At 47.2% G+C, this 288,358-nt stretch overlaps 1 protein-coding gene and 1 long non-coding RNA gene across 2 annotated transcripts; one reads left to right on the forward strand and one right to left on the reverse strand.

Moving 5' to 3' along the window:
- Positions 1-83,969: 83,969 nt before the first annotated feature.
- On the forward strand, positions 83,970-180,690 carry LOC144166536 (uncharacterized). The gene is made up of 5 exons (XR_013321698.1): positions 83,970-84,005; positions 122,273-122,333; positions 130,873-130,888; positions 169,878-170,013; positions 180,399-180,690. It is a non-coding gene; the product is annotated as an uncharacterized LOC144166536 (long non-coding RNA).
- A 15,242-nt stretch (positions 180,691-195,932) lies between these two features.
- Positions 195,933-204,830, reverse strand: LOC144166623 (uncharacterized). The gene is made up of 2 exons (XM_077696165.1): positions 203,532-204,830; positions 195,933-195,950 (listed from the first exon to the last, which is right to left on the reverse strand). Exons 1-2 carry the CDS (start codon positions 204,828-204,830, stop codon positions 195,933-195,935), a joined length of 1,317 nt encoding a protein of 438 aa, XP_077552291.1.
- Between the last annotated feature and the right edge of the window lie 83,528 nt (positions 204,831-288,358).

Below are 288,358 nucleotides of genomic sequence, written 5' to 3' on the forward strand. Positions count from 1 at the left end.
GTTTGTGTGCCAGCCCTAAGTCTCTACATGGGACAAGACACCCTCCTACACGGGCTGGACACGAATGTCATCGAGAGCTTCCCGCCAGCCGGAAATGCCGTTACAATCAGCGTATTGGCATTGCGACGACCTTCTGCGATATTATCGGGTTCAATCACCCAATCCTAACGCGGTCCGGTTTTCACCGGTTCCCCCCTTCCATCGACAGGTAGCGATACGGCTTTGTGCGCAGGGACGCGAGCGTGACTGACTCTGCTGCTTGACACAAGTCGCTTTCCGCGGCTTCACGGTACCCCAAGCGCCCACCGACAAGGCAAGTCACAATGAGCGAGAATGTTGCAGGGAGGGATGGACAAAGGCGTGCAGCATTACTCTTTCGGCGGCAACCTTTAGCTGCGAGCCCCGCATCGTGGGGCCGGTTTGTTGTGGGTCCAAGACGCCGTATAAAACGAGCGCTCCGCGCCAGATTACTGGCCCGGCCCAGTCATCCTCCTGTCGTTTCAACCATTGCACTACCGGGAGGCAACCAAACGCTAACCTCTGCGAGAAAAGCGCCGTCTCTGTGGGAATGTGTGGAAATCAACTTCAGTGCCATGGATTTTCGTAATTGGTGCGTCCTGGCGTCAGTCAAGAAAAAGGGCGAAAAAGGGCGGACCCAACCTGGGTATCTAATCTCGTACGCGCAGGAGCGCAAAAATACTCTGTTCTCTCAGTCAAACCCGATGTAAATGTATCAGATCGGGCCATCCCGCATGTGCGCCGATAGCAGTTTTCACTTTGTTGCTCAACTCTCTCTTCCCCTCGCTGCCCACGCAGCTATATAACCGACTGAATAAAAGACCGAGGGGTCATTTCCTTCCTTGCCGAACAACTGGTCACCTCGCCTGTTACGACGAACACGATACATGGTGTCAGAAGTATTTGTTTGGCAGCAGTATGGACACCGTGAAGCCGCCGGAGCCGCACCAGCTTTAGGGAAACTTGCGAAGAAGCTGGCTGCTGTTTACACAGAAGCTGGAGCTCTACATCACAGCGACATCATCGGTCAAGCCAAGGACTGAAGCTGTGAAAGTGGCGATACTCCTCAGCACCGCCGGCGACAATGCCCTGGACGTATACAACTTCACCTTCGCTGAAGGTGAGCACAAAGAAAACTATGCAACTTTGGCACGGAAGTTTGACGAGTACTGTCTTCAGCAAGAAAATGAAGTTTATAAAAGGCACGTGTTCCGCCTTCGAGTACAGCACGAGGCAGAACCTTTTGAAAGACTTTTGTGAGACATAAAGAAGCAAGCAAAACTCTGCAACTTTGGGGAGCTTGAACCATCGTTAATCAGGGACCAAGTCGCCTTTGGAATTCACGATAAGAAGCTCAGACAGAGGTTGCTTGGCCAGAATGATCTGCCCTTGCAGAAAGCGGAACAAATGTGCAAAGCTGCAGAAGTTTCTGCTCTGCAAATTGCGGTGTGGTCGAAAGAAAGCCTTGACGTAGACTACATAAAGGGGACAGAATGTGACGGAAAAAACCAGTCTCAGTGTCGTCATTGCAGATGATTTCATGCGCCTGAAGAATGTCCAGCTCGCGGAAAGTGTTAATACGTATGCAAGAAAAAGAATCACTTCGCGGCCTGCTGTAGAAGACGCCAAGTAAACCATGTCAACGAAACAGAAGAAGCTGAAGATAACTTCGCTATCTTGCCTATCAGCGTGTGTGGCGTGACTAGTAGTACGCGAGCAGATTCGACAGTTCTCGGCGAGATAGCCGGCCAAGATATGCGCTTTAAAGTACACACTGGCTCGCAAGCCAGCCTGCTACCTCTGTCTCTGTTCAGGCGTGGAAACCGAGCGACGGAGCCGAAAGCAAGCACCCCAGTTTTAACGGCATACAACGGAAGCGTTATTAAGCATCTGGGCGTTTCAACAGAAGTCCTGAAGTTAAATGGCCAGGAACGTCACGTCAAGTTTTTTTATTGTGAAGAAAGTTTGGCGTGCAATCCTTGGCAGAAAGGCATGTCATGAGTTCGGACTGATTCCAGCGGTGAATTCGGTGAATTCCAGCGAACAGACCGCACCCCAGCTGGCGTTCCCACACCTGTGTCAAGGAACCAGCTGCGTAAAGCGACAGTACAAGATGGTGCTGCTTCCGGACGCCATTCTAGTTGTGCAGCCTGTGCGGAAGGTGCCGTTGGCGCTCAAGGAACCTCTTCGGGAGAAACTCAACCGCATGGAACGGGCCTCGATCATCGTGAAAGTGGGCGAGCCTACCGAATGGGTGAGCCCTTTGGTTGTGGTCAGAAAGAAAAATGACAGTCTTCGTATATGCATGGATCCAAGGGCTATAAACAAAAGTATAATGCGTGAACATTATCCGATGCCTTCGCAGGAGGACATTGAAAGGGAAATCTCTGGCGAGAAGTACTTTTCTCGGCTTGACGCAAACTCTGGCTTACACCAGATACCGTTGGACGAAGGTACTTCGCGCGTATGCACTTTCACGACTCCCTTTGGTCGATGCAGGTTTCTACGGCTGCCATTTGGAATTTCTTCAGCGAGCGAGGCCTTCCAGAAGACGTTAACAGACATTTTTGAAGGCTTGACAGGTGTACGCGTCTACATTGACGATATTTTGGTCTGGGAAGACTCGAAAGAGCAACACGACGAGCGGCTCAGAGCAGCACTACAGAGAGCCGAGCAAGCTGGGCTCACTTTTAACGCACAGAAGTGCATATTTTGTGTGAACAAAATAACTGCTCTTGGTGACGTCATCATAGGGAGTGGCGTCCACCCGAGCCCATATATTATCGAGAGCATACACCCCACACAACCTCCCCAGGATAAACAGGGCGTTCGCAGAATGTTGGGCGTCGTCAACTACTTTCGCAAATACGTATCCTCGCTCAGTGACAGGACTTCATTACTTCGCGGCTTTACGAAGGAAAGCATTGTGTTCGAATGGACTTCGGGGACCGGCATTGGTGCGGCATTGTTGCAAAGGCACGGAAACGATTGGCGCCCGGTCACGTACGTGTCGCGGGTTGTGAGCGAGAGTGAAACGCGCTATGCTGAAATAGAAAAAGAAGCGCTTGCAATTGTTTTTGCGTGCGAAAAGCTTCACCAGTTTGTGTATGGACGGAGGATTTTGATTGGTACTGATCACAGGCCTTTGATTTCTATCGCAAAAAAAGTGTTGGGGACATGCCACAAGGCTGCAAAGATTTTTCATTCGTCTGTTGAAATACGACTATATTTTGCAGTTCATTCCCGGGAAAGACTTGCTGCTCGCAGATATGCTGTCCCACGCCGCCACGCTTCCGGGTGCGCTGAAGAATCGGAAGACGTAGATGGTCACGCAATTCAAGTGGTCTTCACCATTGTCAGCACAGCGACAAAGCGCCGGCGGCAAGAAGCAACCCGTGCAGACCCGTATTTAAGCACCGTTGTAGAACTGAAAACTGGTAGTTACGTTCAAGGGGAACTGAAACCGTTCACATCGGAGCTAACGGAAGTAAATGGCGTACTGCTAAAAGGAAGCAAGATTATCGTACCAAAGACCATGAGAGCGGACATTTTGTGAAGGATACACGAAGGTCATCTGGGACAGAACAAGTGCAAATCCAGGGCACGCCGTCTAGTTTTCTGGCCAGGTCTTGGAATTGACATTGAGAACCTAGTACGAACGTGCCACATTTGCCAGAAATATTCATACAGCCAACGAAGAGAGCCACTACTGCTACAGCCTGCCCCGGATCGACCGTGGTACCGTGTCGGAGTTGACCTGTTCCAGTTTGCAGGGCACTCGTACGTAGTGGTCTACGACTACCAGTCGAACTTTCCGGAGGTCGAAAGGCTGGCGGGCACAACAGCAACGGAGACCATTTCGAAGATATCTGCCATATTCACTCGCTATGGCATCCCTGTGCAGTTATGCACTGACAATGGGCCCCAGTTCGCGTCACGTGACTTCGCTGCCTTCGCAAGACGATACGACTTTGAACATAGCACATCAATCCCTCATTTTCCCCGCTCAAACGGCCTAGCTGAAAATGGTGTGCAGGTTGTGAAACGAATTCTCAAGAAAACTACAGAGTGCTGTGAAGATTTCTGGTTGGGACTTTTGGCGTACCGCTCTTCTCCTTTAGAAGACGGACGGTCTTCCGAAGAGCTGCTGCAAGGCCGCCGTCTTCGAACAATCGTTCCGAGGTCAGCGCTGATGCGGGATGCGCCGTATCGAATAACCGGCGATCACTGACGGGTAAGCCAATCTCGCCTCTCGAAGCCGGAAACGTTGTTAGGGTCAAGACGGATAAATGGTCAAGCAACGCGATGGTGCTCAAGGAAGTAGCGCCTCGTTCGTATCTTGTCCGAACTGACAGCCAGAGAGAGCTGAGGTGCAATCGACAACATTTGCTGCGAACAGATGAACGCTCCACCAGCGAGAACGACTACCGGAGAAATCTTGAAGACACAGGCGCGCAACCGGATACCACAATGGAACCAATCGAAAACCCCGAACCGGTAAACCCCGCGTGCGGCACATCGGCCGGGGACTTAGACCACTCAAGTCCGAAGATTGCGGATGCAGCCGGGCAAAGAGAGACTCCCGTGGACCAATCAGTATTGCCGGCAAGCCGCCGGTCAACTAAAGCCCGGACGCAGCAGCAACGCCTTCGCTACGACGAAGACTTTCAGCAAGTTGGTTAGCTTATTTGGTGACAGGGAAGTCTCTCAATTGTGTGAAGAAAAGATGTATCAGATCGGGCTATCGCGCATGTTTGCCGATAGCAGTTTTCACTTTGTTGCCCAACTCTCCCTTCCCCTGGCTGCCGACGCAGCTATATAGCCGACTGAATAAACGACGGACGGGTCATTTCCTTCCTTGGTCAGCTACTGGTCGCCTCGGCTGTTACGACGAACACGATACAGTAAATATCGGTACATAAACTGTCTTTCTTCGCCCTTCTCGGCCCCAATGTTTGCTACAACTCCGGGCCAACGAACGCAGTTACCATTCATGCTACCAGATCCGCAACACACAGCTCAGATATACGCCCCATATATGAGCAAGGAGACCTCGCGCGTGCACGCGCTAATTTTCTTAAGTATTGCTGAATGAATGCAGTGGTAGAGGGCAATCTATGAAAGCGGGTGATAGTCGGTTCCACTCACATTTATTAGGGCGAAAGAAGTAATCTTCAAATAAATTTCGACAATACATCACGGCGACCTTTTTTAGTTCGAAAAAGTCGGGTTGAGCGCTTGTTTACCCATGGCAAATATGCGGAGGTATCAAGGCCAACGTTTTTATACTAGAGCAAATGAAAGTGTTTCAAGCGACTGCGTGACAGTTTTTAGCAGGGTTTAAAGCTCAACTATATTTATAAACGCAGTAGGGGAATGCGCTTGTTTGTTCTTTTAACGCGAGCATCGTCTTCCTGAGTTTGCGCACCACTTTCCTGGCCAGGTGCAGGGTAACATCAACCCTACGCATACAGCTCCTCCTACTTCGCGTGCACCAAGCCCCAAAAGGCCAGCCTATGTCTACTACCTGGTGTATCGCAGAAGCCATCCACTGCAAGGCCTCGCTCATGAGTTCGCCACTCAATCCAGCAATAACGCATCGGTTCGTCACATTATAAAGAACCACCGATGGAACAAGCACAAGCTTCACAGGTAACTTTCCTACTTCCTCGAGAGCCTGTAATCTTTCTTGTTGACTTGTTCGAAGACATGCAGGACTGGCTCAATCAGTTTGAGCGCGTCGCTTGGTTTATTCAGTGAAAGGAGGCTGAAAAACTGTGAACCTGTACTTTGATTTGGAGCACAGTGTGAGGAGGTGGATTGAAAATCAAGGAGGTCCCTGTCGAATAATGGAGGAATTTTGCCAGGAGATACGGAAGATATGTCTAGCACGGACCGCCGAGAGCACGCACAGCAGCTACTTAAATCACGCATTCAGAGGTCGAATGAAAGTGTAACCGTGTTCGACAAGGACATGGCGCTCCTTTTTTGTTGGCTGACCCCGGCATGTCTGAACCCAAGTGGTTCCATCTAATGCGGGACATTAAGGAGCAGCTATTCTCCGGGCTTGTTACGGAGCCCTCCGCAGATTGTACGCGAATTTGTAAAGGAGGCGACAGCTATCGCACGAGCCCTCTAAGACCTGATGCCGCCAGGACGTTCGTTCAACCAATACATCTTTGGTGAATACTGCTGTTCTGTCTGCAGTCAACCAGAGCCTCCTGCGTGACCTCATCCACTCGATTGTACGCAAAGAACTCGGGAAACATAATGTTCGTTCGAACCAGCTGGTACGAGTTTCTGTAGCGGACATCGTGCGTGAGGAAATTCGGCCGACAGTTTCACTACCTGAACATCACCCGGAAGAGCCAGAAGTGTGCTACACGAATGTTCTGGTTCATTCAGAGTTCCACAGGTAATCGGCACCGCGCCCACAGGCAGTTGCTAGACCAGGACCTCGACCCGAGCCGGTTCCCATCATCAGGTACGCAAGACGGACGTGTGGCGTACTGCTGACAACCGGCCGCTGTGTTATCACTACAGTAAAGGAAATCACGTTTACTGTCGCTGCCCCTACCGAGAAATTGGGTTCCCGGTTTTTCGCCATATGCTCCTCGTCGCCGCTTTGGCGAACGACGACCAGAAATAGAAAGCTGTCTTACGAAGAGATCAACTGCAAGGATTTGGCCGCGTTTGCCGTCGCCAGGTCGCGCAAACAGTCCGCCCAACCTTCATCAAATTCAAATCCGTCAGGACTCGCCTAGGGGAAGATCCCAAAGTTCTGGACGACGGGCAAACTAAAATAGGTTGCTTAGGCTGCTAAAACATCTACTAATTCACCCAAACAACCCAGACAAACGATTCGACAAGGTTGACTTGTGTGGACAGCGGTGACACAAAGGTGACCTGCGGTCTGATGACACTGATAACCGAAAAAAGCGCCAATGACGTCGTCAGTGCTGAACTGCCTCTCTTTGTCAACGGGCACAAAGTGACCGCTTTGGTGGACACTGAGGCGGATTTTTCTCTAATTAGGCATCGTCTCGTGGCACGCTTAAGGAAAGTTAAATCCCGTGGCCGGCTCCCCTTCTTTGTTCAGCTGGTGGGCATCAAATGGAGCCTGGTGGAAAATGCACTGCCCAAGTTCACATCGGCGCTCGAGATTTTCTTTTCTCATTCATCATTTTGCCGCACTGTTGCAATAACCTTGTAGTGGCGGCAGCTTCACCCGCTAACAGCGCCGCTATCATCATCACCCCTGCATCCCACAATCATCATCAGCGGCGGTGCTTGCCGGGCTGCGTCAGCAGTGCCACGCGCCGCGAGAGGAGATGGAACACGACCGAGCGCCTGGGCGGTCGCTTGCCATCGCCGCTACCACTCCAGTTCCGGCCGGGCCCTGCGCACCCCAATAAAATGTAGGAGGGCCACATCGCCTCACCGAGTCCACGGCTCTGCTTCCTACAAGTGGTGACCCGGAGGTTCCGCGCCTGATACCCGGCCCGCGGCACACCGACATGGCGACGTGGGGGGACCCGCAGATACCGGTGTTCGACGCACGCCACCTCAGAGGATGGTTTTTCAAGCTTGAGGCCACCTTCTCGCTAAACTACGCCACCATTCAGCCGCTCAAGCACTCCATCCTCTGGGAGACGCTTCCCCTCGAGCTCCGCAGCGTCCTCGTCCTCCCACCGCCCAGTGCCACCCCCAACGATGACCTTCGCGCTGCCGTGCTCGCGCACCACGGCCTCACGGGCGACCTGTTTCGGCCCGCACCAGAGGAGGTACACGCACGCTCTCCGCACACACCGCAGCCGCCAGCTGTACCCTCTGCGCCATCGCCTTCGTCCGCGGCCACTAGTATCGGCCACCTAGACGCCACCTCCAGCGAGGCAGCCGCCCCTACACCGACGCCACCGACGACACTTGTAGCAGACGACGTCACGGAAACCCACCAGTCACAGCCCGCCTCGGCCCCTTCTACCGCCTCATGCGAGGGCTCTGGTGAGCTACTTTCCAGTGTTACAACCCCATGCAAGGGCTCCGGTGAGTGCTCCGTGAGCGTTCCATCCTTCCCAACCTGGTCGCCCGCTACACAACCGTTGCACGTCAAGTCCACCACAACAGTAACACAGAGCCCCGGTCCACTCCTACCGCAACATGACTAGGGTGAAGCGACAGCCGCGGCACCCTCCGCGGACACCAACAAAGCCGCGACCCTTGCTCTACATGAAACGCACCACCAGCACCCCGTCAACCTCGACGTGCGCGATTACCAGGAGAAGCCCGACCCACTAACGACAGACGTCCAACCTCATAAACCGCTGATGTCGCCACCAGGGGAGCGCGTTCCCGAAACTCAACGCCGACGTCACCATCGACGCCGTAAGCACCAGTCAAGAAAGCGAGTTTCACCACTGGTACTTCGGCGAACATCGGTGAGGCGTCAGTGCCGTTTGGCCAAAGAACGTCTTGCATGCCGGCTACGACCAGCGTTGCGGGCTCATATTCGTCGGCGTTCCGGGAAGTGGGTGACTCGCTGTAGCCGCTGTCACCCTAGGCGTCGTACTGCGGTTGCACTTAGAGCATGCGCAATGATGTCGCACCAGACACCGCGCTCAAACCGTAACCTCCGATAGTACAAGCCTCCTCGTACCGGCACACTAACGCCAGTGAACACGCGTCGCGAGAGACTGTTCGTGGAACGCCCGTTCTACCGGCCCCGCCAAGTTTGCACTGTGGCCGCGGTTCGTGTCTCTTTCACTTCGGGGCTACTACACCGTACACCAGTTCGTCCCACTTTGCACTCCCAGCCAAGGCCACCTGAGGCCAATCAACAATCCGGAGGCCCACAACAGACTGACCAGGACTGCTTTAAAAAGTTATGCACGATTTGACCTGGACTGTCTAAGGACCTACCCTGGACATGCTTAGTTAATTATCTGTACATAGCTTGTTCTTCTCTTTCTGTCTTAACGCGCCGTGCGCTAGGGGGGGAGCCCTGTAGTGGCGGCAGCTTCACCCTCTAACAGCGCCACTATCATCATCACGCCTGCATCCCACAATCATCAGCGGCGGTGCTTGCCGGGCTGCGTCAGCAGTGCCACGCGCCGCGAGAGGAGATGGAACACGACCGAGCGCCTGGGCGGTCGCTTGCCATCGCCGCTGCCACTCCAGTTCCGGCAGGGTCTTGCGCACCCCAATAAAATGTAGGATGGCCACATCGCCTCACCGAGTCCACGGCTCTGCTTCCTACAACCTCATATTAGGCATGGACGTCCTGTGGGAACACAAAAAATTAATAGAGCTACGCGAGGTTTCCGTCACATTTTTCACTAGCTGTGTAAATTCAGGACACAACGAGGGCTGATGTTAGGCGTTGCGCGTTATCGATGACGGTGTACATTGCCACGCCGATCACGCGCCCTCGTATCTGTCAAGTGCGGCTTTTTATGCTGTGGGGATACAATAGCAGAGCCGAAGAGCACTGTCTCCCTCAACCTTGGCGTAGGAATTGCTCGGGGTATAGCGTACCTAATTTTTGGTTGCATCGTGCTCTTACTTATAAACCTTGGACACGAGCGTCACCAAATACCGAATGGTACCGCCATGGCAAGCTTTGAGAACATCACTGACGGCGCAGAATGCCTCGCGTTGAGCACAGAAACATGAGACACTGAGCGCTCGCCCCACATCCTCGACATTTGTGCGGACCTCAAACTGGAAATACAGCCAAGGTTCTGCAGTTATTGCTCGAATTTCATGATTGGTTTTCTTCGAAGACGAAAGCTTTCCAGACAGCGCTAAGAAGGCACAACATCCTTACCGATGACAACCAAAGGCCTATTAATCAAAATCCTTGCCGTGCTTCCCCTAAAAAACACGATGCCATACATCATCATGTGCAGCTAATGCTCGACAGCAATATTATTCAGCCATCTTAAAGCCCGCGGTCGTCCCTTGTGGTAGGGCTCCACCTGTTCCTTTCCTAAGCTGTGGGAGACACTGTTGACCAGCTGTCAACCGGAGGACCAGACTCTCCTGGTGACACGGGCCAAGACGGCGAGGGCAACGCATGGATTCCCGCACTAGGGTTCCACTCTCACACTTGAGCTCATTAAAACGTTTTCTCTCTCTCTCTCTCTCTCTCTCTCTCTCTCTCTCTCTCTCTCTCTCCCTTGTGGTCGTAGTGAGCACGAAAGATGGCACTCTACACTTTTGCGTTGAATACTGAAAAGTAAATCGAGTCACGAAAAAGGATGTTTATCCGCTCCCGTACATTGACGACACCCGGGAATGGCTGCGTATTGCACGCTATTTTTCTTCGATGGAGCTAAGTAGTGGTTATTGGCAGATAGAAGTCGATGTGCGAGATCATGAGAAAACTGCCTTAGTGAAAACGGACGCATTCTATGAATTTAACGTTCTCCACTTTGGACTTTGTTCCGCTCCAGCAACGTTTAGATGATGATGGACACTGTTTTTGTCGAATGGAAATGCAAACGTGCTTAGCCTGCCTTGTCGACGTTGTCGTGTTTTTCGAAACCCTTGAGGAACACTTGAAACAACTGACATCTCTGGTTCATGCAATCTATTCCACTGAACGCTCCCTGAAACCTGAGACATGCCATGTTGACCAAAAGGAGCTCTGTTTTCTGCGTCTTGTTAGCCTTCGAGGGGTGCGACCTGATAGCGACAAAGCTTCAGCCATCGCTGATTCCCCTGAGCCTGTAGAAAAGAAGTCTGTGCGCCGCTTTAGGGGCGAAGATCCTCTTGCTCGGGCCCTGTCCCGTCCTACGTTGCTGCTTTATACGGCACAACGATGATCATTGTGACAGGATCCCCCTAGGGATTGGCCAACCAAAGACTGGCCGAAGAGGTCAAAACGTTCAACGCGTTCGTTGCTACCCAACAAGGAGGAGAGGAAGAAGAAGAGGTTGTCGCTCGTCGCCTGCGAGCTCAAGACACGTACTGGGAGTACGCAACACAATACGCTCTGCAGAAGGCGATGGCCCTGGTGGCTAAAATGCCACACACCGAATTCGCCAACTAACCCACGGAGATTCTCATCGTCCCAAACAAGCCCTACGTAATCACCACAAACATCGACGTCGTCGATGGGCTTGTCAACGGAGCGGTGGGAAGTCTCAAGCTTTGCGAGCGAGGAGTGGTGGTCTTGACGCGGCGGCACCCGGTTTCGATCCTACGGCTCTCTGGCCGCGACGGGAGGTACATAGCGCAATTCCCACAGCACTACAAACCGAGAGGCGAGCATGGCTACGAACGCGCCTTATGTCCTTTCCTCATTCAGATGGTGCGCGCCGTCAAGAAGACCTATAACAATGTTTCACGGTTTCACCGATAAGCATTTTAGCTTCGCCCCTCTCATCATTATTCACTTCGTGGAGATGGCGGGATTTTTTTTGGCCTGTGTTTTTAGTACCGACTTTTTATACCGGCCTTCTCTCTCACTGGTGCCCCACTGACCCAACTAACACGAAATGACTGGAGTTTTATCTGGACTGAAGAACAGCAAGCGGTCTTTGATGAGCTCAAGCAAAGCCTACAAGCTGCACCTGTGCTTGTGCATTTTGAGGCAAATGCCGACACGATGGTCCAAACAGCCGCAAGCAACGTGGGATTCGAAGCGATTCTCGTACAACAACAAGACGGCTCGGAAACAATTATTGCTTTCATGGGCAGGGCCCTTTCCTACGCTGAGTCCAACTACTCCGCCACCGAAAAAGAATGTCTTGCCGTTGTGTGGGCTATAATGAAGTTCCGCCCTTACCTTTATGGCCTGCCTTCTCAGGTCATAAGCGACCACCACTCGCTGTACTGGTTGACAATCATCAGGAATCTGTCAGGGTGTCTCGCACGCTGGAGCTTACAGCTCTAATAGTTTGACATGACTATCATATCGACTGTCTGATCGACTAAATTCGGATGCTGACTGTCTTTCATGGGCACCAGTGGAAGCAGCGGAGAATAACTACGGCAAATATGACATGTTTGTCTGAGCCGTAGACACCGCCACAATATCCGAGCAGCAGCGGCAAGACCCGCAACTGCGCCTATTATTGACTATCAGGAAGAACACACAACAGTCGTAGCAAAAGATACCGGAAGCAAGAAGCTTGCCGTCGTTTTTGTTACGCGGTAGCATTCTCTACAAGAGGAAATTCGCTTCTAGTGGCAACAAATACCTACTGGAAATGCCGACAAGTCCCGCGGCGAAGTGCAACTTGTCTCCCATGATGTGCCAACTGCTGGCCACCTTGGCTGCGCCCGAATACTGGCCAGAGTCAATGTAAAGTTTCGTGGCCAACGTTTTCCGCGGCTGTTACAAACTACGTACGGACATGTCAGGATTGCCAGCGCCCAAAAACGCACTTTTGCTGGACTCCCCGGCTTGCTACAACCCCTTCAGTGACTTTGCTTTTTCGTTTTTACATAAAAGACGTAGTAAACATTGGTATTACAGCCAAATTCGTTATGTATGCTGTTGATACGATGATCCTTCTGAGCGGATCAAGTTCAAGTAATTATTTCCTCACACAAATGCACTCCTGAAGAGTCTGTCATGAAGTAGTGCTAATTCTCCTAAAATAAATGCAATAAAAACTAAAGCTGTCCTTTTTAGGGCAAGAAATAAGAGAGTGGAAATACCCTTTGCCTTCCGAGTAGACAATACAGATATCTTGCTCGTAGCTGTTTTTAAATGCCTGGGTTAACTTTTTGAGGAAGATATGTCATAGAATTTTCAGGTAGATAAGTTATTACTAACCTTTCTAGAGCTACCGGGATTCTATCTAGACTGAGATTTGTTTACCCAAAAGTGTTAAACTTCTTATTTATAACTCATTATCTTTATCGGACCTCAAGTATTGTCATCTGATGTGGGGCCCAACTACGCAATCAATATTCGTAACCTTCAGGTATTGCAAAAAAGGTAGCCTGAATAATTGTAAACGCAGCATGTCATAGTTACAGTTAAAGTATTTTTAAAGATATGAATTTAATCCAAATGCCTGAGTATTACAGAACCACACTGATCAAACGATATGAAAGTGGACTAAGAAAAAGTAACAATTTTTTGCCCCATGGTTCAAAAATAACTGCAAAACAATACCAGCGTAACTTCCGTGCTTTTGCATCCTGGGAAATGCCGCGGGCCCGCACGAACTACGGCACACAAATGCTATGTCACGTTCTTCTCTTTCATCTACACAAGCTTTGATACTGAACAGTATTTGTTTGAAAAATGAGTGTTTTTTAACGGTGCCGTTCAATTGATACCCACTTCTCGTCTAGTGATTGTATAACTATGTGCTTGGAGGAATTTATGTTTTTTTTAATCTTAGACAACTGGTGTTACGTTTTGCTTCGTCTCTATTTTAAATTGTTTTCATAGTTTGTTGTTATGCGTAGCATATCTTGTTGCGATCATATCTGTGTTTTAATATACATATATTGTGACTCCGCATGTGTTCACGTATGTATATGCTTATGTTAGCAGCACGCCGCTGCTGCAGCTTGCTTTGTACACAGGGCTATAAACCCTGTCAAGCCTGTTTGGGGGCTTTCTGTTCACGGTCCCCAACACAGATGTTGTTGAAATAAAAAAATTGAAGCCGTTCCACTCAATGTGAAATCGGTCGGAAGTGCAGAGTAATGATTCGCCATAACGAGCTGTAGCGCCGTTCTCTGCTCACTGTTACTACAGAGTGCAATTCAAATTTCCCGCTTTCGCTGTGCTCGCGCGCCCCCTGCCTGAAACTGCGCCAGCGGGAGTTCTGTTCCCTTTGTGCTTTTCTCCCTGCACGTGCGAGCGTTGCGCTGCCAGATTTTGCGTTTGCTATCGTAAATTGGGCCCATCTCCCCGCGAGGGGGATTCGAGTAAATGCATCGCACAGGGGGTAGGTGTATTGCGTTAACGTATAGTGTTTGGGGAGATGGTGGTAGTGAATGCGTTGTATCAGCAGCTTCTTGACGTAGTTTGAATGAGTCAAGGATATAAGGCGTGTTCGTAGCCTCCCATTCTGTGTCGGCTTTGTGGCGCAGTGGGTAGAGCACGATGTACATTGCGTTCCGCCCGCAGGGTCGAGGGACCGAAACCAGGCGCCGGATAGTATTTTTTTATATAGTGTAGGTGGAGGAGTGCGGACAACGACGGTGCGGACTACGACGGACGTCAACGCGGGTGACATCGTAAGTTACTGCAATGCTCTGCAATTAAAAGATTGCTTGATCGATACATAGATACATAGGCGGGCAGGGGGGCAGGCAGGCAGGCAGGCAGGCTGATAGATAGATAGATAGATAGATAGATAGATAGATGGATAGATAGATAGATAGATAGATAGATAGATAGATAGATAGATAGATAGATAGATAGATAGATAGATAGATAGATAGATAGATAGATAGATAGATAGATAGATAGATAACACAGACAGACAGACAGACAGACAGACAGACAGACAGACAGATAGATAGATAGATAGATAGATAGATAGATAGATAGATAGATAGATAGATAGATAGATAGATAGATAGATAGATAGATAGATAGATAGATAGATAGATAGATAGATAGATAGATAGATAGATAGATAAATAGATAGATAGATAGATAGATAGATAGATAGATAGACAGACAGACAGACAGACAGACAGATAGATAGACAGATATATAGATAGATAGATAGATAGATAGATAGATAGATAGATAGATAGATAGATAGATAGATAGATAGATAGATAGATAGATAGATAGATAGATAGATAGATAGATAGAGACAGACAGACAGACAGACAGACAGACAGACAGACAGACAGACAGACAGACAGACAGACAGATAGATAGATAGATAGATAGATAGATAGATAGATAGATAGATAGATAGATAGATAGATAGATAGATAGATAGATAGATAGATAGATAGATAGATAGATAGATAGATAGATAGATAGATAGATAGATAGATAGATAGATAGATAGATAGATAGATAGATAGATAGATTCAGTTTCCGGCCGCACCATTCGAGCAGGTTTGCGTAAACCTATTGGGTACGTTCCCCACCTCTTCATTCGGGAACCGATGAATAATCGTCGCAACCGTACCTCGAGTGACAGCTGCAGAGGTGGCCCATTTCTTCCTGGAGAATATAGTCCTTGTGCTTCTTCCATCGTCATCACGGATAGGGGAACGGCATTCATGGCCTAACTTGTCCCAACAGTTATGACGCTCAGCGGCACTTCTCACAGCAGAACTGCGGTGTACCATCCGCAAACGAATGGACTCGCCGAGCGGATGAACAAAACAATCGCCGACATGCAGTGAATGTACGTAGCCAACGAGCACAAGACGCGGTACACCATTTTGCCGTATGTTACATACCGTATAGTATGTATAGTATAGTATGTATCGTTCGCCTACTATACGACACCACAGAAACGGCGCGAATGACTCCATTCTGTATTTTTTACGGCGGTGTAGTCACAATGCTGGACGCTGTGCTTTCTCACGTTGAAAATTATTATGAGTGTTGCGCCCAAGACATCAGGCAGCGTGCTGAAGAGGCAAGGCGTCTAGCCCGTCTCCGCATCAGGAAACAACACCACCACCACGCAGCGACTACAATCGGCGCTGCAGGCACATGCAATTCCAGCAAGGTGATGAAGTTCGGGTATGGACACCCCTCAGAAGCCGCAGGCTCTCCGATAGGTTGTTGAGAAGATACTTTGAACATCACAAATTATTGCGACGAATAGGCGACGTTTCGTACGAGGTCCCACCATCCAGCCATGTTTTTCCGGCGCATCGCCAGCCTCGACCAGAAGCAGTTCATGTAGTTCTCATGGAGCCCTATTATACAAGGTGAGATCCCGGTACCTCCAGGTACCCAACACAAAGACTGCCTTTCACGCATAAGGACGGTGAGCCTTCGGGAGGGTGGCTAATGTTACGGCATGTCCTATTGCCCGCGCCCGGCATAAAAAAAAACAAATGAATGAAAGGATGCATTGTATTGGAAAATACTTTATTGACAACTCTTCAAGCACAGCGCCCAACCAACCACATCACGTGCTGAAGAAGACGACCCGCGGCGAGCGGGATCGAACTCGGTGGCAGCGGCGCTAGGGAGTTCGTTTTTTTTTGAGGCAAAGCTCACCTTTTTAATAAATATGTTTGTGCTGTTACCGCGACCATCATTTTTGTGAGTTTGTGTCTCGCTACATCATAGTGCTGGCGGAAAAACTTGGAATCTGACCAGTAGCTGCGTTGGGTCGGTCTCCTGACGGTTCTCAAATATAGCGTGAGTGTCTGAAAAGATACCGACGTTCATAAATCAAATGTGCTGAAAGATTTTGACTCATGCACACAACAACGAGATATGCCGAAATGGCGATACTACTTAGGTGTTTTCCGGTTTGGTTACAGAGGTAAGTTTATCAAACGCCAGTCATGGGGAACATTGGCTCGAGATTAAGAACCTCGAAAATATAGCACGAGTACTTTGTATTCCATTAGGCGTATAACGAAAGAAAGGCATTTGGTATGGAATCAATTACGGGGGCTGGTCCTTGTCGATATTTAGCAGAAGAGACAGTACGCCCCATGCCTAAATTGAAATATGGCTCATTGGTACTGGGGGGGGGGGGGAATTCTTTAGGATGTATCCGGACCTACACTTGGAGCCAGCCAGCGACATCCGAAAACACTGGAACCTCTTGAAACGCAAGTTAGAACTACTTCTCCTCACATCAGTTCCGCAATGAAAGCCGCTCCCATGACACAAGTAGACCGCTCATTTACTAAGGGTGGCTGGTGACGACGGTTTGGAAGCCTACAACAATTTCGTCTTCAACGTAGGAGACGTCCGGTAGGATTATGACATCGTCATCAAAAAATTCGACGGGTTCTGCGCGTCAGAGCCGAACGATGTGCACGAGAGCTACTTGTTTTGCCAACGTGTGCAGGCACAAGTTGAGTCATCGTAACAATGTATAAAGGAATTACGGAAGCTCGCAAATTGATGTAATTTCGGCATATTGATGGACGCGATGGTGCGTGACCAAATTATATTCGGAACAAAAAGCCCAAAAGTTCGGGAAAAGCTACGCGATAACACCCTAAGTGTGGCGAAAGCGGAACATGTGCGCAAGGCAGCTGAGCTGTCGGACGCCCAAAACAAGGTCTGCGAAGAACGTCAAGTAGGCGCAGTGAAGACGACGCCAATTCCCGATCCTCGCGTGACACGCGTCGACGACGAAACGCAGGAAAGCCACGTCGACGCCGCGACGTCAAGAGACTCCGATGCGTTCACACGGTCGAGGTGTCGTACTCATGGGCGGAGGCACGCAGCACGCAGCTGCCCAGCATTTGGATGCAGCAGTAGGCGATACGGCGCTGCAAATAATTTCGCTATTCGCTGCAAGAGCAACACCCAAGTCGCCGAAATCAATGGCAATACGAAAGTATTTGACATCCCCCAAGTCTCCTTCAAGAGGGCCATGGACGAACAAAGTACTCTAACTCAAAGTGGACATTGGCGCTCAAGCGAATCTTCTGCCGTACTGCATGTATCAGCGCCTGCAACCAAGAATGCCACTCAGGGCTAGTAACTCCGTACTGCGTTCCTACGACAGATAGATGCTCAAGCATCTCGGACTTCTAACCATAACGGCCTCCATAGGATACAGGTCAGCACAGGTCTAATTTCTCGTGTTCGAAAATGGAGGTCAGCCCTTTTCTAGGATTTCACGCCAGTGAGACACTGGGACTTAACAAAACTTGTTGCTGAGCTAGTTGGTACATAGTTCAAACAAAGTTAAAAAACGTGGCGCAAACTAGACGGGACAAGAAAGACAAGAAACACAGATACAGGCGCCTGTATCTGTGTTTCTTGTCTCTCTTGTCCCGTCTAGTTTGCGCCACGTTTTTTTAACTTTGTTTGAGACACTGGGGCTCTTTATATGTTCGGCCAACGCCATAACGGCGAGCACTACTCAGCCCGTGCTGGAGGAGTTCCCTCACTTTTTGCTGGCATGGATTGCCTTCGATTTCCATATAGGATAGTACTAAAGGACGGCACCGTACCTGTCGTTCAGGCGGCCCGGCGAGTGCCTGTCGCCTTGCAAAAGCCCCTCCGACTGGATCTCGACCCAATGACGAAGGCAGGCATCATCTCCCGAACAGACGAGCCAACAGACTCTGTGGTGCTTTGGTAATGAAAAGGACAGAAAATGGCGAGATAGCAATGCGCATGGAACCCAGAAAAATAAACGAATGTTTAAATTACGAACACTATTAGAACCCGTGATGAGAAGCCATCGAAGCATAAATCAGGGGAGCGAAATTGTTTTGCGCCTTGATGCTAAATGAGACTTTCAGCAAATCCCACTCGACGACGAATCTGCAGAATATGCACATTCACGACTCCTTTCGGGAGGTATCGCTTTCTGAGACTGCCGTTCGGTATCGCGTCTGCGTCGGAGGTCTTTCAAAAGGTCATGAGCCAGAATTTTGACGCGATACCTCGAGTGGGTGTGCATGTACATGATATTCTTATATTGGCACCCACAAGAGCAGAACATGATGAGAGGCTTAGAGCTGTCTTGAGAGCAGCACTCAATGCGGGACTCACGTTTAATGAGGCCAAGTGCGATGTGCGCATGTGCAGTGCCCTCTCTCTCCGCGGTCTCCTCTCCTTCGGGCGCGCTGCGCATATAAGCGGAGTGCCGCGCTCCGGCCGGTCTCGCAGTCGACGGTCGTCCGCGGTACGCTTGCTCTCTCTCTCTCTCTCTCGCATTACCCGACGATTGCTCACGCAATTCGAGTAATCAACCCAACGGAAACGCGCAAAGGAACCCCCTTCAGCGTCGCATCACACCAGGGTTCCTCCGAAGGGAGGTGGGCGTCATTTGTTATCTCACGTGATCTCGGACAAAGGCATATAGCCAAGCACTGCTTCTGTGGGCTCTATACTTGACATTCCATCACCCACAGACAAGCTGGGGGTACAGCGAATGTTGAGCGTCGCTACTTCGGAAATGTTTCACCAGGGCTGGCTGAGATAAAGCAATTGATACGGAAGCTGAAGAACAAAGGTGCATCACTCGAGCGGAGCGAGAATTTTCCAAGGGAATTGGATGATCTGGGCCAGTGTCTAAGCAGGGCGCCTGTGTTAGCTATTTGCGATCCCCGAAAAGGGCTAAGTTTGCATAGGACGCTTCTCAAAACTGCATAGGGTCAGCTCTCCTGCAGCGGTACAGGGAAACATGGAAACCATATGCCTATACCTCGCGAGTACTGATGGATACCCAGAAAAGGTACTCTAAAATTGAAAAAGAAGCAATGGCTGTAGTATGTGGTTACGAAAAGATCCATCATTCGGTGTACGGGCGCAAGATTATCGTAAAAACCGATCACCGCCCGTTTCGCAAATAGCCACTAGAGATATGCCGTCACGGCTGCAGCGTTTTTTCCTTCGGCTATTAAAATACCATTCCCAAATGTAGCTTATCCTAGGGAAACAGCTAGTGCTGGCGGATATGCTGTCATGGAATTCAGTAAGCAGACCTCACAAGGACGAAGACAACGAGGGCGTGGATGTCTATGCCGTAAGAGTGGTTGCATAGCTTGTAAGCGAGGCGAATTTAGCGTGGTTGACGCAGGAAACGAGCAATGACAGTTATCTTATCACGTTTATTATCGAAGCGTTAAGGAACAACAGTCCTATTGAAGGACTGCTTAAGCCGTTCTAAGATTAACTGTCTAAGATAAACGGAGTGTGTTCAAAGGTTGCAAGGTCAACATACCAACAAATATGCGGCCGTAGATACTGCGTAGAATACATGACAGGCACATGGGGTTTAACAAGTGCAAATCATGAGCTCGACTGGTCAATTTTTGGCCAGGCCTTAACGCAGATGTTGATGCGTTAGTGAACAAGTGCGCAGGTTGCAGGAAGTATGTCTATAAACAACCAAGGGAGCCCGTCCTGAGGCGAACTGTTCCCGGGCACGCTTGGTACAGAGTCGGGGCATGCATGCTTGAACATGCCGCACCTCGTACCTTTAGGCATACGACGCGGTGTCCAATTTTCTGGGAGTGGAATTGCTACGCGACACATTCTCGGCCACTGCCGTTTCGGGAATGATTGATTGATTGATTTTCGGGGTTAACGCGCTGCCGCAACGCAGACGACGAAGCGCGCCGTATAGGAGGGCTACTGTTTAATTTTGACCACGTGGGGTTCTTTTAACGTGCGCCGAAATGTCGTTCACCAGGGCGTTTTTGCTTTTCTCCTCCCTTCGTTTCGAGAGTAAGCACGATGTTAGCGAGGTATGGGATTCCCATCGGAGTATGTGCAGATGGAGGGCCCCAATTCAGCACCCCAGAATTTGCGAACTTCGCAAAACATTACGACTTCAGGCACAAAATTTCAAACCCTAGATTTCCCCGCTGGAATGGGTATGCAGAAAAAGGTGTGCAAGTAGTTAAAAGGGTTCTGAGAAAACGCCGGAAGAAAAGCATAATTCTTGGCTCAGTTTACTTACTTAAAAAGATACCCCTTCGGAAGATAGCCAGTCACCAGGCAAACTTCTCCATGGGCGACGACTGCAAACTGCAATAGAAGACTTCAATAAAATAGCACCCCAGTTTGTCAACAAGCATGAGCAGACTTTGCCTGGACAAAAACATCTTCCGCCCTTGCATGAAAACAGATCGTTCGTGTTCAAGGGGACCCTTAGGCAATGAACACCACAAAAGGAATACCACAGAAAAGGGAAGCGCTCTACGACGTAACTGCCAACATCTGCTTTCAACCGCAAAGTCCTTGAACATCTGCGAAGATAGCTCGTCAGACAAAGAATCAGACGGTGAGGCAGAAGGCCAGGGTCAACCACCCGCACTCAGCACGACTACATCCACCTAGGAGTTTAGGAGGTCCACCCATAACAGAAGACCCCCGGGGCAGCTAACCTACGGCCACAACTTTGCTCGAGGCGCTTGTCACGGATTGTCGAACTGAGTTTTGCGTTGCCATGCCGTATTGTTTTTATTTCTGCAAAAAAAGAAGTATCGGCAGTGTAATCTTTACCGATCACGAGACGTGCGATGTCTGAAATTATCATCACCCATGCCCGGTGAACAGCTCGCCTGTTTAGCCTTTCCCTTCGCCACTTTAAATACTGCTTCAGAATAAACCCGCTGGCTCTTTTTCTGCTTGAAACTGGCTGCCTCATGTATCTCGAGACAGCAACGAAACACTGACGACAGAAGTGTCCACATTGGCGGGGTGTTGGGACAAGCCTGGGATGACATCTCGGAAAGCTTGACGGAACGCTTGATGGAAAGCTTGACGGCCAAATATTTGGAAACTATCGAAGAGCAGCACTCCGTTCGAATCGAATAAAAATAAGGAGAACTTTGGTCAAATATTTGACAACACCAAATATTCGCCCATGCCTACTCACAGCCACACCGCATCATCATCCTCACCTTCACGATGGCCTGAAATGTCTCTAAACACGTCTTCCTGTGGTGGATACCGCGTTTTTTCGAGATCCAGCTGATATACACACAAGCTCAACCATTCTCATTTTGCTTTAGCCCAATGCTATAGAAACGCATAGAAAGCTGTGTAACTATATTTTGCACGAACGTTAAGAGATAATATGAACATTGAATAAGATGTACATTGCATGAGATCAACATACCTTTCACTAGATATTCCTGTATCCCGGCATTTTAAAGGAGCCGAGAGACCCAAAAGGTATTTTTTATTCTGTGGAAGAAAAAAGTAGACTGTTTCCTCAGTTGTGAAACTTCTCAAATCGTTCAGCCGTGTCACCCCAGGGCGTTAGCAAAAGCTCGCCTCCGCAAGTAGATCTCGACAGTTCTTCCCCTCAGCACCCAAAAAGTGCATTTGAAGTCAGCAAATGATAGGGTTACACTAGCACTGCATCCGTGTTACAGCGTGCACGTAGGTCGCGTAGTAGAATGGCCATTTACAATTGCATATTCTTGGCCAGGAGTGGTGAAGCTTGCTGGTGTAGGGAACCGTTACATTCGTTGCCACTCGTTAGAACTCAATGATGTTTTTAAGGTATTCCGGGCATTGCAACAAAACAAATAAAAGATGCTATCCGTTTTACCTAATAGAACGTGGCCAGACCTTACAGCCTGCATAATTGACTTGTTAAGTGTATAATTTAGAAGCTTTTACAGTTGACGACCCGATTTGCCTCGAACTGACCCTTGCAGTTGAACTGCGTATCTAGGCTCAAACATAGTGCTAGCACGTCGAAGATGCCGTACGTGTTCTGCTAGTTCATAGTTTTGTAGCGGCACAGGTCCGCCGCGCCGTGACGACGACGACGACGAAGGCGCAAGCACGATGCACGCGCTCACGTGCGCTCGCGCAGGAGTAATAAAAATCAGTTCGAGCCCAAAAGCTGTCGCGGCTGGTCGTCTCTGCGCCAGTCGCGACATGAATTGGTGACGTGAACCGAAACAGCCTCTTCTGACAACGCCATGTCGGACCCTTTCGCCTCGCCGGACTCTGCGGGCCAAGTACAGCCCGGCGGTGACCGCGAAGCAGCTTCGCTGGCCCATGAAGCAGCTCCGCCCGCCCACGAGCAGCTCCGCCTGCTAACGCAACAAACGCGGCTGTGCACAGCACTATTCTTTCGCCGTTTTGGGCTTGGAACCCGCGGACATGGTTTACGCAAGTCGAAGCGCGATTTCGTCTGCATCGCCTCAATAGCCAGGAGACGAAATGTAGCAGCATCGTGGCCTTCTTGCCAGGCAGCATCGCGGACGAGCTGGCCGACATCCTCGACGCCCCACATCCTGAAGCGCCGTACGACCACCTAAAGGCAGCGATCATCTAACGAAAGTCGGAATCGGAGTGCAGCAGGCTGCAGCAGCTTCTGAACACCAAGGAGCTCGGCGACAGGCGACCCTCGCTACTGCTACATCGCATGCGGCAGCTATTGGGCGATCATGGCCAGGACCTCAACAATCCATTTCTTCGGGAGCTCTTCCTTCAACGCCTCCCACAGAACATGGTATTGGTACTTGCAGCGGCCGCTGACATGCCACTTGACCAACTCGGGGAACTGGCTGACCGCCTCGCGGCGGACTATTCCCGGTCCGCAAGCATCGCCGCAGTCGCCGATACGCCCTCCACCTCAAGGGAAGACTCCAGGTTTGGTCTACTTGAGAGCCGCATTGATGAAATCAGCCATCAGCCGTCATCCCTCGCACCCCCTTTACACCGACGCCGACGTGCATCGCGAGACCGACGGTACTCCCAATCCCCGTCCAGTTGTCACCATCGCTTCTCCGTAACACGCGGTGGACCTGTGGCGGCGCAGGTCCGCCGCGCCGAGACGACGACGACGACGAAGGCGGAAGTACGAGGCTCGCGCGCGCGTGCGCTCGTAATGGAGTAATAAAAATCAGTTCGAGCCGAAACGCTGTTGCGGCTGGTTGTCTCTGCGCCGATCGCGACAGTTTCATGCCACTGCCATCTTCATATCAGACACAGAAAGGTACACGCCGGAAGTTTCTTTGTAATATTTTCGAAATGCCCAGCCCGCTCGAGATACCTTAGTTGCGGAATGAACTTCTTAAAAAATGGTAGACACGAAGATGTTTCGCAGCCGTTAGCTTTATTTTTTAAAACAAGATTCGAAATTGTAGTAAATGAAGTGCTGCTTAATTGTAATGATAATGTTATTTCCCCGGCAAAACGCAAACACCATCAATTTTCTTCCCCGCTAAATTCATGAAATGCCTCGGCTGAATTTTGTTTACAGGCGAAACTGATCTCCCGAAATAAAAAACCCAGCCTGATTTATGGGTTCATTAGAATACAGACGGTCACCTATGCGGCTAACTATAGCTTTGGTAAACAGCGTGTAAACAACTGAGAGTAGGCTGATGCTACTGTAGTTGATGACCTGCTGGGGATCTGCCTTCTTATGAATCAGAATAATCTTGGCGTTTTGAGTCTTCAAGCGTTCCGAAAATAGTACAGCAAGGTTTTTGGAGTAGAATATCTCTTCCCAACTTCAAAAGATTTACGGTTATACCTTCGGCACCTGCAGCTTTTTTTTTTATTTTGATACCTTTGAGAGCCTTTTCATCGTGCTCCTTAGTTACTAGTGGGAGAGCGCAAGATTATATTGTGCGTTCAGTAGTTGCCCGAGGTCTAGCGTCACTGGCATACCCACTGGTGAAGAGCCGTTCTGCTCAACTGATTATCTCGTCTAAGTTTTGCATAATGGTTCTCTGCTCATCTCTGAGTACGTACATCCTATCTTTGCATATAGCTAGCTTTCTCGTAGTGGATGTAAAGCTTTCCCTGATTTGCAGCATTTCCTCGATCACTATAAGTGGTATGTTATTTGAACGGATGTCTTCGGTTTAATAAGTTTTGACAGCTCGGGTAATTCAGTTCGATCCACTGTACTTGACACTTCCATGATCCTACCATTGGCAATTGGTTCCTTCGTTTCCTTAGTTTTTCAGTTTGATTCCTATATATGTTCTCTCCCACAGCTGCAGCTGATTGACTAGGTGTCCATGTTAAGTTGTCATTTAGCCTATGTACACTGACCTTATTCTGCTTGTTCAAAAGCGAAAATTTATTTTGGAGAGTTTTAAACTCCTGCGATCTGGCTGTCACTGATTCCACGCGGGATTTCTTAGTTTTCACGAGTTTCATTCTTTATCTTCTGAGGCTGAGCCTTAACTTGCATATAACCTTCTCCGAATCCCATAACTCCTGCGAATCTTACCCAACACCTAGCTGTAAGTCTTGTTTAAATGTTTTTTTTGTAGGGGATGGCTGCAGGCGCGGCTAAATCACATGCAAGTAAAACAAAGCTGGCTAGCTTCCGCGACAGCGTGACCCCTTAAGTTGCATACTCGCGCTTTCGCGCTGTTGTTATGATACGTTGGCAATGTAAATCAGCTCGCTAGGAGCACTTTTGGTAAAGTTAAAGCCAAATACCAGAATGTAAGTAGTCCCCATACGTTCCAGGAGGTTGCATTCATGGCGCACGTGTGTATGCAATGCTCCGCCAATTATCACACTTTGGTGAGGAAATCTGCCATGTACCCGCCGCGGTGGCTCAGTGGCTAAGGCGTTGCGCTGCTGAGAACGAGGTTACGGGTTGGATTGCCGGCCGGTGCGGCCGCTTTCAGATGGTGGCGAAAAGCATAAACGCCCGTGTGTACGAGATTTCGGCGCACGTTAAAAATTCCCAGGTGGTCAAAATTAATCCGGAGCCCTCCACTACAGTGCGCCTCATCGCGTGCGCTGCGTCGGCGCGTTAAGCCCAAAAATCAATCAATCAATCAATCAATCAATCAATCAATCAATCAATCAATCAATCAATCAATCAATCAATCAATCAATCAGTCAGTCAATCAGTCAATCAATCCATCAATCAATCAATCAATCAATCGAACAATCAATCAATCGATCAATCAATCAATGAAGTCTGCCATGTAAGTTACAGTCTTTTCCTACTCCTCTTTTATATAGTTCTAGAGCACGTCTGTACTAAATTTCAAACTCCGAGGACGATTAGTTTTGCATTTACAAACGTTGTTTTGTAGAGGCAGGGGTGGGGTGCGGCTAAATCACATGCAAGTAAAAACAAAGCTAGCTAACTTCTGCGACAGCGACCACCTGTATGCCATGTTCGCGCTATCGCGTTGCTATTAAAACGTTTTGCCAGGCAAACCTGTTCGCTACGACCACGGTCGCTTCGACCACGACCGTACGCTCAAGAAGGTTCAATTCATATAGCACGCGTTTGGACGGAGGTGCGCGAGCAGAGCTTCAAGCTAGCCAGATGAGCGTCGACTGAAGCTCAACTTCTCTTTTGCCAGCTACGCATCAAACTCACCTTTTTCGGAGCTATACATTAGAGCATGGTAGTGGCGCACCTATCCCAGGGCCACACGTCAGTGAATCTCATCAGTCCGCCAGCGTGTCAGCCTATTCCTTCAAAACCGCGGGTATAAAAGCAAAACGGAGAAACGGTCACTCAATATCACTGCAGGCGTGCGCGACAACGTCAACGGCGAGAAACCTCTCTCGCTCTCTGTCGTTCCTTTTTGGTCTGGCTCTCTATGCCGAACTTACGAAGTTAGGGAGTGCCGCCTGGTCCGGAAGTAACCATCATTCCAGATACCTAAGTTGCTCCACTAGAAAGGTTCAACCATGCTAGGAAGGCTCTTAAGGACACAAAAAGCGCTCCCTCACCGGAGAAGGATCTGACCACCCTGGTTTAGTAGCAGGTCGCCACCTCCCACGACTGACCAACGCAACTCTCGGCCCTCAGACCCCAGCAGCTGTAGAGCACCTGTCAATGGCTTCATTCACAACAGCGATACAGCAGAGTGTGCTAAGAATATCTGGTTCCCCACATGCCGCCATTAGAACTTGACCATAGCAACCTTCAACGCACGCACTCTGTCTAGCGACGGAAGCTCAGTTGTACTCCTAGAGCGGCTCTTGAACATTAACTCGGATGTTATAGAGCTAAGGGCAGTTAGGACAGGAGAAGGCTTCACGAAGCCTATTAGCGGGCATATTCTATGCAACAAAGCACTGGAAGACAAGAAAGAACACAGGGTTGGATATTTAATCCATAGAAATAACCGAAAATCTGAAGGAGTTTTTGAGCACTAACGAATTAACGAGAGTCACAGCTTTTGTGATGTAGCTAAAAAAGCGGTATAGGTTATATAGTACAGGCCCATGCGCCAACCACCAGCTTGGATAATGAAGCCGTAGATAACTTTTCAAGGACATCGAATCAGCAATGACGAAGGCAACAACGCAATTCACGATTGTGATGAGAAATTTTAATGCAATAGTCGGTAAGGAGGAAATGGGAGAAAGGTCAGTGGGAAACATAGGAATCGACAAACAAAACAGTCGATTAGATACATTGGTAGTATTTGCAGAACGAAACAACTAGAGGTTGGTGAACGCGTTCTCCTGCAAACGAAAGACTAGGAAATGGACATGGAAAAGACCCGACGGTACAACGAAAGGCGAAGTTGACTTCATTTTAAATGGTACCACGGGCAGCAAGCCTCCTTTATAATAAAACATATTCATTCATTTATTCATCGTGGCAGTTATCTTACCGTGTGTGAGAAGAGATTTGAGGGTCTTCTCAACTTCTGTTTATATAATTTTGTAGGATCATTAGGTACCTCCTTCTAGAATTGTCTCTCGCTTAGTTGGCGCATTCCCTCTTCCCAGTATTCATATTTGTGAAGCATAGCAATGGCTCCACCCCTTGTCCCCTGGTTTGATCACTATGCCGACGTCCACTTGGAGGAAAATTAAAGCTTCTCTCTGTTCTATTGGCAGATTGTTGTGGACGGGTTGGTGCTCTACATCAGCCCGGAAAACATCCTTCTGCACGTCTGTAATATACACATCTAAGTGCTTGTCTCGCGGCTGTTTTGGCGTTCAGGATTTGTTTGACACTCCAGGAAGTTGAGTTTTAAAGCAAAGCTCTACCAAACAATGGTTCTTTCGGGGCGAGCGGGAACAAACTATTAACGCGCCAGAGATGGTGGGGGGAGAAGGGGGTGTAGGGATTCACTTATGAAGCACACTAGTGATGGCGCCGCGAATTTACACAGCGTTCCCCGCGCGGGAGGGCCTGCTCGCCGGTGGCGGCGTCAGCGGTACTACTTTGTCATCTGCTTCAGCGGCGGTTGTTTTGGACCTGTTTTGGTGTAGCTTGGCAACCATTGCACAGTGCCTTCGGACGGCTTGATTAACTTGTTTCACAGCTCCTTCAGGGTACCCAGCACTCGACGGAATTAAGCGGTCGTACGGGAAACATACGGTAAGGAGTGATATGCATGGCAGGAAAACAAAATGTACAAACCCCATGCAGACATCTGGGCACTAACGAAAGGCTACCTTTTGCGCACTGCTTGCCCGCATTGGACTCCGTTATATAAATTGTTGATTACTTATTCCGTTTGTGTTTTAAGAGATATTACAAAAGGCTATTGCAAGAGGTTCTGATAAATAGAAATTATAAAAATTCCCCCATCATTCACGCAATCCTCACACTTAAAATAACTAGTTTAAATTCGTATAAATGGGAATCAATAAGCTCACATGCCGAATTGATTTGATGTGTGCGCTTGTGTCGTGTGGTGTTGTAGCCCTAAGCTAGCACATCGGGATGGCTACTTTCGGCTGTCCCCTTCGAAAGACGCTCCTCACCGTTTTCTCGCTCCCGACTCATGGCCGGACAAAACTCATTGAAATTTCCGGAGGATGTCCAAAATATCAAAACTTTTGAGAGAAGTTTTTCTTGTGGCGGGGATTATGTTTTTCTTGCAATATTTACGAAGGTCGCTTGTTTTGTGTTCATGGGGCGAGATTAAGCACGGGTACCCGGGGAGATGCCTAAGGAATAGGTTGGTTGCACGAGGTTTACGAGGACTAAGGGAAATGTTATGGCGTTATAATTTCTTCATCTTTTGGTGTGATATCTCTTTTATCGCGCTCGTCTCAAACTTTTTGAGTTTATTGTATTTTAACTAGGATAGATTCAATTACGACCTCTACAACCTTTCGGCATCCAGAAGCTCCGCGGCTGAGAAACAACCTCGATGAGCCCCACCGACGCATCTGACTGCAGTTTCTCCCACTTCGTCTTCTCCTCGTAATTAAGTGTGCACGTCGAGACTGCGCAGGCCAGACGGAGGTCTTGTGGTGCGGTGTTCTGGTTAATATACGTGGCCAAGTGAGCGGCGTGCACACCAAAGCGGAGAGTCTTGAGGATAAATTTTGTAATTGAGAAAAAACAGAGACTATGCAATATCGGGGGGCGAAGTACTTCTATCCACTTAAAGTCAATTATCAGCCTCCCGGCGTAGTGGACACACCGTCTGCGTGGCCAGGCGCGTTATGTAGCAGCGGTCTGGGACGGTGGGGATCGAGAGGGCGACGCTCGGGGTGGATGTTGTGGACATGGCGGGCCCGGTGGGCCCGGATGACAAGGGCGCACGCCGGCCGCGGGAGACGCTTGGCCATAGTCGTCCGTTTCTCCTCTCAGTCTAGGCATGGAGGCCCAGTGTGAGCGGTGACAGCGCAGGCGTTCCTTAAAATGTTGCGCCAGGACCGCCACTCCCTCGAAGCTCGCGTGCAGTCCGTCGGCGGCGAGGAAGCGCCAAGAGGGGAGTGCCAGGAACCCATAATTCATGTTGAAAATCTACATAGATTATGGCACATTAGATAGATTATGACCACGGCAGATATGTCGAACCTCCCTGGTGTAGCGCTGGGCCTCTGCGTTAAAGCACCGAATAAAGTTCGGTTTGGCACCCTCTCTGCGACGGTTGGGGACGCGGGGCTATCTTCGAAGGATAGTCTTCATCCCTTGGCGACGCTGTCTGATCCGCTTCACCATTCACCTCAACGCCACTACCGCCGTCGCCGATCCACGCCAGGCAATGTGCACCGTACCCACGCCTACACCAGGGTCTCACCTCCGGGTGGAGGTGAGACACTGTTACCTGGTAGAGAACCTGTTGATACCAAAATTCGACCTACCAGAAAACACACAGGCTGCCGCCCACGCGGGAAAACATGCTGCAAAGGCGATTCCCACTTCGCCCCAACGAACACGTCTGTATCTAACTTTTACGAATTTTTCTCCCTCATAAAAGCAAGCCTTGACTGTAATTCTAGCAACGTTGTATTCTCGCTGCACTGAGACGTGTGTGGCAAAGACTATATTGGCCAGACAGAATATATTCCGGCTTAGATTCAACAAGCACAAACACCATGTCACCTCAATGCCGGATATATTATTCTCCAAACCTGCGACTTTCGAACCATTCCATTGAGCATATCACAATTGCTCTCCGGCAGTCTGGCTTCCGCTCCTCCCTGGAACGCGAGCAGAGGTATTCCTACTTTATGCACAAATTCCAGGTGTTCGACGATGGCGTCAATGAGGATCCAGCGCTGCTCTCATTTTTGCGACAAAAAGCTGCGCAGTACGCGGAAATATAGGGGCCTCAGGGTGGGAAAGGGGGCAAGCACGGAACTGGAGTCGTGTGTAGAATGGAAAAAGGAAAACCTTGATTTAGGAACTATGCCAAGCAAAACGACAAGCGCAATAAATCAACCCTTCCCAACCGTTGGCAAACCGTTCCCTGTCTCATCGGTGACCTTGACGAGCTGTGCGTATGCCTCGCGGTCCCCCTGAGGCAGCGTGGCTTGTATTATGACCGCCGGGCCACCGCCAAACAAACCACCGAAGGATGCCGCCGCAAACGTACCCAAATTCCAGTGTTCCTTGTCCCAGGTCTCGCGGGCCCCGCGGGAAAGCTTCGTAACACTCCTGAGTTTTCTCAAAGTGGGGTCAAGACGATATTAGCTTTAGTCCTAATCAGGAGTAAATAAAAACAGAAAAGGGGACAGCGAATGCAGAGTATAGCACGGGGACCATCCCTCGACTGGGCGGGCAGTGCATGCATTCTGCTTTCGAATTTTACCGAATCGTATATGCTTTTTCCCCTGTTTCCCTTAAAGCTGACTATTTTTACATCATTTACGAAGCACGCAGAAGTCGGCTTTGTTTCTGTTTCTGTTTTCGAATGTGTGCTTCCCGTCATTGGTTTTTCTTGCTGCCTTTCCTTCCGTGATTTTAACTCCGAAACTGTTGACAACAAAAACCGAAACGTGCCGGTCGAGTGGTCTGATTATATATATTCTCACGTAGACAAAAATGACTCAGCTGTTTTCAAGTGAAAACAAGTTTATTGGAGCGAACTTGTGCTCCCCTAACAACCTAACAAATACACAGGTGGCGAAGCAGAAGTCAACGAAAGGACGCGCGTAGGCGAATCTCAGCGAATCGAATGCCGCGGCGTCGGCTCCGCGGGAATTTATGTTTGGGCGCGAGTGTTTCTCGAACCGTCGAATTACATCCAGAACAAAGAAGATTATTCTAGGCTGTTTCGTCAGTTCGGTACGTTCTCCATATCAGAAGAGATAACACATCAGGCATAGAAAGATTGGAACACGCGCTTCACTTCCCACAAAGATAACACAGACCGACGCAGCCGGGCTATAAAAGCGAAACATAAATAAACTAACGCAATGCATGGTTAACGGCATTACCCACGTCTAAAAGTGCATCAACCCGATGCTAACATAAGCGACACTCCGAACAAATAAAAAAAACAAAGTTCGTGATCGTGCGTAGAAAAAGTTTTAAGTGAACAACGTGAACGCCCTCAAGCCGCGTCCCTCATCGTGACGTTCCAAATCATCGCCGGCGATCACCTCGTAGGTAAGTTGCCCAACACGTTGTAGAATGCGGTAGGGTCCAAAAAACCGTCGTAGAAGCTTCTCACTCAGTCCACGTCATCAGATGGGGGTCCAAACCCACACACGATACCCTTGGCGGTACTCGGCGTCTCGGCGTCGGAGGTTGTAGCGTCTCGTATCCACCCGCTGCTGGTCCGTTCTGCGAACTCGAACGAGCTAGCGGGTCTCATCCACACGCTGAAATTATCCTTGGACGTCGGCGTTGAGGTCCTCGTCTTCTATGTGCGAAAGCATGGCACCAAACATCGTGGTCGGCCGTCTTTCGTAGACAAGCTCGAACGGTGTCATCTGCGTTGTTTCCTGGATAGCAGTGTTGTGCGCTAACGAGACATACGGAGGGACTCCGTCCCAGGTTTTACGTTCAGCGTCGACGTACATGGACGGCATATCCGCGATCGCCTTGTTCTGACGTTCCGTTATTGCGTTTGTTTAGGGTTAGTACGCCGTCATTCTTCGGTGGTCCCTGTTGCTGTAGCGTAAGATTCTTTGCATAAGCTTTGCAGTGAAGCAGTGAAGGCCGTTTCGTGGTCCGTGATTAGGACTTCAGGGGCACCATGTCGTAACGGAACTTCGTTTATGAAGAACTTTGCGACTTCTTGTGGAGTTCCCCTCGGAAGAGCGGCGGTTTCTGTGTAGCACGTTATGTAGTCTGTTGCTACGACAATCCACTTGTGCTCGGATCGTGACTTAGGGAACGGGCCCAGTAGGTCCATTCCAATCCGTTGGAAGGGCATCGATACGACGGCGATAAGCTGCAGAAGTGCCACGGGTCTTGTAGGCGACGTTTTTCCTCTCTCGCTGTCACGGCAACTTCGAACGTAGTGGGTGACGTGGGATGTCAGGCGTGGCCAGTAGTACTTCGCCTTGATTTGACCAATAGTGCGGGCTGTGCCGATGTCCGGAAGACGGGTCGTCGTGCCACGCTTCCAAAATTTCGTCACAAAGATCTGCGGGAATGACAAGTAGATAATTCGTTCTTGTTCCGGGGCTGCAATTCGTCTTCATGAGGACGGAAATTTTCGGGCTGAATGCTGGTAAGTTGTGTTTGAAGGCCCTAGGCACGGCGACGATGCGTCCTTCCAGGTAAGCGGTCATAACTCGCAATTCAGGGTTGGCACGCTGCTAGTCCGCTAGGTCGCTCTCCGTCACGACTCCGAAAAACGCGCTGTCTTCATCGGAGTCTTGCGGTGGTGGGTCGACGGGGGCACGGGACAGGGAGGTGGCGTCGAAGAGTTTTATGCCCAATTTGTAGACGATTGTAACGTCGAACTCTTGCAAGCCCACGCTCCATCGCCCGAGATGGCCAGAGGGGTTTTTCAAATTGGCCAGCCAACACAGCGCATGGTGGCCTGTCACAACCTTGAATGGTCTACCGTACACGCGTGGGCGAAATTTGTAAATGGCCCATATATATGCGAGGCACTCTTTCTCAGAGGCTGAGTAGTTGTGCTCCTCCTTCGACAGACTACGGCTTGCAAAGGCGATCACTTTTTCGTAACCGCTTTGCTTTTGGACGAGAACAGCACCCAAGCCTATATCGCTGGCGTCCGTGTGCATTTCCGTTTCCGCGTTTTCGTCAAAATTAGCGAGCACGGGCGGATTTGGCAGGCGCTTTTGCAGTTCGAAGAATACTTATTTCTTTGGCGCTTTCCCAGCTGAAAGGGGTGCTATCTTTTGTCAGGCGCGTGAGTGGTTCTGCATTGCGTGCGAAGTTTGCGACGAAGCGCCGGTAGTATGCGCACAGTCCGAGAAATCTTCGCACGCCCTTTTTATTTTTCGCTATTAAGAAGTTGGCTATTGCTGATGTTTTCGCCGGGTCAGGCAGGACTCCCGCGGCGTTGACGACGTGTCCCAAAAACGAGTTCCTCGTAAGCGAAGCGGTACTTTTCAGGCTTCAGCGTTAACCCCGACGAGCGAATAGCCTCGAGTACAGACTTGCAAGGTGTTCATCGAACCTTGCAAGGTGTTCGATGAACACCTTGCAAGGTGTTCATCGAAAGTCCGGGCGAATAGCACAACGCTGTCGAGGTATGCGAGTCACGTGTGCCGCTTTAGGCCAGCTAGCACTTTGGCCAGCTTCCCAGGCGGCACAGAAAATGTGTCCCAAGACCGGCCCGTCTGTGGCCGCTTTCTGGCATGTCCGGCAAGCATCCAGGTTCTGGCAATAACTGATCATACAATGAACGGCCAACATTCAGCAACCAGCGCTTCGATATTTCTCCGGCCGCCCGTGTTCAGACGCGCAACGGCAGCTGCCCGGCTGCCAGATATTCAGTTGCCTTTCGACTGCCGATGTTGAGAAGGAAATCGGCCGGAGTACGGCTTTAGGGCATGCGTTTTTCCTTCGGGAAGCGGTGTTCAGCCGAAGCACGGCAAGCGACCGGGCACAGGATATCCGTATTCTTGTGGCATTTGGTGTTCGAAAGGAGACCGCCCGTGCGCGGCTGCCGCGCATCCGCTCTTTCAACGGTGAACCGCGCGTCCGGCGGCAAAATATTCGTTTTCTTCGGGCAGCCGGTGTTACGAAGGAGACCGGCCGACTTATGCCATCAGAATGTACGTTTATCATTTGGTTAGCGGTCCTCGGCCGAATTACGGCAAGCGAACGGCCGTAGAATTTTCAGGAACCGGTGTTCAATAGGAGACCGGCCTTCGTAAGGTATCAGGTTATACGCCATTATGCCAACAACGGCGCGCGTCTGGGCGCCGAGAATCCATGCACAGACGAGCTTGGAAGAAGACCCGTCGATGTAGGACGGGTTTTTCCCTGGGTGAAGAAAGAGCCGATAGGGATTCGAATGGGCCAGACACGTTTTTCATCCGCTCGGTGTTTCTACGTTTAAATGAACGAACTACGTTTGTCAAAGAGTAATGAGTGTTCTAGGTGAACGGGCAAGGTGCAAGGACTCACTGGACATTACCAGGGAAACGTTTAGGCCATCGAAATGCCAATACTTGCCACAAGAAGACTGTGCCACCCAGACGGGTGATCTAAGCCTCGCCAGTCATAGCCGCTACAACGCCTCGCCCGTCGGCTTCGTCGATGCGTCAGCTCGAGGCTATTCGCCCCCTGAAGTAACAGAGACCGTTGGAGACATCGACCCGCCAGCAATGTCCGACCCGAGATGGCGGTGGTTCACCAATATAAGTGGCCTTAAAGCGTGTCGAGCAAGCGGCCACCACGCAGGAGCTCAACCGGCGCCATGTCAAGGACTCCCCACCAAAGAAAGGCAAGGGCGCGCAAAAGCGCAAGTTTCCGGCTATTCTTCTTGCAATATTACTGCTAAAAACAATGCGCACTATATTGTTTGTGATGAACCTAGAAGAGGCTAAGCTCGTGCATTGGTAGGCTCAACTGCGTGCCCTGCACTATACTTCATAGGATTTTATGACTGCCTATTTAGAAACAAGTGTTATTTTGAATTTGCCATAACAACAGAGCCTTGTGAATGACGAAGCCTGGATGTTAACTTAGTTGCGGTGTTTGCAATTGAGATTAACTACACTTGGGATATGACTCGTTTGGTTAAACATAATCCCCAGCATCCTAGCAAACGCGGATTTCGTCGGGTTTTTCTTGCTCAACGCAGCTTGTTGAATTCACGCACGATTTGGCTCTAGCAATAGATAAGCTTAAAGTAGCTGACTATTTTCTTGTGCGGCAAAAAAGCATTTGATGGTGTTTCACATCACCTTCTTGTTAGTAGATTGCGGGCAATAAACTTCATGACTCGGCTATTGCATGGATAGCCGAGTATATCTCTCTAAGACAGCAGGTGGTCGCTCTCAATGGTTGTTCGTCCGGATATGTTCCCGCGACCTCAGGAATTCCCCAAGGCTCAGTTGCGGGCCCTCTTTTTGGCCTCAAATCTTTGTTAAGAATGGTCTCGAATGACTGTGTAATTTACAGGACTATAGCGAATGAACGTGATTTAAAATACTTGCAGCATGATTCAAATTAATAACATCCTGGTGTGCCGATTCAGAAAAGTCATTGAATCTTAAAAAGTGTGTTATCGTCAACTTTACAAGAAAACGTTCATTCCAATTGAATGCGTATACAGTAAATTACACTGCTTTAAGAACGGCCGGGGAATATAAATAACGAGGAGTTTATTTAAAGTGTTGTTAGAGAAATAGACACGTTCACAACATAAAAGAGACGGCTGCACGTGTTTTTGGCTTTCCGAGATGAAATTTCAGCGAACCTCCACATAACTTAAACGAACAACCGAATTTCACTCATGTGCGCTCAATGTAGAAGTACGCATGTGTTTTCTGGGATCCCTACAGCAAAGAGTTGGTTGATACGCTCGAAAACATACAGAATAGGGCACTGCGATTTGTATTAAGTATTGGCACTGTCAACTTAGGATGAGGGAAAGTAAAAGTAAACTTAAATGGTAAGATGGGAAAGATCATAGACGAAACCTGAGGTTGAAATTTTTTCGTAATATCTATCATTCGAAAACTGGAATAGAAGGGGAGAAGTATATCCAAGCACCATTGTACATATCCCAAAGTTGGATCGCTAGCTTGAAGCAAATTATTAACTTTCCTTTAAGGTGACGCCTTGCGTGATTCATTTTATTTTAGCTCAAAATGAGAGTGTAATTATCTTCCATGTATGATTTTATCCACTGTTTATAATCACGATTTTCACCGCGCTTTGTAGAAATATTTTGTTATTTGGTTTTATATTTGATGCTTTGTGTTATGTATCTCCTTGCTGTAATGCATGCAAGGGCAAGCAGGTATCAAAAAAATTAATAAATAAATAAATAAACAAATAAATAAATAAATAAGTAAATAAATTATTGAATGGATGAATAAATAAATAAATAAATAAATAAATAAATAAATAAAATAAATAAATAAAAAAATAAATAAATAAATAAACTTGCGGAGCCGCACGTTCGCCTCCGACGGGTTGAGAACCCTACGCATTCAAACTTCAGCAATGAAATATTTATTGCTTTATTCGTAGCAGTATGCAAGGTTTGCTGTATGAATACTACAAGTGCTAAGTTATTTCCTTGAAAGAAACTATGAAACTCTTGTCTTACGCCTTTCCTTGCGTGAACACAGAGGGGTACAACTGCAGCCATCTGAAGAAGGGCGTCACTCGCAACACGTCTAGAATTTCTTAATGTAGCACGGCTTTAGAGGAAAATGAAGTTCTTTTGGACTATTAAGGAGTGTGCACGTAACTGATGAAAACAACGTACAAATATATTGAAACTGTAAGTACTTCTTTGATCTCTTCTAGGATCATCCCTATGAAAGCTCATCAGAAAAGTTGATTGAGTAGAAAATTTCTTTGCAAGAAAAATGGGCAAATACTGGACATACATTTTGTGTGGAGTAAATTATATTGAATGCTGCTCAGTGTTTTGTGGAGTTACCGAACTGCTTCGTAAAGGCATTCGCACCGGTTTTATATACAAAAAAAAATTGGTCAAGCAGCTGTTGTAAAAATAGTTGATTTAGTCAGAGCATGGAAGTGTTGGCTTAAAAGAAATTGCCTAAAATTGGCACTTTCATCTTTGTGAAATTCAGCCCACTAACGTATGCGCCTTCCGCCCCCCCCCCCTATTCTTTCTTGTTTATTACAGGTAAGCCGCCCCACGGAAGATATCAGGACCTGGACAATACATCGATTCCAGCTCTGCAAAGAGATGAATATTTGCGGTATTCGACAGTAAAAGAGGCACAGCAATGAAAGGAACGACCATTTGTGAGCATTGTTGAATAAATTAATTTTGGTGTAAACTGACGCTTATAATGAGGCCAGGCTGCGCTGAAGGCTGGATGGCTGGTGGTTGTGCGCGGGCTCACTTTGATGTGGGTGCAGTGGACCCAAAATGGTGTGTTTGTGCTGATGTACAGCGCTATTGAGTCATCTGCTTGCGCTGCATGCAATGGTCATCCACCGGCCTCAGTACAGTTAACGTACTGTGGCTGAACTACAATGCCTGTAGCACAGCCGAATTTCCGGCAGCTTTAGTTCGGCTGGAGTCCGACGACCGCATCTCGGCTGTCCTCCGGTGGCCGTACTTCGGCCGCACACGGGTGGCTTTAGGATGGCCGGAGCTCTACGGCTGGAATCTGGCCGTATGAACGTTATACGGTCGACTGGCCGACGGACAGTGGCCGTTGGACAGTGATAGGAATACGGCCGTATACGGCCAAAAGTCCCACATTTGGACACGGGCCGAACATGGTTGCCGGAGAAAGGCCGGGCAGAAAATTACCGGCCAAAGTACACCAGCTTGAGAAAGGCCGAACAGTCCTGTGCTGCCTGGGTTGACACTTTGAAACGTTGCTGGCGCCGTGAACAGCCCCAACGGCATCAGCGTGACCTCGTATAGGCCATCCGGGGTTACAAATGCAGTCTTATCTCTGTCTCTCTCGTCCACCTATATTTTCCAGTAGCCGGTCTTCAGGTACATCGATGAGGAGCACTTCACATGGCAGAGATGGTCGACGGCGTCGTCGATATATATATATATATATATATATATATATATATATATAGTCGTGAAGTAGAGTCCTTAGTTGCTGCAGGAATACGCACAAAGTACAGGTACGCTCTTCGGAGACTTTATTTCCAACGTTTCGACAACGTTTATTTCCTGAGGAAGACCTGTGTCAGGTCGAAACGTAGGAAATAAAGTCTCCGAAGAGCGTACTTCTACTTTGTGTATATATATATATATATATATATGTATATATATATATATATATATATATATATATATATATATATATATATATATATATATATATATATTTATATATATATATATATATATATATATATATATATATATATATATATATATATTTATATATATATATATATATATATATATATATATATATTTATATATATATATATATATATATATATATATATATATATATATATATATATATATATATATATATATATTGGTGTGTGTGTGTATGTGTATATATATTGCCGCGAACCTTATACGGGTTTGTTTATTTATTGTTTGTTTTTAATGCCCGGCCGCGCCCGGATCTGATATCTGTGTCCCATGCGAAGCGCGTGTTCCATTCTTTATTTTTATGCCGCACGGGCTATCTCATTCAGATAAGCAGAGGGTTTCGCCCTATCGCCGCTAGCCCAGAATAATCTTCTGTGATCTACATTGTTCTGGATGTGAATCGATTGTTCCAGAAGCTCTCGCGCCGAAAGATAAAAGCCTGCACAGCAGACGCCGCGGCATTCGATTCTGCGATGCTCGCCGACGCAAGTCACTTTGTTTACCGCTGCTTCGCCGCCTCTGCATTCTTTCGAGTTGTTAGGGGAGCACAAGTTCGCCCCAATAAACTTGATTCTCCTTCAAGACAACTGCGTCGTCCTTGGCTTCGTGACATCTGGTATTGGTGCTGGGTGCGCACCCTTTATGACGACCTCTGCAAGCCGCCAGCCCAGTCCAACTAGAGCCAGCCTCCGACTGCAAGGATTGCCACCCGAGCTCGGTCTTCTGCCAGAAGGGTCCAAGAGAAAGAACGCTGCAACCAACACCATGGTGCAAGAACGAGCGTCGCCAATCGTCCTGCAGCAGCCCCGGGAACCACTTTCGTTCCGCTGATCCCCCGGAGAAGATCCTGAGGACTGGTTGGAGAAAGTGGAGCGCGTTCGCATCTTTAACAGATGGCATGACGAAGAAACCTTCCGCCATGTTTTCTTGTATCTAGAAGATACGGTCCGAACGTGGTTTGAGAACCATGAAAGCTCCCTAACCAACTGGACTCTCTTAAAGAGCGAATTCCTCAAAACATTCGCTACCGTCGTGCAAAAAGAACGAGCCGCCCTCTTGTTGGAAACGCGCATGCAACACACGAACGAAGGGGTTGCGATCTTCATTGAGGAGATGAAGCAACTACTTCGCCGCGCGGACCCCGTTATGACGGAAGAAAAGAATCTACGCTTCTTAATGCGCGGTGTAAAGGAGGAACTGTTTGCTGGACTTGTCCGAAACCCGCCCAAAACTGTCGCCAAATTCGTGACCGAAGCCACTACAATTGAGAAGGCCCTCGAAATGCGTGCTAAGCAGTACGAGCGGAACTTTGTTGGCGCGGCTAATGCGAACTACATCGACAACATGCGGATTCCGGCTGAAAGCCTACGCGAGACCATCCGCGCAGTAGTGAGAGAGGAGCTGCGGAAATTTATCCCCACGTCACCACAGCCCCATGCCGCTACCTTTACCGACGTGATTAGAGAAGAAGTGCAACAAGCGTTGGGAACTTATACGCCATCCGAAGTACCCCGAGAGCTACAAGCTATGAAATACTCCGCGGCTCTTCGTCGGCCCCGCCCCGCTCCAACACGCCGTCAAGAGGCCCCGCCGTACCGCCGCCCACTGTCACCCGCCCGACCACCGGTAGCCCGAAACCAGACGCCGAGGAAGACGGACGTATGGCGAACTCTCGATAATCATACTCTGTGCTACCACTTAGGAGAGGCCGACCATATCTACCGTCGCTGCACATACAAGAGACTCGGACTGCGTGGTTTCTCCGTCGACGCACCTCGCCCTCTCCCTGGCCAACGACCACGTGAGATCGACGAGTATCTATCTGAAACCAGCCGTGGCCCAGCGCGTTTCCACCGTTCGCCGTCGCCCTAACCATACCAATCGCCGAACCGCCGTAGCAACGCTGACTTCGCCCGTGGAAGGTCCCCCAGCCCACGCGAGGGAAACTAAAAGCAGCAACTTCTGGAGGTGAAGTTGTTCTACGGCAAAAAACCGGAAACCCTCCAACGACGTAAGGACACGCCGAAGATAGTGATTCACGACATGCCCTCATCCCGACGACCCGACCTAACCCTGACGAGACTCCCGAACACGACGACAGCTATACGGAGCGACGCGTACCCGACCTGACCGAGACGTCCGCTGAGAAGACGACGACAACGACGACGCACAGTGCCCGACCGTCAACACGCACAAGCCGAGATGCGACGCCCCGACGCACCCGGAACTCGAGGAAGGCGGCATCCGACGTCAAGGTGTCCATCGATGGCTTTGATGTAGTCGCCCTCGTAGACACGGGAGCCGACTTTTCCTTATTGAGCGGACCATTTGCGTCTAAGCTGAAGAAAGTTATGTCCAGATGGGATGGTCCGCATATACGCACAGCAGGAGGCCACCTCGTGACGCCAAGTGGAACGTGCACATCGGGCGTCGCTATAGACGGCACGACGTACCCTGCAGTGTTCATGGTTTTGCCCAACTGCTCCCGCGACGTAATTCTCGGAATGGACTTTTTGGCAGACAAAGGCGCAATAATTGATCTGCAGACCAAGTCGATCACGTTTTCCTCCGATCCCTTTATGACGCCGGAACCGACCCCGAACACCGTGCAGCTGTAAGGATCGCCGATGATCATGTCACCCTGCCACCCCACGCAAGCTTGATGATCACCGTCTACTGTGAAGGTGCTGCTCCTGATGCCGACGCTATCGTAGAGAGTGACTAAAGGTTGCTTCTCGACCGCGGTGTGTCTCTCGCAAGAGGCATTGTGCGGTTTAGGCAACGCAAATTCCACGTTTTGGTCACCAATTTCACCGAGGAGTACCAGCATTTAAACAAGGTCGCTGCAATTGCATTCCTCGAAGAAACGCAACAAGCAAGTGACGTGATCGCAGTCGCCGACTTTGAACGCGCACCAGAACATGCCTTCAAGTTTCCGCATTCCTTCAACGTGAATTCGGCGCTACCACAAGAACAACGGAACAAACTATTGGCTTTGCTGCGTCGCTACAGCGAGTGTTTTTCGTCGAACTCGAAACTACGTCAAACACCTCTAGCGAAGCAGCGAATAATAACGGAAGATGGAGCCCGACCTACCCGACAGTCACCGTAACGCGTCTTTTCCCACACGCGGGAAGCCATCCGGACTCAAGTCGACGACATGCTCAGTGACGACATAATACAGCCGTCCAAAAGTCCGTGGGCTCCGCCGGTCGTACTCGTGAGGAAAAAAAGGACTGCACTATAAGGTTCTGCGTTGACTACCGGAGACTGAACAAAATCACCAAAAAGGACGTGTACCCCCTGCCACGAATCGACGACGCCCTCGACCACCTCTGCTACGCGAAGTACTTCTCATCGATGGATCTAAAGACCAGCTACTGGCAAATTGAAGTGGACGAGAGAGACCGAGAGAAGACTGCATTTATAACCCCGGACGGTCTTTACGAGTTCAAGATGATGCCGTTTGGCCTGTGCACGGCGCCAGCAACGTTTCAAAGAGTCCTGGACACTGTGCTAGCTGGCCTGAAGTGGCACACCTGCCTCGTCTACCTCGACGACATTGTGGTATTCGCCCGGACTTTCGATGAACACCTTGCAAGGTTGGAGTCTGTACTCGAGGCTATTCGCTCGTCGGGGTTAACGCTGAAGCCCGAAAATTGCCGCTTCGCTTACGAGGAACTCAAGTTTTAGGGACACGTCGTCAACGCCGCGGGAGTCCTACCTGACCCAGCGAAAACATCAGCTATAGCGAACTTCCCAAGATCAAAAGACAAAAAGAGCGTGCGAAGATTTCTCGGACTGTGCGCATACTACCGGCGCTTCGTCGCAAGCTTCGCACGCATCGCAGAGCCACCCACGCGCCTGACAAACGATAGCACCCCTTTCCCCTGGGAAAACGCTCAAGAAAAAGCATTCTGCGAGCTGAAACAACGCCTGCAAAACCCGCCCGTGCTCGCTCATTTCGAAGAAAAAGCCGAAACGAAAATGCACACGGACGCCAGTGATATAGGTTTGGGGGCCGTCCTAGTCCAAAAGCAAAGCGGTTGCGAAAAGGTAATTGCTTATGCAAGCCGCGGTCTGTCGAAGGAGGAGGACAACTACTCTGCCTCCGAAAAAGAGTGCCTGGCAGTCATATGGGCCATTTCAAAATTTCGCCCATACGTGTAAGGTAGACCGTTCAAGGTTGTGACAGACCACCATGCGCTGTGTTGGCTCGTCACATTGAAGGACCCTCTGACCGACTTGGGCGGTGGAAATTGCGCCTCCGAGAATTCGACGTTAAAGTAGTCTATAAAACCCGGAGGAAACACACCGACCTCGACTCCCTGTCCCACGCCCTCTTCGACCCACCACCACAACACTCCGATGAAGACAGCGCGTTCTTCGGGGTTGTTACGGAGAGCGACCTAGCCGCCCAGAAGCGTGCCGACCCCGACTTGCGCGTAACGACCGACTACCTCGAAGGACGAAACGTCGTCGTGCCTAGAGCGTTGAAGCGAAACTTACTAGCATTCAGCCTCAAAAGCTCCGTCCTCGTGAAGAAGAATTTCAGCCCCGGAACGGGAACGACTTATCTGCTTGTCATCCCCGCAGACCTTCGTGACGAAATTTCGGAAGCTTCCCACGACGACCCGTCTTCCGGACATCTCGGCACAGCCCGCACTATTGGAAAAACTAAGGCGAAGTACTCCTGGCCCCACTATACATCCGACGTCAACCACTACGTTCGGAGTTGCCGTGACTGCCAGCGACGAAAAACGCCGCCGATAAGACCCACCGGATTTCTGCAACCGATCACCATCCCGTCGAGGCCCTTTCAACAGATTGGAATGGACCTTCTAGGCCCGTTCCCTACGTCACGATCAGAGAACAAGTGGATTGTCGTAGCGACAGACTACATGACGCGCTAGGCAGAGACCACCGCTCTCTTGAGAGAGAGAGAGAGAGAGAGAGAGAGAGAAACTTTTATTCTGTTGAGCCCCTTGCGGGAGGCCCAGGAGCCAAGGCGTTGGAGTCTCAGCGGTGGGCCTCAGCCGGTGCCGATGTTGCCAAGCTCCCTCATCTCAGCGACCCGTGTGAGAACGACCAAGACCCCCGGGTACCGGACGCCCCGACACCCCCGTGCCCTCGTGAGGGCGGGCCACCGGTGCCGGCGCGTCCAGAGCCAGGTGAACTAGCCGCAGTTGGATCTCCGGGTCGTTGCTGCGCAGAGCTGTCTCCCAGTCATGATGACTCCTAATGAATGTCGGTGGTGCCTTCGGGCAAGCCCAGATTATGTGTGCGAGTGTGGCTTTATCAATCTTGCATCTTGGACATAGGTCGGTATAAGTCTCTGGGTATATGCGGCTGAACAGTTTGGGGTGAGGGTATGTATTCGGTTGTATGAGTCTGAGTGTGGTAGTCTGTTGTCGGGTAAACTGGCGGGAGGGGTTAGGATATTGTTGACGAGTTTCGCGGTAGTAGTGAAGAATGTCGCTATATGTGAGAAGCGGGTGGCAGTGCAAGTTGGCAGGGACGGATCGGTCGACCGGGTCCTGGTTCCTGCAATCACGAGCCCAGGCGTATGCAGCCTCATTGCCCTCCAGCCCAGCATGTGCCGGTGCCCATATGAGGTTGATTTGCGGAAGTGGGTGCATATCAGGGATCTTCCGTAAAACTGTTAGCGTGTGATGGTTTCCCAGGCCGTTCGATATAGTGCGATAGGCCTCCTGGCTGTCCGTGACGATGGTTCCTGGGGTTCCGGAGGCCGTTATCCGCACTATGGCCAGGGCAATGGCGAACGTCAGGGTTCGTAGCGGTATGGTGATCCCCAAACGCGTGAGAAGCGTGCGACCTCCAGAAGATTACGCTAGACGCTGAATGTGCGCTGTACGCACTGCTTCTGTAATTTCAGCAATGGTATTGTGAGCTCCAAGAGCTGAGAATAACGCCGTGGAAGTGGTGGGAGGGAGTCGAAGGGCCTGCTTATAAGCTTTGCGGAGCAGGGCATCCACTTTCTGTGTCTCCAGCTTTGAGAGTTCAAGGTAGGGTAGCGCGTCGCAAATTTTGCAACTATAAATGTGCGCACCAGTCGGAGAAGTGTCGACTCAGGCATTCCCTGGCGCCGGTTGGCCACCCGGGCAAGCATTCGCCCTACCTGCTGGGAGGCGTGTGACAGGGTCTCAACCGTAGTCGTGTTACGCCCGTTGACCTGGATGGTCAGGCCAAGTATACGGAGTGTAGTCACTCTGGGAATAAGATGCCCTCGGGCTGTATATACTTGGATGAGTTGCGATCCCGAAGGATGGCGTCGTCCAGGATGTATGTTAAGCAATGCCGATTTTTGTGGCGAGCAGGTAAGTCCTTTAGCTGTTACCAGAGTTTCAATTGCGAGCATGCCCTCCTGAAGCGCCTCCTGGATACTTCCATCCGAGCCTCCCGCCATCCATAGGGTGATATGAACAGCGTACAGGCTGTGCCGGAGCTGCGGGATACGCTGGAGTGCTGGAGGTATGTCTCGCACAGCTAGGTTAAATAAGAAAGGGGATAGCACAGATCCTTGTGGTGTTCCCCTAGTACCCAGTGACATAACGTCAGACCTAAGTTCTCCCAAGGTTATGCACGCTGTGCGACCAGTGAGAAATGCTTGAACATCATTGAAGGTGCGGAGGCCGACATTGATGTCAGTGAGTCCTTTGTAGATGGGGGCGTGGTGAACATTGTTAAACGCCCCTTTAAGGTCGAGGCTGAGTATAGCTCTTAAGTCTCGGGGTGACACTCCGGTGCCTTTGACTATGTCATGATGGAGTTGGAACAGGACATCCTGAGTTGATTTGCCCTTCCTAAATCCATACATTGTCTCCGGTATGAGATGGTTGTCATCCACGTAGGTGGTAAGTCGATGAAGTACCATATGCTCAAAAAGCTTGCCAAGACAAGAAGTCATTGAGATAGGGCGGAGATTCTCTTGATCAACAGGTTTTCCAGGTTTAGGAATGAGAGCGGTCTGAGCCGTTTTCCATTCCTGTGGGAGCGTGCCCTGTGTCCAGTGATAGTTGAAAAGCTGAGTTAGTTGCTGGATAGAGAAGTCGTCGAGATTGCGCAGGATTTTGTCGGTTATGCCATCAGGGCCGGGTGTAGTGCTGGTTTTAAGGGCCATTAAGGCCCGCCGAGTCTCTGCCGTCGTAAAGAGCTCATCGAGCCGAAAGGTGGGGGCTCCCTGATATGCAGGCGGATCAATTGGCGGGGACGTATTGAGGTATCGTTCAGCCAAAGCTCAAAGGAGATCTCGGGGATTTGTCTCGCTGTTGTGAATAAGCTTCGCAATTTGATTGCGCTGCGCCGTCTTGGTGGTGTTTTCGTTGAGGAGGTGTCGAAGGATGTTCCACGCCTTGCGAGTAGTGAGCTGATTGCCTAGATCTTGGCAGAAAGAATACCACTGCTGGTTTGAGAGTCGCGCCGCGTGCTCCTGAAGAGTTCGCTGCACTTGCGCAATCTTCCGACGAAGCGTACGATTGCGAGGATGCGACTTCAACCAGGTACGAAGACTCCGGAGCGCTTCCCAGAGGCCAGCCAGGAGGGCATCCGCCTCCGGTATATTGGCTTCCTCTGGAACCAGTGTGGTGTGCTGTCGCACGTCCTGATGTTGTTCACGCACCCATGTATCTAAGTCACTCAATGAACGTGGTGATGCCTCGCGGGCCTGCCGGAGGGCGTACCAATTCGTAATGCGATGCTCTCGGCCACCCGTGGAAGTTCCCGGCATCACATCGAGTCCGTCTGGACTATGTAGTGGTCACTGTTTATATTCACGTGCAAATTGGCCCAGTGATGCGTGCGCTGTAGGATGTCATCATTGGGCCTTGTTTACCGTTATTTACCCTAGATGGCACCACAACACCGCGGCAAGCAGTTTTCTGTCTCTGGTATGTTTGTGAACGTATTTGTACCTGGCTACTTTTATTGCTGGAGACAATAGTTTCGTGAAACATGGTGCTCGCTCGACAAATGCGGTCAGGTAAGACATCGTCGCTTGAGTCAAAAGGCCACTGTCGTCTGAAACAACCCCAAAGCACAGAAGTCCTGTGCAGCTAAACCAAGCATAGCGCGCACAGTACCAACAGCAGTACGCATAGGTATTTCCATGTTTACGTGTGCTTTCCTAACTTCCACTGTTTGTCCCACCATTCTTATGGCTTTCAAAAGAATGTGCCCTAAATTTAAGCGCGAATAGCTGGTTCGGCAAGCTTATAAGTTTTGCCTAATTGGCGTTTCTTTTGCTGCCCTCCACCAATCGCAGAGCTGTCTGGTATGACATCATAGGTTCTGTTGCAGGAAATGAGTTAGTGGGTCACATGGCCATTACCGTTTTTTCTAATTATGTAGCTCATTTGATCGAATTTTACGTAAATGTGGTGTCAGTATGATTCTAACGAGGAAATAATTCTAAAGAACCAGGGTGTCGAACCGGCACCAAACCGAAGCGAAAACCGAAACTGAACCGGTATTTTAACCGGAACTGGACCCGAACCCGAACCATTATTTTTTTAGCACCCTGAACCCGAACCGGAACTGAGCCGAAAAAAAGAAATACATTAACAGTGGTGTCAGTATTATTCGAACGAGGCAATCTTTTGAATGAACCAAATTTGGGTTTCTCTTCATGGCTCCTTTAAATCTCATACTGATTTTGGGCACCAAGAAATGTATTGGCCCCGATGTTTCTTGTTCGCTACTCTCCTTGGCCGTCTCAAGAGCGTACAATAATTTTCAATAAATCCTTAAAATCTGTACCGTTGCCACATCTTCTAGAAATTGCCAAATAGTACCTTTACATAAATCTAGAGACAAGCAAGTCTTCAGCATATACACGCCCATTTCCCTTACCAGAAATTTTTTTCAGCTATTAGAGCTCATTATTTACAAACATATTATTCCATTTTTCGTATATAGCCATCTTTTGTGTAACTACCATCACAGATTTAGGCGATGTTATAGTACTGGTATGAAGTTTACCGAATTTGTGTACCACAGTACTATCATAAACGTTGAAAATCAAGTTGACGCCCTATTCAATAAATTTTCGAAAGCATTCGACGCTCAACTTCACTCTAAATTACGTTGTAGAATATGCACCATATTGAAGGAGCCATGAAGAGAACACACAAGTTTGATTCATTCCAGTGTGTCGAACCGAAAAAAATACTGGTTTGGTTACGATTTTGGTCCATGCGAAATCATTTTGTTCCGGTTCAGTTCCGGTTCGACACAATCACGGACTGAACCGGTTAGCGTACCGATTCTGGGGGTTGAAGCGGTTGGCGAACCGGTTTCATGAGTTGAATTATCACCTAAATTAGAAAAAACAAAAAATTCAAAATGCTGCTTGTTCCCAAGGGCAGTGGCGACATTGCAAAGCAAACTTTACACAATTACGAGATATTACAAAAACAGTAGAAGTGGTGGACATTTACCACCTACTTTCCCGCTCAGACTTTCTGTAGTCCTAGCGACTATTTATAAAGCCACCGCCAAGAGATATGATGGTGGGATATATTTTCTGCCCTTTCCAGTTTTGTTCAAATCGCAATCGTCGCATGGAATCGCCCATGACGCTGTCCGTGAAGCCATAAATTTAGGCCTGCATACTGGCGCGTTCCAATACCAGCGCTTAATACTAATGGGTCACATTTTTAATATTTGTAACAAAACAGAAAAATCTTACAACAAACAAGCACATAAATACTACCAATAAATTGGAATATTTGATCACACTGAATAATTTGTTAGCTGTCACCTTATCAGATTTGTTAGCCAGAATTTTGTTAAAAGTAGCGTTAGTTAATGCTCCGTCACTGCATTATTGCTCTAACCAGTGCAATTTGTTTGCGATCGCGGTACCGGATGTGTGCATTACAATCAGTATGTCATCATACCGCCTGACCCCCGGCCATCGTTCCGTGTGCTACAATGCGGAATCCTATAACAAATTATGCTGTTACAAAATGAAAGGGAAATTTGACGCGCGGAGCATGAGATGGGACTTTTTTGGCTAGACGCTCTTTAATTCGGCCACAGCAGTACTCCCCTCCCGAACGAGTAGAGGTGGAAGTAATGTAGCGAGTTGGGCACGTTCGAAAAAAAGCAGATCTGAACGAGACAAAACTGCAGAACAAGCTGAAAAGATGATCGCTGCGCGAATGGGGCAGTGTGAGGTACTGGGCTGCCTTTCTGCACGTGTCATCTGCTTTATTGCTGTTCCTGCTTGCAAGACAAGGTCGAGGGCTGCAGTTTCTTGCCAAGGGATTACGTACGCACGTCCACAGTTTTCCCTAACACATCTGTTGTTATTTGTATCTGTTAAAAAGGGAACTCCTCAATGTACCGTCCTCAAAAACTGACCACGGTACTCACTTTCTTCGCATTGATGACACGTTCGGTTGTGAAAGGCAGCGCAAAAAGAAGTACATAGCAATATCCTCGTTTTGCTTCTTTTTTTTACTTATTCGTTTTGTACTTACTTTTTGCGTAATATTTTAAAACAATGTTATTCGCCTTCTTTTTTTGTTGTTTCCCGTATAACACATTAAAAAACTGCCGCATTTGATGCCCCGTGCTATATCTGTGCTCCAAGGCGCAGCTTATGTTGCAGGCCGGCCGACTTATTTTAGCCAGCTGGTGATAATAAATGGGGATCAAAATCTCGGTGCACGGACGTTCTCGATTTCCATCTACTTCAGAAAAACGGTCCTGGGCTCGGGAGATCAAGGCCTCTCGTGGTCGGCAGCAAACGGCTTAGCCACTGAGAAGCTCCTGCGGTCACAATTATAGGTGTCACACCTTTTAAACAAATTATGAAATGCAAAACGTTTGCAGACATCGGGTGTGGGCCTTTGCTGTTGCGTCGTGGAATACTCCTGCAGGCTAATTGCTCCAATAAAGCCGCAGCTAGGGAAGGGCAACATCGTTTTATATCCACTGCAAGCTGCAGAGAATGACATTTCGTTTGGTCAACTTGCAGCACGCTCGCGCTTCCAGCAGCAACAGACCATCGCTACAATGGAGCTCATTTATTTTCCCAGTTGTTACATAGAGCCTGGTAGTGTTCAATTGCCTGGACGGGAAAGTGCGCGAGCGGCTACGAAGTTGATGGTACGTGAAAAAAAGGCCTGAATTGCATTGACTATGCAATATCAACAACGGAGGGTCGAACCGTTTCGGCATGAACCGGTAACCGTTATTTAATTTCTCGGTTCAGTTTTGGTTGGAGTTCAGCGTGACAAAAAATAACGGTTCGGGTTCAGTTCCGGCAAAAATACCGGTTGAGTTTTGGTTTTCGGTTCGGTTCGGTTCCGGTTCGACAGCCTGGTTTTTTCAAAAGATTGCCTCATTTGAATCATACTGACACCCCTTTAAATATAAACTTCCCTAAAATAAGCTACATAATTAGGAAAAAAGGGAATGGCCATGCGACCTACTAGCTCATTTCCCGCAACGGAACCTATGATGTTATACCCGACAGCTCTGCGATTGGCGGACGGCGGCAAAATAAACGGAAACTCGGCAGAGCCTATAAGCTTGCCGAACGAGCTATTTGCGCTTACATTTAGAGCACATTCTTTTTAAAGCCCTAAGAATGTTGGGACAAACAATGGAAGTGATGAAAGCATACGTAAACACAGAAGTGCCGATGGGTATACTGCTGTTGGTACTGCGCGCACTATGCTTGGTTAAGCTGCAAAGGACTGCGGGGCTTTGGGGTTGTTTCAGACGACACTGGCCGATTGAAGCAAGCGACGATGTCTTACATGAACGCATTTGTCGAGCGAGCACCATGTTTCACGAAACGATTGTCTCCATGAACAAAACAACCTATGTACAAATACGTTTACAAAGAAACCAAAGGCATCAAACGGCGTCCAGCGGTGTGGTGGCGCATTCTGGGTTCACTAACGGTTACCAGGGCCTTTGATGTCATTTGAGACGACGAAAACGCACGATTAAGCGGAAAATCAAAATTTTAACATAAATCAAATTATTTCTCAGTGAATAAAGCATTGTTTGCATTCGGAAAAGCGCTGTGGTCACTATGAGACACGAAAGCTTTCGAATAACACAAACTTGTGCTTTGTCTTCATGGCTCTTTTAAACAAGCCACACGTAACTTGCATTTTTCATTTTCTTTCTGAGTGCTCGCAATACGTTTGTTAAAACTCGGCTGACTCCAATGTTTTTAGTGTTAGTTCAGGCGTTCCACAAGGTACTTGGACCCTTGCTGTTTCTACTGTATATTAACGTTTTCCCTAGTAACGTCAAGTCTAAAATTTGTATCTATGTGGATGATTGTGTTTTGTATGAATCCATCGACTCTCCTCAAGCTCATTATCGCTTGAATGATTCATTTGCTAAATGTTGTGAAAGGTGCGCAACTTGGCAAGTGTGTATCCGTTTTAACAAATCCGTGCTTATGTCTTTCAGAAATTCTAAGTCCCCTTCCTGCTTCATGTACTCGTTTAACGAACCCCCTTAAAACAGTAACAGAAGAGAAATAGCTTGGTGTTATTCTTTAAAGCAATCTATCTTGATCACAGCATATTACCCTTACCTGCACAAAATGTTTAAAAAAATCAGGTTATTTACCATGAGTGCTGTCTCTCCCCAAAAAAGCACAATATTATTAATGTATAAACATTGATTTGTCCTGAGCTTGACTACGCATGTCCCGTATAGAACCCTCACAAGCTGGGCGAAATTGGTATTATCGCGGCCGTTCAAAAAAAAAACTATCAGATTTATTTGTACTCGCAATCACCGACACTTCTTGCCTGCCGTTGTCCTGTCCTCTCTTGGACTTACCACACCACGCAAGCGTGAACTCAATGATTCTATAAAATTGCTTCACTGTTTTATTCATGCAGTGTATCGCATGTCTCACAATTTTTGTTGTGTTGAATGCTCACTCCTGACATAGACCCAACTTTGGGCGGCAGTACGTACAAACAAATAAATAAATGAATAATAAATAAACAAATAAATAAATAAATAAATAAAGAAATGTGAAAAAAGACAGTGTCAAGTTGCCGTAAGCGTCTTAGGTTTCTGAATAGGCTGTTGGAAACGTCGTGTAAGCAGCTGCTTGAGCATTGGGGCTGTAATGCATATTTCAGAGAAAAATGCGGCAAATCTTGTTTTTTGGTTCTGCCTGATTTTTATAATGTCGAGGAAACCTTTACAAAACTGCGTAGGGGCACGGTAAAGGCTTCCATACCTCTAAAGTCGTGCCCTAGTGGTACGTTCTAATGCCAGGCCTTAAGGAATCACATGTCGGAATCTCAATTCTGTTGTTCACTAAGGGTCCACGTCAAAAACACCCTTTATAGCCATATTTATTGCGGCTGGTGTGAGGGATGTGGCTGCTAATATTTCTGGATTCTAATAACCTCTGCATAATTGTAAATTGGTACCTCAAGCTCATATCCATGAGTGTGTCTGCCCGCGAGACTGTCTGCATTATGCCCTTGTTTTTGCACTTCAGTTTGCATAGAAGCAACTACGACTTTCTATTCGCGGGAAACGATTGAACATAATGGGCACACAGACAGTGTGCTGTGTGTGTCCCCTTTCTGTAGAGTCGTTTCCCGCGCTGTTTTATAACTCAGTTATGTACCAACTTGCCCGCGTTAAATGCATGTTGCTGTTTATAAGTGGCGGTTCTCTAGCCAAATGGGAAGTGGGAATAATCCACACCACGTATAAATAATAGGAAAGCAAACTTTTTGTGTTGTTTGGACTACCGTTTCTGTGAGCCTGCTTTCCACATGTAAATTCAAAGAAGAATAATAAAACCTCGAACTTAAACTATGACTCCCAAACAATTTTTTTCGTGTACAGGCATTTTCCCCAGTATCCTAAAGTGACACTCAAACATGCCGTAATTGTGTTATGGCGCATAAGAACCTGAAAAAAGAGAAACAGCCTGTTATAACCTATACTGGTGTTCTGAGAATCACAAATGGCACAGCAGCTGCGAAAAAGCATTCTTCAGGAATGGAGAATTTGCCTTACAACGGAACGCCCACGTAGGCTCCAATAGAGTTGCATTGCGTTGAGAGTTGAGTTGAGCAAATCTAAGCCAGAAAGCGCTTATCGCCCCCAAAAGTGCAGCGCTGTGAGGCACGAGTCTTACGTGTAGGCACTTTATGGTTGCGTCCTGTGAACTGTAAGCTTACCTGCCTTGATTGCGTAAAAAACGATGGGCGTAACCGTGCGGTATTAGGAGCAGCCGTACAAATGAAGTAAGTACTTGACAATGCACATGTAAGGAGCATTAACTAATAAGTTCAGTAAAATGAGGAAAACAAAGAATGGGCATACAACACCCTAGCTACTTTTCCGCACTAAACTGATGACGTATTATGGGCAGCTCGTTGCAATACGCTGAGGCCGACAAAATCGAACGCAAATTACAAAGCTTGCGGAGCAAGATATCTGCATTTAAATTTAGTGCACATTCATTTTATAGCAGTAACAAGTGTTGGGTAAACAACTGAAGTTACGAGTGAACACAAACACAGAACAAATGCGTATGTTGTCTTCATAGCCCCTTTGAGGACCCCCAGGTGGTCTAATTATTGCCTATCCACTACGGTGCGTCTCGTAGTCATCTCAGTTGCAATTCGGCACTTCATGCACTTTTAAACGTAAAAAATGTAGCATGAAGACCACGTATCTTGATCTCATACAATTTCCTCTACCCTTCCGTTTCGCCGTTTGCCAAGTGAAAAACCTGTGGTTTGCGGAAATTTTGCCAGGGCATAAAAAATTTCCTCGGGGCACATAAGTGCCCTTACGTGCTTCGAAAGAGAAAGCAATATGGCTTCTCCTGGCTGATAAAAAACAGCACTATGTGTGTGTAGCCCCATCCTTTGTTTTTCAGTTTTAGGAAGTGTTAACCAAAATGCCCAAACACATCCATTGCTTCACTTTTATTTTTTTGTCTTTTGCTGTGAAATACTTGGATAAGCGCGCTGGCCACACTTCAAGCCACAGCTACCCCAGAATCATACTTCTCCGCAGCTATAGTGCCATATTTTCTACTTGCATGCCATAACATTTACCTGTCGGATGGCACGCTTTAAGCTAACTCTTGTTCTGCCCCTGACCATAAGCTGAAGAAGCGGAGTGGTAACTTACTCGGCTCCTTTATTTCCCTCTACATACTCAAATGGCTGTGTAAAGAGTAAGGCAGCCAATTTGTGCATCGTAGCTTCACCCTTGCCTTGAAAGGAAGATCACCTCCACCTCCCCGTCCGTGCACTCACATATCGCATAAGATTTCACATTCAACAGATATGGTTTGCTTGTTCATTTCACAAGACTCATCCAAGCCAGTGGACCCAAAGGGGAAACATGGGCTGCGACAGCACAAGACGACAGCCTGCCATGAGAGTCTCGGATCCCAGGTCGGTAGCGGCTGCTTCTGCAGCTAGCAGTAGCGGTGGCAGTGATGCAGCAGCGCCCGCTACGAATGCCGCAGGGCAACCAAATAGTAATATAGCTCTCCCCGAGTGAAAGCTCAGAGCTGACGATAACAGAAGGATGGAGCTCCTGCAGGAGGATCACAACCTGCACCTTCTGCCAATAATGAGGTGCACCTGCGAAAATACAGCTAGAGGACCAGCTGATAAACCAGCAAAAAGAGCTTGAACCAGGGCGCCAGAGAATAACATAAAGCGTGAGCAAACTTTACTCGCCCAGGCTTTGGAGCGCGAATTCTACAGGAGCCCGCGTGGTCAGGTTGAAGGGGAAGAGAATTTATTGTATAGCAAGAAGGAGGGTGTTTTCCGGGCGTTGTCCTTTTTGGAGGGGTGTTTCTTGTTGACTCAGTAGGGAACATTGCAATGAAATACCAGACACCGGCCAAAGAACTTATAAACAAAATCAAATGATCTTTTGGCTTTTCTAGAGGCGTTTGGCCTACCATAGGCAAACCGAAACATGTTGTTTGTCTTTAAAAAGGTTTAGATCTCTTGTTTGGCCGGTGTTTTTCATTTTTATTAACACAGCTTTGCAACAGAAGTAATAAAGATATGTGTAAGGTCTTTGATTTCAGTCTGCTGCATTTATTTGACAAATGGGACTATAGAGCTTTTACAGGTGCTTCTGAAAGCTTCAGGCATACAAACCAGATATAAATCCACAATGAACGCGAAGTTCACCACCCTTGCAATAAAATGCACTTGCAGAACATTCAACTTGCACTGTTGTCACACTGATGCAACACCCGTCATAACACACGCATTGCCTGGAACACCACAGGGTGTTTAAATAGGTTTCTTATAGGTTTGTAAAGGGGTACAATAACATTACAAATCTCGGCGAGCACGTCGTAACTGGAAAGTGGGGGTTGGGGCCCCCACATGACGGAGTTGAGACTAGGCAGCAACTCCCACTGCCCCTGTGTCGTCACTTGGACTGGACTAGTGGTGTAGTACACAATCGACAAAAGCCGTTATCGACAAATATGACTGTGCAATCATATTGGGCCCTAGTGTGCTGCCTGAATGATAGCATGCAGTAACACACCGACTACGCTGTTTGGTTACCTCACAGTTGCCTCTACTGATTACACTATAAAGTAAAAATATTTGGAGCTGCACTAACACTTTGTGCATGTGAAACCACCTTTGGGGCCAGAATAGAGGTGGGTATAACTGAAGGCAAGCCCTTTAAAGCAAAACAAAGATCTATGCTCCATTCATGGTCCCTCTCAAGGAGAAACTTGTGCGCACTCCAACCTGCACAACATTCTTTTTTCGCTGTATTTATTTATTTATTTATTCAAAATACTTTACAGGCCCAGCAGGGCATTGGTAAGGGGGGAACAAGAGCAGAAAATCAAAAAATAACAACAGAAGTTATACAAAAACTAGATATAAAATACAGCAACACGTCAGCAAAACAACAGAAAAAGAACATGATAACAGAGAGCAAGAGTGGCAACAAAATAAGTACAAGCAATAATAACATCTAGTGTGGTAGCAGCAACCGCAAAAAAAAAAGAAAAGAAAAAAAAGGAAGACAACATGGTGCTAACAGAAAGGAACGCCAGCGTTCCTGTTTGGTGGTTTTACAAGGAGAAATGCTTGTGCAGATGAGTGCGGAATGTTTCTGGGTTAGTCAGCGATACGATATTATCAGGCAGGTCGTTCCAAAACCGCATATCACGGGGGAGAGCAGATGAATTGAAAGAGTTTGTTCTGCCGCAGATTCTTGTGAAGCTGCGTTAATTAAATATTCTGCGTGATGTCAACAGAGGGTTTACAGTGGGTAATGGGGAGGGTCTGGCACGAATAATGTATTTGTGAAACATGCATAGAAGCGCAATTTGCCGTCGGATATGCAATGGTTCTAGTGAAAGAATAAGTTTATTTTTGTTATGCGTGGACTGAAGTCACATGATTTGGATATAAACCGGGCTGCGCGGTATTGTACGGCTTCTAGTTTGTCAACTAAATAATTTTGATACGGAGACGAAACTAAGGACGCGAACTCTAGTTGTGGTAATACAAATGTTTTATAGGCTAGTTGACGAGTGCTAGATGGAGAAGCAAGCAAATTTCGGCGTAAGTATCCTAATGATCGTGAGGCTTTAGCACATATGGAGTAATATGAGTAGACCATGAAAGATTTGCCGTTAGGAGCACGCCTAGGTATTTATATGTTAGTGCCTCAGAAACTAAATGGTTGTTCAGGAAATACGAAAAGTTTGAGTTAGTGTGTTTTGGGCTAAAGGATATTTTCTGGCATTTCGTTAAGTTTAAAGACATTTGCCATGTGTTGCACTAATCCGAGATACGGTTGAGGTCTTTTTTTGGAAGCGTTAGGTGGTCAGTGGGATCATTTATTTTCGGTTAAATTATGCAGGCGTCAGCAAAAAGGCGCATGCAAGATGTGAAGCGTGAAGGCAAATCATTAATAAATATTAAGACGAGTAGGGACGGAGAACGCTGCCTTGAGGCACACCCGAAGTGACTGGGGACAGCAGCGAGGTATAATCGGTCACTACCGTGAAGTGTTCACGCATAAAAAGAAAGTTACGAAGCCAAGATAAAGTAAAGAATCTAGTCGAAGGGCGGATAATTTAGAGAATAAACGGCAATGGGTGACACGATCAAAAGCTCTAGAAAAATCAAGAAAAATACAGTCAGTTTGCAAGTTATTGTCCATGGTATTGTGCAAGTCAGTGGTAAATTCAAATACCAGCGTGTCACAAGAAAAACCTTTTCTGAAGCAATGCTGGTTATCAAAGAAAAAGGTATGGTTTCAAGGTGAGAGGAAATTTTTGAATCTATAGTATGTTCAAGCAATTTACAACATATGCACGGTAGTGAAACAGGATGGTAGTTGTCGGGTGTATTTTTATTCCCAGATTTATGTATTGGCCCAATTTTAGCCTTTGTCCAGTCGCTCGGCAACTGTCCGGGTGATAAGGACTGCAAGAAGATGTGGCGCAAAATCTTACTTGAAATAGACTTGGTATTATTTAGTATTTTCGAAATATTATTATCAACTCCTGCGGAGGTAGATAGTTTAAGGTTATTTATAAGACATGCAATTCCTTCGGCAGTTATGGCAATCGTTTGCATGTATGGACAGTCTAGGTCATCAAAACAAGGAACGCTGGAATAATCTTCCCTACTGAATACTGACAAAAAAATGTATAAAATACGATGGGGCAGTCACTTTCAGGAATGGGAATGTGCTCATCATAGTGTAATACAATCTTGTTAGTATCGCGGGGGCGGGATATTTCTTGCCAAAACTTTCTGAAGTTAGTGTTTAGGATAGAAGGTAGGTCATTTGACAAGTAGTTATTTTCAGCAGTAGATATAGCCAACGACTACTTTTGCAGACATTCTTTGTACTTTTGCCAGGCCTCCTTAGTACTCGAGCCTCTGGCGCTTTTGTATAAGCGTTTCTTCTTGTTTCTTTGAGTGTGAAGAGACCTACTGAACCATGGGTTAGCTCTGTCATTTGAGATGGATTTGAATGGCACGTATTTCTTAACCAAAGTAGATATTTTATTTGGAAAAAGCTACCAGTTAGTATCAATCGAGTGACTTTCAAAGGAGGGCATTAGTTCTGTAGTATAGAATATCTCCAGCTCTCCAAATGTGGGATCCTAGGCTGGGTTCATTAACTATTGGTAGAAAATAAAATCTAATGTAGTATTGATTAGTTCTAAAAAATCGCGACAGAACGATGATAGATGAACCCACTCAATGTCTGGAAAATTGAAATCGCCAAAGAGATATGTTTCCTCAGCAGCACATAACTGGGTAGCCGTAGCTACAGTCATGCGCAAGTCATTCAGAAAGGAAAACGGAGAATTAGGAGGGTGGTAGCAAACACCTATTAGTATTTTAGTGGCACCAATTAAACAAGCAACTCATATGATTTCGATGGCAGAGTCAAATAAGACAAGGTATGAAGAAATGGTTTTCTTAACCGCTGGCAAAACGCCACCACATCTTTTGCTAGTCATATCATTACGATATACGTTATATGCTTTGTTATCAGGGGGAATTTCGCTATGGCCTATTGTCAAATTCAGCCCTGTCTCTGTTAGGTCAAGGATGTCGGCATTAGTATCGTCTAAGAAACAAACTTGGTTACGTTTATGCAGTAGGCTCCGAATGTTGGTAAATGCAATTGATAGTGACGAACCTGAGCGAGGTGACAGAGGCACATTAGCAACTTGAGGGTGGGCGGCCCCTTCTAGCTATCTTTTACATAGGACGAAGGTGTCTGCTGCATTGTCGTCGAAGTACGTTTTTTTATCAATGTGCAGTTTCTCAACAGTCAGCTTGAAATGTTTGTCTATATCTCGGGCAAACGATACAATTTCCTTCTAGCTAACAGAGTAGAAAGTTTTCACCGATAGCGAAATCTGTGTTTTTTCGTTTGCGAGCAGCGCCCAGGATATTATTCTTGTCATTGAATGAGGTAAATTTCGCAATTATTGGATGTTTTTTTTCTGTCGTGAACTTGCCTAATCTATGTACACGTTCGAAATGAGTGCGGGCTCTGGGAATTTGCAGCTTTTGAGAACAAACAGTGATTATTTTTTCTCAGATCGCGCCTAATCTTCTTTTTCGTCATCCTCTATTGCCAAAGAACAGCAAGTTAGACCTTCGCATGCGGTTCTCAGCATCGTCACACCTAGATGTTATTGTTTGAAGCTGGGTAGCGACATTTTTTAAAGCATTGTCACTTGGAGGGGCAGCGGTAGCACTTGACAAAGAAGCGTTTGATCCGAGCGCAGCAATTTGCGTTGTTAGTGCCTTAATTTTGTTTCTTGAAACCTCCTGGTTATCCTTGACGATCTTTAGGTCAGCGAGTACAGCCCCAAGACAAGTTTCCAGCTTGCGTATTGCTGCTAACGCGGAATCAAACGCCTCTGCCTCCGCTTTGCTCATCGGACCGGGGTTGACTTTCACGTCCCCCGATAGCATCAAGGGCAGGTTTGACAGAACAGATGGCAAATGATACAACAATAAAGTTACATGCTTTTTCCCATCAAGCAACTCTGGTGGGCACGACACCGCTAACGAACAGCGGTTGCTACTCTTTGCGCAAGCAGCAGAGTTCCGGTAACTAATCTGCAATAACAACACGGGTCAGCGAACCACCGTTTAAACGGTGCCGTGCCCAAGGTAGATGGCCGCTGAGTGCTCCTTATATTCCGCTCCTCCGGTGAAGACAGCAGCGGTGACGTATCCCCGTTGCCAGACGCAAGACACAGCTGCATCCAACGTTGGCGGGGGGGAGCTGGGATGCATTCCAGGGCCGGAATTGGTGACTGGTAGCAGCGAGCTCCGATTCATGCAGCCAAGGACGGAAGGTCCATAGCAGAAAGGCCTGAAATAACAGCACGGGTGAGCGAACCATCGTGGAAATGGTGCGGTGCCCAAGATAGATGGCCGCTGAGTGCTCCTTATATTCCCCTCCTACGGTGACGACAGCAGCGGTGACATATCCCTGTTGCCAGACGGAAGACACAGCTGTATCGAACGTTGGCGGGGGGAGGTGGGATGCATTCAAGGGCCAAAATTGGTGACCGGTATCGGCGAGCTCCGATCCATGAGGCCAAGGACGGGAGGTCCATAGCAGAAAGGCCTGGAATAACAGCACGGGTGAGCGAACCATCATCGAAACGGTGCCGTGGCCCTGGTGTGTAAACCAAACTGTGTAAACCAAACACACATTTACTGTGTAAACCAAACACACTGTTAACAATAACACAATGTTGCAAAAAAGACAAAAAAAAGAGCACCAGAAAATTTTCAAACCAACGCCGTGAAGCCACTTTCGCGAGGGATGCGACAAGGTATACTCGGTGGAAAGTTCAAGGGATACCAAAGTGAAAAAGCAAGTTGGGTGATATCAGTCATCAGAGGTCCGAAAATGGCAATATTACCACTTGCAGCACCACCTCGATGCATTCGGGAAGGGAAGTGCACGAGCCTCTCAGACAGCGGCTTTTTCCGATAAGCTCCGTCACCCTCCTTACGGTGCGGCAAACAGTAGGTTTCACAAGGTCTCCCGTCGCTTCTTGAAAGGGGCGGGCCCCGTAAAAACGGGAAAAAACGGAGGGCCAGTATCAGCTGTTGCTGTATAGACAGTGGCCGTCCCCGGCTGCCATCTTACACCGACTTTGGTGGCCACTCATCCATTACCACGGTATTTTCGGCTTTTTGTCGTATACGCGTCACCAAGCAGAACATCAGTGGCACGAAAGACTGCCTCGAAACCGGCAATTCGTCGCGCAACGTAGCGCCGTGGCCGGTGCCAAGCCGCTATGTTGGAATAACGAAGTGACGAAGTTGCCTTCAAGGTAGCTACGAAGCAGACTTCAATTTAGGACGACAAAGGTCAGGCGATGTACGGTTGAAGTACAATTGAAAAGCGCGTTGCGTCGGCAGCGGAAGCCTATCAGCACCCCAGTGTAAGCGGCGCCCGCGAGACGGGCCTTTTCCTTTCTCCCCGGCTTGGGGACAGTGCGCCTTTGTTAAAGACACGTTTTGACGACGTCACCGCCGGGTTGGTGTAGGGGTCATTCCCCGCCCTCTTCAACGGTCGTCGTTCCGGGGGCTTTTCTCTTCTTTCTTTTGAAGGACGCCGGGGTTCCCCTTCTTCCTTTCGTCGGGAGACGCTCTCAGCGTTCACATCTTTGGAAAATAAAAAATCTTGTCTCGAAACAGCAAACCAGCTCCATGTCTGCTTTCTCGCCTCCTTCAGCAGCCGACATTCTAGGCTGCTAAAATTTGGTGACCCGAACAACGCTTCAGCGAACACGCCGCAATCAGCTCCGACGACAATACTGCTGCCTCCACGCCTGCAGTCTTCGCCATACAATTGAAGCTACCAAATTTCTGGCCTAAAAATCCAACAGATTGGTTCAGCCAAGTTAAGGCCCGTTTTCAGCTCCGGCACATCAACTCGCAGTCGACGAAGGACCTTCACGTCGTCGCAGCCCTGCCCCCAGAAATCGCCGACGCTATCGACAACATTTCGGCTTCAGCCCCCTCGCCCCCCCCCACAAGGGGAATACGACTCCTCAAAAACACGGTGCTGGACCGCCTCGAGGCGCCTGAAGAAAGCATACTTCAGCAGCTCCTATGTCGGGAAGAGCTGGGCGACCAACGACCTTCCCAACAGATGCAGCAGATGCAGCAACTACACGGTGTGCACGAGAGTCAGGACGGCCAGTTCCCACTTTTTCGTGAAGTTTTTCTGCACCGGATGCCCCAGTCGGTGCACGTGGTTCTCGCCGATTCAGGTGAAACGTCCCTTGATCGACTGGCGCAAATTGCCGAGCGCATCACGGAATATTCCGCTCCAAACTTCGGTCCCATAGCTGCTGCAAGAACACACGAACAACCAGATCGACTGTCGTGCCTTGATGATAAGTGCAACAACTTACCGAGGCCACGCAGCAACTTTTGCTGTCTGGCGTTCTACACCAGGGCGAGCAGCGAGGCAACCGATCCCTTTCAAGACAGCCAAGCTCTTTCCAGAGAAGCTAGTCACATGATAAACAGGACGGACTTTGCTGGTACCAGCGTCGTTTGGTCACGGGTGGTAGCCGCTGCACTCAACCTTGCTCGTTTCCGGAAAACGCTCCGGCCAGTCGTTAGCGGCGGCTTACCACATCGGCCCTCCACCCAGCCGCCTGTTTGTAGTACTCGACCGCGTAAGTAACTCGCGCCTGCTAGTCGAAACAGGAGCCGAAATCCTTATTGTCTCGGCCACCCCCGAGGATCCCCGAAGTAGCAAGAACATATCGTCCTTGCAGATGGTGAACACCGCCATCGCTACGGACGGCTTCGGCTCACTGACAATAGACGTCGGACTCAGGCTCCTGTTTAGCTGGGTCCTCGTGGTGGTGGACGTTAATTTCGCAAAACTCGGACAGACTTTCCGAGGCACATCAACCTAGATGTGAGCGCACGTGACCGTTGCCTCAAGAATAACAACACATACCTCAAAGCACATGGTTTGGAGTCAAAACATCAGCTTAACTGGCAGCTGCGCCTTCCGGCCAGTGTCTGCCTTCCACCACGTCCTGTCCAAATTCCCTTCAATTACCAAGCCCCGCAACACGGAACAGCCAGTGAAACATAACGTGACTCACCATATTGTCACCACCGGGCCGGCAGTCACCGCCCGGCCACGACGTCTGTCCAGCAACAGGCTTCAATCTGCACGCATTGAGTTCGAGCGTATGCTACAGCTGGAAATTATTGGCGCTTCGTCTAGCAACCATTCATGGCCGCTGCACATGGTGCCTAAAGACGACGGGGACGACTGGCACACGTGCTGTGACTACAGAGCCTTGAACGCATCAACAACGTTCGACCAGTATCTTGTGCCACACAGTCACGATTTTAGTGCGTGGCTGGCAGGTACAAAAATATACAGCAAGATCGACCTTGTAGCCGCATACCACCAAGTCCCTGTCTAACCGGAGGACATACCAAAAACAGCCATAACAACTCCGTTCGGCCTGTTTGAGTTTGTCCGTATGCCCTACGGCATAAACAATACACCACAGACCTTTCAAATGGTCATGGATGAAGTCACCCGGGGTCTTCCGTTCGTCTTTGACTACATGGATGACATTTTGGTGGCCAGCAGAACTCCTAACGAGCAAAAACAGCACCTTCACCAGCCCCTTCAAGAGCACGGTCTGGTGTTGAAACCTCAAAAGTGCCTGTTTGGTGTCGAGGCTCTCAAGTTCCTCGGCCACCACATCCCTGCTGAAGGCATTGTGCCATTGGAATCGAGGGTGGAAGCCGTCAGGAAGTTTCCTGCTCCAACATCTTTCCGCAAGCTGAGAGAGTTCCTCTGGCTCTTAAACTTCCACAGGCAGTTCATTCCGTCGCTCGAGTACTCCAGCCATTGACTGACCTGCTGCGCCCAGACGACCAAAAGGCCCCCGAATTTCGTTGGTCTGACGAACACCAGAACGCTTTCCAGAAAGCTAAGAACGGGCTGGCCGCGGCTACCCTTCTCATTCATCCACTACCTGACGCTCCTACACGCCTCATGGTGGACGCCTCCTTCACATCGGTCGGAGCAGTGCTGCAGCAACAGTAGGGTACACAGTAGAAGCCGCTGGGCTTTCCAAATGCCTGAAGCTTGCAGAACTACGGTGCAGCACTTTTGGAAGGGAGATGCTCGCAATCTATTCTTGCATTAAGCATTTCTACTACTTCCTCGAATGCCGTAAATTTGAATCTTGACAGACCACAAGCTCCTCACCTACGTATTCAACAACAACAGTTCCTCCTACTAAGAACAATGAATTCGCCTGCTCTAATTCATCTCTCAGTTTTCTACAGACATCCGCCACGTCCCCAAGGTCAAAAACGAAGCAGCCGACGCCTTGTCTTGCGTCAACGCTTCCGGCACGAAAGTCGGACTTCAGGGCGATGGCCGTGGCTCAGCGGGAGGACACTGAGTTGACGAGACTAAAAGGTGGAGGATCTTCACTCGTGCTTTCGGAGGTTGCACTTCTCTACCTCCAGGGCACGATAACTTGCGATACCTCCCAGGCAACGTCCCGACCTTTCGTCCCACTTAATTTTCGGCGAGTTGTATTCAACACTTTCTACTCCATCAGCCACCCAGGTGTCCGCGCCACCAAGCGTCTAACAGAACGCTTCGTTTAGTCCGGCGTCAACGCGGACGTGCGACGTTGGGCTCGGACGTGTGAAATGTGTCAGCAAGTGAAGTTGACTCACCACACTCGGGCTGTACTACTGGAACTTCGTACTCCTGAGTCGCGGTTTGACCGCGTTCTCCTTGACCTGGTAGGACCACTACCGCCCTTCCAAGGTTTCAGGTACCTGCTCACATGCGTCGACAGATGCAGCCGATGGCCCGAAGCTATACCAATTGCGCACATATCGGCTGATACGGTCGCGCAGGCCTTTATTCAGACATGGGTGTCCGGCTTTGGCTGACCCGCACGCATAACTGACCGGGAACGACAATTCTAGAGCAACCTCTTTTCCACGCTTTCTACCCTCCTCGGCACGAGGCCGCAGCATACAACCACCTACCACCCCGCCAGCAACGAATTGGTGGAGCGCTTGCACAGGCAACTAAAAGCTGCACTTACAGTGAAACTCGATCGCCAGCGCTGGGTGGAAAAGCTCCCTCTCGTTCTTCTTGGCCTACGCTCAATGGGGAAGGAAGGCCTCGGCTTCAGCGCAGGGGAAATGGTTTATGGCGCAACAGTGCACCTCCCGGGAGAATTCTTCTCCGGCGAGACATATTCCGCCCCAGCAGCATCCGATCACATCGAGAAGCTGCGCGCATGGCTTGCGCAACTCAGGCCAATAGCACCTCGCATCGCCCGCAACAGAAAGTTTTTCACTTTTCCCGACATGGACTCAGCTAGCTACACATGTGTTCGTGCGACACGACTCCACGAAGCCGCCCATCACTCCGCCGTACGACGGCCCTTTCAAAGTTTTAGGACGTAATAACAAGACCATCACAATCGACGTGCAGGGTAAACGAGAAGTCGTCGCCATCGACCGCGCCAAGCTGGCTCATATTGAGGTTTCTGTTCATGCACTTCTCCCGCAAGTTTTCAGTGATAAGCAGTGGACTCTACATTTCCGTCATTCAGCCGGTAACTGCGGCCATTCTTTAAAAGCTCCGCAATCTAGAGGGGGAGCCCCTGTAGCGGAAGCCTCTCGGCACCCCAGTGCAATTGGCGCCCGCGAGACGGGCCTGTTCCTTTCTCTGCGGCTTTGCGACAGTGCGCCTTTGTGGAAGACCCGTACTAGCGACGTTGCCGCCGGCCTATTGCGGGGGTCATTGCTCCGCCCTCTTCAATTGTCGTCGTCGTTGGGGGGGCCTTTCTCATCTCTCTTTTGAAGGACGCGGGATTCCCCTTCTTTCTCTCGTCGAGGGACGCTCTCGGCTTTCGCATCTTTGAAAATAAACAGCCTTGTCTTGAAACTACAAACCAGCTCCACGTCTGCTTTCTCGCCTCCTTCAGCAGCCGATATTACGGGCTGCTACAAGTCTATGAAATGAGGGAAGCCGACTAATACCCCTGTCACACGGCAGATCTTATGACATTTACAGCAAATGTCATTCGCTATAAATGTCATTAGTTCGGCGCTACACGAGAATACCGAATGACATTTGAGGCGAATGACATTTAGCGCCTAACATAGGTCCCGAACCTCAGTTAGTGGCCAAATGAGTAGCCTCGACAGCAGTAGCGCGTCCCTAGAAAGGAAAATTGAGTAACAAACCAAAGAATACTGTTTTTAAAAACTGTCAGTAAACGTGTATTTTCTTCTTTGTATTGTTGTTCAAATAAATAAACACAAACAAGTTCTAACAAAAAAAAAATCTCGTACCCAGTGTGCGCGCTACCCTAATCAGGATTTTTTGCAGACTTGTCTCAGCTTTTGATGTCTACTGATGCCACCTAAATCGGGCTTATTTTTATTTTAAAAATATTCTTTTGTTACGTATTTTTAAAAGAATAGTACTTGTGAAAACATTCTAGATGCGATTGAGATGTAATTTTGCGGTTTTGCGAGCTCGCTAATCGTCACCGCTTTCACAATCAAATGACATTTGTTCCGCCGTGTAGACGCGCACGGCCAAGCCGAATGTAATTTACAGCTAATGTCATTCAGTTTTAATGACATTAGATTTGCCGTGTGACAGGGGTATTAGATGGCGGCAAGTTAAGCTCGGTTCAAGTTGAAAAGGAGATACATCCATGAATTCGAGGGTAAGTGTTACTCCTAGCATTATTCGTTCCTTGGCACGTTCAGCCGATATAAGCTTGCTTGCGAGTTGTTTAGTAAAGCGCCAAGTTTCCGATCCGTACGTTATCATTCGGCCGCAAGCCCAATTATATATTTTCTTTTCAGTGATTGAGGTAGCATACTTTTCATTACTACCGACTGCGTGCCGAATGCTCCCCAGCCCCCACATCTTCTGCGCTGGATTTCTCTCTTGTGGTTGGGGTCAGCACTAACCATCCCTTCGACGTAGTTATATTCGTGTGCATGATTATTCTTCATCACTTTGGATTTGTTAATATGTGCTTTAGCCCCACGGCCGTGCTTTCTCATTGTAGTTCCTAAAACATTTTGTGCAGGTGTTCTTTAGTCTCACTCATCAAGCATATGTAGTCTGTGAACCACAAATGGCTCACGTATTCTCCCTTTATCCTAAGTCCGTGTTTTCACAGTCGATTTCTAAACACCCCCTCCAGACATGCGGAGAAGTTTTGGCGAGATGGTGTCTGCCTGTTTTACTTCTACTATAACGACCTCCTACTCTCCGAAGAGACAAATTTGGCTCAGGGCAGAAAGTGATGTGCAGGCTCTCACTAAGGCGGTGGTTACTTTATCCACTATCACGCCTTACAAAAGTTACAAGTGAGGGCTCCTTTGCTCACTGCTGACAGCGATGTCACCGCCGCGGTCTAAAAAATGACAAGTGCCGAAAAATACGTGCCGAAGCTTTTCGCTTCGGGCCTGAATGTCCAACGAGACGAAAGATCCACCGAGACGGAAGGTCCAATTGGTCACGTGATTATCGAGACAAAAAATCCTTTGAGACGTTAGGTCCAATCGTGACTGAATGTCCATAGAGACGAAAGATCCACCGGGACGGAAGGGCCAATCGAGCGTCAATACGCAACGAGGCGAAAGACGAGACGGAAGGTCTAATTGAGCCTGAATGTCCAACGAGGTGAAAGATCCACTGAGACGACAGATGTAATGCTGGACCTTTCGTCTAGTTGAATCTTTTGTCTCGTTGGGGACGTGGCTGCGGAACCGCGTCTACCCCTTGAATCCATGTCTGATACAAGTGATGAAACACAGAAGCCCGATGTCCAAATTATGTTTTGAAGGGCGCTATTTGGTGGTGACTGCGTACCCAAGGAACACACTGAGACACTCGTTTTTCAACATCTCGGGCTAGAACGCTTGATACTTCAAGCACACGAGACTTTTTATTCGCCGACTCAAAAAATACATCGGACCTCATTAATACAATCTTCCCATAAAAAGCGGAACTGAGGTACATAGTCTGGTACAGTTAAAATAACGCACTCGAGCCTACAAAAAACTGTGTGTCTCGGAAACCCAACACATGTTAGGTTGGCGGCAAAGACTGATGCTGATGCCAGGTGAAATTTGCGGAAAAAGTGTAACAGAAAGGGCGAAAAAGTTTGTTCTAACGGTACAGTGGCAAGCTCGCTTAGGGTGAACACGGAAGCGCGTGGCCGCCGGTACTATCAGATCAGCCTATCGTGGGCTTCGCGAAGCATACGGCATGCGCTGTGCGGATCCAGGAAGAATTTGCCTTCAGCGTGCGCATCGCATAATCGGAGCACCTGCTCGTCTTCTGCTGTGTTGGGCGTCGTCTGCTAATGGTATCTCACTTTGAACATCGAATCCACGACCCTTCTATAAACCTGCCTAAAAAATTTCAAAAGTGCTTTTCAACCGTAAATTGAATCGAGGTTGTAGTGCCTGAGCTCTTTTAAAGCTATAAATTTATTCGTCATAAACATTGTGCACATGTGCTTCTTCGGATTCGGTAGCAATTACAAAAAATAAAGTGCTGATAAAAACACCGTCATCTTTTTATTGATTCTGTTCGAAGCAAGCCGGCGAGTTGCGATGTGACGAATGGAATATTGCATTGAAGCTTATGAGCGAAAGCCACTCACTGAGAAACATTTTGTTGCGGATTCCAGTTCCCAGTTCCCAGTTACTGATACAACGGCCACGTGCTCCGCCCCTACTAGCAAGTTGAAGTTAGCAGGCGAAGCCCAGCCACTCCGATGTCGCGATGCGCGCCCTCAAACCACAGCCTAGCTCGACACAATCAGTGCATGCGTCCTGCTTCGCGCATTCCACGGTAGGCTGCTCTGATAGTACCTGCGGCAACGCGCTCCCGTGTTCACCTTACGAGAGCTCACCACTCTATCATGCAGCACTGGCACCGTGCCATGAACCTCTTCGAATGCTATTTTTATAGCCAGCACCAATGGCAGTGTGTGATATGCTGTCCTTCGCAGATACCACTTTTAGTTTTTTCTTTGGTTTTTGTGGCGGTTTCTTTCAAAGTGGCTGTCGAATGTAGTCATTTCTACGACTGAAAGGAAGCTGGTCAATAACCGTGATACAGATCAAGTGACGCCACTTGGGTGCCCAAACATTGTACACAACAAGAGCGATATAAAAAATGAAATTTCTGCAATATTTTATGGGCGTAGAGCAGCAGTATTTGGCTAGGGTTCTTTGTTGCCAACTGTTCTCAGCACTGCTTGTGCGAAATTAGTTTTTGCAAATGCAACTTGTTTAAATCCCCTACAGTGTGGAGTACGTGGGGGCCGCCTCTTGCAGTTTACGGTAGGTTTTATGAACGCATTTCATTGAAAGTATGCCCCTTTCAGTGTTTTCGCAGGTTTGTTTTAACTTTCGTTTCCCCGTCCCTTTCTATACTATTCTCTTACGGTAAACTTCGGCAAAATACTTTTTTCAAGGGAATGAGGATGGACGTTTCAGTCTTACCTTCAGATTCCCTGTTATTTTAGCCTCGTTGTAGCAAGAACATTTTTTTACATCCTCCTGTGAAGCTGCTTTGAGTACGTATTTATGCACACTATATGTCTAAGACATTTCGGGGGGCGAACTTTGCGGTGAACGGCATTAAGAGCTTACTGACAGTTTTTAACAACATGTTCAAAACTGTCAGCATGTTTAATTACGTGGATTGTATGCTGCGATGGACAATTTATTGCAGTGACCTAACTTTGTTGAATATTTCTGTTTCGAAAGCTAATCTTTAGAATTTGAGCACGTTTATGGATTTGTTTATTACCTTCTACGGGCTAATACTGTTCTTGTGTAGTCAACCTATCGCATTTTAGAGCAGATATTTAACGCGTCACATTTTTTGCCGAGTACCCCCGCAGCCAGGAAAGTGTAACGCGCCACATCTCCACAATAATGCTGATTTTGCGACAGTAGCACTTGTGGTCGTATAATAGCGTAAATAGGGCTAAATGGTTGAACGGAACGTTGAAAAACTGAAAAACAAAAAAATAAAAAAAAATCGAAAAATGGCGTACAGGGATATATAATATCGTAAATGGACATACTTGCTGGTACAAAATTTTGAAAAACTGATAAATACAAAAAATATAAAGAAATTACGGCAACTGGTGGCCGTAAAACGCTTTGCATATTCACACAATTGCAGATCTTGTGGAAGTTCCACCTATAATCGATAAAATAGCGTTAATATATATAATTCGCAGAACAAAATTTTAGGAACTGAAAGACAGAAAAAAATCCCGCCATCTCCACGAAGTGAATGATGATGAGAGGGGCGAAGCTAAAATGCTTATCGGTAAAACTGTGAAACATTCGCCCCCACATCATATAAAGACTCGACACGTCAAGCTTACCACCGCTCCGGTGACAAGCCCGTCAACGACTTCGATGTTTGTGGTGATTATGTAGGGCTTGTTTAGGACGATGAGAATCTCCATTGGTAAGTTGGAGGATTCGGTGTGTGACATTTTAGCAACCTTGGCTGTCGCCTTCTGCAGACCGTCTTGTGTCGCATACCCCCGGTACGTGTCTTGAGCTCGCAGGCAACGAACGACAACCTCTTCTTCCTCTCCTCCTTGTTGGGTAGCAACGAACGGTTGAACTTTTAAACCCCTTCGGCCAATCTTTGGTTGGCCAATCCTTAGGGGGATCCCGCCACAATCATCATTAATGTGCCGGATACAGCAGCAACGAGGGACAGGACAGGGCCCGAGCAAGAGGAGCTTCGCCCCTAAAGGATAAAAGAAATACGGAAACAGGCGAACTGTATAACGCCATGCGTTTCCGCAGTAATGCATATTTTGCACAAGTAATACCTGTAATCGTTATAATAGCGTAAATGAAGATAATTGGTCGAACCGAATTTAGAAAATCTAAAAAATAGGAAAATAAAAAATTACGCAAACTGGCGAAGCCGTTAACACCCTCAATTTCAACAATAACGCAAATGTTCCACCTGTAATTTTTATAATACCGTAGATGAATGCAACGGGTGGAACGAAGTTTTGTAAATTAAAAAAATTATGCAAAATATAAAATAAAATATTACGGAAACTGGCGAAGTGTGGAACGCCCTGCATTTGTAGAGATCGAGCGAAAGTTCCACAGGTAAGCGTTATAATACGATAAATGGAGACATTGCGTCAAAGGAAATTTTGGAAAAGTAAACAACGAAAATATAAAAAGTGCGAAAAATAAAATTTTTAGAAACCACAAAATATAAAATTTAAAAAAAAATACGAAAAACAGCGGGCAGTGTAATTCCCGGCATTTCACAATATTGCATATTTAACAAAAATTCCATCGGTGATCGTTACAAGAGCGTAAATGAAGATAATTGGTGCAACAAACTTTGAAATACTAAAACCAAATATATATATATATAAAAAGAATTGTGAAAAACGGTAAACCGTACCTTCACAATAACGCATTTTCGCGGAATTTACACCTCCAAACATTATAACAGCGTAAAGGAAGATAATTGATCATACAGCATTAGGAAAAACCAAGAAATTGGCTGCAAAGAAGGCACTCTCAAGACCAGCGGCACAAAAATTCTACGCATTAGTACATGTTTCTCTGATTTTGTTCAGATTTGTTGTACTTTTGGGAAAACGGAGGGAAGGAGTTTTTGTTAGGTTTTCTGTTTTTTGTGGGCAACGGTACAGGGGTGATCAGCAAACTCTAAAAACGTAGCGTCAGCCGACTTTTGTAAAATCTTATGACTTGCTGAGAAATGTCTTTTGGGTGCGGAAAAAAGGTGGTCCTGGACTAAATGGTCCCAAGGGAATGGCCCCAAGCCAAATTAGGGAGAAATGGTTCCGCCAAAATGAGAATTCTGTCAATGTTTGAGTACGTCACTTTTTTACTGCACACATTTATTTGTTTATGCTTGTTTTCACATGGCGTTTTTTTTTTAATTGTTAAGCAAAGCAAGTGCGCATGCCAAAATTAACGATGATCGGGACCTGACCTAAAGCGAATGAGCGAATGCCCCAGCGACAAGAAAAAAAAAGGCCTGCCCAGTAACCACACGTGACATGTTTCAGGGCACACGGGGAAAGTTGTCGGAACAAGCGACGAAATAATCACATGGATATCAAGAATATACCGAGCCGCCAGATTATAAAAGACCTTAGTCAGATAATAACAAGGTATGCATGATTGAGAAAGAGGGTTTATTAAAACAGCTCCTAAGTGGGGCTTCTGATTTACGTGTTAATAAGATGTTTAGCTTGTTTGCCTAATTTGTACTACGTTGAACAACTCTGTATTATTTTGTGTTGTCCTTTCATGTGCGATTTGTTTTTTGTTGCAATGGTGACAGTAAAGGGATAATATATAGTCAGAACTATGCAAATATAAACTTTGCTTTTTAGACCACAAAAAACTGCCAGCCATATGTGTACCTACGGTTAAATCCTTTATTCTGTATCCGCTTAACTAATCGATCAATTAAATACAATTTAAAAATCACGACAGCATTAAATATGACAGGAACAGAAACCCTTTGCTCGGTGCACAGCAAACTATATGGGGACTGGCTTTGCTACATCCTAACGCGCTAACCCCACTAGCCGGCCACCTGTGTGCGTTGGCCATCGACACAGGTAGCCAAAGGTGCGAGGGGAACTAAAGCCGTATGTGCACATGAATGCCGCGACACCTCTTTCAAGAATAGCGGAAAGCCGGTGGTAGTTAACTTTTTTGCTCAAGAGAAATGACACAGAATTTTTGTGTTGCCTTTTTTGCTGCTATAGATGCCTACCAGCCCACTAATTATAGAATGGCACATTAGACTGTCCATTACAGCGTAAATAATAAATACAGCCTGGTTTATTTTGTGTCAGTTTCGGGTTCGACACAAATAACAGTGAGGGGGCCGCCATGACAGCAGGGCGCTCCTCACGTGGCCCTTCCTGTTGCGCGTACGACTGTCGGCCTGAAGGCATGCGCCCAGACTGGCCGGGTCTTCCACCATCCCGACGCGCCCGGGCAGCATGACGTTTCTCCCGAAACATGGACGTGTTACACACGTTGTAGCAGCGCGCGCCAACTTCAGCCAGTGCATCGGCCGTCCGTAGTTTTATGCCAGGAGTAGGTGGCTTTACGCTGGCGCGCTCTAAGCTTCCTCGTGCGACCAAAGATTAAAACGGGTTTAAAATATACCATACTGAATGGTTACAGTTGAAACTCGGTGGGAGGTAATGCCTCATACAATGGAAGCCTTTTACATAGTTCTCCCAGCTTTTGTCGTGTCAGTACGGTTTTAATAAATGGGGTTATTGGGGTAGGCCGGAGAGCAGGAGGCGAAGATGCCGAAAGTAATTCGAGAGGCCGGCGTCTCCGAATTTGGGGGAGCTGGAATGATTTTGCCGGGGTTTGCTTGCGGTAAGAGCCGCAAGTGGTCGGTCCGTTTCAGTCGACGTTGACCCGCTCAAACGACGCTGACCCGCTAAATGCTTACTGGTGGTCGTTATAACAAGGTAGAGAGTTTTTGCTATAGAGCAGGTTACACCCGTTGGAACATGTATAGTATTGGTGCTCCTGTATGCATTCAGTAAGCATTAGAACTGTGTTGCTCCTGGCGATGAACATTTGAAGTCTAAATTCATAGGTCCCAACCAATATGGAATGCGTTATTAGTCGATGGATAACCCTGAAGCGGCTCCACAATGTCAAAAAAATTAAAAAAGAACGATTTAGTTCCCGCTAGGAGGTCGATACACCACCCCATATAATTTAGGACGCAAAAGGGCACGCAAAGGGGCACATGTAGGACAAAAGCGATCAGACGGAGCTAGCGAGCACCTGCAACGCTGCGGGTAATATATTCATACATGAACCTTCAGTCTTGATGTGCACTGTATGTACTTCAAAAATAGATCGCGAGCCGCAATTGAAACGCTCTTACTCCCTGTAGCCAAGGAAGCACATTTTCAAGCAGCTTGAAGAGGCCCTTCAAAATAATAGAAATTAATTGAATGTGGACTAGCCAGTGTTCTGTAAAAGCTGGTGTAGTAGGGTGGACGGACTTTTGTCAAAACGTTTCTCTGCACGCGTTTCTTGTGGGAACAAGCAAACTGCTAAAGGATGTTCACAGAACCCATAAACCACAAACTGATAACTGCCAGTTCCAATGATTTCGGACCTCACGAGCCTTGCATACACAGCATAACTTTAAACCATAATGTCTATTTCACCATTCCTCCATCAGTGTCCCTCATCTTGCTCACCAAGCCATTCATGCTCCCACAGGCAAAAAAAACTATTGTCTCTTTCTTTCTCTACAGGACACGCTGAAACTACGTTCGAAGTGGTAAGAAGTCGGTATAGATAACAATGACTTTTTATTGACATTCCTTAGGTATTTTATTGGGAGCTGTTTTAAATAAGAATACCGCAAGAAAAAATAGGAAGTAGTTTGTGATATACACACGTTAAAAGAAGAAACAAAAGAGAAAACCAAGGTCGAAAAACAAGGACGTTTGTAGCTTCGTTGTGACAAGGACATGCACTGAAACAGGCGCAAACAAATTTCCACTACGGAGGTTTTGCATTTGTATTAGGGAACGTTCATGAATAAGATTGTTGCTCTCCTCCATAGCGTAAAATGGCAATGAGGTTTTCGGAATTTGAAACTTTCTCAAGGGATCAAGACAAGAAAATGCCCTTTATTAAACAAACTTCAAGGAAAGCAATCTTCGAGTGCCACGCCACACATTGTATCCCTTGGTAACCCCGATAAAGTTATTGACTTCGTCAATCACTTGTTTCGACCTGGAGCTAGGAAACAATTCACTCTCTTGAAATCATATGCTGTGCGCTGAAACAAAAAAAGATACCCTCGCTTTCTTGTGAACGCTCTGTCAAGCTTGCCTGAGAAACTTGTTTTAGGGTGAAACAGCTTCAGATGTCCACTTTTGATGCACTGCCTGCATAGACACGTCACTAAAAATACAAATAAGTTGACGTAACGAGAGGCGCTTTCTTTCGGTGTTTACTCTTGTCAATCCGAAGCTTTCAATGGATAGGATCCAGTAGACAGCCTCCTGCCACAGAGCGTTGTAGACAAGAGCCGCAAGGACGCGTAGTGTCACAATACGACGCCCACTCAAACCCAAGGGAGGGCAAAACTGTGTGCAACGCATTCAGCGTAGAAAAAAATAGGAACTTTCTAGGTCTTTGTCATTGTTAAGGTGAGGAAGACGTCAAAATAAACCTGCAGTTATCACTCGTAGTTAGAAACAAGAGGCCTCCGTGTTGGCCAAAGCCCGGACTTCTTTCTCTATTTCCTACGGCCTCTCCTAGCCCCAGCTTCTTCAGCAAGCCCTTACTTTTAGGTGACTCCAGCGCATGTCCACAAGGCCTGCTGCTGTGCACTAATGTCCCAACCTTCGGCTCCTGATACTAACTGTGACATCTTCCCCCCTGCAAAAAGCGTTTTTTTTTCTTTCTACTGTTAAGCTGGGGGTGGGCGGTAGAACGGTTTGACGTGGGCAACGTGGAGAATATTTGTGTAACTTGGAGTGACTTGGTGAACGATTGGCTAGAGATATCTTAGACGTTACTGCGGTCACTTGACATAACAAGCGATGGATCCCGAGTAAGGCACCAGCAGCTTTTCAGACAGCACCACGCGGTGGTGCGGCCACCCCGAAACTGCAAAAGACCCGGTGAAAACTGGAAGAGTCGCTATAGGGAATCATAAAGCGCTGTTTGGGAGAACTTTCATGAGCAGAGGCGAGAACGGGCAGCTTGGCGAGCATGATAGGGACTGTCGACTGCGGCACGGGCATATTTGAAAGTTTGGGCGGACGACAGCAGCGCAGTGTCGCGTTGAAAAGCGAGCTCGAGGCCGTAAAACAGGTAGATTGGAGAATATCTAGCGCTATCCTCACGGGACGAATTTTGCGCAGACATAATGTACGGCAACGCCACGTCCCCGTTGCGATGGCCGATGAGGACATACATTGATAGAATGTCTTAAGGTGTTCTCTTCAGTCTCTCGGTGAGGACGTAAATCCAAAGATGGTGAGAACTCGTTATCTTTAATTTTTGGCTCAGAACGTGCAAAGCATATCGCCAACAACTCGCGACTAAAACACCGAACCCGATCAGTAAGTAGCTGATGAAGAGCACGAAAGATGAACCCTAACGTCCCGGAGAAAAACCGCAACTTTCGAGGCGCAGCTTGTGGTGAGAGCGCGTGTAATGGCGTAGTCTAATATAATCTGTGGCGACTTTGATCCACGTGTTGCCGAACCAAAGGTAGACACCGGTACGAGACGAAAGTGTTCAACGCCTACGCGCAAAATGGGTCGGGTGAAATGTCAAACCACTGGAGCAGGCCTTCTGGGGCCGCCGTAGGCGTTGTAAGGCGCTTGAAGACATCGCACAAAGCCACATACCGTTTGAAGGACCGGTAAAAGTGTGGCCTAAAGTAAGGATGACAGGCACGGCCGTAGGAACGGGAGATCCGAGGTGGCCCGAAGGGGATAAGTTATGAAGTTATTGGACAACATCCAAAGACAGATGTTCAGGTTGGATAGGGAGCAGCTGCGGACCACAAGAGCGGATGCTGTAGCGATAGAGGATGCTCTTGCGTACTTTGAACAAAAAGAGTGAAAGTTTTGGGAAATTCAGAGTTTAGACGATCGAATAGGCGGCGCAGAGAAAAATTGTGACGCTGCTGGTCCCCAAGGTGCAACAAATCCCGCATTGCCGGCAAAGTATTAGAGGTGGTCGAAGCGCCAAGGTCCGGGGTGCCAACCGTGAAATTGAACAGGCAATGGTTGCATTGCCGCAACCGCCCGAACTTATAAAATGTGGTGCATGAGTACTCCTGTAGGCGCAGAGTCCGCAACCTGGGCATCCCGTTGGATCTTTCAGACAAGAAAGCCAGCGGGGCGCGTGGTGCCCGGTTATCATCCGGAAGGGGCAGCCATACAGATACCGGCGAAATTTTGCTACAGGCCACACCAGCGCCAGACACTCCCTCTCCGTGACTGAGTAGTTCTGTTGAGCGGATGTAAACAGGGAGCCTGCGTACTTAATAACGCGGTCTTGGTCGTCCTGTCGCTTGGCTATAATGTCACTGATGCCATCTTCAGTATCATCGGTTATCAATTCGGTGGTAGAAATTGGGTCGAAGAGGGCCAGGATAGGACAGCTGCTGAGCACACATATCAATTTACTAAACGCCTCTGCCGGAGGTGCGCCTCAAGTGAACTCGGCGTCCTTCTGAAGAAGGTACAAGAGGGGGCGCGCGTCGTTCTTTATTCACTGAACAAAACAATTTCTGCAAATGTCAAATTCTGAGAAATTTCACTCCACCAGGTATTACTACTATTATGCCAAAGTACCTCATGGTAATATTTTTTCTACTGAGTTTGGAGCTGGATACAAATGTTTTATTCCATTTCTGAAAACCTTTTTTTGGTCCCCAAGTCGTTTAGGCAATCTTTACTCTGACGAGGGTGCGCGTTTTAAATATCACAATACGTCGCTACGGAGAATTTATCAAGTGCGAGAAGGTTGAATATCTCAGAGCGCAGCTTATGGGTCACACCAATTAGCACACCAAACACCCCAGTGCACTAAAGGTTGGCGCAAAATTTTATAGTGACATTCATGCTTTGCTAGTGATATTTTCGTTTTTATATGTATATCAATTTTTTAGAAGCACTTTAGAGGCTGGTGGGTAAACTGGCGAATGCGGTAAATATTCAGAGAGCTGTTCATCGACCCCAAAATGAATTGCGTTATGTTTTATCTTTAACGCTGCCGGGAAATACTCACGGCATTCTGAACGATTTATATTTCGCACATACAACAGCATGGAATGCCTCCCGTAGTCAAATTGCCCTGGAAACGTTGTTTCCTACCGGAGTGCAAATTCTTCACGGCACTCAATCTTATTCATTCCGAGCGATTTAAAAATTGCTTTCATCTTTCAATATAGACATCGCTTGATTGAGCATTGTCATTTACCTCACGCTACTTTGTAACAGAATAATTATTTGCGGGAATGATTGCTTTGTTTTCCGTAGAATTTTGCGATTCATTGTACAAATACTCTACGCTTAAGTTTTACTTCAAATTACAAAATAATTCAATTTGATTTCTGGTTCTTGTTTTATTTTCTTCATTATAAATAATGCCAAGAAATATACAGTACATTGGGCTCGTGTATATAAAGAAAGATATTTCTGCGTCATTATCTTCTGCATCATAATCGTCATCATCATGAACAGCCTATTTAAGTCCACTGCCGAACGTGGCTTTTCCCATTGACCTTCACTCGCTCCGGTCCTGCGCCTCGCAAGTCCAGTCGTTGCCTTCGAATTTACCTAATTCTCCCCTCCATAACTTCATGGCCTTCCCCTTCTATTCACGTCTGTTGGTAAACACTGTCTTATCATTGTGGTCCACAGATTTTGTTTTGTCCCACTACGCCAAGGATTGTCTGTAGTAACAATAGCAAATATTTTCACGTACAAAAAAAAACCATAGACAAGAAATTCAAGCGGTTCGAAATAGTTTTGCCCAAAAATACAATAGCAGAGAAATTTAGTTGGTTGAGAAAACTATGGGATTTTCTCACAAACAGGTGGAACACTCCCAGAAAAATTTACCTTACTCTCTCAAGGTTATATGAAAATACAACAAAGTGTAAAGTGCAAAACAAGAGCCACTTTTCACGTGTTGCGGGAAAATAATTAAACGGTGTCATTCAAAGCTTACTTAGTACGTATCGCAGCGTGTTTGCGTCTGTAAAAGTGTACTTGTTTTTCGAGTGGAAGTTCTCAGGAAAAAAGCACGGTGTTTCGCCAAACCAACACCTCGGCCGCAAGACACCCGCTGGGGTTGCTTAGTGGGTAAGGCGTTGTGCTGCTGAACTCAGGAACGAGGGTTCCATCCCTACGGGGACGGCTGCTGTTGTGATGGAGGCGAAAAGCGAAAACTCCAATGTGACCAGATTTTAGCGGTCCTGCAGGCGTTGGAGTTATTCAGGAGCATTCTACTACTGCGCATCTGATTTTACAAGTCTTGGTAAGGCGTGATAAACCTAGTAGTCAATGAATCATTAGTTATGACGCAGGCCGTAGTAAAAGACGGCGGATTATTTACGACCAACAGCAGACGATCAATCTGCGCCAAGTTTTCAGCACACAGGTTTCGTTATTTTTTGCCTGCATTAGGCAAGATTCCACAGCAGCCGGGATCAAACCCCCGCTTTTGGATTCCAACACAAAAGACCTACCCCTGATCCACGGCGGTGGGTTTGTATGTTTCGGGATTTATCTTTGTTGTGCTCCGAAAGAGCAAGTATGAGTGCTTCAAGCGATTCTTCAAGGCGAATTCTAAAAGGTTAACACCAGTTTATTCTCTATTGTTGAGTAATTAGTGATATACGTGAGTAATAATATCAGGAAAAGATTGAGGACGAAGAAGTGAAAGCGAAGGACGCACGCACAACAAGACCAATCCCCCGTACGCTGGTATGCGCAATAATGAAATGGTGCGTGAAAGAGGTGCGTGGAGGAGGAAAAAGAGGACGCTGCAAGGTTGGAAGGTTGGAAGAAAGTTCGGCTGGAGCGAAGTGTTGCTCTGCGAATGCGGACCAGTGTTAAGGCGACCGTGCAGTGGCGTCGGGACCTCCTCAGCTCCTTCCGGCACAGCGGGGCTCGTGCCGTAGGGCCGGGCCCCCATTCATGCAACTATTCTAGGATGGCCGGATAGCCTGGCCATCATTGCGAAATGTGGGGGCCGCCACAGCATTGGTCGCACGACCTGGGTTTCCTACATATTGAGGCACCCCTCCTGTGTGGCGGCGAGCCTCGGCTCGTGCGTCCTTCCATTGCTGCCACGGTGTCGGGTCGACTGTTACTCCGGCCAATCAAGGGTACGGCAATACAGCGACATTGCGCCACATCCGTCAACAATGCTTGCGACGACGTCGGGTAAGATAACTTTTACAATATCGACACCTGACCCCGAGGGTAAGCCAGGCAACATAAACTGTGAACTAGTTTCTTCACTTGCCTATCTCGGTAATTGTTGCAGCTGTTAGGCCTATCGCGACGAGAACCGCAGTCCTCACGGGCACCGCAGTCCTCACCATGTACAGAAGCAACGACCGTCCCTCGTTGCTGCTGTACATAGCACCACGGTGATGATTGTGGCCGGATCCCTCTAGGGATTGGCCAACCAAAGATTGGCCGAAGAGGCCAAAACGTTCAACGCGTTCGTTGATACCCAACAAGGAGGAGAGGAAGAAGAAGAGGTGGTCGTTCGTCGCCTACGAGCTCAAAACACGTACCGTGGGTACGCGACCCAACACGCTCTGCAGAAGGCGACGGCCAAGGTGGCCAAAATGTCACACACCGAATTCGCCAACTTACCCATGGAGATTCTCATCGTCCCAAACCAGCCCTACATAATCACCACAAACATCGACGTCGTCGATGATCTTGTCAACGGAGCGGCGGGAAGTCTCAAGCTTTGCGAGCGAGGAGTGGTGGTCTTGACGCGGCGGCGCCCGGTTTCGATCCTACGGTTCTCTGGCCGCGACGGGAGGTACGTAGCGTAATTCCCACTGCGCTACAAACCGAAATGCGAGCACGGCTACAAACGCCCCTGATGTCCTTCACTCATTCAGATGTTGCGCGCCGTCAAGAAGACCCATAAATGTTTCACGGTTTCACCGCTAGGCATTTTAGCTTCGCCCCTCTCACCATCATTCGCTTCGTGGAGATGGCGGGATTTTTTTCTGTCTAGTTATTCTTTTCGTCTCTATCATTGCTTCTGACGTGTCCGGGTCTTCTTGTTCATCAACAGTAGAACCCTGATATCGTCGAAACGTGATAGAGATAAAAAACCGCAGCTTAATGCTGCTCCTTTCGAATTGAAGCCCTGAGTACTTTTGCAGCAGAACCTGGGTACGCTTGCATGCTCCAAATGGAAGCGTACAAAAGTTCTATGAAGAGCATCTTTGTTTTGTATTAGGCCTCCTTTCGAGCTGGAGTAAAAAAAGAAGGCGTTTTTTGCTTTGGGATGGGTATTTTTACATTTGGGGTTACAGTGGAATAACCCAAGATTCTTGCTCGAAAAGTCAATTCATTCAGTGGATTAAACAGCCAGTTCAGAATATCTATAAAAAGTTGTTGTAATATTGTCTTTTTATTCGAACCATTTTGGCAGAATTGAACCGCATGTGGCGATCGCTGTACCAGTGCGCCTTCCCAGTGAATGCATGGTTAAGACTTGGCCTGTATTTTTTGCTGAAGATTTCTCGAAGACGGTGTATTCACTTGCAACTACCAAAAGAAATTCTGAGAACAATAGTATAAACTCAGTCGGGGAATACTTACATAAAAAAATAAAAAAAAACAAGTGCCCGTATGCTGCCACAAGGTAACCAGAAGAAACCACAGTGGTGGGAACACTATCGCCATACTAGATATATTGGTGCCGGTGAGACGGGTAGTTACGGGTCCAGAAAATCATAGCATCATCATGCAAGACATTCAGTAGTTAAGAAATAATTTTTATGAGTAACGCCAATAGAATAATTTTAAAAAATATCAATAATATGAGATATGTAGTGCTTTTTATGCCTCTATAAGGTCACGCGTACTTTCAATAGGTTGTTTGGAAGTTGGGAGTTCATCTCTAAAGTTGCGTCGGTACTGATGTGGTATGTTATATGTATGGTTTCTAGAAGAAAAATATGTTGGGAAATATTTTCGATAGCTGAAATTTGATGAGCATAAAGGAACGCCTGTGGTACGTGCGTCAACTTTCCAACAATCTTGCATTTCATCGGTTAAAGAACATTCACACAGTATTTGCGCAGATCGTAGATAGCGAGAGGCGGCAAACGTTTTATTGAGTTGCATTCCGGAGGTTAAAATTAGAACCCCCTTACCGTGAGGTGCATCCTCAGTGTAACGTGATTTGGTGGTCATATGCCTTCCGCCCCGCTGCACCAGTCGTGCCTTGTTCGATGTTTCGGACCTAGACACCTGCTCGACGCACTGCTCATACATACTATTGGAATGTAAATAAGGATGGGGGTTCCACTAAACAAATACGCCAGGTGTGTAGGGTGTCAGCAAAAAAAGTAGTGCGGATGGCGGGGCCTTCTGTAGTGTACATAGCGTGTAGTGTATGTGTAGTGTGTAGCACGTTGTTATGGCAATATCAGAAAGCATAAGTCTGTATGTACGAATTGGCTCACCGTATCTTGGTATAAACTGCTGGCCACTACTTCTAGAAAACTCACTTTTTGTTTTTTATGTAAGAATTTTAAACACCTGAATAAATGATTGGTGGTTTTAAAATAAATAGGTTTGCTGTTATGATCATCAACAAGAGAATTTTGTTCATTCTGAATAAAGACAGTTCCTAGATACTTCGGTTGCCTTCTTGGAGTAAAAGTCAAGTGGTAGAAAGCTCCCATTTTGTAAAGTACTCATAAACCACGGAAAACGTGGTATAGGATTCTTGATTAGGTAGTGCAGTATGAGACGAAAAAAATATTTTCTCTTTCTTTCAAACAATTCACAAACATTTATGCCTTGTAGTAAAGGACAAAGCATTACTTCCCAGATTTGTTCACTCAGTTGATTCTACGCTTCGTGTGAAAGACTCTGCGTGTAATTTATTAAACTGATCGGCACAAACTTTCTGGTAGAATGAACTAGGTGACCATTGCACCCCAGTCCGCCTATGTTATATGAAATTGTAAAGACATCTCGCCTGCAGTTTATAAACCAATGCAAACAAAACTTCCCAAACTTTCAGCTATTGATGACACTAGTGACATTAGTATTGTCTTAGTGATTGCTATACGAGCATCACAACCGCCGAATTAAGGTTAATGAGTAATGAATATAGTATAGCTATCACACATTTCTCCCCTCACACGTTGCTTCAACCCGAAAAGAGAGGAGCATAACTATTGTGTACAATGGAGCGTGACCGGAGATAGATGATGCCAGTAAATGCGGCAACACATTAGTGAATACAGAGGCACTGCTGTTTTCTATTATTAACCGAGTTGCCGAGGAGTCGTAAACGCGCGAGGCTTACCGCCCCGCGCCCGACGCGCCTGTCGTCAAGTGTCCTGACACGCACCGTCAGCGATTTTAGGCTTGAAAAATGTAGTAAGAAGGATTACGGTGGTTAAGACCAGTGAAAGCACATAAATAGCGGCTACGAAGACCTGACTTTTATGCAAAACCAAAATAGCGACAGGGAAACATTGACCTCAGTAAGGAGGAATGACCAGACTTACGAGCCACATGAAATAAAGGCCATGTTTAGGGCGACGCCTCACCTCCCGCCAGACGCCCCTATTTCCATAAATTTCTCTCGCAGTAAATGTGCATATGGCAATTGCGATGCGCTACCCCCCTTTCCACCCACTCTCCTTATGACGTTCCTTATTCATAGGTCATCACCTTTCACACGGCAATACTGTGCCGGTACTTTTAAACTTAAAAGAGCATACTATACAGTTTTCTTTTTTTGGTAGCTGGCACTTTTACAACCAGCCCCTTGTAACACCTGCGTTCGCTCAAACTCACTGGTCTCAAAGAAACTCTCTCACACACTTGCCTGCCTCTCTACAACCCCTTTGTTTCACGTACGGGACTTATATGTACCAAGTTACCCTTTTAAATACGGTGACCTCTCGTTTTATTGGTGTAACCCATGGCGAAAACTGGGGTAAGCGGTAATTTAGTATACACGATTGCCACTTATAGGGTTAGTAAGTACACCTGCGTTAGTCACGGGGACTGTTTCTTGGGGTGGTTCAGGCAGACGTCTATGCTTCTTCACGCAATGTACCGACATAGTAAGTGAAACAAACCTTTTTTTGAAGTGCAAAAACGGCAGTAAAGCCGGGGGGGGGGGGGTTGGGGGCGTGTATGAGACGAGGGCAAGTAGTGGTTCCTCGAGGAACAAGAGTGTATGCTCCTGCGGAATCAGCTTTTCTTCTCAAGATACATAGGCTCTTCCGCGTCTCTGCCACCAAGTATTTCACGGCGTTGTTTGTGTATGGGTTCGTCTTCCTCGAGGGAGTTGCCATAAATGATGTGTACAATTCTAGCATCTGTAGAAGGAGCCCGGATGGTTGCATCCTGGTCTGTCGTAGCGAATGGCAATACTACGGTCGCTGGCTCAGTGCCGAAAACGCTCCTTGGCAAGGAAGTCGTCGGACGTGTGGAAAAAAGTCAGGCACGCCTCCGGCGGCGTGAACGGTGGCTCACCCGATCTTAGAGGGGCTGTAAACGCTCATCCGTAGTTTCGTAGTATATACTAAGCGAAGACAACTGTAGACGCACTTCAGAAACCGCGGTATGAACTGGATGTATTCAAGTTCAGACTGCTTGAAACTTTCATAAAACTGACATTCGGAATAAGCGTTAATTCGGTTAGCACATAAGACATTTTGTAGCCAGATTAACTGTATTTAACTGGTCGACGTTTATGAAAAGCTATAATAACGTCATAGTGTGTTTACAGATTTCACCTAGCCATAGCTTTCAGTCGTCAGCCTACCTTGTAGACCAGAAAGTTTTAGCCCACAATGGTATTATTGGGTAGGGTAAGGAGAAATTAGGGCTATGACTAATTAGTTTCGGGGCAGTGATTTTCGGTCGTCTAAGCAGAACTTGTGAGACTGAAAGTAGCTATTTCTAATTTGATATACAACGGAGAGACTAAAAAAGTTGTTCGAATAGTGCCGTTTGCGGTTTTTAAGTACTAAGCGCTGATTTTACTAGCCAGCCTCAATGTTTCTATCTAGGTAGCTTTTCTAATGCACAGCACATACCGAAAACGCTGGAATCCAGCGATTAAGGTTTCTGCTATAGTTAATGTCAAAGTTTTTAGAATAAAGGAAACAGAGAACATGGAATTTTATGAGACATGCAAATTTACTTCTTCACTTATGGAATGCCCGCCTCCAAAAGGTCAAATGACGTCCGCGTAGCTGTGAGGCTGGCTGTTCGTATAAAAATGTTCCACGTCAGTCAGCTCAAATACTCGCAATACCTCTATAAAAACGAACGTGCCATCGCCAGGAATGTGAGTATGTTTGCCTATTTCAATGCGGCTAGTTTGTAAAACATATATTGCGGCTTGACAAAAACCACAAAACCCGCAATAAAGTGGGAAATATTTGTTTATATTGGTGTGGAGCACTATTTATGTAAAAACTAGAACATAAATTCTATGGAGTGCAAATGTGCTCTCCGGAGGTCCACCATGCACTGCGCACGCTAGATATAAATGCTCCTAGATTGCTGTAACACGAGTTGCATTTCCTTAACAATGCCCTTAGCTGTGGAAAACATTTCAATTATTTGTATTGATTTTGTATCAAATACTGCGTATCGGACATTTGTATGAAATATTGGCTGTTGGCTTTATCAACGAGGGTTACGAAGGGAATCGGGTAATTATCTGAAAGTCCACTGGAAATTTACCGAGGCAGTGCCCGTAAAATTAAACAATGGTGCCCCTTTGCGGCCAGACACAACCCAGAACGTCGTGATGTTTTAACACAAAAGTGTTTTATTCCGAGATACACCAAGATTTCACTGACGTCATATCCGTCACGGAAATTAAGCCATTACAACGAAGCAGGTGGCCTGCAAAGGGTGCACCCCTGCAAACAGTGTCTTGTTGTGGGGAAGCAACATTTAGTACTAAAGAGTACGTTATACTTAAGGTTGTTCGTTTTCGGGTTTTATATTTTAACATTAAAGTATTTTATGCCACCATACACTAACATTTCACTGACGTCATATAGGTCACGGAATTGACGCCAGTACACTTTTGCCGAAGCGACCGGTGAGCAGGACGCCTGTCGAGAAGCACACTCACAAGACATTTGCCGACCCGAAAATCATGCTCAGCTGCAGATTTCGCGGCACATTTCACTTTTGTGTTTTACCGATTCTTCTGACAGAGGAATGAAACGAAGTTTTTTTTTTCCAATTTTTGATCACAGAGCTCTTTAGGCCGACAAAAACCATCCGTCGTAGATAGAAAACCATGAAGCCTAAAGAAAAAAGAAGGGCGAGGAAGGTTAGACTACTCCAGCTGGGGACCTACAGCCGTGAATCCGGTAGCGTAACCAGTTGGCCACACCAAAGGCCCACATATGCCTGCGGACGAGTACGGGTTAGCAGCACTTGCAGCCAACTGAAAAGAAACGAAACGCTTCCCCAGGTCGAAATCGAACCTTGGTCTCTCGCGTTATGAAAACGGCGTGTATCCGATTGAGCTATAATTCTATTCCTGGGGCACAGCACTTTTTTGGGGGTTTGTAGTGCGGGCGTCGGCTTTGTACTTAGCCGCAGGTTCCAGCGCGTGCTAACGCAGTGCAGTTTGGGAGAGATATCAAAGCCTGCGTACGAAACCATCCGGGCCTGACAGTCATTGAGAACTTTCACCGGGAATTAGGGAAATAAATGTGAGGTGAGGCTGCCGGATCTCAGACGAAGAGACAGGCCGCCAGCTGTGCTGTTTCTCCAGCTTTCCATCCCCAGTGCTAACTGCCCCGGTTTTTTGTAAGACACTTCCATCACAGGAAGTCAAGTTTATACTCGTCCCAAGCCTAAAAGTGAAAGTGCAAGCAATGCTTGATGGTATTGCAAGTAGATGCGCGTAGATGTTCCTGCAATATCCAAAAGATCCTTCCCAGACTGTTCGCAATATGTCGAACCAAATGTCGTACCTTTTTAATTGTCTTATGTAAAGATATTGCACCATGATCCCAAACTCTTCGCCGCGCCACGCACTTTCTTTTCGGGATTGGTCTGACAAGAGTAGTCTCAGCCGAAGTATACCACCAGCCTTGTAACTCAAAATGGTCTTTTTGTTCCTCGTTTGAAAACTGGCTACTTGAGCATTGAATTTTAAAGAAAGTTTGTTCCTCCCCCCTAGTAATCCCATTTCCGTCCTCTGGCCAACCGGCCTTCCCATTCCCAATAAATAACCGTGCGTCTACTGCTACTACAAAATTTGCAAATCGCAAGCATTTATCCAGGCAGGGATGTTTTCCCCTGCCGCAAGGTTGTCATTATCCAAACTCTCATAGACAGCCCGCACAAACTGACGCAGGCAGCCCGCAGGCAGCCCGCACAGGACTCCGCACTTGATGTTTCTACGGCGTGATGAATGTTCAATTCACAGAGTTAAGTGAACATTCATCACGCCGTAGAAGCATCAAGAGCGGAGTCCCGCAAGGAAGTATTCTAGTCCCCACTCTTTTTCTCTTTTATATATATGACATAATCAAAATAGATAGTTGCGGCAAATTTGTAATTTATGCTGATGACTGCACGGTATTTTTTTCGGGGAAGGATGTGGCGAGTCTGTTGGCGAACGCAAGCCAGTTCTGCTTTAAACTGCAAGCTTGGAGTGAACAGAATGGCATCGTTTTAAATGAATCAAAAACAAAATGCGTTGTGTTTCGTGCGCCGGGTACCACAATCAGTGTTCCGGAAACAGTTGTTCTTGGCCCTTACACTGTGTCAATTGAAAAATCTGTGAAAACGCTCGGTGTTACTTTTTCTCAGCACATGTCATGGAACGACCATGTGAAAAAACTGAAGTCAAAATTAAGTCGAACGGTTGGCATCATAAATCGGAATCGCCATTTTTTGCCCACCACAATTAGAGAGAAATTATACCATGCTCTGTTCAACTCTAGCTTGAGTTATTGCATGCTGGTGTGGGGAAACGCTACAGAAATAAATATACACAAGATGACTGTATTACAAAAAAGAGCGCTGCGAATAATTGAAAATGTACATTATCTAGAACACACCGCTCCAATCTTTAAAAAACATCGAATTATAAAATGAAGGATATGTATAATCACAGATTGATATGCGCTTACCAAATCGCTGTGAAGGAAAAATTAGATTTGTTTTTAAACCTAGCTAACCTAAAGCAATTCACATACACATACCCGTTCCGTCAACAGTCACCATGGGAAGTTCCATTTTCCCGCACAAATTATGGGAAAAAAAGATAAGATCATGATTTGCCTACAATACTAAATTATTTTCACTCAAAAGAAGTTGACATTATGAAACTGAACGCGAAGAAAACCGTCGAAATGTTCCCTTAAAAAGTGCTTGTGACTATCTTTTGTTTTTAGTGTGTTTTATTTCAATACCATATAATAATGCTTAGTATGTTTTTAAATGTACGTTTTAATGTTTTAATGTACGTGTGCTTCTGTGACTGCATTGTGTCCACTGCTGATGGGTGTCCGGAGCCCCGTCAAGCCGCAAATGAGCGGCTTTTTCTCCGGCCCCCCTTTTTTCGCTGTACTTTTTGGAGCAAAAAATAAAACTCACGGATTGATTGATTGAAAAAAAAAACAGCAAAATAGTCAAGAAAGTGTACCAGAATATTTTAGAACATGTTTAGCTGTTGTTTTGTCTCAATAAGAGAGGCTCATGCGAAGGCTAAACTTGGAAATTCGGTCCCTCCCATTTATGGGTATTTCAAGTGCCGTCGCTATTATTACCATTTTTTTATCTTCCCCATTATCATTATCATTACAATGCATCAAAACTTTGCACATGCCACCCCTTCACTTATAGAGATACAAAGGGAAAGCATTGCCGACTCGGCGAGGTGGCTCAGCGGCTGAAGTATGTTTTCTCCTCCGTCCGACATGTCGGATCCGGCATGTGGAATACAACATGTCGAATCTCGTCGGGCGACCATAGCGGACAACCCTTTTCTTCATTGGGGAGCAGGGCTATCACGGGAGTGTCGGGCCAACTGCGTCAGTTGAACTAAGCGTTGTGGTTAGTACATCGAACCTATACGCCTCGAGCGCTGCCTGTAGGAGCGCCAGTTAAGGTCTCCCAGCGGCACGTTTTGGAAGCAGGAGTGGGAGTCTCTAGCACGCTCCCCACTGTCGGCGCTGCCTTTGCGGCACGGTTACGACTGAGTAGTACCATTGGTATGCGCTGAAAATACCTATTTATATGGAGAAGTCATTCCGTTCGCAAATTTGGTGTATTGACAAGAGTGTAAATGTTTCTGATACGATCGTAGTGGGGTACATGCATGGAGCTGACTGTTGTTTCATTATTCCACTGCGATGAAATTTACGAACAGTGTCTCAGCAGCGTTTCCTTGAGCATGTTACGGCTATAGAATACGACGTAAATTGGTTTTCTGCGCTTACATAAACACAGCACTGCACTTGCCTCTATTATTTACCCTTGACAAGTAGTGTGGCATAAATATCACAAAATTTCACAGATGAAGTATGATGGATAATGCGAAAAAGTACTCAGGGATCAGAACAGGGACAAATTTGATGCTGGGTCGTCTTTTTGGGAGGTGAGCGCACGCAATCATCTGGTTCACATATCCTCCAGGAGCCGCGCGGAGACGAGCTTACAGGGAAATACGCGTCCGCGACTAAATGGTTCTTCAAAACATCGCCATATGACACAGAGAGCCTGCAGAATCTAACAGAAACTGAAATCAGGGGGCCTTACCAAATGCCACAACTGTACTCTTCCAACGACACCTTTTACTGCTTGCGAAATGCTATACTTGGAATAACGCGTCCGCCTAGTGATCAGCTGTTCGTTAAAGTCGAAAAACAAAAGGAAAGTTAACCCGCACCATGCGTGTGTGATTAAAAAAATGTTATTTCCTCTATTTCTCTCCGTATCCGTAAACAACAATAGTTAACGATACTGCTCCTGTCCCGCCTGTCTTGCGACATAGCTGTGCGCTTCGCATCCATTGGTCTGGTGTGTCCTACATGGCTGATGTTCAGACGAATACCTTAAGCACTTCTGATGCTGCACTGGGTTTTTTTATTCCCGTACGAGCTATTGTGTGTCTTTGGGACTTGCAGACCTTTTATTTCTCCGTACACAATCCTGGTTTTATCTAATTTTCCTTGGTTGTTGCTATAAGGCATGCGTGCATGGGCACATATTTAGCGACGCAAGGCCCTGGAATATACTTTACATTCCCGCGCGCCTTATATTCCCATAAAAGGCGCAAGTTATCAGTCATTGGGTAATCAATCTCCCAAGCATATTTTTCCACGAAGTATATTATAGAAATGAATGCGCATCCGTTGCATGCGCTGCAAGAGGAAACCAACCTGTCGCTGTGCCTCTACCAGGTCAAAGTGAAGCGACAATAAAATTTAATTGTGCCGGCCGTATTCGGAGGCGACAGTTTTGATATGCTACTTCCGTCGCCAATGCCCATACCAGTGATCAAGAAGCGTACGAAACCGCATTCCCAGATAGCTCTTGTTGGCGATCCAGCACTTTACCAAACCGCAGCTATTCTTTGGAAGGCCTTAACGTACTAATTTTCTGTAGACGTCACCTTAAAAAAATTTTTAGTGCGCGCAAACGGCAAAAAATTGATAGAGAGCCAAAATACTGCATGAGACCCTATCAGCCACCGCAGCGCCCATTCCACAAATGCCACAGAGAAGTGGTGGTAGGCGGCACAGCTATCGCGAAGCACGAGGCGTACAGTACATTTTGCGCTCAACCAGCTGTTCTAATATTTTAAAAAGTAGCGTATTTACCTCAGCTATTATTTTAATTAAATTAAATTAAATTAAATTTATTGTTGTTTGTGGGGTTACAAAAGATACGCAAAAACTGTTTGAACCCATAGCCAGCGGCTAGTAAGGCGTCCAATAAAAAATGAAAGAATTGCAGACAACATATATCAGCACACATCGTCGACAGCAAACTTAAAAAGCGTTAAAAGACACTCTAAACACTTACTAGAGCAGAGATTTCTTGAATGAATACATTTCTAAAAGCCAGTAACATAAAAAGATCCCGTTCAATTTTTTCCAGCAATAACAACGGCAATTGCATTTGTCACTCAGGTTACAATGAATACATCATATTAAAGCACCAGAATCACTTAAAATGCAGGATGTCATCAGATTGTATAAGAACAATCACGTCATTCGAAAATGGGGTAATAGTGTGAGAGAACGTACAATTAATAGCCGCAAGCATAAACTCAAAGTGCGTCATTCATTTTAAGGTAGTGCCTTTTTATTACAACAGAAAAATTGTTACAACTTTTACGTCATGCGGCAGGCTGTTCCAGATCTTTATACCAGTAAATTATAGCATACATGCGCCGTACACATTTCTTTTTATGGCTAAGTTAAAGTTTCCGAAGGTATGGCCCGTGTTGCGCGTGCAGGAGTATTAGGTGTAGACACGTCAAACGGAAAGTTGTCTCTTATTATGTTGTGGAGGCATGTAGCAGTTTTTTTCTCGTTAAGTAGATGAAATGGTAAGACGCTGTAGTTCAATAAACAGCGCCTTGCTGGGTCGAGAGTAGCCTAAGAGTTCGTTTTTGCGCTCGCCTCAGGCGCTCTAAGTAAGTATTGTATGTCCAGCCCAACGACTCGATGCAATACGTAAGATGAGTGTGCACTAATGTGAAGTAAAACAATCGCAGAACATCGTTGTCGAAGTATTCACGTAACTGGATTAGAGCAGAGCAGCCAGACGCAATCTTCGTGCAAACCGCATCGACGTGATGTTCCCAGTGTATATGCTTATCTAAGGCCACACCGAAGTACGTAAAAAGGTTGGTTGATTCAAGATGCGCTTGGCAAATAGCTAATCTGATATCAGCCAAACCGAGAGATCTGTTTGGCGACTGAAAAAGTACATACTTAGTTTTCCTTGTGTTGACTGTCGATTTGTTCCTCAGATACCAGTCTGAGATTTTTTTCAGGTCAGCGTTTGCGATGCTTGCGAGTTCGGTAGTGTGACTGGCAGTAATTATAATCGCAGTGTCATCAGCGTACATGATAGAGTTGGCTGAGGTTAATATCCATCTAAGGCAAGTCATTCACGTAAAGGGAAAAAAATAACGAACCAAGAGTAGAGCCCTGAGGTACTCCTGTTCACAAGTACTGCATAGATGCCGTCACATTTTTCATTGAGACAATTTGTTGACGATTTGTAAAATAGCTAGCAAAATATTCAAGCACGGTATCACGAAACTCGTATATTTTTAATTTGTTTAGCAAGATGTCATGGTTAACCATGTCGAACACCTTCTTCCTATCAAGAAATATAACAGCAGCTAGTTTTGTGGTGTCTAGGGCGCTATTGATAGACTGGGTGAGTGTAATGACGGCTGAGCTAGTGGAATGCTTTGGACGAAATCCGTGTTGCTGCGGGCAAATAATATTACACTTATTTAGAAAATTGGGAATGCGTTTGGAGAGAATTTTTTGAAATATGTTATTAACGCTTAGAACAGAAATTTCTCTGTAGCTAAACGGGTCAGTATCGCCATCCTTAAATACCGGGTAAACTCTGGCTATCTTTAAGGAAGACGGGTATGCGTATTCAAGCAAGGAATGGTTAAACAGACGGCACAAAATCGGTCCTATGATATAACTGTTTTCCTTCATTAGTTTTGCAGAAATGCTGTCCAAGCCTACTGCTTTCTTTGTTGACAACTGCGCAGTAACCGATAATACTTCGTTGGCTTCAATTTCGGGAAGGGCGAAAGAGTTAACAATTGGCGGTAGAGGAACACTGTCCAAACTTGCGACGGGAAGCTTCGAAGCTAGTTCAGCACCGACATTGGTGAAAAAAGTATTACATTCGTCAACGGTGTCTTTATTAACGATAGGCATCTTCAATGCGGCGAGTAAAGAAGTCTTTTAAGTGCGAATGCACTTCTTAGTCGAGCCTACTTCGTCCGCCCCCGTCCGTCCGCCCGCAGCCTAGCAACGGAGCTAGCTAGCGTGCCTAGCAACGGCGCCGGATTTCTGACGCGTGAGGGCGCTCCCGTAGCGCCTCCTCTCCCCCCTAGCCTACTCTCCAGCTCGCAACACCCTCTCTCGGCGCGCCAGCCAGGCCACTACACTATATAAAAAAATAACAGCATCCGGCGCCCGGTTTCGATCCGAGGACGTTGCGGCCGCAGCGCGACGCTCCACCGACTAAGCCACGGAAGCCACGCTGATTTCAGAGTTAGGAACGCTCCTTATATCTATCTTTAACGCATTCAAACTACGTCGTCAGCGGCGTTGCGTTGGCGACTCAGCGGCGTTATAGCGGCTTGATGACTGCGTGGTGTACACGTGATACTACAAACCCGATGGAAGAGATTGAAGAGAAGGCGGCGAGGCGGTGGGCTGCGGGTGCCGAGCGCAAGTGCCGCAAGCGGGCCGACAACCGTGCATTCGCACTTTCACATTCTCCCCCTCGGGGAAATGCGGGGGACTTTTTTTTCTGGCTCTCAATAAAGACACTGATTTGTTGCGCGCGCATTTGAACTAGTAGAGGTAATATTCGGTTCCCTTATGATGTGGCCACTTATGATACCAATAGTCCTTTTTCCTTACTATGCTTGAGTTACTGTGAAGAACGTATATGTTTTTCTGGGAGCAATCATGCGCTAGAGTTAGTGTGGCTTGCTTCGTTTTGCGGCTGAATGCTAAAATTGCCAGTAATGTTTTGTAGATCTACTTCACAGGTAACGTGGGCTACTTTTGATTTTTCAGCTTTCCTCATCAGTATTTTCCCGTCTGATACCCAAGCAAACTCCCAGCATTTAGCGCGCTTGGTTGCGATTGCCTTCTCCAGAAGAATCTTATTTTCCGGGCGTAGATGTTAATTTACAAAGATGGGATCCGCCACTCGAAATCCAAGTATCGATGCGTTCAGACGTGTTTCCTTTGCTTCCGGCAAAAATCTGTCTCGGGTACTTCGGGAAGCAAAATAAATAACAATGTTTGGTGGTCCTTTAGCCTTTGCAGGCACTCGATGTGCAATCTCAATGTCGTGACTGGACAGTCCTGTAGACAAACGCGAAGCGATTGCTTCAACGACCTTGGGAATATCCGCATTGTCAGTAACAGGTATGCCCTACACTTAGAGGTTGCTCCTCCGGCTGTACTGCTTCAGTTGAATTAGCTATTGTTTGGTCTCATCAAGTTCTTTGCTTAGTGTTCGGTTCTCTTTCTGGCATTCAAGGACAAGATGTTTTGCCTCTTTCAGTTCATTACGGATATTTACAACTTCGGTATTGAATTCTTCGAAGTTTTCGTTCATGAAATTCACTCCCTCTTTGACTAACACAAGTACTGCCTGGACAGAAGTGTTCGATGTATGCTGCGCTTTTACTTCATTTTTTAGTTTATGCATCACCTCCAGAAATTTGGAAGTCATGTCTGTCAAAACCTTGAATACCTCCTTTTACTGCTAGGGGCTTTTTCAGCGAGTGCCTGTGCAAATGTGGTCAAATTGTCACCCTTTTTACTTGCCATCGTGTTATCGCGTATATCACACAGTTTACAGTAACACAGAAGAATGGGCTACAATAACACTCTACTATAACGACTGCAGTAACACACAAGTTGCAGAGCAGTCCGGCAGCCGTAAACAGCTGAATTACAATAGGGAGTAAAATTGAATCCCCACGTGCAACGAGTGAAGACAGCGGTTTAGCCGAGATATCCATCGCGGCCACCGGTACCGCTGTGAATGTGGCTTGGCCGGTGCTCCATTCCCTTTTGTACCGAAGCCAGCACCTCCAGTCGTTGGTTGGCCGCAGTAAAAAGACACGCGTCCCGATGACGGTGTCCGATGCACATGCGCGTAGCTTCCGAGGATTCCTCGCGCTGTTGACCATTTTCTTATCGGATGCCTGCAACGAGTGAAGACAGCGGTTTAGCCGAGGTGTCCGCTATGGCCACCGGTACCGCTCTGAATAAGTCCACTTAACGTACCTCTGGCCTCAATGTTGATGTAGCTAGACGTAAAAAGGGAGCTGCCGCCAAGTTTCTGAAAACTCCAAAGCATCGAAGCGCTTTCCTTTAACCGCCGCATGCCTGATTATACGGAACCATGGCTCAGTTTATGAGCCACCAACGGCGCGAAATATATACTCTGTGTTCTGAAGTTCAGCAGCACGATCCTTCTAACTTTGAAGATTAACCACACTACTAGCTAGAAACGTAACATGCGCCGACGTAGCAGAGCACAATGATTACGCAAGAGCAACCTCTCGCTCAGCGCAACGCATTCGGATATGGTGTGCAGAAGCCGCCTGTTTTCATTGTTGCTGCAAATGTTAGAGCTAGTTTCATCAATCGGACTGATTGGTTGCATTTTACATTCGCGCAGGACGCAAATTCTAGTACGGAAACCTTTTCAGTGTAGACTTTTGTACAGTATTTTATTTATTTATTTATTGTACCCTCAAGGCCCGGGTAGGGCGTTACAGAGGGGAGTGGGTGTGATGACTGCATATAAGGTACAGGAGAAAGAAATGCAACAGCAGAATGAATGACTACACGACTGAAAAGGCAATACGCGTTCAGAAGAGTACAGAGCACCATGGTGCCAAAACAAACAACAACAAGAAAAGAAGGATAGGACACTGGTTGCAAAGGCATGAAAAAAGACACGCACATGCGCAGAAATGTACAATTTCAAAGGCGATATTGATAGGCTAACAATAAAAATAGGCGCCCGCGTAATACAATGAATAGCGTATTCAGGCGTAGAGACTTGTTGTAGCGGCAAAACAATAACAAAAAACACACAACAGCCAGGTCAGCAATATACAGCGAAAATGGCATGGCCAATGCACACAAAGATGGTTGAAGCAGTTTACACAGAGAAGTGGTCGGATAAGGCCGATTTAAACAATTTATTAACACGTATGGACACTAGTTGTTCGGGAAGGTGCTTCTAATGTCTTATCGTGCGAGGAAAAAATGTTTGATGAAAGGTGTTGGTGTCGCATGCGAATGGTCTGATCTTGTGGCGATGATCAAGGCGTCGGGAAACGTAGGAAGGACTGGATAGGAAGGTATCACGTAAAGTGGGATGATAGTAAAATTTATGAAGCAAACATAAGCGCATCAGTTGGCGTCGTAGCGAGAGGTCTGGTAATAGTAAAGTAGATTTCATTGTGGAAACGCTTGCAGTACGGTGATAATTACTTAAAATGAAACGCGCCGACCGATTTTGTATCGCTTCAACTGCGTTTGTTAGTAAATAATACCGGGGTCCCAGATAGCGGCAGCGCACTCTAATTTTGCTCTAATTAATGTTTTGTAATGGAGTAGTTTTAAAGATGTTGGTATGTTGCGAAAGTTCTTTCTTATGTAGCCAAGTGTTCGGTTGGCGTTAGCAGTTATGTAGTTAGTGTGCTGTTCCCAAGAGAGGTTGTTTGATAAATGAACGCCCAAATACTTATATGAATTCACTGATTGCAGAAGGGTATTTTGAATAGTGTAATTAAAATTAGGAGAGCTCTTCCGGGATACGTGCATTACTTTGCATTTATTAATGTTGAGGGTCATTAGCCAATCTTCGCACCATCTGGTGATGGTATCAAGGTCATTCTGAAGTAAATTAGCGTCATTAGTGTTCGAGACTTCACGGTATATAACAAAATCATCGGTGTAAACACTAATTGAAGAGTGAAGCTGAGCGGGTAAGTCGTTTATATAGATTAGAAATAAGAGTGGGCCAATCACGGAACCTTGCGGAACACCTGATAGTACTTTGGACATAGGCGAATCAGAATGGTTAACTGTAACAAATTGCGATCGATTGGTTAAGAAATTGCGCAGCCAAGTAAGGACGTAGGGATCTAGGTTAAGTTTACTTAATTTGAAAAACAAAAGGATATGCGACACCCTGTCAAATGCCTTAGAGAAGTCGAGGAATATACAATCAGCGGTTGAACCCCGGTATAAAATGCTATGTACAGAGTGTGTGAAGGAAGCCAGTTAGGTTTCACAACAATAGTGTTTGCGGAAACCATGCTGAGATGGATGAAAAAATGAATTAGAATCAAGATGAGCTACAATTTGAGATGATATGTTGTGCTCGAGGATTTGGCCAGGAATGCTGGTTAGAAAAATGGGGCGATAGTTGCTAATTAGTTGTTTATCACCAGATTTGTGAATCGGCACCACCTTCCCTACTTTCTAGTCAACCGGTATTTCACCGGTTCTGAGAGACTGTTCGAATATTTTCGACAAAAATACAGATGAGTACACTCTAGTATTTTTTAGAAACTTTAAATTTATATTGTCGATACCTGAGGCTGAGGAAAGGTTCAAAGAGTCGATAATTTTAGCAATACCAATGGGATCAATCAAAATTTCAGGCATAGGTAGAAAAGATGCGTCTTTGAGTGACGGGTGTGCAACTAGTGAAACGTTTGAAAAAGAACCAGCAAAATAGTCGTTGTATGCGGAGGCAGTCTGCTTGCCGGACAGCAGCTCACCAGCACTCGATATAATAACTATTGTGTCGGCTTCAGGGCCAGTTACCACTTTCCAAAATTGCCGTGGGTTATTGCAGAGCAGAGAAGGAAGGGTTACGTTATTAAAATTGTCTTTTGATTTACGCAATGCGTGAATGTAAGAGGAATTAGCTACGCGATATGCTTGCCATCATTCCGGTCGGTTAGAACGTTTGGCACTGCGATATAAACGCTTTTTCTTATTAGCTAGTCGCTGGAGGGATTTGTTGTACCGTGGTGATCGTTTCGCTGCAGTTGATCTAAGTGGGATGTGCCTATTTGTTAATTCTGTAATTTGTTCCTTGAATAAGTTCCAGTTTTCTTGGAATGAGCGTGTTTTAAAGTTTTTTAGAAAGTTATCAAGAAAACATGATAGGGCCGAATTAATGGCTTTGTAGTCAGCCCTTGAATAGTCTGGAATATATTTAGCTTTCTTTTTAGGACGCAACGTAGGGAAGGCTAAATCAAATTGTATTATTTGGTGGTCGCTGAAACCAGGTAGGACCGACAGCGATGTAATGGTGCTCGGGCAAGTAGCTAGGACTAGATCTAGAGTATTTGCTGTGTTGGCCGCTATTCTGGTCGGCTGCGTTACCACCTGGCTAAGATTAAACGTGCTACAAAGTTCAACAAATGATTTCGGTTCAGCTCCTACAGCGACTGCGCAAGTACCGGCCGCTGTCCAAGTGATGTTAGGGAAGTTAAAGTCACCCAGAAGCATTATAGGACAGTTGGGTAACGTACCACTACCAGATTCACTACGTCATGTAGATTATTAATGAATCAGCTGTCACTAGAAGGCGCACGGTAGCAAGCGCCGATAACTTTCTTGTTCCCGATTGCTAGTGATACCCATGAAATTTCTAGATCGCTCGGGACGTCAATACTACAAGATTCAATTTCAGAATTTACCGCAATCAGTTCCCCGCCCCCAGATCTGTAGTCTCGGTCCTGTCGATAAAAGTTATATTTATTTTTGCACTCCAGAATTTCGGAATCTCGTATTTTGTTTGACAGCGAAGTTTCTGTTAGTACAATGATGTCAGATGAACATGAATGAATGAATGAACTCAGCTCTTCGCGTTTTTTTCTAAACGCTACGGATGTTAGTGTAGACGACAGATAGCCTTTTGCCTAATCCACTTCCCATCAAAGATTGCTAACAGGTTGGGTTATTAGACTTAGGCGAAGGGGTGGAAACGGGGGGGTGGGGTGTCTTGGCTGGTTGACGCAGCATTGGTAGGCGTATATGACTGAAAGGAAGTTTCTACGACGGTCTTATTGGTGTGATCGTACATGTAGCACTTTCCGTTTAAATGTAATTTGTTGTACTTCAGTTCCGATAAACCAGCTTGGGCTTTCGCATATTCTAAAAGATTTTTCCTCGCGATTCTGGTAGCGGGACAGAAGTCCTCGCTTACGGAAATGTCACTGTTTTTTAGATTTGCACGGTTAGCCAAAATTTGAGGTTTGGTTCTGTATGAACACAATTTAACTATTATTGGTCGGTCACGATGGTGAGTCGCACGTCCAAGGCGGTGCGCGCGCACAATAGAATCGGTGCTTAAATTAATGCCGAAAGACTGGGACACTAATGCAAGCATCTTTTGCTCGGCATTGCGAAATGATTCTTGTGGCGACTCTGAAATGCCGTAGAAAATTAAATTATCCCGACGAGCCCTTTTTTCGGCATCATTTAGACGTGAATGCAGCGTTTGGCACTCCTGCTGTAAGGAATTTACAGCCTGCTGTGTTGTTTGCAACGCGGCCCGCAAGCCATCGATCTCCGCTGTTTTTTCTTCAAGATTTATTAGGCGGTTGCCAATGTCAGCAAGTTTCTGATCTATGTTGTCTTGTTTCTAAGATACATCGGCGATGAATGTTTTTAAGATATCTTGGCCGTTAATTAACATAATTTTAAGTACATTTGCCCCCATTTTAAACATCATATAGGCTGTTTTGCGTTCTTATTTTGTGATCACGTGTGTGTGCTCCTCTTGATAGCGTAGCAGACATGCGGCAGCCAGTGGTCGCACGTAGGTCGCCAAAACTATTACTTCTGTTACCATCACTAATATTAGTATTACTATCGCGGTCCGATAAATCTGGTGCTCCTGACGTAAGTTTCTGGTTCTCCTGGCAGGCAAGCTGAATTGCAGTTAGGTGCAAGATTTACGAGCACTACAACAATGAGACATCAGGTACACCATCCACATTTGACAGTCAGAGCACCCCTTTTGTCATTGAGACAGGTGTAACCGGCAACAGCGCGTTTCCCTGGTACCACGGGAGCACATCTCCGACGCTGGAGCCGAACCTGCAGGCCCATTTAGGTCGCACCTGCAGGTCCATCTCTGCTCACGCATGAGATCCAGCGGTGGGGGGGAGGGGGGGGAGGGGTGAGCAATGCGTGATCACGCACCATGACCTCAGTATGCCCCATCCACTAGCACTCAATCCACACCCATGAGCCTCTGGCGATCTGCATGTATTGGCGATGAGATCTTTGAGTGGCGCCCCCTGGCTCTGACGTCGGCTTAGGGATTCGCGCCGCTGTCGTCTGCTACACTCCGTAGGTGAGGGGCAACAGTGCCTGGGCTAGAAATCACCCGCTTCGTTGCTGTAGTGCGTTAAAAAGCGTATTTCTAGCGACTCAGTTATTTTGCCAGCTTCTGACGCATCTGAATAATTTGAAGCTGTATCCCCCACAAGTTTGTAACACACGAAGACATAGAGAACAACTTTCTTCAGAGTGTCGGTGAGATGATCGTGTGTAACTCGTCGTTTCTTGCTTATTCGCGAGGATCAGCGATCAGATCTTCTCGATAAGTATTCAAAATGCGTAGGCTTCCCTGCAGTATTTTTGAGATGCTCCTATGAAGACTCAACAGTCTAATACTACGTACCAAGAAGCGGCCTCTACACGCTCATCGCACAGCAGGAAATAAAGCGGCTTTCTTCTGTTTTTTTTCGTTTTTGTCTTGTATCGGATTATTGTTTCTTGCTTTTTTTTTCTGCCCAACGCATTAATTTTTTTGCGCCGTCACTAACTTCTTATTAGGAGGTTTCGGGATGTTTGGGAGCCTCACAAAGGTCGTGTGGATATTTCCTTCATTTTGTATGGCATACATTCTCTCTTCACAAATTGGCTTTCATTCCGGCTGCGTGCAAGAAGGTGCATATCCGCAGCGTGCTTTCTTTATTCACATGGAAATACAATGAGAACGTTTGTGCTACGCCACCGCGATCGCGCCCTAAACAACGTGGTCCACAGTACTCGAAGGCGGCTTTTGTGCTCCGAATGTCTATCGTAATTATATCGTTATTATAACGAACTGACTCTCAACTCGAACAATGATGACATGATTACGGTGTTGAAGGCATGTTGTACTCGCTAACTAACGTAATAAATAGTATACCTGCATATATTACAAGACTCGAAACCGAAGAAATATTCCAAGTAGCTCTTTATTGCTTTTCAACCCTTCCAGGCGCGAAGAAGAAATCCTATTCTACTCGGGATGGCGTTCTATGATTTGAAGAAAATTACTTTTACTCTCTTGTCCTGGACTGAGGACCCGGCCCACTAACCAGATCAATTTAATTGTTAAACAAAGTTTTCCCCTCATCCCCTTACTCCTCCTCCTCCTCTTGAGTGCAGTTTTCCTATAACGCATATCCGAATATCGGGAAGATATGGCTGTGCAAAATGTTCCGAAATATCCCTTTAGGTCTTAACAAACATATATGTGTTACTATAAATTTAACGAAGACGTGACTCGGTTTGCTCAATAAACCTCCATACTGGTTAGATGCCTGGTATAGAAGCAGCACGCGCGTATATACACACTGGGTTATTTGGAACTCAACCTACAGTTTTTGCAGTCTATAGTGCATGTCGGCAAACTTTCATGCCTTGACAACGTAAAGTGATGTGACAAAACGCGTTCGAGCGTTCGGCAAGGTTGCAAAAACTGTTTTGCCTTACATATGATTACCGGGAATCGTGATGCCTTCTGCCAAAGCCGACAGCCCTGAAGGCCTAGAATTTGTTTTGGTCTTCCATTTTCGCTGTTGTCGGTTATTAGCAGCTCACTGTTCCTTTTGTTCGAATGCTTACATGAGAAGCTGACGCCTAGCTCCGACTCTTCGCGCTCTGCACAGGACCGGCTTCGCAAGGCATGGGGTGGCGCCGGCAATGTTTCTCCCGTAGCGGTATCCAAAACTATACTTTAATTGACACCATGAGCTAGTGTATGCGATTTTAAGCCTATTATTATGATAAAAAGTTACCCACACGCCAATTCTGGTGCGGACAAGCATCAGACGTTGACCGAGCGCAAAGAAACAGCAGGTAGAGCGATCCTGAGTGAAGCAGACGACAAATGCGAGAATCCCTAAGCGACGTCACGGAGACGCGCTTCGCAGCGCCGCCTGTGTTCGCGCTCACTGCCAATAGCTTGTTTATACGCCTCGAGCTTCGCGATCGCTGCGCCGCCTGCCGCCGCTTCTCCGCGGCGTTTACGGGATTTGCGCTGCGTGGCTGATAAGGGCTCGTGCAGTGTTTTGGTTCTGTCGCTCCTTCTCGCCTTTCTGCGCCCTAAAAAAACTTATGGTGACGTCTATAGGCAAAGAGTACGTTTAGGGAAATTAAAAAGCAGCTGCGTCTTCGTAGAGTACGCGATCGCATGCAGGAGCTACCCGGGGACGCGGTTCTCCGCGCTTCGTCGGCGCTCTTCCGGGCGTCGGCGACGGTAGCAACATATCACCCCTGTCACCCCCAAAACATCAGGCACAAATGAATTGTACTGTCGCCTTGTTTAGACCCAATACTGGCACAATGAGAGGTTGGCTTTATTTTGCAGCGTGGACAACGAATTCGGCTTCGTTTCGAATATGTACCTGGCAGAAAAATATGTTTCGGGGATGTGATTAACAAATGCCGGAGAATATCTTATGCCTTTTATAAGAATATAAGCCATGCGAAAATGTTAAGCATATTCCAAGCCTGTGCGTGGTTAAATATGTGCCCTCACACGCCATATACCAAGAACCAAAGCAAGTTAATGAAACCACGGAAAAATAAATTCTGTGCAATTGCGGGATTAAGAAACATAATAGTAGCTCTAACGGAAATGAAAAAAGAAACAGTGCAGCTTCTGACATGCTAAAGACGTTCGTCGAAACTTAAGCCAGGTAGGGTTCACTAGACCTACTATACGCGGATTGCACCGCTATTTTCCTAAAACCAGAGTTCCAATTAAGTGGATTCTCTCTCTCTCTCTCTCTCTCTCTCTCTCTCTCGCGAGACATAGGTGGGGGTGAGGGGAGGGGGACGCTGTGTACAAATGTAGAGCGGAATCAAGCAATGAACGTTTTAGTAATCACACACACACAAATCTCGTGTTCACTTTCCTTTTGTTTTTGTACTTCAACGAACAGCTGATCGTACGGCGGACGCATTTTTGGAAGTATGTAGGGTAGGCTGTCCAACAAGCGGTGAAAGGTGTCGCTGGAAGAGTGTAGTATGTGATAAGGCCCTCTGGTTTCAGTTTCTGCTTGATTCTACAGGCTCCCTCTGCCACATGACGATATTTCGAAGAAGCATTAGTCGCGGACGCGGATTATATTCTAAGGCCGTCACCGCGCTGCTCGCAGAGGATATATGTAGCAGATGAATGTTTGCGGGCGCTCACCTCACGAAAAGACGACTCTGTTGTGTGCTTATCCCCGAGTGTAATTATGCATTGTCCATGGTACTTTTGTTGAATATTCCCGATGGTGGGGATTAATATCTGAGGTATAATATTGGAAACTGGCGTGCGGTCAGGTATGAGCACGCCAGTGGCAAACTGGCGTGCTCATACCTGACAGCACGCAATTGGTGCTGCCAGGTATGAGCACTCCGCTGATTATGTAAGCGCACAAAACCGATCTAAATTGTAGTGTATAGCCGTAGCATGAACATCTAAGGAACTGGTGGTTACAGAGACACTGCTAGTAAGTTCAGCTCAGTGTAATTACAATCGGCTCCATCATACGCCGGTTCCGCGACGCTGGCCTGTGACACACACCTGGCGCTTATACAGACCGAATTTACCACACTAAGATCGCGTCAGAAACATTTACACTCTCGTAAACACACCCCATTTGCGAACAGAGTGACTGCTCCACATAAACATGGATTTCCAACGCCCGTAAACGGTAAATGTCAGTCGTGAACGTGCCGCAAATGAAGCGGCGGCACTGGGAAGCGGGACGCGGACTCCCGCGCCTGCTTTTGAAACGGGCCGCTGGGGGGATTTCAGTGGCGCCCCTACAGGCCGCGCTTGAGGCGTATAAGCCCGCCTTATCATGGCATTTATCTTGGCTTGTTCATCGCATTTCAGGTGCAGGAATGGGGTGACATATGTTACTCTACTAATGACGAAGGCTTGTACAATCTCACGAGGTTGGGCTCTTTCGTCCCGTGGTGTGGATTGGCTATTCGTGATATCAGGCGAGTTGTTTGGTGTACGCTCTTTTGGAGAGCGAGCATGGTCTCTGAATTGTGTCCGTTGGCCTGGATGCAGAGGCTCAGGGCTCGGATACTTGAAACTGTCGGGTTGCGTTGGCCTCCGCATGTAACGAGCTGAATGTCCGGAGGTACTGAGTCTGTCCGACGTCCCCCGCTAGTCGGGCGATAGAGTAGAAGCGCTGATTTTTGTAGGGAGCAGTTCAGGCCACGAGGGATCACGTAAGTTTCTATTACCTCTATTGCCCTTTGTAGTGTGTCTTGTATCTGTCCGTCACTGCCACCCGGAACCCACAGCGTGACGTCATCTGCATGCAGACTGTATTGCAAGCCGTGAATGTTATTCAGGAATTCGGGGATTCCAATCATGGCTACGTTGAACAGGAACGGAGAGAGGACAAAGCCTTGCGGCGTCCCCCTGCTCCCCAGTTCCAGCGTGTCCGATTGAATACCACCTACGCTGAGCGTAGCCGTGCTGCCCGAAAGAAAGTTGCTAACGTAATCGTGCGAATGCGGCCTAGACCCAGTTTGGTTAGGTTTTGGAGGATGGCCGTGTGTCTTACGCAGTCAAATGCTTTTGTGAGGTCAATTCGCAGTATAGCCCTGGTGTCTAGTGGGGAGCAGTGCGCTCCGTCTATGATGTCATGTTTACGTCGAAGCATCACGTCTTGTGTTGAGAGTTTCGGTCGAAAACCGGTCATTGTGTGTGGATATAGGCCGTTTTCCTCCATGTATTTGTTGATTCTGTTGAGGATCACGTTTTCCATAGGTTTCCCGGCACATGATTAAGAGATATAGGTCGTAATTAGGGATTTGGGAATCATGACTACCTTCACAGTTTTCTACTGGCCGGGATTTGACCCCGTTTCCAGCACACGTTCATGTACCGGGTTAAGGCCTCGAGAGAATGGTTGTCCAGATTCCCTAGCATTTTATTTGTAATGCCGTCTGGACCCGGGGCGGAGCGGGGTCGCAGGTTGTGAATAGCACCTCCTACTTCGTGCACCGTGAGGGGGCGGTCCGTGGTTTCGTTCCCTGTCCCTGAATATGGCGGGAGCACTTCTGCGGAGCAGTCCCTTATGTACTTCTGTAGAATTGTTTCAATTAGCTCTTTGCCGGAACTTTCAAATCTGTGAAGCAGAATACTCAAGTTGTGCCTTTGCGTGGTCTTGCTACTTTCGGGGTCAATGAGGGAGCGGAGAAGATTCCAAGTTTTCGCAAGACCAATCTGGGATTCCATGCTGTCGCATGTACTGTACCAGTTTTGACGCATCAGTTAATTGGCGTAGTCTTCAATGTCTCTATTAAGGGCGGCAAGACGTCGTCGTAAGTTACGATTTAATTTCTGTTTTCGGAGTCTCTTTTGTAAGCCTTGTTTGGCCTCCCAAATGTGTAGGAGTTTATCATCAGCCTGGTAAAGATCCGCCTCTACCGAGATATCCTTGGTGGCTTGCTTAGTATCCCTGTGCAGTTGCTCTGCCCATTCTTGAATATCGTCTATGTGGCTTGTAAGGGGGGCATCGTTTATATCACAGACACACTCGGCGGCCCTGATCTTGCGAAAAGTATCCCAGTCAACAATCCTAAGTTGTTTCCTATTGTGCTTGGCGATCCTAGTCCCCACTGTGATAGTGATGATATAATGGTCACTACCTAAATATTTGTGTGTTTAGCCACGTGGCTTCTTTGCGTGTGTTTTTGGTGAACGTAAGGTCCGGAGTCGTATCATCGCTAACACTATTTCTTGTTCGTGTGGGGTGCGCCGAGTCTGTAACCAGGGAAAAACCCTCCTGCTGCGCGTCGAGCCACATGTTCCTACCCTTAGTCGTGGCAGCCCGCTTGTATCCCCACTTTTTTTCTACAACGAGGTGGTTCGGAGACGTCGTGTCCTTTCCGATGTCGCGACGCACGGCCGGAAGGTTCCGCCTCACAAGAGTTGCTACTATTGGTTTCTTTTTTGGAATTTACCCGACGCGCCCTCTTCCAAATCGCAAAATGATTTATAGTTTGAGAGTTTTATTTGGATGCCAGTTTCCTGGACACAGATGACGTCCGGCACTTCATCCGAACCTGCAGTTTTAATGAATTGTTCTAAGTTACCTCGTTTTTTTGGAACCCACGACAGTTTCACTGCCACAAGACCAGCGCGTTACTCTTTTCCTGCTGCATAGTCTATGGGCGATGCATACTCAAGAGAAGTTTTTATGCCTTCCACCAATGTGGGTCGGGAATATGGTTTGGTGGCTGTAAGGAACCCGCGCCCCCTTTCCTCGCAGCTCTGAGGCGTGGGATGGCGGCTTCGAGAGCTGTTACTCTGGCGTTCAGCGCTGCGATTTGACTTCCAATACTCGCGGCAAGGGCGTCGAATTTGGCGCCAAGCGTAGCGCCAATTGTCTCGGTAAGCTTTTCACCGAATTGGTGGAGCGTTCCTTCATTACATGTTTATTTCCACCCGACGGGGCGTGGCTTTTATCTGAAGCTAATTCCTTCGCTCTGTGTGTCGATGGAGGGGAATCTGACTTCGATTCTTCCATCTCATCGCTAGACGAATTATCAAGGATCACAATTTTCGGCGGTTCTGTTGCCCTCAATGGCTTCTTGGGGGGCCCAGTTTTGCCTGCTACCTACCCAGAGTTGCAAGAGGGAGCGACTGATTTGGACGAGGATGGTGTCATGCCATCGCTCGCGCCTTTGAGCTTGATAACTCTGATTTCAGCAATTTGTTTTCTTCAAGAACGAGTTCCAGCATCTGTTTGCTTTTTACAATTTTGAATTCCTGTTCTGCCCTCCCTGGGCTAATTATGTCCTCCATTTCTATGTTATTCGATAGAGCTTTGCTGTGGGAGACCGCACTAGCCCAGCTCACCTTGTTTTGTTGATCGGTGCCTTGTGAATGCCTTCCATTTCGGGACTTGGATCTGGCCTTGTGTCTTGCACCCTGAGGGCTGGGGCTGCGGCGCCGCGGCTTTGATCTCGACCGACGTTGGCTTCCGGTGGAGTGGTCGGCTGCTAAGGTGTCACTGCTATTATCCATTCTGCTTTGTCGGCCTTGACAAGAGAGGCGTGGGAAGGAGCTCGAGCGATCACGCGTGTCGGTGTTGCAGTCTGGCTTGAAGCTGGGTGACTTCCGAATAATGTTACGTAAGCCATCTTGCTGTATTTTGTAGTTTTCTTGTCGTTGTCTCTTCTCCTATTTACTCTTCTTGAAAAGGTGGGGGGTGCCAAAACGAAGTCGGCGCTTTCTGTCGCCGGTCGGGTGATCGCGGCCGCAGAGCGCGCACTTTAATTCACAATCGTGATCTTCGGTTGGGGACTTGGTGCCGCAGCTCTTCCAAATCTTGTTTACTGGGGCTGGGCAGACATCGGCGTGGTGTCCAAGCTTGCCGCAAGCATCTCAGACTTCGTGTCTCTTCTTGTGTAAGAAGCCCATGTATTCGGCTCCACGGTAGTAAATGTAGTATGGTACCGTGTTGCCTTCAAAAATAACGATGGCCGAGTTGGTTCAGTCCATCCTCCTTGCTTGAAGGATAGTGGGATTTTTCTGGCACACGAGGCTTCTAGTAATATCTTCTGCATTGTCATATTCCGGGATATTATGAATAATTCTTTTAAGGCGTCTTAGAAGTTTCTTTTTTTATAACTCTTCCATGCATGTCATACCCGCCACAAGCACACGCTGGTGGAGCCTGCCATTTCGACGGCCTAATTACTCAAAAAATAATCACCAAATGCTTTTGATGTGCTCCCATTCTTTATTGTAGCGTGGGTTTATTCCTATTTGTCTGACTGGACCGAATAGCTGACACTCTTCTTGCTTCTTATATTGGTACTTAGGGTAGCGTTCTCGGTTCCCTCTTGATATTTTGTGTAATAAAGTGTTTCCACTGTAAACGGGCCCATCCTAAGTCCGCTATTTGGATGCAATTCCTGTGATTATATTGATATACCTTCCAGGAATCAAGAATAGGCCACGCTCCTAAACCGGGATTATGGCGTCTCTCTTCATATAAAAAATAACACGTACTTAAGTTACGCAGTTAGGAAAACTTGCACATATTCCAAGCTTTTACATTTCACAATGTCTCTAGGTATATCGTGTTAGGTTATTAGCTTCTAGTTAACCGTGTTGCACAGATGTCATTGGTGTCAGCAGAGCAAGAAGTACCGGTAGGCTGTGCTAACTCCCTGAAAGGCGCGAAGCGCCATTCACACCAGAAGCTCAATAGCTTGTTGAGCGTGCTGTGCTGTGTGGAACATGCACGCGCAAACCGCACGTCCTTTTCAGACGACCGGATGTAATTGCGCAAAAAACCTGAAAGGATTATTCGATAACCCCCCGCAACACCCTTTGTTTTTTAAAGCTATGTTGGCTGCATGTTCCCATAAGTCACACACTGTCTATAGCAATACTCCTGTCCTAAATCAGTTTCAGCTGTAATTGGCACTCCACCAAGTGTATTACGCGTATCTCGTCTCACCTGCTTCCATACGTGACGTAACATGGCAGAAATATTCATCATAGATGGTTCATCTAAGCTGCGGACATTTGTCATTGGGTTACATATGTATATTGCTCAACGGATTACGTCAAAATGGCAGTCACGTTGACGGAAGTGTACATTGGTCGTGCGTGTGTAGCACTCATTTAAATGCCGCTAATAAGTCGCATCATAAAACTACTTTGGAGCACGTAACTTTGTTTGATATAGGATAATTATTCCCACCGTTAAAAACAACAATCCTTGATTCAATGAATATATCACAGATGCCAATTTCGTTATTATATGGTACAGGCGTACATAATTACTAAGTATATCAAGCTGGTTTTAGCATTTCAAGCTGTTCCCTGTAAGAAAAATAGTAAAACAGTCACTAAAGCGAGCATGGGATGTCAAAAGACATTGAGAAAACCCACACACGTTTCTGTTTTACAATGAGGCAAAAACGAACAAGCAGTCAAAATTTTAACGTGCAGCTTGTAAAGTAATGACCTTCTGTAGATTAATGGGGACGTCACTTCCTCCCGGTCGATGGCATTGCAGTTTCTCAGAATAATTACGCCTGAAGATTCACGTTTAAATCGGGACTGCTTAGCCTTTGTACTGTTTTATTTTATTTAGTGTTTCTTAAAAAGGTGCCTGAGCGGATACATTTTCGTCGAGTTTTTGACTATACCACTATTAAGTATGCCCGTGTTTAACTGTGCAAGAGGAAAATCTGCTGATAGTGTCTGAGGTAGCTGCCCTTGTATGAGTGTTACGACCAGCAGGTAGTGTGAATGTTGAGTACAATTTCGCACACCTTGTAAACAAGATCAAAGCTTCCCATGATTACATAAACTGATGGAGGTATGACATAATCATTTTAGGTGATAAACTAAAGAGAAGATGCAAGTGCATGTGATATACCACTCTTGTCAGCACAGATATGTGGACCCTGTTCTTCATATTATACGTCCTCTCATACAATGAATTGACAGTGCCAGATAAAATCCGCCGAAGCAATACCGAGCTTCGACAATGAATGAAGCCCTTACTGCAGTATACTACTTTCCCAAGCCTATGCGTACTGATGTTGACGGTCATACAATTTAAAAGGAAGCTTTTGTACATAAAAGTGCCAGCAGTTGTGCTACCTCTGTGTTATGAGGTACCTGGCAGCCCAACTACCTGCACACGTATGTTGCTTCAAATGTGATATTACAGACGCGTTGTAGATGGGCGATCCTGACCAACAGATCCTAGCCGTGGCTGCTAGCACGGGCCTCCCGCTGGGTCTCCCGTTGGGTGAAGGCCAGAGCAAATTATGCAGCGAGGTTGGCACGTGTGTTGCGGGAAAGGGTTGGGAGTGCCGCATATGGTGCAGCGATTGTCGACTGCCGGTGAGGGGCATACGTCGGCCCGGTGCCCTACGGACCAACAGTGCAGGCAGGCTTCAGTCTCGCGCTTCAGGGGAGTGCAGCGTAGTGTTACCATATGGTAACGTATCCAATAAGGAACCCTGGATCCATGGAAGGTAATCTGTGTGAGGGTGGAGGAGCCCATGCGGCGCGCATCGAGGATGTGGAGATGGGGGTTAAAGTGCATCAGGTCACTGACGATGTCATCAGCGTTCCTGTCGAAAGGAAGACCGGATACTATGCCGGCAGTTGAGTTTGCTGGTCCAGCCGCGTGTGTTGCAAGGGGGTATAACTGGTTGTTGATGCGGAGATTGTTGAGCGCCGCATATTGACAGGCGCGGTCTTCCTGAGGAGTGCTGAAAACAACGAAGTTGGCACGCAGATGTAGCCTGATTTGATCTTGCGGATGAGGGGGAAGGAAGGCTTGCGTTTGCAGGAGGGTGGCTAGGGTGAGGGGGTCGTGGGAGTTCAGGTCCAATCCGCCTCGGAGTCGAAAGACAATCTTGATGTCTCCGTGCGGATGCGGAACTTGTGGCGGTGGCGATCGTAGGTGGTTGCTTCGGGCTGTGGCAGTGGGTGAAGAATGTTGGGGATCGGCGGTAGTTGGGCTTCGAAGGGCTCGTTGGTGTCGACGTACTTCTATCCACCCGTTGTCGTCTGCGGTAGTGGTAGAAGTCCCGGGAAGGTCGATATCGCCTTCGGCTGGGGTGTCCATGGGGTCACCTGGGGCGTCCGTGGCCATTAGAGCATCTTGTTGTGAGGGAGGGGGGACCGGAGCGTCAGGTAAAGTGGTCGTCTCGGAGCTGTGGATGGCCGACGCTGGGTCCCCCGCAGGGCACCGGCTGCAGCACGAGCACGAGCACGTGCGCGGCGGAGTATGCTTTTTTTTTATTGCGCCATTTTGCCACAGGGCATAGATAACAGGAAAACAATAGACAAAACAGGACAGGGGAACGACAAATAAGGAAAGCAAAAAAAAAAGGAAAGAAAGAAAGACACACAGTGTGAGGCGGGCGCACTACAGGAAACTATAGAGTGCAGTTTAGGAAATAAATTCCAACAGTTTCTTGTAAAGTGGGCCGTGCGCCCACAGATGAATATCTGGAGGTCGCCCTGAGCGATGTCCTGTGGGCCCCATGTGTCGAGCTCGGGTTGATTAAAGCCCTAGACACGTCCCTAGCAAATGTTCCAATGTCGCTTCAGCAACAGGGGCAGGGCAGTAGGGGCAGGTCGGGGAGGGATCTGCAAGACTAGAAGTCCACGTTGCCCGCACAGCAGGCGTCAGTGCGACGCCCAGGCGGATTCTTCGAAGCATGACCTCTTCACGACGGGTTAAGCCGCCAGGAAGGTCAGACCCACGTGGAGGGAGAAGGGCACGCGTGGAGCGCCGAAGAATATCTTTCTTGATGAGTAGGGTGTCTTCCAGTGAGAGCTGTAGAAATGGGAGTGGGTACACCACTTGCTGCGGGTGAGCGGCTGAGTCGGCGAGGGCGTGCGTGGTCGTGCTCCGGCGGGTCCAGAGGACGCGAACAGGGCACGGGAATGATTGGAGTATCTGGTGCACCTCGCATGTAATGCCCAGTGTACTGTTGACGCGCCGGAGCTCTCGAGCAGCCTGAGTGGAATCGGTGTATAACACGAAGCGCGGTGGTGGGGCAGCGCCGAGCTCAGAAGCTAAAGCACACAAGCCATCTCGAATGGCAACCAGCTCCGCCAACAGAGAAGGAAGTGGCGCCTCTGTGAAATACGAGCATGTCTGGTTGATGGATGGCATAGTGGGGCAGACAAGGCTTGTGTGGAGGATGCTGTCGGCTACCCCTGCGTCCACATGCGCTTGAAGGCCCTCTGGCGAGTCAAAAGGGAGCGGTGGGTTGGCCTGCTTCTCTTGGGGGTGAATGCTTTTTATGCACCCTAGAGGCCGGTTGTCCGTAGCTTGAGGTCTCTTCCATGGAGGGGGCTCCGCTAAGCGAGGTAGCAGAGGCGAAGCACGGTCGTAGTAGTGTGCAAGTGCTGCCGCGGCGGGAATAGATTGAATTTTTAAACGACGAGCCGATCGACGCTGATGTACGATTTCATCCAGCGTGTTCAGTTGCGCTTCGGCTTGAAGTTTCGGTATAGAGGTCATGCGAGGGAGTCCGGTGATAACTCGCATTGCTTCTCTATTTGCAGTTTCTAAGCGATCCCAGTCGCGCAAGGTGAGGTGTTGGAACTGGGCTTGGTAAACTAGTCGAGGCTGGAAGATAGCACGCACTAGCGTACGCATGACTCGAGAGCAGGCACCTCCTGACTTCTGGCCGGTTCGGCGGAACAAGTGTAACATTCTGGTGGCCTTTTGTCGGGTGCAGCGGACCCATGAGGATGCCGACCCAGTTGCACTGATTTCCAGTCCCAGTATACGCATATTATCAGTGGCGGCAAGGGGTTCACCATTCAAGAACAGGGATATCGGTGTCTGCAACAGCCGTTCTCGACCACTACGATTTGTGACAGACATGTAAGTGGTTTTTTGCGGAGACAGCTTCAGGCCAATAAGCGAACACCACTGTGACGTAATGTCCACGGCAGCATGTAGACCTGCTTCTTGACGAGACAACATGTCGTGCATCGACCACACAGTGATATCGTCCGCATAGACGAGGAAAAACGTGTCTGGTATGCTATCCAGCTGCCACGCCAAGGGTAATAGGGCCACGTTGAACAGCACAGAAGACAATACGGAGCCCTGAGGCACGCCTCGCTCCGAAACAAAGTGTCCCACGCGTTACTTGCCTATGCGGATAGAGAACGAGCGGTTGTGAAGGAAGGACTTGACAAAATGGCATACTGCTGGTGGAAGGCGGAGTCTCTGCAGAACACTGATTATAGCTGAGTGGCTCACGTTGTCATACGCCTTTTCAACGTCCATGGCCAAGATCGTACGGATCTTACGTGACCTGCCACCTAAAAGCACCATAGATGAAATATGGTCCAGGCCATCTTCTGTTCCCAGGTGAGGACGAAACCCAATCTGAGCTGGGTGATACCATCCGTATCGTTCCAGCCACCAGGAAAGGCGCGTGGCGAGCATTCGTTCCAGTAGCTTGCACAGGGTGGATGTCAGTGCGATAGGACGGAGGTTACTCAACTGGTCTGGGGGCTTCCCAGGTTTCGGGATAGGTACCACTTCGGCATGTTTCAAGGTACGTGGAATGTCGCCGGACGCCCAGACACTGTTGAGCCAGTCCAGTAACCACTGCAGACCGAGACCGTCCATGTTCTTAAACACTTCATATGTTACACCATCTGGGCCCGGCGCTGTCCGCAGTTTAGCCTTATCAATAGCTGCAAGGAACTCAGCCATGGTAAATGAAGCCTGTATCCCGTCAAGATCTTCCTGGCTTGGGAGCGACCCAGCCTCCGGTGGAAGCCAACCTGTCAGCCAACCTCCGGTGGCTGACAAATGCTGGTGGAGCTTGGTCGTACTTCGGGAAGAACTGCTTGGCCACATATGGAGCAAATTGGCTCGGAGTGCGTCCAGAGGCAAGGCAGGCCGTGGCTGCCGGGTCTTGGGGGCGGCCACCACGCTCCATACTACGAAAAGTGCGCCATACAGACGCGCTAGTAGAAGATGGGCCTAGTGAGGCACACCAGTCCAACCACCGTTGACGGGATAGCGATTTTTCATGACGGCGCGCGGCTGCAGTGAGGCGGTGCAACGAATTCCGTAATTCCGTATTTGTGGGCTGTTTATTGGCCGCCAGTTCTGCTCTGCGTCGAGCTGCCCACAGGTTTAGAAGATGGAGGTCTGGTGCAGGCTTGTTCTCCTCTACCCAGGATGTGCGCGTGGCATCCCTAAGGGCACTACATAGCATACGCAGCTGATCAGAGGTTTCTTCACAGACGGACGTGTTCAGGCCCTTCCGAAACAAGTCCCAGTCTGTGACAAAGCACTGTTACAAAGCACTGTTTGAGCGCTTTATACCCGGAGCTAAACCGAGGCGAATGGGATAGTGGTCACTTCCCCAGCAGTCCGGTTCCCGGTCCCAAGACACTGTCCGCGTTCCAAGCCACCACGAAAGGTCGGGGGAGTATGGAGGGCTCCGCGGATGCTCCTGTCGACGGGTTGGGGTGTCCACAGGATTGAGGAGAGCGAAATGCGCATCCGTGAACGCGTCCAACACTATCGCTCCTCGGGCAATAGAGTACGGATATCCCCATGTGGGATGCGGTGCATTGAAATCTCCGCCGACCAGCACAGTGCACCCTGGGTGCGCGCGGAGGAGATGCTGAATCCACCCTAGTCGCAACGCCGGAGAAGTCCCGCTGTGCGGGCGCACGTAGCAGGACACTAGTATTACCTTTGTGTGAGGAAGGCGCACTAACACGGCCACTACTTCCTGCCAGTCATTGCACCACGGTTCTAGGTTAACCTGAGTCTGCGGGTAACAGTTGGCGACATAGACAGCGGCTTTGCCGGGTGGGTCAGACACAGCACTGCACCGACGATCCAAAATACTCGGTGAAGCATAGGCGTTCAATCCAGGCAAATTAGGAAGTGAATTAGTTTCTTGTAGGAGCAAGACCCAGGCAGGGAGTCTTCCGATAAGTATACGGTAGTGAAGCTCCCCCACCTTGTTTGCCAGTCCTCTGCAGTTCCACTGCATCACAAACTTGTAGTCCCTCGGAATCATTGCATCGATGGAAGGTGTCCCAGCAAAAGCGATGACAGATGTTGCAGTTGCTGCGCCACGAAATTGAGGAGTTCCATCAGAGATAGCTTGGCAGCGAAAAAACAGCGCGAAGAACGGGACAAGGAAGGACAAACGGACGAAGCGCTTCGTCCGTTTCGTCCGTCCGTTTGTCCTTCGTCCGTTTGTCCTTCCTTGTCCCGTTCTTCGCGCTGTTTTTTCGCTCATCAAAAAATGTACCAACCAGCCCAAATTTCCACCTTGTTGAAGTAGCTTGGCAGATGGCGGTGGCGCAAGTGAGGCAGGCGTAGCAGCAGCAAAAGAGCGATTATCAGCGGTCGCTGACCGTTCAGACAAACGGGTGAGCAAAGTTCTTCGCTGGCGAAGACGTCGTACTTCCTCCTGAAGCGTACTGAGACGCTTTTCGAGTTCTGCCAGCTCCCCAGAAGCTTGCATTGCTGGCTCATGTAGATGTTCCTTACGATTCCGGCGTGTCTTGCCCCGCTTGAGTGCTTCCTTATACGTAAGGGTGTCCTCGGGCTCAGTCTCCAGGCTTAACGGAGGGAACGTCTCCTCATCAGTGGGTGTCAAAACCGCGTATCGGTTAGACGTCGCAACCCCACCATCGGACGCGTCTTGCTGTCTCGATTTGCGGTCGCGAGTATTCTGGCGACGAGCAGCTTCAGTAGCCTTGCGCTTAACGGGGCACTCCTTGGACGTAACATCGTGGTCGTCCTTTTTGCATATGCCACATTTATATTTAACAGCTTCTTGCGAGTTTTCCGTTTCTTGTTCAGGCTGCGGGCATGAGGAACGCATATGGCCAGGCCGAAAACACCGGTAGCAATAGACCACGCCTGACTTGTACGGGCGGAATTGCAGGATACCACCATAATATGTGATGCGAGCTGGGGCAGAAACCGGGCCCTGAAGGGTGACTAGGCATGTTCGGCCGCGACCCATGTATCGGGCTTGCAAGATCTTGTGGGACGTACATGTGAGCGTAGCCGCAAGCGTTTCCGGTGACTCGTCGGGGTCGACGCCGAAGACGACATACCTGCGAAGGTCGGAGCCCGAAATGAGGTACGCTTGAACCCCCACTGCAGTACGGGCGGGCAGGGGGATCTCTTTCAGGCCGCAAAGACGGTCAACATCTGCTAGCGAACGCACCCACACGGAGATGGTGTTGTTGGGACGGTGAATGGCGAAACCTTGGAACCCGTTGGTTTGGAGGCAGGAGTCCAGGGTGGCTTGAAGGACCCTGTTGGGCAGAGTCGTCACGTTGAAGCACTCCCGTGGTTTAATCGCCACTTTGTACAGCGGCGATACCCCGGGCGCCACCGCAGGCACTGCAGATGCACTGTCACGTTTACGCACAAATGTGTCCTGAGTCGACGTAGCAGGCACTCCCAATGGTTGCTCACATGCTCGCCTCTTAGAGCCACTCGGACCACCATTACCCGTTACGGTAGTTGGTTGTTCCTCCATCGGATCCGGCGCAGCAAGATGTCGAACGGCGGTAGTTTCAGTCTCCATGCTGTCGCGCTGCAGCGTCGCGTCCATGCAGAGTGAGCGTAGCCCTGGTGTTGCCATAGCAACCACGGCGCGCCTAGCTCTGGCGCCGGCGGTGCCGGCGGACGCTAGGCCTACTCGGCGACGATGAGGCAACGCTGGCCCGAGGGCCGCATCAGCGCCTCGGGCGTCGTCACTGACCGGTCGGTGAGGGGCCAGGGGTCTTTGGAGAGGATCACAGCAAGCTAAGCAGCAGTTCCAAGGCTGATACACGTAAAATCACCAAAACCGAAGGAGCGAAGAACGACGACGTGTCACACCCTTGGCTTGGCTTGGCGGTGTGCCGATAGGCGAAGTGGCGGGGTTAGGCCTAGCGTGGCCAGCTCACCTTTACGAGAAGGTCGCGGTCACTTTCTCCTCCGAAAGTAGCCTTAGCACAAAGATCCTGGCGTCAGTCGAAAGCGGAAGTTACAGGGCTTCGACTGATACCAACATAAGGCCGTGTGGTAAGGTTGGAGCCTGTGGTAACGGCGAGGAAAAGCAGGAGCTCATGTTGGGCACGTCATAACTGCATGGGCCACTGGTGGCCGTCCCGCGCGTGAAAGAAATTGATGGGACAGACATCGTTGCGAAGTCCCATTCTCTGCAAAGGAAAATTATTTACATCGCCAATTCAGGTCAGTATTACTTTTTTACTTCTATCACAGCCTAATAAAGTGGCAACATCGTACACAACGGCGCTCCCCGACCGAACCGTGTTTGCGTTGTGTCCTCTGTTCGCGCAACCACAGTACAGTTACTTTTTCGGTTGCCATTCTTCAGCTCGGTTGGTGTTGTCACTAATTAACAACGGATTCCAAACGTTACTAGCTGATGACAAAATAAACACAGTTGCATACAGTTGGAAATCTGCTGCAGAGCTGCGGTTGTCTTCACGAAGGATCCGTTTAGTTTGGCTTCTATCTTGTGAGTATTGTTAGGGTCGTCTTATTGCGGGTCATTGTGATACAGTTGGTTTAGGTCATTCAGTATTCTCCAAAAAAGAATTTCCTCTTCCTCCTTATCCTCTGCTTAAACAATATTAACCTCAACTTTCAGAGTACGTAAAACGCCTTAAAGAAGTCAGGGCGAGTGAATGCAACCTTGCCTTTGATAGCTTGCCACGCTCTCACTTGGAATGCGTGGCCGAACTCTATACACTTCGGGGAACAAAGTAGGGTAGTAAGCGAGATGCGTATTCACCGTCTTGACATTGCTTTTGGCATCACCCGCGAAGTGCTGAGAACATATTCTTGTGCGGCCTTTTAGCATCCATTCGGTGTCGTGAATGTCGCTAAAAGAAAGGTTCCTGCTGATAAAACAATAGAGGCGGAAGCCGTAATACCCTGTGTTATGCAACAAGCGCGACTGCATGCGATTCATCGCAGCGCGCGATGTGTATGAAAAATTGAACGCAAACGTTTTAGTTTTACGGCCCTTCGTGTCTCCGTTTCGCATAAACTGTCATCGTACTCATAGTTTTACTTATTCCACTGACAAAAAATGTCATGGCTGTCTTAATGCTAAAATCAATTTCTTGCGAAGCTTATTCTCCACGGCTGCCCGAGGAACCTGTATAGAACGATGGCAGGCTGCCTTTCGCGAATGTGGCAAACCTTCACGCAGCAGCTGCGTTGCTGCCACTAATTCTTTACTGCAGCATTTTGATCCTTTCGCACTCGGGAACTTGCAATTATAGCTATGTTTCTTAAAAAACTTCTGCCACACAACGTCGAACCGCACCCAGCACGCGTTTTTTTACGTGCGCTGAATGGCAGGTCGCGACATCCACCGACCCAAGGTTGCTAAGCGGCGGCGAGAGGCGGCGCTGCAATCGCGCGCAAACTCCAGTGTTCTGTACCTATGACGCTTTTTTTTTTATGACGCCGCACACCGCACAGATTACGGCCAACAACAACAGACGCACACGCTGAACAAGGAGTGTTGAAGAACCGAGGCGGGGACCGCGGGACGTGGGTGATTCGTTTTAATGGCGGATGGGACTTTTCAATGATGGTGATAGTTGAGGGCAGCTGCGAATAGCCACCTCTTCCTCTCATAATATTTTTAACATCCTCCCGGCCGGCCGATAAGTTGAAAAAGGTTCACTAAAAATTAGGAGTTAACTTTTGGAGCCAACTCCAAAAAACTATTGCCCTAGTTCACTAAACAGTCCGTTGTAATCAGAACCGACGTCATCTCCGTGTAAGCTGCACATTGATAGTTCATTCTTCTGCTTCCACCTATGTTTCCACCTTCTGTGGCACATGCGTTTTGTGGAGTTGGACCAGCGCACGCGGCTTGTCTTTGCCGTGGTCTGTCCTGGATGACGTGGCAGTGTTTGTGCACGCTTGGTGTGGCATGAACGTCGGATCGATTGTCGTGTCGAGGAATTCAAGCGCTGCCTGGCTCTTTCCATGCGTAGAACGCTCCTTCTTCGTGAGGCTGCTCTTTTCTTTCTCGTTGTACCGATCAGTCGGCATTTGGTAACGTGCTTTGATGAAACCATGTTTGGGGAAGTTGCGCGTTCACATTGTAGGCCCTTCCAGTTTGGCCGTTTTCGCGGCATTCGTTTGGACATAGGGGTATTCAGGTCTTTCTTACGCTCTACCATGGTAAACGAAATTCTTTCTGAAGCCGTGCTGCGGTGACGTCATCTATCAGGTGTCTCTATGGGTGAGCCAGAGTTCCTTCTGTGGTTTCGATAGCTCTGCAGTGCTTCTGCAACCTGTGGTTTGTGTGGTCCTTCATTAGGCCGTTTCTTGAGCATTGACCTTGTTGTCTTGTCGCTAAAACTTTGCACACCAGACGGCTCGGCCGGCTCCTGCTCAGCGTTCTTATTGATCCGATTATTAGTCATTTTTTGGGTCGGTAAGCTAGCCATTTTATCTTTGGGGTCGCCGTCGTCTGAGCGAGCAACGCCAACAAGTGCCTCCACTTGGCTATTCCATAAACTAATCTCTTGCTTGAAGGAAACAGCTTTTTCACTGATTTCTGGCTTATGATGTTCTTTCAGAGACGCCGTCAAATTGCTGTTATCGTTCAGAGGGTGACTGTTCTCCAAAGTCGATTTGTTGACGTTTACGGTACAATCCTGCTTTTTCAGGGCTGTTGTAACAAAGTCATCGGTACAATACTTTTCCAATTCCGGGAACAATCGCTGCATTCTAAATTTGGTCAACAGGATAAGATCTTCGAATTCATAGGCGGCTTCATATTCTTTCTCTAAATTATCCAAGTCCAGAAGTTCTTCAATCTCGCTGTCCAGCTTTTTTAGGATCACATGTTTTGTCATTAGGCTTTTCTTCAGCGAAATAAGCTCACCGATTGATGGTGTCTCAGTATTCATCCGTGATTTTATGTCGTTGATCAGTATAGTGGCGTCGTTTCGGACTAGGCTTCTTCGTTTGCAAAGGGCCTCCATGTCGATGCTTGGCGTCGGTAATATCTACAGGTCGCCGAGTAGAGTCATGGTAAGCGAGAAACCTAAGTCGTTTTTTCAGTTGGTCCCGGCAGGCGTTCGTTAAGAGTCGGTGGCGTTGTTGAGGCAGCTTGATCGTTGGTCGCCTGGCGATGCCTCAATTGTTCGTTCGGTAGTACCGTCCCCCTGCGGTCCGTGGTCAGTGATCACAGTGTAGTTCCATCGTTTTGGTCACTCACGTCATCGTTGCAAGGCGGTTCGCACACTCCGTTCTTCAACTGTGTAGATCTTTTCATCCTGGTCACGGCACCATTTTGTTGAAGAACCGAGGCGGGGACCGCGGGACGGGGGTGATTTCTTTCAATGGCGGATGGGACTTTTCAATGATGGTGATAGTTGAGGGCAGCTGCGAACAGCCACCTCTTCCTCTCATAATATTTTTAACAAGGAGTACCACGTAGCCTCCCAAAGTGGCAATGCAGCTGCTAAGCAAAACAGCTCAAAAATATTTCTCTACGGCGACAGTCTCTCTGCTCTAACGGTAGACCCCAGGCAGTGGCACCTGGATGCGTATTATTGCGCCCCCTATACATAAAAATTAATTTCCCCTCCGTTTTTTACAGTGCGCTTGAAGTTACCTGGTGCAAAAAATAAGACACACGAAGTGAACAGTGCGAGCTTGCTATAATTTGATATATTACAAGTGTAATAGTTCCTGGGAGACAGAACACGTCGGAAGTGTACAAGATACAAATAGAAGGGCAGGGGGCATGTGTAGAAAAGCTTTTCACTATAACTCACAGGTGACAGGTGGCAAAACTTCGTAAGCTGGTAAAAGACACTTGTCATTTGTTTTATTTTTGAGTAGCAGGGTATTCTCTGCATGACGCTTTTGATTTATTATGTGGTCTAACACGCCGAAACTACACAGGTTTTGAAGCACGCCCTAGTGTATAGCTCCAGAATAATTTTCACCACTTGGGTATCTTTAACGTGCGCGTAAATTTCTAAAAAACATGCGTTTTTCCCTATCGCCTCCATCAGAAATGTGACCGTCGCGGCCCTAGAATCGAACCCGCGTACTTGGCTCTTTTTCCTTCCTTTTGTCGACTCTTCATCAGCTGCGTTTTATTAAGTCTATTTCAGGCGTGGTCAGAATGACTGAGCATGAACTCACGCATGCGCTCTGTTCGTTTGATATGTGAAAGACTTCCGTATTTTCGCGTGTGGTTCATCTGTTATTTTGCGAAAACTAAAGTATTTTCAAACACTGGCTGCACTCACAATACCGCAGTGCAGCACCCGATTGACTGAGAGGGTCGTTTGCTGGCATGTGTAGTGGTGTTCCTGAAGGTTGTTGATTTGGTGGTAGGGTTTAACGCGCAGACGCAACGCAGGCGATGAGGCCCGACGTAGTGGAGGGCTCCGGAATAATTTTAACCACGTGGGGATTTTTAACGTGCGCCGAAATCTCCTATACACGGGCGTTTTTGCTTTTCGCCTCCGTCAGAAAAGTGGCCGCCGCGATTGAACCCATGACCTCGTGCTTCTTGAAGCTTCTTATTGAGGCATCTTGCTGTACCTCATGATAACCATGGAAATAATGCACTTGTAATAAATAAGTCTATTGTTACGTTTGTTCTGTCCCCTTGGTTCGTGTGTTCTCTCTAACTTTGTGCCGTGTAACCAGAAACGCACCTACAATAATGCGAACCCAACTAGTCTTCTCCATGCTGCTAAAACGCAGGGGCATTGCACAGAAGTAAGGCTAGGTCGTGTTAGTTGGAGAGAAACAGAGGGTGTGTAAACGGAACTTCAGCCTCTGCTTTTTATCGCGAATTCTGTTTACCGTTCACGCCCACTCCTCCCCTCTCCCACCCGCACTCCGCGCGATAGAGTCGCGAGCAGCGCGGCCACGAAGGTAGGGAAAATAAGAATGGGCGTGTCTCCAGGCCACCTGCTGAGCAGGGAATGGGAAAGTGGGGAAGACTTGTCTGCTATCTTTTCAACGTTTTAACCGGAATGCCTGTGAGCGTGTCGTGTGTTGCACAAACGCCAGCTGAATAAACATTGCCTAAAGCGTCACCCGCTTTCCAATGGCAACGGTAGGGACGCTTAGTTCAGGTACTCATCCGCTAGGTGGCTCGCGCCGGCGGACGTCCCGCCTTACGTCACTACTCTGGAGTCGCGAACGCTGCACCACTTCTACGACGTGCGTCTGTCAGCTCGCCTGTTGGGTTTCAAGACCCGTAGCATTTACTGCATTCCACTGTGCTGTGGCAAATGGTACCTGGGACAGACGGGGCGGTGTTTAAACGACAGGCTGAGAGAGCACCGTGCAGCAGTTTCGTCGCTTGCGGCGGGAGGCCATCGGGCCGATCATTGCAGGCGGTGCCCTGATTTTATACCGGCTTTGATAAAACACGTGTTTAAGGATCTGGACATGACCAAACTAGTCGCGAGATTAACAAGGCATTTCAGACCTACAGGGAAGGAGATAATTGTGTCAGCACCCCTTCAATCACTCTTACAGACTAGGAGACACGCTACCTACGAGGGCGCATGTGTGACACATAGGCTGGCGTTTGTGGGGATGTGTAGAGGCAGGTCGTGGTGATATGTTATCTTTCTTTGTTTCACGGACGCTAAGTAAAATTTCAGTTGTAGTCTAGCGAGTGTCCTGTGTACTTCTTTTTCTTCCGCGTCTATTTTTCGCTACTAAAATGCAGTTTTAAGTATTTTTTTCTACATTACTCAAACCAGCTCGGTAATTTTTAAATACCTGCCTGTTTTTATGCTGTTTTCCCCCTTAAAACCACTCCCCTCTCTAATGTATTACCCTGAGGTTACCAATAAATAAAATAATAAATAAATAAACAAGTTATTCTGGTGCTAATTTAGTTGGGCGTTGAGGCATCTGCCCGTGTGCGCAACGTAGTGTTTGCCGCAAGACAGTGGTGCAGAGTACACCACTCTGTGTGCTCATGACACGAAGGGGTGGCAGTGCTTTGTTTTGCATGCGGCAGCCTTTTTAGGGTAAGAATTGACGGCTCTGCATAGCCTTAAAATTCTTTTAGGTGGTGGAAAAAACCTGACTACGCAGCGGTGTGCTATCTTTTGAGGTTCTTAGACATCTGAACTATACATGACTCGACCATGATTGTTCTTCGGTAGCGAAATGTCTGTTACTTAAATTCCCAAGCAGCTGTTTTACTCTGGAGCACACATTCCGCCACAGCTGACAGTATGTGGGACAGGTACCTTAAAAAAATACAGCTACTCTGTGCTTTCAAGTTTCAAACTCGGATGACAGAAAAAAGTTTTGGTGCACGTGACTGTGCGCTGAAAAACTGGGGAGGTTTACTTAGTCAAAAAACCTTTTCCTGTTCCTCCACTGCCCTTTAATGACAGGGAATTCATAGAAGTTTTCAGTGAAGTAATAACAGCCAACAAATACATTAACGTATTTCCTTACAACCAGTTACGAGTTACGCTATTATAGCGATTTTTTGGTTGCTACAACAAATTATGCAATTTTTGTAAATGGCAGGCGTTAAGCCGTCGTGGTTTTGGGGGAATTTAACAGAGATTCTTACTTGAATTCTTAAGGCTTCGCAAAGTGAGCTAGCTAAGTAACGACTGTGTGGGCAGTTTAATAGTATCACCCACTACTATTATCTGGCCTGACAAACTCAATTGCTTCCAAATGCCCGGTAAAACACCTGTCAGTCAGTACGGTGTTGACAATCATTATCATGTTTTGGGGTGGCATATTAATATATATTTTGGGGTGGCATATTCTTTGGCAGGCCGCGTGTTCCTAAACCGAGTCAGGTGCGTTAAGTGCGGTCGTTCTTTTATTTTTATTGATTTTGGAAATTCTCCGAAAAATAAATCACGGAGTGTAAAAACTTTATATTATTAAAATCGCAATATTTAAATGTTTCTGCTTTTTTACAGCACACCTTCTTTTACGCACAACATGAAGGGACCGGGCCTCTTATTTTCATGCATCCTGATGGTGAGATGAATTTACAGAAAAGTGATTTTTATAGTGGGGCAAAAATAATTGTTGATGGCATCTGACTTACGTTTTAAGAAGTAAAAATAACAATACTTTGTTGCAAGCTGCAGCCACACAAGGAATTGGTTGGTTGTAGCTGCAAGACAAGTATTGGGCATGGCAATAAGGAAAAAGGATCACACCGGGAAAACAACGGGTATTTTCCTGTGCCAATTTTGCAATTTTTATATATTTCAAGTGGGTGTAATAACAGGAAAACTGAGTCTGGCGGCGAAGGATTGAGAGACAACCATCCAAGGTGAACCACAGCGAGAGTTTGACTCGTGCGGCACGTTCACGCACTGGAAATTATAGCGGTAGGTCGGTGTCTTATACCCCAGCAGGGGATGGACTTCTCGATCAAAAAAGGATTGGTCGGCCACAGTACTTAAAGCAAACTTTAATATATAAATATATACCTACATATATGTGTATATAGATCTATATATATATATATATATATATATATATATATATATATATATATATATATATATATATATATATATACAAGAGAAGAAAACGTCGAACAAGGTAAAAGCATGATTGTTGCCAACGTTTCAGCAAAGAGACTTGCTTTAGTCTCAGATATATATAAATATACATATATATATACATATATATATATATATATGCCCCTGGTGGGAATCTTTTCTCCACCTTCTCTCGGTCTTTCCCAGTTATTTATCCGTTTCTATGACCTACCACACTCTCCCCTTTGCTGTCCTAGATTTTCTTGATTGCCAACCCTTCTTTCTGTCTTACTTCTACGAGCCCTTCATTTCCTATATATATTGTTACGAGTTACACAAAGATCTCACTGAATTTTCTCGGAGAATGAGACTAAGCGAGTTTTTTTCGGAGAAGCAGGACCAACCTGACATTAACGAACGCACCCTCCACCCTCCTAGCACTTGGACTCCAGATGTAGATCAATCTCCAGAATTGGATCTGTACTTAAAATCAGTATCAAGAGAAATATTGGCAACAACTAAGCGATCAAACAAGCGCAAGAACCTAACTCCGTCGGAAGAAGTTACCCTGAATTGTCTATCAGCCAGAACCGACATATTCATAAAGCCAGCCGACAAAGGTGGCAATGTAGTTGTTTTACCTATGGGAAAATACAAAGATGAAGCTTATAGGCAGCTCAATAACCCTTGCCACTACAAGCCCTTAGATAACGATCCGAGCCAGGAATGCAGCCTAAAAATTCTTCAGAGCCTCGCAGATCTACGATCGAGAGAATTAACAACGACTACTGACTTGAATTTCATGAAACCGAATAATAAGCATGCAGGACGTTTTTACCTCCTCCCAAAAGTCCATTAAGTCCCCGTAGAATTATTGTTCACTTCCGACATTCCTGGCAGACCCATAGTTTCGAATAACAATACCCCAACCGAAGCACTATCTCTGTTTCTGAATCATCACCTATCCGACATTCCGGCTCTTCTTCCTTCATTCGTTCAGGACACCCCCCACTTCCTCCGCATAATAGAAGAGATAAATATGGGCGGTCGCCTACCCACTGGAACCCTCCTTGTTACTCTTGACGTTGCTGCATTGTATACAAACATTCCGTTCGCCGAAGGAATTGAAGCGATTTCAAAATCTCTATCAGTGAACCCGCACCAATATGCACCAGAAATGTACATAACTTTGTTAAAACTAGTTCTAACTCTCAATTATTTTGAATTTCACTCTTCTTACTTTTTGCAAGTTTTTGGAACTAGCATAGGTACTCCATTTGCACCGACCTATGCCAACATCTTCATGGGGCAACTTGAAGCTACCCTATTAAGCTCTTTTCCGCATAAACCTCAGGTTTACCTCCGCTACATAGACGACATCTTCATGATTTGGGAACACGGTCGCGCAACTCTAGAAACGTTTATATCCCATCTCAATTCTTCGCATCCGACTATTAAATTCTCCTGCCAGTATTCTGAAAAAGAAGTGAACTTCCTAGATACTACCGTCATTCTAGACAACGGTAAACTTAAAACCACGCTTTTTAGAAAGCCAACAGACAGGCAGCAGTACCTAGATTATAAAAGCCATCACCCCAGGCACTGCAAACAAGGGATCTTTGTAGGACAAGCCACCAGGCTTAGAAGAGTATGCAGTGATGACAGTGACTACGTAGAGCCCCTAGACGAACTCAAGGCCACCCTTATGAACAGGAACCACCCCAAAAGCTCGCTCGATCAGGCGTACCAACGTGTGTCTAATCTCAAAAGGGATGACGTTCTCAACAAACAGGGGCAAAACGAAAGCGCCAGGACACCTGCCCTAATAACTAAATTTTCAAACACCCTCCCAAACGTAAACAATATACTGCGGAAGTACTACCCCATTTTAGCCAGTAACGACCGACTTAAAAAGACTTTCCCGGAAGCACCAAGGGTTACCTACCGGAGAAACAGGAATCTAAAAGATATTTTAGTGCATGCTAAAACAGGGCTTTCAAATCAACCAGTCATAGCCAGCTGCTCCCGCCCCAGATGCAAGACTTGTAGGCACCTGCAAACAGACTGCGTTGTAAAAAACACAGCCAGTAATTATGTCCACAAGATTAATTCAAGTTTTACGTGCACTTCATCCAACATTGTGTATATGTTGGAATGCTCAATGTGCCACAAACAGTATATAGGTGAAACGAGTCAACCTATGAGCCTACGGCTTAATGGTCACCGGGCAGATACTCTTGTCAAATCCTCCATAGCTGTAGCGCAGCATTTCAACCAACCAGGCCACAATTTTGGTGACCTTAAGTTATATATACTTCAGTAAAATTTTAAGTCTCCTAAGGACAGGAAATACCGAGAATCCTACTTAATTCACAAATTCAACTCTATGGAACCGGCTGGAATTAATGCGTCTAAGGGCAACTTGGAATCCTTGCGATATTCACCGGGAATACAGCATTAGGCATTTTCGTGCATATACCTCATCCAAAGACTATGACCGTTCACTCTGCTCTGTACCTGGTCACCTATTTGTTTTTTTTTTATTCCTTAGCGTCTAGCTTAATACTCGCCCTCATCTCGCCAACCTTTGCTCTTGGAATTCAATTTTATTTATTTTATTTCTCTCTTTTTTTTTACTTCGCGTGTCTTGTGCCCCGTACGTCACTCTAACTTTATCTTTTCCATTTTGAGTTTCAGGAAAGGCCTGTTCCAGGAATGTTGCCGTGGGTGACACGTGCCATTTCAGTTGCCGGGTCATTGCTTTTTCTTTTGTGTGTGGGTTTATGTGGTTTCCCTTTCTGATTTTGTTCTCCCTTTGTTTTCTTTTTTCCTTGACCTAGTTAGTTTTCCCCCCATCTCTATCTTTTCTTTTGACCTGAGGCTTGCAGATAGTTTCTGATAAGGACCCCACCCTCACCGCCTGGTCTGCTTCCGGCGGTTCTGAGATCCTTTCCGAAAACCCCCCGGAGGGTCAATAAACACCCTCTCATCCTCTCTCCAAAACTTCCACGTATATCAACCACCAGCTGACTTCCGTGTGACCTACTTCACGGCTTAAACTAGACAACCTTCTTAGCCCCTCAATCTCTCCCCCGACACACTCCCAAACAAATCAGCTTGCTCAATTTCCCTTCCATCTTTCCCTCTCCTTTCACCTGGGGTCCTACCCCTATATAAACCGTGACTGCCAGGCGAGAGATTGCCCTGAGGAAAGCAAGTTCTCTTTGCTGAAACGTAGGCCACAATCGTGCTTTTACCTTGTTCGAAGTTTTCTTCTCTTGTGTTCTCTACCATCTTCAAAGTTCTACTACTCCCTATATATATATATATATATATATATATATATATATATATAGTAGGGAAAATGAGGGGCTCGTTGAGGAAATACAGAAAGATAGATCGGCAGTCTACGATCTATCTTTCTGTATTTCCCCAACGAGCCCCTCATTTTCCTTACTATATTATTCTGCGAAAGCCTAGCGAGGGTCTCGGTACTGGCAGCCTTGATGACTAGGTAGCATAAGAGGGCTTCGCGCCCGTTATCCGCTCATGACAGCCTGTAGACGTTCGAGTCATGCCCCGGGGGTTGACAAGAAGGTCCCCTTCTCCCCGTGTAGTCAGAGCGGCGCTGGCTACCACACCACCCTCAAACGTCACATACACATCTAGTAAACATAAATAGCTCAGAAAGTGAAGGGGAACACAGTCGACCAGATAGCCGAATTGGTAAGACATTCGAGATCTAATCGAAAGGAGTGGGTTTGGTCGCCACTGTGGGCGCGTGTTTTGCTTTCTTTCTTTCTTCCGTATGTATAAAAAAATGTTAACTTCATTAACCGTAGTAAACAAAAAAGAGCCTAACCACTATGCCTCCTTTGGCGTTGTAGACTGCCGATCTCTCTTTCTGTATATATATATATATATATATATATATATATATATATCGCACCTGACCGGTAGTCTGGAGGTCGTGGTGGGGGTTCGTTCCCACCCGACGGCATTTTGTCACCACTTTCTTTATGACTCAAAAAATTCATCTGTTTCTGTGACCCACCACAACCTCCCCTTTCCTTTCCGAGGTTTTCTTGACTGCCAAACGTTATTTTCTGTCTTATTTCACCGAGCCCCTCGTTTTCCATTTTTTCTGATTTGCTACATGCTTAGCGAGGGCCGTGGTTCTGGCAGCCTTGGTGCCAAAGGTAGCTTAAGAGGGTTCAACGCTGGTCGACCACTCTCGACATGTCATAGACACTCGAGTCACGGCACGGGGGTTAAAAAGAAGGTCCCCTTCACCCCGAGTAGTCCGAGTGGCACTGGCTACCACCCCCAAGTGCAAGAAACAAAACATACTTTTAAAAAATTTTCCGAAAATGTGGTGGGGAATCAACCCCGCCAGTAGCGTAGTGGTTAACGCACCAGACCGGTATTCTGGAGGTCGTGGGTTCGGATCCCACCCGGCGGGCATTTTTTCACCACTTTCGTTCTGAATCAAAAAATTCTTCATCTGTTTCTGTGACCCACCACAGCCTCCCCTTTGCTTTCCGAGGTTTTCTTGACTGCCAAGCCTTATTTTGTGTCTTATTTCACCGAGCCCCTCATTTCCAATTTTTCTGATTCGATATATATATATGTATATGTATATGTATATACTTCTATATATATATATATATATGGAATGCAATCTCCAAATTGGAAGCTAGATGTGCGTGCTACGCAGGCATCATAATCAAGCAGTTCCAATGAAGACGCTGATGGTGAAATGCAATGTAGTTTGCTCCCTTGCCTGCCCAGCGCTATCTTCTACCGTGTCCTCTGTAATATTCAACCTGTGAATAAGTTCCCTAATTACACCTTTGTAAGTATGGCTCTACCTTGTGTCATTTGGTTGGGAGGGCTGGATCGACCTTCACCTGCACTAAGCCACCCCTTTCTTGGCGCGAGCAAGCTGTGGAGACTGCAGAGTTGGAGGCGCGGATTACGGGCCTTCAAAGCGGACGTCATCTCAGAGGCCCCACGATGGCACCGCCTTCTACAAACGAGCGCCGCTGCACCGATGGTCATCGTGAGCATGCCTCGAGAACACGGTTTCGTGTGCAGCATCGACGATGCCAAAATGGAGAACTGGGTCAGCTTCTACCAGCCTGTGAGCGCCGACAAAGGCTGTGATCACAACCTTATGCTTGCGAACCTCATAGTCTACCTTAAACGTGCGGCGAAGAAGTTATACGGCGTGAATAAAACCCTATTTACTTACTGTTATAAGTGCAAGGCGGAGCTGATTAACGTTGTTGGCAAGCTGGCTTGTCCTCAGCGGACGGCCTAAAAGAAGCTTGGGTCGCGAGCGTAGAAGTCCACCTAGCTGTACGTCAGCGACATCCAAGACGTTGTGTCCTTTTGCAACAAAATTTGTGATCGCATGCCCCGAAAAGAAACATCCGGCCATTTTTGAAAAAAATAGCAGATGCTTTCTTTTATCTGCTCACGTACAAGTACTGATCTACCGTAAGCTACGTTTTGAGTGCGTTCAGACGTTTCGAACAGGCAAAAAGCGATCGAATCATGCAGCCCTTCAAACGCCTTTCTAACACCGCCACACCATCCTAATTCTGAAGAACCGTCTTCTTCATCGTGCCGACAACCCATCGAGAGAACTGCGGAAGCAGAGGTAGGCACTGTGCAACGCGAGGTAGAGGCGATAACACGGGTAACGGCCAACACTCTATAGGTGATGGAAATGTTCCGGTGATTTCTATGTATACAAGGTGTTCTGCGCTATAAATTTGCTGGCAGGGGCTGACAACAGGTTGGCGACGTAAGCCATCTTGCCCATCATCAAGTTACCTTTCAAGCCAATTCATGCAACTAATATGATCACATCCAATCCTCTCCGAATGTTCGCACCCAGCGTCGGCCCGCTCCTTACAGAAACCCGGCACAGTGGACCACGCCTGATGAAGAGCTCATTAGTTTTAATTCGAGGCGTCTCGGCCATGTTGCGCGGTACTGCCGCTACTGCTGGTTTCCTTCCCCTCAAAACTCCTGGAACGAGAGTGCCATTGACTTAGTACCACTACTAAGCGCCTTCATGGGAAACTTGGGTGACTGAACCAGAAAGGAATGCAGTAGGATTGTTGTAACGCTTGTTTGTACAAAAGGATAACCACATATAAGAAAAATGAACGTTGGCTGGTCTTGTATTGCGGAGGAGTGACAACAGAGATGCTACCATAGTAACATTGTGGCTGACCCGACAAAGAACTAGAATAGTCTAAGAGCATTACGTGATGGACAAATACAATCAGAAAACTTCGTTAGCAAGAAATGGACCACTGAATAGCAGGATAGGAACCTTTGAAGTGAAATAAGAGAGGCATTAGTTGTTGAGCGGACTTAAACAACTTGATGTAAGGGATCGTGATGATATAATGAACAACATGTTCGGGATTGCTGTCGCACGTGTTTTGGAAATAAACCTTAAGTTGCAGACATGTGTCAAGTTTCTAAGCGGGTATTTCACTGTTCGTTGATATAAATGGTTTAGAAACAGTAAGCCTATGTCAGCCCTATACCATGTACAGTAACCACTCGTTATAACGAAATCGCTTTACCCGATATATCGGTTTATTCGAAATTTTTTCTGGTCTGAACCCAAAAGCCCTTATTTTAGGCCGCATTACTCGAAGTGCACGAAGAGCTTGACCCGCTTAGAGCGAAGGGCAAAGGCGCGAGCGGAGGCATGGCCGAGCCGCGGCGACCCAGCGGCGAGTCAGGCTGCCAACATGTCGGGTGAACTTAAGGTGGTCTTCCCCTGGCGATTTCTTCGAGCAGGTCATACTCGATTCGCGCCATCTGACTTTAAACCAACGGTCCGAATGCAAGGTAGGGTCATTGACTTTAGTTCCTGGACATTGGACAATGGTGTGGGCGCGACTCTGCGCGGACACAGACATTCGAGCAGTACATTCGGCAGTTTCGTCGACAACGGGGCGCCAAAAAAAAACATGTTTTGCCAACTTCAGCGCTGCACACCTCAAAAAACAATTTCCCTTTGATCATGCAATGCCCCTAGAGCAAAAACGTTAAGTAGTCATGACTGCGCTGTTAACCCGGAATGAGCGGTTAGTCGTTTTTTGAGCGCAACAAACCCTACCTCAGACTCGAGACAGCATTTGCGGCGCTGTCCAGCGCAACACTCGCGTAGCGTTAGCGTTACGTTCCCAGTGTAAATTGGCTACAGCTACTGCCACTTTTATGGGCGGTGACCACAGGCACACGCAATGCTTGGTTACATTGGAGCTTGGGTTGCTCGCGCCCGGCAAGAACATGAAACAGCCAACCAAGGCTCACTGTCTTTTTTGCACCTTAATACGGGTTTGCTTCACTCAATATATTGCGTTTTGATTCCTTGCAATTGTGGTGCAATAAAAGCTTAACTGCGTTGGCTTTTTTTTGAGTGGTCGCTTATACCGAAATGCCGCTGATAACGAAATCTTTAGTCATCCCGCTGACTTCGTTAAAACAAGGTATTACTGTACTTAGAAACCCCACGTCCTATACCAATGGATTTGCCCTTTATCGCCAAGTTTAGACACAATTTTATTAAGGCCACCAATAGATCTTGCAGTTGTTTGTAATGGGTGTTTATCTGGTGATGGCTGGCGTCCTTACCATTACTCTGGGTTCCACGTCTAATTCGGTTCACGGCAGCCTATTTTTATCATTGCACTCTTGATCGCTTAAAGGGTACACTCTTTAAACTTCACAAAGATATTGTCACTACCAAAGCAATACAAAATATTTAAAGGAGTTCAAAGGCTCTAATAAAACTGATGCTAGGGTTTTTGACAGTGCTACAAATATATTGGCCGTAAAAGATTCAGAACTTTAAAAGCTTCAAAAGGAAAAAAGTCATTGAAGTTCTATCACTCATGCGGATCATTCAGAACGCTTGCTAATAAACGATGCAGACAACTACTGAGTTTCGTAAATAACCAGCGCTTGACCAACTATATGTGCAATTACAGGCGTCAGAAACGGGAGGTAAGTTCTGCTTTTTTATTTTACTTGGCCTTAAACCTTATTATAAATTCATACCTCTATTTTTGTTTCCAAATTCGCCCATGTAGTTCGAGTATATTCCTCAAGGATTTCTACCTTGAAAGCATTCAATATATTGACGGCGTTTTGTTTGCTATATTTTCCTACAGGCCTTTTAGCCGCAGCATTTAAACTGTAATAATAGACGATTGCAACTTTAAAGACAGAAAATGGCATGAGCAATACCTATAGATTGAAAAATTGTGGTGCGTTTATGCGTGCGTGCACTAGGGACCACCTTTATCCAAGACGATAAAAACAAACGTCTTTGGGAATGTTTGTGTTCACGCACCCACAGCAAGCCAGCAATACTCCCTGGTTCACAAGTGGCACTAATAACGGCTCAGTAATGTTCCTTGCTGATGATAAATATTATCTTGGTGGTGTAATGTGCAATTACATTTCATTTCATTTATTTAAACAAACCATGTCTCGGCAGGAGAGGCAAAAGGCCGATAACCTCTGCCTGACGGCGGCCATCAAACCCGGACATGTAACATTGCAACATTGCACAGCAACGGTAGAAACAAAACATGACAACTAGCGATACAAAGGTAATGTAGAAAAAACGAGATTACACATTTAAAAAAAAAATATAGTAGCAATTACAATACGCGCACAACAGAAATAATTCCAAACTACCAAGCGTAACGCTACACAATTCAACATTTAATTTCAATAAAATGCAGGACAAGCCAAAATTGTAAATTATCAAAAGTAATATAGCAGCAAGAACAACAGGCGCACAACAAAAATTATAACAAATTACAGAGCGTAGCGCTGCACAAACTACACGGAGTAGCGCTACAGAGTTCCCCATATTAAGGAATGTTTAATTTTTTTCTTTCGTGCGAGCCAAGACGTGGTGTGTTGCAAAAATTCTACAACAGCTGGGTGCTTATTTAGGTAGGTGGGAATTTGGTGGTGTAGTTGTTGCATGCCATAGTTTGGTCGGTTTATTGTCATCCTAAAACAACTCGGCCGAAGATCCTTTCGCACATTCACTGGTATATGTTGTTCTAAAAACAATAAGTTCTTTGATATTTCCCTACGAATATAAAGAGTAAGATTAAGGTGAAACAACTGATGTATTGTAGGAATACCCTGCTGCAAAAATAGTAGCGCAGAATGGTGCGTGCTAGGTACAATCTCAATGCAGCGAAGGGCTCTTTTTTGTAGTACTAGATGTCTGTTTAAATTAGTTGCCGTCGTGCTTTCCCATACTAAAAGACAGTAATGAAGACGACACTGCAGCTGCGCGTAGTACATTTGCCAGATCCGGACCAGACATATCATTTTATGAAGCAAAGAAGCTTATGAAGCAAAGAAGCTTATGAAGAAGAGAAGCTTATCAAACAATAAGTCATGCCTAATGAAGTCAAATGCCTTTCTAAAAGCTAGAAAAAGTCCAGTGGTATATTCTTTATTTTCAGCATTATTCAGTATTCTTTCTTTAATATTTAGCAATGCCATTTCGGAAGAACGGTGTTTACGAAAGCCAAATGGTTGATCCACAATCGCGCCAGGCTAATCGAGAAATTTGGGGCAACCCATTCTTTATTAAGTATTCAGTAACGTGATTGGTTGAAGTCTTGAATGGAGCATAGATGATGCATCGATCCACGCCCTAAGCCGTTACTTTAACGAATGCTGGCATTCGGCAAACTCCCTAGACAGTGGAAAACGGCAAGAACGATCCTGATCTCAAAACCGGGCAAACAACCGGACATTAGCATCCTGCGTGCAATCTCGCTCACGTCCTGCGTGGGCAAGGTGCTGGAGCACGTGTTAGCCCCCCGATGGAGGGACTACTTGGAAAAAGAAGGCCTCGATCTAAACACAACGATCGGTTTCAGGAACAGACTCAGCACACAAGACGCCACGTTGCAACGTAAAAAAAACATCATCGACAACAAGACACAGGACAGCAAAGTTATTCTGGGGCTCGATTTACAAAGCGCATTCGAGAAAATCAAACACCCAGCCATATTAGCCGAAGTATAGACACTCGACTTGGGGGTAACGAGCTACAATTACATCGAAGACTTCTTGACCAACCACAAGGTGGAACTGCACGTTGGAGACCTTAAGCTCCCTGAACGCAACCTCGGCAGCATGGGTACACCGGAGGGTTCGGTTATCTCGTCGTTGCTCTTCAACCTCGTCATGATCGGGGTAGCGAGGGCAGTGGCAGCGACCGGCGTCTGGCACACGATCTACGCCGACGACATTACCATGTGGGTGGCCGGCGGCACCGACGCGAGCATCAAGGAGCAGCTGCAAGCGGCGGTTACCACCATCGAGCAGCACCTTCAAGGCACCGGACTAGTTTGCTCGCCCGCCAAATTCAACTGTTCGTCTTCACACCACTATGACCGGGACGGAAACGCACTCCCCCGTGACAGTGCGATCACATCAAGATCATGACTGAACCGAGGCAACGCATTCCCGAAGTTTCCAAAATCAGTGTCCTGGGCCTGCTGCCTAACTACAGCGGCCGCGACGACGAGACCATAAACAAGCTTACCACCAAGGCTATGGAAGCCATCCGTCTGATACACTGAGTCTCGACGCGATGGGCGGGCATGCGTGAAGACAGCCTCGTGCGCCTCGTCCAGTCCTTTGTAATCAGTCACATTGCATACGTTGCGGACTACCTCAACTGGCACGTCACGGACAGGACAAAAATCAACACCCTGATCAGACGGGCTTATAAGACGGCTCTGGGCTTAACGAAGACCACGAGTACGGCTCGGCTCCTGCAGATCGGCGTCCATAACACCCTAGAGGAAATAGCCGAGGCGCAGCTCACCTCGCAAATGGAGCGCCCCTCTACCACCAAGACGGGCCGCAGTATCCTGGCGTCCCTATGTTACAAGCCGCGAGCTCCGAGCTGGCAACCGTGCAGGATCTGTGAGGAGGCGTGGGCCCACCTCCACGTGGACCCCATCCCAAAGAACGTGCACCCCGAGTACAACCAAGAACGGCGGCAGGCGTGGGCCAAGACCCTCACCGAGCAACACGCTCAAGACCCGCACTCCCGATACGTACACGCATCGGAATAAGAACGAGAAGGCTTTGCGACAGTAGTCGTTCCGGCGGCTACCGTCACCAAGACAACGGCCGCGAGCGTGCGGTTCAAAGACGCCACAGACGCCGAGGAGGTTGACATCGCTCTGGCGATCTCTGAGGCCGAGTGGTGCACCGTGCTCAGCGACTCGAGGAACGCCGAGCGCAACTTTGCCAAGGGGCGAGTGTGCGCGCTGGCGGCCGCCATCATCGGCAAGCTCTAGCTCTAAGACCGCGGCAGAACCCTCCGTATCAAGTGGTTCCCGGCTCACACGGGCCAGTGTACATCCTCACCGAACCACAACAAGACGGCCCATTCGGCGGCGCGAGCGCTTACCTTCCGCTCCTCCGAGAGTGACCGTTCCGTATGGTGGTTTGAAACCAAGGACCGAATGACCAGTTATAGCGAAGCTACCAAGTGTTACCGCCTAGCTCGATGGACAATGCCGCCTCCTTACCCGGTACTCAGTCGGGAGGAGCCGGTCATCTTAAGGCAGATACAGACCAGGTCACTCCTCGCCATGGCAGTGCTACACGTGCTTCACCCCGAACTCTATCCATGTGGTATGTGCAGTGTTTGTGCAGTGGGTGTGGCGGATCGATGGCACACCATGTGTGATTGCGCCAGGTTCCCGACTTAAGCTACCTCCAGTACATACTCACCCGAACTTCAAAGTGCATGGAAGTCTAAAGACAAGGACACTCAGCTATGGGCCGTACACCAGGCCCGGAGTGCGCTCGAAAAGCACAAGCCTCACGACCTGCCACAAACGGGCCAAACTGGGGTATTGCAGAGTAGGGCATAACCTCAGGTCAACGCTTGGCCAACGTCACGACGAGTTACACCGTCCGTTGCCGGCATCAATAACGTTATTCCTACCTACCCACATACTTTCAATGGTTCAGCCCAGCGGGTTATAAATCATGGGTTAGTAAGTTAGTAGCCTCCACTCTTAGGGGTTTAGTCATCCTAGGGATGACAAGAAGGTAACGCCCCAGCCTAAACTGGTCATAGTGGCGTTGGACTGCATGAACAGGTTTCATTCCACCAGGGCTCATATTTTCACTGATGGGTCTTGGTTGCCTCAAAGTTCCTGCTCTGGATTATTCGTCCCGTCGACCGGTAAACTCTTCTCCTACTGCTTAGAAAGACCAACGTCCTCGACATCAGCTCTACTACATTCCCTCAAAGAGGCAATCCGCTACATCCTCCGTGAAGAGCCAGATGAATGGGACATATTCACCGACTCGAAACCTGCCCTTCAGTGCCTGCTTAAGAGCGCCAAGCCCCTTACATATGAACTGCCAGTTCAAGATATTCTCTACCTACACCAACTTGCAGTAGTCGTTGGGCACAATATTGTGTTTTAGTGGGTGCCTGGTAACTGTGGGTAACAGGAAGCCAGAAAGCTGATGACGCTGCCTTTGCAGGCCACACCTCTGAAATATACAAAGAATATATTTTACCAAACATGACGCTTCTACCTTGGCCACACGCTACACCCTTTTAGAGAGAAAGGGAATCTAATCAGATCTTATCCACCACCACAAGTTTCTCTACTGTCTTCACACTCACCTGTCGTCAAGACTTCCTAACCAGTTGCCCCGTCATCTTTAAGCATAATTTCTTAGGCTCCAACTAATGCAGCATTCACCAACTGCTGCCGTTTCCGCATTGGACTATCTCCCGATTCCAGGGGCAAACACTGTGGATCAGGAGACACAATTGAGCATCCTTTACTCTACTATCCTGCCTACAAGGACTCTAGATCAACCTTGGTACACAACGTTGCACGCATAGGTTATACGCAAGGACCAGTGACTTTAAAAATCACTTTAGGGTCCTGGCCTTCTTCTCAGCAACGGCTAGACCTAAAATGTCTGTTTTCGTACCTCAGTGACATTGGCCTAATTCAAAAACTTTAAATCCCCCACCCTGAGACTTTTGCACGTGCCATTTTTTTACCTAAGTACGTTGGCCCTCTCGAGGCTTGTATCTCTTTTCTGCCCTCCTCTCTCTTGGGCCTTTCACCCTCTTCTTACAAAGTAGCATGAAGGCGATTTTGTGCGCGGGCTAAACGCTTAGTTTTATCCTAAAGAGCTTCTCTCTCTCTCTCTCTCTCTCTCTCTCTCTCGTTCGCTCTCTCTCTCTTCGCGTACTCAATCCCTCTCATCACTATGTGTGCCCCAACCATTTCCATGCTCAGTGCAACAGGCCGCACATATACAGATGGAAGGTGAAGGAGCGTGAAAGATATGTGTGTACCTTGCTTTAAACTGCTGAACAAAGGCGCCAGAAATGTCATTACCATTACATGCTCTTAGTTGCGAACATATTGCATCCAGTTTTATAGTGTTGGGATATTCAGAGAGATTTTACAACTCTGTATTGCTTCTTTTAGGCCTCCTTTTTACTGATGTGTACCTGCATGCCACAGCATCACCTGCGCAGCGTGACTTAGGCCAACCAGCGCACTCGCCCGCCTGATATCTCGCATGATGCTGGCATCAGCAAGGGATACCTAACTGCGCTCGAAAATAAAGCATTTTGCTCCGCGGTCTGGTGCTCACCTTAAACTCCTCCGCGGCATATGTTCTGTGGTTGGAGAGCCGGACGTGATACGAGTACGCAACCTTGGAAATTTGTCCGCCGGTAGGCGAATCTCGGTGTCATAAACAAGGTCCGGCAAACAACTGGTGAGGTCACTCTATATGCGTTGCCAATGCCAAAAAGTACAAGAAGCAAGCAGGCCAGGGGTGTGCCAGCCCTCTGACGAGTGAGCGCACTTGTACTACGTCACGCTGTGCCTGCTGGGACTGTTACTTGCTGCTACAGGGCTCCCCCGCAAAAGGGGAGCGGGGCGACACTCTGATAAAGAGGTGATCAGCACATATGACGGTTCCGGTAGTGTGCAGCCACGCTGGTTAAATCCGTAATTTTGCTTCAGGCGACGGTGACGTATGCCCGCCTCAGGCATTGTAAGGCTGTAGTATCGTGACACCCGTGGATGTAGAACTACTTCGACCAGTGTCACTCGACCACAAAGAAAGAGCCTACAAAGTGCGGCTGCAAAGGGCGGCGAACGAGCCCATACCGCATATTCACGTCTTCCCTCCTCAAGGTCCAGGAGCAAGTGAGCTGCTCGGGGATTGCGTTCACGTGCGTGTGTTCACAGAGTTGTAATCAGTATTATTGATGCTGTTCAGGTTGTAACTTGCTTTTTCTTTCCGAAGAAACTTGCAGTGTGTGAACGTGAACTCGTGATTCTTGCTGCATTTGGGGCATTGTTGGTTTTCCGCTGTACATGCTGAACGATCATGACGACCACTACAACAAGGGAACCACTGGGATAGGTAACATGGGCTGGCCACATGTCCATATCGCTGGCACCTTGTGCACTGTCTCGGTTTTTGAAGGTCAAGATATGGAAATACGCTGTATCGCGTATACCCCAGGGTGACGCGCTCAGGGCCTTTTATCTGGAGAAAACAATGTTGATGTTTTAAAACTTTCCCCTTGCCACCGGGCAGATTGCGCAGGTATTCTCGTGAGTCTGACATATGAAATATCGACTTTGGTGAGACCTACGGGTATTCTTATTATGACGCCCACGCCACAAGCGCTAGGATGACGCTCGTACGCCTTACCTGGGATGCCGGCCATGCTGGTTACTTTCAGGTGGCACTTGCTGGAGTCCATTCAATTCAATTCAATTCATTTATTCTGCATTCTTAAGAAAGAACAACACGAATGCTAGGGCAAGAAAAAAAGCCGCCATGCAGCAGCTTGACAAAGGTCCTTGCCTGTGAGTTGGCAACGGGCACACAGGCAACGAGCACAGAACACACACAAAAAATAAAACCAAAAATTTCTGATTACACAACTAGCAACTAAATACACAGGAATACATAGTTCTACGTACACAAGCGTACGAGTATATACAAGCACAAAGGGAATTTCACATCAAATTCTTCAAACAGAAATTACACAAACTCTTAAGATTGGCAGCAATCAAAATTAACGCTTTAACATCACGCCGAACGCAATGTGCAATAAATTAGAGTATCGTTAGCCAAATACTGTAGAAAAACGGTTATAGATTACAAAAATATTTCCTCAGTTCTTTAGCTTTGTAATTTGGTATATGTTTATATTTATTGAAAGTGTATGGCAAGTTGTGCTGCAGTGACTGCAATTTATAGTGATTAAGAAATTTATCTATGGAGCAGATAACACTATTCCGCGTACACAACGTGTTCGTTCTACGCTTAAGGGAGGCCATGGTTGTCAAAAAATGTTCAAAAGAATCGAAACTAAAATAAAATGCACGTAAAATTTGAAAGCGGTACGTGTGTTCAACCTTGAATAAACTGAGGTCTTTGAAGGCTGTGTCCATTGAAGCGAGATATTCCAGGTTAGCAATGTGGCGGACAATTTTCTTTTGAAAGAAACGTTTTTTTTTATATTCGTTTTGCTTGTAGTTGCCATATCAAACTGCAATAGTTAATATGCGACATAAAGAAATCATCGTAAATTTGAAGTTTCGCCTTCAATGTTCCACGTGTCCACGGCTAAAAGGTTGAGACGATGATTGGCGCACAGGGAGAACTGCAGGGGCCACGGACGCCACAGCTTCTTTCAATGCAAGCGGATTGAATTTGGTTATGATTTCAGCTTGTTTGAGTGGCCTGAAGAGAACTGTAAGGCCACGCGTCGGAGGTTGTGTCGTGAAGTGGCCATCTCCAGTCAACTGTAGCTTCACGGCGGCGCTTGCGTAGAAGCGCGAGGTGGCAGGCTGAAAAGGCCTCCGCAGTCCCGTGGGCTTCTTCAGTAGACGTGACTGTGGCAGCAGACGTATCCTATATGTCAGAGAATGCATCATCGCCATTCGACAGAGGATGGCTAGCTGACGAATCGCCAAGTACATGGGCCGCCTGAACAGAAGCCAGAGGTATCGGAACTTACGCCATATTACTGACGTCTAGCGCAGGTTTCTGAGCATGTCCGATAATTATGGGTGTAGAGAAAGACGTTGCGAAGAAAATCACAGGCAGCGCAGGCACCGATGACACGTTAGAAGGTAGTAGGCTGGACTGGGCTGGTAGTGTCCCAGGTGGTTGGTCAGTCGAAGAACCAGGCAGCGCAACGTACGGTGTCGCGGCTGTCTAGGAGGTTATTGATTTGCTTTTTCAAGCTTAACAACATTTTTCAAAGATTTCAATGATTTTGATTTCCTCAGATGTACGAGAAGGAAGGCTAGGACTAAAGGCTACAAAGCCTGAGGGAGGCTCCAGACTTCTTTAATACAGTACAATGAAGAAGGAAAATAAAACAACCTGGAAATTCCAATGTTTGAGTTATACAAGCAACATGTAGAGCACAAGACATTAAAGAACAATAAGGGAACGGTACAGTACAGCGCCTTAGAATACAAAAAGAATAAAGTAAAACAAAGCACAAGTGGACAATCAGGGTATAACTATAACTATAACTTCTCTTTTAATGAGAGGCACAACTACAAAACCTGCGTATTAAACAAGAGTAAACAACATCCGCAGTTCTAGCCATTGAACCATACATTTTTAAAGGTATTTTTAGCCTGTGTTTTAAATATGCTTCTACTGTGTGTGAAATCACTGTGGTCACCAACGTTTTTGAGTATGTTGGTGCGCTGAAATAGAAAAGAGTGCCTGAAGTAGCTTGTCACAATTTCGGTGCATGTATTTTCACACACCTGAAAGAGTATATACTGACAGTCTCGGTATATTCGCCACGAAGATTTTCGTTCTGTATAAATTGTAAAAGCTTAATATAAATTGTTTGGTCAGCCTTGAGCATGCTGTACTGAAAAAATGGTGGACCCGTTCTCCAGTCAATAGTGCCCGTAAAAATTGCACATAGACCAAGAAGTATTTTTTTTGTAAGACATTCAACCATTTGTAATCATTGTTTGTTGTTGGCGACGCTAATACTCCGTAGCAAAGACTAGAATCGACAATCGTGTTTCAAAGCTGTTTTCAGCCAAAGCGGTATTAAACCTCTTAATTTTCATTTCATTTATTTCACGGTTAAGGGCCCGCAGGCATTACATAATGGGGGATAGCTTGGTTTGCAAGAGTACTGTTGAACGATACAGAAAAAAAAAACACACGAAGGTGAACATGAAAGCCGGAAATACAAATCAAAGAATAGCCCTAAGAGAAATTCCGCAAAAATGGTACAACGGTAACAGTGAAATCAAGTGAACAGAATTCTAAAATGCAAAAAAAGCAGTTGAAGTATCAATAGGACCATGAAGCCAGAACAGTAGAATTATTATCTTTGATACATAATGTTAACGTCTTTTCAAGCTCATCTTCAAACTGTTTGTTATTCGTACATGTGGCGATGTCGGATGGTAAAGCGTTCCATAGAATAATAGCTTTAAAAATAAGAGGAAACAAATGCTGACTTCCCGCCGGTTATCGGGGCTAATGGGCAAACGTGATTTAGGCGGGGTGATATTAGGCGGCCTTAGTGAGGCGTGTCTTGATTCTGGCCGATAAAAGAAATTAATGAAGAGGCATAGGCGAGCAACGACGCGGCGTGATTCAAGGGTCGGGGTGGAGAGAGTTAGTTTAAAGGCAGTGAGGCTGACATGATTATAATATTGCGAGCTGATAAAATGTGCAGCACGGTTTTGAATGGATTCAAGTTGTACAGTTAGGTATGCTTCTGATGGATGTCAGCTGGCCGATGCATATTCCAGTTAGATAGGCTAGTCTTTTTATTTTTTGAGAAGCAAGTTTAAGGTTACGGCGAAGGTGTCAGAGACTACGCGAGGCTTCTGAGCAAACGGTGTCGATATGCGTTGCCCAAGAAAGCGATGACGTTATGTGCTCCCCGAGATATTTGTATGATAGGACTGAGCTGATCGGTATATTGTTGACGTGATAGGTGTATTGAGATATGGCATGTTTCTGTAAAAAGAGTGTGATTTGCATTTTGTCAGGTTTATTGGCATGTGCCATTTCATACACCATAAAGAAATGCTTTCTAAGCTTGACTGCAGGTTAGAATGATCGTCGGTGGCGTAAATGATTTGGCACAATACGCAGTCATCTGCAAAAAAACTTTGGTTTGCTGTAATGTTAGTTACCAAGTCATTTATGTGTATTAAAAAGTGCAGAGGCGATCTGCATGCAACCTGAGCATTGATTGCTTTCAATCGGCTCCCGATTAGGGCTTGCGAGGTCACGTTGCTCTGTCTGGGACTTTGGAGAGAGGATTCGCCAAAATTTGCTAGGATTTGTTTTGAGTATTTACAGTGAATCGCAGAACAAATTGTGTTCTTTGCTTCCTTTCTTGCTTTAACGTAATGTTCAGCGTATGCGTGGTACTTATCCCGAGTGGCTGGCTTGTTACTGTGATTTGCTGATCTGTCAAGACGCTAAAGATGCTGATCTGTAAAGTCGGGTTAACCACTCGTTGTTTGAGTCAGATGTCACGGTTAGCATTGGAATGTATTTGTTTTGTAATCAAAGAAGCTCATTTTTATACAGTTCCCAGTTCGCGGTTACGGTGCGAGTTAAGTGTGAGTCGTTCAATTGCTGGCTGGCATTGAGTCTTTGAATCATTGCTGACTTCATAGTTGCCTCGTTTGAAATAAGTTGTTTTTTGTTCGTAGTTTTTTTTTTCTTAGTGGCAGAGATACGGAAATATGTAAAAGGCTATGATCAATTAAGCGCGACAACAATGTTACGCTTAAAACGTCATCGGGGTGCATTGTTAAGAGCAAGCCGAGTATGTTTTAACCTCTAGTAGAACACGTTACGGCTTGATAAAGGTTGAAATCGAGCAATAAATGGACGAATTGGTTAGCTTTCTTGGATGGAGATCTGTTGAAAACTGAGAGCTGAGGCCAATTTATATGCGGGAAATTGAAGTCAGCAGAAAGGAAGATAGAAGCGTCGGGATAAGTTTTTGTAATTCATGTGTATGGATTGGCTGAGTAGATCGCAAAAAGACTGGTCGCTGTCGGGTGGTCTGTAGCTTACGCCGATAATTGTTTTTACTGTCTGAGAATAATTTAGTACCCTAGTTAGTTCAAGTAAGTCACCGTAAGATCTGAGTGACGAAGCAATTCTGTTTTTGATAGCAATGAGAATGCCTCCGCCCCTGCGGCCGATTCACTGTGAAACAGGGTGAGTGGTAATTTGACGGAACGATTTCATGGTCGAGAATGTCAGCATGTAGCCACTTTTTGGCTAGAAGGACTATGTCAGCATTGCTGTCCTCTATTAAATTGAGAAGATGGTCACACTTAGGTATTAGGCTTGTTGTGTTTGTAAATGCAACGTTGAAGTTGAAGGTGAGCGTGGTTTGGGGCGTCGAGAAAAGCGTCAGTTAGGGACATCAGTCGAAGGTTCGGTGATTTCTAAGACGTTAGAAAGGGATTTGGTGCATTCATGTACGGAGCCAGATATCGCGTTGTAATAGTAACACTTTTTCCCAACATGAAACCTGCCAAAAAAAAGTTTGAATGCGCATTACGCTAATAAATTCAGAACATTTCACCCTACTACATAAATAGCTCGTTATTAGTCGGCCACTACTCAGCGTAATGCTATTTTTGTCATTGTCTTAGCAATACTTCATGATTGATACAGTAAAATGCTTTTTGTTGATCGAAGAATAACCCGAGTGTACATTTTTCCCGTTATATGTACCATTAGGCTGTCCCTACTGGTGGAACATCGCAAGCAACGCTTGTAGGCTTTGTACTTTGTCTTGATCCAGCGTCGCTGGCACATAGCCTGGTGTAGAACCGTTCTGCGATTTTTATTATCTCTTCCAAATTGTGCGTAACATTGCCCTGTTCATCTCTAAGTGCGTACATTTGGTCTCTGCAAATAGCCAGCTTCCTCCTTGTTGCCTTCAAACTTCCTTCTTATTCTAAATTTTCTCGATGACCGCCATGTTGTACGCTTGAATGTCATTTGTTTTACTTTAGTCTATTAATTTTGACAGCTCCGCTAGTTCATTTTGATCAACCGTACTCGACAATATTATCTTCTGGGGCTGCGAAATAAGTTCCTTTGTTTGCCTAGTGAGTTTTCCAGTTTGCTTCCTACATGCTGCTTCTCCAGTAGCCGCTGCTCACTCGGTGATTGCTGTTGTTAGGTTATCATTTAGAGTGTCCACAAAGTCCTCGTTCTGACCGTCTAGAAGTGCGATTCTGTTTGAAGGGTTATTTTAAACTCATGCGTCCTGTCTCTTACTACCTGACGTTAGGCTTCTTACTTTTTACGAGCTTCCTTCCTTCTTTTTTCAGATGTAGCCTTACTTTGGACGTAACCATCTTATGGTCACTGCACCGAATCTTGCTTAGTACCTCCTCGTCTTGCACAATACCTGCGTTGTCACTCAGGAAGAAGTCAATTTTGTTTTTTGTAACAACGTCCGGAGTTCTCCGACACAATTCCTACCCTTGCTTTTCTGGAAGAAGGTGTTCAGTAGTTTGACGTTATTTCTCTCTGCAAATCCAACCAGTGTGTCACTTCGACAGTCGCAAGTGCCTATTCAAAAATTCCCGACTAATTTTTTCCTACTCTCTTTGCAGCCACTTTTGCATTAAAGTCCCCCATTACAATTGTGAACTGCGCGGTTCTCTTATTCATTGCTTACCCGACCTCTTCTTAGAAACTATCTACGGCCTCGTCCTTGTAGCTAGCTGTTGGCGCATACGCTTTTATTATATTTAATCTGTATCGCTTGGTAAGCTTGATCACAACTACTTCGACCCTTTTGTTAACACTACAGATTTATTCTATGTTTCCTGCTATTTCGCTGTTGATCAAAAATCCTATCCCGTGCTCTTTCTTTTCGTGAGGCCCCTGATAGCACAGAATATGCCTGCTAGTCAGTTCTATGCAGCCTTCTCCTGTTCTTCTAACCTCACTTAGCCCTATAATATCCCACCAGTAAAAAAAGAAGTAGTAAAAAGGCACTTAAAGGCAAGAAAAAAGGGAAAGCTGCAGGTGGCGATGGCATAACCATAGACCTTCGAAAAGAGGGTGGAGATATAATTCTAGAAAAGCTTGCTGAACTATTCTCAGTATGTTTAAGGACTTTAAAACTACCAAAAGCCTGGAAAAATGTCAACATAGTTTTAATTCAGAAGAAGGGAGATAACAAATATCTATGAACTACAGACCAATCAGCCTTCTGTCGGTTGTATACAAGCTATTTACTAAGATGATACTTAGCCGCATAACCGCCAGCCTAGACTTCAAAAGACCCAGCGAACAGGCGGGGTTCAGAAGATGATACTCCACAATGAATCACATCCATGTCATCAACGAAGTAATAGAAAAATGCGCAGAGTATACTAAACCACTTTATTTGATATTTATAAACTATGAAAAGCGTTCGATTACGTAAGAACTGCCGCAGTAATGGATGCCTTAATAGACCAAGGATTAGAGAAGACCTACCTACTACTCCTAGACGACATATATGAGTAATGCACCGGCAGTACTACACTTTACAAAGTGATAAATTTCCGATCCGAAGGGAAGTACGACAAGGAGATAGCATCTAACCAAAATTGTTGACAGCATGTCTGGAGAGTATATTCAGGGTGCTCGACTGGGAAAACGTAGACCTACGGATACAAGAGGAATACTTGAGCTATTTAATGTTTGCAGATGACATAGACTTACTCAGTAAATCTGCAGAGCAACTCCAAAACATGATTGAGGAAATAAAATCACAGAACTTCACTGTGGGGCTAAAGATGAACATCAATAAAACCAAAGTGAGGATAAATAAACATGCTGAACGCGCCTTCTTTTAGACCAGGAGACCAAACACTGGAACAAGTACAAGAATATAAATACCTTGGCCAGATGGTCAGTGCGGACCCCAACCACGAGACAGAAATCAGGCGCAGTATAGGACTGGGTTGGGGTGCATTCGGCAAGCACTCGAAAGTAATGAAAAGCAAGATGCCTCTATCACTAAAAACAAAGACATTCAACCAATGCGTCCTTCCGGTGATGACATACGGAGCGGAAGCATGGCCACTTACTAAACAATTAAAAAGCAAGCTTCGGTCCGCTCAACGTGCCATGCACAAAACAATGTTAGGAGTAACGCTTATGGACAGAAAACGAGCTACCTGGATTAGGCAGCGAACTCGGATAAATGATATCATAGTCCAGAATAAGAAAAAAATGTACTTGGGCTGGCCATGTAGTACGACGAACGGACAACAGGCGGACCGCAAGGACAACACAATGGACACCGCAAGGCACCAGGACACCTCAAGCCGCAAGAAGAGGAAGACCATTACTCGATGGAGAGATGAAATAGAAAATTCGGAGGCAAGGAATGGACACGGGCAGCGAGGACAAAAATGAATGGAGGTCAATGGGGGAGGCCTTCGTCCTGCAGTGGACCCAAATAGGCTGTTGTTGTTGTTGATGATGATGATGATGGTGATGCCTTTAATATTAGGAAAAACTTGCTGTGTTCACTTCTTCTTTTGAAAGCCTTATGGCTACGGTGAAACCACTTTGCGTGCGTTGAAAATGTTTGTTAGTTTATTATGTATACATCGTGAAATATTTTTGAAAAGACAGTCAACACAGGTATTTGAATGACTTTGAACAACTGATAATCGCCACCACCTTTGTAAATTGGCATACCTCGCGCTACTTTCAATATTTGAGGGAAAAAGTTCATTGGATAATGTAGAATTACTATTAAAATTTAAAACTTCAGTAATTCCAGGCGCGATATATTTTACATAAAGTGATGCAAACCATGGATGCGAGATGCGACGTTGTTTTAAACTTCAAGAATAAACGTTTGCACCTCGCTCGCGTTTCTCGAATTTAAAAGGTAGTTTTTTGTCGTTTATCTGCATCCATCTCCGCAGTGTAAGCCCCTCCTTTGATAAAATGCCTATAAATTGCGATTGCAATTTCCTCTGATTCTATGCCTGTACGGTTAAAGCGACCAACACGCGACTGCGTGCTCTTCGTGCGGCCCGTGATCACATTGACTGTTTCCTATACCGTTACGTATATCCTCGAAGAATCATTCATAGTATTGGAAATATTAGGTCACTCTGCCGTTTCTTTATGTTTTTGATTTCTATAAGGAGGTTCGCACAAAGGTGTGATACGTGGAGTTTTTCCTTTTAATTCGCTTAAGAAGTTGATCTATCCAGGGCTTTCGCACCTTTCGAGAATTTCTTCGTTGAGCCAGTGTTTGAAACGCTGAGTCGTAGCATGCTAGTATGTACATTAAAATAGGCCACAACTTTTGTTTGAGTTCATTTGAGGGAAAACTTCCTTCCAATCGAAAACTCTCAAAAGGTTTCTAAACTGCTCCAGTCCCCAACTGGTTATTCTACACTGAAAACGTCTTTTACAACTATTGCCACTTGCAGTTTTTTTGGTGGCAAAACAAAACACTAGTAAATCATTACTCAGATGAACGGGAAGCACTACAGCCTGAATCTCATCGATGTTGATATTAGAAAGAGATATCTAGCAGGGTAGCACTAACAGAAGATACAGTCGTCGATAGTTCTACGAGATTTGTGTATGCATGGAATGCCAATACGTTTTTTTCAGAGACTACTTTTCCGCTAAACGTATGTGTATATTGAGGTGTCCTATAATATTACAAGAGTTCTCATTGCTGCTACCAAACTGAATTAGTCGTTCAAGACAAATACTAGTTTTTTCTGTCACCATTTGGGTGTCTATAAACCACTTACGCTGCTTTTTCACCGAAGAAATTGTTAAGCCCTCAACATCGTTATTACTCGTAGAACAGTCAATGATTTATACACTATTGATTCTTTAAAGTAAACTCCAACTCCACCCCCCTGTTGGCCTGTATGAAAAGCTTTTTCGATCGGTTTCCGTTAAAAAGTAAGCGCATAATGTTTAGCCAAGCAAGTTTCCGAGAAACACACCAATGTTTCTTGGAAACGTGCCGTAGTGTTTCCAAGTTATTAATGTCACATAGCTTGTTTTACAAGCTCCTGGCATGCATATGCATCAAATCTGGTTATGCGACAACCGTAAACGCTTCAGAGAAACTGTCAATGTCATAGCACTGACCGCGGCCCATAAGCGCCGTAACCAGGGAGAATTTGTCAAGGTTCGTCCAATAAAGCCGTCGGTACTTTCTCAACGAGAGCCCGAAACGCCACTTTCCCAAAATATTTCGCGTTTTTTGCTTCTTTCGCTCGGTCTTTTTCCGTCATTCAATGTTCTAAGCTATAGTCACATCAGTATTATCACGGACATATATGTACAGATGGAAGCTCTTTTATGGCAGTTCGAAAATTCCTTACTATGAGCCTACTCGCACATTGACGAGATGCGTTCAGCCTCCTCCGTGACGCGCTGGATGTAAGTCGGGAAGTCGCGGGAGGAGAAGGCACAGCGCGTGTCAATATCCCTGCCGCTGTCGTAGTTGTGCTTCCTGCAGCCCCAGCAGGAGGTAGGCCTGGTGCAGCCTTCATAGTGGAGGTCATCGGAGCAACTGGAACACTTTGAGTCTGATGAACTCAGTATTTCTCCAGGTGACCGTATACTGTACAATTTACTGGTGTACACTGGTAGTATAATGTCCCAGTTTTTGCGGACTTCTTTTTCATATTACATGTTTCAAATCGACATCAGGGACTTCAAGAATCTGCTATTCCTATTCGCCAGCTTAGCCAGAAGGGAATCACTTTTGCCTAGATAACTTGTTGGGCTTGCTGGAAGCTGGTAAAATCGTCCTCACAGTCATAACGTTTTTTGCTCATTATGGGCTGTCTGTCCTATGCTGCGTTTGGGTCTGTAAAGGGAAGTGTTCTTTCTTAATTGCATCCCTGCACTTGTCCCAATTTTCCTGACTTGTCTCTCTCGGAAAGGAGCGCTTCTTTAGAAACCTCCGCTGTGTCCGAGGCCGGATATGACGGTTATTCGCACATTGTGCCTTCGATTTTCTTTATGTGATATTTTTCTGTGCTTGAAACACGTTTTCATTGTGTTTTCTTTCGTTCGTGGCATCGTTCATCGGGTTTACTCGGCCCAATACTGAACGTTAGAAGGTTACAAGATTACAGCCAAAATTGGCGGTTTGTTTTGTTGGGAACCTTGGTTTCAACATTGATTTAGTTTCTGCTTGTGCTCCGGGTAGTTTACATTTCGTTTTGAACCTTTTTGGCAAAATGCACTACATTTTATGCACTTGCTTTTTCTTTTGTTTTGTTTTCGTCTGTACACACTGGGCTCCAGTCCGTCATAAAATGGCTTCGTGCATACAGGGGCCTTCGTTGGGTTTGCTATTACTATGAGCTGGGCCAGAACTGCAGTTGCCTAGGTGTTAAGTGGAACTTTTTTGAGCTTCATAAATAGGTTTTGAGGTGAAGTCCCCTACATCTTGTCCACTGTTTTGAATTTCCTGTGGATGATTTTGCGTTGAGTGGCTGGGGTAGTTTGGCAGGTGTCGGCCAGCTAACAAAAATCAGTCAATTTGAGTTGGAGATTTTGCTCACCGAAGCTGCCTCGGTTGACAGTGGCACGCGGTGAAATGAAGACTTTCACAGCTCGCGGGCATACAGGCTATTCTGACTGTTTTGGTGTCGCAAATATAAGCGAATGGTTCCGGCGTAGAGATCGTTTTTGGTTAGGTTGATAGGAATGTGCAGGCTTTTATTGGATGATATTTCACTCGAGTGGGCTCCAGGTGCTTTTGAGACTGGTATGTGTTCGATTGTAGAGGACACACGTGAGGTGACTACAATAAAAAAACTTTTCTGGGTGCGTGGATGAGCGCGGGCCAGTGGCTTCGGTCATGGTTACCGAAAGCATGCAAAGCTTTAGCATCCGGCACTAGGGTACTCGATTAGATATTTCTTTATCGTTATGTTACCCGCACCGATGCGCTCGAAAGCAGTCACACCCGTCGGAAACTCATGAACGTCCTAAGCACACTTCCAATAAACGTCAGCAAAGAAATATTCAGAGAAAGAGAGAGCAGAATAAACGCCTCCTGCTTTGTCCTAGGTGTTCACAGATTGCCAATGGCTACGATGCAACATTTATGTGCTGTATAAGGAGAGATTTCACAGCAGAGTGCGAGGCGTTTGTGAATAGTGCAAGAGACTTCCTGAAATTTGTTTCAGCGAGGAGAGCGGCGTGGGGAAGTGCACGTTGGATGGTGCGAAAAGCTTGCACAGCACTTGCATTCCAGTGAATCTGGGTGGTATATTGATTCCCGAAGACCAGGGGTTTGAGGGCGCTCGGTGAGGGTAGCGCGGTTCCTGATAAAACGGCCGTAGAAGTTTATCAGACCCAGGAACTAGCGAAGCTTGGCGACTGACGCTCATGTTAGGAAGTCGAGAATTGCATGGACCTTGTTGTGCAGGTGTGGAACCCCGGTTGAATCCAGGAACTGACCAAGAACGTGGTGTGCAGGAACACCGAATTCGCTGTCCGGCTCTCCGGGGCATTGTTGATAATGCGGTCATGGTATTAGGCCGTCGAAGAGGATCCGGATCCACTTAAGCATAGCAAAATGGCAGTATGCGGGTTGCTGTCTCATGAAACGCTGTAGCATTTGGGCAGCGTTCCCGAGGCCGAACGATATTCGGAGGAAGTTAAAAAGGCCGAAAGGCGTTGTGATGGCCCTCTTGTGTATGTCCTACTGAGCGACGGAGATATGGCGGTATGCCCGAACAAAGCCAATTTAAAAAATGCGGTGGCACCGTGACTATTGGTAGTGAAGTCTTTATGTTGGTATAAGGTACTGATCCGGAATGGCGCAGAGACACAAAAAATGGTAGTCCCCACACGTTGGCTAGTCGCCATTCTTCTTAGGTACTCTGTGCAAGGGTGATGCGTGGCGGCTCGAAGAAGGTGGGACTGAGCCTGGTTTCAGCACGCTTTTGAACTTTGCAAAGCGATCGTGTGTCTGCTGGGAAGAAAACATCGCGGGCGAAAGAAAATGGGTGGTCCGGTAGTCAGTGTATGGAGACGGATGTCAGGCGTCACGGGCTGAGTCTAGTCTGTTGGTCACGTGACGGTAGGGAACTTCTTATGCGGGGTGGCAAACGGTTCGTAAGAACTGTAGCACAGGAAGTCACTAAGTCAGGTGTTACTCTCTGTACGACGCCTTAGGCTGAGAGCAGGGTTGTCGTGTCGCGAGGCCACCGTGGCTTGATGTCAAAAAAAAAATTCCCCGCATTTCCCCGAGGGGAAGAATGTGAAAGTGCGAATGCACGAGTTGAATTAGCGCGGTTCGGTAATGTTTGCGAAAGAGAGATCCCACACACACACACAACTACAAAGAAAGAAAGATGCATTTATTCACAGACACCTATTTGTGTTGTCGTTGTACTTGATTGCTAGAGCGGATCTTAGCTTTGAAATTTCGTGTCAGTACTCCTTTAAGCGGGTGCATTAGCCCTTCTCACGCCCGATTCCTGGCCAATCCCCCACGTGGGTATGTTCCATTTCAGCGGCCAGGCAGCGCGCGCCCATCTCCCCCCGTTGCTAAGGAAGACGAGGAGCGCGCGCACCTACCGCTGTTGCTATGCGGACTACGGCGGCGGACGATTCAGGCTCGCTTAAGAAGTGCATTCGCACTTAAAAGCTCTTGTCTGGCAAGAAAGTCAGCAGAAAGGTAGGCCCAGCCAAGGTTGGGCACTGCAAAACTCTACCGAAAAATTCTAAAAATTTTCAAGTTCAAAGTCAGGGGCGCTGTGTGAACCCTGGAATGTGCATATTGTTCACTACCTCGAGGTGGAATACGAGACTGTAGGTGCGGTCAAGGCGTGGAGCTGCAATACGCTGAATTGCGCTCCCGTGTCGACAAAGAACTTTTGTCCAGTGGTGGGATCTACGATGTGAAGCAGGCCATATTCTTGCATGGGGTGAGAATGGCTTATCGCTAACGTCTGCACCAACGCTAACGGTGAGCGTCTAACGGTTAGCGTCAACGCTAACGGTGAGCGTCTCTACCAGAAAGGCGATGGCATAAGCACACACCTGGGGCCGACGTTGCCGTGCGTCCAGGCACAGTAATATGGCGTCTAGATGACGAGCGCTCGCGTTCATGCCAGGTGCACTGAGGATGTGTCGAATTGCGACGCTGCGTCACGGCGACGAATAGTTTATCTAGTCGGTAGCACAGTGGATCGACAATAGTAGGCTCCGCATCCGGGTCTTAGTCTGCAGCAGCTGGCGCCGTGCGAGGGGCGTGATGTAGGTGTCGTAATCATGGCAGCAACACGTGGAGCTGCGCTGGCAACTTCGATTACCGTGTGGGACAGGAACGCGAGTGGAGGGAAACCACGAGAGAAGGCATGTGCTGTAGGAAGAGCTCGCAGAGTGGTCCATCGTCCATGGCTCGGGCATGTGAGACGAAGAGTTGATCCATGCGCTGCTGGATTTGCCTCGGGTTGCGTTCGCCCAGCACTTTGGTGAAGAGCAGCTGTCCTGTGCACAGCCGCTCAGAGTCTTCTGTACGTTCGACAGTCGCTGCTTTGAGCTGGTCGTATGCTGTTAGGGGAGGGTCCAGTAGAAAGGAGCTGAAATGTCCACAACCTCTTCCCTGGCAGTCGTGGGTGCAGTCTTCACGCGGAGTGAATTGGCGTTCCTTAGAGATGATGCAAGACATCGCGATCTGTAACTTGGTCTGGAGAAACAAGATGGCCGGTTGGCGCTCCCAACACGGCTGTAAGTGCAGAGCCACGATATCGATCTCTTTGCCAGCTGCTTGTAGTGTTCAATGATCATCGTCGTTGCTGGACATGGCTCTACTTCTTCGCTAAGAGGGGGATCATGTCCGGGTCACCAACTGTAGAGCGAATGCCACGGAGGCGTTCAAGTTCGGAAGCTGACCAAAGCCGGATTAGTTCGAAATGCAGTGGGGTCTCCTCTGCTGATTCTAGGAACGCGGGAGGTCTTTGTCTGGCGGGTGAGCACGCTCATTGGCCTACATCATGCTGCTGCCGCTGACAGTGTTGCTTGCCGATGCACATATATAAAAAGCAACATTAAAAGGACCATTACAGATTTCTCAAAAACATCCGAAGGAGATCGCCACAGCATAAAACTGAATGCTATATTATTCTCAACTCCCCGCGTGTAATAGTTCGGGCTCCGCTGCTTCCGGAAACAGACCAGCCTTGCTCCGCAATCTTCTCCTCTTCTTCAACGCCTCCGTGCTATGCCATTTACATTTGTAATGTATGCAGCCCAATCATGATGATACGTTTTTTTCAGAGTAAACGAAATTCGTTAAATATAACTTTCATATTACTTTTCCGTTCTTTCACGATTTTCTGTGGGCACAATCGTTGCCTTTAACTTACATCGGAGCTACCCTGAGAGCCCGAAAATGTACTTTGAAGTTGTAAACGTATGTATCTCCGAATTACTGGCTGTAGTACTTTGGTTAGGCCTGGGCCTGATGACTTGGGTCATTTGAAGCAATTCGATGGGTAGTGTAAAAACTGTTGTAAATTCCTGTAGCAAGATTATACCATGGGAATTCGGAAACACGTGGTTTGGCGTTTTGCACATTGCTTTGCGTGGCCACGACTATTGATAGGGGGGAGCTGGCTACTGTCCTAGCTAAGCGAATCAGAACGCCATACGTTGACGTTAACCGTTTTGATGCTTGTAGATCACATGTCTAGCGAACGGCAACGGTCCTTCTGAACGTGGTTGCCCTGTTAAAGACCAATTATTCAAAATCCAGTAATGCGGAGGCCCTCCTTAAGACGTACGTATTGTAATTATGAAGTTTCTGTAGATGAACCTGGTATAGAGTTCACCTAAACGGTTATAAAAGACAATTTTGCGGCCACAGGTTAATGTCCTGAAGACGCTTAAAAGCCTTGTCATTTAATGTCCTGAAGACGCTTAAAAGCCTTGTCATTGAGGTCAATATGTAAGGACTCACATGAGGCATATTACAACTACAGTCGCTTGCACGCCTGTGGCTGTACTGTCATGCTAGGAAGGTGTTCGTGCTATTGAGTCGACGTAGTGTCCGGTGACGGATTCCAAAGCAACATTACCTTCCCCCAAAGTCACAGTGCCACGTCCGAGAAGTCACTGGCTGCACTAAAATTAAAGAAACGCGTTTGCTGTTTGCCAAGAGCAATGCCTGCTTACTACCTCTCTGCGGAGGCTGTGTGCCCCTCGGCTACACACGAGGCGCACTCTCCGTCCATACTTCCTGCTCGAGGGGCGCATGACGAAGGCCGCGATGATAACCAGTTCGAGTTCAATACCAAAGTGTGCTTTTACACATGTGTTCGGGAAACCACTCAGCCGTGTCTCGGTGGCCCCCGCATTTTCCTAGCGCCAAAAGTCCTTCTCCTGGCGTAGCTGGGCTACGTATTTCGTCAGGGAAGAGATCCGATGCAGTGCTCTCCGAAGGACCTTAGAGAGAGAATCGGGCTCTTCTTCCAAGTGAACCGGCAGAGGCGCCGTCGCGTCCACAGCGGACAGCCAAGGAGGGATTAGGGCACTCGAAGAACACGTACAGTAGCCGTTGGTATGCCTACTTGTGACAATCAAAGAGGCGCAATCACACTTATTGCACTAGAAGCGACAGCTCCCACACTTCAAGTGCAACATCTCATCCGGCCAGGTTGTACACCTGGTGTCAGCATGGTTTTAGAATTCTAGAGAGTAAAACTCTTCTCTTTTCAAAGGAAATGTCAAGGCACAGAATGCATACCTTATTACTCAGGGCCATAGTGAGTAATAATTAGAATAACAAATATAATTATGGTATTATAAATCGTTATGTTCCACGAGAAAAGCACAATAAAAACAAAGCTTGGGAAAACAACAAGGGCATCGGGGACATGGCCCGTCATTGCTGACACGGTAATACAGCATTGTAGAGGGACAACATGAATTCAGCGACGCTACATCGGAAAACCGCACGCGCGCTACATTTAATGGCAAAATCTGATATCATCAGTGAATACACTAACACAATTAGACAAGAAACAAAGAAAAAAAACGGGTCTGCAAGCTAAAAAGTCTGCAGAAACTCAGAGAATATTCTAATAATGCATAGCTTGCCTATGGTGCTTGCCTTGGCTGTGACATTTTTCGAGCTAGTTTTAAGTATTTCCGAATCCTCTCACACTAATTATCTCCATTCACGCTGTTACAAAGATTACATTTGGAACTTTAACGAAATCCGCATTATAGTGAACATTCAGATCCGTCGCACAATTCGCAATTATTTGTAATGTTCTTTTTTCTTATTTTTTTATTGTTTCAAAACTTCTCTCCACCAAATACCTTATTCACGCTAATATAACAATTGTAGGTGGAACTTCATCAAAATAGGCATTTTTGTGGAAATGCAGGTCGTTAAACGATCGGCCATTTTGCGTATTTGTTCATGTTTGTTTTGTTTGATCTTTTTTGCAAAATTTTGTTCAACCAATTATCTCCACTTACGATATTACAACGACTACAGCAAGAACATTCCCGAAATCCGCATTGTTGTGGAAATGCAGGGCGTTACAGGGTTCGTCATTTTCCGTAAATATTTTGGTTTTCTAGTTTCTCTATTTATTCAAAACTTTTTCCACTAATTATTTCATTTACGCTTTCATAAGGATCACAGGTGAAAGTTTTTTAAAAGCTCCATTATTGCGAAAATGCCATGCAATAAATGTTTTGCCATTTCCCGTGATGTTTTATTATTTCTCTTTTTCTAGATTTTCCAAATCTTTTCCGGCGAACTATCTCCATTAGCGGTATTTTACGGATTACATTTGAAACGTTCCCTTAATCTTATAATTGTGGAAATGAGGGGCATTACACAGTTCGGCATTTTTGTTAATATTGTACGATTTTTTGTTTTTTTAATTTTTTAAAATTACGTTCTAACAATTATCTCCATTCAAGCTATTAAAACAATTGAAGGTGTAACTTTCGGGAAACATGAATTATTGTAGAAATCCCATTATTTATACGCTCTGCCATTTTCCGCAATTTTTTATATTTTTCTTATTATTCAGCTTTTAAAATTTTGGTCCTACCAATTATCTCTTTACGTTATTAGAACAAATATAGTTGGAGGTTTCCCGACATCGGCAATAATGTGGAAATGCAGGGCGTTACACGGTGTGGCAGTTACTGTAAATAATTGCTCTTTTTCTTATATTTTTAGTTTTTCAAAATTTCGTTCCGCCGTTTGTCTTCATTTACGCAATTTAGGCGATTACAGGTGGAACTTCCGCGAAACCTGCAATATTGCGGAAACGCCGTGCATTATAGGCTTTGCCACTTTCCGTAATTTATATATATTTTGTTTTATTTGTAGTTTTGAAAAATTCCTTCGACCACATATCTGACTTTACGTTATTACAACGACTAAAGTTGGAACTTTCCTGAAATCTGCAATATTGTTGAAATGCAGGGAATTCCACGGTTCGCCATGTCCCGCGTATTTGATGTTTTTCTGATATTTTAGGTTTTCAAAATTTCGTTCGCCCATCAATCTTCATTTACGCATTTATGAGGATTACACGGGAAATATTCGCGAAATATTCAATAATGCGGTAATGCCATGCGTCATACATCTTGTCCTCTTTCATAATTTTTAATATTTCTTTCATTTTTTAGTTTTCAAAATTTTCTAAGACCAATTATCACAATTTACGTTATTTTAACGATTCCAATTCGTACTTTAGGGAAATCGGCGTTATTGCGAAAATTCGGTGAGTTACACGGTTCGCCAATTTAAGTATTTACATCTTTATGTTATTTTAAGCTTTTAAAATTTGCATTTCACCAGTTATCTTTGCGTACGCTATTATAACTATTACAAGTGGGACCATTGCTTAAAGAGGGAATCATATAGAAATGCCGGGCGCTACACGGTGCGCCATTTTAAGTAATTGTTTTTTTGTTTTTCTATTTCCTTAGTTTCTGAAAATTTTGGGCGACCGCTTATCCCCATTTAAGCCATTATAGCGACTACTGGTGGAATTCCCGCGATATCTGCGTTTATGAGGAAAGGCAAGGCGTTACACGCTCCTGGCTGCGAGGTTACTCGGCAAGGAATGCTCCGCACTAGAACAATGTCCACAGATGACACATCAACGCTGCGAAAACGGGGACATTGACCTTATAACAATATTAAAGAAGGTGAATTGCGGTTATAAAAGGTTATTCAAATAATAATAAAAAAACAATATTATTAACAAGTCTAATAATCAATCAGAAGTTTATCTTCCCCGGCATAAAGTCCTACGGTATTTTTGCGGTGACACCATGTAAAAGGCATCGTTAAAAACAAACTTAACTTAAGACTTTTCCACACGCAAATTACCAGGTATAAGACAAAGGCAATAAAACAAAACATTGCGGCCAAATCTAATAAATAAAAAAAACAGTGTTACGAGCCCTTCAGCTCTACTGGAGAAGCGTTCAAGGCACAAGAAAAAGGGAATAAACAAGCAAACAATAGCACCGTATAGGCTTCTGCAAAAATACTTGTAGAAAACAAAAATTTGAAACAAACAAACGGAAATTTCAAATTCAAAGAACGCTCGCTATAACAAACACCGATGATGAAAATGATAGTTCAAGGAACAAGATTAGGTGAATACACAGTTAATGAAGAATATTCTTTAATCCCAAAATATCTGGAAATGTTTGTTGGGCACATTGCCATTGATAAGTGCAACCAGGTTGTTACCCAAATTTTTACCGAGAAAGAAATTACCAAAAAAGACATTTTTGAAGAAACGTGAAACCGGCTCCAATTCGTCGACGTCCACGAGATGAAATGCTTTTCAGAAAATTCGTGCTGCGTTTTCCGTGTGCTTTGAATAACCGAAAACAGTGCCTGAAAGCAAAATGAACTTATTTTAAAACGTTTGATATGGTCTGTTCTGAACTAGCATGTTCCTTTCGAAAAAAACTATAAAAAGGAAGAGGACATTCACACTCTCTACAGTATCTACAGACAGCCCCCAGGGTTCGAAGAGAGCGTTGTGTAATTGGTGTGACGTGGGACGACAAAGATGGACACGAAATGTAGAATACTTTCAAGTATCAAATGTCGGTCACCCTATGTGGTGCAGAAATGCTAGGTTTATAGAAATATTGCAGCTCTTGCGTTCTTCGACTATAATACACAAATTTCTTCTTTGACTGATTTAAAAGCAGATGCCTGTTGTTGCACTATCAAGAAAATGACATGACGTAATCCTGAACAATATTAAAGTCATGAGCAATATGGCCATTAAACATTTTAACGTCAGCATAAAGCAAAAACGGAGAATTTAGTCTAGCGGATGCAACATCAGTACTCAAAATGGAGCAAAAGAAGAGGGCGAAAAACAGAGTCTTGTAGCACACCACCTGTACTTTGTACGTAATACATCTCACCTTAAACACTTGCCATTAGCCTGACCATTCTATATCTGACCATTACCAATATCGCTCCTACAGATAAGGGTCACTTAAGAAGTGTCGGCCTCAGACAAAGCAACTTTGGCAAGCAATACAACTGGTTGACTACAATAAAGGTCCTGCTTATGTCACAGTAAAAATGGGAAAACTAGCTTCTACCAGTGACAGCAGGGACAGCCTGCTCCACGAAGAGTGACAGGATCGTTGAAGACGAACGTCCGCAAATATATTCATGTTTTTGAGGGTAAGTACATGCTCATGCGAGACAGAAAACACGGTACAAAGAGGTAGCCAAACATTTTAGATTCCCCGCAAGGGGCATCTTGAGTAATCGTGGTGACGGTATAGGCGATACCACGGAGCCGGAGCCCCCCAAACATAAGCTTGAACCGTCCATGGCGATCTTTTGCAAGCTCCGGGACTCTCTCGATATTAAGGTAACCTGAGTGAAGAAAGTACCACTGTCACATGCTTTATACTATAGCGTATGGTATTTTCTAAACCTCCCCCAAAACGTGATCGGTACTTGAAAAGGGGCCGCACCGAGGTATCGTTTCCCCCATTGCCATCCTTAACATTCCCTGAAGCGGTTACTTTTTCTCTATCTGTTTTCATGGAATCCCATTTTCCAACCCAACTTCTTGCATCTCAGTCAGTGTTATTGATTGCGAGTGAGTGAGTGAAAAAGACTTTATTAAATGCCGGCAACAGACGTAGTGTTGCCACTACGCCCGGACGGAGCCACTCGTCGGTCCTTTGGCCACTCTACTAGACGGGCACCGTCGCTACTCACTGCAGTGGTGGTCGCCCCCTTCCCCGGAGGGAGGATGGCGCCCCGCAGCTTTTACTCCGGTGCTGCCGTTCGAGAGCCGACAGGATCTGCTGGACAGCTGAAAGTTGGTCCTCCTTGCTGTAACTTCGCGTGACGTCTTGATACCACGGCGGGAGGTCGGTCCTGGTTGAAGCGTCTACTGGTCTAACCTCACAGTCCCACAATAAATGGGCAGCAGTCGCTCTGGCGTTGTTGCACAACACACACGTGTCGTCTGGGTACAGTTCTGGTGATATGTGCCGCATTATGACCGGGGTCAGTAATGAATTGGTCTGCAGTTGCCTGAATATTGATGCTTGCTCCCTAGTTAGCTCGGGGTGTGGCGGTGCCATCACCCTTCTATTGTTTCTGTAGTACTTTGTTACACCTTGAAAGGTGTCGAACCTATCTTTGGTCTCCATCCACCACTCTGCTGACGAAAAATCTTGAAGGCATAATTGAAACATCTTACATGGCTAAAAAACAAAGGACTGGTGAGGTTGATGTCGAAGTAAATGACAAGCAGCAGGACACAAAGCTTCTATCACAATCTCGACTGGATCATCTGGACAACAGGATCACACCTTACCGGAGCCTCAACAGGTCCCATGGTGTGATCTCTGAGCCAGATGTGTTGAACGATACAGATGCGGATCTCCTTGCGGGCTTGAAGGATCAGTGCGTCAGAGCCGTGAGGCGCATCACCGTCCGCAGAGACGTCAAGGAGATTCCCACCGACCACATAATCTTGAACTGTACTGCTCAGCGCTTCCGGAACACATAAATGCCGGCTTTATCCGATGCTCCAGCAGTCCCAGTATCCCGAACCCACAGCGCTGTTTTGAGCGCCAGCGGTTCGGGCATTGTACAAACTCTTGCCTTGTGCAAAATGCGCGGCACCAGAGCATACTACCGACAACAGTCCAACCAACACCCTCCCTTGCGCGAACTGGCGGAGCCCACATGCGACATACTCCGGCAAATGCGAAACATTTCACTAGAAGAAACGATCATCAACATCAAGGTCACTGAGAACATTACCTTCCCAGAGGCACAGAAGAGGTTAACCTTTCTCCAAGTTGCGAGGTACGCTGACGCAGCTCGCCGGGGGGTGGAGCGGCGTTTGGTTTCCACAGGGACCTAGTTGAGCGAGTCTGACCTGGTCCCGCCCACGCCCCCCGCTGGGCTGCCTCAGGCAGCCCAACGCGTCACTACACCATTTGCCGAGGAAGCAGCGGTTTTGGTGCCAACCGCTTTCGTCAGGACTGGTGCCGCTCCCGCCGCTGCCTCCCGGTCCTCCAGTGCGTTGGAGGGTGCCGGGTGGATGAACACGGGGGACCTCGCATCGGCTCCCACCGCCACCGCACCGCCCAGGCCACCCCTGGCGCCCCGATGCCCTCGGTGGTGGCGTGTCAAAATGAAGGGCCACCGCAGGGGGGCCAAATCCAGGGGCCCCGGTTCGTCGGGCACCCCTCTGACATCTGACGAGGAGAAGGATGTCGGGCCGTTACTACCTACAACGCAGCGCAAGGAGCGGGCTTTGACGAACAAGCCAACAGAAAGGCCCAAAAAGCCCCATCCCAGAATAAGAGCCCCGAAAGCCTACACATGAACAAACGCTCATACACACTGCAGTGTGTCTAAACTGTAAATAATGGGAACCAAAAACTTGGTCCAGTGGAACTGTAGAGGCCTCAATTATAATCTAGATGATGTGTACGAGGTACTTCCTTCAGATCAGCCAAGTCTCATGTTTCGTCAGGAAGCACACCTAAATAGTAAATATACTAACTTCTTGAATAGCTACACAGTGTTTCGAAAAGATAGGTACAGTTGTACTTACTCTATAGGTGGTGTGGCCTTAGTGGTCCTAAAATCCTAGAGCGTCTCACCATCCCCTTAAACACCATCCTAGAATCTGTCGCGATTTGAACAATAATTTATAATACCCTAATAAAGGTATGCGTGCACTAAATTCCTTCTGATTATCAGCAATCGAACACTGATTTTGATGCCCTCATAGATCAACAACCTGAACCGAACATAGTTTTAGGCGACCTCAATGCACATAATTCACTTTGGGGCTCTTACTGCACGAAAGCTCGAGGTCGCTTAATTAAAACATTCGTAACGTGATCGGGTGCATGCCTTTGTAACAAAAACCAAGCTACATATTATAGCACAGGACACCCCTTGACGTGGCTCTTGGCTCTGAAGTTCTTTTCCCAATTTTTGGGTGGCATGTGGACGCAAACTTATATAGTAGTGACCACTTCCCCACCAAATTGACATATTAGGCAAAGGCACAAACACTTCCTCTTCTCATAAAATGTTCAGTGAGGGAAGAGCAAACTGAAGTATGTTCACGGAAACTACTAAACTATACTACTTATCCATAAAACACCTACACGCCGAATAGGCGACCCAACTGCTCACGGCGCACATCCTCGACGCCGCGGACAAGTCTATTCCCCAGGCCTCCGGTGCACCGCGCAACCAAAGGAGGTCCTTGTGTAACGGGGACTGCAGGAGAGCGCAACTGGCCCAGAGCCTAGAACAAGGAGTAGGGTGTCCTTCGCTGGTACCCAACGTCTGATAACCTTGTTTTGTGGAAACGGGTAAAAGCGTTTGGCAAACGCGTGCGCCGTGAGGCAAAAAGGGAGAGTTTGCGCACCTTCCTCAAATCTATAAACTCGTACAACGATACTCAGAAAGTCTGGTCACGTATATAAAAACTCCAAGGACAACGGACACACAGCCTGTCCCTGATTAGTACATCCGAGGACACACTGCATGACGAGGGGCGGTATTCTCGCGTTTTGTCCCTTTTCTGTCCCTTTCGAAAGTGTCCCTTTTGAGCGAGCCCTGATTGCCAAATAGCAAACAACGGGAATGTTACGTAACGCAAGCGCGGCGTACCTACTGCGTTTGACCGTGGCTTCTTCGAAGAGGCGCTTTGAATTTTAAACAGACGGGTATGGAAGTTGTCACAAATGCGCCGGTCATTGCCTTGTTGGCTCGCCGGACGAACAGGTGGTCGGGAAGTAATGTAGACGTTTTGGATATGCCCACAGAAGCATTCCTGCAGGAGTTCGGTCTCTCGGAGAGGACCGTGCGGCGGCTGTGCGACGAGCTGCGGGCAGAACTTTGTGTGTGGCAACGCGGGCCCATTGTCGAGGACCAAGTGATATGCGCCCTTCGTTTCCTCGCTACCGCTGGCTTTCAGTCAGCGGTATCACTGTCGCCGCTATCCGGGTGCCTGTGTATCTACGCCGCCGCGACCACACAGTAAAATAAACCATCGTCTGCGATCTTAATAGCTGTCGAGCAGACGACAAAAATTACACAAGCACTCGATATGACATTTATAACCTTTTATGGTACTTTACGCACACACATGCCTGCTTAACGTTCGTGGACTTCACCCATAAAAGGTACGTCGTTGAAAAACAAAAATACGATCCCCCTCTACACATTCTTGCACTTGTAGAGCACCACTAAAATGTCAACGACGTAACCCACCGTTCCACGTTCTTGCAAAAACCCGCGTCGGCACGCCGCAAGTGCGTCGATACCAAAATACGTAACTGGGCGGTTATCTTGATGCACGGGCATTGTCACCGACCTCAAACCGGAGTCCAACCGCGAAAAACTGAGTAGCCGCAGCACTGTTTACACTTCGGCGTCACAAGGGAACAGCTGACGCATCTGCCATCTTTGGACATTTCTCCCCTTGCCGTGAAAACTTTCAACGTCGTAACAAAAAAACTTCATAGTGTTTAGTTTTTAACAATACGTTCAAATAAACACATAAAAGGTAGTCTGCTACGGTTTTACTTCTTTTTATTGCGTTTGCAAGAACAGTAACGGTATTTGAATCAAAGGCTGACTGCTTAACCGGAAGTACGTCACGATAAAAAGTACGCAAGACGGACGTTTTCAAAAGGAACAGTTACTAGTATAGCGCCCGGTCTAATACACTCTCACACTTCTAACACGTGTCTTGTTCTGCACCCTACACAAACACTTTCATGCAGTACAAAACATCTGCAGAAAAGAATCCCTTACATGACAATGATAAGTCAAAAGCTGCTTACAACTCTGAATTGACACTTCATAAGATGAAGCTTGCTCTTGCCACTTGTAAACCTTCAGCTTCAGGGCCAGACACCATTACATTCACTATGATACAACACCTAGACGCAGACACTCTTGAGACACTCCTACACCTATACAACCAGATATGGCTTTCGGGGCACCTTCCGAGGTCTTGGAGGGAGGCCATAGTCATAGCTTTTTTGAAAGAAAGAAAATACCCTCTCTCTCCCGCCACCTGCAGACCCATTGTCCTGACAAGCTGCCGTGTGCGCTTCTCGAGAAGATGATAAACCATAGGCTGGTGTACTTTCCTGAGTACAATGGTCTTCTCGAGAGCTGCCAGGCAGGCTTCAGGGCAGGGCGATGACAAATGATCAACTAGTTGCATTGCAATCATATATTAAAGGGTCCTTTTTGCACAAACAGCCCTACATGACCGTGTTTCTTTATATACAGAAATCTTGTGATACGGAATAGCATTACGCCATTCTTGCAGACCTAAAAGGCTATGGTTTATTAGGTAACACGGGGAACAGTCTTCCCAGTTACCTGTCGGAACGAACATTTTATGTCAGAGTCGGTTCGCCACTTTCAAACGTTCACCTGCAGGAGAATGGAGTGCCTCAAGGTGCTGTATTGAGATGCACCTTGTTTGTAGTTAGCATTAACTCTCTCCGCAAGGCATTGCCGTGCCATCGTCTGCTTGATGTATGTAGATGACATTCAAATATCTTTTATTTTCTGTAACATGTCCATATGTGAACGCCAGGTCTAGCTTAGGGTTAACAAACTTGCTCGTTTGGCAGGCGTAAATGAGTTTAAACCTAATCCATAAGTACATGCGCTGTATTTTCAAAGAAATGCGAGATGCAAGCAGACCCTAGCTCTGTGGCGACCAAGCTCCTGTAAATAAAGGAACACAAGTTTTTAGGTGTAGTCATAGATAAAAAAACTCACATTTATTCCACACATCAAACATCTCAAGCATAAATCCGAAAATGCGATATAAATTCTAAAGGGCCTCTAACACGAATCCTATGGGGCGGATAAGGAACTCCTGCGTGTTTTTACCCGTTTACTGGGATTTTGTTTGGATTACGGGAGTGTTGTGTATGGGTCAGCCAAGAAAACAGCACTTAAAATGCTCGACTCCGTCCTTCACTTCGGGCTTCGCCACTGTTGTGGCGCATTCTGTACCAGCCCTGTCCACGGTCTTTACGCAGAGTGGGGCAAATGATGCTTATCACACGAGCGAACAAATGTTGACTTATACGCCTTTAAAATTTTATCAATACACATACATCTTTTTTTTAACGACACATCTACATCACATATCTTTTAAAATCGCCCAAAACGTTTCTGCACCTTCCTCTGTCAGAGTCAAAGAGCAGGTGCCTGAACTGACTGCCGCCTTTTGAAATACATGTAAAACATCCTGTACCTTACTTTTACCCCATGGTAAGTTCGCCCTGTGCTATGCGACTTGTTATTCATAAAGATTGAGAAAAATCTAGTTCAAAGAAGAACAATTTTGCAGCACTTCTTGTTTTTACAGGATAAATATCACCATGCAAAAGTTTACGGCGATGTGTCGAAAACATCACCCACCGTGACATGTGTTGCGCACGGTCCCAATTTCACTGCAAGTAGAACTGTGAATATAAACAGCAGTATCTTTACGGTGGAGGCGTATGCTATTTTGCTTGTTGCGAGCCACTTCATTGATCATACTGTACTTTAGTCTGTAATTTATACCGACTCGTTGAGTGTGGTGCGAACATTGTCATGTACAAAGTCACCCAATAGCTACGTTATCAATCTCGTCCTAAGAACCATTATTTCTGCGCATGCCTGAAATCTTCAACTGAATGTGTTTTGGGCCCCTGGCCGGTAATGAGACCGCGGAACAGATGGCCGCTGCTGGTGCACTTACAAATGCGTTGCACATACCAACAGTACTTTAAACTAACCTCAAGCCACACATCCGAAAACACCTTCGCAATACATGGAAGCAGACTAGAATACCGAGACAGACAAGTTACACCTAATAAAACCCCACTTTGCACCGTACACTAGGCACACACGCAACGGACACACGGAAGTCGCCTTGGCGAGGTTACGGATAGGCCACACGCATGCGACGCACTCACACCTGCTCTCCAAGACCCGTGTGTAGCAGGTCAGAGGAGGACCTATGCGTAGTCCACATCCCAATCACATGCAAGGCACTCCACGAAAGACAAAGGCATTAAAAAAAACTATACAAACAACATATTCCGCTGCACCCGTACTTGTTTTTGGGTGACAATGCCGTTGTGATGTTATGGCAGGTTCAGGGCCGTAGTGGGAGCGGCTCCCAAGTGACGAGGCAGGTGACCAAATTCAAACAATGGAAATATTTATTTAAAAAAATAAAAGGCAGAAAAGGAAGAAAAAAAATGAATAAAGATGCCGCGAAGTCCGCCGTAGCACGCGAATACGCCGTCGCTCCCAGAAGGGTTCGAGTCCAAGCCGCGCGAAATTGCTCAAGGGCCTCACAGTTTTTGGCGGCGGTGGGAGCGGCGGCGAGTAGAAGCTCCCGTCGAAGGCGGCTACCACTGGCGGTTGTTGTCGTTGACGCGGCGTGGCCCCGGCATCCGAGCGCAGTCACCGCGCCATGACAACGTTACCGTTGGTCTGCCCGAGAAGCTGGTCGGCGGGAACACGAGCAGTGCTTGGGGTAGCGCTCCCGCAGTCCGGGCGACTGCCGCTGGAGCGCAGGATCTTTTCAGGATTGGCGTACCCGCAGTCCGGTCGACTGCCGCTGGTCCGCCAGGCTACCACGGGGTAGACGCTCCGCTGGTTGCCCTCGATCGCTTCTCGATCTTTCTCGAACCCCCGAGCCTCGTTCATCCTCTTCCTCCCTTGTCTTCAGTTTGCCACTCGCACGCTTGCTGCACCTTTTCCCCGCCGTTGCTTCTTGTATTTCCCGCGCTCAGGTCACTTCATGACACCGTGATCTCCGTGAGACGCGCTTTTAAATATTTGTCCGATGCTAATGTTTAAAACTTAATTTCCTATGATGCGTAATCAGAACTGGCCCTATACTCCAGCCATCACCTTAGCATTCAATGAAGTTTACTGGTATTCTGGCTTACACGTTTTAGTGTCTACTTTTTCTGTTCTCTGGTTTGGTTTGGCGCTGTTTACCTCAGCTGGCCTTGAGCCAAAAAATAAAACATCATCATCATTATTTTAAAGGCGGAAGAAAGGACGGACACTGGGTACTAATAACGACGTCACTGTTTATGTCTCACTTGTAAATTGTGAATGTAAGAGGGTTGTTTCATGAGCGAGGGAATTAGCCACACTAAGAACAGTTAACAAATGTTGAAGTAAACACAGCAGTGAAGATATTTCTATGAGTATTCAGAATACCAGCGGGAACTTCCCCTGGCACACAAGATAGCGATGGCTTCATCTGCTTGATGCTGCTCAGCATGGTCTCCTCGCCAATTTAAACCCACTGGAGTTCTTACCCTGTAAATAGGGGGCGCTGCAGTCATCAGTAAAGCCTCTACGCCCACAAATAGTAAACACTACCAAGCAACGCAGTCGGCCACCTCAACAACCTCATCTCCGCTGTAGTCTGGTAGGAAAAGGAATTCCCCATATGTGCAAGACCCAGAATGGATGCTTCCAGGTGGCACCTCGTAGATGAGTGGCTTTAGCGTCTGCAGAGATGCGGGAAGAAGGAATTGCGCGCGTGTAATATTTTGCACGTGGGCGCGGCAATTCCAGAACAAACTAGTGCTGAAAAGAGCGCTTCTGCTCCCTGTGCGCGTGTTCATGGTAGTTCTGGAGAAAACCAGTCTTAAAATATAAACTGCTCAGCTAAATACTCCATAATGTATTTCCTAATACTCATAGAGCAATCTCAATAAAAATTTCAACTTATTCAGTGACACCCGGGATGCCAATGGCTGACGACCAAGAAACAGAAGAAAAGTAGCGACACATCTGTGGTAGCGATGCGGGCGGTTAAAAATAACAGACCCCAAGCTCTGCAGGGACTATAGGGATTCAAGATGCGACAATAATATTATTTTCACTGTTAGCACAGAAGTTATTCGGGTACTTATGCCTCTTACGTGATTTGAACGCGAAACCCAGGAATTAGTGAAGGTTTCCTCACGGCTGCATCAATTTTGCGGGGTCCTAATATTCACCTGCCATGCATAAAGCATCGGGAATATTCCTGTTGCTTCCTTCCAAGGTAGTGGGTCATCGTTGTAGTTACCGCACTAGGCTGCTGCTCTGGGCTCCCTGGTTGAAATTCTGTTCGAACCAAAGACTGTTTTTGTGGATATTTCATTTAGTTATTTTCTTTTTACAGGGGCCGCATTTAATTTATTTGTGTAGGGGCGACCAACTACAGGCACTTTTGGCGTTGGGAGATATATCCAATACTTTCGCCTTAAGGGGCAACTTTTTTATACACTTTGCGGAATCGCCTTTTTAAATTTTTCTTAGGATTCTGCAAAAAAACAAAAAAAGTTGTTTTTTATACCCCCCAAATTTTTATGAGAGCACATATCTCTACTCCGTGTTTGGAAACGCAGCGAGGTTGCGTTGTGTTTGAACATAGGCTAAAATGGGGCAGAATACGGAGGCAACAGGAAATATAAAGAGAAGGGTCAAATTTCTCGGGTGGTACTCAAAAACTGTCAGACCGAGACAAACTGACACCATAAAAGTTTGAAAACATGCTGTTCCACTGCAGTTTTCTACGGAATTATGTTGTGTGAAAAATATTGACCAATAAAAAATAATATCCTGCTTCCTTGGTGTTCAATGGAATGGTTGTGATGATAGCGGTCTAGGTGACATCACTGGAGGCCAAGAGCGTTTAAGTTTCATAGCAGGGCGCTATATGGTTGCAATTTATTTGGAACACCTGTTCCACAGACGTGATCCACTGATTGTACGAGCCAGCATTCACATCCGTGGAAATGTAAAAAAAAATAATATTTTTTCATTTTTAAAAAATAAATTTCAACCCACGAAGTCTTGGGGGTTTTTAAACTCATGACGTAGAACGTACACAGAAATAAAAATGAGCCTTAATTAGCCTGAACGTCAGAAAGCCAAGCTTTCTGACGTTACTTCCTCAAGCATTTTTGACGGTACCCTGGAGACTCACTGAGGAAACGAATATTGTCCACAAACCTCAAACGTCTCGAGCTTCCCTCGATTTTCTGTAACCCTACGTTTTCTCAACTTCCTAAATCTTTCCTCCAGAGATGTTGGGAACAATATTTAATAGACGGTATCTTCCCATTGTACTTAATTTCTGACGGGGAATTGGCATTTGTTTTGAAGAAATATTGCGCGCTTTCATCACTTATATGTGTCGTATGAGAGTCTTGTGCATGTTTCCTCTACTCACTGGCCTTTCAATGCTTCCAGCACTCTTCCCCAGTTCACTGAATGAAACCCTTTTTCATGGTTTACCAATGTCATTAAAGGGACCCATTATACTTTGAGGATATTTCTATTACTCCACTACTAACATGAAAGCGCTCTAGCGGGGATTATGTTTTCTAAACCCAGCCTCTATGCGGGGTTATTGAAACTATTGGCTGCCGCATAAACGGGTAAATTTTACTTTGGTAAGCAGCTTGCATACAAGTAAGAGGAGGCTGATTGCTCTGTAATTGCAGTGTATTCGGTATCTCGCTTCTTGCGAATTAAAATTACCTTGGCGTTTTTCAGCCTCTTTGCACTTTTAAAGTCGTTCGGCATTCTGAAAATAGTGCAGCAAGCTTTTCTAGTACAATATCTTCTCCTTCCTTTGTAAGATCCACGTTTGTGTCGTGATGTGCTGCTTTTCCCTTTTTATCCCACGGGGAGGGCAAAACAAAAAGAGGAGAAGAAAATCCCATACAGGGGTGAATTAAAATATTAGGGGCCATAAAAGCACTGTCAAAAATATGCTGTCGGGGTGATTTATTATCTGGGGTCTACCTTTGATCCCCAGTGTACGCGAATTGGCTCTTGGTGAAGGCAATACGTCACAATCGTTGGCCATATTTTGCTCGAAAAAGCGTGTTGATACAAAGCAAGGCTATGCTATGGTGGCCTCTCCTGTGCTTTTAAGTTTCGAGTTGAAATGAATGTGTTAACAAGCTCACGCAATCACCATATAAATCGCAATGTCACTAAATAAAGAAAAGAGAACAAGCAGCAAATCGTGCAATAAAAAACAAGAATGAGCGCAGGAAAGCCAAATAAACAAAAATAAAGTTGTACGCAGCTGTGGTACCATGTCTTATGCAATGAATGTAAAAAAGTCAAGCTGTCTTAATGGAAACAGGTGTTGTTTTTTAATATTTTTATAGGCATTGGTAACGTCTATCTGTACCTGAAGGTTATCAGGCGACAACAAGTTGGAATATTTCTGACGATACATTCTGCAAAGTGCGACGTTGACTTGCGAAACTGCAGCTAGATCAATTGAAGCACTTTATTTTGCTGTGGTCATTCTTTACACCAACAAAAGTTGCATTGTACGAAAGAGAATATTCCCATGGTAGCGCTGTACAACGTCGCTGAAAGCCCTTCTCATAGGTTACACCGGCCGTACTTTGGCCACACAGACGTTACTTCACCTGTACAGTAAGCTCACAACCACAGCTTTTTTTTGTGTTGATTGCTACTTTTATAATTCAATCTCTAAATGTTGTCTACAAATCGTTGCGATACGGTTTCTATTTATACGAATTGCTTGTTTTGTTTTCGTGTGTTTGCCAATTGTCGACGACCGCAGAATTTTGGGGACTACGCTTTACTAGCAGTTTTCTGTTGTATTACTCTCATGTTGCAAACAATACTGAGCTGAGTACCACTTAATACCTCCACACACAACTTAGGCATTTTATAGATGAAAGAACCCAATCCAAATACGTACGTGCTGGCCCCTAAACGCCTAATACGCGGAACGTTACCCAGGGCTGAAATCAGGATATGTAGGCTGAAGTTTTCAAGAATAAACAGCTATCGCAAATTCTGAATGGCTGGGGAAGCGATTTTAATGGATGCGTGAATGATCACGCTGTCGTGCTAAGCAAGCGCACCTTACAAGCGGTAGCCGAGGGGCAAACGGCCTCCGCACAGTGGTAGGACGCAGGCGTTGTTCCTGGCAAACAGCAAACATTTGGCCAAAAGCGTTTCTTCAAACTTTCAGGACTCGGGCTTTCTATGAAAATCATTAGATTGTAGTGATATGCTAAAACTACGAATGCCAAAACAAAAATGGGAATAGAATGAAGCAAAGCCACGTTGAACTGAAGATTCAGGTATGGTAGAGCTGCAAAGGCTGATCGACGCTCGACGCTTGAAAGAATGAGTGTAGCTTATTCAAACGGTAAAATTTGGTAAAATAAATTATATAAGTCCAAAAACAAACTTTCAGAGAGGCAGACATTTTGTGTATTTTTCTCCTCTGCGCAGGCAGGACAACTATGATAAATTTGATGAACGAAACCCAAACTTACGTTGACCAAATGGGTGCCTGCGGACGAAGTATTGACTTCTGGACTCTCACCAATGAATCTGAATATTGGAAATGTGTAACTAACACATCCATGTAAGCATGTTCTCTAATCAATTTTGTTCTTTAAACCAAAACCAGTGCTGATACCTCGGCTCATACCTCATGTTGTTACTTGGCTATTGCTTGTGTTTCTTCGCTTTGGTTTTTTTTTTCTTTCAGTGCTAATACCTCCGCCGGCTATTCCGCTGCAGCGTGTATGCGTTTCTCGGGTTTTGCTTCTTCGTATCATAGCGCTAATTACGGCAGCGCCGATTCAGGCATGGTCCACAGTTTTCACACAATCATGCTGCAGTTTTTCTGGTGTACATGTATTCTGCTCACATGCCATCACGGTCATATATCAAGTATTCGATAAATTTTGCGTTTCTGAAACAGTTTTCAGAATTTTGTGAAGCGGACGGATTTCCAATCAAAGCCGCAGGTTTCTACTAATCCGCTAAGTGTCTATCCTCGACGTAGAAAAAAACAACTTTAGTTCTTTGCTGCTAAACGTGCGGGAGTAACCTCGTTGATATGCCATTATTCTGCTATAGTGGAGAAAAGGGTTCAAAGGCCATCGTTTTTACCAAAATTGTACTGCGACGGCTATTTTTTTCACCGTGTAGAAAAACAAGGGCACTCTTTCGCAGAATAATACATTTGTGGCTTTCGCCTTAGCAATAGGCTCATCAAGTCCTAAAGCCCCAAAAAATGAGGAAATGAAGTGTTCGTTAAACTGGTGTTATTGTCGAAGCATAAACTGGTGCTAATTTCACCACCGTTGGTGTTTAAAGAACGTGATTATTTCAAACAAAAACTGGCGATTTTAAATTTTCAACATTCTTACTGAAACCATCCACAGATGGTGCAAGATAGTGACCTAAAGTTTGTTTTTTGTGATCCCCTTTATGACAGGGGATAACCACAATGTCCTGAAAAGTTTTCACCTAAGTGAAAACCCTGAATAGCCACAGGGAGTAATATTCCCATTCTGTATTTCTTGTTCCTTCTTACCACAGGTGTTTTCTCGGTTATACTTGTGTTCAGAGCCTAATAAATAGTATTTGTGAAACAAATCGCTCATTTCTGTTCTTTAAAAACCCGTATGGGCATCTAAGGGTTAACATAGTGGACTTGTATGACAAACAGCAGTGATTCACGAGGTTCCAAAGGTTAGGACTATTTAAATCTCGTGGTTTTCAAAGCCGCGGAATAAACCTCTCATGACGGTACATCAGGCTCTGCTTTTCCGTTATTATCTCACTGCGCCGCCTGATTTCGGCATTCTCATCGACCGTTAGTGAGCTACGACCTCAAGGCGAGCCTATAAAATGCTCTGCACTTAATATCCGAAGTTCATGTTTTGAGAGATAACTGCCAGTGAACGTCAAAAAGAATCAACCACTAAGCTTCGTTCCAAACTCAATTCATGTTTTTCCGCATCGCCTGCTTGCCTCGACAACTCTGCCGGGGGTAAATGCAAATTAATTCATTCGCAAGATGTTTTTACGTCACGCGGAGACAAATTAGTGCCTATGATAATCTGAAAGCACCAGATTTCTTCCAGGGAGGCACCCAAAATTGCAAATTTTGAAATGCAAGTTGGGCTTCACCGCATTGCATGGGCACCACGCGTGCTAACATTTTTTATATCTGACAAACTGTTCTGTGCAAGTCAACAATTTATTTAGGACGTCGTTTTCAAATGGTTCCTTAGAAAATTTACATTCGAATTTTTTTCTAATATCGGTGGTTTGATGTACAAAACTCTTCTTTATTATTTTCTTCGATACCTTGACAAATGTTTTATTGTGATATTTGTTCGCAACTATGATGTATGAAAACATTTAATTACGGGTGTTAATTAAAATGGTGTCCCATAATCTGGAATCTGTGTTCTGTATTAGGGCCTAACAAATGTTTTTAGCAAAGAAATGTTTTTCGACCCGCTAAACATCGGTCAATTTTCCCCAGGTAACAAGCGTTGATAGACCTAATAATGGCAGGGGCGCCCAAAAAAAGTCATTATTGCGTCTTGGATTTAATGGTTTTTAGCACAGAGCATATTTATCGATAAAGTTAAAAAAAAATATTATAACGTTCTCGTGCAGTTGCCCCTGGCATGAATGCATTAGAGTCAAAATAATTAACTAAACTATCGAAGTTAGTTATGTCGAGAATAGATACCTGCAAGTATTCTGATGAAACCTTCCTAAGTACGGGAACATAAACATGGCAACCCACAATGTAATGCTGGGCCAGTTGATATTTTATTACTGCCCAAATAAAAAAAAAAGGTTGCCCTAACATTGATGTGGTCGGTGTGATGTGAAGTAACGGTGACGACACAATATGAGGACATCGCACGCCGCGAGATATCCCTCGTGTGGTTCGCACCAGGCCGTACGTCACCTGGAAGAGTCTGTATTGTATCAAGAACGGTTATGATTTCCTGGGTTTTATTCACTCCCACATGGGGCTTGCAGTGAACAATTTTTTTTTACACTTTTTAATAGTGCGCGTCGATTTGGGCTACCTGACCTGTTGTTTCGAGTACACAGGGCGTTCACTCTTTGCCTTGCGGTCGAAGGCAACATTTTTAGATGCAGAGCATCTTATTGTCGGGGCATGTCCCACGTCGGCGTCCCCACTCACACTGCGCATGCGCAACTCTCCTCCTTCCCTCTCTCCCACAGCTGCTCGATACTCCCGCCACTTCTCTCGTACCAGCTGCGTGCACTTCACTTTCGCTTCTCCCGCGTTCTGGCTTCTGCGTGAGCGGCGCATGCTCGGCGCTTGCGCATCTTTCCTCCTCTCGTCTCCTCTCCTTCAACCTTGAATGTAAATCGGGTAGCGCGCTGCGGGCGTTCAGTTCAGCGCTTGCTGTGGTTGACTCCACTTCACTCCGTTCTTCCGATGAAGAGTGATGGAAGCAACAGTCCCGTCAGTTAGTGGGTTGGCGCAAGCAAGCCTCAGCACCACCCAAAAAAAATCGCGCCAATCCACCCCGTGAATGTGGTTGGAAAGCAAAGCTGTAAACGGCACACATAACGATTACCCATGCGAGGTCACTTAAGTTAACTCACATCGCTCTGCAAATAGCAAAACCAGAGAGAAGTGAAATGCACTTAACGACACCATTTATTACTTCAAAGAGATATTCTTGTTAAGGTTAAATCAATGCATGAAGCATGAATGGTATTTGGTTGAGTTTTATTGGTGCAGCACAAAAGTGGAAACTTTTTTATAAAATTAAAGTAAGCTCCAACCCGGTGTTAGACGATCTGTCTTCTCCGTCTCTGCGCCGCGGACGGAGGCGACGAGATTTGCGGCAGAAAAGGCGGAGGAGGAAGAAATACTTCTGTTCAGATTTCTGAACAACCCAGAGTGCAGCCCTGGGAGTGATTCCTTCTTCTGTGGGGCCCATATGCAGACCGCGCGGCCTGTGTTCTGTCCACCCGCTGAAGCTGGGTACCTAGAGAGGGCCTGGACAGCAGCATCTCCCATTGCTCTTGTTGGGTAGTTGACGGAAAGAGAGGAGGGTGCTCAGGGCTAAAGTCGCACACCCCGATTACGGGGTGGAGTGTTCCTATTTTTGAGCAAAATTTACATTCAGCGTCGTAGCGATTCGGATACATTAAGTGACTTCGCGTAGGCTGTGGGAAGGAGCCCGGATTGTATGAGCCGTGGGGTAGTTTATTGTTCTCTGGAAAGGTCAGGGTAAGGCGAAGTTACGGTCTTTCTCAGAAGGCGATAATGCTGGGTTACCTCCCTGAACGTGACAAGCGGGTGACTGCCCTCGTGCAGCTCCATAGCACGGGAGGTAAAAGCGCAGGCTTGTTGGGTGGGCGTATTTGTTGCCCTCCATTGAAGCGTGAGGGGGTGTCCAGATGAGCTAAAGGAACCGTTTGGGGAGTGGTTTTTTAGCACGCGCCGTGCAGGTCAGGACACCCAACCCTACTGGTAATTCCAGTAAGCTTGCTGGGAATAGATGACTACCCTTTGAACCCCTGGTTGAGCGAGAGCCAAGGTGATGGCTGCCTCTTCTGCAGCTGTCATTTCTTGGGTGCTAGGCGAGGTACACGCAAGGAGGTTGGTTCTGGAGGTAGCCACAATCATGGCGTATTGCTGCCCTCGATGTTTGGAGGCGTCTGTGCATGTCCCCACTCAGGGCGGTGTTAAGCGCTTGAGCCCGAGCTTTTCGGTGACCCTCGTCATGTGAGGGGTTCATATTTCTAAGCAAAGGGAGCATGTTTAGTTTTAGTCGCCAAGTGTCTGGGAGTACGTCAAGCGGAGTGACATTCTGGGCTGCCCAGGCAATCTGGTGAAGCTTGTGGTTACCCATCGCAGTTCTGAGTCGGACCTTCTGGTTAGAAAGATGGCCTTCTATCAGCTCTTTCACCGTGTTGTGGAGCCCCGTGCTAAGCAGCCTCTGAGTGGACGTAGTCATGAGAAGACCAATGGCGTGCTAGACCGCATTTCTAATCATTAAATAAAGCATCTCTACGTCTTCCTTGTAGAGAAGAAGACAGGGGGTTGACGTAAGTAACTCTCGAGAGGACAAAAGCTTCAATTAATCGAAAGATACCGGCTTCCTTTAGGCCTCGCTTCTTGGTGGCAAGTCGCCTGATCATGTGTATGATTTGATTAATGCTGTTTTTGAGGCGCTGCAAGGAGACGTCACTGTTCGTGTTAGCCTCGAGATGTACGCCCAGGATCTCGATGCTGGGGCTTGGAGTGATAGCCTGGCCATCAAGGAGTATTTGAATGTATTCCTTGGTTTGGCGTGAGGGCGGACGACAAGAAGCTGTGATTGTTTACGTGAACACTACAGGCCACAGGCTTTATACTTTATAGCACATTGGCGTACTAGAAGTGAGATGCCATGCATTGGTGTGAGGTTCCTTTAATTTCTGTAACACTTAGCACATGAGCAATGTGCGCACAGGGCCGCTAGACGGGCGTGAGTGGTCGCGTGACGCTTTCACGTGGCATTCAGCGAGAACGCAAGGGGTAAACCCATAGATGTGCTTGGTGACTACACCACCTGTCTTCCCAGTCTTCGCGTGCGCTCGTAGCTAAATCGGTAAGACACCGGGCCCTCGCTTTGTTAGTCGATTAGTTCTACGTTCGATTCCCGGCGATGCCAGTAAATTCTTTTATTTGTTCACTGGAGTTTTCTGGTGACACCAACGGTCGCGAAAGAACTTTTGGGGGGTAGAGGTAAAAAGCTTTGCTTTAAAAACTAACAGCAACGCTACGTCCACTGAAATCAAAGCTGCGCAGCGGAGGCCACGCGACACTGAGCGCAAACGCTTGAAGCGAGCGGTGAGCCCTGAGCTACGTCGGCGCGAATGCTCGGCGCATGCGCATCTCTCCTCCTCTCGTCTCCTCTCTTTCAACCTTGAATGTAAACCGGGTAGCGCGCTTCGCGCGTTCAGTTCAGCGCTTGCTGCGGTTGACTCCACTTCACACCGTTCTTCCGATTAAGTTCCACGAACACAACATAAACACAACGGAACCCCGAGATGCTCCGCATCTACTCAGCGTTCCCTTCGGGAAAATAGGGCAAATTTTTTTGATAAAGAAAAGTTTTACTGAACCCATTACGCCTCTGTGGTGCTCTTTGGTGGATACGTTGGCCATCTGTTTGATGGTTCCAAGACGAATATTGCTCAGAGGTAAATACGGGCAGAGCAGACACCGTGTAATAAATTTTGAGGAGCTTGATTGTGCATGCAACATCGCTGAGCAGTTATTTTGCACTTTCTTAAGTGTTATTGAGGAGCGTACGTTTTCTCCAATGAGCGCTAACTTCTACGAGAATATTTTTGGGTTCATGAGTGCGGGAAAATACCTTTGTACCGCAGCAGATAATGTGTTAAAAGAAGTCGTAGAGGGGTATGCCTTAATAATTTAAATGCCTGTTTTAATAGCACTTGCCAACCTCTGAGGTATGTTATCTGCTTTCTGAAAGGGAAATGAAGCAATGGTAATTGCATGCATAAATGGCACGTTTAAATGAAATTTTTTATACATAGGAAATAGCAAAATTGCACGGCCCCACATTTTTTTCTTTGTACAGTGTCATGTGATGGAGGTGATAACCAGGAGATTCATTGATTGATTGATTGTTGAGTTTAACGCGCCGACGCAACGCAGGCGATGAGGCGCGCCGTAATGGAGGGCTCCGGATTAATTTTGACCACCTGGGGATCTTTAACGTGCGCCGAAATCTCGCACACACGGGCGTTTTTGCTTTTCGCCTCCATCAGAAAAGCGGCCGCCGCGGACGGGAATCGAACCCGCGACCTCGTGCTCAGCAGCGCAACGCCTTAGCCACTGAGCCACCGCGGCGGGTGATAACCAGGAGGGCACGGTCAATCCCCAGAGGATGCAATTCTGGTTGAGCATCCCCATCAGGATATTGAGGAACCAGAAAAACCGGAAGTTGTTCAGGGCAGGACGGCCTAGTGCACTTCCGGTAGCCGGGCGAGTCTACTGGTTGTGTGGCCTGTCAACTGGACGGCCAGAACGACGGCGTCCTGCCGTCGTTCTGGTTCGAAGACATTTGCGAAGCAGGTAGTGAGATTGCCGAAACTGCCAACGGAAGAATCTGCTGAAATTTTACCATAACAGACCTTTCGAGAAGGTGTCCTACTGGATGACAAAAAACTGCCTACTAGAGTAATTTCAGCACACAAAGACAAGGTTTAAAGTGTCAAAGCAAAATACTGCCTCAAGGGGTCTACGCTAGGCATCGCGAAAGCAGATTTCTTCTTGCTTATGGCTTAAGTTACCATAAGAGATTGCAGTAAAAGAAGCTGCCGCTACAGGCATCGCGATAACCTGAACAGATATACAACTTTCCACTGCTACAAAACAGAATGAAGATCCTGGAAGTGTGTGTTCGGAACTTTATTCTAAGCTATCTAGGTGACGGAAAAGGGATTATGCAATGGAGAGCCCAAGAAAAAGAGGCCGTTTTTGATCAGGGGACTAGAAATGCCGCGAGATTTCAGGTACACTAGAGCCACAAGCCTTTCACAAGGACTTGGAGCCTACACTACTTCAGGTAGGGTAGGCAACGCAAGCTTAAAACAGGCGTCCAGATGGTGGTCGACGTTAGCGCTTCAGGGAGATTGCGACAGCCTTGGCCTAGACATGCTTTCTTTACGAGTGGCCACCGATTCTTGCAGAAACTCAGCCTGTCTGTCTACTCTTGTATCTAAAGTCAATAAAAGCTCGGAATGACCTAAAGAACGGCCCTGAGCTGCAAAAATCTCTTCAAGCCCAGAAATGTACTATAGGAAATTATGTGATCCAGAAGAGCCTTTCTTTCGGGATGAGAGCGCTGTATTTCAAGTTTTTTGGCCAGTTCTTCTGGAAAAACAGAACAAAAACATGATATGCAGAAACCAGCGCCTTCCTACGGCATGACAACTTTGATGACTTTGGTACTTTGTTTCGTTTATTCCCTTGAAGAGATATTTGTGTTAGTGCTGTGGCATTGTCTTAAAATTCAGTAGATGTAGTTAAAAAGGACTGTAAAGAGACAGGGCCTAGAGTGTAATTTTTCTTTTGATTCTGAGAATGTGGAAGTGTGTGCGGCTTGGCCCCAGAAACTTTCTTTGAGGAGGTAGTGTTGTGAAGCGACGGAGGACAAAATTGAATGTATACGGTCAATCCCTAGAGGTTGCGGTGTGAAAAATCATCGCTATCATCACAATGCCAAGAAAACGGAAGAGGAAGGCATTCAGGGTAGGACGGCCTAGCGCACTCCCGGTTGCCGGGTGAGTCTACTGGTTCTATGGCCTTCCGACGGTACTACCGGAACCACGGTGTCCTGCGGCTATCGGCCTGGCCTGACAACCAGGTACCAGATCCCCATCATCTAAAACCGCCGTGGTTTCACAACCATGCTACCGCTTTCTGTATCCGCCACTGGTCTTAACCGCTTCCCTGACTGTACAATGCCGATACGTTCTTCATGCCTTAACTGCCTTCCGTTCCTTGCATCTGGCACCACAGCCAGAAGTTCAATCTGTAAGACTGAACGACCCCTCATTTGCTTTATTGAATTTAATTGAAACTCTTTCATTTCGGCATCATTTTCGAGAACGAAACCGTTCAGCGTGTCGCATAAATCTTCTTGCATTCAGAATTACAGAACCCCGTGTTGGAATGTCTGAGCTGTTCTTCACTGTACGTCGTCCGAGTCCTATAACCTTATAACATCGCACACAGTTAGATATGATCACGCTTCCTACAGCGGAAGTTAACATGGCATATTGCACCATGTAGGCTACGGGCTACAATCGCTTACTCTGGAATGAAATAAATCACAGAAAAGCACACGCAGCCTTACTGTATTGAAATGAAAGTAAAAATTCAGGATACGGTGTTTGTCACTCCGAAGTTCACATACCCTATTCGGTTTCATCAACGTCGCTAGTTGTTAGCGCATAGGCCGGCACTATCCGTAACCTATATCGCTTGTTTGTCTAGATCAGATCGGCTGCGACTCTTTCGTTGTTTTGAAGAATTTTTTCACGTTCCCTGCTACTTCTGAATAAATTGAGAGTCCGGAACGCTGTTCTATGTTCTCTTGGAATCATCTGCAGCCCTCCAACAATTTCGCTTTAAAATATTTTTAGACCACTGTTGATATTTCACCGTCCTAATGGTTCCGACTCGCATGGAGGAATCAGTTGCGAAAGCAAACTGTCTTGTTATGTTAGGCGCACGTGCATGGCGCGGACGGGTTCATTTGTCAATGGCTTGTGAGCACTCCAAGCTGCCCTAGATTGTTGGGTTCAAATTCTCGGCGTGCCTATTCATGAGACCGGCGGCGCGACGCGTTGAAGTCACAGTTTTACCTCAATGGTTCCGCATATAGAAATGATTCCCCGAATACATTATAAACATAACAAAATGCTGCGTTTATAAAGTCAAAAACAATTGGCTGACAACTATGATAGTACCGATTGTAATATTTGTGCAGGCGAGAAACGGCAGTTTTCAGGATGACAACACACACCTGCTGAGTCTCACGAAGTGATCGCCACATCAGTGAACGCAACAAGGCGCGCAACATGCGTTGACATTGTCTCGTGGCATGTCCCCGCATGGGAAGATCTCTGGCGCCTTTCACCACACTTTTAGTAAGTTGCATTCCTGCTCGCTATATTTTCGGTGGCCACATCGTTCTCTGGGTTATCTCGTAGCGCGTCGCCGCCAGAGAGAATGTCTCACGCCATCTCGAGATTCGGCCCTCAGGCTCACGCTTTCGCCAGTTCTTTCTCCTCCGCTTTCCAGGTCGTTTTATCTCTTTTCCTTCGTTTTCCCGTTCGTGTGCTGGGTTAAAACCGAGGAAGAAAGCACCGTGAAACTGTAGCAGCGTGTGCTTATGTGCTGCGCACTTTAAAAGACCAGAACACAAGCACAAGCAGTGACTAAGAACTCAGAATGTCTTTCTTGTACTCGACGATATAAAGGGAAAACTACAGTGTCTTCAAATATACTTCAGAGAAGAAAATATTGAAATTAAAACGCAACGAAATGCCCCAAATGCAAGTACAGCTGCCTAGTCACTCTACTCTTCTCTTTATATTGTCTGATGCAACAAAGGTGGATAAGTTGTTAGTCATTGCTCATGTTGGTGCTCTCCTTTCTGTGTCTTATTTAGCGCTGATGTGTCATATTACGCAAACACAACCAGCCGAAGTTCAAGCTTTAGTAATAACTAAAATGCAGGGGAGTCCGAAATAACGTGTTTAAAGCAGAAGTGATGAGCTTGTGCTGCAACGAAAACCTCGGATGTAGTTATTTTGCTGACTTTTGATACCATAGTGTGCACCTGCAACGAAACCGTATTTTAAACTTGTGTATATTGTAAGTTTAACCTCTCCGTACCAACCGTACCTGTTGATTATGGTGATGATTATAGGCTGTATGACCCGAGGAGCCAGTATTAAAATGTTTTCAGTCGTTCCTCTTTAACAAAGGACGACTAAGGCTTCGAAAACATATCTTTTTTTATTATTCTATCGCAACGTCAACACGACGTACAAAGAATGTGCGTTAATTTGGTGTACTAGCCAAACATATCGCTTCTAATTTTTCAAAGTAGTTTTTGCCAGTGTCTCTGCTTCATCGAAATGAAAAGATGCTTCAGTAATTGCGAAGTATTGTGCTTTTACTGTGACCTTTCTAGAACACTTCGAACTAGTTGGCAGGTACTTTACATGCTCCGACGACCTTGCTAATGTCGTATTGGGGTTTGATTCAGCAATATGAATCGTAAAAACCCCGTTTTATGAGTGTAAATGTCTATGCTTATAATGGCCGTTTTTCTGCAAATTTGTGGTTCTCAGCAAATCGTCGGTCCGTCCATCCATCGTAAAGTAACGCCAGGTTTTTTTGTTCTTTCCCAACAGCCACCCAATTATTGCAAACGTTGAACAAGTAAGCTGCACAGAAAAGAACAAAAATGGCGGCGAATATACCGGCTCCTACGATTCAGGTTGCAAAAACAGGTTCACTTGGACACTTGAAATTGGAATAAGGAGTCCTTTCGCTCTGGTTTATAACTTCACCGGTCCCATGATTGCAGTAGGTGGAAAACGACAAGATCGCCATAAAACATATGTTATAGATTTCAACAATACAACTAAAATAAATATCAGCGGTGGAAAAAAGGCCAAGAAGGTTCAAAAGTGGTACAAATTCAGCAACGTAAGTTTTTGTGTGCAATATGTTGTGCCTTCATTTGGCCTTATTATGTTATAATGCCTACGCGTGGCGATTAGCTATACCTGCTGTCAAAGGTGCAAGTATTGGCAACCTTTCGCAAAATGCCACTTACAAGTACGACGCAATTTTTTTATAAAAAAATGAACTGCAAGAAAATAGAACCTCTCCTGCACAAGAGGCAGGAAAGCTAACTGCAAGATGGTTTGAATTTTACGTGTAATGCCCCGCAAACATAGTCATAACCAAACCACCAAACTTTAAATATAGCAAATAAAACAAATGCATATAATTGCGGCCACATCGCAAATTAAAGAACGTTTACCTCATCAAAACAGTCTGCAATGGTATGTTGTCTTGACGCGCAGGGGAGTAACTGCACTAATCCTTTATAACGCATTTTCAGTCCGAAATGTTTTATGGGCAACTTACTAAGGCCAATTATTTTTGATTAAAATTGTCGTTAGGTGATAAGTTTGACGTGAAAACAAAAAAATGGTACAGCCAGAAAAATAAATGTACAGTTGCCTACCACAAACAAAATAGACCCGAAATTCAGTGACAGTGCTTTGCGCCTGCTCAGCAATCGTTCATGTATCGGTGTGTCGGGATCAGCGAATGCCTTGATAATAGATATCCTTGACGAATAAATTACCAGAACGGAACCATGTGTGCACAACTTTGATTCACTCGTGTTTTGTAAGGACCCTACTCTTGTGGAGTTTTAGGTGATGACACGATCCCCCAAATAACATCAAGATGACGACTTCCATGTGACCGTCATGAATGTGGCAATATTTCCCGTAAGGAGGTTGTCGTAGCGCCGACATAAAATTATCTAAATCGACCATGTTCAGACTACATTATAAGGAACTGCAGATATAAAAGCACAGCAAATCGTGCCCTTTTTGTGATACGCGACACTAACGGCTGCCTTTTACAAGGCAAACTGCATGGGCTATTTAATGTGACCTCAGCTTCTTAGAAAGCAGGGACTACACAGGAGGACAATACGAGAACGACGATACAAAGTGCTACAACAAACGCATTTATAATTTGAGACACAACATGCGCAACTATGCAGTTCCTGTATATAAATCTTCCCTAGGGGAGATTTGCGTGCCCTTCCGCTAACTTCAGTTCTAACGTCATGCGGGAAAGCCACCCGTAAAGCGTGTAGGAGACGCCCCCGGTGGCCCGAGCCCGTGGCAGCGTCTATGAGGAGTCGGCGCATGCATGTTCCAGCATCTGAAGGACAGCGCGATGGCGCGACGACCGGTATATAAGGCCTCTTATCAGCTGAACAGCAGCCAATCACTTGAGCAGAACTCAATAAAAGCAGTGTCTTGTGCGCAGCACTGAAAGCGGGATTTGGTGTCGAAAGATGGAACCCGCGGCATGTGGCAATCAGACGCAGAACTCTTGCTCTACGCAATATACAGAAACTGTAGCACACTAGAGCCATCCTTTAGATAAAACACACACACAACACACACTTGTGTACATACATTTATATATTGTCACGGGACATACAGGTAGGAAAAACCCCACAGCGCCATTATACAAACCTGCGACGACGACGACGAAGAATGGGCTGGCGGACCCTGCACTGGCTGTCTGATCGGCGCCATGAAAATAGTGTAAATATATTGTTCACCTTCCTCCTTGTTCGCCTCATCTGCTCTGCCACAACGTTACATTTGGTAGAGAGTGCGGGTTCGTCCTCCTCGTCCTGGTCCCAACTTCGCACCTCAACGGCATCGTCGGACTGATCGAGGGTTCGTGAACCGCGTCGGGCAGCCCCAGCCCCACCGCTACAAGTACTCGACGACGCCCCACAGCACCGTGTCTCCAGCCCCTGGTGAGCCTGTCCAGAGCCGCCAAGACCAGACGTGTGACCAGACGATGACGATGTGACCCCAGCCCTGTGGTCCGAAGTGGTTACAAGCCCTCACCCGTTCATCGTTGCTTTGCGGACGTCCCTGCTGCAAGACATTGCTCAACAAAACCCATCACTTACATCCGTGTTGGCAAGAGCATCTTCACTGTATATTCTCATCACATCGTTCATCTTCACAGAGCTCATCATCCTGCTGCGGCCTCGACCAGGACCGTCGCCTTCAAGGACAGGGTTATGTTACCCCATCAAAGACGACTAAGACGGCAGAGGCGTGTAGCGGAGCGCACGAGCATCTGCGACGACGAGTAAGTTGGGTGGGACACGCTGTTTGGCTTGCATTTTGCCGAATTGGTTATCAGCATCAAAATTTTCACCGGGCAGCAGCGTCGACCGCCGGGACCCCCCAGCGCAATTACACAGACAAGCGACGAGGACGACGAAAAAAGTGCTGGCGAACCCTGCGCTGGCTGGCTGATCGCCGCCATGTAAATAGTGTAAATATATTGTTCACCTTCCACATTGTTTGTCTCATCTGCTCTTCCAATTCAAAGTGTGTCTTTCAATCTTTATTTTTATGCCGCACGGGTTTTCTCATTCAAATAAGCAGACGGTTTCACCCTAACGTCACTAGCCCAGAATATTCTTCTTTGATCTACAATATTTTGGATGTGAATCAACGGTTCTAGAAACACACGCGTCGAAGATAACAGCATGCAGAGCAGACGCCGCGGCATTCGACTGTCGACGTTCGCCTACGCACGTCACTTTTTTCACTGCTGTCTCGCCACCTGTGTATTCTTTGAGTTGTTAGCGGACCACAAGTTCGCTCCAATAAACTCGTTTTTTTAAGACAACTGCGTCATCTGGTTGGGGTGCGGGGTACGCACTCTTCATGCTCCCTACAACCTCTAGAAGCCGCCAAGCCATTCCAATAAGAGCCAGCCTCCGCCTGAATGGTTCACCACCCTTGAAGAAAGGTTAACCACCCAAAGAAGAAAGACGTCACAACCAGCACCATGGTCAACCAAGCCCATCCTCCCGTCGTTCTGCAGCAACCTCGGAAGCCCCCATCATTCAGAGGATCCCCTGGTGAAGACCCAGAAGAGTGGCTGGAGAAGCTGGAGCGCGTCTGAAGTTTCAACCGATGGGATGATGAAGAAACTCTGAGGCAAGTATGTTTCTACCTTAAAGACTCGGCTCAAGAACGGCTTGAGAATCACGAGACCTCGCTAACATCATGGAGCATGTTCACATCTGAATTTTTGAACACATTCACAACTCTCGTACGAAAAGAACGATGCGAAGTGTTGTTGTAGACGCGAATCCAATATACTAACGAAGGTGCTCTGGTGTTCGTTGAGGAGATGCAGATGCTGTTCCGACGAGCTGACCCCAAAATGGCAGAAGAGAAGAAAGTGCGCTTTCTGATGCAAGGAGTTAAACAAGAGCTCTTCTCTGAACTCATTCGCAACCCGCCCAAAACCATCGCTGAGTTCATGACAGACGGTTCGATGATTGAGAGGACCCTGGACATGCGTTCGAGGCAACACTTTCACCACTAGTTTCCAGCTCACCCGAAGGGAACTAAAAGCAGCAACTTCTGGAGGTAAAGTTGCACGACCGCGGAAAAATGAAAACCCTCCAAGACGCAGCGACTCGCTGAAGACCATGCCCTCAGCCCGACGGCCCGATCTAACCATGACGTGACTCACCAAAAGGACGACAGCAAAATGGCGCGACGCGTGTCCGACATGACCGCACCTGCTGCTGCGTATACGACGAAGACGCCAACGCATAGTGGTCGACCCGCAACACGTACAACCAGAGATACGACGCCACGACGCACCCAGTACTCGAGGTAGGCGGCGTCTGACGTTCAGACGTAAATCGACGGCTTTGATGTAGTTGTCGTCAGATACATGGGAGCTGACTACTCAGTAATGAGCGGATCATTCGCGTCTGAGCTGAAGAAAGTTACGACCAGGTGGGACGGTCCGCACATACGCACCGCAGGAGGCCACCTTGTGACGCCAAGTGGAACGTGCACATCGTGCGTCACCATAGACGCCACAGCGTACCCTGTGGCGTTCGTCATTTTGCCTAACTGCTCCCGCGGCGTAATTCTCGTTATGGACTTTTTGACGGCCAATGGTGCAATAATTGGCCTACAGGCCAAGTCTATAACATTTTTCTCCGATCACTGCATGACGCCGAAACCGAACCCCGAGCAGCGTGCTGCTATAAGGATCGCCGACGATCAGTTACCCTGCCACTTCGTGCAAGCTCGATGATTAGCGTCTAACATGAAGATGCGGTTCCTCACGTTGACGCAGTCGTATAGAGTGATCAAAGGCTGCTTCTCGGCCACGGCGTCTTTATCGCAAGAGGCATTGCACGCTTTAAGCAACGCCAATTTCACGTTTTGGCCACCAATTTCACCGACGAGTACCAGCATATGAACAAAGGCGCTGAAATTGCTTTCCTCGAGGAAACGCAAGAAGCAAGTGACGTGATCGCGGTTGCCGAATTTGAACGGGCACACGAGGATAGCTTCAAACTTACGAATCCCTTCGACATGAATCCGGTGTTACCGCAAGCAGAACGGAACAAATTATTGGGTTTGGTGCGTCGCTACAGCGAGTGTTTATCGTCGAACTCAAAACTACGTCCGACAGCTGTAGCGGAGCACCGAATAATAACTGAAGATGGAGCCCGACCTACCAGACAGTCACCGTACCGCCTCTCTTCACACGAGCGGGAAGCCATCCGGACTCAAGTCGATGACATGCTCAGCGACGACATTTTACAGCCATCGAAAGGACCCTGGGCTGCGCTGGTCGTACTGGTGAAGGAAGAAGACGGCACAATAAGGTTTTTCGTTGACTAATGAAGACTGAACAAAATCACCAAAAACGACGTGTACCCCCTGCCACTAATCGACGACGCCCTCGACCACCTCTGCCATGCGAAGTACTTCTGATCGATGGATCTGAAACCGGCTACTGGCAAATTAAGCGGACGAGAGAGATCGAGAGAAGACCGCATTTATAATCCCGGATGGTCTATACGAGTTCAAGGTGATGCCGTTTTGTGTGTGCACGGCGCCAGCAACGTTTCAGGGTCATAGACACTGTGCTAGCTGGTCTGAAGTGGCACACCTGCCTCGTATACCTCAACGACGTTGCGGTATTCGGCCGAACCTTCGACGAACACCTTGCAAGGCTGGAGTCTGTACTCGAGGCCATTCGTACGTCGGGGTTAACCCTGAACCCCAAAAAGTGCCGTTTCGCGTACGAGCAGCTACGTTTTTGGGCCACGTCGTCCACGCCACGGGAGTCCTACCTGACCCGGCAAGAACTTCAGCCATCGCGAACTTCTCCACTCCCAAAAACAAGAAGGGCGTGCGAAGATTCCTCGGACTGTGCACATACTACTGGCGCTTCGTCGCAAACGTCACACGCATTGCCGAGCCACTCACACGCTTGACGAAAGATAGCACCTCTTGTAGCAGGAAAAGCGACCAAGAAAAAGCATTCTGCGAGCTGCAAAACGCCTTTATAGCCCGCCCGTGCTCCCTCTATACGACGAAGACGCCGAAACGGAAATAAACTCGGACGCCAGTGGTATAGGCTTGGGTGCCGTCCTGATCCAAACGCAAAGCGGTTGCGAAAAAGTAATCGCCTATGCCAGCCGTTGTCTCGCTTTTATATGGGCGATTTCGAAATTTCGCCCATAGTAGACCATTCAGGGCTGGACAGACTACCATGCGCTGTGCTGGATAACCAATTTGAAGGACCCTCAGGCCGTCTTGGGCGGTGGAGCTCGCGTCTGCAAGAGTTCGACGTTACAATCATCTATAATACCGGCAGGAAACACTCCGATGCCGACTGCCTGTCCCGCGCTCCCGTCGAGCCACCACAACAAGACCCTGATGAAGACCGCGCGCTCTTCGGAATCGTGACACAGAGCGACCTAGCCGCCCAGCAACGTGCCGACCCCGACTTACACGTCATAATCAACTACCTGGAAGGATGCAACATCGCCGTGTGTAGAACCTTCAAACGCAGCTTAGAAGCATTAAGCCTGAAAAACTCCGTTCTCGTGAAGAATAATTTCAGCCCCGGAAGGAAAACGAATTATCTTCTTGTCATCCCCGCTGACCTTCGTGCCGAAATTTTGGAACCGTGCCACGACGACCCGTCTTCCGGACATCTCAGCAGAGCCCGCACAATTGGAAAAATCAAGGCAAAGTACTACTGGCCCCGCCTTACATCCGACGTCCCACACTACACCCGGAGCTGCCGTGACTGCCAGCGACGAAAACCGCCACCGAGGAGATGCGCAGTAGCCGATCGCTGTCCCATCGAGGGCCTTTTAACAAATTGTGATGGACCTTCTGGCCCCGTTCCCTACATTTCGAGCCGGGAACAAGTGGATTGTCTAAGCGACTGACTACATGTGACGCTACGCAGAGACCACCGCTGTTCCGAGGTGGACTGCACAAGAAGTCGCAAAGTTCTTTATAAGCCAAGTTGTTCTGCGACATAGAGCCCCGAAAGGCCTAATAACGGGCTGCAGAACGGCGTTTATGGGTCTGATAAAAGGAATAACACAGCAACACGGATCACCCAAAAACGACGGAGTACCACCCCCAAACGAACGGACTAACAGAATGTCTGAGCAAGACAATCGCAGGACATGCTGCCAATGTACGTCGACGTTAAGCATAAGACTTGGGACGAAGTGCTCCCGTATGTCACGTTTGCGTACAGCACGGCTATCCAGGAAACTACGCAGATGACGCCGTTCGAGCTTGTCTACGGAAGACGGCCGACTAAAATGCTTGACTCCATGCTTCTGCACGTATAAGATTACGACCTCAACCCCAACGTCCAAGGATACCTTTAGCGTGCGGAGGAGGCCCGCCAGCGCGCTCGAGTTTGTACAACGGACCAGCACTTGGTGGATGTCGGGCGCTACAACCTCCGACGGCAAGACAACGAGTACCACCCCAGGGAACCTGTTTGCGTTTGGACTCCCATCCGACGACGCGGACTTAGTGAGAACCTTCTGCGATGGTATTTCGGACCCTACCAGATTCTACGACATGTCGGCCAACTTACCTATGATGTGATCCCCTATGGTGATTCCGGAACATCACGACGACGCACGCCGCCCGACGTCGTTCACGTGGTTCGCTTGAAGCCTTAGTATGCCAGATGACGGATTTTTTTGTTGTTTCTTCGGACTGTCTTGTTTTAGCATCGGGTCGATGCATTGTTAGAGGGGGTTTTCCACGACCATGTATGGGTTTGTTGAGTGATTGCTTTTTTACTTCCGAGCAACGCCCGGCTCTGTTATCTGTGACCCAAGCCAAGCGCGTCTTCCATTCTTTATTTTTATGCCGCACGGGCTATCTCTTCAGAAAAGACAACTCTTTCGCGCTAACATCACTAGCCCAGAATAATTTTCTTTGATCTGCAATGTCCTCGATGTAAATCGCCGGTTCCAGAAACACTCGCGCCGAAAGATAAAAGCCTGCAGAGCAGACGCCATGGTAACGACTCTCGCCGCTCGCCTACGAACGTCACTTTTTTAAATGCGAATGCATTTATTAGTCGGGGGTTGTCGTGCATTGGCCGGCGTCCGCGCACAGGTGTTATCTCTCCGCGCCCTAGCAACAGCTGTAGCGCGCCTAGCAACCGGAGCAGGTGGTAGCTCGGGCGGGAGTAGCGGAGGGCAAGGGGAGAGGAGGAGCGCGCTCGGCGTGTGAGGGCGCTCGCAGCGCGGAGCTCGGGCGGAGAGAGAGAGAGAGAGAGCTCGCGGGCTGGCCTGTTTCCGCGTACCCCTCTCCGCTCGCTGCGCTCGGAAATATATATAAATGCAGTGGAGCGCGCGCCTCTTTCCGTGACTGACTGGCGCCTTGATAGCGATGGAAGTCGGTGAAGTCGAATCCCTCGCGGCAACGGCATCGCCAGCAAGAAGTGTAACACAATCCAACCTGAGCATTACACCTCTCGCTGGCAGTGACGTCACTGCAGTTGCTTCAACGTCATCATCGGTTGGAGGAGAAGACAAGTCTGCGAAGCGAAGAGCGCTGATGAATGAATAAATGGTGACGTTCACACTCTCGTCTTTCTTCATTAAGTACGCCATTAATAATAATTACGCGCAGCGAACTCATCGGTGCACCCAATGCATTCGCATTTCCGCACGAAATCCTTCGGGGAGGTGGGGGGATTTTTTAATGCTGTTTTGCCATCTGTGTATTCTTCGAGTTGTTAGGGGAGCACAAGTTCGCTCCAATAAACTCGTTTTCTTTGAAGACAACTACGTCCTCTTTGACTTCGCGACAATATATATATATATATATATATATATATAAATATATATATGTATATGTATATATATGTGGTGTGTATATATATTGTCAGGTTCGGTGACAGTTAAAAAATAATAAATAGAAGAAGAAACTTTGGAAACGAGACTGTGTTTATGTGCTATCCAAAACCCATATAAATACACACTATGGACAGAGAAACTAAACGGCAGTGGGGAACCGAAGTATAGATGGGCACTCCGATAATGCGGTAAAGGACACACTAAGAAGATCAACAACCGATAAACAGTCAGAGCCTGGGACAGAACGGCAGGGACACAGTAAGGGTTCACTGCGGGAACGGGGTCATCCTACGTCTCGTCGCGGTGGCGCAGTCGTAATACTTTGGTGTTAAAAGGTCGAGGTGGCGTGTGGTGCCCGGGGCGGCAGCGCGCGCACAGAGCTCCCGTTGCACCGTTGTGGCGAACGCAGCTCTCTTGGGGCGTCGCTGTCTCCTTCCGACGCACGGTGACACGACTTTCTCGCGGTGGTGAAGTTCTGGAGGTTGCAGTTGAGGAGGACCTCTTGGGGCACGGCACGGGTATGGTCGCCCGAACGCCGCACATCCCGGTCTCGCTCCACACTACGGCTCCTTTGCTGTTCTTCCCACCGAGATTGCCTCCTCCCGCCGGCCTCTGTCCCTGGCCTCTTGCGATTGGCTCGCCCGTGAGTGCAGGATAGCTGCCCCGCCAAGACGACGGCGATGATGGTGTCTCGACTGACACGTTTTAAGGAGCACCTTTAACACTTTGAGGAGCGCCTGCCCTATCATCGCCCGCGTTGGGCCTCCGAGCCTCGACTAACAGAAGAAACGGACACCCATGACCAAGCGTCTCTCCCGGCCGGCCTGCCCCCCTGTCCCCCGTGCCCACCGTGCCTGCCGTGTCCACAACGTCCGCTCCGTCCCACGCCTTCCCGAGCCCCGCCCGTCCCAGAACGCCGCTACATGACACGGCTGGCCACGAAGGCGGCGTCGCAACCAAGCCGGGAGGCTGAGAATTGACTTGCAGTGGAGACAGGTACGGCTCGCCCTGATCATGCATGGTCCCCCTCTTTTTCGTCAATTAGGAAATTAATCGACAAGCGTGTTCACTTTGATTTGCATTCTGCTCACTTGGAAACATACGTCAACCAGAACGCCGCACCAAAAGGCCTTCGTCCAGCCTGCACACCCTCGATGTGCACATTTATTCCGGAGGAAATCACTAAATGGGAGAAAGTGCTGTCCGATGCGTCCGTGGGTCTTACGGAGATTGTTTCGCAGCACAGCCGAAGACGGGCGACGGAGCTTCTAGATGCCGAAATTCTAGAGAGGTCGCAATCGAATCTATCCGACTTAGAATGCAAGGAACTTAAAAACTTTCAGACGACAAAGAGGAAAGAAATATCACAACAAAAGATCAAGAAATTGGAACGCGATAACATTTCCCCCCAGTTCCACCAACCCATCTCGTAGGCGTCACCCCAGGTCCCGATGTTATATCTCGCCCCGTGAACGCACAACAAATGAACGTGGTAAATCTGTCAAGCAAAACATTATCCCCGGCTCAAGAAAAACTTCTCTCAAAAGGTTTGACATTTTGCCCAGCCTCCGGAAATTCCAATGAGTTCCAACTATATCAGGATCTGGACACATTCGCACGTAATCTGCGCCTCCGGGAATACTTCCATGACCGCCCCAACGCAAAAACACAACTGCCTGGTGCGTCAAACAAATCCTGGACACCAAAAGACCGACGAGACTAGCACTTAGATATGTATATAGCGGCTGTACAGAAGGATGCAATCCGGGCATATGCACAGCACCAACCCGGGCGCAACAACCTGTCCGTAGAATAGCGAGCAGCTTTAAATTCCCTTCAAGCGGACACCCGCATAATTATCAAACCAGCGTACAAGGGGGAGCCATTGTTATACTTGACAGGTCTGAATACTTGGAAGAGGGAATGCGACAATTAAGCGACAGACAATTCTATAATGAGCTACCAAATGACCCCACACAATTCTATGAAAGTGAAATTCACAACACCCTCGAATCTCTTGTCACGGAAGGTAATATTACTGCCGCGATGGTTTAAATTATGTCACCGGAACATCCTGTCCCTGGTCTATTTTACTTGCTACCTAAAATACATAAGAGCAACCACCCGGGCAGACCCATTGTATCCAGTAACGGGACGGTGACAGAAAAAATTTCAAGTTTCATTATTCACATAATCAAGGACACCCCCCCCCCCTACGTTCCCGTCCTACATCAAAGATACCAGCCATTTTCTACAGAAAATTGCTGGTATCGTCAACTCCCCAGGGTGTTTTCTGGTGACGCTGGACGTCTGTTCATTGTACACAAATATTCCCCACTCGGAAGGCATCGCAGCGACCGTGGCCGCATTTACTGGCTTAAACAACCCATCAATAGACATAGAGAGCGAAACTCTCGCAACGCTTCTAACCAGTGTACTAAATTATAACCACTTCGAATTCAATGAAAAGCACTTCCTTCAGATCAATGGCACGGCGACGGGAACCAAGATGGCTCCAAATTACGCCCATTATTTTATGGCATCATTGGAAACTCCTTTCATTGAGAAGCAAGGAAAGAAACCACTGTTTTACAGGCGTTTTCTAGATGACATATTCATGATATGGAACGACGACAAAGCGAGCCTTCCCGACCTTATTTCAAAATTTAACTGCTTCCATCAATCAATCAACGAGGGTGCTGCTTTGGGCCTGTTGGTATGACATGACGAAATCTTGAAGCGCTAGGACACGGGACAAGCGAGTGGGACAACACAAGGCGCTACTCGGATTTCAAGATTCTGCATATCCTGGCTCCGTGTCCCACCGATGGGTTGACTCCTCCGAAGAGCAAGCGTACGTCCCAGGGAAGGATGCGTGTTCGTAAGCAGTATGAGTACGTCCGCGCTCTGCATTCAGCAGCGACGATGAGCGAGACAACAGTGGAAGGGTTGTGAATATTACGTAGAAATGGGCCCGTTGTAGTAGAAATATAGTTCACGAGGGTGCTGCTTACGAACACGCATCCTTCCCTGGGACGTACGCTTGCTCTTCGGAGGAGTCAACCCATCGGTGGGACACGGAGCCAGGATATGCAGAATCTTGAAATCCGAGTAGCGCCTTGTGTTGTCCCACTCGCTTGTCCCTGTGTCCTAGCGCTTCAAGATTTCGTCATGTCATACCAACAGGCCCAAAGCAGCACCCTCGTGAACTATATTTCTACTACAACGGGCCCATTTCTACGTAATATTCACAACCCTTCCACTGTTGTCTCGCTCATCGTCGCTGCTGAATGCAGAGCGCGGACGTACTCGTACTGCTTACGAACACGCATCCTTCCCTGGGACCTACGCTTGCTCTTCGGAGGAGTCAACCCATCGGTGGGACACGGAGCCAGGATATGCAGAATCTTGAAATCCGAGTAGCGCCTTGTGTTGTCCCACTCGCTTGTCCCTGTGTCCTAGCGCTTCAAGATTTCGTCATGTCATACCAACAGGCCCAAAGCAGCACCCTCGTGAACTATATTTCTACTACAACGGGCCCATTTCTACGTAATGTTCACAACCCTTCCACTGTTGTCTCGCTCATCGTCGCTGCTGAATGCAGAGCGCGGACGTACTCGTACTGCTTACGAACACGCATCCTTCCCTGGGACGTACGCTTGCTCTTCGGAGGAGTCAACCCATCGGTGGGACACGGAGCCAGGATATGCAGAATCTTGAAATCCGAGTAGCGCCTTGTGTTGTCCCACTCGCTTGTCCCTGTGTCCTAGCGCTTCAAGATTTCGTCAATCAATCAAGTTCACCCACGACATATCTCAAGATACTATCAACTTTTTGGATGTAACCCTTCAGGTACATGGCAACTTCCTCGCGACCACCGTCTACAAAAAACCCACGGATCGCCAACAGTACCTGCATTTTGACAGCAACCACAAACGACATTGCAAAGTTGGAATACAATACTCGCAGGCATGCAGATGCCGCCGAATCTGTTCTGATGTCCAAGAATTTGACAGAAACTCGCAAAATCTAAAGAACATCATTCTGAATCAAAATTACCCAGAAAATATATTTGATGATGCAATCAACCGGGCCCGCCAAACAGACCGCCAGTCAGCATTGTCAAAAGCCAATTCACAAAAAAAGGAAACACCCCAGACCAACCTGATATTAACATACGGTGCGAACATGCCACGAGTAAACAACATACTGAGCAAGCATTTCAACATGATCAGACTAAGTGAGCACCTGTCAGCTATCTTCCCCGAACCACCCCGTGTAATGTATCGTAAAGACAAGAACTTAAGAGATATGCTTGTTAAGGCTAAAATTGGGATCACGAAACAACACTCAGGCTGCCGCCCATGCGGGAAAACGCGCTGCAAAATCTGTCCCCTCATCACTCCAACCGACACGGCAAAATCTAACTTTTCCAAATTTTGCTTCCGAATAAAAGAAAGCCTCGACTGTGATTCCAGTAACGTCATATACAGACTGCACAGCGAAATGTGTGGCAAGGACTATATTGGCCAGACCGAGAATGCATTCCGATTCAGATTCAACAACCACAAATCCCACGGCACCTCACAGCCGGATCTACCATTTTCCAAACCTATGCGCCTGCCGGACCATTCCATTGAGCATATCAGAATCACTCTCCTGCAGTCCGGCTTCCACTCTTCCCTCGAACGCGAGCAGAGGGAGTCCTACTTTACACATAAATTCCAGGCATTCACCCATGGCATCAATGAGGACCCGGGCCGCCTCTCATTCTTGCGACAAAAAGCTGCGCCTTAGACGGAAATATCGGGACCTTGCGGGCAATGGAGGGGGTGAGCGCAGAACCGGGACCATGCATACAACTTAAAAAGAAAGCAAGAAGGAAAAAAGGAAACCCCGCTTTAGGGACAAATTCAAGCAAAACAAACGGGTAGAACGCCCCCCACCCCCTTCCCCGCCCGTTCGGCAACCACCACCGTCTCATTAGTGACCTTGAACAGCTGTGAGCGCGCCCCGCGGGCCCGCCGACGCACAGCGGCCTGAATTATGACCGCCGCACCACTGATAGACAAACGGCTGAAGAATGCGCCGCAAACGAAACCAAATCCCAGTATTACTTGTTCCGCGGTTCGCTGGCCGCGTAGCGAAGCTTTGCCGCACCACTCGGTTTCGTCGAAGTGGCGCCAAGACGAGAGCTGCTGTAGGTTTAACCAGTAGTGAAACAAAACCGAAAATGGGACAGGAAATCCCGAGTATGGCGCGGGGATCATGTGTCGACTGGGCGGGCCGTGTATGCATGCGGCCTTGCAGTTTGACCGAATCGAAGATCTATGCTTGTGCCGCCATCTTATGTCCGCCTCCCTTCATCCCCCCCCCCCGTTTTTTTTGCCCCTTTTTTCTTCCCGCTGACTACTGTTACACCATTTGCGGAGCGCGCAGGACTCTCTCTTGTTTTTGATCTTGTATTTGCTTGTGTGCCTCTTGTTACGTGTTTTCGTGCTGCCTTTTCGTCCGTGTTCTTTCCCCTTCCCTCACCTTCCACCTTTCTAGCCAATCGGAATGCCTCACTTGCCCAAACTGTTTGAAACACCCCTCACCCGCGACCCCTCCTGCAGGGATGAGGGAAGTAACCCTCCCTCACAGAAGTTTTTGTATAAAGGCGCAATGTGAGAAATTAAAATACAGCCCTGAAGAAGGAGTTTCTAACTCCGAAACTGTTGGCAACAAGAACGGGAAACGTGTCAGTGGACTTCTTTCACTAATATTATACTGGCCCATCGAACCTCATGATCTCTCTCTCTCGAGAGAGAGAGAGAGACAGATAGAGAGAGAGAGAGAACAGAAATATATTTTAAAGAGGGATTTCCTAAGTACACATCAAACATGCCGTCTTTATTAATAAAGACGGCATGTTTGATGTGTACTTAGGAAATCCCTCTTTAAAATATATTGCCAGTGCTATTTGGCGGCTTGAAGTGGTTTTATAGTGACTAATAGGGTTCTTCCCATTTTTTTATGATACAGGAATAAAGAAACCAAAGTCTAGACAAAATGCCCAATGATTTTTCCCGCTTCCGATCACGGCGGATCGTTTCTCGACTTTGATTTTGTGACTCCCATATCATACAAAGATGACAGTCACCTCGTTCTGCACTATAAAGCACCTTCAAGTAGCCGATTAACAATGGCATTAGACTGCATCTTTGATGTATATGTATATATTTGTATATATATATATATATATATATATATATATATATATATATATATATATATATATATATAAACAATAGAGGAAACTTTTCGCTTGGAGTACCAGTCTTCATCTGAGTAACACACGCACGCCTATATAGGCGTGGTAGGTGTGCTATAGTACACCCTTCTTAAAAACATATTTTCCGGTTTGGGGCGAGGGAACAGGGAAAGAGCGGACTCTACACGTATGCATACCAAATTTCGTGAAGTTGTGGTTCGCACAATCTTTCCAAAACAAAAAAAAGAAACGTCATTTATTTACAGCAAAGGCGGTCCCGTGGGTGGCAAACTGTGTTAAAAAAACCAAAGCAATAACAACTCTTCATTTGATTAAAAAGACAGGGTTGGAAGCTGGTGCAAAACCCTCACTACACGTATGGATTACAGAATAAATGAATGTCGCAGCGAACGTCTCAGCTCAAGAAACGAAAAGTAAACTGGTTCACAAGAACAACACATACCCAACGGAGGCCCACGGTGACACATCCATTTCTGAAAATACCAATTCCTAGCTGTGTGAAGGGTGCCATGGCAGTTTACAAGGTCACAGATGTCCTTGGGGCGCATGCAGCCAGCAAAGCAACCAATTCTATGCAGCCCGGTATGTCCTGCGTAGAAGTTACCATACAATCAGTCACCAGTAAGGGTATATGACCAAAGCCTGTCACAGCAGGGTGGAAGCCTGGAAAGAAGTGGGTAACAAGAAATCGAGAGTTAACTAAACTACCCAAGAAACGGAGCGGTGGGAAAACCGCGCGCATGGGGATTGGCGAACGACCGCGCTAATGGGATATTCGCGGCAACAAATGTACTCCCCAAAGTGGCTGCCAACTGCAGTGAGCGCCAACTACCTCCCTACTAGAGTGGGAGGCGGGAGCGAAGAAGTTGTGGGAAGACAGCGGTTATTCTGTGAAAAAACAACATAAAGAGTGAGACAAGAAAAAAGAGAGGCGGATGAACGTCTGGTGGCAGCCAGGGTTTCGATATAGCGAATGAAACAAAGAAAACAAAACCAAGGCTACAAATTGTTTAGGTATCGAGCAAAGACGACAATTTCTCCAAACTCTCAATAAAGCCCGTGGATGCGGATTTGAAATAGTAACTGAGGTACGATTCACGGCTTAGTCGAGCGTGGGGAGAGCGAAACCCAGATTTTGATATCGTAGCTCTGAGGTGGTGAAAATAGTTCTCGGATGGTTAACGTGTTTTGTCAACGGGAGAGATGGTACAGTTTTGGAATGTGAGCTGCGACCGGTCCTCTGAGTACTTATTTTGGATGAGTTCAGTGCGTCCCGAATGTTTTTTGTTCTTCTCCGGTACACAGCTTTTGGGGGCTCTGGAAGAATACGTCTTAGGCGCTCACTTTGCCTAAGGTCGTTATAGTGTTTTTTATTATAGATGAGATTTTCGGTACAAATGCGGGGTGTTAGGAGTAAGTTCGTTTTGGGCGTTGTCGTGGGAGCTTTAGGGGCCTGAGTGATAGTCTGAGCGATATAGGTTTTGTGCAATGTTTATAGCGTTTTAAATTGCGGTAATTTTGTTTCAAAAGTACACTGCGCAGCTCCTGACATTTATAAATTATGTGCTGTTCCTTTGAGCAGATTCGACGAAAACGATGAGCTTTGCTATAGGAAATTCCGGTTTTACAATGTTTGGCATGAGTGCTTTGAAAATATATGTACTTTTGCTTGTCGGTCTGTTTTCTGTAGAGTTTAGTGATCAGATTGCACTTTGAGATCGTCATGTAACAGTTTAGTGATCAGTTTGCCCTTAGATATATTGACGTTTACGTCAAGAAAATGAACAGTTGACGGGAAGTATTGAATAGAAAAAGAAATTGAGGGATGAGTGGAGTTAAGCGTGTCTGTGAAGGTTAGTGGGATAGACTGTCCGTAAGACGAAATCCGGAATACATGATCAATAAAACGTTTATAACGGAGTGGCTTTAAGCTCTGGCTATTCATGAATTCCCCCTCTAGGACACCCCTCATATATTGGCATATTCCGGCCCTTTGCGTGTTCCTATTGATGTTCCACTTATTCGGACGTAGTGTTTTCTAACAAACCCAAAATTACTAAGCTCTAGAATTGGCTGAAGAAAAGTTCCTATGGGTAGAGCTATTAACACGTTTGTCGAAGTTTGCTTAAGTGCTGGCGTGAAGTACTGCTCGGATTCCATCTGCATACGGAATGTTTGTGTAAAGTGACGCAGCGTCAGTTGTATCCAGGAAGGTTGGCTGGTAATAAGGAACTGGTTGGTATTTTTTATGTAGGAGGGAAAGCTAGGCCTTATGATGCTAATTATTGAGTCTACGTACCGAGAAAAGGTTGTAACGGTGCCAATCACAACGACAGTTGGACGGCTTGGATGGTATTTTTTGTGTATTTTTGGCAGCAAGTAATTTCTTATTCCCCAATTTTTGCATGCCTCCATTCTGCTTGGATAGGCTTTGGTCCTATACACGGAAACGTTATCGACCCTCACTGGTGAACGATTTTATAGTAATTTCCAAAAAAGACACACCTGGGTACCAGAAGAAAATTTTTTTGTAATTGGTTGCGTTGCTTTTGCTTGCGCCACTAGGACTTCGGTGATCTTGTGAACTTCCTGGCATTCCTTACGCAGCTGGCCATTGGTTTTTTCAGAAATTGATGTGTCACCGGCGGCCGTCGTTCTGTATGTGTTGTTCTTCTCAGCCTGCTTACTTTGCATCTCGTGCGCTGAGACGTTCGCTCCACCATTCGTTTATTCTTGTAATCCGTACGTGAAGTGTCCGTTTTTCACCAGCCTCCCACCATGCATTTTTTCAAATAAATTTTGTTATTGCTTTTGTTTTAGATGCAAAGCATCTCATGCTCGGGGCTGTGTCCCTACCTCCCTCGTTGTCGTTGTCCGTCGTCCGTACTTTACGGCGCATGCGCGTCTCTTCAGCCCCGTCAGCGATTGGGCTCACATCAGCGCAGTCCACTATAAAACGAAATAGATGGGCGGCACCCTGTTGCGATCCCACGACTCTCTGGCCGCAACGGGAGGTACGTGGCGCTGTTCCCACTGCGCTACAAACCGAGACGGAACCATGTGGTAAAAATGTGCCTTATGTCCTTCACTCATTCAAACTACGTCAAGAAGCTACTGATACAATGAAGGCACGCGAACCTGAACTTCAACAGAAACGACGAACTGAAAACTAATGGGAATTTCTGTCGACACCATGGCTACTTCGCATACTACTCAGGGTTCCCCTACGGGAAGATGGTGTAATTTTGTTTTATAAAATAGCTTAGCGGCCGAGAGACAGCATCCGCTGTTACTATGACACGTTGCTTTTTTTCTCTTTTTTGGCTTTGGAGTGGTTCGGAGGAGCCCAACATCTCGAAAGTTTTTTCCACAAATGTTTTGTGCTCTCTCTTTCCCGGTTCCCTCGCCGCAACCCGCAAACTAATGTTCTTAACAAGGGTGCACTGTAGCACACCTTCCGCCCCCATATATATGCCCTCAGATAGTAGTGTCCTTGGACCACTACTTTTCTTGATTTATAATAATGATTTAACAAACTGCGTTAAAGAAGGCGTTGCAATCAGATTATTTGTGGACGATTGCTTGTTTTCCAGCACTATTATTTCTCATAATGATCAGGAAGATCTAAATGACCGTCTTGAAGCAATACATAAATGGTGCGACCGCTGGGACATGAAACTAAACGCTGACAAAACCGTATTCATGCGTATTACTAACAAATGCAGCCATATGAATATCAGTACACAATTAACGGCATTCCTATCTCTCAAACCGACAGTTTCTAATACCTTAGGGTTACGATAAATAGCAATTTAACTTGGTCTACACACATACCTAAAAGATCCGCGCCAGCTCACAGAAAACTGGTTTGCTGAGACATAAACTGAAATGCCCACCTTCCTACATGAAGCTTATTGCCTATAACACATGATACGACCAAGTTTAGAATACGCATGCCTATTTGGGACCCGCATACTAAAAAAGACAAGTGAGTGAGTGCATAACTTTATTGAGCCCGAGACGGGGGTAAGGGAAGAAGTGAGATGGGAGTCCCCTTCATTCTTCCCCCCTCAGACGGCGGCCAGGAGTCCTTGCTCCCTGGCGGCGTCTTCGGCCATCTGGACGGCCCGGAGTTGAACGCCCGGGTCTGAACTGAGCAGCACGGTCTCCCACTGCTCTGAGGAAGTGATGTCTAGTGCTTGAGGTGTGGTGTTCACCTTAAGGGGGCAGGCCCATAAAATGTGTTCAAGGTCGGCCCTTGCTGAACATAATTTACACTTGTTTTCGTATAGACCGGGGTAACAATGACTGTACGTCACCGGGTTCGGAAAAGTGTAGGACTGAAGTAGACGCCATGCCACTGACTGCCACTTTCCCAAGGTGCGATGAGCTGCGGGATATCTGGCCCTCCCTAATCTGTAATGGTCGATTATCTCCCTATAGGTCACCATGCGGTCCCTACCCCCCGTGCGAAACGATGCCTCAGGTGTTTCTGGGCAGTCTCGGAAGCTTAGACCTCGAGCTGCCTCGTGAGCGTTTTCGTTCCCCGGAAGTGCAGAGTGCGCTGGTGCCCATATAATTTGGACCCCTCGGAGTCTTAATTCTTTGAATCCTCTAAGGATTCCTTGGGCCTCGGGTGAGATCCTTCCCTTTGTGAAGTTTACAATTGCAGATTTGGAATCGCTTATTATGTATTTCGCTCTTGTAGAAGAAAGCGCCAGTGCAATGGCTGCCTCTTCTCCTACCTCCGGAGTGTCCGTGCGGATCGTTGCGGAGGCAATGCAATGGCCCTGCCGATCGACTACTGCCACGGCCATGGCGTTGTGTTCACAGTACTCGGCCGCGTCCACGTAGACCACGTCATCAGATCGTTCGAATCGCTTTTGGAGGGCTTTGGCTCTTTCATTCCTGCGTTGTAGGTTATGCACGGGATGCATATTTCTGGGTAGAGGGGTTGTGTATATACGTGCCCTCTGCTCGCTAAGGATATCCACCTTTTTTCCTTGTTGAGCCGCATAGGTGATTTGAAGCTCTTGTAGAATGTGTCTGCCTGTTGCGGTTTTGGAGAGTCTTTCTAGCTGTGCTATTTTTTGGGCTTCTACAAGCTCGTCTATGGTATTGTGCAGCCCCATCGCTCCAAAGCGTTCATTTGGTGCCGTAATGGGTATACCTAGTGCCTGCTTGTAGGCTCGCTTAATGATGTTATTGATTTTTTTCCTTTCATCGGCCTTTAGTGCCAAGAAGGGCGTCGCGTAGACTATGCGGCTAAGAACAAAAGCCTGCACTAATCTGACGAGGTTACCTTCTTTCATACCATGATGCCGGTTGGCAATTCTGGAGATGAGGCGGACTGTCTGGTGTACACTCGTTTCGAGAGCCTTTATGGTCTCTGTATTGCAACCATTGGCCTGTATGCGAAGACCAAGGACTCTGGTGCTCTGTACCATGGGAATGGGTCTGCCGTCCGCATATAGCTGGATATTGGCAACATCGCGGTCTCGTTTGCAGCCTCTCCTGGTTGGTCTGCAAATAAGCAATTCAGATTTTTGTGGCGAGCAGCTAAGTCCCTTGGGGGTCACATAAGCCACTACCACGTCTATCGCCTGTTGTAGTTTTTCTTGAATTTCTCCGTCACTGCCACCGGCAACCCACAGTGTGACGTCATCAGCATATATGCTGTGGTGCAGTCCTTCTATTTTGTTTAGCTGCTGTGGCAGATTAATCATGGCGACATTAAAGAGAAAGGGAGAGAGAACAGACCCTTGCGGCGTCCCTCTGCTACCAATTTTGATCTCGCCAGATTCCAATCCTCCGATAAGTAGTTGTGCAGTCCGCCCCGAGAGGAAATCTTTGACATAGTCATAGACCTTTTTTCCTACCTCAAGCTGGGCGAGGTTGGAGAGCACTGCATCATGTCGCACATTGTCGAAGGCTTTTGTTAGGTCGACGCCTAGTACTGCCCTGGTATCCAGTCGTGAGCACCCGTCTGAATCAATAATTTGGTGCTTAAGTCGGAGCATAATGTCCTGAGTTGATAGCTTTTGTCGGAACCCTATCATGGTGTGGGGATACAGATCTTTCTCCTCCATGAATTTGTTGAGCCTATTGAGAATGACGTGTTCCAATAGTTTGCCTACACACGAGGTAAGCGATATAGGTCTTAAGTTTTCGAGGTGGAGTTTCTTGCCTGGTTTAGGAATGAAAACAATCCTAGCTGATTTCCATTGGGGTGGTAAGGTTCCCCTTTCCCAGCAGTGGTTCATGTACTTGGAAAGTGCGTCTATTGAGTTGTCGTCCAGATTTCTAAGCATTTTGTTAGTTATTCCATCAGGACCCGGGGCAGACTTGGTACGTAGGCAGTGTATGGCATATCGCACTTCTGCTGCAGTGATGGGACGCTCTAGTTCTGGATTTGGTGGTCCTTTGTAGGGTGGGAGAGTCTCTGTAGGGTTAGTACCAAGGTAACGGTTTCTGATTTCTTGAATAAGTTCGTCGTCTGTGCCCTTGTATTCATGCAGTATTTTACTGAGATTGTGTCTCTGAGTAAGTTTGCTCTTTTCTGGATCTAGCAGGCATCTCAGGATGTTCCACGTTTTCGCGAGTCCCATCTGGAGCTCCATCCCATCGCAAGTAGAGTCCCAGTTTTGACGCGTGAGTTGGTTGGCGTAATCCTCAATATCTCTATTTAGTAAGGCGAGCCGCCTGCGAAGGCTGCGGTTGAGTTTCTGCTTATTAAGGCGTTTTTCAAGGCCCGCCTTGGCTTCCCACATGTGTAGTAGCCTAGAGTCTGCTTGATGTATGTTGGCTTCCTCGGGTATAATTTTGGTTGCTGCCTGGACATGTTCATGAATATCTGATGTCCATGCTGCGATGTCCTCTATCACTGCACAAGTCGAATTTTGTTCAGCAGCCCTAATTTTCCGGAAAGTGTCCCAGTCTGTGATTTTGAGTTGCTTACCTGTGGCCCTAGTTGGCGAGGATTGGATGTTAGTTCTTAAAATGCAGTGATCACTCCCTAGGTTTTCTTGAGTGTTCAGCCATGTGACGTTCATTGTGTTCCTTGTGAATGTAAGATCTGGTGTGGTGTCCACGCTAATACTGTTGCCTTTCCTTGTGGGGTAAGTAGGATCAGTGACCAGGGTGAGGCCCATCTGTTGGGCATCTTGCCAAAGCTGCCGGCCCTTGCTGAGGTCCTTCTTATACCCCCAAGCAGAGTGCGGTGCATTAAAGTCACCCACAATAATAAGCGCCTGTTTTCGGGCTACGTCTAATGTTTTGCGAAAAAGATTTGCAAAGCGGTGCTTTTGGCGGGGGCTGCTGTACAAGTTAAGCACAAAAAGGCTGCCCTCTGCGCGTTTTTTACCCGATAAAATTTCGACGAGGACGTGGTCTACGGTCGCAATGCCAGTATCGTGTTGAATTGCCGGGATGTTACGTTTAACTAGGGTAGTAACCGTTTTTTTGGATTCACCCGAGTTCAAGTCGTAGTACGATTTATAGCCTGATAATTTAGCCTCGCCTCCCGTTTCCTGGAGAGCGATTAAGTCTGGCGTCTCCGGTTGCTGCTGATTACTTAAAAACTGCCATAAATTTCCCCGTTTTCGTTTGAACCCGCGGCAGTTCCATTGCCAAATGACGTACATATTTGCATTGTTACTCCGGGCCATAGTGTCCGCTGGTATTATCGAATGTTCTGGCACCTTCCCCCATGTTGGGCCTCGAATAGGGCTTGGATTTGTATGCGCCTACGCCTGGTGTCTGTTGGGCTATTGTTTGGGCGTTTTCAATAGCGAGTACCCTAGTGTTCAAGTTTGCTAATTGCTTGTTCACCGACTCCGCAAATTTGGAGAACATGTCTTGCAGTTTTTCGAGACGAGCATCTATTTTTGTTTCTAGCTCCTCGATAAACTTTTGCGTTGTCGGGTCACCGGGTTCAGTTCCCGCTTTTCGCTTAAGGGGCGGTGCATCTGCCTCGGACTCGCACCTAACTTCTACTGCTGCATTAACGGAAACTGGGATTGGCGTAACGGGTTCAGCAATGGGGCCGTTAGGTCGCGCTGCCGGTGGTGGGAGGTTTTTGGCCTTGAGTTGGGCATTCTCTGCTTTAAGCTGTTGGTTTTCTCTGATAACTAACTCAAGCATTTGCTTGATATGCGTTAGCTCTGCTTCAACTGCAGAAGGTAGCCCTGACTTAAATTGTGTGTTGCATGGAGCAGTTCGGGAGACCGTGCTGGCCCAGCTCACCTTGCTGTGATCCACCATAGACTTGTCGTTGAGTCTGGAGCGTGAGGCAGAGCACGACTCTCTGCGCTTCTCCTCCCGGTGACGAGACTTGGAACGGGATCTGTGCCGGCCTCCAGTGCTCTCCTTCTCTGCGGCTGTGGGAGGGAGTCGAGGAAACGAACCAGAGCGGCTCCTCTTCTCTGCGATTCTTGCTTCTCGGTGGTGCCCTTCCGGGCCGGCACCGTTGTCGGTGTTGCTCCTGTCCGTGGAGCTTTCCTTGGGTCTCGAACCACGATGCTGTTTCTCCCACTGACGTTGTTTGAGGAGAAAAGGAGTCTTAAACCTTTTACGGCACTTCTTGTCACCAGTCGTGTGGCCTTCGCCACAGATTGCACAGTTCAGTTCACAAACATGATTGTCTGGTGGGTTCTCGAGATTGCAGCTCTTGCAGAAGGGCTTGTCCGGTTGGGGGCAAACATCTGCGCGGTGTCCGAGTCGACCACAGCTCGTGCAGAATTCGTGCTTCTTCTTATGGAGGAAGCAGCGATACTCTGCACCTCTATAGTAGACGTAGTATGGGACGCGGCGGCCTTCGAAGACGATAATGACTGAGTTCGTTTTGCCCATGCGTCGGGCCTGTAAAATCGCTGGGTTCTTCTTGTAGACGAGGCTGCGTGTGATGTCGTCAGCGGTGTCATAGTCAGGAATATTATGGATCACTCCCTTGGTAGTGTCCTCCGGGGGGGCGGCGTATGCGGTGATCTCGTAACTGTGCTTGCCGAAACAGAGCTGTCGGATTCCGTTGTACTTTTCGGCGTGGGCCATCTTTGGGGTGCTGACGACTATGATGTTTTGTTTGGGGCTTGTCCGAAGTAAATCGTCTTCGGCTTCTTCCTTCTTGATTGCTGCGGCGGAGAGAACACCGTCTCTGATCTGTGCGTCATTCAATTTGGCGACGTCTAGTCCGTCCCGCGGTCGGAGGACAATCTTTATGTCCTCTTTCGGCAGCCGCGGCTGGCGCGGCAACCGTATTGCTTGCTTGCGCTTTGGCTCTGGAGTCTTGCTGACAGATGAGGCACTACCGGTGCCTGGTTGCCTCTGAGAGTCGTTCTGGGCTAGGTTTAGCCGTGCGAGTGCCTTGCCACTTCTTTTCCGGTGACTCGAGAGCCAACCGGTATCATTTTCGAAGTCTTCGGGTGAAATAGCCTCACCCTCTACTTCAACGACGTCCATATTGCACGACGAAGAAGCCAGCGGCGCGGTTTGGTGCGGCGTCCTCCCCGCGGTCACGTCCGGAGGCCCCGTGGCGCCCGGCGCCATCGACCAGGCACGGCGGCGGTTCCAAAGCGCTGGTTAGGGTTAGCTTCCTGCGGCGTGGCCGCTCGGTGAAATGGGTGTAAAAATCCTACCGGTGGGCCAGGATTTGTCGGAGTTGGTTCCTTGAAGACCTGGAAGACTTCGGTACCCGATGACAGAGCTTTCAACAGGTTGGTCGTGGAATTTACGCCACAAAAGGGAAAGATCTCAGAGCCCATGCGAAGCACGTTTGCTTGCATGCGCGCACGTGACGCTCCTCCCCTAAAAAAGACAAAATTAATCTTTAAAAAGTTAAAAAATTAGCTGTCCGCTTTATATACAATTGTTATCGCGGTCTTGACTAACCAACCAATCTAGTGAAAATAACAACATCCCAACACTGGAATCACAAAGAAAAATAGCCAGGATGAAATTTCTTTTTCATTTAGCACAAGGAAGTTCACGACCTGATGCATCAGCCTTAATCAATCCGTTACCATCGCGTCCCGCGAGGCACTATCATTCCGCTAAGTTGACGCCTATCTCTGTGCGCACTAACACATTTAAGTATTCTTTGTTCCCAGGACTATAACCGACTGGAACAATCTCCTCCCTGAACTTCTTTATTCCAGTAGCATGTTGAAATGTATTGATGAAATGTTGTATTTCTAAAAAACAGAATTTTCACATATGTACCCGATCAGTTTGTACTGCCTTGTTTACACGTTTTTTTTTACCCGCGAGAAATTGTGTAACTGGTCCTAACACAATGTAACACCACCACTCCTGCTTAGGTATATTTGGCCCGCAGTATTTTTAAATAAAAAAAATATGTGTGCGTCTAGGGTGTGCGTTACTCAGATGAAGACCGGTTCTCCAGTCGAAACACCAGTAAACGAATGTTTTTGTTTGCAATTGTGAGTCAAACAATCTTTCATGTATAGATATAAAAATATATATATACATATTTATGTATATATGTATATATATATATATATATATATATATATATGTGTGTGTGTGTGTGTGGGGGGGGGGGGGGGTGTAGCGAATTAGAAAGCGAAGTGAGGGACTCGTTGAAATTAAGTGGACATAAGGGTTGGCAGTCAAAAAAACCTCTGGAAGCAAAACGGAGAATATGATAGGTTAGGCGTCTGTGGCGATGACAGTTACGCTACCAGCGGGCTGTTTGCCCTCCACTTTCAGGGGTATTTATGTCAAGGTATTTTATTTTCCGGCAATTGGGGGTGGTAGCTGCGCCACTCGTACTACTCGACGTGAAGCGGACCTTCTTTTTACCCCCAGGACGTGACTCGAGTGTCTACGACATGTCGAGAGTGGTGGACCAGCGCTGAATCCTCTTAAGCTCCTTATGGTACCAAGACTGCCATAACAGAGGCCCTAGGTATGCATGTAGCGAATCAGAATGGGAAACGAGGGGCCCGTTGAATTAACACGGAAATAAGGGTTGGCAGTCAAGAAAACCTCAGAAAGCGAAGGGGAGAATGTGGTAAGCCCTTGAAACCGATAAATAATTTGGAAAGACTGAAAGTGCAGCAAATATGCCCCCTGAGTGGGATCCGAACCCACGACCTCCAGAATACGCGTCTTCTGAGATTGCCAAAACGCTACCGATGTGGGTGTTTCCCCTCCACTTTGTAGGGTATTTATGCAAGGTGTTTTGTTTTCCTGCATTTGGGGGTGGTAGCCTGCGCCACTTGGAATAATAGGGGTGAAGGACACAATTTTTCTAACTCCCGGGCTGTTACTCGAGTGTCTACAATATGTCGAGAGTGGTCGACCAACTTTAAACCCTCTTCAGCTCCCTATAGCAAAACACTGCCTGAACAGAGGCCATCGCTATGCAAGTAGCGAATCAGGATGGGAAATGAGGGGCTCGTTGAATTAAGACAGAAAAAATGGTTGGCAGTCAAGAAAACCACGGGAAGTAAAATAGAATGTGGTAGGTCCTTGAAACAGATAAATGTTTTGGAAAGATAGAACGAAAGTGGAGAAAGAATGCCCGCCGGGTGGGATGCGAACCCACGACCTCCAGAACGCTTCTGGTCCAATTACCACTACGCAACCGGCGGGGCTATTTCCCCACCACTTCCTTGTTAATTTGTGCCAAGGTATTGATGCAAAGCATATCCTCCTCGGGGCTATGTCCTGCGCCCGTCCGTTGACGGCACCTCTCCCCCTCTCCCCACCAGCTGTGCTATAGCGGGCGCGCTGCTGCTGTCTCCCCCTCTCCGCACCAGCTGCACGATAAGCGTGCATGCGCGTCTCCTCTCTCATGTAATCCTCTCCACTCCATCTGCTCTATGTAATAAACCCGGTCCGCGCGCCGCTCCCTCAGTTGCTGCTTCGGTGACACGCTGCGCCGTCCGATGAGCTGAATGGACGCCAACAATTCTATCAGAAAACTGGATTGCACACCTTCAACCAGCGCCAGCCAGTTCACTCCCAGAACTGCGAGCACCCCTGAAGACAAGGCTGCGCAGAGAGCTCGCGATGCTGAACGTAAACGCCATCGTCGACAAGCGGTTCCCGCGCTTCGAGAACTCGAAGCCGCTTCGACACGCCAACGTCGCCAAAGGGATCCGGATGCGGTTCGGTAACGTCGACGCCGAGCAGCAGATCGAGATGGTGTTCGTAACGAGACAGCGCTTCAAAACGTCGACGCTGCGGAGCGGATTCCACGCTTCGAGAACGAGAACCCGCTTTGAATTGCCAGCGTCGCCAAGCGGATCCGGATGCCGCCTGGCAACTCGACCGCGCCGCGAAAGCGGCCATGCGCGCGACGCTCGGCGGCGACGAACGCTTCAAGCGCGAGTTCTTGAACCGGAGCTTCGGATACAGCTGCCTCGGAGTTCCAACAACGTCCACACGATGTGGGTAACCACCACGAGTGGAAATAAAAGGAACTCCGACATGCTTTGCATCACCACATAGTTCCCTTCAGGGAGATGGTGTACTTTTTTTGGTATTCCTCCGCTTGGGGGTGGTAGCCAGTGTCATTCCTTACCTTTTTCAATGACAAGGACAAGGAGAGAGAGAGAGAGAGAGAGAGAGAGAGAGAGAGAGAGAGAGAGAGAGAGAGAGAGAGAGGGTTTGGAAATGAGGGGCTGGTTAGGAAGTACACAAAGAAATGCCGGCAGTCTACAACGCCGAAGAAGGCATAGGGGAAGGGTTAGATTATTTTTACCGTTAGTGACGTCACATTATTTTTTTTATAAATAATTACGTGAGAAATACAGAAATAAAAACACGCGCCCAGATTGGGGACCGAAGCCACGTCTTTCGATTAGATCTCGAATGCCTTACCAATTCGGCTATCTAGGCGACTGCGTTGTCCTTCACTTTCTGGGGTATTGATATTTACTACAACTGTATCTGACGCTTGAGGGTGGTAGCCAGTGCCCCTCAGACTACACGGGGAGAAGGGGCCTTCTTTTCAACCCCCGGGGCATGACGTTAACGTCTACAGCCTGTCATAAGCGGGTAACTGGCGGGGAATCCTCTTAGGCTACCTTGGCATCAAGGCTGCCAGAACCGAGGCCCTAGCTAAGTTTTCGCACGATAATAGGGTTTGGAAACGAGGGGCTCGTTAGGAAATACAGAAAGAAATGCCGGCAGTCTACAACGCCGAAGAAGGCATAGGGGAATGGTTAGACTATTTTTTACCGTTAGTGACGTCACATTATTTTTTTCTTATAATTACGTGAGAAAGACAGAAAGAAAAACAAGCGCCCAGAGTGGGGACCGAACCCACGCCTTTCGATTAGATCTCGGATGCCTTACCAATTCAGCTATCTGGGCGACTGTGTTCTCCTTCACTTTATATATATATAAAGTAAACAGTCAGACAGAAGACGAGGAAAAAAAGAACAGACATTGCAGCATGTTGTAGGACTATTCCGTGCTGTATTTTACAAGGCACAAAAAATGCGGAGTAAAAGACAGGACTAAGGGCGTGTGACAGGACACGCGTGGCTCACAACTTAACCTAGTGAAAATGCGAACATGTATATACCCTATCTCTTCAACATGAGCACACATAAGCCAGTTTTTCCGGTTTATCAGTGCACATTCGCGTGTACAAAATAAAACCTATTTCGGGCTAAGTTAGCAAAGGATCGCTGAAACAATTTTCATGGTTCGTGTGAAACAAACCGGCCTCTATGACCTCGCGGGCGGCTTCTCTGCTTCTGCCCAGCACTTTCATTACATTTAGAAGGAGCCGACATGGCTCGTCTTTAGAGGATAAATAAATTGTGGAAGCTGCGACCATGTGATGTTTTTATTTGTAGGTGATATTTTATCAAGTGGTCATTGACACAGCGGCTGGTATGTCCGAGATATACCTTACTGCATGTGAGCGGTATAGAGTATACAACCTACATTGCGCAACTCACAAACTGTATAGCACGCTTTTTTGGCATATTGGGGTCGTGTTTGACCTTTGAGGACGTCGGGTCATGAACTAGCGAACTTTTAAGGGGCAGGTAAAACCACATGCAATACGTGCCTGTTGCCTACATTCGGTGCACGCAGTGGCTCAAAACAGAAAAAATAGGTTCGCAACTTCTACATCATTGTTTTACCCATGAAGTAAGAGAAGTCGGCCCTTGGTGTATGAAACGAAAGTGCTGGGCAGGAACCAGAAACAAGTCGCCCGTGAGGTGATAGAGGTTTTCGGTATGCACAAAAACCACAAAGATTGTGTGAGCGAGCCTCCGCCTACTTTGTACAGAATGATCTATACTTTCTAAACAGGATGGCACACTGCCAAAAAAACTGGCTGCTTGCTTCGCATCTGTGAAACACATACACTCACACACACACACACACACACACACACACACACACACACACACACACACACACACACACACACACACACACACACACATATATATATATATATATATATATATATATATATATATATATATAGGAAACACAGAAAGACAGGTCGGCAGTCTACAAGGAGGCATAGGGGTGTGGTTGGGCTCTTTTCTTTTTCACTACGGTTAATTAGGTAAACATTTTTTTTTAAATAAACTGAAGAAAGAAAGAAAAACACGCGCCCAGAGTGGGGACCGAACCCACGCCTTTCGAAAGACGTGGGTTCGGTCCCCACTCTGGGCACGTGTTTTTCTTTCTTTCTTCTGTATATTCAAAAAAATGTTTACTTAATTAACCGTAGTGAAAAAGAAAAGAGCCCAACCACACCCTTATGACTCCTTTGGCATTGTAGACTGCCGACCTATCTTTCTGTATTTCCTCAACGAGCCCCTCCTTTCCTTACTATATCATTCTGCGAAAGCCTAACGATGGTCTCGGTTCTGGCAGTCTTGATGCCTAGGTAGCATAAGAGGGCTTCCCGCCAGTAACCCGCTCATGACAGGCTGTAGACGTTCGAGTCACGCCCCGGGGGTTGAAAAGAAGGTCCCCTTCTCCCCGTGTAGTCAGAGTGGCGCTGGCTACCACCCTCAAGCGTCAGATACACTTCTAGTAAATATAAATAGCCCAGAAAGTGAAGGAGAACACAGTTGCCCAGCGACAGCGTACACGGATTTCGGCTGCATGGGGCAGAAGTTAAACTCTTAGCCTATGTGGACGATATTGCTGTTTTTTGTTCAGATGTCGAAAGCATCAATGCGGTAGTGGAAATTGTCAAACGATCATGTGAGGCGAATGGGAGTGCCGTAAACTGGAAAAAATGCCTGGGCTTTTGGCATGGAAATTGGCCATCAACCCCAAGCATCTTCACTAACATGAATTGGGTCAGCACACCGGCAAAGTACTTAGGTGTGCCTTTGGAGTTTTATAAAGACAGCGATCCGTATTAGAGGAAGCAAGCCGAAGTAATGAAAGAAAGGGCAGAAAAGTGGAAAGGGTGGAGCTTATCAATATTTTCAAGAACGACTGTGTGCAACTTATTTTTTGTAAGCAGACTGTTGTATGTCCTTCAGGTTCTTCACTGTTCCCGAGCAAATGTTCAAAGACTGCATCGTGTATTCACTGTGTTTATATGGGGGTCAAACTGGGAACGGACAAGCCGGACAAACCTGTTTCGTGGGGTCAGGGACGGAGGTTTGGGACTAGCACACTTGTTTGTACGTCAAATTGTAAACCGTTTCTTGTTTCTCCGCGATGTTAGGGACCCAACGTTAAGAACTCTCTGTCAATTGCGCTTGGGTAGAGCGTTACCAGATATTATAGTCACGTCCAATGTTATACCTGGCGGCCTGCATGGTTTTATGAGAGAAGTTGTACTGTCATGCCTTTTCTTGGCTGTTCGATTTTCTTGGGAATACTTGTGTCAAGTAAATAGGAAAAAAGTTGTATAAAGACGTGTGTGATGTAGTCCTCCCTGAGCCAATGTACCGGTTGATTTATAGAGTAGGTAGGGGTAAAGATGTGCTTAAAAGAGTTAAGCGGATGCAGGTACCCCCTAGCGTAAAGACGTTTTTCTTCAAACTGCATACTGGAACCCTCTCTGTTAAGACGTGGATGGCAGAAAAAGACTTGTTCGTTCCATGGGGAATTGACTGTATCATATGCAAAAAAGCTGAAACTATTGAGCATGTATTCATCAATTGTTGGGATGCTGTGCTCCTGTGGGATGTGCTCCAACTAATTCTGAAAAAGGATCTGCCTGTGGATGCCCAAGGCATACGGTACTTGCCTGTTGAAAACGAGGATGGTATGCCTTACGACCTGATCATGCTTGTTGGATTGAGCTCTATTTGGAAAGCAAGAATGGCCGCAAGGTACGCTGACATCGATGCGCGAAGTGCGAGACAGTATTTTAGAGAGGCAATGAGTGAATACGTGGAAAATCAAAATTATGTGTCGAATCCGCCCGAATGTCTTGCAGACATGGAATCGTTGGTACACCTAAGGGACTTTTAAACACATGACGTCAACCAAAGTCAGGTTGACGGTTGTCTGTGAATGAATGTCTGTGTTCTGTATGTGCCAAAGCAGGCAATAAAAAAAAAAGCCCAGATAGCCGAATTGGTAAGACATTCGACATGTAATCGAAAAGCGTGGGTTCGGTCCCCACTATGGGCGCGTGTTTTTCTTTCTTTCTTCTGTATATTTAATAAAAATGTTTACTTAATTAACCGTAGTAAAAAAAAGGGCCCAACCACACCCCTATGCCTCCTTTGGCATTGTAGACTGCCGACCTAACTTTCTATATATATATATATATATATAGAAAGTTAGGTTATTATATATATATATATATATATATATATATATGTACCAGAGTGTCGAACCGGAACTGAACAGAAAAAAAGATATAACGGTTACCGGTTCATGCCGAAACGGTTCGACCCTCCGTTCTTGATATTGCACAGTCAATGCAGTTCAGGTCTTTTTTCTTTCACGTACCATCAAGTTCGTAAACGCTCGCGCATTTTCCACGCCAGACAGTTGTACACTATCACGCTCTATGAAACAACGTAGCAATGTTCTGTTGCCGCTAAAACCGCGAGCATAGTGCAAGCTGACCAAACGAAATTTCTTTCTCGGCAGCTTGCAGGGGATATAAAACGACTTTGCCCTTCCCTAGCTGCGACTTTATTGGACCAATCAGGGCGCATGAGTGCTCCACTGCGCAAAAGCGAAAGCACACACCCGATGTGTGCAAACCTTTTGCATTGCATATTTTGTTTAAAAGGTCCGACACCAGCAAATTGTTAATACTTGACAAGTGTGACCGCAGGAGCTGCTCAGTGGCTAAGCCGTTTGCTGCTGACCACAAGTGGCCTCGATCTTTCCCCATGACCGTTTTTCTGAAGTAGATGGAAATCGAGAACGTCGGTGTATCGAGATTTTGATCCACGTTTAATATCACCAGCTTGTTAAAATAAGTTGTCTGGCCTGCAACATAAGCTGCGCCTCGAAGCAGAGATATAGAACGGGGCATCAAATGCGCCAGTTTTTTTTAATGTGTTTACACGGAAAACAACAAAAAGGAAAAGGCGAATCACGTTGTTTTAAAATATTAAGCAAAAAGTAAGTATAACCGAGTATGTAAACAAAAACCCCAAAGCGTGGATATTGCTCTCTACTTTTCTTTGCCCTGCCTTTCACAACCAAACGTGTCATCAATGCGAAGGAAGTGAGTTCCGTGGTCAGTTTTTGGGGACAGTACAGTGGACAAGTTAACCTTTTTTACAGATACAAGTAAAAACAGATATGTCAGGGAAAACTGTTAAGGTGCGCACTTAATCCCTTGGCAAGAAACTGCAACCCTCGACCTTGTCTTGAAAGCAGAAACAGTAACAAAGCAGATGACACGTGCAGAAAGGCAGGCCGGTACCTCACACTGTACCATTCCCCCAGCGATCATCTTTTCTGCTTGTTCTGCAGTTTTGTCTCTTTCAGATCTGCTTTTTTCGAAGGTGCACTTGTACTGGCTGCCCAACTCGCTACATTACTTCTACTGCTACTCGTTCCGGAGGGGAGTACTGCTGTGCGCCAATTAAAGAGCGCCTAACCAAAAAAGTTCCATCTCATACTCCGCGCGTCAAATTTCCATTTCATTTTGTAACAGCATAATCTGTTATAAGATTCCGCAATGTAGCACATGGAACGATGGCCGGGGTCAGGCGGTACGACGACATACAGATTGTAATGCGCGCATCCGGTATAGCTATTGCAAAAAGAATTGCAGTGGTCAGAGCAATAATGCAGTGACTGAGCGTTAACTAAAGCTTACTTTTAACAAAAGTGTGGCTAACACATTCGATAATGTGACAGCTAACAAATTATTCAGGGTGACCAAATAATCTAATTCATTAGTAGTATTTATGTGCCTGTTGTAGGATTTTTCTGTTTTGTTAGAAATATAAAAAAATGTGCGTCATTGGTATTAAGCACGCACTGGCATTTGAACGAACCAGTACGCAGCCCTAAATTTAAGGCTTCAAGGTTAGCGTGATGGGCGGTTTCATAGTGACGATTGCGATTTCAACAAAAAAGAAAAGGACAGAAAATATATCCCACCGTCATATCTCTTGGCGGTGGCCTTATGAATAGTCGCTAGGACAACATAAAGTCTGAGCGAGAAAATTGGGGGTGAATCGTCGCCGCTTCATCTTTTAAAGACGATAGTCTTTCTTGGGCTATTTAAACCCAGAAATTTCGGTCTGTCTGTATGTCTGTATGTCTGTCCGTCTGTCGGTCTGTGACTCGATTCAGCCACCCGGCCAACGTAAAACCATGCCTGGGCAATAGTCTTATATAGTCACAGCTAAGTCTACCCGTCTAAGTCCGGTGTAATGTTCATACCTGTCAACATTGTTGAAGAACAAGACATTACGCAAACATAAGACAACAAATTAATACAGAAGTGATGTCGGCAGTGTTCCTTTATAAAAAATCATACATGCTTGACTTTGGCGAAATTAAATACTTCATCAAATCCAGAAACAAAATTCACTTCGCTGTCGCCTGCTGTCGCCCGCGCCACTACAGCTTCTTGCGGCATTTTAAGGAATCAACTGGCAACAGTTACGAAATGTTCCACTAGATAGGTTCCACGTTCTGCTTGCAAAGCACGTGGAGTAGGGAAACGCGGTTCTATAAACGTTGAAGAAGGGCGCCTCGATTCACGCGCGTCTTTGCCGTAGGGCAGCGTTGGCATCGAGACACCCGGTTTGGAGCAGTGGAACGCGGCAAATTTAAAATGATTTAAGCAAACCTTTGGCGTCTTTACCTTGGGAGAAGCGCGAAGCAAGAGGAACAACATGGGAGGTGAGCGGGAAACCGAAGGGAGGCATTGGCAAAAGTTCATAAACACTATCGTCTTTTGACGACATTTGCAACAAAAGTAGCAGATACGCGGCCAATTTTTTTTCTAATATATCGTGATTGTTTAAAGTTTGCTTGAATTGCGCCACTGCCTTTGGGGAACAGCAGCTTTTTGAATTTTTGTTTGTGTTTTTATTTGACTGTCGTTTTAAACTACCAAGTGATTTTTTCTAATTTCAGTGATAATTCAACTCATCGAACCGGTTCGCGAACCGGTTCAAGCTGCCGAACCGTTTCGCGAACCGGTTCGGTAAGTGATTTTGTCGAACCGGAACTAAGCCGGAACGAAATTATTTCACCCGAACCCGAACCGTAACCGAACCGGTATTTTTTTCGGTTCGACACCCTGATATATACATATATACATAGTCGTTTTTTAATAAGATTAGTTGTGGGGTTGCGCACGTACTGTCCCATTGTCATAGACCCGTATATTACCTGTATTTTTTCTGGTTATAAAATGACAAAGATAATAGCTCACGCGCACGTAAAGGGGCGAGCCTCCATCAGAGAACCATTACACCACAGCGCTCCCATAAACATTTGGAACGCAATTCTTATACACGCTTACAGAAATAACTAACGAAGAGAGAAATGTTTCGAATGGGCAAGTTTGCGCACACTAGGGCTAAGCACGTGGAAGAACACATCACGCAGATAGCGAGTGAAAAAAACGTTGAGGGGAAAATGCAGCTGTTCGCATTGCCTTTCAAGACGGCCAGGGAACAATATCAGTAGGGACCCATACATGTGAGCTCCAGGTGCAGGCACTGCAGAACTACGTGTCCAGATCTCAACAATACATAATAAAAAATAATAGAAGTGTGCACAAAGGGGTACTGAATGGAAAGCAAAGCAGGTATCCGCGGGTAAATACAAGTATGAAGGAGATGATAATGGTCGATGATTGGTAGTGGTCCCCGTTTTGTAGAGGGTCATGACATATCATCTTAACAAAAAAAACATATATGCTTAGGTTTTATACTGCTCCTTTATTACTAGCGCTGGTCTTAGCATAGTCACAAAAATCTTATTACGCACAAAATACTAATTTATTTATTACCAGTGGCAGCTTTCCTAAGCAGTATTCCCTTCCCTGCGTTTCGTCCAACAGCATTCTCACCTTTTCGTCACCTCGACAGTTTTGAAGTTACCTACCTCGGCGCTACCCTTAAATCCTAGGGCTTCTGGAAACCAAATATTTTATTCATGCAGATGTGGATGGATAGCATCGCATTTTAACGCCATGTGCCACATTATTTTTGCTTCGTTTCCGCAGACCACGCTTACGCCATTAGTAGAGATTGTGATGTTTGTTTCCCTGAAGTCCGGTGCCGATCAGGAACCCCATCGCCCAGGCATCGGTTGATTTGGCCGGAGGCTCGTAGGGATATGGTGTTTTAGTTTTCGGAAATGGTGATCGAATTGACGAAGGGAAACGAAGAATTTATCTTCAACTATTTACAATAATAAGGATACGTATGGTATAAAAAAGAAAACTTCAAACTGCAGTAAAACGCTAGCGTAAGTGCGTACTAGTCACTCTAGCTTCTCCCTGCAGGGGGAACCTTGTGTGCTCAAGGTGTTTTGGTGAGTAGCGCCACCATGGTCCCGAGCTCCGGAGGGGTGCCTACTGCCGTAGGCACTTGTTGACTTGCAACACCACGGACCCGAGCACATGTGGGTTGGACCCACCCACGCGCCGGCTGGGCGTGGCTGAGCCGTGTCCGAGGAAAAGAGAATCCTGGTGGCTGAGCCAAAGCCGGGGTTGTTTTGGACCTTCACGGCTCACCGGTAGAGGCAACACACCAATTTGGCCCCTGCTTCTCGCAGACGGCGCCCCCGGTCTGACCCGCCCGGGGGGAACCAGCCAGTCGCCTTTTCCTGCCTCCCTCTCAGCTCTTTCACCTTCCTGTCTTCTTTGATACCCCTATCCTGTCATCTCTTCTTCATTTCCACATATTTTGAGGCGGCGCGGGTTAACCGTGAGTGAGGAATCAACCTTGAGGACATAAACAGGGTTATAGCAGCTATGTATGGCTAACGCGCATCTAGCGCGTTCCCAGGTTGGGCTCGGTGGTAGGTGGGCAGCACAGCTGCTGAATTGGTTTCACTTGTTATGGCAACAAGATTTTCTGCATCCCATGATCGTCCTTCAAAACGGGGGCGCAACGAAGCAGTCCAGCAGTTGTTCACTGCTAAAAAATCAGAAAATTTCCAAAAGTTCCACGTCATGCACTGTCAAAAAGAAGGCATGTCAATGAGACGTCTGTCACCATTCTTGGTAGCCAAAGGTCTAACGAGTGAGCTAGGCGGCGGATATAAAGTAAGCAGGTTGGGAAGCGGTGACCTTTTCCTAGAAGTACAAGACGCAGCTCAGTGTGCCAAGTTGACGAAAATAACCACTCATGGTGACAATCCTGTGAGCATCAGTCCTCACCGATCCATGAACACTACCAGAGGTGTTATCTTTGATGAAGTCTTTCTGAACTTGTCTGAGCAAGAAATCCTGGAAGGCTTCGAGGGCCAGAATGTTGTGAATGTTCAACGAATCAAAATACGTAGAGATGGGAAGGAAATTTCGACCAAGCATATAATCCTCACCAGAGTTATCCAGTAACTCTGATCCTCACATTCTCGACCAGTGTACTGCCCGAGTCTGTCGAGGCAGGATACATTAAAATCCCTGTCCGTTTGTATATTATAAACCCTATGAATGCCATAAACGCCAAAGATTTGGCCATGGTTCATTGAGCTGCCAAGTCAAGGCAGCATGTCCAAAGTGTAGCCTCCTCGACCCCTCGTCTAACACCTGTGACGCTCCACTACACTGTGTAAACTGCAAGAGAGAGCACGCCGCGTACTCGCCCTTGTGCCCGCAATGGAAAAAAGAAAAAGAAATGATTGCTCTGAAGTATAAGGAAAACATTACCTTTAGCGAAGCACGACAGAGACTGTTCATGACAAACACTAGCTTTGCCGATGTAGCGCCACAGAGGGCGGCGCTACACTCGGTTCGAGTTCCCCTTAGAACTCTCCCAGCGAGGCCCCAAGGGACACGCCAAGCCCCCTCAGTGCCGGTGGCTAAGGCCACTGCACATTCCACAAAAGAAGCATCAAGGGCTACCCCAGCACCCCTTGATGCCAACGCTAGGCCCCTCGCTGGCACTGCAGTGCCGGTCCCTGTTCAGAGGAAGGCTGCCACAACCAGCCAGCCTAGCCCTGCTGTAGAGGCTTCAAAAGAAGCCATGGACACAACGCCAAGCTCTCTGTTGCACGGTACGCCGATAGGGCGTGGCAAGTCGCTTGACCATTCAAAGCAAAAGCCACCTAGGGTCGCGGCTCCTGGGAAGGTGTCTTGAGCCGGGGAGGGTGACAGCATGGCACTTCCTTAATCCTTGTTCAGCTTAAGCTGTTGGTAGCTGATAATGTAGTCCAATGGAACTGCAGAGGCCTCCTGAAAAACTTGGACGATATCTGTGAATTTCTGTCACAACACCAAATACGTATTATGTGTCTCCAGGAGACACACTTGAGGACGAACCAAACAAACTTCTTAAAAAACTACTCTGTATTTAGAAAAGACAGGGATGGCTGCATGCACCCCTCTGGAGGAGTTGCGATTTCCTTGCAAAAATCAGTGTCATGCCAGTTCTTACTGCTACAGACCAGTTGAGAGGCTGTAGCCATAAGAGCCATTATCCTTAATAAAGTGGTAACAGTATGCTCACTGTACATACCTCCAGACCATGGGCTCTCTAGTGTGGAGTTTGAAACATTAGTTGATCAGCTGCCAGAGCCGTATCTTCTAGTTAGGGATTGTAATGCTCACCACCCACTCTGGGGTGCTACAAGCACGGATGTTAGAGGACGCCTCGTTGAAAAGTTTGTGCTAGCATCTGGAGCGTGCATACTTAACAAGACAGACCCATCATATTATAACACAACACATGCCACGTACTCCTGTATAGATCTCGCCATAGCCTCTCCTGTTGTGTTTCCAGCACTCCAGTGGAAGGTCATTAATAGCCTGTATGGAAGTGACCACTTTCCAGTAAGCCTCAAGCTTTTAGACAATAAACAAGACAACACCCCATGCCCACAAAAGTTCAAGGAGGAGGCCGCAGACTGGAAAAAATTCAAGGAGCTCTCTGAGTGTCACTATACACTTATAGACAACCTTGGTATTGATGAAGCTGCTGAGACTCTGACAACCCGTATATTTGAAGCTGCGCTAAAGTCCATCCCCCAGACTTCTTCTAGTAGGGTTGCTAAGCCAAAACCTTGCTGGAATGATGATTGCAGGTAGGCCCGTAACGAACAGAATAAGGCATGGGGTGTCTTGCGTAGGTGCCCAACGGCTGAAAGCTTGGTACTGTACTTTTCAAGCGGGCAAACGCAAATGGCAGACGGATACGGCGCATTGCGAAAAGAAAAAGCTGGAATCGTTTTGTGTCATCAATCACATTATATACTGACACGCGAGAAGTATAAAGGACAATTAAAGCACTCCGAGGGAGTAACACTCTTACGCACCCTTTGGTCAGCACAAGTGGAGACACTTTACAAGACCAAGCGAATGCCCTAGGCAAGCATTTTCAGTATGTATCAAGCTCAGCTCACTATTCAAATAACTTTCTGAGACACAAGAATGGAGAGGAACCGAAGATTGTACGTGACAAACGGCAGTCTGAGGTAGGGTATAATTGCCCCTTCACTATGCAGGAGCTTAAAGTTGCGTTCACTACTTGTGGTAAATCAGCACCAGGTCGAGACCGAACAACATACACCATGATTAGGCACCTGTACGACGACACGCTAGAAGCGCTTTTACTGTTTAACAAGATCTGGCGTGCAGGGCAATTTTCAAAAGTGTGGGAAGAAGCTATTGTGGTGCCGTTCCTAAAGGAGGGGAAAGATCCGTCACTTGCAACTAGTGTTAGACCGGTCGCTTTAACCAGTTGCTTAAGCAAGGTCTTCGAAAAAATGATTAGCGGTCGCCTTATCTATTTTCTTGAGTACCATGGTATTATCGACAATCACCAGGCGGGTTTCCGCTCTGGTAGATCTAGAGCAGACCACCTAGTGGCTATTGAATCCTACATCAGGGATGCATTTATTCATAAGCAGCATTGTTTATCAGTTTTCTCTGAACTCCAGAAAGCTTGTGACATGGCCTGGCGTTACGGTATTCTTTGTGATCTGCGCCGCCTTCGAGTTTTATGGAATCATGCTGAACAGTTTGAAAGATTACCTTTCGGAGCGCACCTTTCAGGTTAGGTTTGGAAATGTCCTCTCGAACATGTTTGTCCAAGAAAATGGAGTGCCGCAGGGTGGTGTGATCAGCTGCACTCTTTTTATTGCTAAGATGAATTCCTTAGGAACTGCACTGCCTCGCTCCATATCCTACTCACTATATGTTGATAATGTGCACATTGCCTTTAAATCATGTAATCTGTCCATTTGTGGGAGGCAAATCCAACTGGCTGCAAACAAACTTACAAAATGGGCAGATGAAAATGGCTTCGGTTTTTACCCAGAAAAAAGCACGTGTGTGGTCTTCTCTGGGCAGCGTGGTATCCGCCCAGATCCTGTTATTAAACTCAATGAAACACCCATTGCAGCACAAAAAGAGCACAAGTTACTTGGGGTTGTGCTTGATGACAAACATTCATTCATTGCTTACTTCAAACGCCTTTAAGTTAAGTGTTTGGATACAGTCAGGATCCTGAAAATCCTCTCACACCAGCCTTGGGGTACTGACAAAGAGTGCCCATTGGCCTTATTCAATAGCCTTGTGAGGTCCCGCATCGACTACGGGTGTCTTGTTTATTAATCTGCCGCGAGAACAGCACTAAAGATGTTAGACCCTGTCTACCCTCTTGGCCTTTGTCTGGCTACAGGCGCTTTCCGAACAAGCCCTTTTTTAAGCCTGTATGTGGAAGCCAATCAGTGGTATCTTGAAACACAGCGGAAAGACACTGGGTTGAATTATACTCTAAAAGTGACATCCTTGACCGGACACCCGAACGGCACTCTAGGTAACCAGGCAATCGAGCTTTTTGAAAAGCGAGCTGTCATGGCTGACCCATTTCTTCTGTCGGTGGGGGCACTGGCCACAGGCCTGGGAATATCCTTCACTTACGCTCAGAAAACCAGCTTTGCTGACTTTGTCATTCCATGGGATCTCTGCCCTATCTCTTATGATCTCTCTTTTATGAAGTTTGACAAAAGAACCGCTCCAAAGGAATTATATTGTAGAGCGCATGCAACGGAGGCGTTGAAAGAGAGACGACCAGACCACGTAGCAAGGCCGGTTTATTCCGAACGCCGTGGGGTCTCTATCTACTGATGCCAGGGGCGCGTGAGCCCTCCGTCGGGTGAGCGCGCTCGTGGGCTTGCGTCACGCTGCTGCCGCTGGCCCTGCGGCTTGCCACTAGACGGCTCCCCCCCCAAAACAGGAGCTGGTTCGACGCTCTGATGAACCCAACGTACATGATGGTCACGGTGGTCTGCAGCCACAGTGGGAAGACTCGTAGGGTTGATGTGGGCGGCGGTTACGTATGCCGGCTTCAGGCGCTCTAGGGCTATGTTGTCGTGAGAGCCATTGATGTAGATGACATATGTTGACGAGTGTCGTCCTACCACTGGGAAAGGGCCACTGTAGTGTGGTTGCTAAGGGCGGAGCACGGGTCAGTACCCGCACAAACACAAGTGTTGCCTGTTCAAGGTCCGGAAGCACGTAAGGTCCTGTGGGTTTTTGTTCCCGTGTAGTCTGCGGTCGAAGGTCCACGAGGATCAATCTGAGAGATTTCACGTAGTCCGCGGCGGAATATGCTTGCGACGGTACCTTGAACAGGTCGGCTGGTAGTCGAAGCTGGGTTCCAACAACGAGTTCAGCCGAATAACACGTCAGGTCAGTTTTGAAGGCGGTACGTATGCCCAGAAGTGTGAGAGGCAAGCGCTGGACCCACTGTGTTGGGCAGTCATGTGCAGTGAGCGCGGCCTTAGGTTGGCGGTGAAAGCGCTCGACGAGTCCATTTGTTTGTGGCCGGTACGCTACCATGCGCAAACGAGTTGTGTCGAGAAGGTCAAGGAGCTCGGCGAACAAAGCAGACTCGAACTGCCGTCCGCGGTCGGTGACGATGGATGATGGGCATCCGAAGTTCGCAACCCACGTCGACACGAATGCTGACGCTACCGTGGGCGCGGAGATGTCGGGTAGGGGTGTGGCTTCAGGCCAGCGTGAGAATCGGTCCACACAAGTCAATAGGTAGCGGTGGCCTTGGCAGGGGGACAAGGGACCGACGAGGTCAATGTGGATGACGGCGAAGAACTCATAAGGTTGTAAGAACGTCTTTGCTGGCGGAACTAGGTACCGTTGAACCTTTGCGCGTTGGCATGGTGCACACGCGCGGACCCAGTCGCGAACATCAGCGTTCATTCGAGGCCAGACAAAACGAGCCGCGATGAGTTTCTGCGTGGCACGAATCCCAGGATGGGCCATATTGTGCAGGGCGTCGAAGAGCTCGCGACCGCAGGTTCTGGGTACGAATGGTCGTGGCTTTCCGGTCGACAAGTCGCAAACGATCTGCTGTCCGTCGAGTATCACGTCTTCGAGCTGGAGCGCAGTTGGGGATGTGCGAAGATGCAGCAGCTCCTTGTCATCTGCTTGGTCAGCAGCCAGCCGGCGGAGGTCAGGTGCAATTAAAAGCGGCGAAGTGGAGGCAATGGCCACCACGCGGCTTAGAACATCCGCAGCTGTGTTGTCAACGCCACTGACGTGCTTGATATCCGTCGTGTACTCGGACAGGTAGGCAAGCTGCCGCACTTCTCGTGGTGTATAATGGGTGTCGGACTGGCTGATGGCGTACGTCAAGTGTTTGTGGTCAGTGAAGATGGTGAACTGACGACCCTCAAGAACATGTTGGAAATGACGCACAGCCAGATACATTCCCAAAATTCACGCCCGAAGACACTGTACCGGGTTTGCGGTGAGGTTAGACGTTTTGAGAAGAAGGCCAAGGGCTGTCACGCGCAATTTACGTGCCGTTGGAGGACAGCTCTCACAGCAGAACTTGAGGCATCCGTCATTAGCGCGAGTGGACGTCCTTGGTTTGGGTGAGCGATGAGAGCGGCTTTTGCCAGCGCACGTTTGATAGTATGAAAGGCTGCCTGAGCACTTGCGTTCCAGGGCAATCAGTGGTGGAGCGCTTCCCGGAAAGCAGGCGGTCGAGAGGCTCAAGTAGAGTGGCGCAGTTCCTGATAAAGCGACGGTAGAAGTTTACCAGACACGGGAACTGGCAAAGCTTAGTGACCGACGTTGGTGTAGGGAAGTCAAAACAGGCCTGGACCTTGTTGGAGAGGGGCCGAATGCCTGTCGCATCCTATCGATGTCCCAGAAAGTCGAGGGCGGGAACACCGAACTCGCTCTTCGTTGCAGTGATGACAACGCATGGGCAGCTACGCGTTCGGGGAGAATGCGGGGATAGTGAAGATGCTCCTCTAGTTACGTACTTGCTACCAGCAGATCGTCCACATAAGCATAGACGAAGGGCAGTCCACGCGTCACTCTATCGACGAAACGCTGAAACGTTTGAGCAGCGTTCCTGGGGCCTAAAGGCATTCGGAGGAACTCGAAAAGGCCAAAGGGTGTTGTGATGGCCGTCTTGTATATGTCCTCCTCAGCGACAGAATCTGGTGGTAAGCCGGACAAGGTCGATTTTTGAAAATATGGTGGCACCGTGCAGAATGTTGGGAGGGGGTACCAATCTCTGATGGTGGAGAGGTTCAAGAACCGGTAGTCGCCACAAGGTCGCCAGTCACCGTTCTTCTTGGGTACCATGTGCAAGGGTGATGCGTAGCGGCTGAAAGAAGGTCGGACGATGCCAAGTTCCAGCATGTGCTCGATCTCTGCACGGGCGGTCTTCAGTCTGTTGGGAACCAGACGTCGAGGACCAAAAAAACGGGTGGTACAGTAGTGGTGATATGATGACGAACGTCGTAATTCACAGGATGAGTCCAGTCGGGTGGTGACGTGACGGTGCGGAACTCCTTTAGCAGGGCGGCAAACGGTTCTTCAGCAAATGTAGCGCACGAAGGCGCTATGTCAGCAGCTGCTGTCGCTACGACACCTTGAACTGAGAGGAGGGTTGTGGCGTCGAGAAGTCGCCTTCGCTTGACGTTGACTAGGAAGCCATGTTTGGTAAGAAAGTCCGCACCAAGGATGGCAGAGCGAACGTCCGCGACCGCAAAAATCCACCGAAAAGTTCTGCGAAGACCCAGGTTCAAAGTCAGGGATCGCTGTGCGAACACGAGAATGCGGGTGCCGTTCACTGCCTGGAGGTAGAAGACTGCGCTGGAGTTGCGGTCATGACGTGAAGCTGGCAAGAAGCTGACTTGCGCTCCCGTGTCGACGAGAAACTTTTGTCCGGTGATACGATCGACGATGTGAAACAGGCGACATTCTTCAATGGGGCCAGAACCACTCGTCGCCGCTAGCGGTCTGCCGGGCCGTTTCCCGTCCATGAGCATGGCAAGAGGCAGTGGTGAGCGTCTGCGCCGAAACGGCGGTGGTAGAGGCATACACCAGGGGCTGATGTAGGGCTGCGTCCACGAACGGCATCACGGCGTCGGGAAGATGAGCGGGCGCGTTGGCGTGACGAGCGTGCAGAATGTGTTGAGCTGTTTCGCCTCGTCGCCGCGACTAGTTGCTCCAGTCGTTCGCACAGGTTATCGACACTGGCAGGCGACGCAGACGCACCTTCGTCGGCAGGAGCTGACGCCGTGCGAGGAGCAGGTGATACTGGTGGCGTCGTGGTCACAGCAGCAATAGGTGAAGCTGTGCTGGCTACTTCCATTACCTTGTCGGCCAGGGGCGCGAGAGAAAGGAGATCCATGGATGAAGCTGTTGCGAGGACCATTTGCACGTTCGCAGGCAGGCGCTGCAGAAAGAGCTCGCGCAGCAATGCGCCGTTCATGGCTTGGGCACGTGAGCCGAGGAGTTGGGTCATGCGCCACAGGAGTTGGCTTGGTCTGCGGTCGCCAAGCTCTTTGGTGTAAAGTAGCTGCTGCAGGCACGTGCGCTCAGATGGTGCTGTGCGTTGGAGTAGCACTGCTTTGAGCTGGTAGTAGGCCGTTGCAGGTGGGTTGCGTATGAAGGAGGCAAGAATGTCCCCAACCTCTTCCGCAGCAGTCGCTGGTAGAGCTCTCACGACGTAGTGGAACTTGCGTTCTTGGGAGGTGATGCCAGACAGCGCGAACTGTGACTCGGCCTCGAGGAACCAGATGGCCGGGTTGTGTTCCCAATGCGGTATCAAGTGGATAGCCAGGGCGGCGATCTTGTTGCCGACTGCTTGCGGTGCTCGCTGGTCCGGGTCGTTGCTGGACATGGCTCTACAACTTCCCTGGGAGGTTTATCACGTCCTGGACACCAACTGTAGAGCGCATGCCACGGAGGCGTTGAAGGAAAGACGACCAGACCACGTAACCAGGCCGGTTTATTCCGAACGCCGTGGGGTCTCTATCTACTGATGCCAGGGGTGCGCGAGCCCTCCGGCGGGTGAGCGCGCTCGTGGGCGTGCGTCACGCTGCTGCCACTGGCACTGTGGCTTGCCACTACAAATTATACAGCATTTTTTGTTTTTGCAGAACAAGTGCAGAGCATCTGAGTTCTACACAGACGCTTCCAAGTCAGCTGGTGCAGTATCATGTGCTGCACATGGTCCAAACTTTTCCACGTGAAAGACTATGCCTGAAGCTACATCTATATTCACTGCTGAAACACACGGCCTTCTATTGGCTGTAGAATATAGTATTGAGAACAATGTCCAAAGTCAGTGATATTCACTGATTCTCAAAGTGCTGTGCAGGCTTTAGCGTCAGGAAAGTTACAAAAAATCCAGTCTTTATACGATTGCTAAAACTACTGTGCTGAGCCCACAAAAAAAACTTGAAAGCACAGTCTGTTGGGTCTCAGGTCACTGCGGGATAGCCGGAAATCAGCCAGCAGACAGGAATGCTGCAATTGCAGCTCTTCGGTGTGACCTAGATACTAAAAGCGTCCCGTACGAGGACCTTAACGCGTACGTACGTAAGAGGCTGCGCGACCAATGGCAGGAAGATTGGAATGAGCAAACAGCAAACAAATTGCACATGGTAAAACCCAAGTTAGGTAGATCGATCCGTGAGAAACGGTACAGGATCACAGAGGTTACTCTCTGTAGACTGCGCATAGGCCATACCCTTGCTACACATGCGTACCTATTGAAAGAAACACAACAGCCACGCTGCTTCAGGTGTAGAGGGTCGCTATCAGTCATTCACGTACTTGTAGAATGCAAACTACTTGAACCGCAAATAAAGCGTCATTTTCCAGAATTGTACACACGCATAATTCCTCAACACCCATTGCTGTTTTTATCAGAGGAGCCACCTTTCTCTGTTAACCGTTTTTTTAAGTGCCTCTCAGACGTAGATTTTTTAAGGTGTGTATCCTATCACCCGTGAGCCGAGCCACCATCGCACGCTAGAACCCGGAAGGGCTACTCATTGCTACCGCAAAGACGGTGGCAAGGCGTGCGCATAGAAAAGTCCAGTCATAGTGACAAAAGTTTTTACTTGGCCCTCTACACCAATTCTTTTTTTAGCAGAAATTGGAGATACCTTTTATGATACATTCTGTACTTTATATTCCCACTTGAATATTTCTTACCATAGTACTGCCGCTCTTTGGCCTTGATGCCCTTGCGCCAAGAAAACCTAACATCATCATCATCACTCTAGCTTCTGAACTCAGTCTAACACTCCGACGCTCGAAGCGTACACAAACCACTTGAGTGACGATAGCTCGAGTTTTGTACCCGCCGCAGGACCCGTCTGTTATACCGGTACAAAGCTGTGCCCTAAACTTCGGACGCGATCGTCAAGCTGCACTTTTGTTGCTGTATGCGGAGCAGAATATTTCTGCGAAGCCATTGTAAAAGTCCTATTTGTTCTCTCCCCGCTAATCTAAGAGGTTAATGTTTCCAGGTGAATTTTTAGCGATTTGCGAATGGAAGGTGCCCCAGAATGGTTTGGCATTGCATGTTGCATTAGCCTCAACCGCGGCAATATAACTCGACCTATCGCGCTTAACAAGCCATATACACAGATATCTGAGTTGACGAAACTCGTTCTGAAACCTTTTTTGCCACTTTTTCGTAGCTTGTTTGTGCGCTCGATCTTTCCTCCTCAAAGCGTGTTGCTTTTCGGCAGAAAACGAACACAAAAAATTGCCTTTCCTTGCGATTTTTTAACAAATCTACTCAAGTCATTGTGAAAAGATTCAGTAAAAATTTAGTTCTGTTCGTTAACGTCTTTCAGGTTAGCTATTGGCGACCAGTCAGTGTTAATAAGAAAGTGAAATAAACCATTGTAGTCACCACGAGCAAAATCGGAACTACTGCTTCCGGGTGTGCAAACGGAGGAACTTTGATAGAGGAAAGATATGTTATGCAATAAAAATGTAATAGAGGATTAAACTTGTCAGGTTTTACAAGGTTAGCATTACTGCGTTGAGACGTCCACAGCTCCCAAGCTAGTCAGACACAAGTCTGAGACGTTTACACGTATATTCCTAATGACATCGCACTACTGCAGAGAAGAAATATAAAAATATATCTAGAATAAAGTCACTCTTCGGAAATATTGGATGAGACGCCTGACTGATCAGCGTCTGAAATAAAATTCCGGGTGCGTTAAAGTCCCCAGTAACCAAAAAGTGGTGATCACTGATTGGTATTACAGTAGTCTAGGTTGTGTTTAGGATGTCTGTAAGCTCAGTGGCGTGTGTCTCGGTTAAAATGTAATAAGTACACACTAAAAGGTGTTAACCCAGAAAACAAAACACCTCTAACCCAGTACACTCACTATGTACTTGAAAGGTGAAGCGGCGTTTACACTTAATGGAGTCGTGTAGGGCAACAAGCACACCAACGCCCTGTTTACCGCGCAGAGGGTGACGCTCATGCCAGAAAATTTGGTAATGCGGAAGTAACAAGGTAATGAAACCTATGTCCGGGCACAACTGTGTTTTAGTCCTAATAATAATAGACCAGCGAAAAGAAACGATATTAGGGGGAATTCGCGGAGTTTGTCCGAATTCCACCAACGTCCTAATAAAAATAAGGTAGGCTATTGTTACTTGCCATCATTATCAAGTCTGCGCTGCTGAGCATGAATCATTTTCTCATGCAAATAACCACGGAAGAGCTTCAAGAGACCGGGCCAAGACCACGCTGCAGGGTCTTTGAGCACCTCAAAACTCGCGTCCTCCAAGACGACTTTAAATTGGCATAAGAGTCATGCCTCGTCTTGAGACATTTGCACATAATCTGCAGATGCGTGAAAACGTGAGTTGAATTTTTAGGCGGAATAATGGCTGTGACAAACGCAGCTTCTGAAAGTCTGCGATGGCTGACAGCCACCAGTACAGATCCCTCTTAGAGACACCCACCACCAGAGGTCACGGCACAGATTTCTTAGGAGTGCTTTGATACATGGGAAGGTCCCGGCGAGAATGGTGCCAGCGATGGGAATCCGAAGAAACCACCTGCATGCTGGCATCGACATACCTGCGTGCTGGAATCGAAAGTTGGAAGAAAATAAATTCAGCGCCTTGAATAATGTTTGACACATTGCAAATGGATCAAGAAACACAACAATACGAAAATACAAAAATTGTTTCCGTGGTCGACAAGGTTGGCAGTCGCAGCAACTCTGCTGGCTGAGGGAGGGAGCGACGGAGGCGCGTCTCGCTACCGAGTAAAATCAGCGCATATTGCACACCCATTCTTGCGCAATGTCTTCACAACATCGGCGGGAGCTTCAGCCTTTGTCGCATTGTCTCGGCGCAGCCGTTTCTTCGTCTCCCCCAGCTTGGCAACCTGGACGCAGAGAAAGGAAATTTCTTCCAGAGCGTCCACGAGAAAGGCACGCAGGGACAACAGCTCAGCACCAAGGTCAATGGGTGGGGTAGCGGCGGCTGTGCGGGAGGGGTCGACAAAGGGCCGCTGCCGAAGGAACGCCGTAGTCGTCAAGGCTAGCCAGCACACACAGCGACGAGGCAGTCTTGTAGGAATTACACACGAAGCGACGCGCATCAGACATGTTAGACGTAAGGACCTCGTCCGGCAACACTATGCATTTCGCGTGAGCACGCCTGTTGCACTCACCGCAACAAAGAAATTTCTGCTTTCCCTAAAAAACGCAGGATCACGGAACACACGCATTTTAACTGGGCACCATAGTTTCCTAATAAGAATAATGGCATTAATATTAATAATACCACTAATCGTTATAATAATATTAATAATAATCATTTTACCGTTTCCTCTACAGCCATTCCTCTTGCGCACAGATGGCTGAGCGTCTATAGATCCAGTCACCCACCTACGCATGCTGTGTCGGTTTCGAATTTTTACTCTCCTCCAATAAACTAAGGAAGTGTACACTAATAATAAACTGAATAAAAGTCCACTTGTGGGCAATAACCCTACGAAAAAGCAATGGGCACTGTGAGCTGTGAATGCCGAAGTAAAACTTTAGCCCTTCATTGTCAGCCGCTCGAAGAGAAGTTCGCGACCCACATTTAGTTCAATTATCTTTAAATCTTGTAGACACTGTACCTAAAGAAAAGCTTGAAAGGAACAACTGTATCAATTTATAAAACTACTGAGCCAACGCACGGGCGGAATCTGTCGTGTAGAGTGAATAAAAAACAGGACGGCTCGTCGTAAAGGGCAATTTCAGGAGATATGTGCCTACTTGTACTTGAGAATGCGACACTAGAGCAATAGCCGATTTTAAAAGCAGATGGTACACATTTCGCACAAATGGGAAGCGAGGATCCAATTACCTGTTGTACGTTTTCCGAACGACATAGCCAAAAACACCTCAGCTTACTTCCCACCTAATTAGCGTAAAGATCCACGTTGAAGCCACGGCTGAATCGTGCGAGATGCTCCCCTAGTAAGAATATGTTTCAACTACAAGCTCAGGATAGCATCACTTGAAAAAAGTGCAAAGTATAATTCTTGATATCTAAGACCAAATATTGTACGAAATGTTTTATTTGCAAGTTTAAACACGGTTTATTCCACTTTTATTCAAACGGACCCAAACGAATCATGTTTTCAGCCGGAAATGTTTCTGCCGCATCACGGGTAAACTAAAAACCAACTAGAGAACTGGTATCCAGTACCTTATAATTAACATATCAAGAATGTAGGTCGGACGAATATTGATAGATTTCTGTTTTACGTTACGTGTCTCACTAAACGGCGAAACAGAAGGACCTCACAAACCATTCTGTGCTCTCCGAACAAAAACAGTTAACAACACAATTTCGTCTACTACGTTTTGGTTTTCTACGCATTTTTGTCAGTGAAGTGGCGTTACTTTTGTATAAGTAGATATTATCTGAGTGCTAATTTAACAGTGATACGTTGTGCATACCCAATATTTAAAAAACCGTTTCTTAAATTGTTATGTTGTTTCAATTACTGTGGTAAAATGTACTATTACCACTTCTTTTCAGTCCTGTCCGTTTACTGCCAAGGTAAACTTTAATGGGTCGTTCCTGGTCCACTATTTGGAAGACGGCCAAACAAACTATCAGCCCATCGGAGTCGGAAATCTCGGAAACCGATCAAATGAGTCGCTCTATGGGAGTGATAATATATTGAGCATAAATATTACAGGACAGTACAGCCAAGACGTTTGCATACGTGGATGGCCATAGCAAAGCGTTTTAAACTGAATAATAAAGGTCTTTGTATGTGAAAGAAAGTTTGTTACACCATTTCCTTTAGCTTTAGAGCGCTAGTATTTTATAACGCTGTATGGACTGGTTTGTTTACTAACACTACAATTACCAACAAAAACTGTATTTCCCACCAAAATCTGATGGACGAAGCTGCGGATAAAAGATGCGCAGAACAGTTTTACAGGCGCCCAAAGCTGCCTCTACAAGGTAGAGGGAGGCGGCACTCTCTGTAATAAAAAAACGTTTTGTTCACATCACTGAAATAAGAATCACCACGAACAGGCAGCGAGACAAATAAACTGAAAGGTAAAAACAAGTTCAGGAAGTAATGTCAGTGGCCGTTTCCAGTGTTGCTAAGCGAATAAATTGACCGCTAAACTTTTCAACAAATATCGTCTATAAGAACTATATTTCGTGAATGGGGACTCCGAGGACATTTTAGCGCAGCTACAGGTCCCATCTGAACTTGCAAAATATTTTTCTATGTCTATCCTAACCGCTTGGTGAATTGGAGTGACAATATATACACGGATGAAGGCATGTCAGAAAAATGTGGCAAAAGGAAACATGCACAAACCCGGACAGCGACACTGATATGGACGTATACTTCCTGCAGCAGAATGGCGAGGTGGGCTAGTTGGTATATATGCATAACTAAACCTTCAAAAAGCACATCAATGAAAAACTCATCAAGTTGTCCTGTTTGCTTGACCTGCTAGGCCTACATTTTAAGTTGAAGTATACGTTGTACAGCAGGAAGCATGAAATCAGAGCAAGACATTTTTACAGCACAATCACATTCACACATAGTCTAAGTTGCACCAGTCAGTAGCCTGCAACAAGTAAGTTATTAGAAAACGACAGGCCAGACACCAGAATCATACTCTGCCTTAAACCTGCGAAATCCCAAATGCTCTGTTACTCTTATCGCCAAGGTGTGTTACACACTAAAATCATTAAGCTAAAAATTCCATAAGTGACAAAAATTTAACAGCTATTTTTGAATATTCTTACTATGTTCTGGAAGGTTAATTTACGTTTGCAATGCTGCAGTAAGATTAAGAAGCACAACCAGCGCTGCTCATACTACTGTTCCAGTTACGACATGCGTGTTATTCTGACGTTACAAATAAATTCGGGTTGCATACACGTTGTTCATTCCAACATTTCACGACCAAACGAGCGTTCGACAAGATTGAACACACAATCTAAACGCAAAAAAAGCATCCAGATGGCAATATAATGTAATGGTGTACACTCGGAATTAACTCGATTTATTATTTTATTTTAATGCTACACGCACGGCAATCATTCAATTTATTGTGCACGTTTTTTAACCGAAAACTATTATGACGAAAAAAAAACGGCATCTGCAGAAACGAAACAAAAACTAATATCGCGCTAAAAGTACACGATGTGCGTGTAACCTATACACGCTTATATTCGCGCACGCGCTCATATTCGCACACGCACTTATATTCCCACTCTCCAGATTTCCTTATTTCATTTCTTATCAAAACATTTGCGTAGCAAAACAGGACAGAACACAAACACTTCACCAAACACAGGGCTAGAAATTACGCGAGAATTGATTCTGTTTACAAACGCAGCAGCCAGATACAAAGGTCTACCGACAAATCTTCGCAACGCACAAAGCGAGTCCCTCAAATCGTTAGGGCTAACCGCTTACGCGTACCGAAGTTCGAGAGCAACTATGCTAAGTTAAATACATATGACAAGAAAACAAGGTTCACTACCCAGCAAACCACTAACATCTCTGGGACGTCCCAAAAATATACGAACGTCTATGTCTCAGCAGTATCATTAATAGACATCCGTACAACGTGCAATATTTTAATGAAAATGTTTGGATGTTGAGATAATGTTGCTGGTACCTTAATGTCAGACGTAGTTTCAACTTTGCTAAAGACGTGCTCTCGATGTGGCTGCTGCTTCATTTGGGGACGATATTTAGACATATTTTGCTGACGTTGTTCAGTTGTTGTTGGTATGTCCATTGTTTACTTCGAACATGTCCATCGCAGTTACATTTATTTTGTCTATATCTGCTATACTTGATTTTCAAATTCTCTGCAGGCGTACTGTATTGAAGTTACCGAGGGGTTTTGTATGTGTTTTGTAAGGGTTTTGTACCACGGGGTTTTGTGCAAGTATTGTAATCCACCACTATTGCTTTGAACCTTTGACCTTCTAAACAGTAGCCCAATACCGAACCTCACAGAAAGAGGCAGGGACTTAGTGCAGAATTCGTTTACAAGCGACGTTACTAACGAGCCTTGTAAGATTTTTTTTTGGGGGGGGGGGGCGCAGGGTTCATTGCCGTCAACTCTGAACAAAATAAGATAGGATGATGAACGAAGACGCAATTACGCAACTTTACTTGCTACTTCATTTAACTTTGATGTTACGTACCGACTGCAGCTTCATGAATTCAAAGTGTGAGCAAAGCAAATGTCGGGGCTGCCTTGATACTGAGGTTACCGTCAAACGTCACTTGTAGGCTAAACGGCAAGGTACTCTGCCTTTTTTTGCCTTGAAAAAACTTTCAATGACACCGTAATTGCAAAAAAAACTTAAAAAATCCGTGAGGTTTTGCCAAGACTCAAATCATAGACTTTCAGAATACAACACCAGCCTTTAAGCTCCAATCCACTCGACCACGCCGGAAAACAATGCGTGGAACCAAGAATTTGGTACCCCAAAAGAGGCTGCCAGCGAATATTGTCGGGTGATTTGTTTTGGTCGTATTTGACAAATTTCGGCAGTGCTAAGGCTTGTTTCTTCCGCACCGATCTTAAAGGCGATTTCCTAAATTGTTATTTTGTTTCAATTACTGTGGTAAAATGTACTATTACCACTTCTTTTCAGTCCTGTTCGTTTACTGCCAAGGTAAACTTTAATGGGTCGTTCCTGGTCCATTATTGGGAAGAAGGCCAAACAAACTATCAGCCCATCGGAGTCGGAAATCTCGGAAACCGATCAAATGAGTCGCTCTATGGGAGTGATAATATATTAAGCATAAATATTACAGGACAGTACAGCCAAGACGTTTGCATACGTGGATGGCCATAGCAAAGCGTTTTAAACTGAATAATAAAGAGTTCTTTGTATGTGAAAGAAAGTTTGTTACACCATTTACTTTAGCTTTAGAGCGCTAGTATTTTATAACGCTGTATGGACTGGTTTGTATACTAACACTACAATTACTAACAAAAACTGTATTTCCCACCAAAATCTGATGGACGAAGCTGCGGGTAAAAGATGCGCAGAACAGTTTTACAGGCGCCCAAAGCTGCCTCTACAAGGTAGAGGGAGGCGGCACTCTCTGTAATAAAAAAAACGTTTTGTTCACATCACTGAAATAAGAACCACCACGAACAGGCAGCGAGACAAATAAACTGAAAGAAAAAAACAAGTTCAGGAAGTAATACATGGATTTAAATTGTTTTGGAAAGAAAACCGAGAACGTGATCATTACGTATGCAATTTGAGACGGTAGCGTGAAACTAGCATTTTCTTCAGAGTAGTTTTTTACTTATGCACAGTCTGAGTGCTGTGCAGGATTTTACCCTAATACCCTTTATTGTGCGCAATAAAGTTCTAAAAGCACATAATAACTCTATAGGTGCCTTATTCGTGGGCTCCAACACTTCAACGAAAACGCATTGCGCCAACTTAAGCTGCCCATGAAGGCAACGAGAATTTTTGTGCAGGAAAACTGTAATGTGGCAGATATATAAAAACCCAAACCCCCTTTAGAGTCAGTCAAATAAATAGGCTGAACGTCAAATAGCGCGATGAAACAGCAAACAGAAAAGTCGAGCGCAGATGAGATGGGTAAATTTCCCGTGGCCAACAAACCTTCGGCCATGCTCAGCTGTGCAAAGTGCCTACTTAAGGATATACCTATGTCGTAAAGCGAAGATTTCCATCTCTCACTAATGGCGTCCGCCACAGGGCAAAATGCACTACGGGACAGCAACGTTTACACAAGCGCCTGAACAACGGGCTTTCCATGGTCATACTTGAGCCTGCGTCCACCGGGTACTCAAAGCGCGGCTCTCTGATTGCTCCATTGCGACACAGTAGAAGCATTGTGGATTTTTATAAGCTGGCAGGGATTTGATCTTTCACTCAGGAACGCCAAAATACTCCTCCATAGCCCTAGCTATTGGGAACACGGTTTGAGGCGTCATTATGCAATAACCTCTATCCGTCAACCACAGTTATCACAGGGTGATACTCTGCCAGTGTAAAGTCATCGATGCGAGCGGGAACCAGCGAAAAATGAAAACTTTCCGAATCAAGAAAGGCAATCTTTTGTATATGGGCCTTCATTTCACTTAAGGAAATATTGTTTCCTAGAGCGATCACTATAGCACAATCTCTGTTGAGTCGACTTTGGTGCTTCGCCTTTTGATTTACACGGAAGAAAGCTTCGCGTTTTCACCATTGTCTTCCTTAACCAAAGCGGTGTTTCGTTTTGATTTGGATTACAGTTTCAGGTGTTTGGCGCCAGTGCAAGGGCTGGATTTCGGAGCATTTCAAGAAGTCGATTTATTGGTGGCCATCTAGATGCAAGCAATCACTTTCGCCCTTTTCCGTCGTTTTTAGTACTTACCATCATTCCCGGCCTTTACACCTATCAGATATCTTTTCTTTCCTTTTGCCTTATGAAAAGAATGTTCGTTAAGGTACTTTTTTTAGGGCTCTCGTTATTGAGACGAAAACATCAACTCAACGGCATCTGCTGAAGCCCAGAGCACAGCAAATGATTGTTGCAACCACGCTAACACTGGCCAGGGCCGGCACGCAGCGCCAGGTATGAACCACGCGGGATGTCAATTCGCCAAGCCCATCACATGAGCAGTGAGCGGTACATAGACCTAGTCACCAGTTGTGTCTCCTGGCTGCAATACGAGATAGAAGCTATTGACAGAAGCCAGTCTCTTGGGTGGTAATATGCACATTCCCCTCTGGGTAAGCTGGTGCAATGGTCTGTGCAAGCTACTGGTAAATTTCGCAGGAAAACTCGAGTCAGTCTGGAAGTGCAGCGTTTGCACCTTCCTCTGCATCGTAAAGCCTTGGCTTTACGCCGCATTTTAACAAATCGCATTCTGTTACAAATGAAAGAAGGTGTCATGATGCTGGCCAACTTCCACACGCAAAATGGTTCTGAAAGGTTAATTTACGTTTGCAATGCTGCAGTAAGATTACGAAGCACAACCAGCGCTGCTCATACTACTGTACCAGTTACGACATGCGTGTTATTCTGACGTTACAAATAAATTCGGGTTGCATACACGTTGTTCATTCCAACATTTCACGACCAAACGAGCGTTCGAAAAGATTGAACACACAATCTAAACGCGAAAAAAGCATCCAGATGGCAATATAATGTAATGCTGTACACTCGGAATTAACTCGATTTATTATTTTAGTTTAATGCTACACGCACGGCAATCATTCAATTTATTGTGCACGTTTTTTAACCGAAAACTATTATGACGAAAAAAAAACGGCATCTGCAGAAACGAAACAAAATCTAATATCGCGCTAAAAGTACACGATGTGCGTGTAACCTATACACGCTTATATTCGCGCACGCGCTCATATTCGCACACGCACTTATATTCCCACTCTCCAGCTATCCTTATTTCATTTCTTATCAAAACATTTGTGTAGCAAAACAGGACATAACACAAACACTTCACCAAACACAGGGCTAGAAATTACGCGAGAATTGATTCTGTTTACAAACGCAGCAGCCAGATACGAAGGTCTACCGACAAATCTCCGCAACGCACAAAGCGAGTCCCTGAAATCGTTAGGGCTAACCGCTTACGCGTACCGAAGTTCGAGAGCCACTATGCTAAGTTAAATACATATGACAAGAAAACAAGGTTCACTACCCAGCAAACCACTAACATCTCTGCGACGTCCCAAAAATATAGGAACGTCTATGTCTCAGCAGTATCTCTAATAGACATCCGTACAACGTGCAATATTTTAATGAGAATGTTTGGATGTTGAGATAACGTTGCTGGTACGTTAATGTCAGACGTTGTTTCAACTTTGCTAAAGACGTACTCTCGATGTGGCTGCTGCTTCATTTGGGGACGATATTTAGACATATTTTGCTGACGTTGTTCAGTTGTTGCGGGTATGTCCATTGTTTACTTCGAACATGTCCATCGCAGTTACATTTATTTTATCTATATCTGCTATACTTTATTTTCAAATTCTCCGCAGGCGTACTGTATTGAGTTACCGAGGGGTTTTGTATGTGTTTTGTAAGGGTTTTGTACCACGGGGTTTTGTGCAAGTATTGTAATCCACCACTATTGCTTTGAACCTTTCACCTTCTAAACAGTAGCCCAATACGGAACCTCACAGAAAGAGGCAGGGACTTAGTGCAGAATTCGTTTACAAGTGACGTTACTAACGAGCCTTGTAAGCGTTTTTTTTGGGGGGGGGGCGCAGGGTTCATTGCCGTCAACTCTGAACAAAATAAGATAGGATGATGAACGAAGACGCAATTACGCAACTTTACTTGCTACTTGATTTAACTTTGATGGTACGTACCGACTGCAGCTTCATGAATTCAAAGTGTGAGCAAAGCAAATGTCGGGGCTGCCTTGATACTGAGGTTACCGTCAAACGTCACTTGTAGGTTAAACGGCAAGGTACTCTGCCTTTTTTTGCCTTGAAAAAACTTTCAATGACACCGTAATTGCAAAAAAAACTTAAAAAATCCGTGAGGTTTTGCCAAGACTCAAATCATAGACTTTCAGAATACAACACCAGCCTTTAAGCTCCAATCCACTCGACCACGCCAGAAAACAATGCGTGGAACAAAGAATTTGGTACCCCAACAGAGGCTGCCAGCGAATACTGTCGGGTGATTTGTTTTGGTCGTATTTGACAAATTTCGGCAGTGCTAAGGCTTGTTTCTTCCGCACCGATCTTAAAGGCGAGGTCAATTATGGTAATACTGCAAGTGATATCACCAAAGCTTCCTTATTTAAACCAAGAAAAGCTATCGCGCTTCATCGTTCCCCCTATGCAGCTACGGTAGCCGCGAATGACATTGAATGCTCCGCTAGATTTTTGGCGTTAATAAACTTTGTTCGTTACGCACCGATTTTGCAGACAAGCCCATTATGCTAACACTACAAGCGATGTAGCCAGAGCTCCCGTATTTAACTCGCAAAAAGCTCTCCCAAACCCCTGATTTCCCCGATGAAAGCCAAGCTAGCCACGGAGGAATGCGCACTTTCGAACAGAAATAGTTTGTAATTTGCCTCAAGGCGCCAAATTACCGCTCGTTAAAAAAATGAATGTTTTCAGCGAATGTAATGACCCCAAACCAGGAGATGGACATGGAATCCGGACGATATCGCCTGCTTTCGGATGCTTTCTGGAGCTGCCTCGACGCTGATATCGGGCGAACAGCATAGACATCGGCGTAGCTACATTGGAGCAGTGGGAGAGTGAACTTGCCAGCTCGGAACTAAGTAAGCAGCTTTGGCTCGCTGAAATGGCGAAGACAGCAGGCCGCACTAACGGAGTCCTGGACAGACGACCCCGCCCACTTCGAAGCTCGATCTACCTGTTCAATAAAGTTTTCTCCTCCTCCTGCAACTCCTCCCGGTTCAGCTCACGTCGCCGAGCATTTTGCCGACGCCCTCAACGCAGGGCGATGTGGACGCGCCCGAAAGCGCGGAAAATACGCTTCAAGTGGTTGCGGCCTCAGAACAAACCGTATAATTACGGCGCCCACAACCCCACGGCTGCTGTATTTCCACCGCAGACCCTGAAATTGCCCTAAATGCCGTAATCTAGATTGTCGGTACAATTACTGTTTTCTTTAAAAAATACCCACGCTCAAGCTCTTCTTGTATATAATTGAAAACTAATATCTGTATTTACCAATAACTTGGCATCTATTTCGCAACGCGTTTTATCAAGGTGGGTGTCTTTCAGCAACTAGTTTTTCCCTCGGCCGAACACGAGACAGGAAGTCGCTGCGCGGCGAGTCCAATCGTCCGACAGTTGTACATTAACTGCACTCCGTATCGATACGCGTGCTACAGGCCGGTGACGGCACGGGTGTGCACGCCTTCACCTTTCGTTATTTCGGTGATTTCACTACCATGGATTTATCTACCGGACGAAGAAATACTGCTTATTAGTGGAGGTAAGTGAGTACTATAGTTGGTGACAGCTTAACTCTGCAGCGGCTTTTCAAGATCAAAGGGATTTTGTGTCCATCCGCAACCAATCGCGTCTCGCCGTTTGTGTGACGCCTGCGACGTACGTTTGAAAGGAGAACTACTTCCAATATGGCCGCGCTCGCTTCCCCACCGCTGCTGCGCTGTCGAGCGACAACGAGTTTGCCGAGCACCAACAGCTCTGTAGGCGATTTGTGTTACGAATGTGATTAGTGAATCGGGAAGCCGCTTATCGTCACCTGTTCCGTGTGTGTCTTGCCGCGTCGTGGTTTGTACGTACGTGAGGAAATCGTGGCGGCACTGGTGGGCTGCTTTACGTACTCGGAACGTCGTCAACGAACTCGATCTGAGAACGGGAAAGCGTCGAAGCTGCATCTGTTTCATGGTGTGATTGTGGAAATTGTGTCGGTGTAACGCAACCTTTGTGAAGAAATAATGCGATTTGCTTTCGTCTACGGCAGTAGCGGTGACAAGTTGCAAGCGTTTTCTTGGTTGCTGTGAGCGTAGGCTGCGCCCGATGTTGAGCGCAGGCCTACGTGGTGTCCGTCCGGCCCGACGCGGATCGTGCAAACGTGTGCGGCGTGTTTTTTGGCCGGATACGGCCGCTCGTACAGCCGAACACGTTATTAAGACGATTTCCAAATCTTACAATGTGAGGTATCTTTCCTTGCCGATTCGCGCATTGCTTTAGCCTGCCGGGGTACGAACGGAGCAGCGGTGTGGCGTTTTTTTCCCCTGGCGTAAACAGGTATGATTAAACCATTATTGCAGGGACTTGCGAAGAAGTAAACGTTCGGGCACAATTATCCGAGACTGGGTTGGGTAGCTTTCAGAAAATCGGTATGAACCTGCCTTCCTGCGAGAGACGGGTGCCTATGGCGTTCTGTTTGTGCCAATGGGCACGTTATAGAACATACAAAAGTATGAACGAGTGCGAGTATTGTTGAGGTAATCAAATGTGGTTGCGTTTCGTTTCTTGACTCATTGGTTGGTCGTAATAATCAGTAGCATTTTTGAAACGTATAAGAGGGCTAAATAAACATCGAAAGTGCATGATTGCTGGATTTTGAAATTTGAACCACGTCGTTGAAGGAAGCCGGAAATGTGTGGCCCCGCAACATGACCACGTAGTTTTTTATACATTGCCAAAAATACAAACGCGCGCTGCTTTTTATTATGCCTGCTAAGCTTATGGTGCGTATGCTTCCATCGCTACACTAAGTGGCATCAGAGAAACTGACTATGCATGTACTGAGGCTGCGTATTTCGTGTGCAGTGTGGAATTTCTCATTAAGTGTCGTGAGCTGTTAAAGTTGTTTTGAAATAGCTGAATGCGTTTAGTAGGAATGAATGAATAGTTTATCTTCCCTTTATTTTCATGCAGTTTGTGTGATGGGCTTTATGAGTTATAAAAATTTGTCTATTGCAGCTGTGTTTCATAGTGATGGCTGTAGTTTAATGATTGCATTTTGGTGCTTGTGCAGTTTAAGTTTCAACAAAGGGGTTACAGTGTATTGGCAGACATTCAGATTTCCAGTGTCTCTGTCATGATAGACTGTTATTATACAGAGTGGAGGACATGTTTGAGCGTCTTATCATGGAGCATACTTTAATTTAGATTCAACACCGCTTCCCACTTTTAGATGTTTTTATTGTTCCAGCAACTGTGGAGAGCCTTCAAACAGTGACTGAAGGTGGTTCAGGTTGAAGAGCTGCAGCAATAATTGCTAATACTTGTGTGTCAGGTAGAAATGAGGTATGTCACCCCTTCAGAATGCTATGTTCATACTTTTCAAGCATGCACTGTTGATTCTGGTTATACAGCTGCAAGAATAATAGAAAGCAGTGATGCGGCATATCAAAATGGTTAAACTTCAGGCCTCCAGAGTGTCATGTCGCTGCTTTCTGTGCGCAGTGTTGCTTCCAGCTGGTTCAGATGCAGTAAAAATTGGAAAACTTACACAGCAGGTTGCAACGATTTTACGTCACTTCTTCAAGATGCTATGTAACTCCTTTGCAAGGTTGAACTGTTCCTTCTGACTAGAAAGCTATGGTAAGAAGTGAAAGCTCTAATAAAATACGTTGGAACGTGTTTATGCCAGGCCTTCAAGCTGTGATGTCGCTGCTTTTTACACACACATTGTAGCTTCTAGCCATGAAGTTGTGGTGAGGGTTGGAGACACTTACATAGTACGTTAGAATAAATTCGTGCCACTCTTTCAGGCTATGAAATCGCTGCTTCTCTCGCACACACATTGTAGTTTCTGGCCATGAAGTTTTGGTGAGAGTTGAAGATGCTTATGTAGCACGTTAGAATTAATTCATGTCACACCTTCATGCTGTGAAGTCACTGCTTTTCACGTACACACTGTTGCTTTTGGCTTTAAAGGCATTGAAAACACTGGTGCAGCAAATCAAAATGGATCCAATGTCAGGCTTTCAGGGTGCCACTTTGCTGCTGCTGGCTGGAAAGTGTGATAAGAATAGAAAATACTTGTGCAGTAGCCCATGACACGTTGACAAGGGGCAGTGAGAATTAAATATTTCTTCTCCCTGCTCCAGTTTGGTGCTCTGATTGGTTGCAGAAGTGGATAAAATGGAAATGCTTACATGGAGATGTCGGCACATTTTTAAATAATTCACTTAGATCTCACGTTCATACTCATATCATTGGGCCTGTTGAGTGTGGTTGTCTAAATAGGGGTAGTAAGAATTGAGTTCACTTGTATAGCTGTTCGTTCAGGTTTCGTATGGGGCAGTCAGTGTTCGACGTCACTGTTTGGTGTACATAGGGGAAGATTATTGGCTTCGGGAAGATTATCAGAAATTAAAATGCTTCCACAAAAGCTTGACATGACATGGCTGCAAAGCAACTACATGTTGAACCAAAACCAAACATGTTGAACCAAACATGTTGAAACCAAACATGTTGAACCAAAAAGCCTCATCAACAATAAAAATATCTTCACGGGAGGCTGCTGCACATCAGTGTAAAGCCAATGAAAGTTGAATGTAGCACAACTTGGAAACGAACTTAGGACGGATGCATTTGTAGGTCACTATTCGTTTTTTTCCATAAAAGCTCGCAACAGTAATTTTTTTAGGCGGCTGCTAGTGCTTAAGGGTGTTTTTCTATCAATTTTCACCGTCAGTTGGGGTTCTCTGCGTTATCATTCCACTGTAAACTAAAGAAACGCCGGCAGATCTTTTATTACATCGCCGGGAAACACCTCGGAAATGGTCGCCTGGATTGAAAGCATGACACTGTATACTGTTAGTCTAACCAACTGACGTAGAGCGTCTTGCCACTCGGGTGTCTCGTGAAGTAGAAATGCTTAGTCTTGTAACTTTTGACATCCCGCAGTTCTCTGCTCGCGCCATACGGTGTTGTCTCGTTTAAGCGGAATAAAATAACGCTTGTTTCTTCGCACCTACAGCTGATTTCGCAAGGCAGGACACCTTATGCGGCATCGCGACCTCCACGGTTGCGTGCGTCGCCGCGATAGGTGATTGCAGTGCGTCACTACGTTCGAAACAGTCGCATAGAACAATGCGTGGCCCGTTGATATCGCGGCCGATTTCTGAAAGACACCGATGAATTTTCGCCGCTGGTTTCCTTTTCACCCTGAGCTTACACAGTCCGTGCACTGCATCCAGCCATTGCGGCGACGAACCGCCCCTTTCTTCCGCCCTGCGTTTACGACGCTTGATTTAGCGGTGATGATGGCTGTGGAAGATATTGTACCGACTACATTTCTTGACAATGATTGCACACGCGAAGTGAAGAAATAGTCGAACTGCGACGAGCCCGACAAAATATAACGACGACCATTATGTTTCTCCAAGCAGACGACGGCTAAGCGACGTGCAGCGGTCGAAATTCGAACTATTCAGACCCAAAAAATCGTGTGCGCGTTGTTTATATGTTTATTTCTGTTGTCTAACAGTAAAACAATCACAGATAGCTTTGATTTAAGCATAAAATACACCGGAAATAGTTTCTATCAAGAATAACCTTTGTTTTAGTGAGTAATTTTTTTTCTCCTGAGCCAGTCTTCAATGAGGACGACTTTTTCTTTTTCCTGTGAAAATCATTCATTCTTCGCAATGAAACATATATAAACGACATTATAATCAGATGGTTATACTGTCAGCCGCTCATATTAGTAATCATGGGTATAAACAGCTGCAATATAAAGAACTATTTTTTCTAACCGCGGAGAGTCAGCTAGCGGCCAAACAACGCTTGTGGGCGGAGCTGCATTCTTACCCTGTCATCAACTATAGTGAACCTTGTTTTCTTGTCTTATGTATTCACGTAGTGGAGTTGCTCTAGAACTTCGGTACGCGTAAGTAGTTAGCCCTAACGATTTGAGGGACTCGCTTTATGCAATTGCGAAGATTTGTCGGTAGACCTTTGTACCTGGCTGCTGCGTTTGTAAACAGAATCAATTCTCGGGCAATTTCTAGCCCTGTGTTTGGTGAAATGTTTGTGTTCTGTCCTGTTTTGCTGGGCGAAAGTTTTGATATTAAATGAAATAAGGGAAGCTCGAGAGTGCGAATATAAGTGCGTGTGCGAATATAAGCGTGTATAGGTCACCCGCACATTGTGTACTTTTAGCGTGATATTGGTTTTTGTTTCGTTTCTGCAGATGCCGTTTTTTTCGTCATAATAGTTTTCCGTTAAAAAACCTGCACAATATATTTAATGATTGCCGTGAGTGTAGCATTAAAATAAAATAATAAATTCAGTGATTTCCGAGCGTACAACATTAAATTTAAATGCCATATAGATGCTTTTTTCGCGTTTCAGTTGAGTGTTCAATCTTTTCGAACGCTCAGTTTGGTCGTCAAATGTTGGAATGAACAACGTGTATGAAACCCGAATTTATTGTTAACGTCAGAACTACACGCATGTCGTAACTGGTACAGTAGTATGAGCAGCGCTGGTTGTGCTTCGTACTCTTACTGCAGCATCGCAAACGTAAATTAACCTTTCAGAACCTAGTAATATTATTCAAAAATAGCTGTTAGATTTCTGTCACTTATGGAATTTTCAGCCTAATGAATTTACTGTGTAAGACACCTTAGTGATCCGAGTAACACAGCATTTGGGATTTCGCAGGTTTAAGGCAGAGTATGATTCTGGTGTCTGGCCTGTCGTTTGCTAATAACTTACATGTTGCAGGCTGCTGACTGGTGCAACGTAGACTATGTGTGAATGTGATTGTGCTGTAAAAATTTCTTGCGCCACTTTGATGCTTCCTGCTGTAAAACGTATACTTCAACTAAAAATGTAGGCCTAGCAGTTCAAGCCAGCAGTACAACATGGCGAGTTTTTCAGTGATGGGCTTTTTGAAGGTTTAGTTATGCATATATACCAACTAGCCCACCTCGCCATTCTGCTGCAGGAAGTATACGTCCATGGCAGTGACGCTGTCCGGGTTTGTGCATGTTTCCTTTTGCCACATATTGTGGACATGGCTTCATCCGTGTATATATTGTCCCTTCAATCCACCAAGCGATTAGGATGGACACAGAAAAATATTTTGTAAGTACAGATGGGACCTGTAGCTGGGCTGAAATGTCCTCAGGGTCCCCATTTACGAAATATAGTTCTTATATATAGTGGCACCTCACAATACTGTCATAGTTAGTGTTAAGGTTAACTTAGTAGTGCCAGTGCTGACATTAAATTATAACCACTCCGCTCTATTCCTGTCCCTTAATGTTACACCCATCTTCTAGCGTTCTATTGCCTGCTAGGTTGTCCTTAATTTAAGTTAGACCCTTTTAGTTAGCTTGGAAGTTTCGGCCCCTTAGGCGAGTACTGGTAGGATGCAGCTGTCATACACTGTCTTTTTCAGGGACAATGGTAGGCGGCCATTCTGTATTATACCAGACTTAAAAACCTGTAATAACAACACAGATTTTCCTGCACCCATGCCTAGATTGATGAACTGGCTTGCAAGGGAGGTGCTACTGCAACAGTCTGCAGAAGGGGCCTGCTCAAGCTACTGTTGACCGTCATCTTGGCGCAAGACTTCTCTTGGTTTGGGAAACAGGAAACACGCTTTTTTCCACCTGCGAGTGGCATCCTGCATTGTGTGTAACTAGATATCTTCGTGTAGTTACAGACAACAACTTCTTTCACCAGACAATGTATAGTGCCCAGATTTTTATATTCAGTCACAACCTGCGCAAATATGAGCTTTGTCGACAACCTGCGGCTTCTTAGTTTTTATTGCTACAAGCGGTATTAAATTTCTTTCAGCCTTTGGACCATGAAATTTTTACTCACTTTCAAACCAATCCTGTCTGCAACTATTTTGGCAGTTTCTGGCACCACAACAAGGAGCGCAAACTGTTCAAGACTCCCTACTATAACTGATGATGAAAGCATGCACCATTGAACCACCATTGAATCATTTCCGTGCTTCCATGCGTTTTTATTTTCTGTAATTGTTCTTTGAGGGTATTACTTGGTGTGAATCACGTAGTCATGTAAATCTGCCTTCTTGTAACCAATATTAAATTATTTCCGTGTTCCCCGTTTTTTTGTTTGTTCCAAAATCATATCACTTTGTGTGTAATATTGAAATTGTGTAACTTTTTGTTTTCCTAACCAGAATTCAAAAAGTTGTTTCTAAAGTTTTTGTTTTATTGTTGTCCTGCCATTTTACTAAGTGTGAATCATTTCATCACGTATATTTCTACTGCTCTTGTAACCGCCGTACAGTCATTTCTTTATACACACCTTTTCTTTAGATCATAACCATTTTCATGGATGTTGGTTTGTTTAAGGGAGCTTAAATTTGTATGGCACTCACAACCACCACTCAACACCACTTTTGTGTTTCCTAGGTGCGTTTGTTTTATTTTTCCACAAACTTTTCACTACACGAGAACTATTTAGTTTCGTACATTTGCTGTGTTTTTATAACCACCATTCAATCATTTCTTTGTTTTCACACTTTTCTTGCGTTGTTTTTCACCCAATAATTTTAATGTGCGATATTTCAAGTTGCATAACTATCTTGTGCTCTTACCCTGGGTTTACATGTTTGCTTTTCTTTCTATTTTTTTGCCAACCTTTCTGCTGTGTGTGAATTATTTATAGTCATGAATATTGGTACTATATAGAATGTAGTGGTGGTGACCTATAATTGATGCGATGCATCAGCCAGTTCGAGAAGGCCTTTCAGTGACTAAATAAAAACGTGTAATGTGCCTATCATGACGTTCTTTTTTGTTCAATAATTAAACTTGGTTTTTCCAGCGAACATATTGGCCTTTATTACAACAGCTCCCTCATGCAGTAGAGCGTTTTATCAGCGGGAACTCTCAAATCAGAGCCCTGGCCACAATATTTTGGTATTTTGCTGAACTCAAATGTCTGCTCATTTCGAAATATTCAGTGTATTTAACGACTACAAAGTATAGAAGAATTATTGTAACTTGTAACACATCAGCTCTACAGCTCAGTTTTGTTTATTAAACTTTTTACAAGAAAAGTGACCAAGACGGTAAGGCAAAAAGCCACTGTAATGGCCGCCTAACTAGGCCCCTAGCACCTGACAGCTCAAATGAGCGGAGCAAAAGAAACCATTCATGACTAAACAAACACAAATCTTCATGACACTTGTAGGGTAATAAACCAAAATAATACCTACTACAAAGACATAATGGCTAAAGACCCAAAGACATGAAGTTTTCTTAAGCGCCTACAGACATAAATGTCCAACACATCAAGACGTAAAGTTTTGTTAGCGCCTGTATTTTTTTACCAAAGCCGATTCCAATCATCATCATCATCAGCCTATTTAGGTTCACTGCAGGAAAAATTCCTCTCCCATTGGCCGCCAACCACTCTCATCATGCACTGCCCCTGCCCATTCTTTCGAATGGCTGCATACAGTTTCCTTTTATGTCTTTTTTCAGGACTAAATACCTTTTCCCGCACTTACTAAAATGATCCCTTAGCGTTAATACCGTATTGCGTGACCTACTCGCCACTGACCGAATCGCAAACCATGACTGTCACGCAACTCTACTGTGGCACCTTCCTGACGAAGCAGGAAGCGTACGCCGGTGACCACCAAGTTTTCTTCAAAAAGGCTACTACCCATATTACCCGCAACGTAATATATAAGGTAAAAGCTCAAGTGCTTTCGTTCCAGGCAATAATGTCGGACGCAGTGGCGATGTTCAAGATACGGTGTCGTTCTCGTAGCCGTTCAAGAAGCAGAAAAGTTGTGCTTTTTTACGTAGTAAATAGGTTTGCCCTCAATTCTTTCTTCGGTTGGCGTTTAGTTTTTTTTACTGAAACAAGCACCTCAGAAGTCAACCAAGGCCAACAAAGCCGGCGTCCGAACGAGCAGTGTCTGCAATTCAAGTATCTTAGATAACAGCTGTGAGACGTTCAGCGTTGCCATAGTCGCACAACGCTGGGCTATTCTCTACTGGATGCCCTAAACAAAGCCGAAACCATAAGAGAAAATTTGTACCGCTTAGGATCTATATATAGCTTGTACTGATATCACTGTACCGGCCATTTCTGTGCAATGATAGCACAGTAGAAGGCTAGGAACTTGTCTGGTGCACATAGTCGCAGCAGCACTGGGAAACCTGAGAGCAGCACCCCAGAAATGGTTGTTGCGACGTCCCATGCAACCTATGGGAAGAAGAGGAAGATGTCATTCGGCTTGCTGGTTGCTGTAGCTGCTCTGCAATTTCTTCGCTTTTCGCTATCCCCCGTGTTCAGCACCTGTTCTCCACCACGCTGCCTCCTCCTGATCGCTCAGAGGCGCCCCGGCGGCGAAAGCCCAGCATTAAACAGCTTGCTGAGCCCAGCGAGTGCAACCTGCTGATCGGCAGGGTGCCGCCGTTGCTTGCGCTCTATGCCGCCGAGATGAACTCTCTAGGACAGATCATGGTTGCTTCCTCCGGACCAAACGAGCCACCTTCAGCTGTGTCGGGCGACGCACCGGCCTCAGCAACAACTCCACAGAGCCCTTCAGCCCCCAAAAATCGTGCGATCGGCCGAACTCCACATGATTCTGCGGCTACTGATGCCAATGTGGAAGAAATAAAACAGACGTTCACTCTTGTATTGTATAAAAGAAGAGAACTACGGGAATTCCGGTCGTGTTTCAACCGGCAGAAGCAGGATGCAGTCTGTGGAGAGCCAACCCTAACGTCGTCGCAGCGGAGGTTGTAGCCGCGGCACCGGAAAAAGTTGTGACTCATCGGTTGAGCAAAATGGCAGCCTTGTTGTCAACGTGCCTTCTCTCTCTGCGGCCAACCGTCTCCTCCGGGTGTCAACCCTTGCTGGGATTACGGTTGCCGCACGAGTTCCCCAATCCTACATGGCTACCTACGGCAGGACTCAAACGGTCCCTCTAGAATATACGGATGAGGACCTTGGGAGCTACTACGTGACCAAGGTGTCCTTTCTGCTGGCAGGCAAGTCTGCTACTCGCGTAACTAGGATAGTGTCGTTGCTAAAACCCGCCGGCAATCCATCATTCTAGAATTCAAGGCTGGCACGCCACTTCCTGCACGAGTATTTCTTGGCTTCTGTAGCTTTCCCGTTACAAAATACAGGGGTGCAGCCACGCAGTGTTTTAAATGCCAGAGGTATGGCTAGATGGCTAAGAATTGCAGAGGGCCAATGCGAGTTAAACTTTGCTCTAGATCTCACTCATACAGAAACTGCACTTCACGGCCCAAACCACGATGTGCGAACTGTGGCGGCCCACATCCTGCGTCATTTAGAGCTAGCCCAAAGAAAAAGGTCGCAACTCTTTCTCGCAATATGGAGAAAATACAGGGCAAAGTTACTAGTCGGCGCTTACTTTAGCCAAGCCCAGACCTCGTTTTTACACCTGTGTTACAATCGTGGCATGATCCACCAACTCAGAGTAGTGCGCCTCTAAAGAAGTGTTATGCAGGAGTCATCCTAGAACAGTTATCGACCAAAAATTGAAGTCTTTTCTGAGGCTCGTTCGAAGGACGCATCCTCACCGTCGAAACGGCGCTTTCATAAGGACCATGATGAAACAACAGATCAGACCGGCCAGACAGACATTGTGAATATGCTTATTCTGATGCTATTTGCCGCCATCAAGGCACTGCTACGTGCCAACTCCTCCTCTCAGCGCTTCCCTGAAGTCGAGGCTGTTATAGCCTTGGAACCCCTCATAGCATCTACCTTCACGGCGCAACGGCAAGTCCACCGATCACAGCTATGACGACTAAACCGCCATCGACTTCTCCGAAAGTCTGTCTCAGCGTCCATCTCAGGGACTGTACCATTTTTGAATGGAACGCCCTTGGATTGCGTACGAAACAAGCAGGCTTTCGTGGACTTGTACATTTATATCAGTTCCCATTCATAGTGGTGTCTGAATCACGTGTTAGAAAAATCTTCGTTTAAAAAACTATCACGTCTATCATTCGGAACGTTTAAACGGCGTAAGCCGGCTCTTTATAGGTTTACGCAAAGACTTCTCGTCTGCCATAGTGGCCGTGCCACCTAATCACACCGAAGATAATGTCTGTGCTAAGACTAATATTGGAATACAGCCATGTACACTCATTGGTGCTTACGTGGAGGCAGGGACTGCCTTTGATGCTTCCAGACTTGAAAGTATCATTGTCAGCATGCCCGCGCCTCACCTAATCTGCGGTGATTTTAATGCACACCACGAACTTCGGGGGAGTGCTCTTGCGAAATCTGCGGAGCAAGACTCTCCGAGCTGATGGTAAAACATTCTATTGAACCGCTCAATGACGGCAGTGTGACGTTCCTAAAAAACCAAAACGTCACCAGCTGCATTGATATTTTGTTCGTGTCAACCCCTATCGTACAAATATTTGCTTGGTGCTCAGACCTCGAAACAAGGGGGAGTGATCACTACCACATTCCTATATCCTCTCCCAGTTCAGCTACGTTTAAATGTGAAATTAGATTCAAATCAACATACTGGGAATGCTACAGGGTGTCTGCAGGCCTCTGAGTCGCAGCAGCAACTCCTGATAACACCTCATACCACCTTTAACCAACTGCCTTCAGAAATCCTCCCTACCCAAAACCAAACGTCTCAGTGTGAAGACAGACCAAAACTACGAAAGATTAAGAGCCATTCTACAGCAGGCTAAACGAAAGGCACGACGCACTAAGGCATTAGAGGACGTACGAGAGGCGCGAAGAGCACAGAGGCAAGTTAAACGTCACTTGGAAACGTTGAAGAGGTAGCGGTGGCGGAATTTCTGCGCAACCCTAGACATTCACAAACCTCTGGCGCGTATTTGGCGCGTTGTTAAGGAACTGCGCAACAATATTCAGCAGCTATACCCATTCAGAGCGCTATCGTTGCAGGACGGCATTTCCCAGAAAGAGGCAGCCGAAGAGTACTGTAGGCTTCTGTCCACAAGATCAGTCCTTCTGGCATGCCCTAGAAGTGGCTCCTCTGAAGTACCGCCAGCTCCTTGCACCGCCATGGACCTCCCCTTTTCCGTGCAAGAACAAACGCAGCCATTTCCCCTGCCAACAAACAGTATTCGCTTGGTCAAGACGAAATCACCTATGAGGCCATTTCACACTTGTCCCACCACTCACGATTACGTCTCATAGCATACTACAATTCAATTTTGCTAACTGGCAGCGTACCTGCTGAATGGAAACTAGCAAAGCTCGTGACCATACTGAAGCCTGGAAAATCAACGACGAGGTAGGATATTTTCGACCGATAGCTTTGCTAGGCTGATTCGGTAAAAATATGGAAAAAACGTCATTAAGGAGAAGGACCTGGTACCTTGAAAGCAAAAAACTTTATCCACCACAGATAAACGGTTTTTGCGAGAACAGAGCAGCCATCGACGACGTAATGTCTCTGGTTTTATCTCTACAAGACGAATTGCATAACGGAAACATCCCCACTTCAATATTCCTGGACGTCCAATCGACTTTCGGTTCAGTTTTATAGGATGCAATCATAGCATCCCTCGCTGCTATTGATTTCGGGGGAAAACTTACACGTGCATATCAAGCTACCTACAGGGGCGAGAACTCTTCATGTGCACTAGGGAAGGACCAACGTCCTACTACGCTATACAAAATTGCGCCCACCTCCCCGCGAGGGGAACCCTGTGTAGATGCGATGCATCGTGGGGTTCACTTGGTGTTTCCATTGGATTGATCCTGAAATCGCGTGAAACGTGTCGGGAACGCGTATGATTAATATGTTTTATGATTATTATTATGTTTTATTGGCCAATCTTGGCCAATCTCTCTAAGTGGTATGCTTGGGGCTTCGCTGTCGCAACGACTTTACTCCATCATTGTTGCTGTAAGTGGGAGCTTTTGTTTTATTGCAAGTGTAATCATTGCCCCATCATGCGTTGTATAAGTAGCTTCTTTACGTAGTTTGAACGAGTCAAAGATATAAGGCGCATTCGTAGCATTTGATTCTGCCTCCGTTTTGTGGCGCAGTTGGAAGAGCAGCATGTACCTCGCGTTCCGCCTACAGGGTCATGGGATCGAAACCGGGCGCCGCTAACTATTATTTTTTTTATAGTGTAGAGGGAGGGGTGTGGACGAGAGAGGGGCATCGGAGATGACAGGGGGTGAGCGGCGGAGAGCGCAGCTCGCTTTGCGAGGAGAATGGGAGGAGGGGAGGACGACAAAACGCCGACGCTGCATGGACAAGGCGTGTGAATGAGATGCAGTCGCATCTAAAAAGGGGGGCCTCAAGGGGCCGTCTTGAGCCCTTTCCTGTTCAACCTGACCCTCATCCACCTAAAGCGAGACCTTCAACATATTTCACACTCTATGCGGACGACATCTGCATTCGGAGTGCAGCGAGATCACGTCGCACCACGCCATAAAGACTACAGAAAGCTATCGCGAACATATGAGCATACTTTTCACCCATAGGACTGCATCTATCCTCTGAGAAAAGTGTTTTCATGTCTTTTATTCGCAAGAACATGAAACAGTATACACTAGTCCTCGGAGGCCATACCCTTTAGTATGTACGTACTCAGAGATTCCTCGGAATCTTAATAGAACGTAATCGTCCGTGGGCACCGGAGGTTAAAAGGCTCTGTACGCGAATATCGATGATGTCAAAGATCGTCGGGAGAGAAGAAGAAGACGTTCTCTCGGACAGCGAGCCACCGCAACTGCTCCGTCATTCTCGGCGAGTTTAACCCAGTTAATTTTCTTCCACACCAGCTCAAGGTTGTTGCGTGCTCCAGGAACATCTCCGGAATGTCCTGAACAATTTTGGTGAGCTTTCGACCATCTGATGGACTCTTATGCCCGCACTCAACTGAGGCGCGTCCGCTAAGCCTACTAGAGCTTGCCTCCAGCGGCGCGCCGTTCGACCGGCTACCGGCCAGCCCCTTGCTTCCTCTGACATGGCTCCCAAATACGTTTAAGACAAAGACGGCTGGAACCACCCTGTCCGACACTCTGCGAGCCCCACTCGTCAGTTGCAAGCCACTCTTGTCTTACGCCCTGGTGACTATCTCAACCTCTCTAAGAACGACCCATGCACCCTACATGCAGTGCTCCGCAACAAGGCGTCGCTTACTCCCGCCGAAGCTGCCAAGTGCATGGTTCGTGTCGACACTGTCAAAAACCTTACGTTTCTGCTCTGCTTGGACTCTGACATCAGCAAACAACTTCAGCTAATATCCAGCATTGACCTCGAAGAGCGTCCTTGTCACGTCACCATTTACCCCGCCACTCCTTTGAACACCTGTGAAGGCGTTGTGCAGAACATTCCAGCGGGCACAAGCCCCGCCCATCTTATGCGCCACATGTCGACGCTTCTTAAAGGCACCAAGATGTTGGCTGCACGAATGATGGGCCGCACGGCCACGGCCATAATCACCTTCGAAGGTACACACATCCCCCGTGAGCTCTGCTATGCCGGTGGCATCTTTCGCTGCCGCCCTCATCGTCCCAAAGCCCAATACTGCCACCGCTGCCAGCAAATTGGCCATCGTGCTGATGTCTGCACTTACAAACCCCGCTGTCCGACCTGTGGCCAAGTACTGCCCGAAGACGCTAGCCACACCTGCTCAGCAGATCCAGTCTGCCTCCGCTGCGGTGGTCCCCATCGCGCTGACGACGCCACATGTTCTGACAGGCAAGCCGCGGATGCAGCCGTTCACCAGACAGCGTACAACAAACGCGTCGCTCAGCGCGCAGCTGAAGCAGCAGCCACTACCTCTACGGTACCGCGCAAGTCACGCATCCGCAGTCGCACCCGGTTCACCATGCCCTCTCGCAGCTCCGCTAGCTCGTCTGCACGTCTTCCTGCAAACCCTTCGAACGAATGGCCCTGCGGTCCACCACAGCCATAATCAAGCTGCCCAGGTAAGCCAGCCACTCTCCTACACACCGGAACACGCTCGCAAATCTCCTGCCCTGGCCTACCGAGATATCCTCCACAAACAACCTCCTGCCCCACAAGCCACTGAGCCTCGTTCTCCTCCCCCACCCAACGTAGACATGACCAATGCTCCCCTCTCCCCACAGTCTCCTCCTGGCCCTCCGCCTAACGCTTCCCGACTCCGGCAACCAAACGCAGCCGCTCTTCGGAGGGCTCACCGTCCGCCGCAGTGACCCTTCCACCAGGCGACCTCTACGCCTCTCTCTCACATCGTATTGAAGATTACGCCCAGAAGTTTGATGCGGCAATATTCCATCTCCAACAGCAGTTGACTCACCAACTTTCTCTCATACACGAGCAGCAAGCCCTTTTCCAGCAGAAACATGAAGAATACACTGACCACGTTGCCCACTTTTCTAGTGAGCTCAATATGCGCTTTGAAGAGCAGAGTAAACACTTTCAATCTCTCTTCTCCAGCTTTATCACTCAAGTGCAGTCCACTTATCCCCTCCCTGCAGCACCGTCACCTGCTGCAGAATAAGCATGGCAGATCACGTACTCATAATTAAATGGAACTGTCGTGGTTTCAAGAACAAGCGTAATGCCTTCCTCATTTGACTTCAGTCACAAACTCAGCTACCAGACGTCCTCCTCCTGCAAGAGACAGGACTAAATCCTACGCTACCTCGATATGTCACGTTTCAGCAAAGTCCCTGCCTTGCCACGCTGGTCCATTCCACCTTCACGGCTACTCTTGAACATGACACCGCCAATAGCCTCACCTTTTCAATTCCTCTTAAGCGCGGCCCTCTGCTCATTACCAACGCTTACAGTCCCCTGCGCAATACTCTACCGGAGCTTGAAGAACTGTTCCATCCTTGTCGAACCAAAACCCGTCTTCAGCATATCCTGGCCGGCGACTTGAACGCCCCACATTCTGCCTGGGGCTATATCAGGGAATGCAGGAAAGGCCGCCGGGTGCATTGTGCTGCGCGTGAAGCTGGGTACACACTACATAATGACGTACAAGAATACACACGTATGGGCAACTCCGTGGAACGCAATACCAACCCCGACCTCACTTTCGCTACTCGAGCTCTCCTTCTACGATGGGAACACACTGAAGAATATATGAGCAGTGACCTTGCCATCTTACGCGTCACGGTCTTCGCATCTCCAAAACGAATCAAGTGGAAATCTGTTCGCCTCACCGATTGGCACAAATATCGACAACAGCGCTGCGACCCCCCTTTCACAGACGTACCTACCTGGACCCAGCAACTTATGCATGCTTTTGATAAGCATACCAAGGTTCTTGCCACGAACGAGGTCACTCCTCACATAGATGCACACCTGTCAATCTGTTGGGAAGCCCGCGCTTCTCTCGTGAAGCAGTGGACTTGCTGCAAAACAAACCGTAGACTCCGCGCCCGAACCAATCGACTTAACGAGCACAAGAATTCTCTAACGACCTCCGCAGGGAACGCTGGAATACCATGTGTGATGAACTTCAGAATACCCTGAGCACTAGCAAGACGTGGCGTATACTCAAAGCTTTAATAAATCCCGACTCCACAAAGATTTTGACCACCCAGAAGATCAATCGCCTCACCGCTCAACACAAAGACCCAGCCACTCCTACTGGACACCATGAAGAAACTTTATATCCCTTCTTTGTGTGAACCTCGGTATTCTGAGTATAATGGCTCTCCAAACCCCGAACGTGATGAGCAATTCACCTTGGCTGAGCTTCGCATCGCTCTCCGTATGTGTAGAAACAGGAAATCTCCTGGTCCCGACTCTATAACTACCGCCCTACTTCGAAATATGTCAGATGCTGACCAACATTATCTCTTACATGCCATCAACCTCGTTTGGACAGGACAACTACCACTCTGCAACTTATGGAAGAAGGGCCACATGATATTCATCCCGAAGCCCGCTAAACCTCTAGACCTCCCTAATCTCCGTCCAATAACACTGACCTCTCACGTTTGCAAAGATGGCCCTAAATCGCCTTCAGCAACATCTAGAGGATACCCAAGCATTCCCTCACTTTATGATTGGATATCGCTCACAGCTATCTACTCAAGACACACTGCTTCGCATATACGAGAACATCCTTCAGTCTCCCAGCTCAGCCCAGCTGAAAGCCATCCTCGCTATAGACCTAATGAAGGCATTTGACTATGTGGGTCACGACGCTATGCTCTCAGAACTAGCAGAGACAAATTGCGGCTCGAATATGTACAGTTATGTTCGGGACTCTCTTCAATCTCGCACCCTGACCATACAAATTGGCGACCACAAGCTTGACGTGGTACCTCACCCTCAGAGAGGCATTCCTCAGGGTGCGGTCACCTCGCCTACATTATTTAACCTCGCCATGCGCCGTATCCACCGTGCTCTACCATCTTTCCCCGAAATTCAGTACTCTCTGTATGCCGACGACATTACTATCTGGATCAAACGCGGCTGTCCGGGATTCATTCAAGACACCCTTCAAGACGCCCTCAGAGCCGTTGACCAAGCAGCTCACACTATCGGTCTAGCTTGCTCGGCTGAGAAAACTTCATTGCTGCTTGTGCACTCTCGTAATTGGAAACCACCTCAAGTCGTCCTTCATCACCATGGCAACACCATCTACCCACAAAAAACTTTGAAAATTCTTGGCCTTCACATGCAATCTGATGGAGGAGGAGGTTTGGCTGTGCAGCACATTCTCTGTCAGGCCGAACCCATTCTTAACATGATGCGCCGTGTCATATCCTCCACGGGACTCAAAGAACAGGACCTTCTTCAACTCCGCGATGCTCTTATCCTCTGCGGCATTCGCTACAAAGCGCCGTACGTCATCCTAACGCGCCCCTTGGAAGGGAAGCTTGACGCTCTAATCCGTAAAGCGACAAACATGTCTCTGGGTCTTCCTATTACCACTAGCACCACGCGACTTGCGCAACTTGGTGTTCTCCCGACGGTTACTGACATAATTGACATCCACCGCAGCCACCAACGTCCACGCCTCTCCAAAACTGCAACAAATCTTCATATCTTACGCACATTAGGATACCCGTCCCGTCCTCCCCGTCCTCAAACAACTCCTCTTGACAGCAAAATACTCCAACATATTACCGTAGCACCTATTGCTCGCTACATGGACAAGGAACGCAATCCCAAACGCCGTCTTATTCGTGCCGTATACTACGCCAAGAAAGTAAACCGTGATACCGACAGCCGCCACGTATTCACAGATGCGGCATTTGAAGATAATCTCGGTGCCGTCGCCTTCATCACTTCAGAGGGTACTCACTACTCCATCACTCGACGCTGCACCTCCCCAGAAGAAGCCGAACTTCTCGCTATCTCTTTTGCCCCTGCTGACAACACATCCCCCGTCCGCACGACCAATATCTACACCGATTCGAAGTCAGCATGCTACCACCTGGCTCAAGCTATTGCGTTCTCCTCCTCACTGTCCCTCTACAACAACGGTAAAGGGCCTTTCCACGTGCACTGGATCCCTGGTCACGCCGGCGTTGCAGGGAATGAACGCGCTCATCAGCTTGCCCGCGAAGCTTGCCCGCGGGCCCCTGTCGACGCTCGCGGCACAAATCCTTCTCCTGCCCCTCCGCTCCCCACCTTAGCAGACATTCTAAGCATACGCCGCACGTTCCCCCCCCTCCATTCCGGGCTTACCCGTCGCGAGCAATTAGTCATTCGGCAGGCGCAAACATATACACTGCACACACCCACTCGGCTCCATCTGTTCCAACGCATGCCAGACACCCCTGTCCCACTCTGTCCCCACTGCCTTATTCCCCCTACCCAGGACCACATTCTGTGGGAGTGCCCCTACAAGCCAACCCAACCACACAATTACACCGGAGAGTGGCTGGCTGTTGCGGCGAGTCTCCAACAGCAACGGGAACTGGCGGCCCACATCATCACGGCCCTCAGCGGCTGCCTGGACCGAGGCGGCTGATTCGCCCCACCATCCGATGAACAATAAAGTTTCTATCTATCTATCTATCTATCTATCTATCTATCTATCTATCTATCTATCTATCTATCTATCTATCTATCTATCTATCTATCTATCTATCTATCTATCTATCTATCTATCTATCTATCTATCTATCTATCTATCTATCTATCTATCTACCTATCTACCTATCTACCTACCTATCTATCTATCTATCTATCTATCTATCTATCTATCTATCTATCTATCTATCTATCTATCTATCTATCTATCTATCTATCTATCTATCTATCTATCTATCTATCTATCAATCAATCAATCAATCAATCAAAGATCGTCAGGTATCTTACCATGTGTCGCCAGGGGACCGCCTGTCGCTCCATTATACTGCTCAGTAAAGCCTATACCAGCGGCGTACTGCGCTACAGTTTCCCTGTCCTGCGAAATCTGTCACCCACAAGCAGACAACAGCTAGGTGCGGCAAGAAACAATTGCCTTCGTATCTGCCTCGGACTTCCCAGAGGGTCGTCGTGCTTGGGTACTGTCACTGAAGCTGGCTGCCTGCCCTTGGACGTGTTTAGGCCCCCAAAATCCTTTTGGATACATCTGCGACATCGAGTGTGCTCCAAGCCCCATACAACAAAGCACATAATAAGAAATGGCAACTCAAGCTTTGGTCGAACATTGAAGACATTGCATCTTTCCATTCCTTCCAGGCACCAAATTGAATTCCGTCTTATTTCCCACCCTGGGCACTTTTGCCATTGCAAGTTAAATGCACCATTATGGGAATTGCCTCTAAAAAGAATATGCCTCAAATCGGCTTGTTGCAGTTGACCCACGGCCGCATTAGTCGGCTATACTCAGGCAAAAACCACATTTTAACAGACGGCTCATTTACGCTTGACCATCGTTCCTCTGGGATCTTTATCTCATCCACTGGACTGATGTTCTCCCATCGTCTTGAGCGGGCAACGTTATCAATGTCAGCCGAGCTTCATGCGATCAGCGTAACCATCCTGTACATTCACCGCCAACCTCCAGGGCAATGGGCCATCTTCACCGATTTCAAAGCAGCCCTCCAATGACTACTGCGCAAAAACTGTTTCAGCATTCACGAACACGCTTCTCGTCAAATAACGTACTTGCACAGCCTCGCCAAAGACACTGAGCACCAAGTGACATTTCAGTGGCTTCCAGGCCACAGTGGTGTTCCAGGGAACGAGAAGGCAGATGAAGCAGCTCGCCGAGGCCTTGAAATACATAATAAGAGGAAGGTCTTCTTCACCAAGCATGATGCCTGAGCTATGACAAGGCACTTGATTTAATGGAGCGGAACCGTCTCTGGTCTCTTCTAGAGCACCATTGGGCCTTCTTGCACTACCTAGACCCCTAGGTTAGGATTAGGCTGCCATAGCAACTTCCGCACCGATTAGAAACTTTATACCAGCGATTACGCCTCAATGCAGCGCTCACGAAAATGTACCTGCTTCGACTCGATGCAACATCGAATTCGTACTGTGATCACTGCAGATCGCCAGAAACCGTGAACACTTACTGTTAGAGTGCCCCGCTTATATTGTCGCAAGGTGCCGTTTGGAGCGGGAGATCGAGCACCTGCGCCCAGGACCAATCATCTTATAAGTAATCCTCGGTCCATGGCCCACCCCTTCAGCACAAGGGAAATCACTAGTGATGTTATTTGAACACCTGGACGAGATGGGTGTCACAGCACTGATTTGACATACTATGGCGATCATGGTGTTCATCAAACTGTTCTCACAAATTCCACGATGTGCGCTTTTTTGTTATTTCTTTTCTCCTCGTTCTTCCGCCCTGTTATCTATAGGGCCTTTTCTACCCGTCCCTACCCCATCCCCCCTCGAGTAGCATGTTGGTGTAGAGATTCTGGCAAACCTCTCAGCTTTCTTCTTTATTTATTAGCTCTCTCTCTCTCTCATGCAAACTATGTATATAAAAATAAGAAATTCTTTGGAAGGCGCAAATAGAATTGATGCTTATAGTTTTTCTTTACCTCGTGGGTACACCAGTCCCAGCACCTGGCAGCGGTTACCAAAAAGACCCCAAAGTCAAAGAAAAATCACACATTAACTAGAAGTTCTGCCCTCCAGGGCCCATGCTTGAGAGGTCACACCACGCTTGTCTCCGTGCCGTGTCCTAACCTGGGTTTATAATTGTGGTGATTTTTCGTCATGGTGGCCACGTACCCAAACCTCGGTTTATGCCACGCGTCACCTTCGTCACCGGTGCACGATTGTGTGCGTAGCCATCATAGGGGATAAATAACACTCTTTTCTAAAACTGAAGTGCATTGTGCCGGGGTACACCAAGATTTTTCTCACGTCATAAGCATCACAGAAATGACGCCAGTAGAAAGAACACAGAAGAAAGAGCCGAAAAAGTTTCCTTGGCACGGGTGGTGCTGCCGTCTGAGAGACGTGAAGCGAAGTAGTGCATCCTGACCGTGGCCTCCGCTATTTGCTGCCGGCGGCGTGCCGTTGCTCCGACTGTCGCATTCGGCGCGGAGCCAGGCGAAGAGGTGTAATTTTGTTAACTCCTTATTCCGCCGTGAGGTGGCGGCCTTGCCCTAAGGATGAAGAGACGCTCATCTGGCCTGACGCTGCCTGCGCTTTGAGTTGTAAATCAACCTTGGTTGTCGCGTTTTCATGCCAGAAAACTCTCAATATATAGTCTATGTGTGGTGACTCTATCATACAAGTACAATGTTGTTTACCTTACATTGTTTAACATCCACGATAGATTTTGTACGCAGATTTAGTGGTCCTTTGTTTGAAAGCCGAATGTCAGCCCAGGGTTTGGTCATCTCGGGCAGAGTGAATGCCAGCGGGCTGAATTGTTTTTTCGCTGTCACAGCATTTTCTCGCGATATCGCAGCGCGAGAATGTGCATTTTTTGCGTTTTAAGTTTTTTCCAACGTTCTGCGTATCCGTTGCCTGCGTGCGTGCGTGCGTGCGTGCATGCGTGAGTGCGTGCGTGCGCGTGCACGTGTGCGTGCGTGGGTGTGCGTACACGTGCGCGTGCGTGCGAGAGCACGTCCGCGAAAACAGCGTAATACCGACAAGCTCGCATGTATTGTTTATAGGCAGGCGACTACGATAATCGAATAATCTGCTTGCCTTCCACGGGTACGTATCAATCGTTTTTTACTGCAAAGCAGTATATGTCTAACCCAACAGTTTCCATTCCGGTGTCATCGATTTACTCGGCGCCGCTCCGGGGCTCCTCCTCACCAACGCTGACACCTCTTTCACAACTATTTTCCCCCTCGCCTCCACGGATGCCCCTTTGGCAAGTGGTCAGTCTGCAGCTCACGGCGGTATGCGGTTATCGAATGATTGCGAAAAATAAACAGTAGCACAGATGGGCGTAAAAACGTGCACTGGCGATTCCTACACTCCCTAATATAAAATTTGTGCGCAACGCGATGTGCAATCTTCTCGGTCACCGCACATTTCTGCTGCGTCTCGGGAAGTATTCACCTGGTCAGCGAACGCATGGCGGCGTGTGCTACTCCGCTGCTACCTCGCAGTGCGCTTCCGCCGCCGGCCAGCATGTTGCAAATCGTGTTTGAACCACCCCCGCAAACGTCACGTGGTTTGGATTAGCGGCGATGGAAACAGCTTCCAGAGAAAGTGTCAGGAGACTTGGTTTCGACTTGTGAAACATGTTGGTTGGAAAGGCAGACTGAGATATGATGCTGGAGCCGCACGTGTCGTACTCCAATTCACCCTTCGCTAGACGCTCCTCTCGGTTTTTTTTCTTTCATCGCTGCTGCGTTTGCTCACTCAGTTCGATCTATGGACGTTAATAAATGAGATATCACGCCGTTTGGTTGGCTGAGGCGTGAAATGACGTCATGTTTTAAAGTTAATATGACATTTGCGGCAACCGTCTGAACCCGGCCTTACACAACAGTGAGAGTGAATGAGTGAGACACTTTATTATGGGCGAGAGGCCATGAGGCCCTGTGAGGAAGTGAGGATGGCGGAGGGGGAGGAGAAAGGGAAACAGCGAGATTGAATGAGTGAGACACTTTATTATGGGCGAGAGGCCATGAGGCCCTGTGAGGAAGTCAGGATGGCGGAGGGGGAGGAGAAAGGGAGAGGTCACAAGTCATTACAATTCACACAGTGTACACAATTCTAGTTTTAGGGTCCTATTCACAAGAAGCAGATTTCTCTCTGTCAATGTCACCAAAATGCACATTTTGCACTGTTGACATTGGTCGTACATGGGTGCTCCCACTCCGGGAAATTCTCTCAGACCGCTACACCAACTTGTACAGACCGTTTTCAACCGCGTACTGGGTAATTATTTCTAGAGTAGTGGGGTCTTCGCGGACACGACTAACATGCTCCAGTTCAGTCGTGGGTGCAGGAAGTTCAGTTAGCAGTTGACGGCGGTTACGGACGAATGCAGGAGAGATCCAAATTAAGTGATAGAGATTTGGTATGGCATCACTATGGCAGTGGTGGCATCGACGCAATTGAGAACCTGCCGGGGCTGACCACTAATGTACAATCTGTCGTGTGCACGCTGCATTTGCATACACTTTATTGGCGAATACCTCGCCCGAATCTGAAAAGGGCTTGAGAGGTGCAAGGATGCCAACAGCAGTTTCAACTTGCCAACGCTTACTGCTTTCTTTTTTGAGGGGGCGTAGCTGGAGTTTCCAATCTGCTTGGAGAGAGGAGACGGGCGTGCCGGGCACCCTGGGAGGTCATTGTAGCCTCTCCCTGGCAGTGTCGTGAGCCATGCGGTTGCCTTGTGCGCCGGAAGTACGTCACGGAGTCCAAACAATGTGAATTTTGAATCCTTCAATTTCTAGGTCTCGTAACGTGGCCAAAATATTTGTCACCGTGGTGTTCGGGGGAAATGGACGCTTCAATTCTCGGACAGCACTATAACAATCCGTGATAATGCGAAATTTCTTCACGGTAAGATGTGCGGACAGGTCATAAATTTGCCGGGTGGCTGCCAGAATTCCCAGAAGTTCTACTTCTTCTACAAGGCCGTATGTGTTGGAAATTTGCCGGGATCCATTCAATACTGGCAAGCCTGTAGATGACCAGGAAATGGCCGCCATCATCCCATTCAAAGACGCGTCGGTGTAAATGTCAATTTCGTCGCCTCCCATGTCATCTGCGAGCGCGCGAACGTATTGTTCGCGTACTATTCGGTTATGGCGCCGGAACGGGCGTCGACGTGGAATACCGACGGAGGGGCGTTCCCATAGAGGAATTGCTGGTGGCAAATCCGGACTGTCAAAGTCGCTATTTAGGTGGTCCCATTTCTGAAGTCTTCATCCGTGTGGCGAATGGTCCAGTAGATATGGAAACGTAGTTTGGTCTCTTCAATGAGATTAAAGAGAGGTTCAAGAGGAACTGCTTCGTGGAGAGTATCTTCCCGGGTGAATGAGGTGATGCCACTAATCGCACGGAGACGGTGCTGATTGATCTTGTGAAGACCATTAACATGTGACTGTCGTAGCTTATAGACCGGGAAGTCGTAAGTGAAATGTCTATGTGCCACGGCACGCCCGAGCATAGTACAAGCAGCTTGGTGCGCTCCTCCATATTGATTAGATATCCGTGTAACGAGATGTAAGGTGGAACGCCAGGTGATGCTTTCCACTGATGCTATCCACTTTCTTAAGTGATGCTACCAACTGCTTTGGGCTATAACAGCTACTGACATGAATACCCAGAAGTCGAATTGTTCCGTTGCAAGATTCAAGGTGTGTATCCCCCGATTGAAGGGAGATAATCTGTTCCTTACTTGTACGACGTTTACCATCGAGGCTGATGTCGCGCGTCTCGACCGGCAGAGAAGAAGGAAATGGGAAACAAGGCCAGGTGAACAAAAGACATTTATGACACTGCAAAGCACGAAGCAAACACAACCGAATTAATAAAACCATCCATAGGATAAAGCTATCGAACTGTCGACGATGAAATATACACAATGTCCTAAGACACTTCTCCCCAAAAGCCACAACTATGTCCCGGAACGCTGCACCAGGTGAGGCTTACATATTTCGGTGGTGTTGACTTATGGATCTGGTGGTTGACGTAAGCAGCCACGAAGAGCTGGTGCCCGCGTGCCGTCGTCGCGATGTTGGGTGGCTAGCGTGGAGAGGCTGGTAATCCAGAGGACCTTGCCGTTATCGGGACCGTCGTAGCACAGGACGACGATACGATGCTGACCGCAGACACGCGCCCGTCACCGCTGGAGCTGCCAAGACGTGGGTTGGCGGAACGTCGGGAGATCGGAGCCGAAGCGTCGTCGGCCCGCTCCCGTCCAGGCTTGTGTGGCGACGTCGGTGCCCTGGGTAGCGTCACCCCAGGCTTCGCTCTTCGGGAGTCCGATGTCTTCTTCCCCCCTGCCTCTTTCTGCTCCTCTTCTTTTCTTCCATCTTCTTCATTGGGCGTCATTCTGGGGATTAACCTTGATTCGTGACACTACCCCCCTCTTCAAGAGTTTTTTCCCAAAAAACTTCTTCAAAACCTCCCTCAGGAAGGCAAGGATTGGCCTCAAGTCCAGAACCGCTGTTCTCTCTTGGCGCACTTACTGTTCACCATCACATTGTTCACGCTGTCATTGTTCTCTATCATGCACTCATTGTTCCCCACAGTCGTCACCCATTGTTCGCTCTCAGTTCATCACCGTACACTTCACTGCTGACCGCGCACCATACCCGTTCTGTTCACACACTCTTCACCAATTGCACAACCATAACCGTCTCTAACACCACGTTACACAGTGTCCGCACACAGCAGATCCCGAAATCAAACATTTCTCTAACTATACTACAATTCACAACTACACACCTCTGAAAACATATACACGGCGGGGTTTTTCGTAACGCAACTACAATTCCGAATTAACCTTTACACACAATGAAATTGCCCTCCATCTGTATGAGTCCTATTTGTCGCGATATCTAGTCCGTGCCTGCCGTCAGGTCTTTAAGCAGATTATTTCATTTTTACCTTCTTCCAGCGAGCCCATTTAATATCTTTATCTAAGCAACAGCTTCGGTTTCTCCAAACAGCTTTCCTCCTACCTTTCGCACAGCTGGCACGCGACCTTTCTCTCAACTGTATCTGAAGGTGCCGAAATACTCCTATCATCCACTTCTTGGGATCACGTGAAATATTTGGGCCAGTTCTTTCTGCTTGTGGCGCATCTCCTTTCACTTGGCGTGGTTGACCTTGATCCCGATGCTCATTTTTGAGCCTGCTGTTTCTCTTTCGCGTTATGGTCAGTCCTTTAGATGTCAGTTTCCCAGTTTGCCGGTCTTTCTTCAGGGGACTATGCTGACGCTCTAGAAGTTGTCTACGTGTCCAGCTCTCCTCTTCTCGTTGCTCCGAGCTCTTTCTTGAGGATGCATGTTGTTGCTTTCTGGTGGTCGCCCGAGACTGCTTATGTGGGCCTCGCCAAACATATTTGCCAGCGGCTACAAGCTCGTGCATGACATCCCTGTACAGGTCCTTCCTTCGCATCTCTGTATCGACAGTAGACCCTTCATCTTTAGAGTGCGGCCCTAGTTGATTTGCAAACTCTGCGAATGGCTCAGCTTCTGTGATTGCCGTAACAACGCCAATATTTTCCGTCCCCTTTTCAGAAGCAACCCTAGCCTCCGTACTGGCTGCTTTCTCCATATGAGGAGGAACTCCGCATTTCAACGTAGTCTCGCTACCACATGTACTCATTTCAGAAAAGACCTTGTCTGTCTTCACTCGCTGTGCGATGACCTCTCTGTCTTTATAGGTACCGCCAAAAGCATCTGTGGACAGCAAACTGTCCTCGGCTGGCACCCTCTCCATGCGCCCATCTTCTTGCGGCTTGCCTTCTGCCGTGCCACATGCACCACGTTTCCCATGTCGCACTTTGAACGCTGCTTCTTCCTCCTCGGTCTGCCGCGAGACGTTTGTGTCTTTTCCATCTGTCTTACTGTCCACATTATCGCTTTCTGCAGTGCGCTTGCATTCCATGTCACGTGCGGCGGGTTCAATGCTCTCTGCTTTTTCGACGCTATTTTGCACAAGGCGCAGCTGTGCCTCTGCATGTTGTATTTGCTCTTCCAATTCTCTTTTTTCTCCCTCAAACTTTTCCTGCTCTTTCCGAGTCTCTTCTTCAATTATTCGAAATGCCTGCTGTTTGTTCAACCCGAGCGTTTGAACTAACGATAGAACTTTTCCCCAATCCATTCTTCTAAGCTGGCGAGACACGTGACACTGGGCCTATCCTGGCAGTTGGTATGCCAAGAATCCTGGCAGGCTCGCCAAATATTAATGTCACGCGTCTCGACCGGCAGAGAAGAAGGAAATGGGAAACAAGGCCAGGTGAACAAAAGACATTTATGACACTGCAAAGCACGAAGCAAACACAACCGAGTTAATAAAACCATCCATGAGATAAAGCTATCGAACTGTCGACGATGAAATATACACAATGTCCTAAGACACTTCTCCCCAAAAGCCACAACTATGTCCCGGAACGCTGCACCAGGTCAGGCTTACATATTTCGGTGGTGTTGACTTATGGATCTGGTGGTTGACGTAAGCAGCCACGAAGAGCTTGTACCCGCGTGCCGTCGTCGCGATGTTGGGTGGCTAGCGTGGAGAGGCTGGTACTCCAGAGGACCTTGCCGTTATCGGGACCATCGTAGCACAGGACGACGATACGATGCTGACCGCAGACACGCGCCCGTCGCCGCTGGAGCTGCCAAGACGTGGGTTGGCGGAACGTCGGGAGATCGGAGCCGAAGCGTCGTCGGCCCGCTCCCGTCCAGGCTTGTGTGGCGACGTCGGTGCCCTGGGTAGTGTCACCCCAGGCTTCGCTCTTCGGGAGCCCGATGTCTTCTTCCCCCCTGCCTCTTTCTGCTCCTCTTCTTTTCTTCCATCTTCTTCATTGGGCGTCATTCTGGGGATTAACCTTGATTCGTGACAGCTGAGCAGTGCTGTCTTTCGCGGGGATAGCTGTAACTAAAATTAGAACAGCGTATGTTCCAAGCTCAGGACTGCTGCTTGCAACTCTCTTTGCATAGGTTCTTTTGTATCATAATCGGGGGCTTCTGTTCATACCACAATGTCGTCCGCATAAAGAGCGAACCGGGCAGCAGTGTCCTGTTCAAGAGTTCGAGCAACACGATTCATGGCCAGATTGAAGAGGAGAGGAGCCAAAATGGACCCCTGTGGGACTCCTCTGTCCAGGTAGAAATAGTAAGCTGGTGGGTTCGAGGGTTAAGACGGATAGGTCGATGTTGAAGAGAGCGGCGTATCCAGGCTTGAGAGTTTTGGCTAGGGAAGGCAAGGGCAAGTTTCTGAAGGATTCCTGATTGTCCTACATTATCAAAGGCCTTATGCGTGTCTAAGGCAAGTACGTAGTATGGCAAGGCCTTGCGCGAGGTCTGGTTAATTACCCTCCGGAGCAGCCACAGGTAATCGTGGGTAGCATGGTGGGTGCGGAAGCTCGTAAGAGCGGGATGAAACCAATTTGTACCCTCCAACTGGTGTACGAGCCGATTGTTAAGCATAAGCTTACATATTACATGGGTAAGAGCGATGGGGCGACGATTCTGAGAAAGACGAGGATCTTTGCCGGGTTTCGGTATTGGATGAATAACCGTTACCTTCAGGGAGTCCGGTATCTTGTCTGAGTCCCATTAGTGACTGGCCAGATGTAGTAGAGCATCGAGGTCGTGTGAGGGAAGGTTCCGGAGATCTTGCAATTTAACTTGGTCTTGACCAGGAGCAGTCTTGGGCTAGCCTTGAGAAATGGCTACTTGCAGTTCGCCCAGAGTGAAAGGGGAGTCGAGTTCAGACAGGGGGTGATCAATGTGGATGATAGGCAGAGGTGGGAGGGTTGAGGGAACGGTAACGGCGTGAGGGAACAACGCGTGAATGATGGTATCTTCCACTTGTGTGTAGCCCATTTGAAGGCACATATCATACAGGATTGGGATATGCACCTTCCCACGGCTGTTCATGCTGCGGAAGACAACCCCAAAGACGAGAGAGACGAGGTTCATGTCCACGATCTCCACAGAAACTCTACCATTTCTCATTTTTATTGTGACCTCATACTCCGGAACAATTCGATAAGGACGTTTCAGCTGCATCAGCTGATGATGTCATTTTCCTTGTGTACGATATTGTTTGGTTAGCCGTCCTGCTTTGCGAAGAAGTTGGAACATGTGGTAATCAGGACAGTCCACATCTGCCATACTGGAGACTTCTTCAGATGGGAGCGACTGGGCTTGGGTTATGGAGGCGATGAATCTGTCGAGCGTAGGTTGAGAAGAGATTGCCAACTGCGAGCGCTATGACGTCCAGTTTATCTGATGATACCCACGTGCAGTGCGTAACATTTTGCTGTTAAGTTCGAGCATGATTATGTGACAATCAGTACCCCAGGTGCTGTTTAACGTATTCCAGCTCTTCACCGCCCAAGGAGTAACTAAAGTCCGGTCAGGTGTAGTTCTTTTTGAGCGCAATAAAGGCCAATGCGGGTACGGACGCCATATTCGTTTTTTAGTTGAAGCGGGCTATACTCAAAAGTTTACTCTAAAAGCCGTCCTCGGCGGTTTGTGATAGAGTAGCCCCAAAGAGGGTTGCGAGCGTTAAAGTCTCCCCCGATAATATTGGGACAGGTAAAACGTAGTGAAAATTATATGGGATCCAGTCATAATGTATTGAGGGAATGGCACTCGAACTTGGCTTGTAGTAAACCGACACAAAAAGCATCGGTTTGCCTCCTAGTGGCGTAACACGGACAATAACCACTTCTCTGTCGCCATTGCATGCGTGGTCCCAACGGTGCTGGACAGCGTGGCAGGATTTGTGAACAAGTACCACAGCTAACCCTGGAGTCGGGCCTTTGAGGGGAGTGAGCTTGGCTTGGTATAGTAGAATCTGAGAGGGTAGTATAATCTAAAATTTTGCAAGGACGACGCGTTTCCTGCAGCCGTAATGTCATAGGACAGAGAGTTTTCACGTGGGACTTGAGTAGCGGGCTTGTTTGAGAGAAACTACGGCAATTTCATTGTAGTATGCTTTTATTAGGATAAAGGGCTGAGGGGAACATTGAACCGCTAATGTTCTTTCTGTCGTTTCGTTTCGCGGGAGGGGGGTTGAGGGCTCTTCATTTTCGAGCGTTTGACCAAATTTGTCCATGAACTGGCGGAGTTCATGTTTAATAGCAGTCACCTGATCTTGAAGTAAACTATTTCGCTGGACGCTTTCTGCCATTCTTTGGTTGTCTCAAATTTGATACTGGCACACCTATGACTAAGCACCTGTTCCGTTATGTAAGAGCTTGTCGTGGGTGCCTGAGTGATGTTAGTGGATGGCTTGAGGCGGCTTGTACTGAACGGCTACGGCGAGCTGCGGGAGAACTACTTTGCCCAGCGTAGGGCGAATGCCTGCGCGTTACGGTCTTTCAGAGGGCGACCACTTCCTTATGTAAGGCAGTCAGCCTTTCCAACAAACAAGTTTCACATGTCGCCACCAAGGAGCGCCCTCCCCCTTACACTTTCCCCAGACGCTGTTTCATTCTCTGCTAATCCAAGCCACGTGACATTTGCGCGGGCGGTTCAAACACGATTTTCAACATGCTGGCAGGCTGCAGAAGCGCACTGCGAGATAGCAGCAGAGGAGCACAAGCCACCATACGTTAGCTAATCAGGCGAACACTTCCCGAGACGCAACAGAAATGCGCGGTGACCGAGAAGACTGCACATCGTGCTGCGCACAAATTTTATATTACGGAGTGTAGTAATCGCCAGTGCACTCTGTTACGCCCATCTGTGCTTCTGTTTGTTTTCTGCAATCAGCTGATAACCGCATACCGTCGTTAGCTGCCGACTGCGCCACTTGCCAAAGGGGCATCGGTGGAGGCGAGGGAGAAAATGGTTGTGAAACAGTTGTCAGCGGTGGTGAGGAGGAGCCCCGGATAGGCGCCGAGTAAATCGATGACACCGGAATGAAAACTGGGTCGGTTAGACATATACTGGTTTGCAGTAAAAATAATACTGCTGCGCTTCAAATTTCCTTATGCGTCCCCCCGGGAATAGTCTATGTAAAAAATTCAAAGGCTCCAGTAACTTCCTGCATTGGTGTGCGGTAGCGTTTTTTATATTAAACGTCGCACACAGGCTTCGAAAGACGAGTTTTCTTCCTCTGTGCCCGCTCGCGCCAGTGAAAGCGACCTTGGGCAACGCGCACCGCGTTGCGGCGAAAAATGTGGCCGCGCAACCTTTTCAACTTACGCTCTTTCCGGGCTATTGGGACAGCCGGAGCAACACCGCGCCGCCCGTAGCCGAACGCGGAGGCTACGTCCTCACGCTAACGAGCGCAGACAGTTGGCGCCTCGATCGGGCATCGTGCTGCATTGTCCCTCACTGCGATGGCCCCTTGTAAGAAAACTGTTGCATTACGCGCCACAAAAAGGCAATGACTCCAACGCGCGCATGCTGCGAACGTGGCGAATTTGGTGCGAAGAGAAGGGCCAGCAAGAAGAGAAATGCGTTCGCGCGTTCACGGTCCAAGCTACGCTTCTCAGCTTCTCGCGTTCCACAAGCTGGGCTCGTCCCAACGCAACCGTCTGCCGTACAAGCCGCGGCGAAGGTCCGCCGCAGAGTGGTGCTAGTGGTCGCATGTTTCCCGCAGCGGCCGCCAGGAGTACATTACTCGCCAAGCACACCCGCGAGACAGCCGCCTACCTGCAAATATTGCTGCTTTCACTGCAGATTTCGCTGCACATTCCACTTTTGTGTTGTACCGATTCCTATGACAGATGAATCAACCACAGGTTTTTTGTTGAATTGACTGGGAAACGCTTTCCGGATCTAGTACGAACCTAAGGAGGTGCACTTGTCTTTAAGTCGGTACAGAGTAAGAACAGTGAAGGAATCATCGATGGTTATCCGCTCAATGATGACCAGCACCTTCAGTCGCTCAAACGCAAATACTTAAACCCACCTGCTCCTGTTTAAGTTTCAGAATGCACAAGTTTCTCAGATTCAGCGATGGATGAGAAGATCTCGACAATAGAAGTAGGGCGGCAGTGCACAAGCTCCGCCACTCCTGTGTCCCCGGAGTCGACAGAGTTACAAAGAAAACTCCAAAAAAAATTGAGAACATTGCTCAATTGCGGCAATCATTTTGCTTTTCGATCAATGCTGGAAAACGGAGAACTCCCTCCTGCTTCAAGACAAGTCAAAAGTACAGTTATTGCCAGGCCAGTTAAAAGCTGGACATTACAATTCTGAGACCTATCTCCCCCTCGTCATGTTTAGGGGAGCTATTTGAGCATGTTATCCTTAACAGGATTCAAACGCACATGGAGAAGCACCATCGTTTTGGAGACACTACGATAGGTTGGAGACTACTCGTATCTACCCAAAATAACACTCGCAGAGTACCTGAAGGGGTGGTAAATTCATTACATAACAAAAATGCCCGTAAAATCCCCCCTTTGCATTTAACCAAGGCGTTGGTTTTTATCCAACACGGGGCGGTTGCAGAAGTCTTGTTTGCCGTACACGACGTTGGGCGAATCGCTAACTACATCAAGGCTTTCCTGTCCAGCCGGAAAGCTGCGATTCATTTCGGTTCTCTCACGTCCGACCCTTTCACTCTATAGGCAGCAAGGGGCCACTACTGGGCTCAGTGCTCTAGCCCTAGCCCTTGTTATTTAACATCACACTCGTACCCAAGTGTCGTGAATCAAGGGAAATCCCGGCAATGACACTCCAGGAAAGAAGGACGGAGAAAAACAATGAAGAAAAGATACCAAGGCAGGTTTTTTTTACCTTCACCGCGACGCATAGCGCCTTCGGCTCAATGCAAATTTTGTCAAAAGGAGGAGACAATTGAACATTTCTTGCTGTCTTGCGCGGGGTTCTCGTCTCTCCAAAAGCGATTCCTGGAGGTTCCCCTACGGCGCCTGGGTATGTGTCCTTGTATGTGTCAAATTTACTGTCATTTGGGGCCTCGGGTTTAGGTTTCTGCCACGAGGATATTTGTCGCGCCAATCACGCGTTTATTCCAAAATCAGGTCGCCTACGCTGTTAAAACACATCTCGTACTTTCCTTTTCTGGTACGTGTAGTATCGGTTTTTACTTCAGTAAGTTAAACTTTTTTTCTTGGGTTCTCAAAATTGGTAACATCACTTCCCTCACATTCTCCACAGCTCTATTTTACCCATAGTTTGAATTCTTAACCAGTTTACTGAAACTGACTTGGCCAATCCCCCAGAGCGGGTACGTGCCATTTATTTTTGGTACCAACCAACCAACCAAGACAACAGGTTCCAGGAGGACGAAGCTTAGGGTGACGCAACCCAAGGCACGGACCTCGCTAAACAAGCCTGGATGAGAGCGGTCCAGCGACGCATTGCCTACAGTCACCCGACGCACCGCCAGCTCACCCTTTGGAGGCTCCAGCGGCGACGGGCGCGTGTTTTCGGTCAGGGTCGCACCGTCGTCCTGCTCTAAGACGACCCCGGTAACGGCAAAGTTCCAGGAATCGAGCCACAAGATCACGACGACAACACGGTGCACTGCCTCTTCATGATATCTTCACAGCCACGCAACTGTTCCACATCAGCGTCGATCAGTGCGTAGGCCTGCTTATGGACACTTTGTGCGAAGCCCTGTAGAATATAGTAGGACACTATTGAATTGACCTCGCGACGTAATTATACTTTTTTCATTAACTCTTCTGTTTTCGCGTGTGAATGGTTTTGTTTCCTGTGCTTTGTTTGTCTCGAGGTTTGCTTTGTGATAAATGTCGTTTGCCAAGCTTCTCTCGCTTTACCATGTCCTTTTTCTATGCTGGTCAGACGCGTGACAAAATAATTGGCGAGCCTGCCAGGATTCTGGCTTTATAAATCCAAGATTGGCCCAGTCACGTGTAATACCTGCTTAGAAGAATGGATTGGAAAAAAACTGCTAACGTTAGTTCAAACCCTCAGCTTGAGCAAAGCGCAGGCATTTCGAATAATTGAAGAAGAGGGCCGAAACGAGCAGAAAAAGTTTGAGGGATATCAAAGAGAACTGGAAGAACAGATAGAAAAGGCAGAATCAAAACTGCGCGTCATCCACAATATCGTCGAAAAAGCATAGAGCATTGAACCCGCGGCACGGGCGATGGAATGCACGCGCAATGCACAAGGAAATGATGTCGAGAGTAAGAGAGAATGTAAAGAGAGAGGGTTCTCGCGGCAGACCAAGGGGGAAAAGTTGAGTTCCAAGCGCGACATCGGAAATGTGGTGAGCGTGGCGCGGTGAAAGGCAACCCGCATGAAGATGAGCGCATCGTGACAGTGCCAACCAAGGACAGTTAGCTGTCCTTGGATACCCTTGGCGGTTTATACAAGGACAGAGAGGTCCGCGAAAGAAAAGTTATCCCAGATAAGTCTTCTTCCGAGATAAACGAAAGTTGTGGTAGCATTGGGCTTGAATGCCGAGGCTCGTCTGTAATAGAGAAACCTGCCAGTACGGAGGTAAAGGTTGTGGTTAAAAATGCGTGGAAAGCACTGCATGCCGGGAAATAGAAAAAAGCGCTTCTTAGGCTGTTCCACAGGTCATCGGTGAAGTCATTATTTTGCCGATTAGGTAGGACCACGGGATGAGATAGAAAGCTGCACAGCAGACAAAGAGATGTAAAAAGAGAAATTAGACAGGCAAGTCATGCACGAGCTAGTTGCCACGGGAAGAATGTTTTGCGAGCGCTGCATAAAGCATTCTCGGACACACAGCAGGGAGCATGCATCCACTAGAGTTTTAAACAAAGAGGAGAAAAGCGCTTGAGGCGTGTACAAGTTGGAGAGCGAGAGCGTAGACGTCAAGAGGAAGGCAAGCTAACGTACGCAACCAGACTGATATCCAGCCAAGTGGCCACATTGCAGGCTCAAAAGTGAACACCGAAAGCAAGGTGAGCCAGGTCAAAGGAAAGGAATTTCTTCACTAGCTGAAGTAATTCGCCCGAGAATTGTGCGCGATAGCAAAAAGTGGATGATTAAAAAATGTCGGTATCTCCAAACACTGTGATGGGAAACGTCGTGTGCGAGTGGAAAAAAACAGGTTTTTGGAGAAACCGAATCGACCGCGATGGATGCGCTGGAAGAAGGTGAAAGTGAAGTGATCGCTTTGAAGAGCTGAGGGCTTGCAGGGTTTAGACTTGGCCTGAACCACGGCTCATAAAAAGTACAGGTTACTTATGTATGAAGGTTAAGGCCGAATCTGGTTGTACGCAAAAAAAACTCAACAGTGCTGAGTTACTCAGAGGTGTGGAATTGTAACTCTGGTATAGTCGGATGTGTTCAATTTGGACAGAATTTTGTGAGGGCACAATATGAGTAACGTGGCCTTAGAGGCTCTGATTGTTGTGCAATTGGTGAACATTGTGTGAACAGAACGTGTATGGTGCGCGGTGAGCACTGAAGTGCACAGTGATAGAGAAAGTGATCGTGAACAATCTGATGGTGAAAAAGTGCGTGAAAAGTGAACAGTGGTTTTCGGCTTATAGTCAATCCTTGCCTTCCTGTGGATGTTGGTGATAAGTTTTTTTGGGGAAAAACGTTTTGAAGAGGGGGTTGTAATAATTTAAGGGCAATCCCCACAATGACGCCCCAGAGGAGAAGGTCGACGAAGAAAAAGGAACAAGAGAGATCGAGGCAGGTGGTGAGGAAAACAAGGGGTTATCCACAATATTTCTTTCATATTCGGGCAAGTTTTTTTCTCTGAGTTTCCTGGCCAGTCCCCCTGACTGGCCATGAGCCATTTTCTTGGCACCAACCAACCAAGCAACAACGGGTTCCGGAAGAGCGAAGGCCGGCGTGAAGCGACCCAAGGCATGGGCGTTGCTACACAAGCCAGGACGGGAGCGGGCTGGCGATGCTTCGGGTCCGGTCACCCGACGCACCACCAAACCGAGCTTTGGCGGCTCGAGCGGAGACGGGCGCGTATATTCGGGAAGCGGGATCGAACCGTCGTCCTGTGTTACGACGGCACCCACAACGGCGACGCTACCTAACCAAGTCGCACTATGACAGTCCCGCAACATCGTTGCTACAGCACCGCGGGCACCAGGTCTTCGCGGCCACGCTGCAATTTTCTCAACTTCAACCCTCATGAATGTCGTGTGTCTTGCCAGTAGTGCAACATCTTTCTATAACATTCTTGAGGTAGTTAGGCGGAAGTCTCTTAGGACATTGTATATTTTTCATTGTAGACAGTTTCGTAGTTTGTGTGCGTGTGTTCTTTCGCTTACTTGGTTCTGTTTCTGGGAATTGAGCTTTTTAATAAATGTCTTTTGTGAAGCCTGCACCTACTTCCCGTTTCCTTATTCTCTGCCCGTCAGGACGCGTGACACCATGACAAGGCTGCTAGTAAACGTACCTAAATTCTCCCACTCCCGTTATGCTAACAATTTTTCGCTGTGGACAACGAAGGATGGAAACGGAGAAAGATAGTACACACTGCAAACAGGAGCTGACAGTCTCGTAATAGGCAAAGCCTGTAAGTTTGGGTTGATCTCCTAAAAAGCCAGAGTTTCTGGTAATGCGTTATGCGGCTAGGAAACAAGCCAAAGATACACTAATCCCAATTAAAATCTACATGAATAACACGTTCGTACCCGAAGTCTGAACGATCGGGATACTAGGAATGTACTTACAGAGCAGTGACAATAACGGCTGAGAGAAATAAATCTCGCAGGGCTACTTCAGGCCTTCGTTGTGACCTCTTTGTCTACTTCCTTCCATACGTCAGTTTACAGAAGGTGGAGAAGAGGAAACTGAACTCCTTAATTAAACAATTTTATAAAGCAGCTTTCTACTTCGCAGAACAGAAACGTCTGAACACAGAAACGTCTGAAAATATGCATGCGCAGTACCATCGAAAATGAATACAGGCACATAGAATCGCCCAATATGAGAGATTATCTACGACCCCGACAGGATACTAGATCTTAAAGGAACAAGATTTATCTTATGAAGGAACACGAACAAGCGAGTTCCCTGTTCCTAGATTTATATTTAATCACCTCATTATTATTCCATTCCTTAAAATATGCACCCTATTTATCGCATGGAAAGGAGGAACGCTGCTACAACGCAATCAAAAAACTGTTTAAACACCGCGAGGAGGTAGTATACGTACATACAGTGGAGTGCAAAGTGCAGGATGTCTTTTCTGTTGCAGCCATCCCGAACAAGCTCGAACACATCACCGCAGGCACTGTGTATGGCAGCCGGCAGGAAGGTGGGAGTAGGCAACAGTCTCTATTGCTATTACTAGTACCAATGCAACATTTATCTCCAGCTTGTCCAACACGGCTGTGCGGAAATTGGCGACGGTAGAAATTCACGAAGAGGAGTCTACAATTCTAATAAGAAACGACTTCAAAGACCGCCAGATCCAGATTATCTGACTTCCTGCGCACTCGCCCTATCCAGGGAACCAAGCGGCCCTTAGGTTTTCCCGGAACTCCTCAAATGGAGGAGGTCAAGAAGTTCATGCTCGCTTCTTAAGGGATTACACCTCACTAGAGATTCGAAACGCTAAGGACACTAAAATTCCTAAGGTAGCGCCATTCTTTGACCTCGCCGCCTTTCACCCTCATCCGCGCTTCTACGTGTTTTCCTATTTTATTTTTCTCCGTCCAGCGCCGCCCGCCATTGGCCAACAGAAAAGTCGCTGGGTAGCTCTGCCGTTTTTTGCTTCTGCCTCCGCGGCCGGTTCGGCTGGCCGGCTGGGACATTGCGCAACACCAGCGCAGCAAGGTTTGGCTGCGCACCTTCAGTGCCGGCTTTATAGTAGCCGCAAGCGAATAGCAAAGTAAGAATCAGCTGCTCGTTCCGAACAAATGTCGCATCGGTGTCACTTAATGTTGCTTCGCGGTGCCGATTCAATGTGCATTAGTAGCGTGAATAGGGCCAGGGATGCCAAAGGAACTTATTATTCCGTCCTGGAAACGCGACACAGAAAGGAGAAAAATTTGGTAGCGTAGATTTTAACGAGCATGCTTTAAACCGACGCTGCCATCACTCTTTTGCCAGGTAACTTTTGAATGCTTGTTTTCGCTTTGTTAAATTCTGCGCACGCTTGAGCAGTCACTTACGATGAAATGCGTACTCCCTCCGCGACCCAGGTTCATCCTTTGTTCTTAGTAGGCATTTAGCGCAGCGGTGAGTTCGTCACATCGTAGTCTTTCTTTTAGATAAGACGGCGTGTATTTGTCATGCGCGCGCTTAGCCCCCAGCATATTTATCAGCGGCGTAGCATGTTCGTTAGGTTGTCGTAAGATTCTCGTGACGCAAGAATTGTTCACCTAAATTCACGCTTGTTTTGGCCGACGGCAGCTTGCGTCTGACTATGGAGCCTGTGCGCTCCGAGTGCGTGTAAGCTCTTTTGTGGCGTGAAGTCATGTTTTCTGTGTAAGAAACCCGCGTAGTATTTTATCCCCATTGGTATGATACTGGAGCGATTTGCTGCTTAGTGTGGGATTCGTCGGTGCGGCGCAAATGAGCCTGTAAAGAGAACAAATTGCGGCTTGGTAAAACAATTTAAGGCCAGCTAATCTAGTGACCGCGCCGTTGACGTGAGTTTGACTTGCAATTTCTGTTATCACTTTGTCAAATTCGCCCACGTTTAACTGGGCACAAATGCATATTCGTACCACAACGGCAGTATGCCCTTTCTTCATGTATGCACAGTGCACAGCTATAGGACCGTTAATTACACCTTAACGTTCCCTTTTCACGTAAGGCCATACATGTGCAGTGTGCGCGCTTACTTCATCTCTAGTGTCAATGGCACAGCGTATCCAGTCATTGCGATGTGGACCAAAACACACTGGGCAAATATATTATTCTCAGCAGACCTATTTCTGTCGAGCAAAGCGCTTGTTAAACGAATTAAGTTACAGAAATTTGTTTAAAAAATTAAGGTTGGACGCGGCAGTGAGCAGATGCGGGAACACAAATTTGACTATGCTACGGTAGAACGGTGACCAACTCTCTTCTGCAATGCATTATTGCCCATATATTCGGACTGTATATTTTCGCTTTTTCTCGCCAGGTCTGTCCTCTAGCGTCGCCAAGTATGCCGCCTCCTGCCCTTCTTGTCAGCACAGCAAACGATCTACGTCACCCCCGGCCGGTATGCTTCAACCACCACCGTGTCCTTCTGCTCCATTTGAAGCAGTCGGGATTGATTTGTGCGGACCTTTACCGTCAACACCAGGTGGCTGACGCTGGATTATAACCGCCGTAGATCATTTTACTAGATACGCGGAGACCGCTGCGCTCCGGTCTAATTGTGCCGAAGCTGCTGGCTTTGTTTTGCGCAATATCATCCTACGGCATGGAGCGCCTCGCGTTCTGTTCAGCGACCGTGGCAGAACATTTCTTTCGCACATACTCGCTGGAGATCTTCGAGCCGCCAATACTGTCCACAGAACCTGTTCCAGCTACTAATCACAAACAAATGGCATCACGAACGTTTCCATCGCTCTCTGTTCGTTATGATCTCCATGTACATCAACCACGACCACCGAAATTGGAACGTCATTATACCATTCGTGACTTTCGCATATAACTCCGCTGTCCAGCGCACCACCGGGTACTCGCCGTTCTTTCTGGTTTTTGGCCGTCAGCCCTCTTTTGCCATAGAGACATTTTTTCTCTGCTCCTGTTCCTGTTACTTCGCCGTTTCACGAACAGTTCGCTTGGCGCATAGCGCTCTGCTTCCATGGCCAGAGACCGCACGGAATCTCGTCAGCAAGAACGGAAGGCGCGCTATGATGCGACCCATCGCTTCGTCTATTACTCCGAAGGGGCGAGGTGGTCCTGTGGACGCCTGTATGCATGCCTGGACTTTGTGAAAAGCTCCTACACCATTACATTGGTCCTTACGTTGTCATCCGACAGACTTCTCCTGTCAACTATTGTGTGACCCCAGTGGACACTTCAACCGATCGTGGGCGTCGTGGAACAAAGATAGTTCACGTATCCCGCTTAAAACCCTTTCAACGTCGACAGCCGTAATCATTCCCGGCCAGGAGGCCGCCTTCAACTGAGGGGGAAACATGTGAGTATAGGGACGTTATTTCCGGTCATTATGCCCAAACGCAACATAACCATCATCGCTTGCATTGTGGACACCAAGGGGTATGTTTCCCGTTTGGTCATATCCGGGCACGCATCGCCATTATCATCTGTAAATGATCATCATCATCCCCTCGCTTGGACTGCGGACGAACGTCTGCGCTCGGCGACCGAATAAAGGCCCTCTTGCGGAACACCGTCTCCGAATATAAATATAAATATAAATATATTCTTACGCCAATATTACACGCCAGGGGTTGCAAACATGCCAGCCTCAGCACCAGGAGTTGGAGAAAGAAGAGAACGAGGTGGCACTCCGGCTTGGCCCCATCATTCACGGACCGCTCTACCATCTACGCTCGTCCTACACCGTCCAACCTCACTGTAAATAAATCTATCTCGTAACAGTTTGGTGAGGTGCGGGGTACGCCACGCCGGACCTCCAGGATTTCCGCCGTAGCCGACGTATCGCGGGTCTTCCACCGCTGTCGCCTACGATGCCTCAAGGTTGGAACACTGTGCCGGCCTCCACGCCTGGCTGGCATCCCCCGCGAGAACCCCGAATGTTCACTAGGAACGCCGATGAAGACGTTGAAGAATGGCTGACGCATTATCGACGGGTTAGCTGGTACAACCGATGGGATGACGCTGCACAACTCTCGAACGTCGTGTTCTCGCAAGATGAGAGTGCGTTGACCTGGTTTGAGAACAATGAAAGCAAGCTCACAACCTGGGACCGTTTCGTCGAAGAAATTTCATCCCGCTTTGGCGACTCCGTCGGAAAGAAGAAGCTGGCTGAACAGACGTTGCTCCATCGCGCCCAAGTCCCAGGCGAGACGTGCACCACCTACATTGAAGAGGTGTTAAAGCTCTGCAGACTCGTCGACCCGCAAATGTCTGAAGATGATAAACTGGGCCACTTATTAAAAGGGATCGCTGAAGATGTCTACAACTTTTTACTAAGACGTGAAAAGTTGGAATCGGCGTCCGACGTTGTCCAGCATTGTCGCACCTTCGAGGCGTTGAAGAAGCGTCGCATTACACCTAAGTTCGGTCGTTTGGCTAATGTTACGACTGTGGCAAGCGTTGACCTGCAACCGCCTACAGACTTTGCTGAAATGATACGACGCATTGTCCGCGAGGAACTGCTACGACAACAAGAGCCCCGGCACTACACCGACAGCGTACGCATCCGGGACAGGTACGTGCTACAGGACGTCCAGGCCAACACACTTTCTCCATCGAGTGTTGCATTCAACGATGCGAGCTTTATGACTCGCACTCACAGTCCGCAGCGCCCTGATGTCCGTGAGTCAGCACGCACCAGTCGCGACGTTGAACGGTTGTCTCAGCGTTCCCAACGTACAACGTATGACCAGCGTCCTCGGCGTCCAACCTTTGAACCTCGTTTTTACAAGGCGTACGAGAAATACTTCCCTGACCGCCGTGAGCGTGGCCCTACCTGCTACAATTGTGGTATGGAGGGACACATTTCCCACTTCTGCCGCAGTCGCCGTCGAGCACCACGGTACGAGCAACCGCCTATGTGGAACCGACCCAACACTCGGAATAGCCGCTACGACACTCCCCTGCCACAGTATGTGCGCCCCATGGCACAGCCACCGCCTCGTCGTGATTCGCCTGCATCTGACCGGAGTATAACACCTCCCAGCACACGACAGCGGCGTTCACCCTCACCTTTCCGACGTCGGTCGCCATCGCCGGAAAACTAGCCGGCGTGGCCAATGGAGGTGAGGCCGCAGCACAATCATCGCGTAGTATGCCTCTTACCGGACAGTCTCAACTGGAACTACCTTCGCCTGTATCTATGCTAAAGAACACAGTTGGATGACACCAGAACAATGGCTTTGATTGATACCGGAGCAACAGCGACTGTCATGAGCCTAGCTTTCAAAGCCCGCCTTGGTCGTAAAGTGATGTTTACATGGGATGTGCCCTCTTGGGGTTTGCTCAGTGAATGTTTCGTTTGGTGGCCACACGTTCAGAGCGGAATTTGCAGTGCTTCCGCGATCTACGCACGATGTCATTTTGGGTCTGGATTTCTTGAAGCAGTGCGGGGCCACCGTTGACGGTCGCAACGGAGAATTGTACGTGGACGGGACCGCGCTACCTGCCCTTGTGGAAGGCTCTTCTAACGATAACCGTGCCTCCTGCGTATTGGCTGACAATCATACCAGCGAGGTCAGCCGCATTTGTTTCTGTTCTTTGCCCAGGAGTTGACGTAGGCGGCTTTGAAGCATTGGTTGAACCAGTTCCTCTGAATTGTGCAAAAAAAAACATTCTGGTGCCACGGTCAGTTGTTTCAGTTGTTCAAGGGTACACCGCATTGTGGACAGTTAACTACTCTGCTGAGCCCGCCGTTCTTCCCCGTGGCCTGAAGCTTGTCAAATTCTCCGAATTTGCGTCTTCTTCAGTGGCGGTTTTGACAGAAACCTCGGATTTTCCTTCTAATAATTGTCTAGTAGACACTGACAAGTTGGAGAGAATGGTAAATGGATCCTTTGGCCCAGAAAAAGGTCGCGCATTGGTACATGTGTTTACGCGGTACTCAAGTGTATTTGATTTCACCCGCCAACATCAACGCTCGTCTGTACCAAACACACGGACCCACCATTTAATTAACACCGGAACAGCTCGGCCCATACGGCAAAAGCCTTATCGCGTCTCTTTTTCTGAGCGACGAGTCATTAACGAACAAATCCACGAGATGTTACAGAAGGGAGTGATTAGGGAGTCCTCAAGTCCTTGGGCGGCGCCGGTAATTTTGGTCAAAAAGAAAGATGGGTCAAAGCGATTTTGCGTCGACTACCGGCGCCTTAACGAAATTACCAAGAAGGACGTATATCCACGGCCCCGGATAGACGACGCAATAGAGTGCCTTCATTCGGCTTCATACTTCTCCACGATTGACTTACGATCATGCTACTGGCCAATTCCTGTGCACCCCGACGATAAAGAAAAGACCGCCTTTGTCACGCCCGATGGACTTTTAGAATTTAATGTAATGCCGTTTGGCCTCTGTAACGCCCCTGCCACGTTTGAGCGCTTTATGGACACTGTCCTTCGTGGACTTAAATGGAAGGTGTGCATGCGCTACCTTGATGATATCGTGATTTTCGGTCGCACTTTTCAAGAGCATAACGCTCGATTGGCCACTGTTTTGGACTGTTTGGACAAGGCTGGTGTCATCCTAAACTCGAAGAAATGCCGATTTGGCGAAAGGCGAACACTTGTACTCGGTCTCGTTGTCGATAAAGAAGGCGTCCGACCAGATCCGGAAAAAACTCTAGCCGTCAGCCGCTTTAAAGAACCGTGCTCTGTTAAGGACCTCCGCAGCTTTTTAGGACTATGCTCCTACATTCGCCGTTTTATTCCCGGATTTGCCGACATAGCCTACCCTCTCACATGCCTTCTACAGAAGAACGTCCCATTCAAATGGAGCTCTGACTGTGACATCGCTTTCCGCCACCTGAAGCATCTCTTGATGTCGGAGCCGGTGCTTCGTCACTTTGATCCCGCAGCACCAACGGAAGTGCACACCGATGCCAGTGGTATTGAACTGGGGGCAGTCCTTGTTCAACGACACAGTGACGGCGAGCATGTTATTGCTTATGCGAGCCGCACTCTCAGTAAGCCAGAGCGGAACTACACAGTCACAGAACAAGAATGCCTCGCGGTCGTTTTTGCCACACAACGATTTCGCTCTTACCTCTATAGACATACCTTCACAGTCGTCACAGACCACCATTCCCTCTGCTGGCTCATCAATCTTCGAGATCCGTGTGGGCGACTGGCGCGCTGGGCTCTCCGACTACAGGAATATGATTTCACGGTGTTGTACAAGAGTGGCCGCAAGCCTGCCGATGCCGACTGCCTTTCCCGGCTGCCATTACAATCAACGGACTCAGATGGTGACAACCTTGATGAGTGCCTCGCCTCGGTGTCGACGGTGTTCCCCGATATAGCTGTGTTCAAACGAGAACAACGCAAGGACCAGAGTTTAGACCACCTTTTCGCCTCAGCCGAGTCGAACCCTGCTAGCCGTTTCTGCCTCCACAACGGCTTGCTTTTCAAGAAGAACTATTCCGCCGACGGTTCTCGCATTCTTCTTGTGGTACCGCAAATCCTTCGCAACGTTGTTTTGAACATTATGCAAGATGACGTAATTTCCGGCCACATGGGGCTGGCGCGCACTCTTCACCGCACCCAACGCTTTTATTGGCGCAACATGCGCAAAACTACTGAGCGCTATGTGGCTTCTTGCAACCAATGTCAACATTACAAACATTTCAGCACTGTCCCGGCAGGCCGACTCCAGCCTTGCACCCGGCATATCGTCGTTTTGAAAAAGTTGGCATAGACTTGTTGGGACTTTTCCCGCGCTCATCGCATGGGAACCGCTGGATTATTGTATGCGTGGATTACTTATCCCGCTATGCTGAGATGGCATCGCTACCCTCTACAACTGCGACAGAAATCTCGCTCTTTGTGCTGCGGCACGTATTGCTACGCCATGGACCCCCAAAAGTCATAATCAGTGACCGTGGGCGCCAATTCACTGCGACGGTGGTTGAAGAGCTTCTTCGCCTTTGTGCCGTGCAATTTCGCCACTGCTCGCCATACCACCCTCAGACTAACGGTCTGACGGAACGAACCAACCGAACATTGACGTCCATGCTATCGATGTACGTCGCTTCGGACCACAGCAACTGGGACGAGCTGTTGCCATTTATAACATACGCATATAACACGGCGAAGCATGAAACCACCGGTTACAGCCCGTTTTTCATCCTTTACGCCCATCAATCTAGTAGCTGCCTGGCCACCATGCTTCGTTTCTCTCTGCATGACGAACCCTCGTTGGCGAGGACGCTCTGCCTAGCTGAAGATGCCCGTCGACTTGCTCGCCTACGTACTCTCGCGTCCCAAGAGCGCTCCAAGAAGCGATTTGATAGTCGCCGACGTGATGTTACGTACGCGCCGGTTGACTTTGTGTGGCTATGGACGCCATTGCGAAAGCGTGGGCTATCCGAGAAGCTTCTGTCCCATTACGTCGGCCCGTTTGTTGTGATGGAGCGTCTCAGCGATGTTGCTTATGTTATTTCGCGCTTAACTTCAAGTGGGCGACAATCCAAAAAGACACAGGTGGTGCATGTTGCCTGCTTAAAACGTTGCCAGGAACGCAGTGTAAGTTGACTTGCCCAGAGGGCTTCGTCTGGGACAGGGGAAATGTTACGCCAATATTACACGCTAGGGGTTGCAAACATGCCAGCCTCAGCACCGGGAGTTGGAGAAAGAAGAGAACGAGGTGGCACTCCGGCTTGGCCCCATCATTCACGGACAGCTCTACCATCTACGCTCGTCCTACACCGTCCAACCTCACTGTAAATAAATCCATCTCGTAACAATATATATATATATATATATATATATATATATATATATATATATATATATATATATATATATACAGGGTGTCCCAGCTATCATGCATCAAGATTTAAAAAAAGAGTAAAGGCGTAACTCGAAAGAAACCAGGTGCATAATGTTTGCAGTACTGTGAAGAAGCGGACAGTATTTTTTTTATTAATGAGACCTAACTAGCTAATTGTAATTAATTATCTAACTCGAGAAATACTCTCCTAATCACTAAAGTGTCAATGAGGCACTTGAAGGTAACCACGAGGGGCATCTAACTGCGGTATTTTCAGCGATGAACTAATTGCGCATACATTTATTCTGACTGATAAAGGAAACGCGCGAAATATGAAAAATACCACGTGACAGCGCCTCCGCGCGCATCGTACAGCAATGCCCTCAAACAGGCTGCCTCTGAGTTAGCCAGAATAAAAAAGACAAAAGAAAGAAAGAAGAAATTGCGACCGAGTTTGTTCCTTATCTGCACACGCGTCCCGCGAATCTTGCTGCTGCTGCTCCTTCCATGCATGCTATTATCAAGGTGATGCGCTGTCTCTTCGGGCGGGTAAGACGCGAAGCAGTTGCTTTCAATCAGCTTTGTTTGGGGACGCTGCTTTACAATGGGCGCGTAAGCGTCGTCACGTGGTATTTTTTATATTTCGCGGGTTTCCTTTATCAGCCAAAATAAATGAGTACGCAATTAGTTCGTCGCTGAAAATAGCGCAGTTAGATGCCCATCGTGGTTACCTACAAGTGCCTCATTGACACTTTAGTGATTAGGACAGTATTTATCGAGTTAGATCATTAATTACAATTAATTAATTAAGTCTCAATAACGAAAAAATTACTCTCCGCTTCTTCACAGTACTGCAAACATTATGCACTAGGTTTTCTTCGAGTTACGCAATTTCTCTTTTTTTAAATCTTGGTGCATGATAGCTGAGACACCCTGTATATGCCACGTCGGATTCCTAGGACACCATGTTTATTCTGTCCCCGAACTAGTTCCGCGCTTCTTCCTCTTCTTCCAATCGGCCGCCGTCATCTTCGCTTTGCTGGCAGATTGGGCGCTGACCTCACTTGCAGCTTTTCCTTGACAAAGCTTGGCACCTTCACACTCGGTCACACTGCGATGAGGCTCACCCACAAACTGTGTGTGTGGTCCGCAGAGCTTGGCTCAGCGGACGAGCAGCCGGAAAACCCGTTGTAAATTTCCTGCTGTTGAATGCTTCTCGCGGTTTGTTTCAGGTCTTGCTTTCCAGCTCGTGCCGGAGCTATAATTTTTTTCCGTTGGCGAGTGAGCGGTCGTTATTTTCGGGCTAATGTACTTGGCGATGAAGACGTGCTTGTCCCGCTCTTTGCAGTAGGTCTCCTTTACGATTGGCTTGCCGCGGTTGATGATCTGGTCGTTTCATTCGTCGCTGAGCGACTCTGCATTTGCTTCAGCTTTCATGCCTCCTGCAGGTTCGTCGTCGTCGGCTTCAACAACTGTCGCGAAAATGTTCTGGTTTGTGACGGGCGCTTCCTTCTGTGCTTCATGCTTTTCGTCACTCAGATGTTTCGCTGCTTCCTACGTTTTGGTGGCATGTATTTGTGTTTAGCTTCACCGGCCTTAGCCATCTTGATCGTCTTTTCACGTTCTGGCGGGGACAACAAGCGCTCAGTGAGGTTGTTGTAGTAGCACGTTTCAGTGGGCGCAAAATGATCTTCTGCTGCCACATTGGTGGTGTTGAAGTGCTCCAGGGAACTTCCCGGCGTCATGTCATTCTGGTTCGAGGATGCGAGCTTCAAGATTTCCACAAAGTGGTAGGATACGCCTTCGCATAATGGACTCGGGTTGACGGAAGGGGGTTTCGACGCAATGGGCCGCTGCTCATGCGGACTGTGGTTGAGTGACGGTGGTGATTGGTTCTCCGTCCGCAAGGAGGAAACCGCCGGCTGGTTACAGGCCTTGTACGGAGACTCGGCACACGTGGCTCCTTCACCAGTCACAATTGGGGTCACCTTGGTGGTTGCCTTCTCCTCCTCCACTACCATATCATTCAATTCGGGAGCAGGGCCATGGTACTCCGTCAGGGCATGCACCGATGTCTATAGATGAGATTCCTGTGCCTGCCTGATTGCAGTGTGCTAAAATTCTGCAGCGAGGCGAATAAATTCATTCTGGCTTATGTGCTGCGGCTGCCCGCCAAGATTGCAGCATGGAATGAGTCAGCCAGACCATCGACGACATAGCTTTTCGCGACAGGGGACGGCCAGTCAAAGTTCAAGCATTTGAGCCGGTATAGCTTTTCGTAGACGTAGGTAACGACGTTTTCACCACGGCCCTGGCATCGGGCACACATCTGCATGAAGCGGGCATCGTAACTTCCTGGCAAATCACCAAAGGCTGCAAATGATGACCCGCTCCAGCTTGCGCAGGTCGAATGCGAGTGACCTTCGCACAGGTGCCATGCTCGGGCTGCATGACACAGGCGTTCTTCTGCAAACGACCATTTCACGTGTTCAGGTCATGCGAGCCGAGCGGCAATGGCATCGATCTCCTGTACCCCACCAAACAACATCGTCTTGGAAACCTCGGAATACTGGGACGAAGTCCATGCGGGCCGGGGACAACGCGCTGTGCGGGACTGCGTATTCCCGACGGGAAGTCGAGGAGCCGCTGACACGCCTCTGCGAGGGCATGGGCAGTACAAAAAGGGTGGCTGGCGTTCACAGCAGTGATTGTCATTGCGAGATATTTGAAATGCCCTTACAAGAAGACGTCGGCCTCCTGGGAAGGTCGCGCCCAAGGTGGGCTCGCCTGGAGCTGCGCTGTCCTTGAGTTCGGCGCTTGGTCCGGGACCGCAGCACCACCAAAGAACTCGGGCAGCAGGGATGGAAGACGTTCAAGGCTTTGGTCGCTGCTAAGGGCCATGCCTGCGGCTGGATCACCGCGAGGGAGAGCAGGTCCGGAGGCTGGGTCGCCTGGGGCTTGAAGACTGGTCGGCTGCGCCACTTGTGATGAAACCACGTCCTATTGATAGGACGTCATGTTTATCCTGTCACCGAACGAGCTCCGCGCTTCTTCGTCTTCTTCCAATCAACCGCCGTCCTCTTCGCTTTGCTGGCAGATTGGCCGCTGACCTCAATTGCAGCTTTGCCTTGCAAGAGCTTCGCACGTTTGCAATATATATATATATATATATATAAATATATATATATATATATATATATATATATATATATATCAAAAAGTAGAGTCCGACGCAAGTCTCAAAAAACAAAAACAAACATGTTTACTAACGTTTCGACTGGTGGTCCAGTCTTCATCGGAGTAACATTTACACTACACTGCAGAACGCCTTTATAGGTGCGTGTAGAGAGAGGAGGAAGTTACGCTACAGCGCGCCCTCTTTAAAAGAAATCATACGTCATCATTCAGCAAAACAAGAAAAAAACGCAAGACATACGCATGAGAGGGAATGCACTGCCTTCCCTCTTTTTTGGGAGAAAAGGTGCGCTACAATGCGCCCTGTTTAGAAGTATTTATTGGCAAGCGGTACAACAAAGAGAAAAGAAAAATGCAAAGGGACGTGCAGAAAGGAGGTAAATTGGCGCCTCTCCTCGTAGGAATTGACAGAAGAAGCGGGGGCGGGGAAGAGAAAGGAGTAAAGGCGGCAGAACGAGATAAGGAAGGGGGGAACGCGCGTCAGCACGTCATCGCTTTCGTCTTAGGAATGTGTCAACAGAAGAAGCGGGGGGAGGGGGGGGGGAAGCGGCAGAACGAGATAAGAAACTGGGGAGCACGCGTCAGCACGCCTTCGCTTTTCGTCTTAGGAATGTGTCACGTGAAGCCGGCGCTATGTGGCTAAGCCGGCGCTAAGAGGCTAATTGAGTGAACCTTGAGGGATGAAGCCGGCGCTGGTATGCCTAAAAAGAGGATTGGTCACGCAAGAAGCGAACGGAAGAAAGGCGAGTAATTATTGTGGCAAACATGTCAACGCGCCCACGCCTTCGTTCAGCCCAGAGGATGCGGTTTTGAACTTAAATATGAGATATGATTCGCGAACTTCGCGTGCGTGGTTGCTGTTGAAATTGGATTCAATTATTGTTACCTTCAAATTAATAAATGAATGACCCGGGATTCTGACGTGACGGGACAAAGTAAGGTTAGGAAGAGACTTGGCGTGTGCCCAATGATTGTTGATATTTTTTCTGGAAACTTCTTTTGTTCGACCGTATATATATATATATATATATATATATATATATATATATATATATATATATATATAGTAAGGAAATGAGGGGCTCGTTGAGGAAATACAGAAAGATAGGTCGGCAGTCTACAATGCCAAAGGAGGCATAGGAGTGTGCTTAGGCTCTTTTCTTTTTCACTACGGTTAATTAAGTAAACATTAGTTTTTTTAAATATACAGAAGAAAGAAAGAAAAACACGCGCCCAGAGTGGGGACCGAAAGGCGGGCCACGGATAAGCCATTTGTGGCTATTATCTGGTCTCCTCCCAAAGCGGCGGCACTTTCCTTTGAGGACGCGGCCCCCTCGCTAATCCTCCCACCTGCATTCTTGAAATTGAACGTCGCCTTCTGCCATTTTGCGTGCCCCAGTGTCTGGATGACTAATTGTCGATTCTACGCTTCCGCCTTATGCGGCAGGTTGT

The sequence above is a fragment of the Haemaphysalis longicornis genome, unplaced genomic scaffold (genome assembly GCF_048455015.1).
Source record: "Haemaphysalis longicornis isolate Haplotype H1 unplaced genomic scaffold, Haemaphysalis longicornis Haplotype H1 scaffold_18, whole genome shotgun sequence".
NCBI lineage: Eukaryota > Metazoa > Arthropoda > Arachnida > Ixodida > Ixodidae > Haemaphysalis > Haemaphysalis longicornis.

Bases quoted from the DNA above. Each gene is read 5' to 3' on its own strand.
- LOC144166623 (XM_077696165.1), bottom strand. From the start codon at position 204,830: ATGGCGCCGGGCGCCACGGGGCCTCCGGACGTGACCGCGGGGAGGACG.